This window comes from Protopterus annectens, chromosome 15.part0, assembly GCF_019279795.1.
Source record: "Protopterus annectens isolate FY-2018-M chromosome 15.part0, PAN1.0, whole genome shotgun sequence".
Lineage (NCBI taxonomy): Eukaryota > Metazoa > Chordata > Ceratodontiformes > Protopteridae > Protopterus > Protopterus annectens.
Window position 1 is genome coordinate 329,541,147 of NC_056749.1, and position 288,358 is coordinate 329,829,504.

Here is a 288,358-nt window from a genome sequence, read left to right on the forward strand (position 1 = left end):
CATAGATGACATTTGTGCAGCAGCAACTTGGGCTCCCCATACCTTTGTTTCTCATTACAAATTAGATCTGGTCTCCAGGGGAAGAGCATCATCTGGTTCAATGGTGCTTAGAAACATCCTTTCATGAGTCCTCCTGGGATCTAAGGTAACCTGGGACTCGGTCCCACAGGTTGAGGATTGAATGAATATTGACATCAGGCAAAGAAGCTGTGTACTCACTATAATGTTACATCTGTGTTGGTGATTTTCATTCTTTCAACTCCCCACCCACCTACCCCCTGCCAATCATCATCTGGAAGAGAGAGTTGATTTTAAGAGGTCATATTCCCACTATGGGCTGCAGATATAGTCTCTCTAACTTGTAAAGCCATATGGCTTTTCTTTTACTTCCATTAGCAAACAAGATCTGAGGTCCTTAGGACTGATGCATGCTAGGTAAGGGTTAGGCTCAAGAGTTTTTTGGTTACCACAAGCTATAGTAATGACCAAATCAGATACAAGGAATCAGAACTAAACCCACAAGATGAGGAAGAATGAAAATCAACAACACAGATGGAACATTATGGTGAGTACATATTTTTTTTGGGTTCATGGTAAGAAATTAGATCACTTTTCAGCACCAGTGCCAAAGGTCCTTAATTATTAGATACAATTTTCAATGAGGGAGCTAGCTTCTCAACTACTAGGGTACAATTAGAAGCCATTTCCAACTTTCATATTGGAGTAAATAATTCTACCTTAGCTTCTTCAAAGGTTTGTAAAGCATTTCTCAGTGGAACTTACATGCTTAAACCTCCTTTAAAGGATCCTTCTCCTCCTTAGGATTTAAATATTGATGTGAAATTGTTCGATCTCGCCGTTTGTTCTTACACACGGGTTCGGAGCCGATCCTCGGCTCTGAGTCGGCCGCTTCACAAGCTCTGCATCTAAGAGAAAGCTCGAGGCACAGTCTATATCCCATGATCCTCCTCTACCATCCCTCAGATCTAGTTTGCCGCTGCAGCAGATCGCGTCGAGGAGAGCTCGGGCCAGTTAAAACTTTTGTATTTTTTTCAATATTAGAGTTGTTTAAATTGGTTTCTTTAGCATATTAATATGTTAGTGTGTGTGTGTGTGTGTGTGTGTGTGTGTGTGTGTGTTTGTGCTCTTTATCTAGGAATTTTGCTTTATATTTAGTGATATTGATATAATCTTATGGCTTAGGCCTATTTAGTACTGTCAGGGCTCTGACAATTTTAGTAGTTGCTTATAAACTTAGTTAGATATTTCTCCTAATATTTAGCAGTATAGTATTGGTGTGCAGTGTTTTTTGCTATATACTTACTTGTTTCTCTTATATATATATATATATATATATATATATATATATATATATATATATATATATATACTTATATTCTCTCTTTTATATTGTAGCTATAGTCATATTAGTTAATTACTGACTGTTGTTAAGATTACTTAGCTTCTCATATTTCATAGTTAAATTAGTGTTTATACTTGATAAGCTAGATAACCTTGTTGTTAAAAGTTGCTCCCTGTTAGTCATGGCAGAAAAAGCCAAATCAGGGTTCAAAAGATGTCAGTGTGGCCAAAAGATGTCCATTACTGACAATCATGCTTCCTGCGTCTACTGTCTTGGCCCTCTCCACCTGCAGGAGGACTGCTCTATTTGTCACTCTTTCAGTGGAAGGGTCATGATGGAAAGGTGCAGGAAGCTGATAGAAAGGGGCTTACTAAAGCCTGACTTTCAAGAAGCCTTGGAGAAGGCTGATCAGGCATCTAAGTCTTTGAAGGGTTCGAAGACTTCGAAGACTTCGAAGGTTTCAGAGCCCAGGTCATCGGCTCCGAGCACCTTGTCAAAGGTTCAGTCGCCGGCTCTACAGACCTCGGGGCCGAGCACCGAGCGACTATCTCTCATCGAGCCTCAGGTCTTGGAGCCGGTGTCGGAGGTGCCTCCACCCTCGATCCTTCGGTCGGTGACATCTTCGGCCCCTTCGACCCGTTCTTCCAGGCCATTATCTGATACTGACGTGGATCGAGTGGTACAAAAGCTCATGGAGAATACGGCTCTCTCCAAACTAATTGCGGTTTCGTCCCAGTTGGTTTCGAAACTGGAAGCCCTTCCTGTATCTCCAGCAGATCCTCCTTCGAGACCCCTCGAGTCTTCGGAGCTGGGAGAGGAGGAACTGATGATTGTGGAACCCTCGGTGCTGAAGCCTACCTTTGTGCGATCGGCGCCACTGACCTCGACTCCCTCAGAGCTCATCGAGGAGTCACAGAGCCGACGGTCTCTCCTTGGTTCCGGGGCCGAGAGTCGAACCGAGTTTTCGGTTCTGACTCTTCCCCTCAGAGCCTCGGCACAGAATAGTTCGGCTCCGTCCTCGGGGTCGGAGCCCGTGGTCCTGGTCTCGGGGAAACTACCATGCTCTTCGGATCCGGTGGAATTCTCGGCCCGGGGCTCCGGTGCCTTCGACGTCATGAGGAAGGTTTTGTCTGAAAAGACATTCGCTTCATTGGAATCATCTTCCCCTTCCCCCAAAGGGCCGTGTTCTGTTTCTGTACCAGCAATCCCTACCAAGCATAGAGACCCAATGCCTCAGCCAGCCCCAGAGGGTTTCCCCTGTTCCTCGGAAGCTTCACCAGATGTCCCCTCTGATGAAGTCCCGAGGAAGAAATTGTGCAATAGGAGGCACATTGATTCTCTGCAAGAATCACTAACATCGGACACCGATTTGGATGAGTCAGAGGGGTCCCCACGGTCCCCCTCAGAGGATGTCTCATTTGCCGACATCCTGGAGATCTTGAAACAGAGGGGTTATTGGCAGACTCTTGCCCCCACTGAGGATGAATTGGTGTTGCTGAAGGCATTTGGGGCTCAACCTTCTACCTCCTGGGTGACCCCGCCCTTCGATGAGCTAATGGACCTAATAGCTCGAAAGGCGTGCGAGACTCCAGATACAGTGGAACCAGTCCCTAGGAGGCCGAATAAATATATTACTGCACCCAGAGACAAAGCTTATCTTACAAAAGGAGTCCCAGTGGATGCTATGGTGGTGGCGGCAGCCATGAAGAAGGAAATGTCTGAGTCATCTTCCTCTGTTCATCCTCCTAATAAGGATTCCAGGACTATGGACAGGTACTGGAAAGCGTGTTTTCAGTTCAGCAACTTTTTCCATGTGTTCGCTGAACTACCTCATGCATTTTATGCGTCTTCAGAGAGATCTCATTAAGGAGTTGGGAGATACTATCCAGGGTAACACAGATGCTGCTGCCTCTGAATAGGTAACAGCACAACTTAACACCCTCACTTTGATAGTTAACTCATCCATGAGGCTCATCTCATATGCGGCCGAGGGTTCGAGTAGGGCTGCAGCTTCAGAGATCGCTCTATGGAGGCAATCCTGGATGTGCCTTTGCTCCTTTGCGGAAGCCTTCAAGTCTTCCTTTGCCAATGCCCCCTTTGATGGTGCCACCCTGTTTGGTCCCAAAGTGAAGGAGACTCTCACTTGGTGTGAGCAGGAAGGTCTTCCGTAGGGGTCCATTTTTCCGCTCCAACCAGACAGTACCCCAAAGGGCAAAGAGGTGGAAAAATGTGGTTCCGAAAGACTCCGGGATCTTTCCAGTCCACACAGAGTGACGCCCCCTCCAGAGGCAGAGGAGGAGGCAGGAATGGAAGACGCCACCCAGGCAGCAGAGGGGGTCCGCCGAACCTGGGCGACAGGGATAGTGTCTCTGGCAAGCCCTTCCAGCACTCTTGAGGGGAGGCCCGACTGTCATGCTCTGGAGCCAGTCGGGGGTCGCTTAGCTTTATACCCAGAGGCCTGGCTAAATCTTACTATGGATTCCTGGGTAAAAAGCATAGTAACCAGAGGATACAACATCCCATTTATAACCACCCCCCTGAACAAAAGATATTTCCAGATGTTCCACCCAGTCTGCGAGATCAAGCAGCCATAGAAATAAGAAAGCTGCTCGAAAAAAGAGTCATCCAACCAGTCCTGGTGGACCAGATAGGATCCGGAACTTACTCAAGGTTCTTTTTAGTTCCAAAGAAAACAGGGGACTGGAGGCCGATTTTGGACCTCAGCAAACTCAACACCTTCATAAGGAAGGAAAAATTCCAGATGGTCACGCTACAGTCGATCCTTCCCTTTCTGCAGAAGGATGATTGGATGTGCTCTATAGATCTCAGGGATGCTTACTACCACATCAAATGGCCAAAACATCCCGTGATCATCTGCACTTCCGGCTGGGAGACAGTCATTTCCAATTTCGAGCTCTGCCCTTTGGTCTCACCTCAACCCCCAGGGTGTTCACCAAATGCATGGCAGTAGGGCATCTCACCTGAGGCGGATAGGATTCCAGGTGTTTCTGTATCTGGACGACTGGCTCCTCACTGCCACCAACAAGCATCGCCTTGTACAATCCAGAGAGCACACAATCAACCTTTGTTCCCGTTTAGGGATCTCAGTCAATTTTGAAAAATCTGCCTTATCGCCCTCACAGCATATCTCATTCATAGGGGCAGAATTAGATACTTCCACAATGCTGATCAAGCTCCCACAAACAAGAGTATCAGCCCTCAGAGACCAGGTCACTATTCTTATTCAGAACAGAAAAGTTTCTGCGGCACAAGTGCTAAAGGTTCTAGGCATGATGGCAGCCACACTGATTGCAGTTCCTCTGGGCAGGATGCACGAGGATCCTCCAGTGGCTGCTTTTTGCACAGTGGTCGTTCCAACAGCTCCCTCTGTCACACCACATCTTGATCACGGAATCTTGCAAGCGGGATCTTCGATGGTGGCTAAACAGCCAGGATCTGACGATGGGTCATCTGTTTGTATTACCCAGCACTACAGCCACAGTAACCACGGACGCTTCCCTGATGGGGTGTAGGGGGGGGGGCTTTTCCAGGGGAGAACAGTCCAAGGAGAGTGGTCCAAGATAGAGTACAATCTGCACATCAATGTTCTGGAGCTGAGAGCGGTGTTCCTAGAGTTGCAACACTTTCACGAATCTTTACCTCTAGGAACAGTGGCAGTTCAGACGGACAATATGTCGGTGGTCTGGTACATAAACAAGCAAGGTGGAACCAGATCTTATCCATTATGCAGAGAGGCCCTGAGAATTTGGCAATGGGCAGCATCCACAGGTCATTTTCTGATAGCAACGCACATCCTGGGGTCGTCCAGCGTCATTGTGGACAGGTTGAGCAGAGCCATCCTGTTACCTCACGAGTGGTCCCTGAACAGTCAAGTAGCGGAAAGGATTTTCCACAGATGGGGCCAGCCTTGCTGCGATCTTTTTGCATCCCCCTTGAATGCCAAATGCAGAAGCTACTTTGCCCTTCTTCCCCCTCCAGGGGGTGCCCCCAGGGATGCACTGGTACACGATTGTCCCCCGGGTCTCCTGTATGCCTTTCCTCCTCTCCTGTTGATTCCCAAATTTCTACAGAAAGCCAGGAATCTGGAAAGGACGATCATACTCATAGCACCATTCTGGCCTCGACAGATCTGGTTTCCCTTCCTTCGTGCCCACCTGATGGAGGAACCATGGATTCTGGACCCAGAACCGGATCTATTGACTCATTCGTTGGGAGTTCCTCATCCATCCCTTCTGTCCCTCAAACTGACAGCTTGGCTGCTCCACTTCCCAATTTAGCCAGGTCAAAGTTTTTGTCTCCAGCAGTACAACACATTATAGTTTCTTCACACAAACCTTCTACCAGAAAACTATACAAAAGCAAATGGAAACGTTTTGCTTGCTGGGCATCAGCGCAAGGATTAGATCCTTTGGTGGCCCCGATACACAAAATTCTGGAATTTTTATCTACACTGTTTCACGAAGGGGCCTCTACTTCTACGATAAGGGTCCAATTAGCGGCCATATCAAACTTCCATGTAGGTGAAGGGGGTTCTTCCATTATGTTTCACAGGCTTTGTAGGGCCTTCATGATGGGTACCTTTCACCTTCGGCCACCCATCCGCGAGCTGGTTTTTCCATGTAATTTGAATTTGATGTTGTCCCAGCTTATACTACCACCATTCGAACCAGCTTCAACCTGCTCGCTTAAATGTTTGTCGTGGAAGACCCTCTTCCTCATTGCTGTTACCTCCCTGGCATTGTCAGTCAGACCACCATACATGTTTTTTCACCCAGACAGAGTCTCCTTGCGTACAAATCCATCTTTTCTCCCGAAGGTATGCTCTGTACTTAACATTAACCAAACTATAGAACTCCCCACATTTTTCAAAAACCATTCAAACAAATTGGAATAAATGTTACACAAGTTGGATGTACATAGACAACTGAGATTTTATCTGGACAGGACAAAGGATTACAGAAAATCGGATCAGCGGTTCGTGTCATTCGCAGATAATAAGAAGGGCATGGCAGTAAATAAACAGACATTATCCAAATGGCTTTCGGACTGCATAAATTTTGTTTATTCAGCTTCAAAGCAACCGCTTCCATTCAAGCCTAAGGCTCATTCTACCAGGGCCATTTCTACTTCTTCAGCCCATGCCGCTCTTCTTCCGTTGGATACTATTTGTGCAGCGGCTACGTGGGCAAAACCTCATACGTTTGTCACTCACTACAAAGTAGACAGGTCCTCCAAGGACAGGGCGTCTTTTGGTTCCTCTGTACTCAGGAACGTTCTTCCATGAGTCATCCAGGGTAACGGAGCTAGGGACGCTACCTGTGTGTAAGAACAAACAGCGAGATCGAACAATTTCACATAAAGAAGTTATGTTCTTACCATAACGTTCCATGTGAATTGTTCGTCTCGCCTTTGTTCTTACAACCTCTCCCACCTTCCCCCACCACGTTCTGGAAGAACGGGTACAACTAGTGCCTGGTTGGTATTTTCTAGGTTGCCCTCTCTACCTATTGTTCAGCAAGTTGCTTATTAGCCATTTCCTATCTGTGGTTGGTTCTAGTATTGTCAGTCTCATGTGTGTGATTGCATGAGCATTAGACGCCATGGTTAGTACTGCGTTCTGGTTCTTGCAAACTAGATCTGAGGGATGGTAGAGGAGGATCATGGGATATAGACTGTGCCTCGAGCTTTCTCATAGATGCAGAGCTTCTGAAGTGGCCGACTCGCAGCCAAGGATCGGCTCCGAACCCATGTGTAAGAACAAAGGCGAGATGAACAATTCACATGGAACGTTATGGTAAGAACACAACTTCTTTTTTTTCAAGCCTTTACTCAACCCACCTTTGAATCCTCAGCCAAGTCCAATCTGATGTTTTTGACATATAAAACTGCTTTCTTAGCTGCTATCCTTCTGCCAGAAGAGTGTCTCAACTTCACGTATTGTCTTCTAAACCTCTTTTTTTAATTTTTCACAGCGGACCAATCACTCCTTTTTGCCAAAGGTAGTATCAAAATCTACTATTAATTGGGTCATCAATCTTCCAGTCTTCATTCCTAACTTTTCAAACAAAGGAAAATATATGTTACCTCTTAGGATGTCCACAGAAGGTTACATTTCTACCTTCACAGAACCAAAAATATAAGAAAATCTGAGCAATTGTTTGTTTCCTATTCTGATTTAAAACTAGGCAAACTGGTATTTAAATGACCTTGGCCAAATGCTTAACTAGTTGTATTACATTTGTTTATGAGAAAGTGGGTTTGCCTTTGCCAAAACTTCCAAGAGTCAATTCTATGAGGTCTATGGTGACAGCGATCAACTTATTCCAGATCCATGCCTCCCTCCCCAGCTCTTCCATTGAAGAGGAAAAAAAGAGACATTCCTTCTATTGCCACATGAACCAGGTGGCCAGATGTACAATAAGCACCCCTCCTTCCTGCTCAGCCATTCAGGTCTTGTTTCCTTGTCCTTCCCCTGACCCTCCTCCATTTTATTAATAAATAAAGAAAGAAATAAATAATTTATTCTTATAAACTGTAGCAAACTGCTTGCTACACATGTAGCAAACAGTTGTTACAGTTTATACACTGCCTGCATGGAGCACTGCAGCTCTCAGATTAAAAAAAAATAAAGATTTATATTATGTAGTCCTATCTTGCCTCCATTATTACATGTGGGTTCGGAGCCGATCCTCGGCTCTGACTCGGCCACTTTTAGAAAGCCTGAAAACTTCTGATTGGCTCGTGGCTAGGAGGCATCCCATGGTGCATGAGGACACTCCCCAGATCTCGTTTGCCACATCTTCAGTCGGAAGCTTTCTTGGTTGGCCGTGGCTAAGTGATACCTTTTTTATTACTATTACTTCCTTTTCAGGAATTATTGCTTATAGAGAGTTTTCTATCATACCTTATTACTAACAGTCATTTTTTGTGACTTCCGATTTGTGACTTCAACCGGATTTGACTTGGTTATCGTATATTGTATTTTCTGGGCCTATTGCTTGTTCACGTGTGGTATCCTGTGAGTGTGTGTGTGTTTGTTTTTTGCTAGACCTTTTAAGTTAGAGGTTCTAGTTTCATCCCTATTTTGTTCTTCACACTAGGTCCGTTTAAGTTAGAGGACCTAGCTCCCCCCCCCTTTTTTCTTTTCTTAGAATGTGATAGGGCTAGATTTGTTTAAGTTAGAGGATCTAGTTCCTCTCTTGTTGTGTGAGTGTGTTGGCCATCCTTTGCTGTCAATATGTCTAAGGAATCTAAGGAACACAAACCGTCAGGCTTTAAGAAGTGCATTAAGTGTTCACAAAAAATGTCCATCACTGATGGACATAGCGTTTGTGTATATTGCTTAGGGCCATACATCTGCAAGAAACCTGAGTTTTCTGACATTCTTTTAGCCCTACAGTGCTCCAGGAATGGAAGAATAAACTTATTTTAAAAGGTCTGCTGAAATCTTCCTTCGAAGAAGACCTAGCCAGTTCTTCATCCTCTCCTAAGTTGCAGTCTTCTAGGAAGGATAAGGGCAAAACTTCAAAACGGCCTTCTCTGGCTCTAACTTCTGCCTTTGAACCACCACAGAAGTTACAAAAAGTGGAGTTGGTATCTTACTCTTCGGCTCCACAGTGTTCGGGGCCAATTGAGATTTTGGATGTAGACCCTATAGTATCGGTAGCAAGTGTTTCGGTGCAGATCACTAGCAGCCCTCTTCGGAGCCGGTCAACGGATATTCCACCGGTCTCCCCTACCCTTAAATCGCTGATATTACAGAGAACAAAGTCACCCACACTGTCCTCCAGATCCTCCAGGAGTCTGTCTGAAGAAGACATCGAGAGAGTGGTGCTCAGACTCCTCAAGTTGTCGGCCTTGCCAAAATTTTTATCAGCTCCGACTCACTCGGTCTCGGAGCCGACTCCTTCTACCTATCCTGCTTTCATTCCTCCTCCAACCCAGATTGGGCCTTCGAAGCCGATATTGCCGGTACCGACTGCAGTGGATTCTTCGGTTCCAGCACCTCATGTGGTTTTCTTGGAGCCGAGTTCTGCTTCGACACTCTCGGTGCCGTCTGAAGTGTCTAGGGTCCGAAGCTCCTCGGTCGGTCCCAATGGGGACACTAGGAACCGAACTTCTTCTATGCCGAGTCTCCCTCTTGGTGCATCGGCCCAAGTGAGCTCAGACCCTACATCATTATCGGAGCTGATTCTTCTGGAGCCGTTGGCACCTCCAGTTTCTTCGGAACTGAGACGTCTTTCGGTGCTGGAGGAATCAGTCTTCGTGAAGATGAGGAGCATGCTGGATAGCTCATCCGCACCACATAGAAGTACCAATGCTATACTCCCTCAACTGCCGACTACAGTCTCAGCATCTTCACTTCCCCCAGATGGCAGAGACCCACAGCCTCAGAACCACCACTTGGGTGGCCCCCAGTCTTCTGAGGCCTCCCCAGAGAAGCCCGCTGAGAAGCCCCCTTGGAAGAGATCATGTAAGAGGAAGCATGTAGACTCCCCTGATGAGTCTCTCACATCTGACACTGACCTCAATGAGTTGGAGGGGTCCCTTAAGTCGTCCTCTGAAGATGTCTCCTTTGCAGACATCTTGGAGATCCTCAGGCAGAGAGGCAGCTGGCCCACTGTTACTCCATCTGATAAGGAGTCAGTGTACCTGAAGGCTTTCGGGTCTCAACCCTCAGCTTCATGGGTGTCTCCCCCATTTGACGAGTTGTGAGTCAGAAAGCATGGCAGACTCCTGATGCCATGGAACCAGTCCCCAGGAGGCCGAACATGTTTCTTTCCACCCCTAAAACAAAGAATTTTTATCCAAGGGCTTACCTGTAGATGCCGTGGTGGTGGCAGCGGCCACTAAGAAGGAGCTAGCAGAGACTTCTTCTTCTATCCATCTGCCCAATAAGGAATCCTGAATGATGGATAGATATGGGAAGTGTATCTTCTCTTCAGCGGCTTTTACACTCCGATCGCTGAATTATCTATCACACTTCACGAGACTTCAGAGAGATCTCCTGAAGGAGTTAGGAGATACTCTTCAAGGTACCGCTACTGAAGGAGACTCATCTACAGTATCTACTCAGTTGGCTACCATAACATTTATTGTTAACTCCTCCATGAGGCTGATCTCATACGCAGCTGATGGTGCGAGTAGGGCGGCAGGTTTAGGAGTCTCCTTAAGGAGACATTCCTGGATGCGTCTATGCAATTTTGCTGAACCTTTCAAGCCTACATTCATCAATGCTCCCATTGACAGATCCTCTCTTTTTGGACCCAAAGTGAAAGATACCCTCACCAGGTGTGAACAGGAAGGAAAGACTCTCTCTGCCATGGGAGTCCATTTTACTGTCCCTTCTAGACCTTACCCTAAAGGTCAGAAGAGTGGTAAAATGTGGTTCAAGAAATCACAGAGATCTTTCCAGGATACACAGGGTGATTCCTCCTTCAGAGGCAGGGGGGGAGGAGGAACAAATGGTAGACGTCACCCTAGAGGCAGGGGAGGTCCACAAAATCAGTGAGGTCACGATTCCTTTTGTGGCAATCCCTATCAGCGTTCCTGATGTGGAACCCGACTGTGCATCTCTGGAGCTGGTCAGGGGTCACCTGTCTTTGTACCCAGAAGCCTGGCTAAATATCACCCGAGACAAGTGGGTACAAGACATTATCACCAAAGGTTACTCTATACCATTTTCCCTTCCACCACACCCTCCCAAAAGGATCCCAGATGTACCACCCAATCACAGGGATCAAGCAGCTATAGAGATAGAAAAGCTGCTGTTAAAAAGAGTCATCCAAAAGGTCCTGGCAGACCAGACAGGATTCGGAACATACTCCAGATTCTTTTTAGTTCCAAAAAGAACAGGAGACTGGAGACCCATTTTAGACCTCAGCAGGTTAAACAAGTATGTAAAGAAGTCCAAGTTCCGAATGGTCACTCTACAACCCATACTCCCTCTGTTAGGGGAAAGAAAATTGGATGTACTCAATAGATCTCCAAGATGCCTACTACCACATCAAGATGGACAAAGCATCAAGAATTTTTCTATGCTTCCGGCTGGGAGCCAATCATTACCAGTTTTGAGCGCTGCCTTTTGGTCTCACCACAGCCCCCTGGGTGTTCACCAAATGCATGGCATTAGTGACAGCCCATCTCAGGTGTCAGAAAATCCAAGTTTTTCCATACCTGGATGATTGGCTCCTGACTGTCACCACCAGGCATCTTCTAGTTCACTCCAGAGACACCACCAAGCATCTTCTAGTTCAATCCAGAGACTCCACAATCAAGCTCTGTTCCCAGTTGGGAGTCTCTATAAATTGCGAAAAATCCTTAACTTTTCCCACTCAATATATAACCTTTATAGGAGCAAACATAGACACAGTCTCTATGATAGCCAGAGTACCAACAGACAGAATACAAAATCTTTCACAGCAGATTTACAGGATACTTCCCCTTCGAAGAGTCAAAGCGAAGGTGGTGTTACAACTTCTTGGAACAATGGCATCGACTATAACATTGGTACCATTAACAAAACTACATATGAGAATACTCCAATGGCTCCTGTCATCCCAGTGGTCTTTTCAGCAGTTGCCCCTGCATCACCAGATATCAGTCACGGATTCTTGCACAAAGGATCTCCGTTGGTGGATTCAGCCAGGTCACCTTACCACAGGGACTCCCTTTGTACTGCACCAACCCATTGCCACTGTGACCATGGATGCCTCTCAGATAGGGTGGGGGGCATTATCTAGACAGGACTGTTCAAGGCACATGGCAAGATCACGAGACCCATCTGCATATCAATGTCCTAGAGATGAGAGCGGTGCTTCTAGCACTTCACGACTTTCTCTCTCTAGGGATGATAGCTATCCAGACAGACAACATGTCATAGGTTCATAGGTTCATAGGTTAGTACTAGGTTAACTGCCCTTGTGAGCCATTGTAAGCCTAGCGAATTATCCCTTGTGAGACTCAAACCCTGCACCTTGTGTTTGTAAGGCAAACACCTTAACCATTAGGCCACCCTCTCTGTTTTTGAGGTGCTGCCATTCTTCTTCGACTAAGTCTGTTTACTTTTCTACTTGTCTTGTGGTATGGTATCTAAACAAGCAAGGAGGAACCAGATCTTACCCCTTATGTCGAGAGGCCCTGCGAGTTTGGAACTGGTTGATTTCTTCCCAATGCTTTCTCATTGCAATGCACATCCCGGGGGCATCCAACGTGATAGCAGACAAGCTAAACATGGCAATTTGGTTACCTCACGAATGGTCTTTGAACCAGAAAGTAGCCCGTCAGATCTTCCACAAATGGGGACAGTCCTGCTGCGATCTCTTTGCCAACCTCATCAACGCCAAATGCAACACCTTTTTCTCCCTCATTCCCCCTCCGGGAGAGTCTCTAAGAGATGCACTCATCCACGATTGGCCCCCGGGACTTCTTTATGCATTTCCTCCTTTTCCACTCATTCCTAAAGTTATACAGAAAGCAATGTTGTTGGGAAGCAAGATGATCCTCATCACTCCTTACTGGCCTCATCAGATTTGGTTCCCTTTCCTCGGGCCTCACCTGTTAGACTATCCATGGACTCTTGACCCAGTACCAGACCACTTGACACACATCAGGTTTTTTTCATCCCTGTCTCCACACTCTCAAACTGACAGCATGGCTGCTCCAGTTCCATCATTAGTCAGGTTTCACGATCTGTCTCCAGCTGTAACCCATATCATTACCTTTTCTCATAAGCCATTGACTAGAAAATTGTATAATAGTAAATGGAAGAAATTTTCTATATGGGCAGATAACAGACAGGTTAATCCATTTACAGCTCCCATTCCTATTGTCTTAGAGTTCCTATCAGAACTTTTTCACCAGGGATCATCAGCTGCTACACTCAAGAGTTCAGCTAGCAGCAATATCTAATTTTCATGTGGGAATTAATTATTCTAACCTTATGTCCCACAAACTTTGCAAGACCTTTCTCAAAGGTTCTATGATGTTAAGACCTCCCGTTCAAGATCCCATTTCTCCCTGGGATCTAAATCTAGTCCTTTCTCTTACTTTGCCACCTTTTGAACTAGCCCATAGCTGTCAATTAAAATTTCTGTTGTGGAAGTCTGTCTTTCTGATGGCGATAACTTCAGCCAGACAAGTTTCCGAACTGCAAGCCCTAACAGTTAAACCTCCATACTTAATTTTTCACAAAGATAGGGTCTCTCTCCAGATGAATCCCTCCTTTATCCCCAAAGTCTGCTCCCATTTTCACTTGAATCAAACTATCAAATTGCCAGTATTCTTCCCCAGTCACACCAATAAAGCAGAGTATAGATTTCACCAATTGGATGTGCATAGGCAATTGCATTTCTACGTCCACTGAACTAAAGGATTTAGAAAATCAGACCAGCTATTTGTTTTCTTTGCTGAAACAAGAATGGGTTTGCCAGTTTCTAAGGTCACACTATCAAACTGGATCTCTAACTGCATCGCTTTCATTTGTACTTCTGAGGGAAGAGAGTTACCCCTTAAAGTCAAAGAGCATTCTACCAGATCATTTTCTACTTCTGCTGCCTTCCAAGCCAGGATTCCTATTGATAATATATGTGCAGCAGCAACATGGGCTACCCCTCATACCTTCATTACCCATTACAAATTGGACCTAACTTCCAGGGTTAGGGCCTCATTTGGTTCCACGGTGCTCAGGAGTATTTTCCAGTGAGCCGCCCATACAAGATGCTAGGGACACTGTCCCACATGTAATAATGGAGGCAAGATAGGACTACATAACATAAAGAAGTTATGTACTCACCATAACGTTCCATGTATGTAGTCCATCTCGCCGAACATTATTACGAACCCACCCACCAGCCCCCTTCCTGGAGGATCTGGAAACAGTTTTCTACGGTGGTTTATATCATAAAGGACACTTTTATTAGGGTTTATTCTTCCAAAATTTGATGTTAAGTTGTCAATCTCGCCTTCATTCTTGCTTGATAGGGTTCGGAGCCGATCCTCGGCTCTGACTCGGCACTTGCTAAGCTCGAGAGTCACTTTTACCAGCTCGAGGCAGCCCCATATCCCATGATGCAAGGCGGTAAATACCCAGATCTCGTTTGCCTCAGCTCTGATGAGGTCCTCCTTTTACCAGCTCTTGGTAAGTAATTTTTTATTCAGAATTTAGTCACCCCATTCCATATATTTCTCACAGATTATAGTATATTTGTCACTTTTAGATAGTTTTAGAGTCTCTAACTCCTAGTTTACTGTTTCCCTAGTTGTTTTACTTAGTCGGGCCTTTAATCCTCTCCCATCCCTTCCTGTCAGGGTGTGTGTGTGAGTTTGTTTTCTCCCTTTTTAAGTTAAATTTCTGAGTCTGGGACTGTGTGAGTGTTTGTGTACTTCTCACCATGTCCAAAGAACCGAGGGTCTCAGGCTTCAAGAAGTGTGACTCGTGCTGTCAGAAAATGTCTCTGACAGATGGTCACACTTCTTGTATTTATTGCCTGGGACCTCTCCACCTGCAGGACTCCTGTGCTATTTGTCCCTCCTTCAGCCAGAGAGTCCTGCAGGAAAGGAGAAATAAACTAATCTTAAGGGGCTTACTTAAACCAGAGGGCTCCCCGGCCAAGTCTGCTTCGGGTCAGCCCTCTAAGACCTCCAAGGCCCAGGCTTCTGCTACTAAGCCTTCGGCCCTGGCTCCCACTCCTTTGGAGTCGAGATCGGCTCCGGCTGGAGCCGATCTTATTTTGGCTAAATCTTCGGCACCGATGGCTATCGGTGCCGATACTTTAACTGCCACATTGGTGTCGGCTCCTACCGGCTCCGACCACCATGTGTCTAAGGCTTCGGTATCTGCGCCAGCCAGCTCCGATACCATTATTTCCTTGCCTGTGTCAGCTCCGGCTGGAACCGACACATCTTTGACCAGGCTTGGAGCCGATAAGTTGTTGGCTCCGTCTGGAACCGAGGGTTCTTCGGCTCCGATGGCTTCGTCGAGGAAGCGGTCCAGGTCTCCCTCTTTGGAGCCTATACTTTCGGCTCCGACCTCTCCTCTTCTTTCTGAGCGGAGCCATCGGAGCTGATCTTCTAAGTCTTCCAGGCTCTCATACCATGATTTGGAGAGAGTGGTAAGCAGATTGTTATAATCACAGGCACTAGCCCAAATGCTTCATAGTCCATCTCATCAGACGACTACTAGCCCATACCCTCTTCAAGTTCCTCCTTCGACTCTCCTCCAGAGCTCGGAGCTGGAGTCTGTTGGAATAGTCACTGCTACGGCTGTGGGGCAAATACCACCCCTTTCTGCTCCTTCAGCTTCTACTCTTATCTCCTCCTCGAGACCTTCCTTGGAGGGATCCGGTGGTCGGGCTTCCCTGCTCTGCTCCGAGGGGGTGAGTGGCATCGGACCCTTGTCCGACCCTGCACTTCCCCTCGGGGCTTCGGCCTTGGTGAGCTCGGCTCCAACATCTGCCTCAGAGCCTTCCCTTTTGGTGGGCCTGGGAGCCCCTGTTTCTTCGGAACGGGGTCTCTCGGATCTCCCTGGGAGGGGAGCCTTTAAGGTGATGAGGAGTGTGCTGGCCCCCGGGCTCAGTCAGCAGTCTATTCCCTTAGCTCCTCCCTCTATGGTGCCTGTAGATGTCTCTTCCCACTCTCTTGCTCCAGGACCGAGAGATCCATCGCCTCAGGTTTCCCCACTGGGAAGAACCCCCTCTTCCGAGGATTCTCCTGATCCGTCAGGAGATCCTCCATGTAAGAGGACCTGTAAGAGGAAGCACCTAGACTCCCCTGAGTCTACCACTTCAGATACCGACTTAGATGAGTCGGAGGGATCCCCAAGATCCCCCTCTGAGGATGTCTCTTTCTCAGACATCCTAGAACTCCTAAAACAGAGGGGAAACTGGCCCTCCATTAATCCCTCCGAGGATGAGTCGGTATACCTAGAGGCCTTTGGATCTCGACCCTCCACCTCCTGGGTGTCTCCGCCTTTCGACCCCCTCATGGAGGTGATAGCTCGGAAGGCGTGGGCATCTCCTGATTCCGTGGAACCAGTTCCCAGGAGGCCTTCTAAATTTATTACAGCCCCTACCGAGAAACAATTTCTTACAAAAGGTGTCCCTGTTGATGCCATGGTGGTGGCGGCCGCCACCAAAAAGGAACTTGCAGATCCTTCCATACCAGTCCATCCTCCTAACAAGGAGTCTAGGACCATGGACAGGTATGGTAAGCAGATGTTTTCCTCAGCGACCTTTGCCATGTGTTCGCTGAACTATTTATGTCACTTCACCAGACTTCAAAGGGACATACTTAAGGAATTAGGTGAAGTTGTACAGGATCCTTCAGCTACAGGGGCTCAGGAAAAGATTGTCTCTCAGCTAGGAATCCTTAACTCCATAACCAACTCCTCCATGCGGCTAATTTCTTATGCAGCAGATGGAGCGAGTAGAGCTGCAGGGACAGGAGTGGCTCTTCAGCGTCAGTCCTGGATGCGGCTCTGTAATTTTGCAGACCCCTTTAAGGCGTCCTTCGCAAACTCTCCCTTTGATGGGTCAACATTGTTTGGCCCTCAAGTGAAGGATACGTTGACCAGGTGTGAGCAAGACGGCAAGACTCTTTCTGCCGTAGGAGTCTGTTTCTCCACCCCTTCTAGGCCTTATCCTAAGGGACAGAAGGGGGGAAAGATGTGGTTCCGAAAATCTCAGGAAGTCACGCCGGACACACGTGGTCAGTTTATCCCTAGAAGCAGAGGGGGTAATAACAATAGATGCCGCCCTAGGGGCAGAGGGGGTCCGCAGAACCAGGGCAGCAGAGAGCCTCTCACTGACAAGCCCTTCCAGCATCCCTGAGGTGTTGCCCGACTGTCCACCCTTGGAGGCAGTCGGGGGAAGATTATCGCTGTACCCAGAAACCTGATTTTCCCTCTCTCAAGACAAATGGGTACAGTTGATCATATCTGAGGGTTACAAGATTCCTTTCGAGGAAAGCCCCTTCCCTCAAAAAGGTTCCCTTCCAGACATTCCACCCGGTCTAAGGGAAATTGCAAAACTAGAAGTTTCAAAGCTTCTAAAAAAAGGGCCATCCAGCCAGTACCAACAGATCATTTAGGGTCCGGAATCTACTCAAGGTTCTTTTTGGTCCCCAAAAAGACGGGAGACTGGAGACCAATATTAGACCTCAGCAGACTAAACAAGTCTGTCAAAAATACAAGATTTCGGATGGTTACACTTCAATCGATTTTGCCCTTTCTGGGCAAAGACAACTGGATGTGCTGCATAGACCTTCAGGATGCGTACTATCATATAAAAATCAACAGACGCTCCAGAAGTTTTCTCCGCTTTCGGCTGGGGACCAGTCATTTTCAATTCAGAGCCCTGCCCTTTGGTCTCACTACAGCCCCCAGAGTGTTCACCAAATGCATGGCAGTGGTCACGGCTCACCTGAGACGTCAAGGATTCCAGGTGTTTCCGTACCTCGATGACTGGCTCCTCTCAGCCACCACCAGGCATCAACTTCTCCAAGCCTGAGATTACACCCTACATCTCTGCAGTCAGTTAGGAATTTCGGTCAATTACGGAAAGTCCTCCTTATTGCCCTGCCAATCTATTACTTTTATAGGTGCAAATTTAGACACTGCTGTGTCACACACAGATGTCAGCAAACCTAACAGACCAGAGAATCCTAGATATCCAAAACCATGTGCGGATCATTCTTGCCAGCAAAAAGGTGCAAGCCAGACTGGTCCTGAAAGTATTGGGCCTCATGGCAGCTGCCATCACTCTTCTTCCTTTGGCCCGTTTTTACATGCGTCTCTTGCAATGGATGTTGTTCACCCAATGGTCCTTCCAACAGCTTCCCATGTGTCACCAGATCCTGGTGACACAAACTTGCAAGAACCATCTATCCTGGTGGATTTCCTCTCCCCAAGTCCATCAGGGCAGACCCTTTGTTTCCCTGGCCCCGGTAGCCACAGTCACTACGGACGCCTCCCTGATCGGGTGGGGGGGGGTCATTATCAGGGCAGGATGGTTCATGGGACGTGGCAACCGTTCGAATACCACCTGCACATAAATGTCCTAGAGATGAAAGCAGTGCTTTTAATGTTGCAAGCCCTCAATGACTTTCTTCCACTAGGAACGATTGCAGTTCACACGGACAACATGTCCGTAGTGTGGTACATCAACAAGCAGGGCGGAACCAAGTCCTATCCCTTGTGTCGAGAGGCTGTCAGGCTTTGGCAATGGGCTATCTCCACTCATTGGTTTCTGGTAGCAACGCATATCCCTGGGAAAACCAACATACTAGTGGACAAATTGAGCAGAGTAATTCTCTTGCCTCACGAGTGGTCTCTCAACCATTTTATAGCGGAGGAGATTTTTCAGAAGTGGGGCCGCCCATGTTGCGATCTTTTTGCTACTCCCCAAAACAGCAAATGCCCAGACTTCTTCTCTCTCTTCCCTCTTCTGGGCCATCCCCCCAGAGACGCTCTTACCCAAGATTGGCCCCAGGGACTTCTTTATGCCTTTCCTCCCTTTCCATTGATACCACAGGTACTCCAGAAAGCTACCGTTTTGAGAGCCAATATGATTCTCATTGCCCCTTATTGGCCTCGTCAAATTTGGTTTCCGTTCCTTCATCGTCATCTTTTGGTGCAGCCGTGGCATCTGGATCCAGTGCCAGATCTTCTGATCCACCAGTCGGGTCAGCTGCATCGGTCCATTCCTTCTCTCAACCTCACAGCTTGGTTGCTCCACTTCCTTCCTTAGCCAGGCTTCCTATAATCTCTAACCCAGTTAGAGATATCATAGTAGCTTCTCTTAAATCCTCTACCAGAAGGATTTACACTAGCAAGTGGAAACGTTTCTCCTTTTGGGCGAAATCGAGGAACATAGATCCCTTTACTGCCCCTGTTCATACGGTTTTGGATTTTCTAGCGGAGATTTTTCACTCAGGTTCTTCATCTTCCACAGTTAAAGTTCAGTTGGCAGCAATCTCGAACTTTCATGTCGGGTTTGCAGACCACAACATTATGTCCCACAAGCTTTGTAAAGCTTTTCTGAAAGGAATTTTTCTCCTGAAGCCTCCTGTCAGAAGCCCTCCACCACAATGGGACCTAAATCTAGTGCTGACATCCTTAATTCTTCCACCTTTCGAACCAGCTGCTTCATGTTCACTAAAGTTTCTTTCGTGGAAGACACTCTTCCTGGTCGCTATTACCTCGGCTAGGAGAGTGTCAGAACTTCATGCCCTCTCTGTTTGTCCTCCTTATTTGGTCTTCCACAAGGACAGAGTTTCCTTGAGAACTAATCCATCCATTTTGCCCAAGGTTGCTTCAAAAACAAATTTAAATCAATCCATTGATCTTCCTGTATTTTTTCCTAATTATTCCAACAGATCAGAACAAAAGTTGCATTACCTAGATGTTCACCGCCAACTCAGATATTATTTGGACAGAACAAAGCAATTCAGAAAATCTGATCAGCTATTTCTTTCTTATGCTGAAAATAAGAAAGGCCTCCCTGTTTCCAAAGTGACCCTATCTAGATGGCTATCTTCTACCATTTCCGACATTTATCAACTTAGGGGCAAACAACTGGGCTCAAAACCAAAAGCACATTCCACTAGAGGCCTAGCCACTTCTACAGCTTTTCAGGCTAGGCTACCCTTAGATACTATTTGTGCAGCAGCCACTTGGGCCACTCCTCATACCTTTGTTTCTCATTACAAATTGGATTTGGCCTCCAGGGATAGAGCTAGCTTTGGTTCCACGGATCTCAAGAGTCTGTTCCATTGAGCCACCCAGGATAGAGGTGCTAGGGACGCGGTCCCATCAAGCAAGAATGAAGGTGAGATTGACAACTTAACATTTAGAAGTTATGTACCTACCATAACGTTCCATGTTAGTTGTCTTCTCTCGCCTTCTTTCTTGCGACCCTCCCTCCTGTCCCCCTTGCCTGGACAGACCTTGTTCTCCCTTGTCTCTGGAAGATCTCTTCCTTGGGCACCAGTAGTTCTACAATTTGAATATCTGGTTTCCCCTTACAGCCCTTAGGCTAATTGCTCTTCTTTCCTTAGTGGAAAGTTTTTTTATGCTAGGCAGTTTTCCCTCTAGGTACCAAACGAGATCTGGGTATTTACCGCCTTGCATCATGGGATATGGGGCTGCCTCAAGCTGGTAAAAGTGACTCTCGAGCTTAGCAAGTGCCGAGTCGGAGCCGCGGATCGGCTCCGAACCCCATCAAGCAAGAAAGAAGGCGAGAGAAGACAACTAACATGGAACGTTATGGTAGGTACATAACTTCTAATTCTCCTTTCTACTTTTCTCCTTATATAGATTAGCAGCAAACAAGATCTGGGGAGTGTACTCATGCATCATGGGATACCTCCTAACCACGAGCCAATCAGAAGTTTTCAGGCTTTCTAAAAGTGGCCGAGTCGGCTCCGAACCCACATGTAATAATGTTCGGCGAGATGGACTACGTACATGGAACATTATGGTGAGTACATAACTTCTTTTTTTATAAATTTTAAACTGTCACAAACAGTTTGCCACAATGTAGCAAAGTGTTGCTACAGTTTAGACCACACACTGAGTGCTACAGTGCTCACATTTGATTGCAAATGCAATACTGGCTTTTCTCCTAAATCTTCTGCCTTCAAGGCAGTGGAGAGAGCTTTTTTTGCTACTGTGGACAAGACATACTTGACTGTCTTGGGTACATCCCTTCAACAACTGTCTGCCTTGGTCCCTGAGCCTCTACATCCTGTCCCATTAAGGCAGCTGGCCTGTACAAGCCTTGAGACAGTCCTCATTCAAGACTCTGCTCACACATCTGAGTGCTGTCGGAACCATCCCTCCAGTGAACCCCCTTGGAAGCATCCATGCAAGAGGAGCCACTTAGATTCCCAACATTAATCCCCGACAGAAGACACCAACTTCAGTGATGAGGAAGGGTCCCCCAGATCCCCCTTGAGGATGTCTTCTTTAGTGAAATACTCAAAGCTTTGAGACAGAAAGGTGGTTCCACTTGCAATCCCCCTTCCCAACAGGAGCCTGTATCTTGAGGCTTCAGAGCCAGCTAAACTACATACTGAGTAGTCCCCCCACTAGATGAGTTGACGGACTTCATCTCCCACCAGGCTTGGAAGGATCCATATGTCATGGAGCCAATCTTCAGAAAACCTTATAAGTACCTGGTTGCATCAAAGAATTGGGCCCACTGGAGCAAACTTCCCCCAGTAGATGCTATGGTGGCAGCAACAACCACCAAGAAAGAACTTGCTGAACAAAGTTCTACTTTCCATCCCCCTAATAGAGTCCAGGGTATTGGACAGGTTTAAGAAGCATGTTTATGTATCAACATCCTTCGCTCACAGGTCACTGATCTATTTGACACATCATTAGATTTCAGAGGCACTTGATCAAGGAGTTTTCCAGTGCCCTCTCGGGGTCTATATCTGTGGAGGACAAGAAGACTAAATTCAAACAAATGATAAAACAGAGTCCCAAAAGGTGGCAAAACAAACAAAGATCAATAAACAAACTACCCAAAAAGAGAAAAATTCTTACAAAATGATTCCACTTGTTTATTGAATGACAGTTTATTGCTTTTGGTCTCTCTGGCTTTCCTGCACCTCAAAAGACCTTTTCACAAATCCAGAGAGGTAATAGGAAAATGTGGCTCTGTAGGTCACAAGGCTCTTCCCAGGACTCCTATGGGGACAGGTCCCACTGCAGCAGAGGGGGGAAATCCAATGGCAGACAACACCCTCATGACAGAAGAGGACTACAAAATCAGGGCCTCAGAGGTCTTTAACTGAGAAGCCCTACCAGTGCACTTTTTAAATTGCCCAACTGCTACACTCTGGAGGCAGTTGGGGACACTTATTCATGCACCCAGAAACCTGGACAACTATCACCGAATGCACCTGGGTGTGGATGATTATTTCCAGAGGTTATTAATAGCTTTTTCCCTTCAGCACTCCCATCAGTCTTCAAAACTTTTCAACATTCCTCTCATTCAGAGTAAAGCAGCAGCTGCAGAAATAGAAAAACTGCTGGCCAAAGAAGCCACTGACGCAGTCCTCCCAGACCAACAAGGATTTGGAACTTACTTGAGGTTCTTTTTGATGCCAAAAAAAATGGAGACCTGAGGCCGATCTTCGATCTCAGCAATTTAAACCACTATGTCAAACACTCCAAGTTCTGAATGGTTATGATTCAGTCCATTCTACCACTATTGCTCAAGGATAATTGGGTGTACTCAGTAGCTTACAAGTATGCATACTGTCACATCAAAATAGACAGGCACTCCAGGAGATATGTAGGCTTCCATCTGGGAGCTAGTCACTACCAGTTCTGGGACCTGCCCTTTGGTCTCATCACAGCCCCTAAAGTGTTCACAAAGTGCATGCAGTGGTTCCAGTTCACCTGAGACTGCTAGGATTCCAAGTGTTTCCACTTCGGTGACCAGCTCCTCATTGTTCCACTAAGCCTCTACTGTTTCAAGAAAGAGACTACTTGCTCCAAATGTTTCTTCATCTGGGCATTACAGTGAACTATGCTAAGTCTCAACTCTTCCCCCATGCATGTCTTGGAGTTTATTGGTGCTCATCTGGACATAGTGTCACAAATTGCAACCTTTCCATTGACAAGAATAAACACTTTACAGAGTCAAGTATCCCACATCCTCTCTCTTCCTTCTTTGCCTATGAAATTGTTGTTACAACTCCTTGGATCTGTGGCAGCTTTCATAACTCTAGTGTCCCTAGCAAGGTACTACATGAGAGTACTGCAATGGACATTTTCAGTGCAATGGTCAATAAGATGACAGCCCCTGCCCAAGCCAATATGGATTACAAACATTTGCAGGGAACACATAACATGGTGGATTATCACTGAAGAGGTTCCTCAGGTCTGTGCTTTTATTCTTCCTCCACCCACAGCCACAGTGACTATGGATGCCTCGCAACTAGGTTGGGAGGTATTACTTGGAAAGAATAGCCTAAAGCACTTGGTCACACTTACAGGCCAAACTTCGCATCAGTGTCCTGGAAATGAGAGCAGTCCTATTAGTCCTATTAGTGTTGCAGGCATTTCAAGATGCTCTTTCTCCAGGGCTGATTGCCATATGGACAGACAGTATGTTGGTAGTCTGGTACATCAACGAGCAGGGGGAAATGGATCTTATCCCCTGTGTCAAAAAGCTGAGATTTTTTGGCAGTTGGTTTTCTCTTCTGGCAGCCTTCTTTTGGCAACTCATAATCCAGGGAAGTCCAATGTACTAGCAGACAAACTGAGCAGGTTCATCTTATTCCCTCATGAGTGGTCTGTCACCCCTGTGGTGGTGGAAAGAATTATCCGTCAATAGGGAAAACTGTGTTGCAATCTCTTTGCTTCCTCTCTCATCTCCAAATGCAGCAGGTGGTACTTTGCTCTTATCTCCCCAGAGGACAAGTCACCAAGAGACTCTCTGATTCACAGTTGCCCTCCCCCCGGCTCCCATACACATTTGCTCCTACTCATTTCCTCATCCCCAAATTCCTGCAGAAAGCATTTCACTGGAAAGTAACCTCATTACTCTGTTCTAACCTCAACAAGTATGGTTTCCCTTCATGTGGCCTCATCTGGTGCACTCCTCCCTTAAGTGTTGGATCCAAGCCAGGATCTCCTTTCTTATCTATTAGGAATGACTAACCTGGACATTCAGACCTTCAAACTGACCACATGGTTTCTCCACTTCCAGTGATTGTTAGGCAGTCCAGGTTTCCTCCCTGGTTAAATGTATCCTCATATCTTCTCAGGAGGATTCTACTATGAAGGTGTATAATGGCAAATGGAAAACAATCTGCTTTTGGGTTGTCCAGAAGCAAATAGACCCATGTTCAGCACCTATTTCAACTATCTTAGATTTTCTTGCTTTCATTTTTAACAGTGGTGCTATTTATTCTACTGAAAAAATCTAACTTGCAGCCATCTCAAAATTTCATGTAGGATATAATCATTCCTTCCTGGCGCCATCTAGATTATGTAAAGCTTTTCTCAAAGGTACCATTTTACTCCAACCCCCTGTTAAGTATCCTTCTCCATTATGGGATTTAACTATACTTTATCAAGCATTGACTAGTCCCCCCACCCCACCATTGAAAAAAGTGCTAAGGTGGACTTTTGTTTTTGTCTTAGAAATCTCTTTTTCTGGTTGTGATCACATCAACCAGATCAGTATCAGAACTCTGGGCTCTTTCCTTTATACACTATATCTAATTTTTCACAAGGACAGGGGGTCTGTCTGTACTAATCCTTCTTTTGTACCTAAGGTAGCTTCAGAAACAGCTATACATCAGTCCATCAACCTTCCTGTTTTCTTACCACATTTTTCCAGTAAAGGAGAATACATGCTGCATCTTTTGGATGTTCAAAGACAACTTCAATTATATATCCACAGAACAAAATATTTCAGGAAATCAGGCCAGCTATTTGTTTCCTTTTCCAAAGTCAAACTGGGTAAATCACTTTCAAAGGTGACTTTAGCCAAATGGCTCACTGATTGCATTTATTTTGTTCTAAACCTACTAAGGTACATTCCACTAGATCTGTGGTCATGTCCTTCACTTATGGTTTAGAGCTTCTATAGATGACATCTGCCACTTGGTCTAACACTGATATATTTATTGCTCACTATAAATTGGAGATTCTTTCTAGAAAATGAACAGCACTTGACTCCTCAGTACTCTGGAATATCCTTCCTTGAAGACCACCCTATCGTTGCTGTAGCTGGGGACTCTGCCCCTTCGGTTGAAGAATGGACTGAAACGACAACATCAGACACAAAAATTATGTACTCACCATAACAATGCATCTGTGTTGTCTGTTTTCATCATTCCTCAACCTCCTGCCCTCCAAGCCCCTTTCAACTTGGAAATTGTTATCCCCTGGTCTCCTGGTTTGACCTGAGATGTGTCATATTTCCTAACTGTTGATGATCTTCGGTCCTTTCTTCCTTATTTTCCTTCTTTCATGCAGCCCTACTGGGACTTTATTGGCAGTTATTATGTATTATTTCACATTTTTGGGCTATAGACAGTTATGTAGGCTGAATGGAGGTCAAACTCAATATGAAGTTATTTTTGTTAAACAGGAAGTTTATGAATTAGGGGAGGATCTTGACCTACAGAGTCAAGTCTTTAGAAGAGGCAGAAGTGAGATCTGAGGTCAGATTTATGACCCATTCATTGATTAAGGATGAAAATAGACAACACAGATACATCATTATGGTGAGCACAAAACTTTTGTGTTACTGACGGAGGCAAGACTTGAGCCTGAAGTAGTAGGATTATTGACTGGAGCAAGACTTGAGTCTGCCAGCATAAAGAATCTAGATGGTAGAATGTATAATGGGCTTACAGAGGATAAAATTAATAAAAAAATATCAAGTGGAAGGGATAGAGGGAGAAAACAATTGGAAGCAATACTCAGCAGAAGAGTGGCGGAGGCAGGATTATAGTCTTACAAGTTCATTCATTCATTCATTCATTCATTCATTCATTCTTTATTTATTTATTTTTTATACTGTGAAAGTCTTATGGGGCAAGCAAGCCCATTTTCAGCAGAGGTCCTGGGAGAAAGGGTCCATGAGAAAGAAGATTAGTAGTACATATACAACATACAGAATACGCCAATAACATTTAGCAGCATTACGTACAAAGTTCCATGAGAACTATCTATATCAGTGCATATACAACATGCAGAATGCTGAGGTAATATTAGCAGTATTAAATACAAAGTGGTGATAAATAAAGCAGATAAAAAACAAGTATATTTTGCACCAACATAATCTGCATGAGGTCAAATATAAGTCACAAGAATAGTAGAAGACATCAAAATAGGAGAAAGAAAAAAGTCACTGGCATCTATATGTATTTAGGAGAGGCTGTTTAGGAATAATTTAGCCTGGGGAATTGCAAGGACATAGCCAGGATTCAAGCAGAAACAGTTTTAATTTATGTTAAAAGATAAGTGCACTGTTGAGGAGGCTAAGTAGAGGTGGAATTGAGTTCTAGAATTCTGGGATACAATTGGAGTAAAGAGTATTTCTTGCTTTGTTGTGAGCTTTGTGACTTGAAAGATTTTCCTGTAGAGCAGCAAGCTCTATTGGTGGAATGGAATGGATTGTAGTACACAACTCAGGGAAGGGCATTTTTCAGGTGAAAGACTAATCTATGTGCAAATTAAAGCTAAGAGGTGAAGAGGTGAGGTATTTCAAGCCAATTTTGTAATGCAGAGATATGGCTTGCTGGAATCAAATTTAGCTATTTTATTATAGATCTGCTCTAGTTTAATTCCCGTGCTGGAATGGGGGTTGGAGAGAATAGAAATAGAACAGGTAGGTAATGGCAACATAGAAATGAAAATTTAATACTGGCCAGGCATAGGGAAGAGAAGATAGAAAATGAAAACAAAATGTTGGTAAACTTGATTCTCCTGGTATCTGAAAAGGTTTAAGGGATTTTACAGAAATCTGATAAAACACAACAAATAAAATTATTTGTATATAAAATTAGGAAAAGTGAGATAGTAAGAAGAAAGGGGAAAGTAGGCAAAAGATGAGAGATACCAAAAAATGAAATCTGCTATGGATAAAGGTTAGCAAGAAAACAATAGTATTAATAAACAAATTTATGAATAATCAGAAGGGATACCATATAAAGTAGTGAATCACACCAATGGTAGGTGGAATTAGACATAAAGATGAGAAATGATGGATGCACTGTCATTGGTGGAAAAACACTGTTTCCTTAACATACATTTACTGTGAGAAATGTAATAATGCATACCTTGATGCTTAAATGTGTGGAAAATTATTGTTATATGTTAAGAAATAAAACTCTTTTAAAATAAATAAAAGGGAATACTACATGCAATAACATTTAATAAGAGCCATGAAAATAAACAAAAGTCAAGTTCAACTTTAATCATGCTATATTTGTGCTTGTTATATGAGAATTCAGCACTCAGTGAGCAAATGCATACTTTGAACTGCTTAAAAGTAACTTGCCTGAGCTATGGCTACCAGAGACCCTTGAAATGTGTGCAAGTTAGGTCACATAACAGTAGCTTTAAAAAATGCCTTAAATGCAGAGATTCTTATGATATAGATCATTGTTAATGACAGAGTAACAGCCAGCATATGGAAGGTAATGACAGAAATCATCACCACAATGGGAGGATAGTGCAAGATGAAGTATCACAACTTTGCCCTCCACGTGATTTGTCAACTTCTCAAGTTCATTATCAGTTTTGACATCCATTGGCAGTCAGTGAAATACTTTTGCCTAGATCATTACTTAGTTGGGTAGATGTATTATGAGTCCAGAAGTTAACAGTAGTGTTAACTCTCTGCATTTGAAGTGAAAAAATATAGGACAGCCACCTTAAGGAACTCTCAGGGGTTGCAAGGTTTGAGTACTTGTTCAGTGTATGATAAAACCTGGGGCAGCTCAATGCAGCTTTACAAATACATTTGAGGAAATCATAGTTTCAAGACAGGGAAGGCTTAACTGTAGCCCTGATTGTTCTCAAGCCACGTGGAAGGGCAGAGTGGTTAGCTTCCCTTATTTATTTGACACTTACTGACACAGTGCCACTTTGGCAGTGGCTCAGAAGACCTCTCCCACCAGTCTTTGTCAAAAGGTTAATTCAAGGTCAGCCAATTTGTGCCCTTTCCCCCTATGTGTTTCCCCCATAGCTGTATTTCAGCAGCCTCTCCAGGGTGGTCAAGTTGGTTTGAATATTAAGCCTTTGGCAAAGCAAGTGGCCCTTGAGTTGGGAGGCAAGCCCAAAGGGTGTTTGTAAGCAGGTCTGAGGGAGCTTGGGTTATGCACCCAGACACCAGAGCTTACTCAGAATGACACTGAGGTAACATAACAGGTAAAATCACAGAACCTTTATTGTCCAAAACTGAAATGAGAACCATAAATACAGCAACTTTTACTGACTAAGCGCTTTCACCCTAATGGGCATCTTCAGAGTCAGTTAACTACAATAAGAACAAACTTTAAATACGACTGTCAATTAGTGTGTAATTAGACAAAGATAGTAAGGCAGGAGAGTAATTAATTAATCATCCCCTTAAATACTTGTTGGCCAAACCATAAACTCCTCTGCAGCAGTGTTTTATTTACTGAAGTCATAATGAATAATTGCTACCGAAAAATAAGAATAAAAAATGAAGTAAAATAAAATAAAATGTAATAAGATAAAATAAATTAAAAGCAACATGTGTAATAATAACACTCCTTATAAACAGAAGACTCATATCTGTTACTGTGTTTTGATATTGATCACTGCAGTAGTCTTAGTGATATGAGTTATATCCTGCCAAGAATATAGCAGCCAGCAAGCTTCCAAAGCTTCAGAGCACATTCCAGTTGTCCAAGCTGTCAAGTACCTCAAGTTGAGTTGACTAAAAGACCAGTTTGGGTGCAAAGTCCTTCAGAGCTTTCCTGCTGTCAGAGTATGCAACTGAGGATTTTGAGGATCAACGGTCAGGTTGTGCTTACTTTTACTGGGCAGATGTTTCTTTTTGGGGAAAAGCTTCCATTTTCATAAATTTAATGATGTTTTATTACTTTACTCTTCAGGAAAGCTATTTTAAAGCTATGAATGTGTTTTAATGGACTGTGTCTTGAGGTTGTAATGTACTTCTAAATGGAGCATTTGTTTTTTTTCTGCCAGTTTAAAAGCAGTGTTAACTATCTGAAAACATACTTTCTGTAGAGGAATTGTTTTTTTTTTTTCCTAGGAGGGGCTGGCATAGTGTTTTAAACTGGTTTTTACTGGTACTCTCAGCATGGTAAAAGTATTCCAGGCAAGATTAAGGCACATTCCACCAGTGCCTTACCCTTGCAGTAGCATATCGGAAAGGAGTACATTTTAGAACCATTTTTGTGGCAGCAACCTGGTCTTCTATTCATACCTGTACAAATCACTACAAACTGGATTCTTTCTTAAGTTCCAGTGCAGACTTTATGAGAGTCATTCTCCATGGACTCCTGGGTCCTTATCCTTTCTCCTTCTAGGTAGTGTAATCTTTGGGAATCTACCCTTATGCCACTGAGGCAGTGTGAATGATTAACATATTACATTTGCTTAAGCTCAACTTATCTGTAACAGTAGATGTTTGAATTTCACTCTGCCTCAGTGGCAAGATCCACCCACCATCTCCCTTATTTTGTATATAGTTTGATGGTATCCAAACTTGCTGTGTTGTTGTTTGGCTTTGGTTATTTATATTGTGTTTTGTAGCTGTGAATTGGTTGGTTGGTTTCAGGCAATTCTTGCTTCTGGTCCTTCTTAATTATTCCTACTTAGCAGTAAAAGTCTGAATAACTGACTTTCTGTGATGGACTTAGGCTTGCCCTGATGTGAGGGGCTTAGCCAATCCCCCATCACAGGAAGTCAAAGATGGGGTTTGTGAGCTCTGGAAAGATGCAAGCATGGGTTAGTGCAGGGCATAGAACCAGTGAGTTCAGTGTGAAATTCAAACATCTACTGTTAGAGGTAAGTGGGACATCAACAGTAACAGATAAGTAGTCAAGACTTTTAAAGTGTGCTACTGTGACCTTAAGTTATAAATACACCAAACAGATCACTAATTAATGATGAAGGTTGCATTGATGTATCTATTGGAAAATTCTTAACATTCACATTTTTGACAGTTCCTGCAAACATTATGGTCTACTTGCTTTTCTTCTGCTTTAAAATGTAGTTTTGTCAAACATTGTCCTTCTGAACATTTGTCTATTTTCCAAAACACTTTAATACTGTAAGCAGTGTTCATTAACTTCAGACAAGCCACTGATATTACGCAGCAGTCTGAGAAATCAAATCATGTACGATAACTTTTGTTTCTTAATAAGTATAAATTGCGCCACTGTGAGGCTGAAACATACTGCTTTATAGAAATGGCTGTGCCTATTGTTATTAACTCATTCTCTGCAATGGAGCTCAGGAAGTTTCCACTGTTGACTGTCCTGCCTTGGAAGTCTAATTCTTCCTATTGGGCACAACACATGCAGTTCAATAATTTGTCCAATATCTAGAGTCGCTTCTTTTCTCAAAGTCATTGGAAGCATCTTGGTATATTGTTGATATATATATTTGTGTGCGCATGTGTGTTTGATGTATTTTAAGTGAATGTTTTATATTTAGGATAGATGAACTTACCACCTGGACTCTTTAAAGTCACTGCCAGTCTCAACAGTACAAAATGCAAAAAGCTGAGCATATCATCACTGTTTGGTAGTTGTCCTTATAAAATAGTAAACCAAAGTCTAGCGCAACAGATTCCATACAGATTCTGAAAAATTGATAGATGAGATGAATGGAATAAGGACTGTTAAAAAGGATCTGGGCTTGAACTCAATATAAAAAAAACAATGGAGCAATGTCTTCTTATTACTGGAGTGGTTTCATTGTATTAGGTATAAACATACTTTTAAGTACTCTGCAATGCTTCCTTCAATTATTTATTAATTACTGAACAAAAAATAGTTTACTTTAAAATATAAAGTTATGAAAATGACACAACGTGCAGGCGTTTGATAATCTGGGCCAAAATCTGACATATTTCTTGATATCTAATTGTGCATTCCTGGGTCAGCATTACAATAGTAAGTAAGTAATTATTTCAATGGCAGAAAAAAACTATCAAGATAACTTATATATAAAGAATGTGTTTACTTCCAAACATTTAAGTAGTTGTTTGCTTTAGGGTGTGTCACTGCCCGATACAAAGTCAATAGCAAGGATTCCATTAATTACAAGCTTTCTGTCTGACTAACATAGAAGAATGTGTTTTTTCTTATAACTTGTTTGACTCACTGACAAAGGAATACAGGCTAAAGCTGCATGCCTTTCAGTTTCATATCTCAGCCATAAATACTTAGAATATTTTTTTATGTCAAAGTCACCCTTTGTCCTCCATTTTTGATGAACTCTAGAGAGAATGCAGCAAAATATAAGCTGGAGCCATGAAAACTCCTGCCCCCATCATCCGTGCTCAGTTTACTGGAACCCAGGCAAAATGTTCTATGTATAGATTTAGTAACACAATCTGTTCCATGTGTTTATGCCACTGTGGAGCTGAGTCAGGTCGCCCTATTGCTCAAACTGACAGGCGGGGAGAAACAGAGAGGAAGGGGAGGGAGAAGAAGAGAAAGAGAGAGAGAGAGAGAGAAACAGCAGCAGCAGCAGCTTATTCCTTTCTAAAATCCACAAAGTCAACAGAAGCCTCAAAGACTTAATAACATTGTTACCTCAGAATACATGCGGTACAAGGTGAATATCTTCAAATGATAGCAGAGGCAAATTCCTAGGTATTGCAATATGCATAGATATTTTTTTCAGAAACACTGCTGTTTTTTTTTTTGTTCTGTTATAAAATATGTTTTGTATATTTGTTTCTTCAAATAAATCAGCTTTAACTGGAAATCTTATTTATTTTTCTGTTAGTTATATATTTTAATTAATATTTGGCCGGCTAGTTTTGCTATATTATTTTATGGAAATATCTTTTTAAGGAATACTCAAGTTACCTGCAACATACGTATATATATATATATATATATATATATATATATAAAACACACACACACACACACACACACACACACACACACACACACACACACACACACACACACACGTGTGTTTGTGATATAAAAGAACATACCACAGATAACTACATAGCCTGCTTAATGTGTCTATTTGCCCTTTTGTGTACATGAATTTGCATAACTGACTTCTGCATTAAGCAAAACTGTACTTACAAAAAGAGTAGGAAAAACTGAGTAATCACATTGTTAACTACCATTGCATCATATGTGTTCCACACATGACAGAAGGCCACTGCAAGTCACTTAAACCTTACAATCAGACACACATGCATTCTCCTTCTCAACCTTCTAAAGCCCACTGGGAGCTATATTTTTTCTGTCATCACTAACTGACCTACAGTGGCAGAAGACTCTGCAGTGAACGTCCATATAAGCTTAACAAAAAAGAGTGTAAAATACCTTCATAAAAATGCTAAAAACAAGTTACCAGGAAACTGTAAGCACAAAGGTTTTGTGAGAAAGCTGGAAAAATATGGAAAAGTATAATTTCTCTAGCATTAATTTAAACACATGCCTTTAACTCTACCAAAATATAGCATACCATCTGTGATACACTACAACATGCACTATGCTACTGAAGTAGTGCAACTTGGAGTCTAAATGGGATTTGCAAAAATGTCTGTGAAATGAAAATCAAATTGAGCAGTCACACAACAGTTATATGTTTTCTTTAGATGGCTTCTCTGAAAGTTCCATTCCAAAATTCCACATAGTTAAAAGTTAAAACCCAGTGCAACAATTGGTTAATTATGCTATTACTTTTTTAAATGTCAGCAAATGCCTATAACTCTGCCAAAGCAAACATGACATTTTGAGATCAAATTTCAACATATCATTTATGGATTTTCACCATGGTCGTTCAGCAGTTAGCGTTGTCGCCCCACAGCAAGAGGTTCTCCCGTTTGATTCTTGGCTGGAGCGCCTTCTGTGTGGAGTCTGCATGTCCTCTCCACAGTCGAGTGACGTGAATGAGTGTGCCTTCCTTGAAGGTTGGGCAACTCGGCACCGTTAAAAAAAAAAAAAAAGAGTTCTGCTGTGGCGACCCCACCGGGAAAAGCCAAAGACATTACTTACCACCTGAACCACGACACTGAATTAGTGCAACCCAGATCCAGAATAGGATTTACGATAGTTACTATGAAACGCACTTAAGCATCAAATCATGCATTGGAATTGCAGTTAGGCCTCAAAAACAACTGCCATGAAAATGTCATGCAAGAAATGTTTATAGTTACAATGTTATAGGTACAAAACACATGGGCAAGGATTTCTGCAACTCCTATCCAGAATATTATTTAGGAAAATAGCTGTTTGATGACATTTACAAATGGAATATCACATATCAGTCAGAGAGAAGGGTCCCTAAAACAACTATTCTGATCATTTCATACAAAAACTCCTCATATTTAACAAGTCGTCACCCTGCACAACAATAACTTATTTACAATTATACAATGATCCCCCATTAATATTCCAAAATGTGCACACTGATTGGTCAGCGTGCACGTTGTAAATCAGTCCGGTCGCCTGGACTTTTTCTATTAGTATAACTTTTTTTTTTTTTTTTTTACAGCAACGGAGAACACAAGATCTTTGTTGCTTTTTAGAAACTGTCTTGCTATGTTAAAGGAGTTTAAAATAGCGAGACAGCTTTAAAAAAGTAACGGAGATCTTCCTTTCTCTGTTGCTTTTTTTAAAGCTGTCTCGCTATGTTAAACTCCTTTAATATAGCGAGACAGCTTTAAAAAAAGCAACAGAGAATCTCCGTTGCTTTTTTTAAAGCTGTCTTGCTATGTTAAATTCCTTTAACATAGCGAGACGCTTTGTAAAAAGCAACGGAGATCTTGCTTTCTCCATTGCTTCCACCCACAGCTCTGATGTACTGCGTAAGCATACGCATGCGCAGTACATCAGAACTGCCGCAGAATACCAGACAGCTGTGGAAGGATGGCACTGAGGCATTATACAATGCCATTATTTAAGAAAAGTATTTTTTTTCTTAAATAATGTCATTGTATAATAGCAATAACCCACTTCTGGATGTGGGTAATGCTGGATTTACTCACGGTTGTCTTTGTTTGGCCACTCGGGCTTCGCCCTCGTGACCAAACCACACCAGCCATGGGTAAATCCAGCATTGCCCACACCCAGACGTGGGTTATTGCTTAATGGATAGTGGAACTCTTTCTGATCAAAATACACTATGGAACATGTACCTATCATACATAAACTACTAAATGTAAAACTCATACTGTAAGAAATATACATGCTCATTTCATAAATGTAGTAAGGCACTTGGTGTGTATTGTACAAATACTGCCAAATACACAGCAATTGTAAGGTACTCCTACTTCAAACATCTGCTTCATAATACTTTTTGGCACAAGGTAATATATTTTCCATGCACACCTACCTTATGTCTTACTGCATATTACTGTCTCTTGTATAAATTGTATACAGTCGGTAAGAGCAAACATTCTTTTTTCATTTTTCTGGCTGCTGGACTGCTTTATGTGCAAGATTGTGGTATAGCGGGGTTTGGGAATTTTCCCTTTCCTGCTGTTATGTGATGTCACAGTTGTTTTTTATAATTAACAGGCAGTAGTGTCCTTATTTTTTGAAATTTTTTGTTTGAAATAAAAACGATTGATCTTTTTTCACATTGCTCAAAACACCATTTGTGCTTGCATATGGCAATCTTTATAAACATGCATATATACATACATATGCACATAAGAGCGTATAAGTTACTATGAAAAACAATATTTTTCACTACCAGTTTAATTTAAAATAAGATTAGGTAGCTAGGGAGATTCAGATGAGGTCACTGCAGCACTCAAACAGTTCAAAATTACAAAACTGTGGATTAAATGAGATCTTAATAAATAAGGTGAAGGCACTGGACATTATTAGGTTACTTTGCTTAATATAGCCTTTTATTACTCTGTGAAAAATGGGGGCAGTATTTCTGGATTTGCAAAGTACAGAAGTGGTTCCAATTTCTAAAAAGGAGACAGAATAAGACGTTAATTTTCACTTTTGAGGGCTTACAGACCTCATCATTCCTTAAAAAAGCATACCAGCAGGGTAATTGACAGGATACTTTCGTAATAACTGAGGTAATGATTCAGGGGAAGCAATGCCAGTTCTATCCTGGTTGCAGAATAGTGTATGTACTCTGTCCTTGAACAGATATTACAGACCGGAAAGGTCATGAAAATTTTCCAGTATAGTCTACATATATTTTTCGGCTTAGGAGAAAGTAGAAACAGTGTATCATCCTACACCCATAAAAGTCCTGTGCAAGATGATACAACAGGACTTGGTCTCAAGACTACTGCTACATACCATCCAACATTTGTATAAACACAGCAAGATTTATCACTAAATTCTTTGTGCAAATGAGAAGAACATTCAAGATGTGAGAGTGTTCGATCTCGCCGTTTGTTCTTACACCTGGGTTCAGAGCCGATCCTCGGCTCCGTGTTGGCCGCTTGCAAGCTCTGCATCGAGAAGAAGCTCGAGACTAACCTAACTCCCACAATCCCCTCTGCCTTTACCTCAGATCTAGTTTGCCGCTGCAGCGTTCGCATCACTTGATTGAGCTCGAGCACCTAAAGCTAAGATTTAAATATTTTTTCTTATATTTCTTAAGAATTATTTTTTTCCAAAAAGTTATTTAGTGACTGTGTGTGTGTGTGATACTGTTTCAAGGAATTCTCGGTTCCGTTTAAAGTTATTTTAAACTTTATTAGAGTTTCCCTCGGGGCCTATCCCCACCCTTTACTGGATTGACTACCGGATAGACATTCTTTTTACTGGATTTGACAAAATTACCGGACTGGACATACCTACTGGACTTGACTTTTACTCCTCTTTGTTAGCTTTACTTAAGATGTCTGAGAAAGCTAAATCTGGGTTTAAACGTTGCCAATGTGGGCAAAAGATGTCAGTTACTGACAACCATAGTTCCTGCGTCTACTGTCTTGGCCCTCTCCATCTGCAAGAAGACTGTTCAATTTGTCATTCTTTCAGTGGAAGGGTCATGAAGGCTCCCCCACAATATTATGTCTTCCTTTTGTTTATGTTTTTTTTTCTTAACTTTCTTGTATAAATGATATATTTTTGCAGTTAAAAAAGTTAAATTTTTTTTTAATTTAATGTATTTACTGTATACTTGCTGTACTATATTGATATTTTTTGTTTTTACTACTGTTGTACCTATGTATGTTACTTTGTATTTATTTTTTTTTTTTCCCAGGACTCTCATGAAAAATGGGTTCATTTGGCCCAATGGACTATCCTGGTAAACCAACTGCAATAAATAAATAAATAAATAAATGACAGATAGGCGCAGGAAACTCATGGATAGGGGTCTTTTAAAACCTACTTTTCAAGAGGCTCTGGATGCTTCAGACCAGGCATCCAAATCCTCGAAGGAATCGAAGACGTTGGAGCCCAAGTCATCGGCTCCGAGCTCTTCAGTTAAAGTTCGATCACCGGTTCCACAGACTTCGGGACCGAGTGTTCAACTGTTGTCAGTTTCCGAGCCTCGAGTCTTGGAACCGGTGACGGAGCTCCCTCCCCCGACACTGTTGAGGTCGGCTCCGTCTTCGATTCCTTCGACGCGCTCTTCCAGACCCCTCTCCGACACCGATGTAGACCGCGTGGTGCAGAAGTTAATGGAGAATACGGCCTTATCCAAACTCATCTCGGTCTCCTCTCAATTGGTGTCGAGACTTGAAGGCCTTCCTTATCTCCATCTGTTCCTCCTCCGAGACCTGTCCAGTCTTCGGAGCCGGAAGAAGCTGATCTGCTGATTGTGGAGCCCTCGGTGCCAGAACCGTCCTTCTCTCGGTCGGCTCCGTTCACCTCGACTCTGTCGGATCCGGTACCGGAGTCTGGGGGCGGGAGATCCATCCTTGTTTCCAGGACCGAGAGTCGGACCGATGTTTCGTTCCAACGCTCCCTCGGGCCTCGGCTCGGATCGACTCGGTTCCGTCCTCGGGGTCGATGCCTTCGGTGCCTGTTTCGGGGATTCTTCCCATTTCTTCGGAACCGGGAGATACCTCGACTCGGGACCCGGGGGCCTTCGACCTCATGAGGAAGGTGTTGTCTACCCAGACAACCACATCAGCAGAAGCAGCCTCTCCTCCCCATAAAGGACCGTTATCCTCCTCTGCACCCACGGCTACATCTAAGCGTCGAGCACCTGTGTCTCAGCCACCCCTGGAGGGTGCCCCCTCTTCCTCGGAGGCTTCTTCGGATGCTCCCCCCGAAGAAGTCCCTAGGAAAAGATTGTGTAAGAGGAGACACTTAGATTCTCCACAAGAATCATTGACATCGGACACTGACTTGGATGAGTCAGAAGGGTCCCCAAAGTCACCTTCAGAGGATGTCTCTTTTTCTGACATCTTGGAGATCCTAAAGCAGAGAGGTGATTGGCAATCCCTCCCCCCTTCTGAGGATGAGTCAGTCTTGCTGAAGGCATTTGGTGCTCGCCCTTCCTCCTCCTGGGTCACTCCGCCCTTCGATGAGTTAATGGAGCTGATTGCTCGAAGGGCGTGGGAGACACCTGACATGGTGGAACCAGTCCCTAGAAAGCCTAATAAGTATATTACTGCACCCCAAGACAAGGCTTATCTAACAAAGAGAGTTCCAGTGGACGCTATGGTGGTGGCAGCGGCCACGAAAAAGGAGATGTCGGAATCTTCCTCATCTGTCCATCCGCCTAACAGAGATTCTAGGACTATGGACAGGTACGGGAAGCGCATTTTTAGTTCAGCGTTTTTTTTTCTATGCGATCCCTGAACTATTTGACCCACTTTACACGACTACAGAGGGATCTAGTCAAAGAGTTGGGAGATACCCTCCAGGGTACTACAGATGCTGCTGTTTCAGAGAAAGTTACAGCACATCTCAATACCCTTACATCCATTGTAAACTCATCCATGAGGCTGATCTCATACGCAGCCGAAGGATCGAGTAGGGCAGCAGCTTCAGCGATTGCTCTTCGTAGACAATCCTGGATGCGCTTATGTTCATTTGCGGAAGCCTTCAAGTCTTCCTTTACTAACGCCCCATTTGACGGTGCCACTCTCTTTGGCCCCAAAGTAAAGGAGACCCTTACCCAGTGTGAACAGGAGGGAAAGACTCTGTCTGCTGTCGGAGTCCGTTTTCCACCCCATCCAGACCATACCCCAAAGGGCAACGCGGTGGAAAATGTGGTTTCAAAACCCCAAGGATCTTTCCCAGGCACACAGGGTGATGCCCCTCTAGAGGCAGAGGAGGGGCAGAGGTGGAAGACGCCACCCTGGTGGCAGAGGGGTCCAAAACCAAGGTGACAGGGATACACCCCCTGGAAAACCTTTCCAGCACTCCTGAGAGGAGGCCCGACTGTCCTGCTCTGGAGGCAGTCGGGGGTCGCTTAGCTTTATACCCTCAGGCCTGGCAAAATCTTACATCAGACAACTGGGTAAAAAGCGTTGTTACCAGAGGCTACAGAATACCCTTCCTAGTGCCCCCCATTCCATTGAGAAGACTCCCAGATGTGCCGCCCCATCTGCGAGACCCTGCTGCTATAGAAATTTCAAAGCTGCTAGAAAAAAGAGTCATCCAACCAGTCCCAGCGGACCAAAGAGGATTCGGAACTTACTCAAGGTTCTTTTTAGTTCCAAAGAAGACAGGGGACTGGAGGCCGATTCTGGACCTAAGCAACCTCAATACCTTCGTCAAGAAAGAAAAGTTCCGAATGATCACGCATCAATCGATCCTTCCTTTTTTACAGAAGGACGACTGGATGTGCTCAATAGATCTGAAGGACGCATACTACCACATCAAAATGGCCAGGGCGTCCAGGGATCACTTGCGCTTCCGGCTGGGAGCCAGCCACTTTCAGTTTCGAGCCCTGCCCTTTGGTCTGACCTCAGCCCCCAGGGTTTTCACCAAATGCATGGCAGTGGTGGCGTCTCACCTGAGACGCCTGGGATTCCAGGTGTTTCCATATCTGGACGACTGGCTCCTATCTGCCACCACCCAGCGTCAACTGATTCAGGCCAGGGATTACACACTACAGCTTTGTGTTCACCTCGGAATTTCCGTAAATTTCGAAAAATCTTCACTACAGCCATCACAGCATATCTCATTCATAGGAGCAGAATTGGATACGCATCATTTAATTCTAAGGCTTCCTCCAGAAAGGATAGCCTCACTACAAAGCCACATATCTCTTCTTCTGTCATCCAGAAAATCCCCAGCAAAACTGGTTCTGAAGGTTTTGGGTCTCATGGCAGCTTCCCTCATTGCGATACCATTGGGAAGACTGCACATGAGAGTTCTGCAATGGCTACTGTTTGCACAATGGTCGCTCCAACAACTACCTCTGACACACGAAATTCTGATCACAAACACATGCAAATCACACCTAGCCTGGTGGCTTCAAACTTGCAACCTTTCCAGCGGAAGACCATTTGTGCTACCCACGACAGCTACGGTGACCACGGATGCTTCCTGATAGGGTGGGGGCATCTTTCAGGGACAGACAGTCCAAGGCGAATGGACCGATTTAGAGTACAATCTGCACATCAATGTTCTAGAGTTGAGGGCAGTGTTTCTAGCGTTGCAACACTTTGCTCCCCTTCTTCCTCTAGGGACTATTGCAGTTCAGACGGACAACATGTCCATAGTCTGGTACATAAACAAACAAGGGGGAACCAAGTCTTATCAGCTATGCAGAGAGGCCATGAGAATCTGGCAATGGGCGGAGTCCATGGGTCGCTTTCTGATCGCAATGCATATCCCGGGGTCATCCAGTGTCATAGCCGACAGGCTGAGCAGAGCAATCCTGTTGCCTCACGAGTGGTCCCTCCAAACAGTCAGTTGCGAAGAGAATTTTTCGCAAGTGGGTCCAGCCTTCCTGCGATCTTTTTGCGTCTCCAATGAACGCCAAATGCAGGAGCTACTTTGCCCTATTACCCCCTCCAGGGAAGTCCCCAGGACGCTGGTTCACGATTGGCCCCGGGTCTCCTGTACGCTTTTCCTCCCTTTCCCCTGATTGCAAAGTTTCTGCAGAAAGCCAACAACCTGCAAAGGACGATTTTCCTCATTGCCCCATTCTGGCCTCGTCAAATTTGGTTCCCCTTTCTTCTGGCACATCGCATTCGGGGACCCTGGATGCTGGACCCGAACCAGATCTACTGACCCACTCATCAGGGGCTCCCCACCCTCGCTCTTGTCACTCCATCTAGCAGCTTGGCTGCTCCGCTTCCCTACTTAGCCAGGTCTGATCTTCTCTCACCTGCAGTTCAGAATATACTAGTAGCTTCTCATAAAGCTTCCACTACAAAGACCTACACTAGTAAATGGAAGTGTTTTGTGTTCTGGGCAAATACACAGCATTTGGACCCTGTTATAGCTCCTTTAAACAAGATCTTGGAGTTTTTAACAGAATTGTTCCACCAAGGAGCTTCTCCAGCCACTTTAAGGGTGCAATTGGCTGCCATTTCCAACTTTCATGTGGAAGAATGTGGGGCACCTATTATGGCTCACAGACTTTGTAAGGCCTTTTTAAAAGGATCTTTCCATATTAGACCACCAGTTAGAACTCCTACATCTCCTTGGAATCTAAATCTCTTATTATCTAAATTGATGTTACCTCCATTTGAGCCAGCCTCCTCTTGTCCATTGAAGTATTTGTCATGGAAGACCCTCTTTTTGGTAGCCATTACATCCGCTAGGCGAGTGTCTGAGCTTCAGGCTCTTTCCATTAAACACCCTTATCTGATCTTTCACTCTGACAGAGTATCTCTTCGCACTAATCCATCCTTTCTTCCCAAAGTTTGCTCTATTAATAACATTAATCAATCCATTGAACTGCCTACCTTTTTCAAAAATCACTCCAATAAGTTGGAGTATATGTTACACAAGTTGGATGTTCATAGACAACTTAGATTTTACTTGGATAGAACAAAGGATCACAGGAAATCTGATCAACTTTTGTAGCTTTACGCTGATAGCAGGAAAGGTGTAGCAGTTACTAAATGAACCCTTTCCAAATGGCTAACTGATTGCATTATATTCGTTTATGATTCTTCAGAACAAACTTTACCTGTCAAACCCAAGGGGCAATCTACAAGATCAGTTTCTACATCCCTGGCTCATGCAGCTCACCTACCATTAGACACTATTTGTGCAGCTGCCACTTGGTCTAAACCACATACATTCATTTCTCATTACAAGGTAGACAGGGTTTCTAGGGACAGGGCAACCTTTGGTTCCACTGTGCTCAAGAACGTTCTCCCGTGAGTTCCTCAGGAACATGGAGCTAGGGACACTACCCAGGTGTAAGAACAAACGGTGAGATCGAACACTCTCACATTTAGAAGTTATGTCCTTACCATAACATTCCATGTGGAGTGTTCATCTCGCCTTTGTTCTTACATTCCCACCCTCCCACCCTCAGGAAGAATGTACAGTTTGGTGCCTGGTCTGGATTATTTGGCTTCTGCTTTTGCAGTGGTTGTATATATATGTATATCTTGTATATATATATATATATATATATATATATATATATGGATAAGTGCTTGTACAGTTATGTTGTTTGTTTTTGCATGAATATGCTCTCTCTCTGACTTCTGGTTTGCTTGCAAACTAGATCTGAGGTAAAGGCAGAGGGGGATTGTGGGAGTTAGGTTAGTCTCGAGCTTCTTCTCGATGCGGAGCTTGCAAGCGGCCGACACGGAGCCGAGGATTGGCTCCGAACCCAGGTGTAAGAACAAAGGCGAGATGAACACTCCACATGGAACGTTATGGTAAGGACATAACTTCTAATTTACTACAGTCTGCACTATGGGTTTGTGCCATCTCCCTCCCTTTTGGGGTTTTCATGCTCTGTATTCCTAAGCACATTGAGATTTGGAAAATATCTAGTTTAGGGGCCACAGTTGTATACATTTGCATGTTGTCTTCAAGTGATTGTAACCTCCCACTTCCATTTAAGAATCTCAGTGCTGAGTGCACAGTAGTAGGAATTCAAACTGGAACAGCCAAATCAGGAGTCATGCTTCTCTCCCAAAAGGTGGAACTACAGTCTACAATTGAGAACAGAGAAGCAGTATGAAACAAGAGGAGCTCAGGAATCTTGAGGTCTTCTCACTACTGAAGGTAGAGGGGATCATGAGAGGGACCAGCAGACTAATTTAGCATCAGTACACTCCAGGCATTATACTATACCATGGAGGTGAAGCAAGAGCTACGTCGCAAGACAAACCTTCCAGTTTACTGGCCATTCTGTGTCACTATAATCACTTGTGGTCAATAACTTTGGGTAGGGCTGACAACATCACAGAAATCATCATCTTCATGAACCCTCTTTTTCCCCATTTTCTACATTGGGTCAGGGTTTCTTGTCAATTGTTGCCATCTCTCTTGATTCAGTGCCATACTTCTGCCTCGTTTGACACACATGCTTGGCTTTCACAGATCTTTTCTCACACAATCATGCACCTCTTTGCTGGATGCCAGATTGTCTTCTGCTTTTCTGCACATGTGCCCAAACCAGTGTAATCTGTTCTGTTTGATCTTTTCTGCATTTGGAGCTACTTTAGCTTCTGCTCTTATATCCTCATATTTTCATCTGTCCCACAGTGTACATCCTGCCACCCATCTCAGGTGCTTAATTTCCATTTTGTCTAGCTTCCTCAACTGATCTGCCTTTTTTTTCCAGGTTTCTGTACACTACAGTAACACTGGTCACACCACTGTTTTGTACACCTTACTTTTCAGTTTCTTTGGCATTCTTCTGTTATAATCTACACCTGGCACTCTATGCCAGTTGGCTGTAGCCCTTCTGATTCTAGCTTTGACCTCTTCATTCAGACTTCCATTCTTCTCAACCAACCATCTCAGATACTTGAAGCTGTTAACCTGTACCTTCCCTTTGATCTCAATTCTCAGCTCCTTCTGATTTCTCCATTTGCTGCCATTACTAATGTCTTATCTGTACTCAGTTTCATCCCATGTGCCTTCAGTTTTGCATTTCATTCCCCTGTCCTTTGCTGACGTTCTTGCTCAGATCTGCCTGTAATGCCACTTGCATACAACAACTTTGTTGATCTGTTCCCTCCAGCTTGTTTGCTAATGTAGTCCATCACCTGTATGAACAGTAGTGGACTCAGAGCTTAACCCTGATGCATACCTACTCCCACTGGGAATCCATCTGCAAGACTTAATACTGTTCATATTTGAGTCATTGGGTCCTTGTACATAGCTTGCACTAATTCTACCAGTGTTAATGGAACTTTGAACTACTGCAGGACTGCCCAAATCAGCTTTCTTGGGACCTTGTCATATGCTTTCTCCTAGTCTAGGAATGCCCAGTTGGCCTCTTTCCTCATCTCTAGCTTCTTCTCAACTATTTTTCTCACTGCAAACATTTACTCATTTGTGCTGTATTCTGATCTGAATCTGAACTGCTCATCTCCCATCTTACTTTCTTCTACTCTGCATATCCATTTATCAGTCACCCTCTCCAGAACTTTCATGCAATATGACAGGAGTTTGATACCTCTGTACTGCCCACAATTGTGGATGTCCCATTGTTCTTTTGCACTAGCATAAGTTTGCTTATTCTCAAGTCATCTGGGATTTTCTTTCCACACTGCTATGAGTACCCTCAGGAGCCATTTCTCCCCTATCTCACCCAACATTTTTATTATATCTGCTGTGACCTCATCTGATCCTGCTGCTTTCCCCTGACTTCGTTTTTCTTAATGGTATGTTTACTTCTTCTATGGTGAGATCCTCTTCTTTTCTTATCATAGGCTATTTCTGTGGCAGTATAGCTTCTGGGGTTTAATCTTTCTATCTGCCTTTGATGTCCTGTGGATTAGTGAGCAGGCTGCTGTTGGCATCTCTTATGAAGGGTGTCTGACTATCTTCTTTATCGTTCTGTCTTTCCTTGCAACCTGATATAATTTATTTGTTTCTCCTACTAAGTCACTTTCCAGAAGCTGGTAGAGTGCCTCTGATGCCTTGGTCTTTGCTATTGCAACTCCTTTCTTAGCGTCTTCATTACCCAACCAGTATTACTTCTTAGCCTGGTCCATTTTTTCTATCTCCCACTTTTTCCCCTGCACTCCTTTTTTTGATGACTTCCTGGACTTCTGCATTCCACTACCAACTTTCCTTAAGTACCTTATTTCCATACCTGCCTCAGCCACATATCTGTTCTGTAATCCTCACACATGCTGATTTGAGGCCCTGCCATTCTTTTTCAACTCCAACTTTTTTTCTCATTTTTTCTTGGGTGCTAGAGCTCTGAGTAATTCCTTGAACTGCTGTGCTTTCTCTCCAGTCAATCTCTGTTGACCTTAGAACCCTCTTTGACAACTGCTTACAGCAGATTTGGCAACCAGTGGTTTATTCTGTGGACTGACTGTTTCACTGGTGATGACTTTGCAATCATTGATTCTACCCCAATGCCCTTTCCTTACTAGGAGGAAGTCTACCTAAATTGCATGTTGGCCACTCTTCTATGTGATCTTGTGACTGTCACTCTTTCTGAACCATGTGTTGACTACTATCAAGCCATTTGCCAGACGAGAAGTCTGGAATGGCCTCTCCTCCTTTCTTCCTGTTGCCCCACCCACATGGACCCAAGCAGTGCTATATCCTGTTTTGTCTGTCCCAAGATGTGCATTCCACCCATTATCAACACTAATTCATGCTGTCCTGATTTATCTAGAAGGTCCTGTAACATCTGTCTGAATACACTCTTCTCTTCACTATCACATCCCTGCTGTGCATAGGCTGAAATTATGAATACTATCCTATCATTAGGCTAGAGTTTGATTGTCATGTGTCTGTCACTAATTCTGAGGACATACTTCACTGCCTTCTGAAGTGTCTAATTCTCACAATTCCCACACCATTTCTAGCCTATCCTTCTGAGCAGTAGACTCTGGATCCTAAGCCGAGTGGCTTTGCTGCACTGCCCTTCTATCTTGTCTCTTGGATACATATGCTATCCAAATGTAATAAAAGGCACAAAGGTAAATTTTCGACTGCACAGAGTTTAATAAAACAACAAATTGAAAAAGACAGGTAAAGTAAAGAGCTTTTCGTTCGGTTCGGTGACCAGACTTTTTCAGATAAAGTCACATCTAATACACACAATTTAAATACAGCATGTTAATTGAAAAAAAACACTAATTAAACTATTAAACAATTCCTAACAACCTTTCCTAATTCAACAATTTCCTATATAATTTCATTTAAAATACTGTGTAAAACCATTCACTTAAAAAAAAAATTCTTATATTCTATACTTAAATAAATAGTGAATAATAATTTGTCTGAAGAAGTCTGGTCACCGAACTGGACGAAAAGCGCTTTACTTTACCTGTCTTTTTCAGTTTGTTGTTTTTTTAAACTTTGTGCAGTCAAAAAGTTACCTTTGTGCCTTTTACTACTTTTGTTTTTGTTCTTGACATCTTTGTGGACTTTGTACATATGCTATCCAGTCACCTCCATATCATCATGTCATCCACTTCTGAGTTCCACTCTGTCAGACAACCCGCATCGAGTGTAGCAATTTTTAGTCCATATTTGGCAGGTTTATTGGTTTTACTTCCAGCTTTCACTCAACAGAGCTATCCCAGGTAACCCAGGCTGGACAACTGGACACTGGCCAGCCAGTACCTTACTGACCCAGAGCTGCTGGGCTTTATGTTGAGCAGTCTCCAGTAGGGGTATATACTAGGTCAGAGTAGGCTGGGTCCACCAACCACTTATCATTGGCAAATACCAATGCCCATTTGGCAATGTTAGTCATCACAACCAAATCACCTAGAGCCATATTTTTACACCATTCAGTGGTTGTCCCTGCCATGGTGCCCAGTCTGTGGTCCATGTTTTCCTAGCTTGAGGATACTGTGCACCACAGTAGATGCCCACAGCTCCATTCATTGATAAGTTTGAGATGGAAGCACTCGGCATGTTTTTTTTTCAGAGGTGGGAGGTACCCAACAGAGACATAGGGAGAACATGCAAACATGAAACAGGCATTGGCCTGAGGTCAGAATCAAACCTTGTACCTTGTGCATGGGAGGCAAAGACCTCAACTATTATGCCAACTGGTCTCAAATAACGTCACAAAGTTCACTCACAGGGTTGCTAGGCAAACATTCAAGGACAGAGTGAGGAATGTAGCAATCTAGGAGGAAATTACAGGTCAGCTGCTGCTCTGCTAGGTTAATATGAGTTATTTGTGGTGGTATGGACTCATACTGTGGATGCATTCCAGATGCAGCAATGATTATATAACTCTTAACTTGCTTGGAATGTCTAGTGATATCACAGGACAAGATGGGAACAGGGCTGTCTAGTCTGTTTTGCTGTGATTCTCATACTGATAAGTAGTTTTGATAGAGAATATATGGATTTTTACTCCAATTTCATTGTTTACTTACACACACACACACACACACACACACACACACACACACACACACACACACACACACACACACACACACACACTTACCCACATGAACACAATTAAACAAATAACCTGCCATTAGTAAAATCAAAAACTGATTTGGAGTCACAAACATGAGCTGCTCTAGTTTTGCAGATTATTATGCCCAATTCATACTAAAAATTATTAATGACATAACAAATAGCTTTTCTAACCAATGAAGTCCATCATATTGATCAGTCCTGCAGTAGCCTAGCTATATGGGTTATATCCTTCATAGGATACAACAGCCAACTAGCTTCCAAAGCTTCAGGCTACCTTCCATGTGCCCAACTATTAGTGAGCTCAAGCTGAGCTGAATAAAAAGACAAGTTTGGGAACAATCCCTTCAGAGTTTTCCTGCCATTGACTATTCCTTTGCAGGCTTTTGAGGATCGACTGTTGACTTGTTGAGCCACATCCTGCCCCCACCCCCCATTAAGGAAACCATGGGAAAAAAATTCTCCAAAGCCAACTTCATGCTTCTTAAGACAGAAGTGGTGAACTTCATGATACCCATGCAGATGGACAATACAGTTATGACTACTGAATCCTACACAATTGCACTTTATAAGCACTTACACAAGTGCATGGATCGTGCTATCCCAAACAAAACCAAGATCCAAAAAAGGAAGCCAATCTGGTGGTCCTCTGCCATAAACAAACTGTACAACAGAAGGAAGAAACTGTTGCAAAAGAGAGTAAAATCCCATGAGTAGAGGAGCTCCCTGGTCAGCCTCAGTAAGAAGCTGTGATCCCTGATAAAATCCTCCAAAGCTAGTTATGAAAACAAAATCGCCACTGATTCTAAAGACAACCACAAAGCATTCTATAGCTATGTCAAGAATCTCAATGGCAACACTCAGATCTGCTCTGAGTTACAGCACAATGGCACTAAATATACAGACCCAACTGATATTGCCAAGATCCTGGCAGATAGGTTCAGTGCTAACTTTACTCCCCTCTCACCCCCTAAAGGGCTCATCTCTATACTAGAAGAATGCAAAGTTCCTGTAATCATGGCTGCACAGGTAAAAACCACACTCTCCAAAGCCAAGAACACAGCATCCATGGGACCAGACAACATCCCAGACTGCGTTCTACACAAACTACAGAATGAGCTGGCACCCCACCTAAGTACCATGTTCAATCACAGCCTCACCTCAGGCTTTGTGCCCACTGAATGGCGCACAGCGATGGTTATCCCACTCCATAAGGGGGGAGCCACCACGGACCCCAGGAACTACTGCCCCATTAGCCTGACGAGCCTGGTCTGCAAGGCCATGGAACGTGTCATCATGGAACTTATAAACAAAGACATTGGTAATCTCCAAACTCTGGACCCCACCCAGTTCGGGTTTATAAAAGGCAGATCATGTCTCCTAAACCTGATAGACTTCTTTGAAGCAGTCACCAAAGCCGTAGACGAGGGTAAGATGGTTCACACAGCCTATCTAGATCTTGCCAAGGCTTTCGACACCATCCCCCACTCTGGAATTATAGATAAACTCACTAAACTAGTTATAAATCCCTATGTCACAAGATGAGTTGCCAACTGGCTCACTGACAGAACCCACACTGTGAAAGTAGCAGACTCCAAATCCGACTTCAGACCAGTGACAAGTGGAGTACCACAGGGTTCAGTCCTGGGTCCTCTCCTGTTTGGTATCTACTTCTCTGAAGTACAGGCTAACACAGAAGGTCTTTGGCTAATGAAATTTGCAGATGACTGCAAACTAGGAGCCATAATCGAAACTCCTAACAATGTGGTTATCCTACAAAAGGGCCTCACTGAGACAGATGCCTGGTGTCAAAGCCATGGCCTCAAGCTCAATGCCAGAAAGTGCATTGTCATCCCCTTTGGTAAAAACTCTGTACCCATGAACTACAACATAGGTGGTAGTATACTTAACACTGAAAGTATGATAAGAGACCTTGGGACACAGATGGATAGTAGTCTCTCCTGTGATAATCACATCGCCACAGTAGTCAGGAAATCCTTCTATGTGGCACACCTCATCACAAAAGGTTTCTCATCCAGAAAAACAGAGGTCATTGTTCCCCTCTACTCATCACTCATTAGGCCCCTTTTGGTATGTACCTCACAAGACATCTGCAACAACTAGAAAGGCTGCAGAAATACCTCACAAAGAGGATTACCGGCTTCAAACAGATGCCCTACGCAGACCATCTCAAAAAAAACTCCAGCTTTAATCTGTCACATATCACCTACTCTGAGGTGATCTCTGCCTCACATACAAAGCTATGTCAAACCCAGAGCTGTTGGACATGCTCCACTTAAAGAAATCCCAATCTGTCTGAGCTACACGCTCTAGGGACCTAAACCTTGTCACCACAATACACAGAACATGCCTGAGGGATAGATTCCTATCCCAGAGACTTCCCATACTCTGGAATAAACTACCTATCTATATCAAACAAAGCTCCTCATTAGCACTCTTCAAGAAAAATCTTGATGATTGGATGGGAAATAGGAAATTCACCCTGGGGATCACCTCTGTGGCTCTGCTCGACAGTGGCACAGGAAAATAAATTTCTTGGGTAGCAAAAGCCAGGGTACCTTTTTGGCTGGGCTTGTATAGGCCCTAGGGCCGATAGCCTAGTACCTACCTATGAACCTATGAACTTGTGCTGTTTTTCGCTAGGCAGAAGAGTTCCCTTTGGGGAAAATCCTTCTTCATTAAAAATTGTTTACTGTACTTTCCCATTTAGGAAAATTATTTTTAAGCTAAGAGTTTGTGTTTTAATGGACTGTCATAAGATTTAATTGTGCTTTTAAACTGGAGTGCATTTTTTCCTGTCAGTTTAAAAGTTGTTGAATTTTTTTCTGTGGAGAAATTGCGTTTATTTTACGTTTTTGGGATGCTTTTTACAGTGTTTTGTGTGAAAAAGTGACTTTTAAAGACTTAAATTTTACCAGCTTTACTGCTTGTTTTCCACAGGAAAGGGGCAATATTTTTCTGGCATGACTGTGGAGCAAGCTACCTGTCCCATAGCTGGTCCTCTTTCCAGCCACAAATTGAAAAAGTTAAGCAGACAACATTTGCCACCACAGTAGGCTAGCAATTGACTTAGACATAGGTGGGTGACTCTGCTGTGGCCAATGTTGGTTCCTCAGACTACTAATTTACACCAGATCCCTCTGGTGTAGCACTTACAGCCACTATGTTCCAGAGGTTCGCCATGTCCTCTGCAGCTGTTGGTGTCTCCTCAGTTGGCAAGGGAAAGACTACTCTTGTCAGTCCTAGGAGAAAGAATAGGGAAGACTTCCCTATTTTGTCAGAATGTTTGTAATTGTTCCTGGGGAAGCTACTGTTGCCATTAATGACACTGTTGGCCACATTTTTCCTGTCAAAAAGAATCAGAAAACTAAACATGCATCTACTACTCCTCCTCAAATTTCCATAAACAGGAGTAGTTTACTGGGTCTGGATCAAGATTTAATTCAGGCTATTGAGCTTCTTATAAGGTGTCTTCTGGGAAAGAAAGAGGGATATCTCTTTTCCTGAAGAGATACAAGATTCTGAATCAGGACAGGAAGATGAAGGGGCAGATGCATGGTTTTCTCAACAAGTTTTCTGATTCAGACTCAGAAGTGAGCTCAGTTTCTTATTGTCCCTGTGAAGGATTCTCTTTCTCTGAGACTATTTCCAGAATGTGCCATTATTTTTATGGGGAAACACTGAGGTTTCTCAGTCCCACAGAAAATACTAATGTTAAGCTGTCAATCTCGCCTTCATTCTTGCTTGATGGGGTTCGGAGCCGATCCTCGGCTAAGCTCGAGAGTCACTTTTACCAGCTCGAGGCAGCCCCATATACCATGATGCAAGATCTCATTGCTGATGAGGTCCTCCTTTTACCAGCTCCTGGTAAGTGAATTGTTACTTTACTATTTTAGCCCCTTTCTACAAAAACCTTAAAATTATTAGTTTTAACTTAGTTTTAATCCCTTTCTGACAGAAATTTTCCCTGTCTCCTAACTTTTAGTCAGACTTTCCCATCCCATCCCCCTGTTAGGGTGTGTGTGTGTGTGTTATTGATACCTTGGTATATTTAATTTAATTTCTTGGACTGGTGTTGTGTGTGTGTGTTTTATCACCATGTCTAAGGAAAGGGTCTCAGGCTTTAAGAAGTGTGACTCGTGCTGTCAGAAGATGTCTCTGACAGACGGTCACACTTCTTTCACCTGCAGGACTCCTGTGCTATATGTCATTCTTTAGCCAGAGAGTCCTGCAGGAAAGAAATAAATTGATTTTGAGGGGCCTTCTGCCGGAGGGCTCCCGGCTGCCAAGTCGGCCCCATCTAAGACTTCAGTCTTCCAAGGCCCAGGCTTCTGTGTCCAAGCCTGTGGCCTCCCCGACTCATTCAGAGTCGAGATCGGCTCTGGCTGGAGCCGATTCTGGTTACCTTAACCTTCGGCACCGATGGCTATCGGTGCCGACCACTTCGTCCGGTGTCGGCTCTGATCGGTTCCGACCACCATGTGGCCCAGGCATCGGTGTCGGCCCGATCGGCTCCGACACCCTTACATTTATGGCGTGTCGGCTGGAGCCAATACATCAAAGCTACCTGTCGGTGCCGATAAGTTGTCGGCTCCGACAGTTTCTGTGGTTTCATCGGCTCCGATGGTTCCTTCGAGGAAGAGGTCTAGGTCCCCTTCCTTGGAGCCGATACTTTCGGCTCGCTCCTCTCGAGCGGAGCCATCGGAGCCGATCTTCAAGGTCATCCAGGCTTTCTGACCATGATTTGAGAGAGTGGTCAGTAGATTACTAAAGTCACAGGCACTGGCCCAAATGCTACATAGTCCGTCTCAGCAGACGACTATTAGTCCACACCCCATTGCAGTTCCTCCTTCGACTCTACCTCAGAGTTTGGAGTTGGAGTCTAATGGTTTCTGCTATGGCTGAGGGACAGATACCCCTTCTGCTCCTTCAGCCTCTACTCTTATCTCCTCTTGAGACCTTCCTTAGAGGGATTCGTGGCCGGGCTTCCTGGTCTCCTCCGAGGGGTGATTGGCATCGGACCCTTGTCCCCAGCTCTTCCCTTGGAGCCTCGGCCTTGGTGAGCTCGGCTCCGACATCTGCCTCGGAGCCCTCCTTTCGGTGGGTCCTGGAGTTCCTAGTTCTTGGAGTGGGTTCTCTCGGACCTTCCTGGGAGGAGCCGAGGTGATGAAGAGTGTGCTGGCCACTGGTGTCAGCCAGCAGTCTGTTCCCTTAGCTCCTCCCTCTATGGTGCCTGTTGACATCTCTGCCACTTCTCTTGCTCCAGGACCCAGAGATCCTCCGCCTCAGGTTTCCCCACTGAATATCCCTCTTCCGAGGATTCTCCTGATTTGTCGGGGATCCTCGAAGAGGACATGTAAGAGGAAACACGAGACTCCAGTCTATCACTTCAGATACTGACTTAGATGAGTCAGAGGGATCCCCAAGATCCCCTCTGAGGATGTCTCCTTCTCAGACATCCTAGAACTCCTTAGACAGAGGGAAACTGGCCCACCAATAATCCCTCTGAGGATGAGTCAGTATACCTGGAGGCATTTGGATCTCGGCCCTCCACCTCCTGGGTGTCTCTGCCTTCGACCCCTTATGCAGGTTATTGCTCGAAGGCGTGGCTGCTCCTGACTCTGTAGAGCCTGTCCCTAGGAGGCCTTCTAAATTTATTACTGCCCGTCGGACAAGCAATTCCTTACAAAGGTGTCCCGCTGATGCCATGGTGGTGGCTGCCACCAAGAAGGAACTTGCAGATCCTTCCGCCTGTCCATCCTCCTAATAAGGACTCTAGGACCATGGATAGATATGGTAGCGGATGTTTTCTTCAGCGACCTTTGCTATGTAAGCTGAACTACCTATCCTCCAAAGGGATATCCTTAAGGAGCTAGGTGAAGTTGTGCAGGATCCTACAGCTGGGGCTCAGGAAAAATTGCAGCTAGGAACCCTTAACTCCATTGCAAACTCCTCCATGCGGCTGATATCATATGCTGCTGATGGAGTAGTAGCAGGTACAGGTGTGGCTCTTAGACGCCAAGCCTGGATGCGGCTATGTAATTTTGCAGATCCCTTCCCTTCACAAACTCTCCCTTTGATGGGTCAGCTTTGTTTGGCCCTCAAGTGAAGGAAACATTGACCAGGTGTGAGCAGCAAAACTCTTTCTGAGGAGTCCGTTTTCCACCCCTTCTAGACCTTATCCCAAAGGACAAGAAGGGTGGCAAAATGTGGTTCCAAATCCCAAGGAGTCACGCCGATTCACGTGGTCAGTTTACCCCTAGAGGCAGAGGGGTAACAACAACAGACGCCTAGAGGCAGAGGGGTCCACAAAACCAGGGAAACAGAGAGTCTCTCTGACAAGCCTTTCAGCATCCCTGAGATGTTGCCCGGCTGTCCCTCCTTGGAGGCAGTCGGGGAAGACTATCGCTGTACCCAGAAGCCTGGCGTTCTCTCACTCAAGACAGATGGGTACAGTCGATCATATCCGAGGGTTACAAAATTCCTTTCAAGGAAAGTCCTTTCTATCCCTCAAATTCCCTTCCAGATGTACCACCCGGTCTAAATTGCAGAGTTAGAAGTCTCAAAACTACTGCAAAAGAGCCATTCAGCCAGTTACAACAGACCATTCAGAGCCGGAATCTACTCAAGGTTCTTTTGGTCCCCAAAAGACGGGAGACTGGAGACCAATATTGGATCTCAGCAGACTCAACAAGTCTGTGAGGAAGACAAGATTCGAATGGTCACTCTTCAGTCGATTCTGCCCTTCTTGCAGAAGGACAACTGGATGTGCTCAATAGATCTTCAGGATGCTATCACATAAAATTCACAGACGCTCCAGGAGATTTCTCGCTGGGGTCCAGTCATTTCCAGTTCAGAGCCCTGCCTTTTGGTCTCACCACAGCCCCCAGAGTGTTCACCAAATGCATGGCAGTGGTCACGGCTCACCTGAGACGTCAAGGATTCCAGGTGTTTCCATATCTCGACGACTGGCTCCTGTCAGCCACCACCAGGCATCAGCTTGTTCAAGCCAGGGATTACACAATAAATCTTTGTTCTCATTTGGGCATCTCGATCAACTTGAAAAGTCATCCTTATTGCCCTGCCAGTCTATTACTTTCATAGGCAAACTTAAACACTGTTCGGATGTCAGCTACCCTTACAGACCAAAGAGTTTCAGACATTCAAAGTCATGTCAGGATCATTCTAGCCAACAAGAAAGTACAGGCCAGAATGGTTCTAAAGATATTAGGTCTCATGGCTGCGGCCATTACTCTTCTTCCTGGCTCGCTTCTACATTCGCCTTCTTCAGTGGATGTTGTTCACTCAGTGGTCTTACCAACAACTTCCAATGCGTCACCAAATTCTGGTGACACAGATTTGCAAAAATCATCTTGCTTGGTGGATCACTTCTCCCCAGATTCACCAAGGCAGACACTTTGTACCCCCATCCCTGGTAGCCACTGTCACCACGGATGCCTCCCTGATCGGGTGGGGGGGGCATTATCAGGGCAGGATGGTTCATGGGACGTGGCAACCATTCGAGTACCACCTGCACATAAATGTCCTAGAGATGAGAGCAGTGCTTTTAACGTTACAAGCCCTCAACGACTTTCTTCCTGTAGGGACAATTGCAGTCCACACAGACAACATGTCTGTAGTTTGGTATATCAACAAACAGGGCGGAACCAAGTCCTACCCTTGTCAAAGCGCTCAGACTTTGGCAATGGGCGATCTCCTCTCATCGGTTTCTGGTAGCAATGCACATCCCTGGGAAAACCAACATTTTAGCGGACAGATTGAGCAGAGCTATTCTCATGCCTCATGAGGGTCTCTCAAGCAATCTATAGTGGAGGAGATTTTTCTGGAATGGGGTGCGCCCATGTTGCGATCTTTTGCTACTCCCCAAAACAGCAAATGCCCAGACTTCTTCTCTCTCTCCTCTGTCAGGCCATCCCCAGAGACGCTCTGACCCAGGATTGGCCCCAGGGACTTCTTTATGCCTTTCCTCCTTTTCCCTGATCCCTCAAGTTATCCAGAAAGCAACCGTTTTGAGAGCCAAAATGATTCTCATTGCTCCTTATTGGCCTCAACAAATTTGGTTTCCGTTCCTCCATCGTCATCTTTTGGTGCAGCCGTGGCATCTGGACCCAGTGCCAGATCTTCTGATTCACCAATCCGGTCAGCTGCACCGGTCTATCCCTTCTCTCAACCTCACAGCATGGTTGCTCCACTTCCTTCTTTAGCCAGGCTTCCTTTGATCTCTAACCCTGTTAGAGACATCATAGTAGCTTCTTTAAAATCCTCTACCAAGAGGATTTATACAAGCAAATGGAAACGTTTCTCTTATTGGGCTAAAGCCAAGAATATTGATCCCTTCACTGCCCCAGTTCAGGCAGTTTTGGACTTCTTAGCGGAGATTTTTCATGCAGGCTCCTCTTCTTCCACAGTTAGAGTTCAATTGGCTGCTATCTCGAACTTTCATGTCGGGATCGCAGATCACAATATTATGTCCCATAGGCTTTGTAGAGCCTTCTTGAAAGGAATTTTCCTGCTAAAGCCTCCAATCAGGAATCCTCCTCCTCAATGGGATCTAAATTTAGTGCTGACATCCTTGATTCTTCCTTCGAGCCAGCTGTTTCTTGCTCCCTAAAATTTCTTTCTTGGAAAACATTATTCCTAGTAGCTATTACATCGGCCAGGAGGGTGTCTGAACTTCATGCTCTATCGGTTCGACGCCCCTATTCGGTCTTTCACAAAGACAGAGTATCATTGAGAACTAATCCGACCTTTTTGCCTAAGGTCGCCTCAAAGACTAATTTGAATCAATCCATTGATCTCCCTGTGTTTTTTCCAAACTATTCAAACAGATCGGAACAAAAACTACATTAACTTGATGTCCACCGCCAACTCAGATATTATTTGGACAGAACTAAACAATTTAGGAAATCAACTCTTTGTTTCCTATGCGGATAACAAGAAAGGCCTTCCTGTCTCTAAAGTGACCTTATCTAGATGGCTTTCTTCTGTCATCTCTGAAATTTGTCTTCTCAGGGGAAAACAGCTGTGCTCAAAACCTAAAGCACATTCAACTAGGAGCTTAGCTACTTCTACAGCCTTTCAAGCTAGACTTCCTTTAGACACTATTTGTGCAGCGGCCACTTGGGCCACTCCTCATACTTTTGTTTCCCATTACAAATTGGACTTGGCCTCCAGGGACAGAGCCAGTTTTGGCTCTACAGTCCTCAAGAGTCTGTTCCATTGAGCCACCCAGGATAGAGGTGCTAGGGACGTGGTCCTATCAAGCAAGAATGAAGGCGAGATTGACAACTTAACATTAAGAAGTTATGTAACTACCATAACGTTCCATGTTAGTTGTCTTCTCTCGCCTTCTTTCTTGCGACCCTCCCTCCTTCCCCCAGGCCTGGACAGACCTTTTCTACAAGGAATTATTATGCTGAAGACCATTCAGAGCTGGTCCTTCTTCCATCCTGTAGGCTTTCTTTCTTCCTTTGGGAAGTGTTTATGCTTGGTGCTATTGCCCTTTGCATCATGGGATATGGGGCTGCCTCGAGCTGGTAAAAGTGACTCTCGAGCTTACCCCATCAAGCAAGAAAGAAGGCGAGAGAAGACAACTAACATGGAACGTTATGGTAGGTACATAACTTCTTATTTGCTATTACTGAAGGAATTTTTAGAACTTTCACCAACTCCTCCAGCTCTGTCACTTTTGGAAGATGTGTGTGTCACTGGCTGTAATTTTCCTGATAGTCAACCTGCTGTGTATAAAAATGCAGACAGAGTGTATAACGTTCCATAATAGTATACACTTTTATACACTCAACCCAAACCTGACCTAGCAGCTATAGCTTTTCTTAATGCTACTGCTGTTTAATATTTTGTACATTCCAATCCTACTCTTTCTGATAAAGATGGGAAGATTGTTGATAAGTGCAGGAAAAAATGTATGTTTCTGTAACTTTGATTTTTCAGAATTTTGAATTGCCGGGCTCCTATGTTAAAGTTTATTTTAACTAATTGTGAAAGTATGGAGAATGTTTTGTCTGAAGTTTCTTCTTTTGAAAATCTGCTTTAAATAATTTAGTTTCTTCCATTGTACAAGTCATTGCTCATTGTTTATAGTCTGCATATGACAAAGTTGATACTTCTTCCAGGGCTATGGCCACTGTTACTGTTTTGTGGAGGTTTGCCTGGCTGCATTCTGAACACCTCCCAGATGATGTGAAAAATTTGATTTTACATTGTCCTTTGGATATTTATTTTTTCTTTCCTTGCTGTAGAGGTGATCAAAAGTGTGATGAAAGGGATAATCTGATATGGCAAATCTCTAAGATTTTTCACCCCTCCTTTTCCAAATTTTCTAAGGGAATCTCTAACTTTTCATCCAGTTTTGGAAAAAATAAACAGTCTCAAAATCCAGGCAAACAGGCATTTAAGAAGAATTGGCAAGGGCATTCCGAAAAGAATTCAAGAATCCCACAAAACCAAAGATAGTCTGAGAAGTCAGAATGGCTATTTAAGGGACCTTGACCTCTACCCCCATCTGACCCTAGATGAACCCTTTCTGTTCCAGAAAGTCTGAATCTCCCTTTTTCTCTTTGGCAGTATGTAGTTTCAAATAAATAGGTTCTGAAGATCATTCATCAAAGTTACAGATGACAGTGGGAGGAAATCCCTCCTTTTCTTCTTGCACCAGACCAGGCTCTTTTATTTTGACCTCTTCTTTATGCTGTCTCAGGGAGTAACAGAACTAGTTCCTCCTTCTGATGTCAGGAAAAGTTTTTATTCAAGGATATTTTTCGTGCCAAAAAAGAAAATGCTTGGAGACCACTTCTGGATCTTTCTTTCCTAAACCTGTTTGTGATAATGTTCAAATTCAAAATTATGTCACTTCACAATCAGTTGCCTCTTCTTTCAAGTTTCCTTGTGATATCAGATTTAAATATGTTATTCATCCAGACTTCAGGCATTTCTTAAAGTGCTGTGTTTGTAGATCACATTTTTCATTCTCTGCCTTACCATTTGGACTAAATACTACATCAACATTGTTCATCAAGTTATAGCTCATTGCTGGCTACAGAATATTCACATTTTTCCATATTAAGATGACTTGCTTGTCTGCGCAGTGTTTTTTTTTCCAAAGTGTCAGAAATCTTTCACTTAGGTGAGAGATCTCTTGTACAAGCTGGGATTCCATGAGAACTATCAAATGTCTTTTTTGATTCCTTCACACAGGATTGTGTTCCTGAAGTGCCAGCTAGAAACAGCAGTTCAAAGAGCTTTTGTTCGACAGGAAAAAAATAGATCTATATCTAGATCTATTTCTAAGGTTTTCCACTCAGACTTCAGTCATTGTGAGGTAATACTTCAGGATTTTGGATCTCATGGCATCTGTGATTGTCATAATACCCCTGACAAGACTCTACATGAGAAAGATACAATTATATCTGCAGTCTCTTTGGTCCCAGCCAGTGCTGTTTTTGTCATAATAAATGTTAATAACTTATATACGGTCATAATTCAAGAATTGGGACTATGTTGATTTGAGGAGCAGCTACTTGATTTAGCAGACTTGCATATGGATAAAGTTAATATGGCAGTAGTCCTTATGGAGGTGGTTCTCAAAAATAATTTTATTTACTTTGAGAAATATTATTTTAAGCAAGTGACTGGGGTGGCAGTGGGGAAGGCATGTGCCTCCAATTTTGCCAATTTAGCCATGGCAAAATGGAAAAAACTATATATTTTAATAGCCAATGTAAGGACTCCTGGTTATTATACATGTGTCCTGGACAACATATTTATTTTGTGGAATGACACTCAAGACAAGTTGCAGGATTTTTTAAATATATCAACAATACAGTTGGATTTTTAAAGTTTACTTGCAACCACAACCCACAAAAAAAATCACATTTTTGGATGTAGAGCTAACAAAAATATTAGTGAGCTGAGTTTTGTTTCTAATATTTACAGGGAAAATTACTTTTTCTAACACATAACTGCATTACAATAGTTGGCACCCGGTACATCAGAAAAAGGCAGTGGTCAAAGGCCAGATGGTCTGTTTGGTCAGTATGGTGGCAGATTTGAAGGTTTTTATTACTGAATGTGAAGATTTTATAGATATGTTTCATAGGAGAGGCTACTCACTACAATTTATTTTTTCAAATTGGATGATACAGTCTGATTCCCTTTAGGCATCTGGTTACTGAAGATATGCGGCAGGTAGTAATGGAGGCAAGAAAGCCTGCTACTAGAAAATCATATGCTAGCACCCCTTCTTGGCTAGTTGTTCATTTGTTTTTATAATATTTGTGTGAGTTACTATCCTATGGCCTTTCTTACTTCCCAATCAAGGTTCATTTTTTGGAAATTTCAGCAGTTCTGCCCATGGATCCTCCTCTTTCAATGCATTCTCATGCGAAAATGTTTTGAAGGTGGTTTTGCATAAGAGGCCTCCAAGAAAATCAGTGACTCCCTCCTTGTGATCTTAATTTTGTGCTAGAGATCTGACATTTGTTCCATTTGAGCCAGACAACCTGGCTGACTTGAAGTTCTTAACAAGGAAAACAATTTTACTAATTGCTCTAACCTCTGCAGGAAGAGTATCTGAGTTTCAAGCTTTTATGGTGAATCAATCTTATCTCATTTTCTACAGACACAGGGTTTCTTTGAGAACGAATTATTCTTTTATGCCTAAAGTTGTGTCCAAGTTTAGTTTATGCCAAAGTATCTATCCATTTTCTTTCTTAAATCTAAAAATGAGGAAGAAAGGATACTCCATACCTTGGATGTCCACAAACAATTCTGGTTGTTTCTTGTGATGGTAAAAAGGAGGGACAACTTGTGTCAAATAGACTATTTCCAAATGGTTGGCTAAGGCTATTACCTTTTGTTATGCTCACTACAAGGAAACTATTCCAGGCTGGAGCAATAGCCACTCTATCAGGGCCTTGGCTACATCTATGGCTTTTTGGAAAGTGATGGACTCTAGAAGTGTTCTAGAAACTGCTAATTGGTTCTCTGTATGAACTCTTTCAAAGCTCTATAAACTTGATTCCTTTTACAGGTATATATCAGGCTTTGCTAGGACCATTATCCAGAATTTCCTGAACTATTCTTCTTCATTTCCTAAATGTAGTAAGCTAGGGTACTCTACCCATAATACCTAAGGCGACTGCAGAAGTGATCAACATGATGAACATAGTACAGCTGTTTAACATGTTCAAATGATCACTGCTGCAGTAGCTGCTCCCTCCCTCCCTCCACTTCCCTTGTTTTTAGTGTATTGTTTATGACAGGGTGTGGACATTTATTTTTTATTGCTCCTAGCATTGTGCTTTCAGGGTACAGCCTCCCTCTCTCTGTTGGCATGAAATTTCCGAAGGGTTTCGCACTCAAACTTGTCTTTTTAGTCAGCTCAGCTCAAGCTGATTGATGGTGTGGCCATGTGGAAGGTGCCCTGAACCTTTGGAAGCTGGCCAACTTTTATATGATATAATGGATATAACCCATATAGCTAAGGCAGCAGTGATCATTTGAACATCTAATATTGTTGTAAGTTTACTTGGTTGACTGTACTTTCCAGATATATCACAACTTGAAGATACTTCACATCTTCAGTTATGTACAATAGCATTTCATTTAGAAACCTTTTACTTCTCACAAATATCAGTGAAACAAGCTAAGTTTCCTTCTGAATCTGCCAAATGCATAAAGCTCCATCCTACTTTCTTAAGAATGGCTGGTAATACAGTAGCCACATAACTTACCCTTATCTTCAACCTCTCATTGACATCAGCCACCATACCCTCAAGTTTCAAATACTGCAATAATTCTTGTCCCCACAATTTTCAGTCAGTAGACTACAAGATTACAGATCTATTTCCAATTTCTGTTCTCCTAGAAAATATTTGATAAACTTCAGTATAAAGGACTACTAAACCACATTAATAGTTATGGCCTCTGCAATGCACTGCATGGTTTTCACCAAATCTTTACTACATTTGCAGCCCTTATAATGGCAAAAGATAATATTTACTTTGAAATGAATGAAGGCTTGATCAAATTTGGACTTCTTGTTGGCATGACAAAGGCCTTTGAAATGGTTAGGCATGACTTTATTCTAAAAAATGTTAAAGACTTCACTTTGGTAAGAACACAATTCAGTGTCTCCAAATCTGTCTTCCAGATTCATTACAATAACTTCACCTCTTCCTTTGGCAGTGTTAATACAGGCAAACAGTAATAATTTGTACTATGCCCACTTCTTGTTCTTTCTCTTTTATTAATGATCTCTCTCTTGACCTCCAAAAGTCTAATTTAATAATGAATAAAGATGGCATTTTGCTACTGTAATCCAGTAAAAAAAAAAGATACTAACCAACATAATAAATTGCAAGACAACTTCACCAGCGATATATATATGGTCCTCCTCTAGCAAGCTACTTATCAACCCTAAGAAATCCAGTGTTATGGTTTTCTGCAAAGAAAGTTTATACTATACCACCCTAACTAATATCTGATCAGACAGGGGAATATCATTCTAATGTCACCAAAAAAAAATATAGGTCTTACACACTACAGTTACCTCTTATTTAGGGCACATACAGATGCTAACAGTACTAAAGTCCTAACTCCACTGAATCTGTGCTACAAAATCAAGCATCTTCAGTCACCTACAGCAAGACTAGCTATAGTTAAAAATATACTGTTATCAAAGCTGGAATACAGTCTTCCTTTTCTGGTGCTGCATTCGTCTCAGAATACCAATAAAATTCAAATGGCGTAGAACAGGACTTGCAGATTCAACTTCTTTGCAGATCCTCTTACATACACTGCAAGCTGCTTGAAAACACAACCTGGGTATCTATGCTGTCCTATGTACTGTTATCTTCAAAACACTTAAGTTTACTGCTACCACTTAAATGCAAAATTAGTACACTGGAAAGCAGCTATGACCTCAAAAGTTCCCAAGGGCAGTGGTATTATTCTGATTTGCCCTCCATTTAAAACTAGTGTTGGAGAAAATGCCTTATCTAGACTGGGACCCTCTGCCTGGAACCAGTGAATAATTTAAGAAACCAATAAAAGACCACATTCAGACAGAATCTGAATGTAACTGTTAGGCTAGATATGATTGACATGCATTGTCTTAGTTTATACTGTGAATATATTTATTTTTATTTTATTTTACATTTGTTGACCGGGATAGTCCGACTGTTGCAGTATATGCACAAACATAATATATTAACATACAAGTTACAGTCTCACATTTCAAGCCTTTGAAGAATACAGTTTATATTCAGAAATATATACAAATATGTTACAGTTTCTCATCAAACCTATAGGTGTAGCTATATACAGAGCATCTGCAAAGATGTTACAGTTTCTCTTTTCTAACCTTTTAGTGTAAGAGGTAAATTGTATATATTGTAATAATTATTGCACACTATACTATTTTTTTACTAATTTATTTCTCTTCTGTGAAACTATAAGCTTTGCATTTTCTAACTGTATGATAAATGTCTTCTGAGAAGACTGATGTTGGCAGCTTAGTTTTACCAAACTGAAAGTAAATGAGTGTCTTTCTTTAGCTAAATGGCATGTAACCATGGGGGATTTCTCAATGGAAAACCACATATGTTTTTTAATCTTTATGATCTAATTTGGGGCAGATTTGAAAGGACCTGTCACATAATCTTGCAAGCAGAGGGACTTACTTCAATGTTATGATCTATTAAATACAAACTGGGAAGCAAAAATATTAGATACCATTTGAACACATTTCTTAAATTAAATGAGATTTGTGCATTTTATCACACAAGGCATGGTAACTATAAAGAACTGCTTAATGTTGGGTAAATGACATTAATGGCATTTTGAGCAGTGCTAAAATGTTAGTTAACACAACAAATTTTGAAATAAATAAAGTTCTACAATGTGAAAGCAAATTAGTCTAATTACGGAACTGTGGGAAATTTGTACTTCATATTGTACATCTAGGAGAAAGACCTGGATCTACTCCATTACAACGAAAGTGCATTTCACCAAAAAGCAAATCAGCTGTTGTATAACATCGAAAGTATATTACAGCGAAAATTCAAATGGTCGAAACATTTGTGTTTGAAACTTATTATCGCATTGAGAAATACCGTCACCTATAAGTAATTTGCAATGCTTTCAGGAGATGTACTTATGTACTACATTTAACAATGGCGGATAACTGCAGACTCCCTCCTGGTGTACTAGGTCAGGTGTATCAGACAGGAACATTGTAGCGTGGAGGTGAGCTACTACAAATAGAAAGTTCCATATACCATTTAGAGAAAAGGACTAAAACAAAGTATTGGTGTTGTAAGCACAAAGTGACAGAAAAGTATAAGGGACGAGCTATCACTATCTCAGTAACTACTGGCGAAGAGCTGGTTAAATCTGTTGAACATGACCATTCAGGAGAGCCACAAGAAGTTGAAATGTATAACATCTGTGACACTTTAAGGCAGAGAGCAGCTTTATGTGGGGATTCACCATGGTTAATAGTGGATGACGTATTAACGTCATCATCCTTAGATTTAGCTCCACAGTTACCTAGTAGAAAACTGCTGTTAAGTAGAGTTAGAAGAATTTGTGTCACAGAAAGATGATCGAGTTTAACTTCTCCATATTCTCTAAGTGATATTATCCCTGAGAATTTCCCTTTAAAGGGTGGAGTTTTCATGAGAAAAATTATGACTGACAGTACTGGTCAAAATGCCATTGTGATGTTAACCTTGAAGGAAAACCTAAACAACATAAGTTTGGCAGATATTTTGTAGATGGATGGCACTTATTTCTGCAGAGATGCACAGTGCTGCCAACTTTACACCATACACTCAGTTGTGAAGTACGGCACTTACTCTGAGTGTCCCATTGATCTATTGTTTAATGACGAAGAAATCTTTCCGTTGCTACAGTTTTATGTGGCAGTGTTTCTTTGAGTTCATTAAAGAGCAAAAGTTGTCATTGAATGCATAATATATACTGTGTGATTTTGAAATTGCAGCCATCAAAAGTATTAAAAGGAATGTTAGCAATGTAGTTAGTAAAGGCTGCATGTTAAGTTGTCAATCTCGCCTTCATTCTTGCTGGATGGGTTCAGAGCTGATCCTCGGCTCCGACTCGGCACTTGCTAAGCTCAAGAGCTAATTTTACCAGCTCGAGGCAACCCTATATCCCATGATGCAAGGCGGAGACTACCCAGATCTCGTTTGCCGCTTCGCTAACGAGGTGCCTTCTTTTACCAGCTCTAGGTAAGTGAACAGTTTTTGAGACTTTTCGTCTACCCCCCTTTAAATTTATATATATATTTGTGTTTTGTTAACCTAACGACTTACTTTAGCCCTATTCCCATCAGTGTTCCCTTTTTTTCAAGTAATTTATTCCCTTTTCCCTAGTTAGGCCTTAGGCCTTCCCCTCCCTAAATTTTTTCCTGTCAGGGATTGTTTGTGTATGACTGTGTGTTATCCCTGTTTATTTTAAATTGTTGGACTGAGTGTTTTTGTGTGTGTGTGTTACTATTGTGTTTCCTCGACACAGTTATGTCGAAGGACACTAAGGTCTCAGGCTTCAAGAAGTGTGACTCGTGCTGTCAGAAGATGTCTCTGACAGATGGTCACACTTCTTGTGTTTATTGCCTGGGACCTTCACACCTGCAGGACTCTTGTGCTATCTGTCATGCTTTCAGCCCAAGAGTCCTGCAGGAGTGAAAAAATAAGCTGATATTAAGGGGCTTATTAAAGCCCGAGAGCTCCCCAACTAAGTCGGCGCTGGGGAAGCCCTCGAAACCTGTTAAGCCTTCGGCTCAGACTTCCAAGCCATCGGCTTCGGGTTCATCCTCACCAGGTTCGAGATCGGCTCTGGCCGGAGCCGATCCTTCCACCTTACCAGTCTCAGTATCGCCGCCATTCGGCACCGATACTGTCAAATCCAGACACTCAGTGTCGGCTCCGGCTGGAGCCGAAATATCTTCGGCTCCATTGGCTCCATTGATCTCAAAAAAGAGATCTCGATCCCCTTCAGTGGAATCTATACATTCGGCTCCGAGATCACCCTTGCTCTTGGAGCGGAGCCATTGGAGCCATTCTTCTCGGTCATCCAGGCTGTCTGATCACGACCTCAAGAGAGTGGTGAGTAGACTATTAAAGTCTCAGGCATTGGCCCAAATACTCCATAGCCCATCTCAACAGATGGTAGCTATTTCACATCCACCAAACATTCCTCCTTCGACTCTCTTACAGAGCTTGGAGCCAGAGCTCCTCGGAACCGGCACCGTTGTGACTTCGGAGCTGATACCACCCCTTTCGGCTCCATCGTCCTCGGCTCCGATTTCCTCCTTGAGACTTTCATTGGAGGGATCCGGGCGTCTGGTCTCTCTCGTCGGCTCCGAGGGGGCGAGTGGCATCGGACCCTTGTCCGACCCCGTTCTCCCTCTTGGAGCTTCGGCGTTGGTGAGCTCGGCCCCGACATCTGCCTCGGAGCCTTCCCTCTCAGTGAGGCCTGGGGTTCCTATCTCTTCGGAGCGGGAACTTTCTGGTCTCTCTGATGGGGGAGCCTTCGAGGTGATGAGGAGTGTACTAGCCCCTGGGCTTAGTCAACGGACAGTTCCATCAGCTCCTCCCACTACAGTGCCTGCTGACGTCTCTTCCCACTCTCTTGCTCCCGGACCCAGAGATCCAATGCCTCAGGTTTCCCCACTGGGAATATCTTCCTCTTCCGAGGCTTCTCCTGATCCGTCAGGGGAACCCTCGCGTAAGAGGACATGTAAGAGGAAACATCTAGACTCCCCTGAGTCTACTACATCAGATACTGACTTGGATGAGTCGGAGGGATCCCCAAGGTCCTCCTCTGAGGATGTCTCATTTTCAGACATCCTTGAAATCCTTAAGCAGAGGGGGAACTGGCCCTCCCTTAATCCTTCCGAGGACGAGTCAGTATACCTGGAGGCATTCGGATCTCGACCCTCCACCTCCTGGGTGTCTCCGCCTTTCGACCCTCTCATGGAGGTAGTGGCTCGGAAGGCGTGGATGGCTCCGGATTCGGTGGAACCTATCCCTAGGAGGCCTTCAAAATGTATTACGGCCCCACAAGATAGACAATATTTAACAAAGGGTGTCCCAGTTGATGCCATGGTGGTGGCTGCTGCCACCAAGAAAGAATTAGCTGATCCTTCAGTACCTGTCCATCCTCCTAACAAGGATTCTAGGACTATGGACAGGTACGGTGTGATTTTTCTTCAGCGACTTTTGCCATGAGATCGCTGAACTACTTATGCCACTTCACCCACCTTCAAAGAGGTGTTCTTAAAGAGTTGGGAGAAGTTTTACAGGATCTATCAGCTGCTGGGTCTCAGGATAAGATTAGCTCACAGCTAAGAACCCTTAACTCCATTGCTAACTCCTCCATGCGGCTCATTTCTTATGCAGCCGATGGAGCGAGTAGGGCTGCAGGCACAGGAGTGGCTTTAAGGTGTCAGTCCTGGATGCGGCTTTGTAATTTTGCAGACCCCTTCAAAGCGTCCTTCACAAACTCCCCCTTTGATGGCTCAACCTTGTTCGGACCTCAAGTGAAAGACACTTTGACTAGATGCGAACAAGATGGCAAGACTCTTTCTGCCGTAGGAGTCCGTTTCTCCACCCCTTCTAGACCTTACCCCAAAGGACAGAAGGGAGGGAAAATGTGGTTCCGCAAATCTCATGGAGTCACACCTGATGCACAAAGTCAGTTTACCCCCAGAGGCAGAGGGGGTAACAATAATAGATGCCGCCCTAGGGGCAGAGGTGGTCCGCAGAATCAGGGTAGCAGAGAGCCTCTTTCTGACAAACCCTTCCAGCATCCCTGAGATGTTGCCCGATTGTCCGCCTTCGGAGGCAGTCGGGGGAAAATTATCACTGTACCCAATAGCTTGGCTTTCCCTTTCTCAAGACAAATGGGTACAGTCAATTATATCCGAGGGTTACAAAATTCCCTTTATTCAAACCCCAATTCAACAAAAGGGAACCCTTCCAGACATTCCACCCGGTCTAAGGGAACTAGCAGTACTAGAAATATCAAAACTGCTAGTAAAAAGAGCCATCCAGACAGTCCCAGCGGACCAAATAGGATCCGGAATCTACTCAAGGTTCTTTTTAGTTCCAAAAAAGTCAGGGGACTGGAGACCAATATTAGATCTGAGCAAACTCAACAAGTTTGTAAAGAAATCAAGATTCCAGATGGTCACACTTCAGTCCATTCTGCCCTTTCTGGGCAAGGGCAATTGGATGTGCTCGACAGATCTTCAGGATGCGTACTATCACATAAAAATTCACAGATGCTCCAGAAGATTTCTCCGCTTTCGGCTGGGGACCAGTCACTTCCAATTCAGAGCCCTGCCTTTTGGACTCACTACAGCCCCCAGAGTGTTCACCAAATGCATGGCAATGGTTACGGCTCACCTGAGACGTCAAGGATTCCAGGTGTTTTCATATCTAGACGACTGGCTCCTCACTGCCACCACCAGGCATCAGTTTCTCCAAGCCAGAAATTACACCATTCACACTTGCAGAGGGCTAGGAATTTCTATAAATTTCGAAAAATCTGCCTTGTCACCTTGTCAATCTATTACTTTTATAGGCGCAAGATTGGACACCGTACAACTTTCAGCAAAGTTAACAGACCAAAGGATTTTGGACATTCAAAGACACGTCCAGGTGATTCTTCTCAGCAACAAAATTCAGGTCAGATTTGCTCTGAAGGTACTGGGTCTTATGGCGGCCACCATAACACTTCTTCCCCTCGCCCGCTTTTACATGCGTCTTCTACAATGGATGCTATTCAACCAATGGTCTTTTCAACAACTTCCCATGCATCACAAGATCATAGTAACTCCAACTTGCAAAAGACATCTGACTTGGTGGATATCATCCCCTCAAATCCATCAAGGCAGACCATTTGTTCCTCTTGCCACGGTTACATCGGATGCCTCCCTGATCGGGTGGGGGGGGGCATTATCAGGGCAGAATGGTCCATGGCACTTGGCAACCTTACGAGTACCATCTGCACATAAATGTTCTGGAGATGAGAGCAGTGCTTTTAACGTTGCAAGCCCTCAATGACTCTCTTCCCCTGGGAACTATTGCAGTCCAAACGGACAATATGTCCATAGTGTGGTATATAAACAAACAGGGTGGAACCAAGTCCTATCCACTGTGTCGAGAGGCTCTCAGACTTTGGCAATGGGCAATCTCCTCTCACCGGTTTCTGATAGCAATGCACATCCCCGGGAAATCCAACATCATAGCGGACAGATTGAGCAGAGCTATTCTCATGCCTCACGAGTGGTCTCTCAAACAGTCAGTGATGGAAGAGATTTTTCAGAAGTGGGGCCTTCCTTGCTGCGACCTTTCGCTACACCTCAAAACAGCAAATGCCCAGACTTCTTCTCTCTCTTCCCCCTTCCAGGCCATCCCCCCAGAGACGCTCTAACCCAAGATTGGCCCCGAGGACTTCTTTATGCCTTTCCCCCTTTTCCGCAGATACCTCAGCTAATTCAGAAAGCAACCGCCTTGAGAGCCAAGTTGATTCTCATTGCCCCTTATTGGCCTCGACAGATATGGTTTCCATTCCTACATCATTACCTCTTGGTACAGCCATGGCATCTGGACCCGGTTCCAGATCTTCTGACCCACCAGTCGGGTCAACTGCACCAATCCATACCCTCTCTCAACCTCACTGCTTGGTTACTCCACTTCCATCCTTAACCAGGCTTCCTATGATTTCTAATCCTGTACGGGATATCATAGTAGTGTCCCTAAAATCTTCTACCAGAAAGATTTACACTAGTAAATGGCAATGTTTCTCTTTCTGGGCAAAAGCTAGGAACATAGACCCCTATACTGCTCCAATTCATTCGGTATTGGACTTCCTAGCTGACATTTTTCATTCAGGATCCTCTTCTTCCACAGTGAAAGTTCAACTGGCAGCCATTTCAAATTTTCATATAGGTTTTTTGGACCACAACATTATGTCACATAAACTTTGCAAGGCATTCCTTCGAGGTATCTTTTTATTGAAACCTCCGATTAAAGACCCCCCACCACAGTGGGATCTAAATTTAATTTTAACATCCTTGATTCTTCCCCTGTTCGAACCTGCAGCTGCCTGTTCTTTGAAATTGCTTTCTTGGAAGACACTTTTTCTAGTTGCCATTACTTCTGCCAGGAGAGTATCTGAGCTTCATGCTCTCTGTATTCGCCCTCCCTATCTAATATTCCACAAAGACAGGGTATCTCTAAGGACTAATCCATGTTTCTTACCAAAGGTGGCATCGCAGACGAACCTAAATCAATCCATTGATCTTCCAGTATTTTTCCCGAATTATTCTGATAGAGCGGAACAAAAGTTACATTATCTCGATGTTCACCGCCAGCTCAGATATTATCTGGACAAGACTAAAATTTTTGGGAAATCTGATCAACTATTTCTATCCTATGCAGAGAACAGGAAAGGCCTTCCAGTTTCTAAGGTAACTTTATCTAGATGGCTGTCTTCTGTGATCACTTACATTTATCAGCTCAGAGGCAAAGAGTTGATTTCTAACCCAAAAGCCCATTCTACCAGAGCTCTAGCTACATCTACAGCTTTTAAAGCTAGACTTCCAATAGACACTATTTGTGCAGCAGCCACATGGGCCTCTCCTCATACCTTTGTTTCACATTACAAATTAGATTTGGCCTCCAGAGACGGAGCGAATTTTGGTTCCACCGTTCTCAAGAGTCTGTTCCATTGAGCCACCCAGGATAGAGGTGCTAGGGACGCGGTCCCATCCAGCAAGAATGAAGGCGAGATTGACAACTTAACATTTAGAAGTTATGTACCTACCATAACATTCCATGTTAGTTGTCTTCTCTCGCCTTCTTTCTTGCGTCCCGCCCTCCATCCCCCTAGCCTGGTCAGACCGGGAAGATTATGCATCTTCTATTAAGAGGTTATTACCTTTTTCTAGCTGTTCAACTTCTAGTGTCACTAGATTACGTTGATCCTTTCTAGAGGGTTATGATGTTATTTAGTATTGTTATTTTTCTTCCTCCTCTTCAGTTGGAAGAAAATATTGCTATTTCTTTAGCTACCAAACGAGATCTGGGTAGTCTCCGCCTTGCATCATGGGATATAGGGTTGCCTCGAGCTGGTAAAATTAGCTCTCGAGCTTAGCAAGTGCCGAGTCAGAGCCGAGGATCGGCTCTGAACCCATCCAGCAAGAAAGAAGGCGAGAGAAGACAACTAACATGGAACGTTATGGTAGGTACATAACTTCTAATTTTTTCATTTCGGCAGAAACATTTGGAGAAAAGTGCAGTTACTAGGATTAGGTTCGCTATATAACAGCGACATGCATTTATAATTGGCTGTGAAACAGTTTGCTGCTTTAGCATTTCTACCAGAGAATGAAGTCATGCGTACTTTCTAAACTGTTGATCAAATATTTTGTGGAATGGTATTTACTTGGCAGCCCTAGAGCTTTCTGTACTAGATCCACATCATGTATAAGATTCCCTCCACTGTTCCCCATTAAATTTTGGAATGTGTCAGTGCTAAATGAGCTTAATTTACCACAAACCCAAAATGCCGTTGAAGCATGGCACAGGAGATTTAAGTGTATAGCAGGGAAAATGATTTCTGATGTGTACAACATAATGAAAGCAGTTGTACGTAAACAAAACAGAGTAGATGAAATCCGGAGAAGATTGTCAGCTGCTTGCCCTCCTTCTCCGAAGAAAAGGGCTTTAATTAGATGACAACAGCAGTTCCAAATCATCTTTGATCACAAAGAAGACTATGATGCACTGGACTACATTAAAGCGATAGCTTCTCTTTTACAAATGTAATATAATTTTTAAGTTTTTCTGTTTGCTTAATTTGTCCACATTTTTACCCAACTTTCAACAATTTCAGTTTCTCTGCACGTTCAGTTACTGTATTACAAACACCTTTAATTTTTGTTGAGTGTAGCACTAGGGGTTGTCTGCAGTAATTTGCTAAATGTTTTTTTTCGGTAAATTTAACTTCGTGCAATTACAGTTTCAGTAAAATGCAGTTTCTGTGCATTAAATATGTTGTTTTTACTTTCGGTGAAATGCACTTTCGTTATAATGCAGTAGATCCAAACACCTAACCTGGTGAATTTTCAGTGCCAAAAGGTCTTTCATTTTACACAATAAACATGTATAGACATTCAAAGCAATAAAATGAGTTTTATTACAAAGTAAACAAAACAAATGTTATATATATATATATATATATATATATATATATATATTAGTAATCTAAATGGCATACTATTAACAGTAAAAATATCAGCAAAAAACTGTCTAAATTCAATAATATCTAAACACAAAATGTCAGCAAAATCAAACTTATACTAAGAAAGGGATTATGCCCTTTCCCCATAATTGTATGGTCTCTGAGTTCCTAGATTGGTTTTGGTTGTGGCTAGATTTTGTTGCTATTTTGTGATTAGATATTTTTATGTCAATTAAGTTTACTCGTGTGTGTGTGTGTGTGTGTGTATATATATATATATATATATATATATATATATATATATATATATATACACACACACACACACACACACACACACACACACACACACACACACAGAGAGAGAGAGTGGGAGTCTGTGTATGTGTGTGTGTGTGTGTGTGTGTGTGTGTGTGTGTGTGTGTGTGTGTTTGACTGACAGTTTCATTGCATCACTTCATTTTTTTTCAGTGAAATATTCACTGTGAATTTCTCTTTACCCACTACTTTGACATGATCTGAAACTTAGTATATAAGTAGATAAATAAATATAAGTTTCAAGAGGTCTGCCTGATATATTTGTTGTTTTTTTTTTTTTTTGTTTGCATAGCAGGATTGAACAAATATGCTTTTCAAAGGAATGATATATAATTATTGTTCATTTCTTTTAAATTAATTCACTGAAAAAAAGTAGCACATTTGGTCAAAAGAACATTTCATCAAAACTACAAATCACTGAAACACATTATATTGAAAATGTTGTATACACTAAATATATGTTCAAAAGTTTATTTTTTTTAAAGCAGATTTACCATCATATTTATACAATTAAAAAATGAGATGATAGAAATGCACATAATTAACACCTCATTAAATGTAGTGGTCTTAACAAATTTCTTTTTTATGTATTGGAGCACGTGCTGAAAATCTGCGGGGAGGGGTGGGCAACTGGAATGCTCAACTTGAGTATTGGGAGCTCCACTGGCAATTGCAGCTAAATGCTACCCTTTTTCCAGGTATTAGAGTATTAGAGAGAAAGTTTCTAAAAGCAGTGCTTTGACAATAAAAGCTATTTTTAATGTTATTTAAATACAAATTAATTACTGGATTACTTAATTTTTTTACATGTTGTTCAATGGTTTTACTAATGCAAAAAAAGACAGGAAATGATGTACCTTTGATTATGGTAACATTCTGTTTTAGTGTTGGAAACAAAAGCACTTAATCTTGAATAAAACTTTTGGAGTTGAATTGCATGGTGTAATTTCTGTGGTGGAAGCAGGTAATTATTTTTAAACGTTTCAAAGATATTTGTTTCATCACAGAAGAGCCAGACTTTCAGCAAGGACTTCAACTAAAGAGAAGTGATGGAAGCACTGAGCCAAGTGCAGATTAAGATGGGTCTTTTCCTTTCTCATCTGGTAAGTTGATAGATAAGGACCATTCTTCACAGTCTCCATACTCATCTTCCTGCTCATTGACCCATATCTCTATTCCAGCTGTGTCAAGGTTGTTAAACAACTTCTGTCAGGGTCTTGCACTGATATCACTCAGAGCAATGATGTCAACAGCTGTAGGCATAGAGACTTTTCTTATCTCTAATCATATCAAAGTGCCAGTGGTGTCAGTGCTCATTTCTGTGGCTCAACTTTCTTTTAGTATTAAGGCTCACCACTGGGAGCCTGACATTTCACATCAGTTCTGATATCCTTGGCTACATTCCAAACCTCTGCATCTTTGACATTCAAACCTTCCAGACTGGCCCTGGTGAACCACTTGATATTAAGGGAGACTCTGCCTTTGGTATTGAAGCACTTTTCCCTGATAGTGTACCATTGGTATTAAGGTTCACTGGAGGAAACTGGACACTGGCCTTCCACTGATGGTGCACCTACAGATGCAGACATTTAGATCCCTTCACTGTACCACCAACCTCCCAAGAATCATTGCAGCTTGTCACTGGAACTTCCCTTCCTTTCTTTTTTTTTGGGGGGTGGGGAAGAGGTTCAGGTAACAATCAGTAGGGTTGTTCTCATATTGTTCTTATGTATAGTTCATTATCACCTTCTTCTCCCTACTCATTGTCTCTTCTGTTGAGGAAAGAAGGTAAGCATAAGTGTAAGAGGATGCATCGTTGGTTCTCCAGTGGAATCACCAATGCCTCACTCTGGGAATGGGGATGGAATAGATTCCCCCCTGTTTCTTTCCTGAATGCTTCAAAATTTTGGATCTCACCCTTGCAGACTTGAGGATGACCCTCACTCCCAGGGAATAAATGGACCCATGTACCATTGAGGTGGCTGTTTTGTGGTATACCAAGAAGAGAAAAAGTTAAAGAAAAAAGGAAGCTAGATAAAGTCTTCCAGTTTCTCTTGCACACTGTGTGCTCCATTGTCCTGTACTCATTTATTGATTCCAAGTTGGCCCTCATGAGGGAACCTACATTCAGAGTCCAATGGATCACACTCCAAACAAGGAATCTGTAACCATGGACACTTTTGGCAGGCAAATCTTTGCAATAAACATCCTGTCCACAGGGACACTTAGCACTTCACTCGTATGTTTCTTTTTCATTGCGGCCTTGCAGAGGAATTAGTTAAGAAGCTAGACAAATTGCCAAAGAACAAATTCTGGAGTAAACCGATGTTTAAAATGGCAATGATTTTGACTGTTTCCAATCTTACCATGCATATAGCACGCAGTGGTTTGCATATTAAATTAGGAGTGGAAAGCACAGGCGTTATTATTTGCTGTCTTGTTTGGCTCTGCTTCACCAACATCTCTGAAAATTTTGAGGCATCTTTTCTCAATACACCATTCATTATAATTGTTTTCCAGATGCCACAAGACCTGTTTTCTTCGAATCAAAAGACTCCCAAGCAGTTATGGTTCAAAGGGAGCCAGCAAAAAGGTGCCAGTGGTCTTGTAAAAAACATATAGAGGGTTTGATTCATCTAAAAATGGATGTCACTTTAGTAGTCAGAATTCCTGACAAAATTAGGAAGGCTACAAAATCACCTGCTGGCTTGCTAGAATGTCTCCCCCTCTGGAGGAAGCCGAAAGTTGCCTGTCCCTCCATCTGCCTGTGTTGATAGCTATAAAATAGGTGGATCAAGGACATTATTGCCAGAGCTACAAAATACCATTCCTTGTAGTCTCATCCACCCTCACTCCCTCTTCCAGACATCCTACTCTATCAAAAGAGAGCAACAAAGAAAGAAGTGTTAAACCTACTGGTAAAGTGAGGTATCCAAAAATTTCCAGCAAATTAAGAAAGTGTTTGGACCTTATTCCAGATTCCTTTTGGTACCCAAAAAACAAAACACCTAAGGCCAATCCTAGATCTAAGCACCCTAAACAGGTTTGTGCACAAGACAACATTGTAGATGTTATCAAAGCATACAGTTCTTCCTCGCTTGCCAAGTGGGATTGAATGTGCTTGATCAGCATCCAAGATGTTTACATGCATTTCAAAATATCAAAGGAATCGAGGAGGATTTCGTGCTTCAGGTAAAAGCTAGTTACTTTCAATTTTGGGCACTCTTGTTTGGTGTCTGATACTCAACAGATGCATGGCTATTGTGACAGCAAAGCAAAGATTATGGGGAGTCAACATCTTCACCTGTATAAAAGACGGGATCCTGGTTGCAACTATTCTTGAGAAACTACTGATAAAATGTTTGAGTCCTTAATGTCCCCATTTCAGTCCTTGTGTGTAATGGTGAACACAGGAAAATCACAATTGGAAGTTATCTGCACACTCTAGATTGCAGGGTAAATTTCATTCGGTAAGGAATTTCACCTATATGAAAAGAGGTGTCTCTCCTCTCTGTTGATGTCAAACAGCTTTTCCTAAAATCTTTCAGCTGTATGGCACTGATTATCTTTCTGGTACTTCACCTTGCTATCCCATGTGGGTGTTGCAATGACTCTGAGGACTCAGTTAAATCATACCTCTAGTCTTAAACTAGGAATTTCAGATATACAAATAATGTTCTGTGCTGTTGGCTTCAAACTCCAAGCTTATATCTGGGCAACCCTTTCCACTTTCTAATCGCTTTGGTGACAGTCTATACCAGGTTGACTTCCTGGAGATGGTGGTGGTGGTGGTGGTGGGGACATCGTGAAGGCAGGAGAATTCAAACCAATTGTACAGGGCACGTTTTAGATGAGAACAGTACTTTTAACTTGTAGCTCTTTCAAAGTTTTCTCCCTTAAGTGCTCTTGCCATAAACATAGCCAATGTGATGGCTGTATGGTGCATAAACAGGGAAGATCCCATTTTTATCTCCTTCACTGGGAGGCTATGAGGGTTTGGGAGTGGATAATGTCCTGTGATTACTTTCAGATTGCAGCTTAGAATCCTAGGGCAGGCATATCATTAGTGAACAGACTTTTTTGTCATTTTTGATGGCTCGTAAGTAGTCCCTAAATATTTCAGTAGCTTGGAATCTCCTCATTCACTGGATAAGGCCTTGATGCAGCCCTTTCATATCACAACCAATATCAAATGCAACTTCTTTTCCTGATACCTCTATTTGAGAAAAAAGCTAGGGATGTTCTAGTCCTAGGGTGGACTGCATGTCTCCTTTATGCCTTCCTGCTCTTCACCTTAATTTCCATGTTCATCAGAAATGCAACTCTGCACAATGCTCAAGTCATTTTAATAGCCCTTTCTTGACCCCAGCAAACATGACTCCTCCATTGTAGCCTAATCTTCTAAAGAACCCTTTACATCTGCAACTGCTGACTAGTCTCCTTTTTGAACTGTCTGGTAAGCCTTAGCCGGACCGTAACTCCCTCAATGTGAGGCGATGGTGTTTACATTTTTGTTGAAGCCAGAGATGCTTTCTATCTTAATCATGCAAAACAAATCATTGCTTCTGTCTAAAGTCATAGTGCAAGGAAGACATACAAGTATAATGTCATGTGAACTTTAATGAAACAATAACGGATCCCCAAATTAATGATGTTAGAGATAATGTAGCACAGCTGAAACAAGGACAGAAAAATAATTATTTGATTGCTTTATCTAACTCTCATTACAGCGTATGAGAGAGCATATTGACTTCTCACAAAATTATTAAATCTTTTCTTAAAGGAACAATGTTAAGTTGTCAATCTCGCCTTCATTCTTGCTGGATGGGTTCGGAGCCGATCCTCGGCTCCGACTCGGCCAATACTAAATCTCGAGAGCTATTTCCACCGGCTCGAGGCTCCCCTATATCCCACAATGCTAGGCAGTAAATTCCTAGATCTCGTTTGCTGCTTTAGCTATGAGGTGCTTGTTTCTACCGGCTCTGCAGGTTAATGACTTTTTATAGTTGTAAAACTTCAATATCCCCTTATTTTTTCTTAGAATAGTTTCTTAACAGTTTATTAGTTATCTATTCCTAGTTTCCTTTGGGTTCCCCTAATTGTTTTTCCCGTTTATCCCCTGTTATTTTCCTTAGGCCTTCGGGCCCTCCTCCCTTCCCCTTAGTCATACTTATTGTGGGAGTGGTTGGATTTTTTTTCCCCTTTCTTTAAAGGTGTGTCTGTGTGTGTGTTTGTGTCTCACAGTTCTTTAGGATGTCTAAAGATTCTAAGGTCTCAGGCTTTAAGAAGTGTGACTTGTGCTGTCAGAAAATGTCTCTGACAGATGGTCACACTTCTTGTGTATATTGCCTGGGACCTTTGCACCTGCAGGACTCTTGTTCTGTCTGCCACGCTTTCAGTCCAAGAGTCCTGCAGGAACGCAAAAATAAGTTGATACTTCGAGGCTTATTAAAGCCTGAAGGCTCCCTGACCCAGACCACATCAGGAAAACCTTCCAAGCCTTCCAAAGCATCGGCTCCAGCTTCGGAGCCATCTGCTGGTGGCTCTAAGGCTGCTTTGACATCAACTCTGTCTGGAGCCGATGTTTCGAAGACTAAAATGTTTACCTCGGCTCTGGCTGGAGCCGAGAGGTCCGAGACTCAGACGGCTCTGATAGTCTTGTCAGAGCCATCTACTAGAAAGAGGTCTAGATCCCCATCCATTGGCTCTATCCACTCGGCCCCGGGATCTCCACTATTATCAGAGAGGAGCCATAGGTCCCACTCCTCTCGGTCCTCCAGACTGTCCGACCACGACTTAGAGAGGGTGGTGAGCAGACTTCTCAAGTCCCAGGCACTAGCCCAAATACTGCATAGCCCTACCCAATGGTCAGTGGCTAGTAGCTATACCCATCCCTTCCTCAGTTCCTCCTCCGATTCCCATGAGTTCGGAGCCAGAGCTTCTCGGAGCCATGACTGTCGGTGCATCAGAGCCGATACTTCCACTTTCGGCTCCGTCGTCGGCTCTAATCTCCTCCTTGGAGGGATCTGGATGCCGGGCTTCCCTCGTCAGCTCCGAGGGAGTGAGTGGCATCGGACCCTTGTCCAAGCCCGTTCTCCCTATCGGAGCTTCGGCGCTGGTGAGCTCAGTCCCAACATCGGCCTCGGAGCCATCCCTTTTGGTGCCGGGAGGAGTCCTTGTCTCTTTGGAGCGGGGATCTTCGGCCCTGCCTGATCGGGGCACCTTCAAGGTTATGCGGAGCATGCTAGACCTGGTGTCTCCTCCATGGTCGGCTCCCTCAGCTCCTCCCTCTACAGTGCCTGTGATGGTCTCTACCCACCCTCTCGTCCCAGACCGTAGAGAGCCAATGTCTCAAGTTTCCCCACTGGGAATATCCTCCTCTTCCGAGGCTTCTCCTGATCCTTCAGGGGAACTCCCTCGGAAGAAACAATGCAAGAGGAAGCATATTGACTCCCCCGAGTCTATCACCTCGGATACTGACTTGGATGAGTCTGAAGGGTCCCCATGGTCCTCCTCTGAGGATGTCTCTTTTTCAGACATTCTTGAGATCCTTAAACAGAGGGGGAACTGGTCCACCCTTAACCCTTCAGAGGACGAGTCTGTCTACCTTGAGGCTTTTGGCTCTCGCCCTTCCACCTCCTGGGTATCTCCTCTCTTTGACCCCCTCATGGAAGTGGTGGCAAGGAAGGCGTGGACAGCCCCTGATACGGTGGAACCTACCCCAAGAAGGCCGTCCAAGTTTATTACAGCTCCTAAGGACAAAGAATTCTTATCCAAGGGCGTCTCTGTTGATGCTATGGTGGTGGCTGCAGCCACTAAAAAGGAATTAGCTGATCCTTTGGTACCTATCCATCCTCCTAATAAGGAATCTATGACTATGGATAGGTACGGTAAGCGGATGTTCCCCTCAGCGACCTTTGCTATGCGTTCGCTGAACTACTTGTGTCACTTCACCGTCTTCAGAGAGATATGATCAAGGAAATGGGTGATGCTTTGCAGGATCCAACAACTGAGGGGTTTTGAGATAAAATGAACTCCCAGTTGGCAACCCTGAATTCAATCGTTAACTCCTCCATGCGGCTTCTTTCTTATGCGGCCGATGGGGCGAGTAGGGCCGCTGGCACAGGTGTAGCTTTACAACGTCACACCTGGATGTGGCTTTGTAACTTTGCGGACCCTTTCAAGGCGTCCTTCACCAATTCCCCTTTTGATGGTACAGCGTTGTTTGGACCTCAGGTGAAGGACACGTTGACTAGGTGCGAACAGGATGGCAAGACTCTCTCTGCCGTGGGAGTCCGGTTTTCTACACCTTCTAGACAGTATCCCAAGGGTCAGAAGGGGGGAAAATGTGGTTCCGCAAATCACAGGGAGTCTCGCCTGATGCACGGAGTCAGTTCCCCTCTAGAGGCAGTGGGGGGAGCAACAATAGACGCTGCCCTAGGGGCAGGGGGGTCCGCAAAATCAAGGTAGCAGAGAGACTCTCTCTGACAAACCTTTTCAGCATCCCTGAGAAGCTGCCCAACTGTCCACCTTTGGAGGCAGTCGGGGGAAGGTTATCACTGTATTCAGAAGCCTGGCTTTCCCTCACTCAAGACAAATGGGTACAGTTGATTATATCCCAGGGTTACAAAATTCCCATTGTCCATATCCCATCTCAACCAAAAGGGCCCCTTCCAGACATTCCACCCGGTCTAAGGGAACAAGCAGCGCAAGAAATATCAAAGCTGCTGTCAAAAAGAGCAATCCAGCCAGTCCCGGCAGACTAGCAAGGATCTGGAATCTACTCCAAATTCATTTTGGTTCCAAAAAAGACAGGGGACTGGAGACCAATATTGGATCTCAGCAGACTAAACAAGTCTGTAAACAAAACAAAATTCCGGATGTCACGCTTCAGTCCATTCTACCCTTCTTGGGTCAGGACAATTGGATGTGCTCAATAGACCTCCAGGATGCGTACTATCATATCAAGATGCACAGACGCTGCAGGAGGTTCCTCCGCTTCCGGCTGGGAGCCAGTCACTATCAGTTCAGAGCCTTGCCCATTGGTCTCACTACAGCCCCCTGAGTGTTCACCAAATGCATGGCAGTGGTCACGGCTCATCTAAGATGACAAGGATTCCAGGTGTCTCCATATTTAGACGACTGGCCCCTTACCGCTACCACCAGGTGTCAACTTCTCATATCCAGAGACTACACCATTCATACTTGTCAAGCTCTAGGCATTTCCATAAATTTTGAAAAATCTGCCTTGTTGCCTTGTCAGGCTATTACTTTTATAGGCGCCACCTTAGACACCATTCATCTTTCCATGAAACTAACAGAGCAAAGAGTGTCAGATATCCGCAAACATGTTCATATTCTTCTTCAATGCAACAGGATCAAAGCCAGGTTTGTCTTGAAGGTTTTAGGTCTCATGGCAGCTGCCATTACACTTCTTCCCCTAGCCCGCTTTCACATGCGGATCCTGCAGTGGATGCTGTTTTCTCAGTGGTCCTTCCAACAGCTCCCAATGTCTCACAGTATTCTGCTGACCCAATCATGCAAGAAGCATCTAGCTTGGTGGATGACCTCCCCTCAAGCTCTTCAGGGCAGATCATTCATCCCCCCCCCGGTTGCCACGGTGACAACGGACGCCTCCCTGATCGGGTGGGGGGGGGCATTGTCAGGGCAGGACGGTCCAGGGCACATGGCAACCTTTCGAAAGCCATTTGCACATAAATGTCCTGGAGATGAGAGCAGTACTTTTAGCGTTGCAAGCCCTTCAGCACTCTCTTCCCACTGGGACTATTGCAATTCAGACAGACAATATGTCTGTAGTATGGTACATCAACAAACAGGGCGGAACCAAGTCTTATCCCTTATGTCGAGAGGCACTCAGACTTTGGCAGTGGGCGATTTCATCTCAGCAGTTTCAGATAGCAACGCACATCCCCAGGAAGTCCAACGTGATAGCGGACAAGTTGAGCAGGGCCATACTCATACCACACGAGTGGTCTCTCAAACAGTCAGTGCTAGAAGAAATCTTTCAGAAATGGGGCCGACCTTGCTGCGATCTTTTTGCTACTCCCCAAAACAGCAAGTGTCACGATTTCTTCACCCTTTTTCCCCTACCAGGTCAACCCGCCAGGGACGCTCTAGTCCACGATTGGCCCCGGGGACTTCTGTATGCTTTTCCCCCCTTTCCACTGATCTCTCAAGTAATTCAGAAAGCTACCGCATTGAGAGTCGACATGATCCTCATTGCTCCTTACTGGCCTCGTCAGATATGGTTTCCGTTCCTTCACCGATTTCTGTTGGAGCAGCCTTGGCATCTGGATCCAGTGCCAGATCTTTTGACCCATCAATCGGGTCAGCTGCACCACTCCCTTCCATCTCTCAACCTCACAGCTTGGTTGCTCCGCTTCCTACCCTAGCCAGGCTTCCCTTAATTTCCCATTCGGTCCATAACATCCTTATAGCCTCCCACAAGTCTTCTACAAGAAGGATTTACATTAGCAAGTGGAAACGTTTTTCCTTTTGGGCAGCAGCTAATAACATAGACCCTTTCACTGCACCTATACAGTCTATTCTAGACTTCCTGGCAGAACTTTTTCACTCAGGTTCTTCTTCGTCTACTATTAGAGTCCAATTGGCGGCTATATCTAATTTCCATGTAGGCTTTTCAGACTCCAGCATCATGTCCCACAAACTTTGCAAAGCCTTTCTAAAAGGTATCTTTTTGCTTAAGCCCCCAATTAGAGACCCCCCACCTCAGTGGGACTTAAATTTGGTTCTAGCCTGCTTGATTCTCCCCCCCTTCGAACCGGCCGCTTCCTGCTCTCTGAAATTGCTTTCATGGAAAACCCTTTTTCTAGTAGCCATAACATCAGCTAGATGGGTATCTGATCTTCATGCTCTTTGCAGTCGTCCTCCATATTTAGTTTTCCAAAGAGACAGGGTGTCCCTTCGGACCAACCCTTCCTTTTTACCCAAGGTTTCTTCTGAGGCGAATCTGAATCAGACAATCGATCTTCCATTTTTTTTCCCTAATTATTCCAACAAGGCAGAACAAAAGTTACATTTCCTAGATGTTCATCGCCAGCTTCGTTATTATTTGGATAGGACTAAGCAGTTTAGGAAGTCTAACCAGCTATTCCTATCTTATGCGGAAGGCAAGATGGGCCTTCCAGTTTCCAAAGTGTCCCTTTCGAGATGGCTGGCCTGTGTAATTTCCTTCATTTATGAACTCAGACACCAAAAGCTACCATCACGACCTAGAGCTCATTCAACCAGGGCGTTAGCTACGTCAGTAGCATTTCAAGACAGACTGCCCATAGATTCTATCTGTCAAGCAGCTGCATGGGCTTCTCCTCATACCTTTATCTCACATTATAAATTGGATATGGCCTCCAGAAACCGGGCTAACTTTGGTTCCACTGTACTCAGGAGTCTGTTCCGATGAGCCACCCAGGATAAGGGTGCTAGGGACGCGGTCCCATCCAGCAAGAATGAAGGCGAGATTGACAACTTAACATTGAGAAGTTATGTACCTACCATAACGTTCCATGTTAGCTGTCTTCTTCTCGCCTTCTTTCTTGCGTCCCACCCTCCATCCCCCTAGCCTGGACAGAACGAGAGGATCCTTGGGATCCTTTATCTTCCACAGCATCAACCACCTCTATTGCCTCTGAATGATAGTTCTACAGGTAGTTTCTATAGAGGTGGATTTCATTTTTCTCTGTCTCTAGGAGACCAGCACTGATATTCTTTCAGCTATCAAACAAGATCTGGGTATTTACCGCCTAGCATTGTGGGATATAGGGGAGCCTCGAGCCGGTGGAAATAGCTCTCGAGCTTTAGTATTGGCTGAGTTGGAGCCAAGGATCGGCTCCGAACCCATCCAGCAAGAAAGAAGGCGAGAAGAAGACAACTAACATGGAACGTTATGGTAGGTACATAACTTCTCATTTTAACTCAGACCTCCCCTTAAAGGTTCTGCTCCACCTTGAGATTTGAACTTTATGTTTGAAAACTAACTTTGCATCCCTTTGAATGAATATTCTCTTAAAGCAAATTTTACATTTTTGTCTGGGAAATCTGTCTTCTTACTAATCAATACTTCAGCAAGAAGGACTTCTGAGAATCAGATCTTGTGCACGCAACCTTCTTTCTTTTTGGACAAGATCAACTGAGGCAGAAAAGTAGCTAGAGCAGGATAAAACAGGTAGACACTGTGCACACAAATTGTTTAGAGTACATGATATGCAGTTGCTGATAGGGCGTTATTGCAGTACTAGCATTCAGAAATCTTTAAAATTATGTAGTTTTTGAAAGACTGAAAAATGAACTTTTCTTTTTACACAGAAAAGTTTTTGCATGCAATTTTATGTGAAAAGTTAATTTTGTGCATTTAGACATGATCTTTAACCCATTTTTCATATAGGTGTCAAAATAATTTTGTAATACTTTAAGGAATGACCTTAACCTGATTGTAAAGGCTGAAGCTGTAGCGTAAGACTGGTATATGTACCGTATGCTTAAATCATTTTTCCATTGTTAGTGTTTATTTTTAAGAATTAGTTTGCAACTTCACTCCCACAGCCATATGTTCTAAACATATAATCTTTCTCATCTGTACTTTTTGTTTAATCTGCTAAAGGCACGAGATTACTTTATAGGCTATGATGTAAATTCCTATATTGGACCAAATCTGACTCAAAACACATCTTTGAATGGAAAGCCAGCCTGAACTTTATTGTATAGTAGTTATGCCATGCAACTGTAACAACTCAGATCATAATTTGAATTTCAGTGGATACCCTTTTTTTCAAGATGGCAATAGTAAACTCTTAAGGAAACAACAACCTCACAATTAGTTGGCGACAACTGAGAGCTGCTTTTTCTGAGTAATCATAATTCCAGAAGATGGAAGTCAACTAAAACAAAACAGTTTAGAAGCTCTGACATTAGGGTAATTTATTTTATTTATTTATTTATTTTACATTTGTTAACTGGGAGAGTCCAACTGAATATATGTCCATTTTCAGTGGAGGACCAGGGAGAAATGCTCCAGAGAAGTAACATCATTAACAAGAGAAAGACATGTTAACCAAAAGTTTCAATAAACAACATATAGAGTGCACAATCTTTATACTTCTTATAGAAGTATAGTACATATAATATAGTGAGTTAACCAAAGAGTGTATTTGCCAACATTCACAGGCTACATTAATATATACATGTTATAGAGGTGTTTAACAGCAAGTATAGCAGGAAGATAGAGTAGATAACTTTCATAACTCATTTCTACATATGAGAGACATACTATGTCCTTTAGGTTTCTTTACAGTGTTTAGTGATACTATTACCCCATGCAGACATTACAAAAGCATTAGATACGCTGTTACTCTAGTTGCTAGAAACAGAGATATATGAGTTACTATCCAGGGGTAGTACAGGTACATAATCTGTGATTCAGGAAGTGTGTTTTGAGAAGTTTTTTGAATTCGGTGGTGGAGTTGTTATTTATTATGTGTGCTGGAAGGGAGTTCCAGATTTTAGAGATGAAGTGGCTATAAACGAATCTACCTGCCTCATTTTTAAAGTTTGTTACCTTAAGGAGGTGTGCAAATATCGGTGACTTACAAGACTTACTAGAGGAATACATTCAGGTTACTGGGTAACAGTAAACTAAAATAACTCTGTTGTTCTAGTCTTCATCATTTAATGACAAGAAAGGATCTTTCCAGATGCTATCTGAGGCTGTTCAAAACTTAATCTAACATAGCTATTGCCCCCTCCCTATCTCCAGTATATTGGTGCTTAGAACAATGAATAAGAAAGAAACCTTGTCTTACAGGAGCTTCTAAATGTGGACCAAAATTCTATTTATCAATCTTTATAGGTTCACAGATAAAAATTAGGCTAGCTGGCCTTGTTGGCCATGATAAGCCTAGCCAATTCCCTTTTTGGGCTTGAAAAAAAACTATTTCTTTTGGTTATAGATACAAAAAGCCACGTCAAAATGTTGATACTTAGTCCTGTCATTACTTCACTTTGGTCAATGAACAGTCTTAGGAGCCAAAGATAACTTCCCCAGTTCATAAACAGGATCCATGTGTATCAGGTAGAGGCATGTCTAAACACAATAAAGCAGAAACTAACCTTAAGGCATATGACTATGTTATTAACAGGACTACACTCCAGGAGTTAACAAGATGTTCTAAAAATTCAGAGGTATAACTTAGCCAGCTCACAATGCCGTATGGTTTACTTGTTTTACATATTATTACATATTATTCCTAGAGGCCTAAAAACAAAAATGGAGTGGAGAACAGACAAAGCATAAGGACAGATATTATATTATAGTTTAGCAGTACATTTCATATTTGCTGTCATAAATTATTTTTATGTGGAAGGCTTTAGTACAGAGGAGTCATATTAAACATTTTTGCATTGTTTGACCTCAAAAACATTTACTCATTAGACAGGTACACTTAACAATGTTTGGTTATATTGTCATCCAGAATACAACTGAGAATTTTCTAGGTTATACTAGGCAATTTCAAAACATGCCAGTCTGAATCTTCTTTACTTCACAATCTCCACTTGTACTTGATTGCTGCCACCTTACAAATAGCTAATTGAACCCTTTAGTCCTTACGCACTAAGAGCAGCTTATAAAATATGACCTGCCAGTCCCTTCGCATGCACATGTAAAGCAGTACCAGCTGTAACTCGCATCACACTTCTGTATATCCCTGAACCTGCACAGAAAGCCTGCTGTTTCCATGCTTACATAGCCCTGCCAGATTTCACATCACATTTTTGAGTTTGCTTCATAGCTATGACTCAGATCTCTGCCAAGCCCCCATGAGAGATGAGCTGGCAGAACTCTTTTCTTTCTTCTCTCCTTTGCCTGGCCCACGTAGCATACATTATGCTACTCAAATAAGGATTATCAAGATCTGAGCTGGATGCCCTACCCTTCTAACAAAAGGTTGGCTCAAAGCTTTCAAAGGTATTTGTTCACTGAATCAACAACGTGGAACTGTGCTTTATTTAGAAATACTGTGGGTGTGTGAAGAAACACTGGTTTTATGCACCACTCAGTAACAAACCAAATAGTGTCCTGGAGCAAAGCACCCCCTACTCCAATCCTTTGGTCAGGGAGGAACCTTGAATGATACTCGCCAGCTATGACTATAACAGTTAATGGAGAGCAATATGTAGTTACAGTTATGGACAAAGATTTGTTTTTTAAGCAACTCTGTTTTCAGTTACTCCATACTTCATCATTTTGGGTTTAGTACATTAAGATTCGGCTGAAGTTTTGATAATTATCTCTTACCATTTTAAGATATGTATGTCAAGCATCTAAAAAAACCCACACAGAGAAGTAGAAAGAGAGAGAGAGAGAGAGAGAGAGAGAGAGAGTCAGACAGAGGGAGAAAGTATTGGAGGAAAGAAGGAGATAAAGGAAAATAAATAAAAACATAACATGATGTTGCTTGGTGTGAGAATGAGAAATTATTTAATATTGTCTGATTAGTAACAGGGGTGTGAAAAAATTCTGCAGAGGTTAATGGTACTGCATCCCTATTCCTTGTTCTCTAATTTGGCTTTTTGGCATGACTACCTTCTGTGTAGAATTTGCATTTTCTCCCTGTGTCTAGATGGGGATTTGTCAGATTCACTATTTTCATCCCAGATCCCAAAGGCATTTAGGTAGATGAACTGGTGATATTTCATATTGCTTCAATTTGAAATTTTTTGGGGGGTGGGACATAGCTTCAAACAATCCATCTCCACAAATTGGGAGCACTGCCTCTTATAGTCTGAAACAAATGGAAAAATGTGTGATGGTTACTAAAAATTTCAACTTGTAAGCTGACAGCATGGCTAAAATGTATTCCTTCATACTTAAAAAAAATTATTTGGATGAACTAATATGATTAAATATTATTTAGCATGGATAGTTGTTTAATAATTAGTTAACAATAATTGTTTAATAGATCCTTTCAATGTGGAACAGTTTGAAACATGGAATTTTTAAGGTTCAAAGGGAATTTTCTTCATGGTGAAATACAATTCAGAAGTATGTGTTATATGAGTATGTGTGTGTGTTTGGTCTTTGCAGTGAAACAGCATTCCATCCAAATTTGATTCCTTTCACTCAGTGCTTGACAGGCTAGGCTTAATCTTAGCAAAATCCAAAAGTCCACTCGAACAGCTGAAAGCGTGCTTGAAACTTTTAGCTAAAGTATTACCTGCATGCTAAAATCACTGACCACCAGGAAAAAATGTATAAAGTATTTATTGAAAAAAATAAAAAAAAGTCAAAGCACTTTCATCTTTACAGAACTTTATCCAAATCTTCATTGTAAATGTGTTATATATTTTTTCCTGGTGGTTTTGGGTTTTAATGTGAAGGTTTTATATAAGATTAAGCTTTCCATCACCCTAACTTGCATATAGTAGGTATTGCAGATATTTCAATTAATGTGCTAGTAACAAATCTATTATGTTCATTTTACCTACTGGTGACAAATTTATTTTATTTTATTTATTTATTTACCATTTGTTGACCGGGAAAGTCCTACTAGGTTCCACAGATCCTGTTTTCAGCGGAGGCCTGGGGAGAAATGATCCAGAAGCATGTCTTTAGAATTTGGGAGAAAACCGGAGTACCCAGAGGAAACCCACGCGAATGCAGGGAGAACATGCAAACTCCGCACAAAAGGCACCCCAGCCGAGAATCGAACCAGAGAACCTCTTGCTGTGAGGTGACAGCGTTAACCGCTGCACCACTGATATTCACCAGCAAGTGTTTTCTCTTGTTAAACTACATCATTTCAGAAAATAGATGATTTCCTTAAGCTGTTTTATCTCATACAGTGAGATATATTTCATGTTCATGTCCTTATCATACCTGAGTCTACTGTTTCAGTTGTCTCATCTCTTTGAAGCATATATGAATAGTAGTCATTTATGTATCACTGGAAGCCTCTTGTTGCTTTCTTTCTGCTGCAGGAAACTTATCTTTTCTCAGTTTGTAGCTCCTTGCTCTTTAAAGCACTCAATGGCATGTTAGCACTGAAATAACATTTATTATAAAAAAGAATGAGCTTTTCATCATTCGGAGTGCAGAAATAATATCCTGCTATAAAGGTTTTTCAAATTTGTCCAAGTGTTGAATCTAATACTGTGAAGCCATTCATTGCATCAGTTTAAACTACAGCAGGGCTATAAGGGTAATGTCAGAGAAATGTTCTGAAGAGAACTGCATTTTCCCCTTCTTCTTTTTGTGAATACTGCTTATCCACCAAATAGAGAGAGAAAAAAGTAACATACTTCAGTAAGAATCTAGTGAAATTGCCTGAGTGTTATCCGGCATTGTTTCTCAAGAGTACCATTACTCAGAATCAGTCCAAAGTAAAATATATTCTAATTGGAGAGACAGGCTTCACTATAGGACATTTAGAGACAAATGTAAAAATGCATTGCCTCTGCCCTGGGCTGTGAACCCAGTAGATACCATTTCTTTTAATAGGCATACAAAATTTTCATCATTTAATAAAATATCATTATTATGATGGTTTCTACTTTTGAACAGAAAGTCAAGTATGCCATGATGTGTATGATATCTGAGAAGCATCTTTACCTTAATAGTTCACTATGATGTGCTCTTTACAATTTTTGAAATATAATTTCTCACACATTTTTACATCTGATAGATACGTTGATAAATGATGTGTTTTTATCTCTGTACCCCCTAGGCTGAAATTTTAATTAATTCACAAACAAAATAACTTTAATTTACTGATGAATGATAGGACTGAACAGTCAAGCAGACTGGTTTCTGCCTTCACTTAGACTGTACCAGGCATTGCACTTGGACAACTAATTATATGCCAGAAATAACTTAAAAATTGATAATCATATATAGTTCAGCTTAATTTGTACCAAATGGAAACAACATAGCTCCTCAAATACAGGGAAGATGTCCACGGTAAAAAAAAACATTTATATGCTTTTTTTTTTTTGTGCCCCAGGCTTGGGTTCTGCCTTAAAGTGATCAGTTATCTTCTGATGCACTTACCCAGCTAAATGTAATGAATCAGCAAATAATACTTTAAAATTGCAGTAAACATTTCTTATTAAAATACCTGAAAAAAGATGCAATAAATTAATATGTAGGAACTGTAAGATGTTCATCATTCTCACTGCAGTTTCCTTTCTAGCCAGATACAAAAAGGTCTGACTCCCTTCCACATCTATGCTCTACTGCTGACTGGCTGGCTTCTTGAGTTCTTGAGTGTAGAAGACTTCAATTTTTCTTGCCACCTTGAGAGAATGCAGCTCTGTGGCTTCACAGGGGCAACAATTAGCTTAAACCTTCATTTCTGACAGATAATTCCCCACGGGAACCCTTCACACATAAATTATTGCCATTTTAAGAAGAAATTCCTGCATTTTATTTTACAACTAAAAGCAGTATTTCCCCTTTAAGAAACAGGGTATTTTTTCTCAGTATTGGATGTGTCCTATCAAGGACTGCTATTTTTAGGTTAGGGCTTTGTTTTACTTTGGCGTAATTTTTTGAAGTAAATTTGTACTGCTTGTGAAAACCAATTATTTTGGGACAGAGTACTTTTTTAACAGACTTTGTTCTGCTTATGCTTTTAGTGTGAAAATGTGACTGTATGAAGAAGAGTAAATGTGTGTGCAACTTGTGAACAGTTGTCTGACAACTTAATTTCTGACTGCCTCATTCCAGCAGCATTTACTTGCATTCCGACTTCTTCCTCAGCTACAGCATAGATACTAACACTGGTCCTGTTCTTCTTTTGCTGTACATAAAAAGAAAAAAAGAAAATAACAGTGTAAATAGCTCACCATGGTCTCAGACATTGCCTCAGCTGTTGGTGAATGAATTTGTAGTGGCCAACCATTGCTCCTCAGACCACTCACTTGTTTATTTGGTGTGGCCCTTTCATCCACCATGATCTGGGGTTCAGCCATGTCCTTTTCAGCTGTCTCAGTGTCTGACTAGGGCATGGAAGAACCATTTTCTTTGGGTCTGGAAGGCATTCTGGAGATGCTTCTCAGGATAGCTAGTGAAAGAGACTTCTTGACAGAGTTGAAGTATCATCTCTAAGTTGGTCTTCCTCTAGGGCAATACCTGCAAAGACAAAAACAAAAGATTAGACACTGTTCATCTGAAGACTATTCATAAAGATGATTTTCATACCTTAGGCAGGAAATTATTGCAGGCTAATAATCCTGGTGCTCATAAATTTGTAGCAGAAGACAATATTAGTAAACAAAATTCCTAAGGAAATTTTGCCAGAGGATTCTAATATTGGCAAAGGCAGGGATTCTTCTCTTGCAGATTCCCAAGGCCAGATCTCTGATTTTGAAGAACCTTAGTCTTTTTCATTTCCATTGTAGAAATTTGCCTGATCTCAGACTATTTCTAGGATAAGTGAGTTTTTGTGGGAAATGTGATGTTCCCCCTGAATTGAGGATGTATTATTTGTTATGAATGGATATACCTCATTTTATACCAATATCTCCTATTTTGCCAGCCTTGGAGGATGTGTTTAATGGTGCCTCTAACAGTCTCTTTCCACAACCTTTAGACCTCAAAATGGTAGTTAGACTTTACAAACTACCACCAACTAACACATTCTTGTTTTCTCTTCTTAGACTAAGCTACCATTTCAACCACTTTGCTACCTGGAAATTGATTTTAGTCAATACCAACCCATCACTACTGGATAAAGAAAAAAAATATTTGACAGATTTGTTAAGAACATATGAAGTTGTGGGAAGTTTTAGCATTGTTTATACATTGTACTGCACATCTATTTCCTTAAGTATAATTATATGTGAAAGGTAGCTTTTTGTATTTTGGACCCAGTCTGGGGCCTCAGTCTTGTAGCTTCATTCACAATTCTGATAGGACATTTTCTACTACCAGATTTGAGCCTCATTTAGTCATTTTTTACAGTATTACTGGTAAATGTCTGCTGCCTTAGTCTGTTTTTGTATTGCGGTAGTGGCAACATTGTGAATTCTTCTCCATAATTTGTGTTTCAATCTTTTTTATGGCTGTATATACCTGTTTAACATTGAATTCCAGTAATCTGGTGCCTTAATCTGTGGTAGGATTGCAGTAGTAGCATTACTGTGAATTCCATTCCAGAGTTTGTACTTCAGTACTTTTATATAGATGCATATAACTTGTTTAAAATTGTGTTCTATTGGCTTTCTTTTTTCACCTTGCTACTTTTTCTTCCCTCTTCTGAATCTGCCTCAGCCTCCACTGAGGCATTAAGCTAAAAGTTTCTGAAATTCTAACTACAGGATTTGACTTTATTTCATTAGATCCCTCTTAGATCCCTCTCTAACAAGTCTGCTAGACTTAGAACAGAAACACATCCACCTTGGGTCTTTTGTTCAAGCCTCTCAGAGGTAAGTAAAGCCCCAACATATGAGATACAAGCTTTTCATAAAAAGGGAAGAAATAAAACTTTTATTTCAATTCTGCTTAAGTGTTTTAAGATGTACTTATAGTAAACTGTGTGGTGACAATTTTTTGTACTTTTCAGCATTTTGTCATTTAGTCATTTATTACAGCATTAATGGAAAATTTCTGCATAGTCTGATACCTTGGTCTGTGGTGGGATTTCAGTGTTGACAATGTTGTGAATACTGCTCCAGCATTTGTACTTCAGTACTTTTTTTATAGCTGTATAACTTGTTTTCACTTCTTAGATCAGATGTAGTTGCTGTTTCAACACTTTGCCAGCTAGAAACAAGCTTTTTGCCAATCACAAGTGAAGACAGAAAGCAAGGTATTGGATAGATTTGGTAGGGACATTTCCTCTTCTTCCACTTTACCACACAGAATTCTTAACTAGCAGGCACATTATCCTTATTATTTGAGAAAATAATCTGCCACACTTAGTACAGAATATAGCTAATTTCTGAATCCTATTGTTTCTAATCTTTTATGTGTATCTAAACATGCTTTGCAGAGTGTGTAGAATTGTGCAGATACTGTGCCTAGGCCCAGTGCTACTGCTACAGTTTTGAGGAGATATAACTGGGTATTTAACCAAAGATTTGCTATGAAGTAAAGTCTGGCATTTTTTCAACTCAGTTTAAATAATGAGGTTGTTTGGCCCATCTGCTACTCAGATCCAAAAGCAATTTAATGAAAGAAGGAAAATTAATTCAGGAAGTGTCTAAGATTTTTCCAGTTCCCCATTACAAAGCTCCCAAGTCTTCTACTCTTTTTAAGAACCAAAACAAGAAATCCCTGCCACCTGCAACCAAACAGGGAACAAAAAAAAGAGACAGCTGGAGAAGAACAACAAGAAATAGGGATCCCATAAAAACAAAAGGGGCAGTGTAGCAATTTGTAATGATTATGCCAGCATTTTGTCAACTCTACCTTCCCCTCCTGCCTGTATCTCTCTAAATCTGTCCCAGACACTGGCTGTCTACACTCCCATTTTGCAACATATTTGCTCAGTATGGTTATAGTTGACACTGGATATAAGTACCTCCTTTCACCAGAATTTCTCCCCATCCACCAAATCAAACTGAGTTTCCTCAGGTTTTTCAACACATGGTATCCCTAGAAGTCATATATCCAGTGCCTTTAGTTCAAAGGGGAAAAGGCTTCTACTTTAGCATTTTTCTGGTTCCAAAGAAAGCTTTCATGGAGACAAGTTTTAGATCTTTTCTTTCTCAATCCATATGTCAAAGTAGTAAAATCCAAAATGCTGACCCTTCAGAATCTATTACATTTCATCCCTTGTTTGAGTTTCAAAGCAATATTTTACCTAAAGGATGCTTATAATCACATCCCCTTAGTCATAGTCTTCAATATATTTCTCAGATTATTTGTGTTGAGGTCACATTATCAGATTTCTGTATTATCTTTTGGGTTATCAACAGCTCCAAGGGTGTTTACGAAGTGTCTAGTTCCAGAGATAGCTCATTACAAACAGCATGGCATTCATATATTTCCTTATGTAGATAACTTATTTATCTTTGTACAGTATTTTCCAGGATGTGAAGAGTCCTTGACGTGGGTTTAATCACTTCTTTCCAATTTAAGGTTGCAGAAAAAACTACAAAAATCATCCTTAGTTCCATCACACAGGTCTGAGTTTCTAGACTGCCTTCTAGACACCTCTCAGCAAATTGCTTTTCTTATACAGGTGGAGGTTAATATTATATCTGGAAATTTGTAGCTTTATCTACAGTTGTGGGAAGATTGTGTATTAGTGCAAGATTATATAATTTTTTAGACATTATACTGCACTTCTATTTCCATAAATATAATGACAGGTGAAAGGTAGCAGAATTACATGTTATAGGTAGAGTATTGTATTTTGAATCCAGTCTAGGGTCACTCTCAGCCTTGTAGCTTTATTGTCTATTATGGCAAGACTGTGATCTACTGCCAGATTTGAGCATTATTTAGTAATTTATTACAGCATTAGTGGTAAATTTCTGCATGGTTGGATGCTTTTTTTGTGGCTGATTGCAACAGTGGCAGTATTGTGAATTCTGCTCCAGGACTTGTGTTTTAGTACTTTTTATAGCTGTATATACCTTCTTAATTTTGAATTCAAGTAATCTGGTCCCTTAGCCTGTTAAGCAATTTTATTAGTGGCAGTATTGTGAATTCTTCAACAGGATTTTTGCTTCAGTACTTTCTGTAGCTCTAAATACTTGCTTAAAGTTGCATTCCAGTGCCTTACCTTGCTACTGTTTTTCCCCTATTCTTTGAGTCCGACCCAGCTTCCGGTGAGACATTAAGCTAAAAGTTTCTGAAATTGTAACCACAGGACTTGAGCTCCAGTATTGGATTTATTTGACTGTATCCCTCTCTATCAAGTCTGCTGTATTTAGCTAATTTCTGCTTCCTCCTAGGGTCCTTTGCTCAGCACTCTAAGAAGTGTGGAAAGCCCCAAAATGTGAGAAACATTTCATTAAATGGGAAGATAAAAAACTTTTATTTAAATTCTAGTTAAACATTTTATGTTGAACCTGCAGTGACCTGTGTGCTGGTACATTTTGTACTTCTCTGCTTTTTGTCCATGTTTTGGCCAAAAAAGTTATCTGTTTGCATGTTTTTGTTTCTTCTGTGACTTTAAACTTGTACCTTCATTTGCAGTTCTAGGAAGATTGTGTACTGCAGCAAAATTTTAATATTGTTTATGCATTATACTGCTCTTCTGTCTCCATAAATATAATTACATATAAAAGGTAGCTTTTTGACTTTTGAACCAGTCATGGGCCTCAATCAATCTCATTGCTTCATTTACAGTTGTGGCAGGACTTTGGTATACTGCCAGATATGAGCCTCATTTAATAATTTATCACAATGTTACTGGCAAATTTCTATATATTCTATTGCTTTAGTCTATGGTATGATTGCAGTAGTAACAGTTTTCTGGATTCTCCTCCATGATTTGTGCTTCAGTACTTTTAATAGTTGTATATACCTACCTAAAATTACACTCCACTGCCTTTGTGTTTACCTTGTCACTGTTTTTCTCCAGTTCTTTGAGTCTTCCACAGACCCCACCAAGTCATTAAGGTAAAAGTTTCTGAAATGTTAATTACAGTATGTAAGCTCCACTATTGGTTTTAATTAATTGAATCCTTTTCTAGCAGGTCTGTTATATTTAGCATGGAGCTAAATCCACTTAGGATTTTTTGTTAAAGACTCTGAGAGGTGTTGAAAGTTCCAAAGCATGAGATACAAACATTTTATCCAAAGGGAAAAAGAAAGCTTTTATTAAAATTTTGCTTACATATTTTAAGTTGCACTTATTGTGCTCTGTGTATTATTATTCTTTTTGTACGCCACTCCTGTTTGTACATGTTTTAGCATGTTTTAGCCAAAAAGTTAGCTGTTTGCATTTTTTAGTTTGTTCTTGGACCTTAGATGTGTAGCTTCATTTGCAGTTGTGGGAAGATTGTGTATTACTGAAATATTTTAGGATTGTTTTTACATTGTACTGCACTTGTATTTCCATAAATAGAATTACATGTCAAAGCTAGATTTTTGTATTTTTGTACCCACTCTGAAGCCTCTGTCAGTCTTGTGGCATCATTCACAGTTATGATAGGAATGTGATCAACTGCCACATTTGAACATCATTTAGTCATATATTACAGCATTACTGGTACATTTCTGCATAATCTATTGTCTTCATCTATGGTGGGATTGCAGTAGTGACAATATTGTGAATTTTGCTCTAGGCTTTATGCTTCAGTACCTTTTATAGAAGGGTATACCAGTTTAAAGTTGCATTCCATTTGTCTGGTGCCTTAGTCTGTGGTGGGATTACACTCATGGAAATTTAATGAATTCCTTTCTAGGATTTCTGATTCAGTACGTTTTACAGTTGTGAATGCATTTTTAAAGTTGCATTTCAATGCCTTTCTGTTTAGCTTGCTACTGTGTGTCTACTATTTTGAATCTGCCCCAGAAACATCATGAGACATTATGCTATAAATTATAGAAATTCTTGCACATGACTTGAGGTAGACTACTGGCTTTTGATTGGATCCTGCTCTAGCAAGACTGTTACATTTAGCACAGAGGTAATCCCTCCTGGTATTTCTTCTGCTTGTCCATGTTTAAGTGAAACATTTAGCTGTTTGCTGCAATTTTTAAGTTTGTTCTGGGCCCTTAGTCTTCTAGCTTCATTTGCAGTTGTGGGAAAATTGTGTATTACTGCACGATTTTAGCATTGATTATACGGTGTAGTGTGCTTCCATTTCTGTAAGGATAATTACATGTTAAAGGTAAAAATAAACTGCCAGACAAGTAGGACAGGATCCAAAAATACCGTACGGTATTTTTGAATCCTGTCTTGCTTGTCCAACAGTTTATTTTTGGTTTTAGTCATTGTGCCGCTTCATCCTGTGGAAATCTTTTTTTTGTGTACATGTTAAAGGTAGCTTTTTGTATTTTGAACATAGTCTGAAGCCGCAGTCAGTCAGTGTTGTAGCTTTATTCACAACTGTGGCAGAACTGTGATCTACAGCTAGACGTAAACCTCATTTATTTATTATAGCATTAATGATAATTTTGGCATAGTCTAGTGTCTTAGACTGTGATGGGATTGCAGTAGTGACAGTATTTTGAATTCTACTCCAGGATATGTGCATCAGTACCCTTTTTAGCTGGGTATACCCATTTAAAGTTGCATTCCAGTTGCCTGGTGCCATAGTCTGTGCTGTGATTGCAGTAGTAGCAGTATTGTGAATTCCCGTCCAGGATTTGTGCTTTAATACTTCATATAGCTGTATGTACCTGCTTAAGTTGAATTCTGAAATTTTAAAAACAAGACTTGAGCGCCAGGATTAGCATATTTTATTGGATCCCTTTAATGCAGGTCTGCTATATTTGGCACAGAGCCACATCCACCCAAGGTCTTTTGTTTAAGATTCTGCTTAAATATTTTAAATTGCTCTTATGATGACCTTTGTGGTAAGCCTTTTTGTACTTCTCTGCAAAAGGTCATCTTTTTACATTTTTTAATTTGTTTTGGGACCTTAATCTAACAGCTTCATTTGCAGTTATGAGAAGATTGTATATTACTGCAAGATTTTAGCATTGTTTATACATTATTCTGTACTTCTATTTCTGTAAATAAAATTAAATGTTAAAGGTAGCTTTTTGTATTTTAAACCCAGTCTAGGGCCTTACTCAATCTTGTAGTTTCATGCACAGTTGCAGTAAGACTATGGTTGATGCCAGATTTCTCCCTTATTTGGTCATTGGTTTCAGCATTTCTGGTAAATTTCTGCATAGTCTGGTGTTTTAGTCTGTGGGATTGCAGTACTGGTAGAACTGTGAATTCTGTTCCAGGATTTGTGCTTCAGTATTTTTATAGCTGTATATACCTGCTTAAGGTTACACTCCAGTAGTCTGTTGCCTTAATCTGTGGTGGAATTTTAGTAGTAGCAGTATTGAGAATTCTGCTCCAGGATTTGTGCTTCAGGAGTTGTTATAGCCGTATATACATGCTTACATTTGCATTCTAGTGTCTTTCTGTTTACCTTGCTAATAGTGTCTCCCCTGTTCTTTGAATCTGCCCCAGCCCCCACTGAAACATTAAGCTAAAACTTTCTGAAATTATAACCATAGGACTAAAGCTCCAGTTTGAAATTTTTCTCAATTTTGTTTGTCTGTCTTCTGCACATTTTGGTAATCTGACAACCAAAGCCCCACCCTCCTCTCTTACTTTGCTATTATCTGTTATGTAACCTATTTAAATACATTCCCACAGATTGTTTTCTATATATCTATAATACTATGTGCCCACCCAGCAAAGCAGTATTGGCCTTGAGTAAGCTTTCCTTACTGGAAATTTAATCCTGCTCATCTTCCCACAGTCCCCATCTGCTTGGCACCCTAGCAACACTCTGTAGCAGTCTTAGTTAATCCTGGTCCATCCTCAGCAGATATGAAATTTATTTTATTGTTTTGCACTTCCACTTTACTGTTTTGAGTGAAACTGTTTTATTTTTGTTTTATTTGTTGATTTTGCCTTTAAACGATGCTAAAGGTAATTAATAAATGAAATTGGCTTGTCAAGGTAGTTTAAGTTGCTATATCAGTACACTCACTAGAAAATGTTCTTGTTTTTTTTTAAATCAGGAGGTTAGCAGTTCCTTTTACAAATACATTTTGTTTTCTTTGGAGTTGTATCTAGAAAAATACTCTGAGATCTGAACAGTGTAACTTAGTCTAGCTAAAACCAAGCCATTGTACTAAGACAAGCTTAGAGCAGCTGGTTTGCACACCAAACAGCTCTACTATCAAATCTTAACACAATAGAGCTAGACAATAGCCCATCCAATTACAGGTCTGGGCAACATGAATATGCGATTTTCAAATGTCAATTTAGCCAGCTTGGTTTATGTAGGCATCCTGAGACAATGTAGCAATTGTATCTTGTTTACAGAGAATCATACAATCCTTAGAGACAAACACAATATGTGAGAAATGTACATACACAATTTCACTGGAGGCAAAAATCTTGCATACACTACATCCACAACTACACAGTGTGTCCACCACACACAGACTAACTTACACTGAGGCACTGAGCAGCAATCTTCCCAAACCTCAAAGACCTCCTAAGCCTATAAACAGAAATGCTTATCATCAACAATCTCTAAAGCATTCACCAAAAGCAAAACCAAACACCACATGTACACCTACATCCAGTGGACCTTCGAGAGTAAAGCCCTTAAGGCAAGCAAACACATTACCCAGGGCTCTTTTAAAAGAGAACTGCAAGAACTGCATTAATGCATTATAGTACCTTTTGGGATAACTGCCTCCCAGGCTAATTACTCTATTCATAAGACATCTTTAAGAGTTGATCTGGTAGACAGGGAGCTGGGAACATATGTAGACAGTAATCTGGCGTTTGACCAACATGTGGCCAAGGCAGTAAATAAATTATTTTGTGTCACTCAACTTAAAAGTAAGGGCATGGCATCCAGGACCAAGGAAGTCACAGTGCCACTTTATTCAGCCCTTATGAAATTCATTGAGTATAATGTCATCTTCGGCATGCACCTCACTGGACATATGCAGTAGATGGAATGCCCGCAAAGGTTCTTTAACAGCAGAATCCAAGGTATAAGCACATTGTCCTGTATGGGTTATCTTAAATCCCTATCTCTATACTTGGTCTCCTACAGGTTACTGAGAGGCAATCTATGTCTGGCATACAAGACATCCTCAGATCCAGCTCTGATGGACCTTTTCACATGCACAAAATGAACAGCATGAGAACCACTAGATTCAAGGATTTAAATTTTGCTTGTGACATAAGTAAGACATGTTGGTGAGACATATATATAGATATGGTACTTCATAATCTCAAAATGCTGAAATCTCACATTTCAGCATTTCAAAACTATGAAGCCGAACAATTCACAATCCCGAAACCTGCAATCACGAATCAAACAATCACAAACATACATACACCATACACCACATAACACACACACCATTCTACCCACAGCACACAAACCACACAACTGCACCCCCCTACTTTTGTATACCAACTCCGAGATCGCACATAACGAAAAAAAAAAATCACACCACTGCATTCTACACTCGCTCGCACACAAATATACATCACACATACACAAACACCAACAAATCCAACACTCACACTCATACTTACACCTCCCTACCCTTACCCAGACATACAATGTACAAAAACAGACATATACACTAACTCACCTTCAATTCCAGACACCATAACAGCCAAACACTTCACATAACTTACCAGAAATGCATAAGCATGGATTCGAGATATTCAAATTCACTCTTATGTACTTTCGACATTCTGCATTTGCAGCTTCATGGTCTCAGAATGCTGAAATTTGAGATTTTAGCATTTCGAGATTATGAAGTGAAACCATATATATTTATAGATACATATATATATATATATATATATATATATATATATATATATATATATATATATATGTGTGTATGTATCAGAGGATCCCCATGCTTTGGAACAGGCTTTCCATCCATGTAATGCAGAGTCTATCCCTAACCCTGTTTAAGTGTAATTTTGACCAATTGATGGGAAATCAGAAATTCAACCAGGGTCTGGGTTCCATTTCTCTGATAGACAGGAGTAGACAGTAATTCCCTAACTAACATACTCCCCCACATAACTCCTAGAAACTTCCTAATTACTGTGCATGATACATGGGGATTCAGTTGAGTTGGGTTGCATGGCTAGGCGTATAAAGGTACCTGGTGATGATTACCCTAGTATATACCTGTGAACCCAAATGTCAAAGAGGTGTGAACTATGACACATGCTGTAAAATCTTTCCTCATCTGTGGTCCATAGGACCTCTGAAGGTGATTAAAGACAACACCACAGTGATGTGATACATAAACAGGCACGGTGTTGTACCCTCTCTACATGCTAGCTACGATGGCTTGGGGGTAGCTTTACAGCACTCCTTTACCATCCACTTCTCTTGCACTCTCTCAGAGCAAAATATAGTGGTAGACAAGCTGAGCAGGACCAGGACAAGCCCTCACAAATGGAAATTAAACAATGAGATCTTCCAGGAATTGATCCAGTTGCACGGAACACCTCAAACTGATCTGATTATTCCCTTTCAAAACAGACAACTGAGCAAGTTCCTTACCAGTGCTCCTTGCAAGAAAGTCTGTAAAAAGATACATTTTCACTCCCATGCAGTGGACTGTTCCTTTATGCATTTCCACCCTTTTCACTGATTCCAGGGTAATGCTGAAGATTCAGAGACATTTTCTAAAATATTGTGGTGACTCCCTTTTGGCCCAGGCAACATTCATTTTCCCTTGATATAGAATTGGCCAAGGGCAGTTACCACAAGCTTCCCCACAAATGGGACATGCATAAGACAAGGTGACTTTGATACACCCTTCTCTCAAACTACATCAATTAACTATCAGGATGATTCAATTTTGATACCTCTTAAACACATCCTTCACACAGATGTGCAGTTAGTAAAGGAGGCTAGAAAACCTGCTACTAAGAATTCTTATATTGGCAACTGGAAGTGATTTTCTAGTTTATGCCTAGCCAATAACTAAGCCCCATCAGGGATTTTGTACCAGTTGTTCTTAAATCTTTGTGTGAGATACTTTTCTTTGGTCTTTCTTTTTTCCTCCATCAAGGTATATCTTGCAGCCATTTCAGCATGTCTTCCCATGGATCCTACCCTTATTTCTCTGTTTTTGTTAAAACAGATTATGAAGGGAGTTTTGGATCTTAAACTTTCTAGAAAACAAGTAATCCTTTCCTGAAATCTTAACTTTGTGCTGAAAAAGTTAACTATATCTGCTTTTAAGCCAGCTCATTAAGTTCAGTTAAGATTCATTATTTGGCATGGAAGACTGTACTCTTTACTGCTCTGACATCTGAAAGAAAAGTGTCTTAGTTGCAAGCTCTCATGATGGGTGACCCCTATCTGGTCTACCACAGAGATATGGTCACATTAAGAAAAAGTCCCTAGTTTATGCTACATCAGACAGGGTTAACCCTTCATAAGAGCTTGCAAGTCAGGCATTCTTCTTTCAGACAAAGTTCTGAATCAAACCCTCAGTTTCTCAGTGTTCTCAGTATTCACCTTGCTTCCTGTCTGGAGCAAATGGTTCCCCATAACTATAAGCTTCTATTGATGAAGTACAAACAGTCCATAAAACTGTGGCTGCACTCAAGTTTGGACATTCCACAGATGATGAGGTCACTGCAGTATCCATTTGAAGCAGTCCTATCAGTGCCAGATCATCTTTTCTTTTTGAAATTGCAGAGCTTGACAGCCAGATTTCTTTGGAAGAATGGGAAAGCAAGAATAACATTCCAGAAGATAACTAAGCCAGTGGACAATAGAGGGTTAGGATTATGAGATTTGGAGGTTTATTGGTCTACTACTCAGTTAGGAAATGTTAGGTGGTCAAATAGGTGAGAGGAGATAGACTGGTTGAAATTATTGATCATTATTTGAGAACAGGAAGTTAATATTAGGATTGTTTTTATTTTCTGTGTTAAACACTGGGCAAAATAAGTCAATGTCACAAAGATGGTATGGTTTATAAAGAGTCTTGAGAGTGCAAGGTTTGGATGAATGTAAGGGGGTAATTACAACCCCTAATAGTTAGCTTTGGTTGATGCTGGCAACTTACTCAGGCTTATAAGGAGTAGGCCCCCCCTGCTATAAAGCCAGCTTTTGTGCGCTTTTTCACTTGTAAAAGACTCAGCACAGCTCCTTAATTTAATTGTTAGGCGAACACACTCAAGTGCGCTAGCCGTTTTATAGCATTTACTGTTTGTTACTGTATCTCTTTCTCCTTTCTCTGTAAAAAAAGAAAAAAACAAAAAATCCTTGTTTTTCAGCTTTTCTGAACTAGAATAGTCCAGTCTTCAGATTTTGCTGATCTCTGGGCTTTGTCTTAGTTCCTGTGCTATCCATACCCTTATTTGGATAAGAGGAAGCTTCTTTGTTCACCAGTGGGAGTGGGGAGCACTGAGCAACCTATTTGTCCCTAGAGGATTGGTTCCAGCCCAGCAACTTGTAGTTTATTGGCCATTTTGGGTCAATTCCTGGCTCTTTTCAACCCCCTGCTATAAAGCCCACTTTTGCGCACTTTTTTACTTGTAAAAGACTCAGCACAGCTCCTCGTGGTGTCCTGCAGAGTTCTACAAGCAGCAGAGAGTGAAAGAGTGACTTTCCTGGATTTATAAGTATTTTTTTGGCTTTCGCTTAAATTACTGCATCTCGACTGCATTTCGCTTAAAAAACAGCTCTGCATATTGTTTTACTGTACTTGTGTTGAATTTATACTGTTAGCACTTTGAAAAGTTATTTTTGTTTAATTTAATTGTTAGGCTAACACACTCAAGTGCGCTAGCCGTTTTATAGCATTTACTGTATCTCTTTCTACTTTCTCTGTAAAAAAAGAAAAAAAAAAAAATATCCTTGTTTTCCCGCTTTTCTGAACTAGAATAGTCCAGTCTTCAGATTTTGCTGATCTCTGGGCTTTGTCTTAGTTCCTGTGCTATCCATACCCTTATTTGGATAAGAGGAAGCTTCTTTGTTCACCAGTGGGAGTGGGGAGCACTGAGCAACCTATTTGTCCCTAGAGGATTGGTTCCAGCCCAGCAACTTGTAGTTTATTGGCCATTTTGGGTCAATTCCTGGCTCTTTTCAACCCCTGCTATAAAGCCCACTTTTGCGCACTTTTTCACTTGTAAAAGACTCAGCACAGCTCCTTGTGGTGTCCTGCAGAGTTCTACAAGCAGCAGAGAGTGAAAGAGTGACTTTCCTGGATTTATAAGTATTTTTTCTGGCTTTCGCTTAAATTACTGCATCTCGACTGCATTTCGCTTAAAAAACAGCTCTGCATATTGTTTTTACTGTACTTGTGTTGAATTTATACTGTTAGCACTTTAAAAAGTTATTTTTGTTTAATTTAATTGTTAGGCTAACACACTCAAGTGCGCTAGCCGTTTTATAGCATTTACTGTATCTCTTTCTCCTTTCTCTGTAAAAAAAGAAAAAAAAAAAATATCCTTGTTTTCCCGCTTTTCTGAACTAGAATAGTCCAGTCTTCAGATTTTGCTGATCTCTGGACTTTGTCTTAGTTCCTGTGCTATCCATACCCTTATTTGGATAAGAGGAAGCTTCTTTGTTCACCAGTGGGAGTGGGGAGCACTGAGCAACCTATTTTTATTTATTTATTTATTTATTTTACATTTGTTAACCGGGCTAGTCTAACTGGATATATTTCCATTTTCAGCAGAGGCCCGGGGAGAAAAGCTCCACATATAGACAAAAGAGATACAACATAAGCAAAATTAACAGATTAAAATCTGGTAGGACGTAGACAATGAAAATTGTTCAAAAAAAAAGAATAGGACTTTAACTTCCTAGACAAGGTAATTAACAACATATTAAACATTATTTCATATTTTAAAACCAAGAAGAGAAAGCGTAAAACCAAGGAAAAGAGAAACAATAATAGAAGGAGAGAGCAGATTTATAAAAGATATATACTGTCTGGAAAAGAGACATAGCCATAAGGAGGAAGGATATAAGGGAGAAGTCCATATACGGTGGAGAAAGAAAGCTATGGGAGAAAGCAGGAGGCACAAAAGGAGAGGGAGAGAGAAAAGAGAGTTAACTAAGGAAGTTAAATTTTTAATCAGGATTAGAGCAGGGACATATCCAGTGGCTTTTAAGGTAGATTCTGAGTTTTTGTTTAAACAGAACAGTAGATGCAATGGAAGTAAGTTTGGTAGGAAGTTGATTCCAGTGTTTACCAATGGTATTCGAGAAAAGGGAATCACCAGCTAGATTATTAGATTTGGTTAAGGTAACTAGCAGTTTGCTTGAAGAGCGGAGTGAGTTCAGATTAGAGTACGGGGTTAAGAGGTTAGAAAGTACACGTGTGTTATGAGGTTGGTAGAAAGCTCTTTGGACAAACGTAAGTTGGGAAAGAAGCAACGTGTTTGTCAGTTCAAGCCAGTTAAGTTGCTGCAGATTCAGACAGTGGTGAGTTCTGAATTGCTTACCAGTAACAAATCTAGCTATATTATTGTAAGTGGTAGACAGTTTAGAGAGATTGTTTTTCTTGAGGTTAGTATAGATTGGTGAGGCATAGAGAAGAGTGGAAATAAGATGAGAGTGGGCAAGAGTAACTTTGGCTGGGGAGGTTAAGAAAGTTTTAATTCTATAGAGAGCCAAGTTTCCTGTTTACAGATTTAATGGTATTGTTGATATGACAGTCAAAGGAAAGATTATTGTCAATCGTGACACCTAGCAGTTTAGTAGTAGAGTCAGGTGATATAAGGGTTCCATTATTAGATAAGATAGTGAAGTCTAATGTAGGGGATCTGGTAGTAGGCTTAAAGAGTAAGAGTTTGTTTTTTTTTGCATTTAGGAGTAGGCAACGTTTTAGGAACCAAGTTTCAACTTTGGAAAATACAGCTTGAGTATTAGTTTGAAGTTCAGAAATGGATTTAGCAGAGCAAATTAGTGTGGAGTCGTCAGCGTATTGTATGCATGTAGCCTGGGGAATAGCTACTTGTAAGTCATTTATAAAGAGGGAGAAAAGAAGAGGTCCGAGAATAGAGCCTTGGGGGACCCCAAGTGAAACTGGGAGAAGAGATGAGAGTTTGTTATCCCAGAGGACGGCCTGTTTCCTGTTAGTGAGATAGGAACTAAACCAGTGGACAGCCTTAGATAGTAAGGAAAGAGATTCAAGAATTTTTAAGAGGAGAGAGTGGTTAACCATGTCAAAGGCTTTGGACAGGTCAATAAAGAGAGCTGAAGACAGGATGTTATTATTGCGATTCTTATTAATAAAGTCTGTAAAGGAGAGGAGAGCAGTGGTTGTGCTATGAAAAGGCCTAAAGCCATGTTGACAGTTAGTAAGAATGTTGTTTTTTATTAAGTGGTTCATTAACTGATGGTGAACACATTTTTCCATGATTTTTGCGAGTGGGGACAAGAGAGCTATGGGCCTATAATCAGAATATTCATAGAAGTTACCTCCTTTATGTAAGGGTATGATGTGAGAGATTTTCCAGATGTCAGGTATGGTTTCTTCATTTATAGTTCTATTAATAAGAATGGATATGGGATAGGCTATTTCAGAGGCTGCTTTTTGAAGGAATTCTGATGGAAGCTGGTCAGCCGAGGGGGTGCAAGGTTTAAGTTTGTGGATACATTTCTGTATAAAGGTAGTGGAGATGGGTTGTAGCCTAAAGGTTGGTAGTTTGGAGGATGCAAGTTCAGGGATGCTAGTGTTGTCACTGGAGAGATGGGAGGCCAAGGAATTAATAGTATCAATAAAGAATGAGTTGAAGGTATTGGCAGTGTCAAGGGAGGAATTCTTTTCAGACCCGGCAGGGGAATGAGTGGTAGTCTGCCCAGGGTGAAGAAGTCTGTTTAGGGTTGACCAGAATTTTTGAGGGTTATTGTGATTCACTTGCTGGAGATTGCTATAATAGCTCCTTTTATCAGAGAGGTACTGTTTCTTAGGTGCCTGAAGGTCTGTTGGTCTATGGGAGATTTGCTAGTTCGCCATTTTATCCAAGATTTGTTTCTAAGTAACATTTTTTGTCTTGTATCTTTAGATAGCCAGGGGGCTGGTTTAGATTTAATTCGGATGGAACGTTTTGGTTCATGATTATCTAGAATAGTTAGGAATGTGGTGTTAAAGTATTGAACAGCTTCTTCAAGAGGAAGTGTTTTTAGTGGGTTCCAGTTACAGGAATTTAGTTCAGTTTTAAATTGGATAGGGTTGAAACATTTGAGATTACGTAGGGTCGTATAGATAGGAGAATTGGTAGAGGCATTCTTTTGTCTTATAATATAGGTTAGATTGTGGTCACTAATGTCATCAGGTAGTGTTCCGGACTGATATTTTAGTAGAGGTTTGTTAACGAGAATCCAATCTAGAATACTTTCTTTGTTATTAGGTTTGTTAATCCTAGTAGAGGTGTTTATTGTCTGAGTAAATCCACGGAGATTAATATGAGAAGCTGGGTTGTTAGTGTTTATTGAGGACCAGTCAAGGTTGAGGTCTCCAAGTATTATGGTTTCTTGTGGGTAGGTGGAAGTGGCCCAACTGAGGATATTTTCTATGGTAGTAGAGTTATTTCCAGGAGGTAGATATATACAGATAATATAGATAGATTTTTTAGGGTTTAGTTGCAGCTTTGAGATAAGAAGTTCAGTCTTGGTAATGTCCAGGTTATCATAGGGTACTAATGTTATATTTAGTTCAGTTCTGAATAGTAGTGCCACTCCTCCGCCTTTTTTAGTTTTGCGGTCGAGTCTCAAGATATTGTAACCTGGAGGAATGATTCCTTTATCTTTAGTAAAGGGTTTTAACCATGTTTCAGTTAAACAAAGAATATCAAAGGAGTGGTGTTCAAGAAGAGAGTGTAGATGGGTGATTTTGTTATTGACACTTTGGATATTAAGGTGCCCTATGAGTAAAGTATTTGCATTGGAGGTTGGTAATAGAAGGGATGAGTTTAGTGTAGCAGGTATGGCTTCAGATGAGGTATTTAAGGGCCCTGGGTTGGGGTGAATGTCACCATCTGCCAAGGTAGAGCGGTTGTATTCCAAGTAAGATTTGTTAGGGAAGTTCAGTAAGTATTTTAGTTTCCTAAGCAAGAGATTTTGAATTTTAATGTGAGACAGCCTATGATATCTGGCTAAGAGGTAACTCGAGGTAGATGTAATTTTTAAATGAGTAAAGTTTAGGCTTTGGAAATCTGAAGCTGTATGTTTGGGAGAGTAGTTGAAGTGGTAATTAGGTTTTGATTCATAAGAGGTCAAGAAATAGGGTAGTGTGAGAGCAAGAGAAGTAATAAGCAGGATTGTTAGTTTTTTCAGAGCAATTTTTGTTACAGAGGTCTTGGATGGAGGTTTGTAAATTTTAGTGGACATGTTGAGGTGAGAATAAAGGAATAGACAAAAGGACCTAGGCTAAGACTATAGTATAAGTAAGAGAAGCTAGATGGAGGAGTGAAAGTGTGTATTTAGCTTTAAGTGGGGAGGGGAGATAGGAGAGGTAATTGAGGAAGGTATAGTTGGGAGGGAAGTTGCAAATGAGATAGGAGTCTAGGATAGGTGCAATTATAAAGGGGGTGTGGTATGTAAGGTATAAGGCTAAGGGCACGTGGGGTGGGTGGGATAAGGGGGTAGGGAGGGGAGCGGAGCGGGGCAGAAACAGTTAGAGAAGAGAGCATAATCAATCAGCTTAGCAGGGAAGCTGAAACACTACAAGTTTCATATACTACGTAATTTAGAAAGTAAGTATAGGAGAGTTAGGTAAAGAAACATGAAAAGGTACAGGCAGTATACAAGAACATAACAGGTACAAGGTATAAGTAAGAAAATGTACAGTTTACAGAGGGACACTGAGAGGGGTATTTGAAAGTAAGCAAGTAGAAATATTCAAGATACAGTCGTTTAGTAAATCATAAGGTAGGAAGAGCAGAGAAAGGAGTGCAACAGCCAGAAAAGTAATGGAGGGACAGTGAGGAGACAGAAAAGGCAAGGCAAGCGGGAGGTCACAGCTATAGTAAGGCTAGCAGATGAGGGGGACTTCAGGTCAACCAGGGGCGGGAGGGAGTAGCAAAATTAAATGAAAGGGGAAAAGGTAACTATTAGAATGCAGGTAAGCAAGGGACAGAAGTGACCTTAGCTGGTGCCACGTGTGTGCTGCCCACAAGAGGACAGAAACACCAAGTAATTAAACAAAATGGATGTACAGCCAATACAGGTGAGTTTAGAAATCAAAAAAACATCACTCAAGAGGAGATAGGGGTGCTTCCTGGGTGCCAACACAAATTGCCTGCCTTGTAGCTTCTGGGAAACCAAGAGAGATAAGCCAGCAGGGAGGGGACAACCCGATGAGGAGCACTAGGCTTTAATGCTGGAATACAAAAAAAGAAAAGGAGGGTTAGGAAAACAAAAGGTAACAGAAAGAACAGAGGTGGTTAGCAATAGAGTGGATAGAGAGGTACTGACATATGAAGAATACAGGTAAGAGAAAGAAAAAATATTTGCAATTCACAGTAACAGGTATTCCAAGGCAATATTCATTCCTAGCAGCAACAGCTATAATGCATTAGTACAAACAACTAGCGGTGTTAAAGGAGGTACATTCAACAATAGTGTTCAAAACAGGGTTCACTAGAAAGTCAGAAAAAATACTTATAAATCCAGGAAAGTCACTCTTTCACTCTCTGCTGCTTGTAGAACTCTGCAGGACAGAGTTCCCAGAGACACCCCTATCTCCTCCCTAGAGGATTGGTTCCAGCCCAGCAACTTGTAGTTTATTGGCCATTTTGGGTCAATTCCTGGCTCTTTTCAACCCCCTGCTATAAAGCCCACTTTTGCGCACTTTTTCACTTGTAAAAGACTCAGCACAGCTCCTCGTGGTGTCCTGCAGAGTTCTACAAGCAGCAGAGAGTGAAAGAGTGACTTTCCTGGATTTATAAGTATTTTTTCTGGCTTTCGCTTAAATTACTGCATCTCGACTGCATTTCGCTTAAAAAACAGCTCTGCATATTGTTTTACTGTACTTGTGTTGAATTTATACTGTTAGCACTTTAAAAAGTTATTTTTGTTTAATTTAATTGTTAGGCTAACACACTCAAGTGCGCTAGCCGTTTTATAGCATTTACTGTATCTCTTTCTCCTTTCTCTGTAAAAAAAAAAAAAAAAAAATATCCTTGTTTTCCCGCTTTTCTGAACTAGAATAGTCCAGTCTTCAGATTTTGCTGATCTCTGGGCTTTGTCTTAGTTCCTGTGCTATCCATACCCTTATTTGGATAAGAGGAAGCTTCTTTGTTCACCAGTGGGAGTGGGGAGCACTGAGCAACCTATTTGTCCCTAGAGGATTGGTTCCAGCCCAGCAACTTGTAGTTTATTGGCCATTTTGGGTCAATTCCTGGCTCTTTTCAACCCCTTGCTATAAAGCCCGCTTTTGTGCACTTTAGCACGTTTTAGTGCGAATTAGCGCAAAGTTGCTCATAGAGCAGCAAGTTTAAACTATTTCTGGCTCCGGAAAGTCTACTCTTCAATTTTTCCCTTAGAACTGCTCTACTTGCAATCTAAACAGCCTATTCTCTAACTGAAAAGCTCAGCACTTGCTACTAAAGCATTTTTTATACAGGTAAAGCACTCTTAAACAAAATAAAGTACTTCTTTCACCTAAATTCCCTTGAGTACCCATTTCCCTATAGATCCTTTCTGACTCAGTTACACAGCAATCTTTTTCACTATTTCTAGCATGTCGAAGGGTCAGTTACTGGCGTCCTCTCCTGTTCAGCTGGTGAATCTGGAAATCTTGAGGCAATGTTACAATTGCCTCATGTACACAGACAACACTCTCCTCCTCCCAACAAATACAAATGTATGCGAGAGATGCAACTATATAGCCAAACTGGAGGCTGAGCTCTCTCAATTCAGTACTGGCAAGACCAGTCAGGAGGAGAAGGTAACCACGCACACCACAAACCCAGTCTCACATAGAACTATCACAAATGCAAACCAAACACATAAACACACAAAAACATACTCGGAGGCGCTGATTAAAAATCTACCAAAACAACAGAGGCCTCCAAAGCAGACACCCAGGCAACCGCCACCTCAAGACATAGCACATGCAACACATAGTTCACAAAGTCAGTGTGCTAAACAGTCACAGCCCTTAAGGCCAAACAACATGCCAGACACACTTGTAATAGGTGACTCCATAGTCAGACATGCTGACATCCCACTCACCAGACTGAACAAGGAAAAGGTCACAGTAAGCTGCCTGTTGGGAGCTAGAATCCGTCACATAACACAAGCACTCAGGTCACTCCACAGCAAGTACAAATATGACTCAGCCATTGTACATGCCGGTGTGCACGACCTGAGACGTACCTCCCTGGACTACATGAAAAGAGACATAGAGGAGCTCTCTGATTATGTAGCCCAGGCCGGTATGACCCTGACCCTGAGCAGCATCTTACCCTCACCAAGAATGATGCCACAGTACAAAGACAAAATGATCAGTTTTAACAATTGGCTTAATTACTGGTGTCATTCTAAGGGTATCCAATGTCTGTCTTCTTGGGATGACATGCTTGACAAGCCACACTGCTTCGCAAGGGATGGCTTGCACCTGTCACCCCTGGGCTTCCGGATATTGGCCAAGGCTCTTGCCACCCCCATAGTGCCTTTTTTAGGCAAGGCTGAAATGACAAACCTACCTCCCTAGAAAACACAAGTGGAAAAAAACTAAGGGTAATGCTGCTCAATGCCAGAAGTCTAAACCTCAAGATGCACACCCTCGAAGCCCTCCTTAGTATGGAGAACATCAATGTCTGTGCAGTGACTGAAACCTGGTTCAAGGCTCCTGAGAGCACCCCAGCACTATCAGGTTTTACCTCATATCATGCTTTCCGGCCCCAAAACTTGGACCAAACCACAAAAGGAGGGGGAGTATCCATATTCATCAAAGATACCCACACCTCCAGGTTAGTGGCAACGCACGAAGCATTAGAGACCATCCAGGTGCAACTAACCATAGGCAAAACTGCCTTACAGTTTGTAGCATGCTACAGACCACCCTCTCAAACTCAGGAACCCCACACAGCCTTCCTGAAGACACTGGAGAGTATGAATGTCTCCCCAAATACCATCATATTGGGAGACTTCAACTACCCAAACATAGACTGGGAACATTACTCAAGCCCCAACACCCTAGCCCAAAGGTTCCTAGAATTCATAAACTCAAATGCAATGGAACAACTAGTCACCATTCCCACAAGAGGAGACAATATACTAGACCTGATCATCACAAACATGGGGACAAAATGCTCCACACCGGAAGTATATCCCTCTTTGGTAAGATCAGACCATAAATTAATCTCACTGGAAATTCACATCCCACCCCCACCCCCTGCACAAAAGACCACAGTGAAGAACTTCTCAAAAGCCAACTTCACACTTCTTAAGACTGAAGTGGTATCCTTCAAGGCCCCTGGGCCAGCAAATGCCTTCTACGGGCACCTTCTAGAATGCATGGATCATGCAATCCCAAATAAAACCAAAATCCATTCCCCCAAAGGCAGGCGCCTGGTCTGGTGGACCCCAGCCATAAACAAACTTTTCAACAGGAGGAGGAAGCTACTAATGACAGAGCAAAATCCCTAAAAGGGAAGGCATCTCTGATCAGTACTAGCAAAAAACTACGATCACTCATAAAATCATCCAAGGCCAACTTTGAGAGAAAAATCGCAAAAGACACAAAAGACAATCACAAGGCCTTCTTTAGCTATGTTAGAAACCTGGGTGGAAACTCCCAGATATGCTCTGAGTTAGTCCAAAATGACACAAAATACACTGAACCCACTGACATTGCCAACATTCTGGCAAACAGGTTCAGTGCAAATTTCTCCTCCCCCTCCCCCCCAAAAGGAGAAATAACTATCCCAGCAGAGTGTAGCCTCCCTAACATCTCAGATGCCCAGGTGAGAGCCGCCCTCTCTAAAGCTAAAAACACAGCATCAATGGGACCGGACGGTGTCCCGGGCTATGTGCTACATGAACTCCAAGAGGAACTAAACCCACACATAAGGCTGCTGTTTAATCTTAGCCTTACTAATCTTAGCCTTACTACAGGATACATACCCAAAGAGTGGCGTACGGCAACAGTGGTCCCACTTCACAAAGGCGGTGCTTCTACGGACCCTGGAAATTACCGCCCCATAAGCTTGACGAGCCTGGTCTGCAAAGCTATGGAGAGGATCATTATGGAACTCATAAACAAAGACATTGGGGACCTACAGACATTGGATCCTACCCAATTTGGCTTTGTCAAGGGCAGATCCTGCCTTTTAAACTTGGTCGACTTTTTTGAAACAGTCACTTGGGCCATTGATGAGGGTAAGGCAGTTCACACAGCCTACCTTGACCTTGCAAAAGCCTTTGACACAATACCCCACTCAGGCATCATAGACAAACTCACCAGCTTAAATGTAAACCCATATGTCACAAGATGGGTTGCAAATTGGCTCAAGGACAGAACCCACAGGGTCAGAGTTGCTGGAGCTATGTCAGACTCTAAGCCAGTCACAAGCGGTGTCCCACAGGGCTCAGTCCTGGGACCCCTCTTGTTCAGCATTTATTTTTCCGAGGTACAGGCAAACATAGGAGGATTGTGGCTGACAAAGTTCGCAGATGACTGCAAACTGGGCACCATAATTGATACTCCAGTGGACACAAACATCCTTCAGAGAGGCCTCATAGAAATGGATAATTGGTGCCAGAGCCATGGCCTTAAGCTGAACGCCAAAAAATGTGTAGTCATACCCTTTGGGAAAAACAAGGTACCCACAAATTACCACATAGGTGGTAATCCATTGGCACGGAAGAGGTAATCAGGGACCTAGGGACCCAGGTTGACAGTAACCTCTCATTTGTCACTCACATTGCCAAAGTGGTTAGGAAGACCTTCTATATTGCCCACCTTATCATGAAGGGTTTCACATCTAGATCAAGAGAGGTCATTGTGCCCTGTACTCTTCTCTTATCAGGCCAATGATTGAGTACAATGCCCCATTTGGGATGTATCTTACCCGACACCTGCAGCAGTTGGAAAGACCCCAAAAGTTCCTCACCAAGAGGATAAAGGGTCTTAAACATATGTCATATGCTGCCCGACTGAAAAAACTCCAGCTCTATTCAGTCACATACCGCCTACTCACAGGTGATCTGTGCCTGACGTACAAGGCCATGTCCAATCCGGAATTAATAGACATGCTCCACCTCAGAAAATCCAAATCCATCAGAGCCACGAGAGCAAGAGACTTAAACCTCAACACAGAAATAAATAGGATGTGCTGGAGGGACAGATTCATAACCCAGAGGCTCCCTACACTCTGGAACAGAATCCCAATCCATGTTAGGCAGAGCCCCTCACTAACTCTTTTCAAGAGAAATCTTGACGAGTGGATGGGAGATCATAGGTTTACCCCAGGGGTCATCTCTGTGTCACTACTAGACAGAGGCACAGTAAACTAAACCCTAAAAGGGCATAGTATTCTCATCCTAAGGGGTGGTGAAAGCCACACCCACTCTGGCTAGGCTTATAAATGCCCTAGGGCAGATAGCCTAGTACGAACCTATGAACCTATGAACCTATAAAAGGGATCCATTTCCAGATATAAGTATATCTATAGATATAGATATAGATATAGATGGTGCAGGTTGTTTAGTCAAATGTTTAGAATTCCAAATGCTGTTTTTGTTAGTTTAAGAGTTTGAAGCTGGCATGTTTACATGCAAGATTATTTTACAGTGGGGACTAGGGACTCCCCCTTTCCTAACTATTTGCTCAGTCTCTGAGTTGGCATATATAGGTTGCAGAGGGTATACAGGCTGCAGAAGGGCTTTTTGTGTGTGTGTGTGTGTGTGCGTGTGTGTGTGTGTGTGTGTGTGTGTGTGTGTGTGTGTGTGTACGTGTCTTGAAAGAGATATACATAAACAGGTATATATGCAGTTATTGTTAAAATTAAAACTTATAACAATAAGTCTAAATATTTATCTTAGAGGTTCATAGGTATATACTAGGCTATCGGTACTGGGGCCTATATAAGCCTAGCCAAAAAGGTTCCCTAGCTTTTGCCACCCAAGAAAGTTATTTTCCTGCACCCCTGTCTAGCAGAGCCACAGAAGTGATCCCCAGGCTGAATTTCCTATTTCCCATCCAATTGTCAAGATTTTTCTTAAAGTGAGCTAATGAGGAGCTTTGCTTGACATGAATGGGTAGTCTGTTCTAAAGCATGGGAAGTCTCTGGGACAGGAATCTATCCCTCCAGCATGTTCTGTTTATTGTGGTGGCAAGGTTTAGGTCCCTGGAGTATGTGACTCAGAGGGATTCGGGTTTCTTTAAGTGTCGCATGTCCAACAGATCTGGGTTTGACATGGCTTTGTATGTTAGGCAGAAGTCGCCTCTGAGTAGACGATAAGTGATGGAGTAGAGCTGGAGTTTTTTAGATGGTCTGTGTATGGCATCTGTTTGAGGATGGTAATCCTCTTAGTGAGGTATTTCTGTGGCCTTTCTAGTTGTTGTAGATGTCTTGCAAGGTACTTGCCAAATGGGGCATTGTACTCTATAATGGGTCTGATGAGGGATGAGTACAGAGGAACAATGACCTCTTTTTTTCTGGAGGTGAACCCCTTTGTGATTTCCTGACTACTCTGGCGATGTGACTGTCAAAGGAGAGACTACTGTCTACCTGTGTCCCAAGGTCTCTTATCACACTTTTGGTGGTTAGTAGGCTACCGCCTATGTGGTAGTTCATGCATACAGTGTTTTTCCAAAAGGAGATGACAATGCACTACTTGGCATTGAGCTTGAGGCCATGACTTTGACACCAACCGTCAGTCTCAGTGAGACCCCTCTGTAGAATGTCCACATCATTAGACAATTCTATTATGGCACCTAGTTTTCAGTTTTCAATTGTTCGTGAACTTCATTAGCCAATGACCTGCTGTATTAGCCTGGACTTCTGAAAAGTATATGCCAAACAGAAGAGTACCCAGGACTGAGCCATGTGGTACACCACTTATCACTGGTCTGAAGTTGGATTTGAAGTCGGCTACTTTCACTGTGTGGGTTCTGTCAGTGAGCCAGTTGGCCACCCATCTTGTGACATAGGGATTTATGCCAAGTCTAGTGAGTTTATCTATAATTGCAGAGTGGGGGATGGTGTCAAAAGCCTTGGTGAGGTCAAGATAGGCTGTGTGCACCACCTTAGACCCATCCATGGCTTTGGTGAGTGCTTCAAAGAAGTCAAGCACATTTAGGAAATATGACCTACCTTTTACAAACCCAAATTGAGTGGGGTCCAGAGTTTGGAGGTTACCTATGTCCTTGTTTTTAAGCTCCAAGATGATATGTTCCATGGCCTTTGATACACCCTTCTCTCAAACTACATCAATTAACTATCAGGATGATTCAATTTTGATACCTCTTAAACACATCCTTCACGCAGATGTGCAGTTAGTAAAGGAGGCTAGAAAACCTGCTACTAAGAATTCTTATATTGGCAACTGGAAGTGATTTTCTAGTTGGTGCCTAGCCAATAACTAAGCCCCATCAGGGATTTTGTACCAGTTGTTCTTAAATCTTTGTGTGAGATACTTTTCTTTGGTCTTTCTTTTTTCCTCCATCAAGGTATATCTTGCAGCCATTTCAGCATGTCTTCCCATGGATCCTACCCTTATTTCTCTGTTTTTGTTAAAACAGATTATGAAGGGAGTTTTGGATCTTAAACTTTCTAGAAAACAAGTAATCCTTTCCTGAAATCTTAACTTTGTGCTGAAAAAGTTAACTATATCTGCTTTTAAGCCAGCTCATTAAGTTCAGTTAAGATTCATTACTTGGCATGGAAGACTGTACTCTTTATTGCTCTGACATCTGAAAGAAAAGTGTCTTAGTTGCAAGCTCTCATGATGGGTGACCCCTATCTGGTCTACCATAGAGATATGGTCACATTAAGAAAAAGTCCCTAGTTTATGCTACACCAGACAGGGTTAACCCTTCATAAGAGCTTGCAAGTCAGGCATTCTTCTTTCAGACAAAGTTCTGAATCAAACCCTCAGTTTCTCAGTGTTCTCAGTATTCACCTTGCTTCCTGTCTGGAGCAAATGGTTCCCCATAACTATAAGCTTCTATTGATGAAGTACAAACAGTCCATAAAACTGTGGCTGCACTCAAGTTTGGACATTCCACAGATGGTGAGGTCACTGCAGTATCCATTTGAAGCAGTCCTATCAGTGCCAGATAATCTTTTCTTTTTGAAATTGAAGAGCTTGACAGCCAGATTTCTTTGGAAGAATGGGAAAGCAAGAATAACATTCCAGAAGATAACTAAGCCAGTGGACAATAGAGGGTTAGGATTCTGAGATTTGGAGGTTTATTGGACTACTACTCAGTTAGGAAATGTTAGGTGGTCAAATAGGTGAGAGGAGATAGACTGGTTGAAATTATTGATCATTATTTGAGAACAGGAAGTTAATATTAGGATTGTTTTTATTTTCTGTGTTAAACACTGGGCAAAATAAGTCAATGTCACAAAGATGGTATGGTTTATAAAGAGTCTTGAGAGTGCAAGGTTTGGATGAATGTAAGGGGGTATTTACAACCCCTAATAGTTAGCTTTGGTTTTATGATGGCAACTTACTCAGGCTTATAAGGAGTAGGCTAATATTACTTGGGTCAAACTACTAGGAGAAGGTGGTGAACAAGAGGGCAGTAATTGGGAACTAAGGAAATAAGGAGCCTGAGAAGGCATGAGTTTGTTTATTGAGCACTTGTGTCTTCCAGAAGCAGAATTCTGAAGCTACTACCCAAGGAGGAAGCAATGGCAAAATGGAGGTTACTTCTGCAGGGTTGGATGGAAGAGGCACTAGAGAGGAAGGGGATGTCAGTTAAGCTTATATAGCATTAGAAGATAACCGAAAGAGTATTGAAGCAAGGTGAAGTTAAACTGGGAACATGTTTGGGAATATCTATTGTCTCAGAATACTGGGAAAATGTATTGAAAAACATTAAGGAGACTACTTATCATCAAAAGTTCAGTATATTTAATTGGAAGTGTCTCCACAAGTATTTTACATGCTCTAGTTGATGATTATTATGTTTTCATGGGTCAGGTAGCTGTTGAAATTGTGAAGATGTGATGGAGAGGTGGGTAGCCGAATGCACATCTTTTAGGTTTATAGCAAGTTGAAGGCCTTTAAGCAGCAGTTTTTGCCTCTCTTGGGTGTATTTTGACCAGGTGGAAAGTTCATTTGAGGTCCTTAATTCAATAGTTACTTATGATACCATTGCTTTTCTGTGCAATCCCTTTAAGCTTTATAATTATTTTACTTTCTTCTGTTGCTGAGTCTAATTTCTTTTTCCATCTCTCTCTCTCTCTCTCTACTTTGGGTGTGGGAAAGAGAAGCACATGCCTCTGTCAAAGCACAACTTAAGAAGCAGCAATTAAAACTTGCATTGCACCCTGAGAATTGTGAAAATAAATCATGCAAAGTAAACTCCACAGCACTTCTTTAGAATGCACCAGTTATGATTTTGTTTAATAATGCTTCTTTGGGAGGGTTGCTTCCCCACTCCCATTTCAATACGCACACTAAGTTCACTTGTGTTCTAGTTCCAGTTCACTTAAAAGTATTCTTATATATCTTCAGAGCAGTTACCTGCAGGAGAAATCAAATGTTGCCAAAACTCTCTGCCATAGGTAGTATGTTTTAATAGGTCAAGCAGTATATATTTTTGTGCTGTCACAACATTTTGACACACTTTGCAGGCTTTGTCATGAAAGCAGCAGTAGTCTCTGTAATAATAGTATCTTTATGTAGACAAGTAGCATTAAAATACTTGCTTTAATTCATTAAACAGACAAATGCTTTACTTTTTAGAAAAATCACAAAAATGGCTTGGGATCAGTCAGTTCTTATGAAAATAATCCCGTTGATATAGAAGCATATTCCATTAACCTTACTTTCTAAGTAGTTCCTCTATTACTACTCAGGATATGCAAGTATTTTTCCCAGAACCACTTCAACAAGACTTCACTCACTGCAGTCCCCCTACTGGACTGTTTTCTCTTCCAGTTTATTCTGCAAAGTGAACTCACCTTGGTTATGTTCTACTTCTAGGGTGAGTCACTTTCTCTCACCTGGGCATCAGGCTTCATTATACTTTCAGGCCACTGCCCCCCCGCACACACACACACACACACACACACACACACACACACACACACACACACACACACACACACACACACATGTTATCATGAGATCCCTTTCCTTACACTGTTTAAACAATAATCCATGACTTTGTGTGGATATATCAGGATTTAACCACAGTTGGAGTGGTTTGATCATGAAGGTAAAGCCTGAGTGATTAAATTAAGCCACCCATGGGCAAATCCTGATATATTCACATTATTGCTTTTACTTTTATGCAATGACCTAAGTTAAGATAGAAATTGCTTACCTTTCTTAAATAATATCTTTGTATAATGGCACTTCAGTCTTATTCTACATTCTTCCTTGTTTACCAATGTATGTGCATGTGTATGGGACATTGCATTCTGACACTTGCACAGTAGAGAAGAAGCAATAGAGAAAAGAAAATCTCCATTTTTTTAATGTTTAAAAACTCAGGATTTTATGAAAGACAGCAGAGAAATACAAGGAAATCAGATATATTTCTATTTCTTGAGTTTTGCAGAACATACCTGATTTTTCTCATATTTTGCTGTCCCCAGCATATGCCAGTAGAAATTCTGGCTGCTCAATAGTACTTCAGCACACAGACTTTTTTCTGTTGGCATATGTTCAATTTACAATGGGCACATTGGTTGGACTGTTCAATCAACATGCTCGTTTTGAAATAACAATGAGCAGTCATTGTATAATGATAGGATATGATCTGTATTGCCTTTACTGTAAAAGCATATCTGACTATTTCAGATCTCTTTCTAAGGGATTTTCAAGCAGGTTTTGCTATAGGCCGTGCTCTGACTTCCCCTGATTCTCTTGTCCTGGAACCTGCCAGCAGGAACTTAACCATTTCACATTGTTTAATCTTTATACTATATTACACTTAATCTAACAGATTCTAAAAATGTGGGTTTTATCTTGCTGCTTAGTTACATTACATGCATCCCTGGATGTAATGAAGATAACTGCACTATGATTTGCATTATTTATCTTTAAATGTCAAAAACATGTCAGCTTTATCCTCTTGGGCCTTTTTCCTCATATAAACTTGTAAGTAGATATGCACTTTCAGTGTTAGTGAGCTACTTACTGACTTTAAACTTTTTGCAGTGGGCAACAAACCCGTCATTCCTGAATCAGCTTTTCTTACTTTTGACAAAGACTGTCTCTACTTTTGCTTCTACCCTCTAATATTCCTGTCCATCTTTTCTATTATGATTGCCTTCTCTGTTTGATATAACATTTTGATTTGCTGTTTAAACATGTCTCACAAGTTGAAGGCATGTATGGAAGTAGGAGGATGAATAGTGGAAAAAAATCATCATTTTGATTATAATGCTCTTTCTTCTTTGTTCCTGAAAATCTGTGGATCTGTTGTCCATGGTTTAGAATTTGCATAGTATGAGGACAGATCAAATGATATGATAACAGTGTCATCTTTTGTTGGTACCCATCAAACATTTACTAAGTTACTGACAAGTTGATCTTTTCCCTCTGATACTAAAACATCTATCCTACTAGTGAAAGGGTTTCCCAGAGCAACTCATGTGAAGCCTTGGTCCTCTTAGTGAAGAAAACATCATCTTTCTGCCATCCCAAGACAGCAGATAATTTTTATTGCATTTTGTGATATCCAATTTTTTTTTCATTTTTAGAACTCGCCGTCTCTGATGGAGTCCATTACATCATTACAATTTCCTTAACTAACAGCAATGATTGCCCTACAAATAAGCCTAGAACTTCCCTTTCAGAAAATCATTTTGAAGAATCTTTATTTGGCTAGTGAAAAGAACACTAGACTCTGACTGTAAGGAAGTTGGGATTCATAGTTAAGTGGCATTCCACACAGCAAGCAATTGCATGCAACACACCCACTTCCAAGGCTGTAGCAATTCATAGTACCGTGTTGTGCTGTTGTGCAGCAGAGTGCATTAGAGAATATAAGTAAAAGACCTAATAATTCATGCAGATGAAGTTACCTAAAGAAATGAGTCCTTAATGACATTCAGATATATACAGATGTAGTATGGTTTTAATTCATTGTCATATGTGGAAAAAATTGTGCACAAATCTGCATGCAGTTATGAAAGTGCAAAGCACGTGGAAAATATCCAAGTTGCAGTCAAAAATACCTGAGATTGCAGCTGCATTGTCACAGCAGCATCTGTTGGTCATCAGCATTATTGAATATCATCTGTTTGCTTAATGTAGTATTGTGTAACAATGAAACAAGTACAGGCAGTGGATAACATTTCACAGTTTCACAGGCCAGAAATTATAAGTTGTTTCCATGTAGACCATGATATTGTATGGTTGACATTATCGCCCATACACAGAATCAGCAGGACTGCATGGTCTACCTATCTGTGTGGACAGCAAGATATTGAGGTACGTATAGTACTCACAGTCCTAGCTATATGGACCTTTCAAAAAACAAACTAGGGTTGTAGAATATATTACAGGCCTCTGCCACATAGTTAACAAGTTTCTTGAAGTCATGCTTCTACATATAGATAAGTATGTCTGGTTTCCAGAATGTCAGGGGAGACAGCCACCACTGTATACAGTTTTTATGATATTGTCTGCCTCCTATGTAGCAATAAAGGCTCCACATCATCCACAGTCACAGTGGTATATGAACAGGAAGGGATAAGATTATGTGAACTGCCATGTACTGTAAAATGTACAGGAAATCAATATCTGCTGTATTCCACCTTCCTATAGGGTGATATTCCAAAGGCCATGTGGCAGTATGAAATGTACATAGTTACACAGATAGCATAGGTAGTAATCCCCTCACATATATCCCCTACTTTGTTGCAGGTGGTACTAGGTGCCCGTTAGTAGCCCGGCTCATGTCACCTATATGGAACCCTCAGAGGATTGCTAAATTGCATACAATATGGTACATGTTCTGCTAACTCAAAACCCACTTCTACTGCCTTGATATGACTGAGGGTGCAATGAAGCATGACCCAGCCACAGCCTGCAAGATGTTGTTAGCATATGCCATGCTTCAGAATATGATCACAACAAAGCAATCAGGCCCATCCCAATGATACAGATACATTTTGACCATACAACCATTTGGTCCATGTAAACACAGTACTGTCACAGAGGGCACAAGGAAAACATTTGCTGATGACAGTGAGGCCACCCAAGAGCAAGCACCAGCAACATAATGCCTTCCAAGACAGCAATGGGCACAAAACATACATTCACAGGTTAAGTGGCTACATTTAGTGTGCCATCATTGGTCCAAACAAGCACACTGTAACAGTGTGGGGTCACACAGAACTATCCTGATGTGTGCAATGTTAATGGAAGACATTGCTAAACAGTGCATGATTTGCTGTCACAGTACGTCAGAAATCTCCACAAATGCACAGTATCCAAATGACACAATGATATATAGCTGTCCACTCAAATTGGGTTGCAGAACATGTCAGAGGAGGTAGAGACAGAGGTCTTTTAGTCATGTAGGGTACCCTGTGTCAAGGATGATATCATTCTGCAGCAATGATGGGGTTGTTACTACATGAACATGAACTGGGGGCCACTGGACCATTATCTGCCATGTGCCTGTTTTTCATAAAGGCTGGTCAGCACCTCATCTCCCCCCAAAATACTGCTTTTGTTTATTGTCTAACTGCAGCATGACTTTGTTTTCAGTAAGGATACAATTGACAAACCAGAAAAAAAAAAGGATATGTTCGAGTATAAAAAAAACAAATAAAACATAAAACAGATGAACTGATGATGTTAAGTTGCCTGTCTCGCCTTCATTCTTGCTGGTTGGGTTCGGAGCCAATCCTCAGCTCCGACTCAGTCATCTTCAAAAGCTCGAGAGCTGCTTACTGGCTCGAGGCCCCCCCTATATCCCATGATGCCTGGTGCTAGATACCCAGATCTCGTTTGCCGCTTCTCCTGCCAGGTTATTCTACTGGCTCAGGTTGTATAATCTTCATTATTATTATTGTATTTTTCTTGTTCATACTGTCTTGGTTAGTGTAGAATTAGTCGTTTGTTAGTCTTTAGTATTGTAGATAGTTTTCTATCTAGTTAAGCGAACCCTTCCTTAAGAAACTCGTTTAAGTTAGAGAGTTTCCTCCTCTTTCTCTCCCTTCCACAGAAAAGTTCTTTCTGTTGAAGTTAGAGGTTAACCTTTCTTTCTATCTCCCTCTAAAAAAAAATAAATAAATAAATAAATAATTTTCTTCTTATTATTAATCACTGTTAGTGTTTAGTGATAGTTTTTCGATAGATTTTGTTGTAGTGGTACTTGTAGTGGGTTGTGGTAACTGTAGAGTGTTGACTTTTACTGTTGGTTACCTTAACCATCTGTGTGAAAAACTTTTCCTTGGTTTTCTCCCTAAGATGTCCAAGGATCCAAAACCATCTGGATTCAAAAAGTGTGACTCATGCTGTCAGAAGATGTCTCTGACAGATGGTCACACTTCTTCTGTTTATTGTCTGGGCGCTGTGCACCTGCAGGACTCTTGCTCAATCTGTCATGCCTTCAGTCCAAGAGTCCTGCAGGAGAGCAAAAATAAATTAATTCTGAGGGGTATGCTTAAACCCCAAGATTCACTGGCGAAGGCTCTGCCGGTAAAATCTTCCAGGCCACCTAAACCATCGGCTCCCAGTTCGGAGCCATCGTTGCGTGAAGCCACACTATCCATTTCGGCTCTGGCTGGAACCAATGTCCTTCCCTCCCAGTTGGCTCCGACACGATCTTCGGAGCCGGCTGAGAGTCGAAAGAGATCCAGGTCTCCTTCTTTGGAGTCGATACATTCTGCTCCGAAGTCGCCCCTGCTCCAGTCGGACCGTAGTCATCAGTCATCCCACTCTCCTCTGTCCTCTAGACTTTTGGACCATGACTTGGAAAGAGTGGTCAGTAGGCTCTTAAAATCGTAGGCCCTAGCCAAAATGTTGTCCAGCTCTCCTCATCAGGAGTCTGCTCCATCCACAGCTGTAGATATTCCTCCTCCGACTCTTCCTATGAGCTCGGAGCCGGAGTTCGTTGGGGTTCGAGTCGTGGAATCGTCGGCGCCGATACCCTTTCTTTCGATTCCGTTGTCGGCTCCGATCCCTTCCATGGTACCTTCCATGGAGGGATCTGGGTGCCGAGACTCCCTCGTCAGCTCCGAGGGGGCGAGTGACATCGGACCCTTGTCCGACCCCGTTCTCCCTCTCGGTGCTTCGGCACAGGTGAGCTCGGCTCCCACATCTGCCTCACAGCCATCTCCCTCTGTGCAGGGAGGGCTTCTGGTTTCTTCAGAGCCTGAGCCTTCTCTCGGACCTTCCTGGGAGGGATACATTTGAGGTGATGAAGAGTGTACTGGCCCCTGGTATCAGTCCCAGTCTGTTCCCTTAGCTCCTCCCTCTATAGTGCCTGTTGACATCTCTGCCACTTCTCTTGCTACAGGACCCAAGTGTGAGATCCAGTGCCTCAGGTTTCCCCATTGGGAATATCCCCTCTTCCGAGATTCTCCTGATGTTTTCAGAGGATCCTCCTAGGAAGAGGACCTGTAAGAGGAAACATGTAGACTCCCGAGTCTATCACTTCAGATACTGACTTAGATGATTCAGAGGATCCCCAAGATTCCCTCTGAAGATGTCTCCTTCTCAGACATCCTAGAACTCCTTAGACAGAGGGAAATTGGCCCACTAATAATCCCTCTGAGGATGAGTCAGTATACCTAGAGGCATTTGGATCTCGGCCCTCCACCTCCTGGGTGTCTCCGCCTTTCGACCCACTTATGCAGGTTATTGCCCGAAAGGCATGGGCTGCTCCTGACTCTGTAGAGCCAGTCCCTAGAAGGCCTTCAAAATTTATTACTGCCCTGCAGGATAAGCAATTCCTCACTAAGGGTGTCCCCGCTGATGCCATGGTGGTGGCTGCTGCCACCAAGAAGGAACTTGCAGATCCTTCTGTTCCTGTCCATCCTCCTAACAAGGACTCTAGGACCATGGACAGATATGGGAAGCGGATGTTTTCCTCAGCGACCTTTTCCATGTGGTCCTGAATTACCTATGTCACTTCACCAGGCTCCAAAGGGATATCCTGAAGGAGCTGGGTGAGATACCCTCCAAGATCCATCAGCTGCAGGGGCTCAGGAAAAATTGCTTCGCAGCTAGGAACCCTTAATTCCATTGCAAACTCCTCCATGAGGCTAATATCATATGCGGCTGATGGAGCGAGTAGAGCCAAGAGGTACAGGTGTGGCTCTTAGGAGGCCAAGCCTGGATGCGCTATGTGACTTTGCAGATCCTTTCAGGCGTCCTTCACAAATTCTCCCTTTGATGGGTCAGCTTTGTTTGGCCCTCAAGTGAAGGAAACTTTGACCAGGTGTGAGCAGGACGGCAAGACTCTTTCTGTAGGAGTCCGTTTTCCACCCTTCTAGACCTTACCCCAAAGGACAGAAGGTGGAAAAATGTGGTTCTGGAAATCCCAAGGAGTCACGCCAGATTCACGTGGTGAGTTTACTCCAGAGGCAGAGGAGGTAACAACAACAGACGCCATCTAGAGGCAGAGGGGTCCAAAGAACCAGGGAAACAGAGAGCCTCTCTCTGACAAGCCCTTTCAGCATCCCTGAGATGTTGCCTGGCTGTCCCTCCTTGGAGGCAGTCGGGGGAAGATTATCACTGTACCCAAGAAGCCTGGCACTCCCTCACTCAAGACAGATGGGTACAGTCGATCATATCCAAGGGTTACATAATTCCTTTCGAGGAAAGTCCTTTCTACCCCTCAAATTCCCTTCCAGATGTACCACCCGGTCTAAGGGAAATTGCAGAGTTAGAAGTCTCAAAACTACTGCAAAAAAGAGCCATTCAGCCAGTTACAACAGACCATTCAGAGCCGGAATCTACTCAAGGTTCTTTTGGTCCCCAAAAGACGGGAGACTGGAGACCAATATTGGATCTCAGCAAACACAACAAGTCTGTGAGGAAGACAAGATTACGAATGGTCACTCTTCAGTCAATTCTGCCCTTCTTACAGAAGGACAACTGGATGTGCTCAATAGATCTTCAGGATGCGTACTATCACATCAAAATTCACAGACGCTCCAGGAGATTTCTCCGCTTCGGCTGGGGCCCAGTCATTTCCAGTTCAGAGCCCTGCCCTTTGGTCTCACTACAGCCCCAAGAGTGTTCACCAAATGCATGGCAGTGGTCATTGCTCACCTGAGACGTCAAGGATTCCAGGTGTTTCCGTATCTCGATGACTGGCTCCTTTCAGCCACCACCAGGCATCAGCTTATTCAAGCCAGGGATTACACAATAAAGCTTTGTACTCTTTTGGGCATCTCGATCAACTTTGAAAAGTCATCCTTATCGCCCTGCCAGTCTATTACTTTCATAGGCGCAAACTTAAACACTGTTCGGATGTCAGCTACCCTTACAGATCAAAGAGTTTCAGACATTCAAAGTCATGTCAGGATCATTCTAGCCAACAAGAAAGTACAGGCCAGAATGGTTCTAAAGGTATTAGGCCTCATGGCTGCGGCCATTACTCTTCTTCCCCTGGCTCGCTTCTACATGCGCCTTCTTCAGTGGATGCTGTTCACACAGTGGTCATACCAACAACTTCCAATGCGTCACCAGATTCTGGTGACACAGACTTGCAAAGATCATCTTGCTTGGTGGATCACATCTCCCCAGGTTCACCAAGGCAGACACTTTGTACCCCCATCCCCGGTAGCCACTGTCACCACGGATGCCTCCCTAATCGGTTGGGGGTTCATTATCAGGGCAGGATGGTTCATGGGACGTGGCAGCCGTTCGAGTACCACCTGCACATAAATGTCCTGGAGATGAGAGCAGTGCTTTTAACGTTGCAAGCCCTCAACGACTTTCTTCCCGTAGGGACAATTGCAGTCCACACAGACAGCATGTCTGTAGTTTGGTATATCAACAAACAGGGCGGAACCAAGTCATACCCCTTGTGTCGAGAAGCGCTCAGACTATGGCAATGGGCAATCTCCTCTCATCGGTTTCTGGTAGCAATGCATATCCCTGGGAAAACCAACATTGTAGCGGACAGATTGAGCAGAGCTATTCTCATGCCTCACGAGTGTTCTCTCAAGCAATCTATAGCGGAAGAGATATTTCTGGAATGGGGTCGTCCATGTTGCGATCTTTTTGCTACTCCCCAAAACAGCAAATGCCCAGACTTCTTCTCTCTTCCTCTTCCAGGCCATCCCCCAGAGATGCTCTGACCCAGGATTGGCCCCAGGGACTTCTTTATGCCTTTCCTCCATTTCCTCTGATCCCTCCAGTTATCCAGAAAGCAACCGTTTTGAGAGCCAAATTGATTCTCATTGCTCCTTACTGGCCTCGACAAGTTTGGTTCCCGTTCCTCCATCGTCACCTTTTGGTGCAGCCGCGGCATCTGGGCCCAGTGCCAGATCTTCTGATTCACCAATCCGGTCAGCTGCACCGGTCTATCCCTTCTCTCAACCTCACAGCATGGTTGCTCCACTTCCTTCCTTAGCCAGGCTTCCTTTGATCTCTAACCCTGTTAGAGACATCATAGTAGCTTCTTTAAAATCCTCTACCAGGAGGATTTATGCAAGCAAATGGAAACGTTTCTCTTATTGGGCTAATGCCAGGAATATTGATCCTTTCACTGCCCCTGTTCAGGCAGTCCTGGACTTCTTAGCAGAGATTTTTCATGCAGGCTCCTCTTCTTCCACAGTCAGAGTTCAATTGGCTGCTATCTCGAACTTTCATGTCGGGATTGCAGATCACAATATTATGTCCCATAGGCTTTGTAGGGCCTTCTTGAAAGGAATTTTCCTGCTAAAGCCTCCAATCAGGAATCCTCCTCCTCAATGGGATCTAAATTTAGTGCTGACATCCTTGATTCTTCCCCCCTTCGAGCCAGCTGTTTCTTGCTCCCTTAAATTTCTTTCTTGGAAAACTTTATTCCTGGTAGCTATCACATCGGCCAGGAGGGTGTCTGAACTTCATGCTCTATCGGTTCGACCCCTATTTGGTTTTCACAAAGACAGAGTATCATTGAGAACTAATCCGACCTTTTGCCTAAGGTCGCCTCAAAGTCAATTTGAATCAATCCATTGATCTCCTGTATTTTTCCCAAACTATTCAGACAGAGCCGAACAAAACTACATTATCTTGATGTCCACCGCCAACTCAGATATTATTTGGACAGAACTAAAAATTTAGAAAATCTGATCAACTTTTTGTTTCCTATGCGGATAACAAGAAAGGCCTTCCTGTCTCTAAAGTAACCTTGTCTAGATGGCTTTCTCCGATCATCTCTGAAATTTATCTGCTCAGGGGAAAACAGCTGTGCTCAAAACCTAAAGCACATTCAACTAGGAGCTTAGCTACTTCTACAGCCTTTCAAGCTAGACTTCCTTTAGACACTATTTGTGCAGCGGCCACTTGGGCCACTCCTCATACTTTTGTTTCCCATTACAAATTGGACTTGGCCTCCAGGGATAGAGCCAGTTTTGGTTCTACAGTCCTCAAGAGTCTGTTCCATTGAGCCACCCAGGATAGAGGTGCTAGGGACGCGGTCCCATCAAGCAAGAATGAAGGCGAGATTGACAACTTAACATTAAGAAGTTATGTACCTACCATAACGTTCCATGTTAGTTGTCTTCTCTCGCCTTCTTTCTTGCGACCCTCCCTCCTTCCCCCGTGCCTGGACAGACCTTGTTTCTCTAAGGAGTTATTATGCTGAAGACCATTCAGTCCTGGTCTTTTTTACATCCTGTAAGCTTTCTTTCTTCTTTCTTCCTTTGGGAAGTGTTTTATGCTTGGTGCTACTGCCCTTTGTCATCAAACGAGATCTGGGTACTTACTGCCTTGCATCATGGGATATGGGGCTGCCTCGAGCTGGTAAAAGTGACTCTCGAGCTTAGCAAGTGCCGAGTCGGAGCCGAGGATCAGCTCCAAACCCATCAAGCAAGAAAGAAGGCGAGAGAAGACAACTAACATGGAACGTTATGGTAGGTACATAACTTCTTATTCACAGGTTAAGTGGCTACATTTAGTGTGCCATCATTGGTCCAAACAAGCACACTGTAACAGTGTGGGGTCACACAGGACTATCCTGATGTGTGCAATGTTAATGGAAGACATTGCTAAACAGTGCATGATTTGCTGTCACAGTACGTCAGAAATCTCCACAAATGCACAGTATCCAAATGACACAATGATATATAGCTGTCCACTCAAATTGGGTTGCAGAACATGTCAGAGGAGGTAGAGACAGAGGTCTTTTAGTCATGTAGGGTACCCTGTGTCAAGGATGATATCATTCTGCAGCAATGATGGGGTTGTTACTACATGAACATGAACTGGGGGCCACTGGACCATTATCTGCCATGTGCCTGTTTTTCATAAAGGCTGGTCAGCACCTCATCTCCCCCCAAAATACTGCTTTTGTTTATTGTCTAACTGCAGCACGACTTTGTTTTCAGTAAGGATACAACTGACAAACCAGAAAAAAAAAAAAAAGGATATGTTCGAGTATAAAAAAAACAAATAAAACATAAAACAGATGAACTGATGACGTTAAGTTGCCTATCTCGCCTTCATTCTTGCTGGTTGGGTTCGGAGCCAATCCTCGGCTCCGACTCAGTCATCTTCAAAAGCTCGAGAGCTGCTTACTGGCTCGAGGCCCCCCCTATATCCCATGATGCCTAGTGCTAGATACCCAGATCTCGTTTGCCGCTTCTCCTGCCAGGTTATTCTACTGGCTCAGGTTGTATAATCTTCATTATTATTATTGTATTTTTCTTGTTCATACTGTCTTGGTTAGTGTAGAATTAGTCGCTTGTTAGTCTTTAGTATTGTAGATAGTTTTCTATCTAGTTAAGCGAACCCTTCCTTAAGAAACTCGTTTAAGTTAGAGAGTTTCCCCTCCCCCCCTTCTCTCCCTTCCACAGAAAAGTTCTTTCTGTTGAAGTTAGAGGTTAACCTTTCTTTCTATCTCCCTCTAAAAAAAAATAAATAAATAAATAAATAATTTTCTTCTTCTTATTAATCATTGTTAGTGTTTAGTGATAGTTTTTCGATAGATTTTGTTGTAGTGGTACTTGTAGTGGGTTGTGGTAACTGTAGAGTGTTGACTTTTACTGTTGGTTACCTTAACCATCTGTGTGAAAAATTTTTCCTTGGTTTTCTCCCTAAGATGTCCAAGGATCCAAAACCATCTGGATTCAAAAAGTGTGACTCATGCTGTCAGAAGATGTCTCTGACAGATGGTCACACTTCTTCTGTTTATTGTCTGGGCGCTGTGCACTTGCAGGACTCTTGCTCAATCTGTCATGCCTTCAGTCCAAGAGTCCTGCAGGAGAGCAAAAATAAATTAATTCTGAGGGGTATGCTTAAACCCCAAGATTCACTGGTGAAGGCTCTGCCGGTAAAATCTTCCAGGCCACCTAAACCATCTGCTCCCAGTTCTGAGCCATCGTTGGGTGAAGCCACACTATCCATTTCGGCTCTGGCTGGAACCAATGTCCTTCCCTCCCAGTTGGCTCTGACACGATCTTCGGAGCCGGCTGAGAGTCGAAAGAGATCCAGGTCTCCTTCTTTGGAGTCGATACGTTCGGCTCCGAAGTCGCCCCTGCTCCAGTCGGACCGTAGTCATCAGTCATCCCACTCTCCTCTGTCCTCTAGACTTTTGGACCATGACTTGGAAAGAGTGGTCAGTAGGCTCTTAAAATCGCAGGCCCTAGCCAAAATGTTGTCCAGCTCTCCTCATCAGGAGTCTGCTCTATCCACAGCTGTAGATATTCCTCCTCCGACTCTTCCTATGAGCTCGGAGCCTGAGTTCGTTGGGGTTCGAGTCGTGGAATCGTCGGCGCCGATACCCTTTCTTTCGGTTCCGTTGTCGGCTCCGATCCCTTCCATGGTACCTTCCATGGAGGGATCTGGGTGCCGAGACTCCCTTGTCAGCTCCGAGGGGGCGAGTGACATTGGACCCTTGTCCGACCCCGTTCTCCCTCTCGGTGCTTCGGCGCAGGTGAGCTCGGCTCCCACATCTGCCTCACAGCCATCTCCCTCGGTGCATGGAGGGCTTCTGGTTTCTTCGGAGCCTGAGCCTTCTCTGCATCCGGGCAGGGATACCTTTGAGGTGATGAGGAGTGTACTGGCCCCTGAGTCAGTCCCATGATTGACCCCATTGGCTCCTCCCCCTAGGGTGCCTGCGTCAGCCTCTGCCCCTCTTCCAGACCCCAAGTGTGGGGGTCCAGTGCTCCAGGACACCCCTTTGGGTGTATCCTCCTCTTCCGAGGCCTCCCCGATATTTTCAGAGGAGCCACCTCACAAGAGAAATGCAAGAGGAAGCATGTTGACTCCCCCGAGTCTGTCACATCGGATACCGACTTAGAGGAGTCGGAAGGGTCCCCAAAATTCCCCTCTGAAGATGTCTCCTTCTCAGACATCCTTGAGATGCTTAGGCAGAGGGAAAACTGGACTACCCTAAACCCTTCCCAAGGATGAGTCGGTATTCCTGGATGCATTTGGATCCTGACCTTCCACCTCCTGGGTGTCTCCCCTTTTCGACCCACTGATGTCTGTGGTGGCTTGAAAGGCATGGACGGCTCCAGACACAGTGGAACCGACCCCTAGAAGATCTGCCAAGTTCATTACTGCCCCGCAGGACAAACAGTTCTTGACCAAGGGTGTCCCCATTGATGCCATGGTGGTAGCAGCAGCCACAAAGAAGGAGTTGGCTGAAACTTCTTCATCTGTCCATCCTCCTAACAAGGAGTCCAGGATGATGGACAGATATGGGAAGCAAATGTTCTCTTCAGCGACCTTTTCCATGTGGTCCCTGAATTACCTGTGCCACTTTACCCATCTTCAGAGGGATCTCCTGAAAGAGCTTGGAGATACCCTCCAAGATCCATCAGCTGAGGGGGCCCAGGCTAAGGCAGACTCCCAGCTGGCGACTCTTAATTCAGTGGTAAACTCCTCCATGAGGCTCATTTCGTATGCAGCCGATGGTGCGAGTAGAGCCGCAGGCACAGGCGTGGGCCTAAGGAGGCACACTTGGATGCGCTATGTAAATTTGCGGAACCTTTCAGAGCGTCTTTCACCAACACCCCTTTTGATGGTTCCTCTCTCTTCGGATCACAGGTGAAAGATACCCTTACCAGGTGTGAACAGGAAGGCAAGACTCTCTCTGCCATAGGAGTCTGTTTTTCCACTCCTTCCAGACCATATCCTAAGGGTCAGAAGAGTGGAAAGATGTGGTTCCGGAAATCCCAGGGAGCCGTGCCAGACATATGTGGTGAGTTTCCCTCCAGGGGCAGAGGAGGGAACAATAACAGACGCCATCCTCGGGCAGAGGGGGTCCAAAAACCCAGGGCAGCAGAGAATCTTTCTCTGACAAGCCCTTCCAGCATCCCTGAAGGGTTGCCTGGCTGCTCACCTCTGGAGGCAGTCGGGGGAAGATTATCACTATATCCAAGAACCTGGCAAGACATAACACAAGACAAATGGGTACAGTCCGTCATATCCAGAGGCTACAGAATTCCCTTTGTTCACACCCCCTTAAGGTCAAACAAGTCCCTTTCAGATGTTCCACCCAATCTAAGGGACCAGGCAGTGCAAGAAGTCTCAAAACTGCTAAGAAAAAGGGCCACCCAGCAAGTCCCAGCAGACCAGCAAGAATCCGGAATTTACTCAAGATTCTTTTTGGTACCAAAAAAGACAGAGGACTGGAGACCCATTTTGGATCTCAGCGGACTAAACAAGTCTGTACAAAGAATGAAGTTCCGGATGGTCACGCTTCAGTCTATTTTACCCTTTCTGGGTCAGGACGATTGGATGTGCTCCATAGATCTTCAGGATGCGTACTACCACATCAAAATGGACAGACACTCCTGAAGATTCCTTCACTTCCGGCTGGGAGCCAGCCATTATCAGTTCAGAGCTCTGCCCTTTGGTCTCACCACAGCCCCCAGGGTGTTTACCAAATGTATGGCAGTAGTTGCTGCTCACCTGAGACAGCAAGGATTCCAGGTGTTTCCATATCTCAACGACTGGCTCCTCACTGCTACCACCAGATATCACCTTCTGCGAGCCAGAGACTGCACCATCGACACTTGCTCCAGGCTTGGTATCACAATAAATTTTGAAAAGTCTGCATTGTCGCCCTGTCAGTCTATCACCTTTATAGGCGCAAATTTAAATACCAAAGACATGTTAGCGAGCCTCCCACCAGACAGGGTGTTAATGATTCGTCAGCATGTCAAGGTTTTATTAGCATGCAAAAGTATTCAAGCCAGGTTTGTCCTTCAAATGCTAGGTCTCATGGCAGCAGCGATCGTACTTGTCCCTCTAGCTCGGTTTCGCATGAGGATTATCCAGTGGCTTCTTTTCACCCAATGGTCCTTCCAGCAACTTCCCATGTCTTACATGATTATGATCACTCAGGCATGCAAGAAGCATCTTGCATGGTGGATGGTCTCCACATCAGTGCTCCACGGCAGACCATTTGTTTTCCCCCCTCCAGTGGCTACAGTGACCACAGATGCCTCCCTGATCAGGTGGGGGGGCATTATCGGGGCAGAACAGTCCAAGGCACCTGGCAACCTCACGAGTATTGTCTGCACATAAATGTCTTGGAGATGAGGGTCGTGCTCTTAGTGTTGCAGGCTCTTCAGGACTCTCTTTCCTACCAGGACCATTGCAGTTCAAAAGGACAATATGTCCGTAGTGTGGTACATCAACAAGCAGGGCGGAACCAGGTCCTACCCCCTATGTCGAGAAGCACTCAGACTCTGGCAGTGGGCGATCTCTTCCCAACGGTTTCTGATTGCAGTGAACATCCCTGGGAGGTCCAGCATCATAGCAGGCAGACTGAGCAGAGCAATTCTCATGCCTCAAGAGTGGTCTCTGAACCAGGTAGTTGCGGACCAAATCTTCCGCAGATGGGGCCAACCTTGCTGCTACCTTTTTGCAACTCCCTTCAACAGCAAGTGCAGCAATTTCTTCTCTCTCTCCTTCCACTTCCCTGGCATTCCCCCAGAGACGCTCTAGTCCACGATTGGCCCCAGGGACTTCTTTATGCATTCCCTCCTTTCCCCCTCATACTGAAGCTAATTCAGAAGGCTACCGTTTTGGGTTGCAAAATGATCCTCATTGCTCCTTACTGGCCTCGACAAATATGGTTTCCATTCCTGCAGCGCTATCTTCTCGAACAGCCTTGGACTCTGGACCTAGTTTTAGACCACCTGCTTCATCAATCGGGTGGGCTGCACCAATCCCTGCACTCTCTCCAGCTCTCAGCGTGGTTGCTCCACTTCCAACCTTAGCTAGGCTCCCAGATATCTCCCCCTCTGTGTGTGAAATCCTTTTGTCATCACACTAGTCTACGACCAGAAAAGCTTACGCTAGTAAGTGGAAACGTTTTTCTTCCTGGGCAGAGGTAAAAAGTATAGACCCCTTTTCAGCCCCCTTACACTCCATTTTGGAATTTCTTGTGGAGCTCTTCCATGCTGGGTCCGCTTCCGCTACAATTAGAGTTCAGTTAGCTGCAATTTCAAATTTTCACATTGGCCTGCCGGAAAACAATATCATGTCCCGTAAGCTGTGTAAAGCTTTTCTCAAAGGAACCACTCTGCTCAGGCCCCCAGTGAGAGATCCTCCACCACTGTGGGATCTAAATTTGATTTTAGCTTCGCTAATTTTGCCCTCTTTCGAACCTGCAGCTTCTTGTTCACTGAAGTTCTTATCTTGGAAAACCGTTTTTCTGGTAGCTATTACTTCAGCCAGAAGAGTTTCAGAACTACAGGCTCTTTCTATCCGTTCCCCATACCTCATGTTCCACAATGACAGGATTGCTCTTAGGACTAATCCTTCCTTCCTTCCTAAGGTCTCTTTAGAGAGTAACTTGAATCAGTGCATAGACCTTCCTGTGTTTTTCCCTAACCACTCCAACAGGGCGGAGTATAAGTTGCATCAGTTAGATGTTCACAGGCAACTATGCTTTTATTTACATAGAACCAAAGACATTAGAAAATCAGATCAACTGTTCCTGTCTTATGCAGTAGGTAAACAAGGTCTTCAGGTCTCCAAGGTAACCTTATCCAGGTGGTTGTCTTCTATCATCACATTCATATACCAACTCAGGAATAAAGAATTATCAGTCAAACCAAAAGGTCATTCCACCAGAGCTTTAGCCACTTCGGTGGCTTTTCAGGCTAGGTTGCCCATGGAATCTATTTGTGCTGTGGCTACATGGGCCAACCCACATACTTTCATTTTGCATTACAAGTTGGATTTGGTTTCCAGGAGCAGAGCTGATTTTGGTTCCACTGTTCTGAAGAGTCTTTTCCGATGAGCCACCCAGGATTCTAGGTGCTAGGGACGCTGTCCCAACCAGCAAGAATGAAGGCGAGATAGACAACTTAGCATAAAGAAGTTATGTACCTACCATAATGTTCCATGTTAGTTGTCTTCTTCTCACCTTCTTTCTTGTGTCTCACCCTCCATCCCCCTATCCTAGTGGACCGAGAAGAGTTCCTCTTGATTTTGCACTGGCTGAGTCTTCTAAGGCTATTTCCTTCTGCTTAGTAGTCTCTCCAGTAGGATTTATGCATTCTAGGATAGGATTCATTTATTATTATGTCTGCAGTTAGCCTTACCAAATGAGATCTGGGTATCTAGCGCTAGACATCATGGGATATAGGGGGGGTCTCGAGCCAGTAAGCAGCTCTCGAGCTTTTGAAGATGGCCGAGTCGGAGCCGAGGATCAGCTCCAAACCCAACCAGCAAGAAAGAAGGCTAGAAGAAGATAACTAACATGGAACGTTATGGTAGGTACATAACTTCTTTTTATAGTGAACTACAGCAAATATTTTTTTACAATAAACAAAAAACAAAGATAATTGTTAAGCACTTTCATCCCCTCCTTAATTAGGGACTTAATTTGAACAATTACTCATTAAAAAAAAACAAAAATTAAATACCCCCGGTATATCTTGTGACTTAAAATTCTCCTCATCCATTGGATAATGCACACATAAAAACCATGTCCTTAAAAAAACTTCTGTGATTTTCACATTACTATAAACAAAAATGTAAAATCCTCTCTACTAAAAAACTGAAAACTAATAGCATTATTCTACATTAAAAATGCATTCAATCAGATTTGACTATTAAACTGCCTTAACTTCAAAACACTTTTCATTGAAAGTGCCTCGTTTAAACCCGGAAATATATCAGAGTCTAATTTTAATTGACACCACAACTCCCTTGCTTCCAGCCTGTCTTTACATAGAGCACCTCTGGGATTAGTCAAGACCTTTTCTAAAAAAAAAAAAAAAAAAACTAAATTTGTGATCTATATTATTTTTAATATGTTTAAACAGGGCATTCTCTATTCCACCCTTTTAATATCGAAACTGTGTTCATTAGCATGTTCTCATAAATTTCTCTTGGTTTTACCCACATCACATCCTGCTCATAGGCAGCATATCACCATGTAAACAACACCTTTTGTATTACAGTTATAATACAATTTACTTCAGATGTTGTCCTTGTTAATAGAATATCTCTCCAATATATACATATGGACACTAGCTACAAATATTACATTTAAATGTTCCCTTTTGGAGTCTGTTTGTACTATATAATATATGCTAGACAGGGGTCCAGGGAAGTAAATATTGTGGGAAGAAATATCCAGGGAATTGTTATGGCTAGGCTAGGGCCAATAGCCTAGTACCAAGCTATGAACCTATTTTCCTAAACCATAATCTTAAAATTGAATGCCTCTTCCATATATACATTTAAGTACATCTCCTAACACTTTATTAAAATTATCAGAGCATAAAAATGCATCCCATTTCTTATAAATGATATTCCTAACTTCATAATTATCAGTGCTATGAGTCATAATAAATGCCTTATGCATAGCCTCTATCCCCATGCTGTCTTTTTAGGCAAGCATATATCCTTTTAACCTAAGAAGGGTTTAAATAAACCCAGTTTTCATTTGTCCTAAGCTTCGTCGCCAATTAAATTAACTAATTCAATTGGATACCCCCTTCTAATTAGCATTTTTTAATAACTCAATTTGATCCAACAAAGTAAGATCCTCAGAAAGCATTCTAGCTAATCTATTCATGTTGCCTTATATAATGGCCTTTTTTTTATGGTAAGGATGGCAACTAGAAATGTGAAGTACCATATTAGAATATGTGGGTTTTATATAAATATTCAACACAATTTTTTTATGTGGTTGATTCCATATAGTGTTCTCTGTTTTTTCCCCACCAAAAGTCAATTAAGAGTAAGAATTTCTTATACCGTTTGACAATCCATTCCTTAGGAATATCAAATAAAAACTCTTTAAGTGGTTAGGAAATCTGTTTACCATGCACAGCATCTACCAAGCTTCCTATCCAAATTAGGAGTAGTGAACACTGTCTGGGATGAATATTCATAAATTCACCTCCCAATATGAATGGCTTGTACTGCCTTGAAAAGGGAGGCAAGACCTGTGGGCAGGTACTGACAAGTTAGAAGTAGCTTTGCATCCTAGTTGCCTTGTAACTTCTATGAAATATTCAAGTTAACAGAACACATTTTTTCACAGTTTAGAACAATGCCTCCTGATACATGAGCTGGTGTAGAACAATTGATAGAATGAGTTGATAAACTGTGCTGTATGCAAAGGCCTTTTAAATGTTACTGTGTAATGCATAGGGTGTTTTTTGTTCATAGTCCACAGCTATGCAGCCATATGTTGCCTGGCACATTTTTTCATAGTTTTGGATTTGAGATTCTGACTCCTCCCCTATCCACAATTCCCTCCTTCTACCTAAATTATCTTTGATCTCATTTTCTACTTGTTCTATATAGGCATGCTGTCTGAGAGCTCAGGATAAGTGAATGTTTTGCTTATTTTTCCTTCTCAACTCCTCCATTTAGTTACATTGTAGTGTTAGTATAGTATAGTGTAGTGATAGGTTTAGGCTTAGATGAGGTACTTGTAGTGTTCAAGCTTTTTTGTACTCTATACTGTGAAATATCCAGATAGTTCTATTATTAGATTATAACTTAGACTACTATAGTATTTGTGTGTGCAAGTGCTTTTTCTAGAATTAAAATAACTTTTCATAGAAGTGGTTTAGATTGTTATATGTGTGGTTTAGATTATAATATGTGTGTGTATAAACATTGAATTGTTTAAATGGAGATTGCTGTACAGTGCAGAAAGGTATATTTACCTTGTTCCTCACTGTAGTGCTATTTCGGAGTTGGTATATTTAATTAGCAGAGGGTATGGGGGAACAGGGGGCTTGCTCCCCTGCAAAAATTAAAAAAAAATTGTTTTTATTTTTCTTTTATTTACATTTCAAAGTTTCAAAACTTTGACCTTATGGTCTTCAACATAAGAAAGTCACAAAGTTTTGAAACTCTGAAATTTAGAAGTAGACCCATATATATATATATATATATATATATATATATATATATATATATATATATATATATATATGTGTGTATGCATACAAACACACACACAGATATATATATATATATATATATATATATATATATATACGTATAGCGATAAAATATATCAGTATATATCTATATCAATACACGTATAGTTATCTATATATATAGATATGCATTTCAGTATATACGTATACTAACACACATATATATATATATATATATATATATATATATATATATATATATATATATATATATATATATATATATATATATATATATATATATATATATATATATATACAGTTTATTCTAATAGTGTTTTCATTCTTTTCTGATATCAGACAAATCATCAGGATTCAAAAAGTGTTCAGCCTGTAGACACAAGATCCCTCCTCAAGACCCCCATTCTTTGTGAGTATATTGTTTAGATGCCGCTCATCTTCAGGCAAGCTGTGATATTTGTTTTGCCTTTGGCTCTAGAGCCTCATGGGCTAGGATGGAAAAAGCTAATTAATAAAGGATTGGTTCCCCCACAGACATGGTCATCAGCATCAGTGGTCTTCTGAATCAAGATCTCCCCTGTTCCAGCAGTGAGAAGAGAAAGGAGAAAGAAAGGATATATTTAAAGAAAACACAGAGACACGTTTTTAGGGAAAAATGCTGAAGCAAAGAAATCAGAAGAGGAAAGGCTCAACAAGTCAAGAAAAAGATCTCTGGATCCATCTAGTATATCGGATATGAGACCAAAAACACTGGGCCCAAACTTCCGTCAAGATTCTTTCCTTCAGAGCTGGTAAGCCTTCAGCCTTATTTACTGATCCTCCAATACAAATGAACTTCTAGTGCCTAATCAGTACCTCACAAGAGAAGAGGCTCAACAAGTCGAGAAAAAGTTCTCCAGATTCATCTACATATTGTGTATGAGACCAAAAACTTTGGGCCCAAACTCGCTTCAAGCTTCTTTTTCTCCAGAGCTGGTGAGCCCTCAACTTTATTCACCGATCTTCCAATACAAACGGCCTTCTAGAGACTCATTGATAGTTTCAGTGTCAAGAACGGTGCAGTCTACCAGAAGTCTCATGGAGATGGATGCCGAATCAGTGATGAGGAAATATTTGAGGACACTTCCACCTGGGAGTCCATCCAGTACTGTTCCCAAGGGGAAGTGTGGGTAGAGACCCATTGACCTCCATCACAATTTTCTCCGATACAACTTCAGTATCCCTGCACACCTCAGTCAGATTTGGCAGTCCAAGGGACTTCGGCTTTAATTATGTCTATTACTCTCTCAACTTCAGTGCTATCATACTGGGAAGAGTTTCAGAACTGAAGCATCAGTGTTGAGACACTAGTGGTGGCATCAGCCCTGAGGATTTCTGTGCTGTTTCTTCCCCTCAGTAAACTGGTACTTGGCAGCTCAGGTCTGAGGTCCTCCTCAGAGCTGATCTTCATTTGGAACAGGGATATTTTCTTGTTGTCAGAGGATGTGCTTCTTCATCCCCGATTGTGTTGTTAGCTTTTGAGGCTTGGGAAAGGGCCTTGGCCGGTTTGAGAAGGCAGGTGCATGCATGGAATTTGGATCCATCCCAACACCCATTGTAGCCTACTCCTTATGCCTCTCATTTGGATTGACCAGGCCAGTCAAAATCCATAGACTGTGAGACAACTTGATACTAGAGCTCCCAGCCTGATTCTGATCTGTCTCCACCAGAATCCCAGAGACATGTTGTAAGGAAAGAGATGTGCAAATGAAAGCACATAGACTCCTCTCCTGAGTCAGTCACTGATGACATGGATTTGGATGAGAGAAAAGGATCCCCCAGATCCCCACTGAAGATGTAACATTTGGGGACATATTGGAATTGATGAAGCAGAAGGGGGAATGGTCCACTGAAACTCCTTCTCCTGATAAGTCTGTGTTTCTCAAAGCTTTTGTATCTGACTCATTTGCTTCTTCAGTGGCTCCCCTCCAGTCACACTCATAGATGTCATAGCACAGAGTGCATGGAAGGACCCTGATATAACAGAGCCAATCTTAAAAAAAAAATGATAAAATTTTATCAGCCCCAGAAGACAGGATGCATTGGTGAAAAGGACACCCAGTCCAGGTGAAGCAGCAGCAAATAAAGAACTTTCTGAAGAGAGATCTTCTGTCTATCCTGGAAATGGGTTTACATTTCAGTAAACTTTGCTCTCAGTGTATTGAATTACCTTCTGCTTCTTAATCAAGGAGATTTCCAACTTTCTTTTAGGTAGCTTGCCTTTGGATGTTCAAAAAAAAAAAAAAAAAACAGTGGACACTCAAATATTAACTCTGTAATCTACCTATAATCTAGCCATGCACTGCTGTCTAACCGAGGAGATGGCACAGCAAGACCATCTGGTACAGGCAATCCCATGTCTGTAACAGCTGCTCTTGTTGCTACAGACAATACCATGAATTGTCATGCATGGATGTGGCTATGCTTCAAGGTGTCCTTTTATTAATGTCCCTTTTGATAGTTCCACACTTTATGGACCCAAAGTTAACGTGATGCTTACCTGGAGTGAGGAAGATGGTAAGACCCTACGGCCACAGGGCTCTAATTCTTCACTACACAAAGATCTTATTCCAGGAATCAAAGTGGAGATCAGAAAATGTGATTCAGAAAATTGCAGAGTTTTCACCATGACATTTCTGGGATAGACCCCACCAGAGGTAGAGTAGGAAGTAAATTGAATGGACATTGCCCCAGAGGCAGACCACAGAATATTGGTTTCTTTGGTCTATTCACTGAGAAACCCTACCAGTACCCCTGAAGGAATACTTAACTGCTGCACTTTGTAGGCATTTTTGGGGGGAGGTGCTTAAATTTACACTCACAAGCTTGGTGAATCATTGGGTGTTAAGTTTAATCACCAGACGTTATACCAGATCCTTTTTGTATTCTCCAAATAAAAGATTAAAAATTCCTGATACTCCACACAATCAGTTGGAATATGCAGTAATAGAAGTTTCAAAGTTGCTAGAAAAAAAGAGTCATCCAACATCCCCCCCCCCCCCCAACCAGTTAGGATCTGGATTCTATTCCAAGTTTATTTTAGTTCCAAAGAAGACAGGAGGCCTCAGGCCAGTACTGGACCTCAGCCATCTCAACCAATTTGTCAAACAGAAAATGTTCCAGATGGTCAAAGTACAGTCCATACTACCGGTATTGAGGAAGGATGATTGGATGTGCTCTAGAGATTTCTAGGATAGAGAAAGGCAATCCAAGAGACTTCTCCATTTGAAACTATGAGTCAGATCATTGCCAGTTCAGAGCACCACCATTCAGTCTCACCACAGACCCCTGGTTGTTCACTGAGTTCATAGCAGTGGTGGTGGTTCGTCTATGACTGTTAGGGATCCAAGTTTTCCATATCTAGATGATTATCTTCTAACTGCTAGCTCCAGGGATCTACTGCTTCAGCATCAAGCATTCCTACAGTGTTGTGCAGATCAGTTAGGAATAAGTATCAGTCATGCAAAGAGAAAACTGCCCCTTACTCAGCACATAGAATTCACAGGCTGTCAGATCAAAATAGTTCAAGAAATTGCCAAAATTCCAGCAGTGCGAGTGCTGTCATTAAGACTGGTGCTTCTGTATTAATTCATCATCCCCATCCACAAGCAATATTGATATATAAATATATTCTTTATTTGTTAGGTCTGATGGCCTCTACTATCACTTTAGTCCAATTAGCGAAATACCACATGAGAGTTTTACAGTGGGCTCTGTTGATCCACTGGTCACAGAGATTTCAACCCCTCCATGCCAGAATCTTTTTCACTCTGGAATGCAGCGACCATATAACATGGTGAATAACCTTTCCATCATCTGCAGAAAGGAGACCATTTTGTCCACTGATACCCCACGCCACAATAACCAAGGGCACTTCCCTTCTAGGTTGGGGAATTTACAGGGGAAGATGGTTTAAGGTATTTGGTCACTTATGAAAGGCAAACTTCACGTCAATATCTTGGAGAGGAGAGCAGTCCTCATAGCTTTACAGGCTGTACAGGACCATCTACCCAAGGGTGTGATTTCCATCCAAATGGACAATATGTCAGTGGTATGGTGCATCAACAGACAAAGGGAACAGGATCGTACCCACTTTGCTGGGAGGCCTTGCAAGTCTGCAATGCATGATGTTTTCCCATCTCTTTCAGACAGCAATGCATATTTGTGGGATGTCAAATGTAGAAGCAGACAAATTGAGCAGGTCTACCCTTTTACCTCAGACAGTGGCAACAGAGATTTTCATCCACTGGGGCCAAACTTGCTCTGATCTTTTTCCTTCCTACCTGAACAACAAATGCAGCAATTACTTTGCCTTTATCCCTCCACAGGGTCAGTCATTGAGAATTGTTGTAGTCCACACTTGGCTCCCAGGTTTCCTCTGTGCACTCCCATCAATACCTGTCTTGAAAAATCTTCATACAGAATGCCGTGAGATGCAAGGCTAAGGTGATTCTCATTGCTCTATTTTGGACCCAGCAGGTTTCCTTCCCCTTCCTTATCTTTGCTATACCCACCCTGGTTGCTGGATCCTACTCCAGATCTTCTGAGTCACCCATCTGGGATGCCTGTACTGTATGTATAAGCCCTTATGTTAATAGCATGGTTTCTTCAATTTTGACAGTAGCCAGAGGTGGCAGGCTGTCTTCACCTGTAGTTTACACAATTTCATCTTCTCAAAATAATCAATAGAAAGACATATAGAAAATGTTAAAGATTTTCTGTTTGGGCTTTATCAAAATAACTGGACCCCTTTTCTGCTCCCCTCCCATCAATATTGGAATTTCTTTCAGAACTTTTTTTTTTAACCAGGGATCTAATTTTTCAGACATCAAGTAAAAATGGCTGCCATTTCAAATGTTTTACATAGGCCATAATAACACTTCCATTGCTTGCTTTCTTCTTGTGGAAACCTAAGGTGTGGGAATGCTTCTACTGGTATTCCTTGGGTTCGTTTACTGATATAGGAAACCACACACAAGCTACCTGTTTGAATACGGTTGCTGATAGATGTTTACAATCTTGGTCTTCTTGGCCAGTTTCTACCCACTCTGTTCACCCTCAGTCCACTCAGGCTCACTCTGCTCCCCTACGCAACTCTAAAATCCCACCCACCCCCACTATGCCTAAACTTATGCTTCACTAGCCACTCCCCACTTACTCTCAACCAGTCAAACAACAACACATCCTCTATCCACACCTCCTATCTCCTCCTCCCCTCCTTCCCTCCTTAACAATGTTTTCATCTCCATCTTTACACACTATTGTCTGTACTTTCCTAATACTCCCCTACAACTTAACTTCCAACCACTATCAATTACAAAACACCATCTCTTCTTCTACTAATTCAAACCATCAGCGACAATACTCACTACCACACAATACACCTAACATTTTCAACACAACATATATGTGATACTTCCCACATAAATACCTCCAACTTTAACAAGAATAAACTCAAACATCTTTCACATATACTAAACTCTTAACTAAGTTAACCAAACTCCTTTTACACTTCTCCTCACAATTGTATCTTTTTGGGGATATGCATCCTAACCCTAGTCCAATCAACAGCAAAGCACCAGTTTCAACACTACCACAAAACACTATTACATTATCTTCCCTTAGTAGCTCTATTCTCCTTCTCCTTAACATAAATGTCAGGAGCACAGTCAATAAAATACATGACATACATGCCAGTCTATAACTTTACTCCCCTGATATCTTAGTTCTAACAGAAACATGATTGAAACCTGAAATTCCTAGCAATGAAATCCTCGCCCCAGGATACAGTATACACAGATGTGTTAGGAAAATAAGTGTGGAGGTGGTGTAGCCTTACTGTATAAACAAAACTTAAAGTTACAACTCATGAACCAAGCTTGCCTGAATTCAGCAATATTAAGTTAATATTTAACAAACTTGAATTGAACCTTAAGAAATCTCTAATCACAATAGCCACATATATTCCTACAGGCAATAATCCAAATACAATTCATAGGTTCATAGGTGTGTACTAGGCTAATGGCCATGGAGCCTTTACAAGCCTAGCCCATAGGATTACCCTGGCATCATGCCACTCGACCTTAGTTCCCAGTGTCTCTGTCGTGTAAAGCCACTGGAGTGATCCATGGGGTGAATTTTCTATTTTCTATCCACTCATTAAGATTTCTCTTGAAAAAGGCCAGTGAAGTGCTCTACTTGACTTGTATGGGAAGTCGATTCCATAGCATGGGCAGTCTTTGGGTTATGAACCTGCCCCTCCAGCATGTTCTGTTGATTGTGGTAATGAGGTTGAGGTCTCTGGAGCATGTGGTGCAGAGGGATTGGGATTTCTTTAGATGTAGCATTTCTAACAAATCTGGTCAAACAAGGCTTTGTAAGTCAATTAGAGATTGCCTCTAAGTAGGCGATATGAGACAGAGAATGGTTGGAGTTTTTTGAATCTGTCCATATAGGACACATGTTTAAGTCTTAGGATCCTCTTTGTGAGGTACTTTTACTGCCTCTGCAGATGTTGCAGGTATTTAATGAGGTACATGCCAAATGGGGCATTGTACTCAATGATTGGCCTAATGAGGGAAGAGTAGAGGGAAACAATGACATCTTTCTTCCTGGATGGAAAACCCTTAGTAATGAGATGTGCCACATAGAAGGGCTTTCTGACCATAGTGCAATGTAGTGGTCAAAAGAAAGATTGCTGTCAACCTGTGTTCCCAGATCTCTTATAACGCCTTCTGTCTTCAGTGGACTACCATCGATGTGGTAATTCATGGGAAATGGGTTTTTCCCAAAGGGGGTGATGACACATTTTTTGGCATTCAGCTTAAGGCCATGGTTCTGACACCAGTTGATGGTCTCAGTGAGGTCTTTCTGTAGGATGTCAACATCACTTGGGGAGTTAATAATAGCTCCCAACTTACAATCGTCTGTGTACTTTGTCAGCCAGAGTCCTTTTGTATTGGCCTGGACTTCAGAGAAGTAGATGCCAAACAGGAGAGGACCCAGGACTGAACCCTGTGGGACTCCACTTGTGACTGGTCGGCAGTCTAACTTGGAGTCAGCTACTTTCACACTGTGGGTTCTACCTGTGAGCCAGTTTGCAACTCACTTAGTGATATAAGGGTTGATGCCTAGCTTAGTGAGTTTTTCTATGATTCCCGAGAGGGGAATGGTATCAAAGGCCTTGGTCAGATCAAGGTAGGCTGTATGTACCACCTTGTCATCATCCACAGCTCTGGCGACTGACCCAAAGACATTGACCAAGTTGAGAAGGCATGATCTACCCTTTACAAAACCAAACTGTGTGGGATCCAGAGTCTGGAGATTCCTTATATCCTTGTTTATTATGTCCAGGATGATGTATTCCATAGCTTTGTATATCAGACTCATCAGGCTAATGGGGTGATAGTTCCCAGGGTTTGTAGTCACTCCTCCTTTCTGGAGAGGGTTGATTGTAGCAGTGCACCATTCGGTAGGGACAAAGCCTGAGGTGAGGCTGCAATTGAACAGGGCACACAGGTGAGGTGCCAGTTCACTCTGTAGTTTATGTAGAACACAGCCAGGGATATTGTCGGGTCCCATAGAAGCTGTATTCTTGGCCATGGACAGTGCTGTTTTAACCTTTGCAGCAGTAATACTGGGTACCTGGCAATCTACTGGTATTGTGACTGGTCCTTTCGGGGGAGAGAGGTAAAGTTGGCACTAAATCTGTCAGCCAGTATATTGGCAATATCTGCTGGTTTGGTATAGGAGGTACCATTGTGCAGTAGCTCAGATCAAATCTGGGTATTGCTGTGAAAATTCTTTACATAACTATAGAATGCCTTGTGGTTGTCTTTACTATCCACTGCAATTCTGTTTTCATAGCTAACTTTAGAGTATTTGATGAGGGATTTCAACTTTTTGTTGATGTTGATAAGGGAGTTTTTCCAGTCTTGGGACTTCAACTTATTCCATATCAGCTTCCTCCTTCTGTTGTAGAGTTTGTTTATGGCGGGGGAGCACCAGATTGTCTTCCTTTTTCTGGAGGAACGCGTCTTGGTTCTATTGGGTATGGCAAGATCCATGCATTTGTGTACGTGTTCATACAGTGTATTGGTGAATGATTCAGCAGTCATGCAACTATTCTACATTTGCATGGGTGCTGTGAAGTTAGCCACCTCTGTTTTTAAGAGCCCAAAAGTTAGCTTTGGAGAAGTTTTTCATGGTGGTTACCTTTGCGGGAATGGGCAGGATGTGGATTTCCAAGGTGATTAGATTGTGGTCGGTTCTAACCAGGGAGGAGTTGACTATTGGCATAGAGCAACAATCACCCATGTTAGTAATGACCAGGTCAAGGATGTTGCTACCTCTAGTGATGGTAAGAATGAGCTGGTCCAGGGCATTGGAATTAATGAATTCCAGGAAATGTTGGGCAAGTGTATTGGTACATGAGTAGTTTTTCCAGTTAATGGAGGGGTAGTTGAAGTTGCCCAGTATGAGAGTGTTAGGTTGGACCCTAATATTCTCTAGGGTGCTTAGGAACATGGACTGTGAAATTTGGGACATGGTTGAGAACCTATAGCAGGCTACGACCTGAATCACTGTCTTACCCAATGTTAGCTGCACAAGAAGTATCTCAGATGCATTATGTTGGGCTACCAGTCTGAAGGTGTATGCATCCTTTATAAATATGGAAACACCACTGCCTTTGGAGCTTCAGTCTAAGTTCTGGTGGTGCAAAAGGTGTGGCATTAGTTATAGCCTGTTAGTGCAGGGGTGCTTTCTGCTGCCTTGAACCAGTTTCCTGTTACAGCACAAATGTTGATGTTCTCCATTTTAAGGAGTGCTTTGAGTGAGTACATTTTGAGATTTGGACTTCTAGCGTTGAGCAGCATTACCCTCTGATTGTATTTGTTTGTAGCTGTTATGGTGGTAATTTCTTATGTGGAACACTGCCTAAAAAGGCACTATAGGGGTGGCAAGAGCTTTGACCAGTGTCTGGAAGCCCAGGATTGACAGATGCAGGCCATCTCTGGCAAAGCATTGAGGTCTGTCAATCATGTCATCCCAGGCAGACAGCTACTGGATCCCTTCGAATGACACCAGAAACTTAGGCAATTGTTGAAATCAATCATTTTGTGCTTGTACTGTGGTATCATTCTGGGTGATGGCAGGATGCTGCTCAGGGCTAAGGTTATACCTGCCTGGGCTACATAATCTGAGAGCTCCTCCGCTTCTCTTTTCATGTAGTCCAGGAAGGTACATCTCAAGTCATTCACACTCACATGTACAATGACAGAGTCATATTTGTACCTGTTGTTGAGGGACCTGTGTGTGTACATTATGTGGTGGATCCTGGCACATGACAGGCAGCTGACTGTTACTTTCTCCTTATTCAACTTAGAGTGGAACATCAGTGTGCCTCACTATCCAGTCACCTATGACTAGCATGTTGGGCATGCTGTTTTGCCTTAGGGGCTTTGGTTGAGTGGCACACTGTTTAGGAGAGTTATGTGTCTCGTGATTAGTGTTGTGTTGTGGTGGTCGAGTGTGAGTAAATTTTTATTGAAAGCCTCCGCGAAGGTGGGTGTGTGGTTTATGTTTTTATGTGAAGGCAGTGCTGGTGTGTGTTCTGGAGGGCTGTGTGTTCCATGTGGTGTGGTGCAAGTGTTGACCTTCACCTCTTGACCAGCTATTCCGCTCTTGGCTGGAGAGTGCGTGGCTTCCAATTTGGATATATAAGTGCATCTCTTGCAGGTCTGAGTGTTACATTGCCTCAGGATGCCAAAGTTCACCAGGTTAATAGAAGAAAGCACAAGGAACTGACCTCTAGACATGCCTGGAGGGGTGGGCATTAATAATAAGTACTGGAGCTGTTTCCTTGTGGAACGTTTAGGGCTAGTAGCACTTTTGTGTGCTAAAATAATTGCTACAGGAAGTCTGGTAAAGTGCTAGACTAATAACCTAGTAAAAGTGCAGGAAAGGAGAGAACTAGCACATCTAAGGGAAAAATTGAAGAGCAGACTTTGGCACAGCTCAGAGACTTACAAACAGTCCTGGATACAGCAAATCTGTATCTGAACTAGACTAGTTACAGGAAAAGCAGGAAAGTGCAAACATGGGCTTTTAAACGAGAAGGTTGAAAGAGATGGCAAAACTGCCCAAACGGCCAATAAACTACAATTTCTGGGCCAGACACCACTCCTCTTGTGGTAGATAGGCTATCTAGTGCTTACCACTCCCACTGATAAGCTAGAAGGCTTCCCTCCAACACAGAAAGGCTTGGGGGGCTCAGACGCTTACAAACAGTCCTGGATACTGCAAATCTGTGTCTGGACTAGACTATTTACAGGAATGGTGGGAAACAAGCCCAAATGCAGTCATTTAAACCAGAAAGTTGAAAGAGATGGAAAAACTGCCCAAATGGCCAATTAACTACAATTTATGGGCCAGAAACCACTCCTCTTGTGGTAGATAGGCTCCAAATCTGTATCTGGACTAGACTAGTTACAGGAAAGGCAGGGAAGAAGCTTAGATTTTTTTTACAGAAAAACAGCTAAAACAGCACTAAAAACAATTCAAGTGAAGCAGTATTAAAGCAAATACAGTTTAAATAAATGCAATTTTTGAATTCAGTTATTGTTTTGTTCAACTCTGAACAGTTAAAAAGTGCCAAAAATATACTTATCAGCTGTTAAGCACACTCAGTCAGAACACAGGGAGATTTTAGCAAAGTTTTTTTTTAGTAATGTGGAAAGGGAGAAAGGAGGACAGAAGATAATTCAAGGTTATGGAACTAAGTGGGTTGGCCTTCTCAAATGTTCTCTCTGTATTAGGTAGAATGACCTCATGACACTAGACTGGGAGGAGTATCCCAGATCAAATTTACAGTAGGGGTGGGCAACTGCAAAGCCACCAAGTATAACAACAAGACACCAATAGGGAGGGAGGCTGGGAAAATAAATCAGTTATATGATACACTCCTTGGCAGAAAATCAGAGCAAACTGTCAAATGTTTAACAAATGGAGAAAATTTCCAGTTAATACCTTACACACCGTGAAACTATCTAGAAAAGATTTGCAAACAGTGTGACAGTAAAAACCTTATTTATCAGGCCCTGTGAGGCAGACAATTTTAGTACAACCATGCAGATTAGTTTCTGGCTATAAAATGCAGTACAAAGTATGCAGCAGACAATAAAAGTGCTATAAATATCTTAGCATAAGCAATAACTAGTAAAAATAAGCAAAAAAAAAACAGGATACTGCTTATATATCACAGATCAGAATTTTGCTCAGTGTCCCTCCTTTGATTAGCTCTGTGTGAAATGGCAGAAACACTCACAAGGTAACTTACGTAACAAGTAACAGAAGGTTGAAACCTGAAACAACTTAAAAAAAAAAAAACTCAAAAGAACCAATAAGGTGCTTACTCCAAGTCATAGTCTAGGTAACCCCAATCAGCCAATGACTATAAACACTGCACTCTCACTGAAGTGTAAAATGGCTTTTGCTAAACTAAGATGGCCTGAAAAATGTGCTCAGACACACAGCCTCTGAAAACAAACAAGTAGGAACACCGTCCTGAATATGAACAATGCTACAGCTACTGCCTACACTACTTGGGCAGAAAACACTACAGAAATGTTTATCACAGCAGAAAAATAGCAGTGAGCCTTTAAATAAAGATTATAAACAGATAAAGGAGCAATGAGACTAGAGAATGCTTTTGCAAACAAATCAGTTATATGATACACTCCTTGGCAGGAAATCAATACAAACAAACAGATGTTTAACAAATGGAGAAAATTTCCAGTTAATACCTTACACACAGTGAAAGTACCTAGAAAAGATTTACAAACAGTGTGACAGTAAAAACCTTATTTATCAGGCCCTGTGAGGCAATCAATTTTAGTACAACCATGCAGATTAGTTTGTAGCTATAAAATACAGTAAAAAGTATGCAGCAGACAATCTTCTTCTTCTACTTTCGGCTTTTCCCAGTTAGGGGTCACCACAGTGGATCACTTGTCCGCTCATGATTGGCAGTGGAGTTTTACGGTGTCGAGTTGCCAACCCAGCGCCCAACCTTCCATAGAAGGCACACACACATGCAGCACACAATAAAAGTGCTATAAATATCTTAGAATAAGCAATAACTAGTAAAAATAAGTAAAACAAATAGGATACTTGTTATATATCACAGATCAGAGTTTTGCTCAGTGCCCCTCCTCCGATTAGCTCTGTGTGAAATGGCATGAAATGGCAATGAATTTGTAATCTGTTACACTGGATACCAGTAACATTCCCTCAGTAAGCCATCATAATGGGTGACTTCAGTACTGACTGGTACTCTTACAACTCCAATAAGTCCACTAACTATATTAACCTACATGGATTTACTCAAGTCATACATTCCCCATCCAGAGCTGACAAAGTAACCAAAAGACAATCAATTCTTGACTGGATTCTCACTAACAAACCAGTCCAAACCTACCAATCAGGCTGTCTCTCAAATAGCAATAACAATCATCTCCCTACATACCTAGTCAGACACCACCCCCATCCCCTCAGAATTCAGTCTACCATCTAATTCACAACAAAAAACACTTCAGTGCCCAAACTTTCAACTTCATTTTACAAAGCTGTGATTGGACCCCTCTGAAAACACTACCGTTAGACACATCAGTGCACTTCTTCAATACTAACTTCTTCAACATACTAAACACTTTTAATCATATGCTGTACAACCACTCCTTGGCTAACAATGGACCCTAAAAATATACTCAAGTTGCGAGATAAAACCTGGACACTGTGGCACACTAACAAAAACCTAGCTAACCTTGAACACTATAGACAACTCAGAATTAAAGCCAAGGTCAGATTAGACAAAAATGACTTACTATACAGTTATATAGAAAAAGCACCACAACTATCCTAAAAAAATTTGGTCCACCATAAACTCCTTCAACCAATCCAATCTACTACCCCCTCCCCATCATCCACTAACAACAACGACAGCATAGCAGCACAATTTAACTCTTTCTTCACAAATTCCATATACTCAGAAACTAAAAACTACTGTGATATCCTCCCCATAATCTCAACTATACCCACAGACACCACTACCACCTTTTCATTTAAACCTGTTAAAACTTACACCATGAAAAGAGTTGCTCTCTAGACTAAAGCCCACATCTCTAGCAGTTGACAACCTTCCAAAAGAATTCCCAGAAATTGCTGTAGGTGCCATCTCTCATCCTATATCCATTCTCATTAACCAATCTATCACTCAGGAATATATACCTGTAATCTGGAAAATATCCTACGTAATTCCACTGCACAAAGGTGGCACGTCTACTGAGTTCTCCAATTACAGACCCATAGCAGTCTTATCACCCTATCAAAAATCCTAGAAAAATGTGTTCATGCATAGCTCCTAAATTACCTCTTATCTAATAACCTCTTTACCAGCACCCAGCACAGTTTCAGCCCTGATCATAGTACCACAACAGCCCTACTCAGCTTTACCAATACCATCAACCTCCATAAAAAATGGAGAGAATCTTGTTTCTCTATCTTAGACCTATTCAAATCTTTTGATGCTGTTTCTTATCAGAAGCTACTCAATGAACTGTCCTGTCTAAAACTCAGCCTTTCCTCAATAACATGGTTCCATAGCTACTTAACTAACCAACAGCAAGCTATCAAGTGGCAACAAAACCTCTCTTCCTTCTTACCTGTTACCATGGGTGTTCCCCAAGGCTCAGTTCTTGGTCCCCTACTATTCACTATCTTTACTAACAAGTTCCATGCAGCTACTATTCTAACTTCTATTGTCCAATATGCAGATGACTCTACTGTCATCAGCAATATACCTACCCTAAAAAAAACTGGAAGCAAGGACACAACAGTTGTTCCTTGGTGTCAAAGCCTAGTTGTCAGACTTTCAGCTAATTCTGAATCAATCCAAAACAAAACCCATGTATCTGCCATTTATATGTACCACTATGGTGCCCAGCTTTATATTCTTCACATCTGTTAGTAATAAATCACACAAATTGCATTTACAACATTTGTACATTCCAAGATTTTGACACAAAAATCTTTTGTTGTTTAACTTATTTTGTAATAAATTTTTAAGGCTCTTGCCTTTTTTCTGCACAAAAACTGGGAAATCTCCTATCTTGGAACTAATTTCTGAACTGCATTTTAGAAATTTCCAGTTCTCTCTAATAATGCTGTTAATGGTATATGAATCTACACTATTTGTAACTTGCATGGAGGTTTTGAAATCTTTTGCATCCATATTAGTGGCTACCCTATAACCATCTTTTCTCTTTTCCACCATTTCTTTGAAACAACAATTTATTTCTTCTGTTGGATAACCTCCTCTTCTGAATTTGTCAGATAAATTGATACATTCTCTTTCAAAATTATGGTTATCATCTGTTAATTGATGCACTCTCATTAGCTGCCCTTTAACTATATTTGTTTTTTTTTTTCAGATGCATACTATCATAGTGAAAATATGAATTATTTTGTATCTCCTTTTTGTATATAGTTGTAACCAATACTTCATTTCTCTTAGTAATCTTTAGATCCAAAAAATTGATAGTGTCAGCTTCAAATGTTGAAGTAAACTTAAGAAATGTACACACATTGTTTAAATACATCAGATATTCTTGTAGAGAAAACTGCAGGGAACCACCACGATGGGTATAAAATAATTTATTTTAACAAGAGAAACAAGCGCTTTCACGCACCACCATGGCGCGCTTCATCAGGTTACATTAATTAATTAAAATTCAGCCTTTATATATAAAAACACTCCCAATTATTCAATTTAAATCATCAATTAAAATATCTAATTAAATCATTTAAAAAGATATTCTCAAAATAACATCAGATCTGAGTAAGCAAGGCATCTTTAACATACAAAACATAACACTTTTTAAAAACAACAAAACCTTCCATCAGCATAGGACAGACACTATATTCAGATTGCATACCTCAAACTAATCATCATTCATAATTTCATATCCCAAAATAAATTCAGGAACCTGTCTTTTACTATATTTTATATATTATAAACACAATACTGATGTTAATAAAAAGTAAACAGATCACATATTGTATCATGGCGATACTTATATAATACTAGATATCTAAATAACTATGGGATACGTGTTTTCATCAACTATATGTGTTAGCTTTGTTTATGCAAATAGTAAAACTAAAAACTAAGACAAAGCCTAAAAAGGAATAGATGACTCATCCATCTCCTAATAAGGCTGGTCAGATGCTGACTGCTAAATTCAGACCAGGTTCAGTATATGAGATCTGAAGTTAAAAATCCATCTCAGCTCATGGAGTTCAAGAGACCCCACAGCATCCCCTTCTCTCATATTGTTGTGCACAATCTGAATAACCCTAAACTTGAAATGATGCTTAGGGAACTGCTGACAATGCTTAGCCAATGCATTACCGGTATTCCCCTTCCTTATATCATAGACGTGATTGTATATGAGATCCCTAAGCCTCCTCGATGTCATACCTACGTAGTAGGCATCACATAATTCACAGGTGGCTAAGTAAATGATGTTTTTTGAATCACATGTCGCATAGGAAGTGGGTGTAAAAGTCATGTTTATTCCTGGTACTTCAAATTACTGAACCTTCGATATGTAGCTACACATGCTACATTTAGTACACGAATAGGTTCCCTTCTTATAACGTGACCTAATATCTACATGGCGATCATCCATTTTATCATTACAAAGTAGCCTTTTTAGATTCAGACTATTGTTAAATCTAAAAGTAGGTCTTTTACCCACTATCTGTACTAAAGTTGAATCAAGTGAAAGGATCTTCCAGTTGTTCTTCACGTTGTCCATAATATGATGTATATCATTTGTGTATTTAATACTAAAAGGCAAGCTTACTTCATTCCTCTTAGAATTATTGGTAAAACCCGCTTTTTTAGCATATGTATAAGTCCCAAGCGTGGACGAGGTTAAATCATCTACTAAGCCAGCAAGATAACCTCTGTTAATGAAACAACTCTTTTGATAATCAACCAGAGTATGTACATCCTCCTGTTTGCTGCAAAGCCTAGAGATTATTGTTACCTGCCCTTTTATTACATTGCGAAAAATATAACGAGGATGCATGCTATCAAAATGAAGGATTCCATTCCTCCAGCATGACTTCCTATATAAAGTTGTAGTAATATTACTATTGTCATCTTTAGTAAGGGTAACATCCAAAAAATTAACATAATTAAATGAATATTCAAAAGTAAATTTTAAGAATGAGGTGGTGGATTCCATATAGGCGACAAACTCATATAGTGAATCTATATCATTATTCCAGAATAAAAGGATGTCGTCTACAAAACGCCTATATAGAATTATATTTTTAAATCTCTCATTATTAAAAATAAATCTCCTTTCCCATTGATAAATAACTAAATTTGCATATGCATTTGCACAGGGAGTGCCCATGGCCACTCCCTATGTTTGTGCATAAGTTTGATCACGAAAAAGGAAACTATTATTATTTAACACCATATCTAACAGACTACAGACTAACATCTGATCAGCGTTATCTAATGTCCCATAAGCATGCAAACATTCCCTAATGGCTTCCAAGCCAAAATCATTCGGGATGCTTGTAAATAAATTCCTAATATCCAGTGTCACTAATAAAGTGTCCTTCTGAATACTTTTACATAGGGAATCCTGTTTTAAATCATATAATAGTCCATAAGAGTCCTTTAAAATTGTAGGTATTGATTTAACCAAAGGGCCTAATTTAGTCTGTACAAAAATCGAGGCATTTTCAGTCACCCAATGCCTACCTGAAACTATAGGGCGTAAAGAGGGAGGGTGCACCCCTTTATGCATTTTCGGAAGGCCCTTAATTATAGGTATCAAAGGGGAGTCTATTATTAAAAAGTCATATAAACTCTTGTCTATACAGCGACACATAAGGAGATCATAAACAGTGTCATGCACCCCCCTTACTATGGAGCCCACTACTGTTTTATCTATGATCTTATAGGCTGAATCATCATTTAACATATTCTGCATTAGCTCAACATAGATATTCTTCTAATAACTTTACATCCTTTCTCCAAATTAAAAAGGCATCATCAGTGAAACGCTTATAAAATACAATATTTTTCATAAAAATACTGTCAAACACCTGAAATTTTTCCCATCTATGCATGAAAATGTTAGCATAGCTTGGTGCCATAACAGCACCCATCGCTACACCATTTACTTGTCTGAATAACTTTCCATTGAACTCAAAAAATATATAATTGTGAATAATGTCTAACATTTCCATTATAAGACTTACAATATTCAGGGAAAATTTATTTGAATTTAATAATTCCAGTCTTACATCCTCCATAACTTCGTCATTCTGAATGATAGTATATAAGGATTTTATATCGATGATGACTAAAAAATAACTTGCTTCAACTTTCACATAACCAAGCAACTTTTTAAAGTCAAGCGAATCCTTGATGTATGATGATCCCATACTAGCAACTACCTGGAGGTGCCTGTCCACAAAAATTACCATAGCTTCTGTTTTGCTGCCACTGCCTGCAACAATCAGGCACATTGCGGGCTTATCTAAATTTTTGTGTACTTTGGGCAAGCCAAACATACGACTAATTCTATGAGACTTAACACACAAAAACTTTCTTGTATCATTCATTATGCGCCCAGTTAGAAACCACTCCTCAGTTTGGCCATCAATAAAAGAAAAACATCTTTTGATTTTTTGAAGGCAGTGTTTTCATAAGATGAAATATCAGATAACATATCTTCCATCTCACTGATAGATTTGACCTTGTCTAAAATTACCAAGGCATTCTCTTTGTCAGCCTTGGTTACCAAAATGGCATTATTATTAATTAACTCATACAATGATTTTCTTTGTGCCCCACTCAAGTTAAAATACTTAAATGTAGGCTTTTTTTCAAACATCTCAATGATTTGTTGCTCACAAACCATCTGAAATAACTCTAACTCTTTAATTAATGGAGGGTTTATATGTGTTTGGTTTAAAAAACATCTTAGGGCCAACATTATTGTTTGGATACAACAACTTAAAATTTAATTTTCTTACATGATCCCTTAAACAATTTATTGTATCACATTTGTCTACCCTCTTTGAAGAACAACATTCCAACTTTTAGTGAGCAAATTACACATATTCTATAGCTCTAAACTGGACAAATTAATGATCACAAAAGCAGTATCTACAGTTCCTCTTGTGCTTATTTCGGAAAGTTCTTCTTTTTCCAACTCTTCTTCTGTTGGAAATTCTGTTTGAAGTTCTTTTTCGGTGCAGAGGCTATCTCTGCACAAGTCCTGTTTGAATTTCCCTGCTGCTGATAAACTTTCACTAACTGACGATTTTCTTCCTTTTGAAAATCCTTATTTGTATTATTGGCGTTATTTCCATTTCTGTTGCTCGCTGCTGCACTCATTTCTGCAAAGCCATTCACAGAACCTGATGGCTCATTCCTTTGAGCCAACCGCTTTGATTTACGCGTGGTACTTTCCTCTACTGCAAAACTTTCAGTTGTTTCTCTCCTTAGATAATCCGACATCTGCTCTGATGAACTGGAACAACCTACTTCTGCTGAATCACTCGTAACGTCAGCTGACTCATAGTCTGCCTTGTTTATAAGAAATTTCTTTGTTTTACATTTTTTGAGCAGTTCGTTTTTCTTGCCGAGTTTTTCTTGGATCTCAGATAACTTCGCATTGAAATTTTCTGAAGTTAGATTGTCCTTCAGTCTAAAAAAGACTGATTTAACTTTCATGTCAAGCTCTTTTATTTTACCAACGTTCAACTCCGATAGCATCGTAACATACTGCAGCCCTGTTTTTTGATTAAGGGCTGCCCATCTAGTTAAAAACTCTTCAGGAATAACAGAACCCACAGGCATTACTGATATTCAAAGACCTTTTGGAACTCTTTGTGTGTTAAGACAGCCTTCAAAATACAAATTTTCCATTGTAGTCTTTTTAATTTTAAAAGATCTTTCTCAAGCTGCTCAAACATATTGAAAAAATTAGGTTTGACAGCCAAACTCACCACTGATAAGACATTTGCGTCACCGAACGGGTCTGTTGGAGGCGCATGTAATGTGGATTTCAAGTTTTGTGTTTTAGATGAAGTAACAAATGTTGATCAAAAATTTGATGCAGAAGATGAGTTAAGTTGGAGGGAATATGAATGGCAGGTTAGGTTAAATGCTTGTCATCCACCTGGATTGAACGATCGAAAATAATTTATTGCTTTTTTAAAAAGGAAAGAGTTATGTCATGTGATATTCTAATCATGTGATTTTTAAATGCATTTAAGTGATTGTATTGTTACTTATATATTATGCAATCTGAAGAAGTCCCTAGTGGATGAATGTGCTTACTGTGGATGTGGTAAAATAAAGATTTGCAAGTGGCTTACTGGCTCATTTTGTTTGGTTTTATTTTATTTGTTTTTCTGGTTTCCGAAGTGTTTTTGATTTGTGTTTCGCTTATTTACAATAAAGACAGAGTATCATTGAGAACAAATCCTATTTTTCTACCAAAGGTCTCATCTGAAAAAAATTTGAACAAATCTACTGATTTGCCAGTCTTTTATTCCAATTACTTTAACAAAGGAGAAAATACGATTCACACAGTAGATATTTGCAGATAGATCAGACTCTACTTACACTATACCAAAGATATTAGAAAAATCAGATCAACTATTTGTCTCTTTTTCCAAAGCAAAATTGGGAAATACTGTGTCAAAAGTTATGGTTTCTACGTAATGTCAGGCTGCATTTCTTTTGTATATAAAACTCAAGATTTGTCTCTGCAATCAAAACCAAAAGCTCATTCCACTAGAGCAACTGCTACCTGTATGACATTCATGAGAAGAGTTCCCATTTATGACATTTGTGTAGCAGCAACTTGATCAACACTTCATACATTTATATCTCATTATAAATTGGATGTACAGTCTAGAGCATGTACATATTTTGGCTCCACCATTCTCAGAAACATCCTTCCTCAATACCACCTGGGTCTCTTTAGGCAGCTTTGGAATCTGTCCCAAATGTTGAATCTGATGAAAATAGACAACATCGGATATGAAAGTTATGCACTTACCATAACAATAGTTACATGTTGTCTGATTTTCATCTAGTTGAACATCCTTCCCTCCTCCCCCCTTCCAAATTGTCATCTGCAAACTTTTGGTGTTTGGACAGGCCTCACTCAAGACCCTGTCTTCTGTATGTCACATTACCAAGCTTGGCATACTGAATAAGCTCTTATTTTATTTTATAAGCAGTTTTATTCTTATCACGATGCATTTTCTCTATGATTAGTAATATCAACAAACTCAGTATGAGGTAATTTAGATTGAAGGAGGGAACTATGGGTATGGCAGGAGACAGAGTCTCATATCCAAAGCTCTGAAAGAAGATACAGAGGTCGGATCTGATTGGATATGACATCCCAAATGGTGAACAGGATGAAAGTGAGATAACACACATCTATTGTTATAGTAAGTATATTATTTTCATTTATCTGGCATATTTATAGCTGCAGCAGTTTATGCTGAGAAGCACTATATTTCCCTAGCCACTAGCTGTGGTCACTAAGTTGTGCGTCCTTGCAGTCCTTGTTTATATAAACATTATTGGAAGTACCTGACCTACCACAGTAATGACCAGGTAACTGATCACTACAGAATGGACTAGGACATTGTCTAGAGCTTGGCTGATGCATTTTGCCAACATAAATCTCTGTGAATATGTAGTCTTCCTATATCCTTGAATACCAAAATATGTCCTCTTACCATCTAGCTACAGGGGTCTTTCAATAAAAATTTGGAGATGCTGTGTATTTCTTAGGTTTCTGCTTCATGAATTCACAATAAAATTCTTCATGTTATTTTGTTAGTTAATGAGCATATATGGCTCCTCAGGAGTGGAAATGACAGAGCTAGCACTAACTGTAGTTTCTACAATGTTGCCCACTTTCTGATTTATTTATTTATTTTACATTTGTTGACTGGGAGAGTCCAACTGGATTACAAGTCCATTTTCAGTGGAGGCCCGAGGAGAAAAGCTCCAAGAGAACAATTTTTTTTACAAAACATAGTTTTAAGGACAGACTTTTGACATACAATTTCCATAGAAGAGACTTTGACATACACATTAACTAACAGATAGGATACATTTGTTCTCTACAATATAATAGTAAATTTTAGAAGATATTCCTAAGTTTAGGATTCCTGTGATAGATTTATTATCAGAGTAAAAGCAGAGAGCTATAGAATAAGGCTCCGAGAGAGCAGATGATGCTCGCTATAGTTGAGAAGGATAACAAATTGATATACTATATGTCTTTGCCTGGTTTTAGTTGAGAAGGATAACAAATTGATGAGTTGCTACTTCTTATAAGCTCCACTCTTGTACATATAAACATTCCCCTTGGTCCACAGACCTAAAGAAACTGCAATAGGAAAGGGTTTCATTCCCTTATCTGGATGGTCTGTGATCCACTCAGGATCATTGTGTGTGCTGCATCCTTGACATATCAGATTTGTATGTTCATTTCTAGAATTGTGATTTTCCACAAAGTCCTCTGGATGGTACATGGTGTTACTGTGTAAAAATACATACTGACATATGTAGGCAGCAGATATCCGGTGTGGGCAGACATGATGGGACTGGCAATTTTAAAGAGACTGGTGCTCATTGCAGTATTGTCTGTCACCATAACTGTCTGTTTTCCATGTCTTCATGTAACTGGGCATTATCATCACAAAGACATGGTAACACCACAACCACCACCTCCACTAAGTACTCTGTGGCTGTAGGCTCATTTGATTACACTTCTGCACATCTCCTGATAAGAGGCGAATGCTTTCTGTGCCTCAGCAGCAACTACAATGTTTCGTGGTGTCATATACTTGTGGGTTTTTAGTCTGGTGGAATGACCATTGATAAAGGAAGTAAAAACCACTGAAGCTGCAGTTCTGACCACATTTACAGAACTTCTTTGGCTTTTAGCTATGTGAAATTGCTGCCCCACAGCAGATGGTGTATTCCCATCCAATATATCCACACTGATCCCACTATGTTCAGCTATACTTATAGCATCTGCTGACAGTTGCTTCCCAGCCAGGAGTGGGACAGAACTAAGTGCCACTGTTTTCTTTGAATGTGACACATCTCCAGCTATATAAGTATTATTGCCAGTCTCTGCAGAGGTATGTACTTTGTCCAGCCTAGAACATTTCTACACATGGCCCATCATTGACTATGTCTTCTATCTATGAATGCATAACATAAGATATACCATAATAAACACTTTATAATATTTTATTTATTTATTTTATTTATTGACATTTGTTAACCAGGTTAGTCCAACTTGGATTTTGTCCCATTTTCAGTGGAGACCCGAGGAGAAAATCTCCAGAAAGTACAATATATAATTACAGTAAGAAAACAAGTACTACAAACAATAATAGCAAACCATAGTAAGAAATAAACAACTACACATGAAGATTATAACTGAAAGAAAAAAATAAATTGAATTTTTTTTTTTCGTCTTCTCAGGACAAATTCTTTGTTACTGTACAATGAGGGAGAGTCAAGAGTGTGAGTAGGATCAACTGAGAGTGATGTGAGGGTGTGGGGAGGGGAGAGCTATGTAGGGTCATAGCAGGGACAGGTTCTGGAGTTGAGTAAATGTGTCTTCAGTTCTTTTTTAAATAGTGGAGTGTGAGAGAGCGTATGTCCAGGGGAAGTTTATTCCAAGCTTGGGCCACAGAGTGTTTGTAGAGTTGCTTACCTACTGACTTATTAGGGTGGTAGATATCGAGCAATTGCTGATTTGAGGTGCGGAGAGATCGGGAAGGGATATAGATAGAGACTAGGAGAGATAACCATGGACAGCAGGAGGGTTTAAAGAGCATAGAGTGCAGCATGTGAAATTGGTAGAGATGTAGTAGTTGTGGAAGTTCCAGCCATTGTAGAGACTGTAAAGCAATACAGTGGTGCGTGTTGTTTGGGAAGTTAGTGATGAATCTGGCTATTTTGTGGTAGGTTTGTTGGAGTCTGTTCAGGACAGTTGTTTGAATATTTGCGAGAACTGGGGCAGCATGGAGCAGAAAGGGGAGGAGAAGTGCTTGTCCTAGGGTGAGTCTAACCTAAGAAGAGAGGTATTTTCTGTTCCGGTATAAGAGACCTAGCTTCTGATCAGTTTTCTTTATGCATTGCTGTATGTGTTGATTGAATTTTAGTTCATCGTCAATAATGACCCCTAAGAGTTTAGTGTAGGTGTCAGGTTGGATGGCTGTATTGTTACAAGACTTAATGACAAAGGATGAGAATGGGGCAGGAAGAGTAAGAGTTTGTTTCTTTTGGGATTGAGGATTAGTAAGTTTTTTGAAAGCCATTGTTGGAAAGTAGAACTTTTGGGTTAGAGAGTGTAGGTCAGGGATGTTGTCGGCTGTAGAAATAATAGTGGAGTCATCAGCGTATTGTATGAGAGATGACTGACTGCAAGAGGTGAAGAGGTCATTGGTGAACATGTTGAATAAAAGGGGACCTAAGTTGGAACCTTGTGGAACACCAGTAGAGATAGGCAGGAAAGGAGAAGAGGAGGAGAGCCATTTGACACATTGTTCGTGTCCAGATAGATAGCTAGGGAACCAGCTGAGGGTGGAGGAGGATAGGTAAAAGTTGGCAAGTTTAGATAGAAGTAAATGATGGGATACTGTATCAAAAGCTTTGGAGAGGTCTAGAAAGAGACAGGAGGTAAGTTTATTATTGTCCAGGGATTATGCAATGGTGTGAGTGAAGTAGAGTAGAGTAGTAGTTTTGCTGTGATAGGGGCGAAAATGGTGTTGGGTAGGGGTGAGTAAGCTGTGATTGAGAAGGTGATTAAGAAGCTGTGTATGGAATCATTTTTCTAGTATCTTAGATAGAGGGGATAGAATGGCAATAGGTCGATAGTTGGAAGGGTCAGTGGAGTTACCATCTTTATGGAGAGGGATAGTGTAGAATGATTTCCATAGAGTAGGAACAGTAGACTCTAGCATAGATCTATTTATTAATATAGTCACTGGGTAGGCAATAGAGTCAGCTGCAAGTCTGAGGAAGGTAGGAGGTAATTTGTCAGTAGAGGGAGAGCAGGGTTTGAGTTTGAGCAGTAGAGATTTGATGTAAGAAGTGGGAACTGGCTTGAAGGAAAAAAAAGTAGTAGTATTGGGGGTCGGTGTTGGGTCTGGTAAGGAGGAGGAGTTAGGTTGAGAGGGTAGGAGATTTTGGATGGAGGAAATAAAGTGGGAATTAAGTAGGGTAGCTGTTTCCTCAGGAGTTGTGTTTGGGTAGGGGTATGGGTTAGAGGGAGAGCCTGGGTAAAGGATGCTATTAAGTGTTGACCAGAATTTCCAGGGGTTAGATCTATGTTTATGCTGGCCTGTGCTATAAAATGATTTTTTGCCTATTATTGTCTGTCTTTTGGCAAGATTACATAGTTGTCTGTATTTGAGAAGATGAGGAGTTTGTTTAGTTTTGATCCAAGCTACAAGAGTACCCTTGAGACATGCAAGACAGTATTCTATATGCAGCCAATTCCTATTAATGCAACCTTAACCTCTCTAGTAGGAGCAACCAAGCAATGTGTATTGTATCACTTTGTCGGGGTACATCCACCAGTGTAACAAATGTATGTGGCATCCATCGCTGGGTACTACTAAGCTGGTCTATCATTCCTGAGGCATGCTGAGAATGGGGCAGTCCAACATTAACATCCACATTCTGACAGAGTTGTTTTCTTGAATCTGGCAGCACACTCTCTAACCTATGGGGGTGCAGATGGTTGACAGGTACAGAGGGAAAATTAACTTAGAAAAATGTCCATTGGGTGCATGTTTGGTTTGGTTTGAATTCCAATAATGAATTATTTAAAGATGAACATGACTATTATAAGTAGTATATGAATATATTGCTAGATATTGCTGTATGTATCACTATTTAGAGGCATGTCATTTTTACTTGATGCTGTGGGATAATGTAACATGGTGTAAAAGATTAGGGTTTGTGAGTGTGCAGAATGGCGAATTAACTATGCATGTAAAGCAGCTCCCAGCAGTTATTGCCAAGATCACTGCTAGCTAGTCAAATGATCATTCTCTTAGCAATACCTCAGAGGCTAAACGCAAATGTGTATAAATTTAAAGTTAATGCAGTATCACTTTGATGTGAAGTTGTTCTATCTCGCTGTTTTGTTCTTACACGTGGGTCGGAGCCGATCCCTCGGCTCCGAATCGGCCGCTTTTCAAGCTCAGACTCTCAGAGAAGTTTGAGACCTAGTGTATATTCCATGATGCTCTACTTTACATCCCCAGATCTAGTTTGCCGCTGCAACGGATCAACAGCTCGTCGGAGTTAGCTCGAGCCAGTGTCTTTAATTTTCTAGTATAGTTATCTTCTCTTCAAAAAATCCTTTGTGTGTGTGTGTGTGTGTATATATATATATATATATATATATATATATATATATATATATATATATATATATATATATATAGTAGTGTGTTAAATAGTATAGTGTTAGGATTATAGTTAGTTTAAATTGTTAGAACTTTTAAATAGTCCTTTTTTCCTCAGGCTTAGGCCTTTCTTTTGGGCGTGACAGGGCTCTGTCAGCCGGTGTGTGTGTGTGTGTGTGGGTGTTATACACATTAGAGTGGTAGTTTAGTTTATATCTTGTAGTACTATACTTTACTAGTTAATCAAACTATTTTTCATAATAGAGTGACTTATAGAGTGTTTATATATATATATATATATATATATATATATATATATATATATATATATATATATATGTATATATATATATATATATATATATATATATATATATATATATATATATATATATATATATTTATTCATATTATACTTGTTTTTTGTACTAGTTGTATAGATTTAGACATGTCAGAAAAACAAAAGTCAGGGTTTAAAAGGGGTGTGTGTGGTCAGAAAATGTCGGTTACAGACAACCACTCCACCTGCTTGTACTGTTTGGGTGCTGTACACTTATAAGAGGTCTGCTTTATCTGCCATTCCTTTAGTGCCAGGGTCCTTCTGGAAAGATGTAGGAAATTGGTGGATAGAGGACTCCTGAAGCCTGAATTTCAGGCTTCTTTAGATAAGGCTGACACCTCTTCCAAGGCTTCAAAGGGGTTGAAGTCTTCCAAAGGATCCTCAGAGCCCAAGTCATCGGCTCTGAGTTCCTCAAGTATGGTTCTTGCAGTTCCTCAAGTATGGTTCTTGCATCAGCTCCACAGTCCTTGGAGCCGTGTATCGAGTCCTTACCTCGGGGTCCAGTTGTGGAACCGATATTGGAGACCCCTCAGTCTCCAATCCTTCAATCGATTCCACTTTTGGTCCCTTCAACCCATCCCTCGACTCATTCTTCCAGGCTTTCCGATGTGGATCTGGAACGAGTGGTCAAGAGGCTTTTAGAGAACCCGGCCCTGGCCAAAATGCTTTCTGCTTTGAGCCATTCAGCTTCGAAGCCTGAAATCCCTCCCATGGCTTCTCCACCTCCTCCTCCGAAGCCAATCGAGCATTCGGAGCTGGGGCAGACGGAACTGATACAGGTAGAACCCTTGGAGCCGAGGTTTGATACTCCACCCTCGGCTCCATCGACCTTGATCTCCTCGGACCCGACTGGGGAGTCTCGGGGCCGACAGTCCCTCACCGGCTCCGGGGTGGAGAGTGGAACCGATACCTCATTTCGACTCTTCCACTTGGGGCTTCATCGCAGGTGGCCTTGGCCCTGTCCTCTGGATTGGAGCGGGGGGTCTCGGTCCGGGGAGAGCTGCCGGTCTTTTCGGAGCCGACTGACTTCTCGGACCAGGATTCTGGTGCTTTTGATGCCATGAAGAAGGTCATAGCTGCCAAGACCACTACCTCTTTGGATCTGTCTTCCCCTTCCCCCAAGGGGCCTCATTCTACCTCTTCCCCACAGATCCCCACGCAGCGTCGAGATCCAGGACCTCAGGTATCTCCATTGGGTGGCCCCCTCCTCTCTAGGCACTTCACCGGACGACCCCACAGATGAAGTTCCTAGGAAGAGATTGTGCAAGAGGAGGCACTTGGATTCCCCTCAGGAATCTCTGACATTGGATACCGACTTGGAGGAATCAGAAGGGTCCCCACGATCCCCCTCAGAAGATGTCTCATTCACAGACATATTAGAAATTTTAAGGCAGAGGGGTGATTGGCAGTCCCTTGCCCCTTCTGAGGACGAGTCGGTTCTCCTGAAGGCCTTCGGATCTCAGCCATCCACCTCCTGGGTTACTCCGCCCTTCGATGAGTTGATGGAGCTAGTTGCTCGAAGGGCGTGGGAGTCTCCTGACTCTGTGGAACTGGTCCCTTGGAGGCCTAATAAATTTATTACTTCTCCCACTGACAATGCCTTTCTTACAAAAGGAGTCCCAGTTGATGCCATGGTGGTGGCAGCGGCCACCAAGAAAGAGATGTCGGAAACCTCTTCTGTTGTCCATCCTCCTAATAGAGATTCTAGGACGATGGACAGGTATGGGAAACTCATATTTAGTTCTGCGGCATTTTCCATGAGGTCGCTGAAGTACCTGACACATTTTACCCGCCTTCAACAAGATCTCATAAAAGAGCTGGGAGATACTCTTCAGGTTAATACAGCTGATGCAGTCTCTGAAAAGGTGACTGCACAGCTCAACACCCTTAATTTGATAGTAAACTCATCCATGCGTCTCATTTTGTATGCTGCCGATGGATTGAGTAGGGCTGCAGGCTCAGCAATAGCTCTTCGGAGGCAATCCTGAATGCGCCTTTGCTCCTTTGGGGAAGCCTTTAAATCTTCATTTGTCAATACCCCATTCGACGGGTCCATCTTGTTCGGACCCAAAGTTAAGGAGACTCTTACTAGGTGTGAACAGGAAGGGAAGACTCTGTCTGCTGTAGGGGTCCATTTTTCCACTCCAACCAGACCATACCCCAAAGGGCAGTGAAGTGGGAAAATGTGGTTCCGAAAACCTCAAGGAGCTTTCCAAAACACACCTACTGATACCCGCTCTAGAGGCAGAGGAGGGGGCAGAAATGGAAGACGCCATCCAAACGGCAGAAGTGGTCCACAAAACCAGGGCGACAGGGATAAGTTCTCTGGTAAGCCCTATCAGCATTCCTGAAAGGAAGCCCAGCTGTCCTACTCTGGAGGCAGTCGGGGGTCACTTGGCTTTATACCCAAACACCTGGCTAAACATTACAATGGATTCCTGGGTAAAAAGAGTCATTGCCAGAGGTTATTACATTCCCTTTTTAAAAACCCCACCTATATGTACAAAGATCCCAGATGTACCATTCAGTGCAAACTCCTCCCCCCCCAAGGAGAGATATCTACTACCAGCATTGCAGCCCCCAAACATCTCCAACGCCCAAGTGAGAACTGCTCTCTCCAAAGACCACCCAGTCTGAGAAAACTAGCAGCCGTAGAAATCCAAAAGCTGTTGGACAAAAGAGTCATCCAGCCAGTCCCGGCGGACCAAAGAGGATCCGGAACTTACTCAAGGTTCTTTTTAGTTCCAAAGAAAACAGGGGACTGGAGGCCCATACTAGACCTCAGCAAACTCAACACCTTCATCAAGAAGGAAAAGTTCCGGATGGTCACGCTGCAGTCGATTCTCCCATTCCTAGCAACGGGCAATTGAATGTACTCTATAGATCTCAAGGATGCTTACTACCACATCAAAATGGACGGATCATCCAGAGATCACCTGCATTTCCAGCTGGGGGCCAGTCATTATCAGTTCAGAGCCCTGCCCTTTGGTCTCACCACAGCCCCCAGGGTGTTCACGAAATGTATGGCAGTGGTCACGGCTCACCTGAGACTGTTGGGATTCCGGGTGTTTCCATATCTGGATGACTGGCTCCTCACCGCCACCTCCAGGCATCAACTAATCCAAACAAGAGACTACACCATAGACCTTTGTTCCCAGTTGGGCATAACCCTAAACTTCGAAAAATCTGCGTTATCGCCCTCGCAGCATATTACATTTATAGGAGCAGAACTGGACACCATCAACGCAAGGATCAGGTTGACCCAATCAAGAATCGTAACTCTAAAAAATCAAGTATCCAGTCTCTTAGCCCACAACAAAGCACCAGCGTCCCAGATACTACAACTCTTAGGAACCATGGCAGCCACATTGATAGCAGTTCCATTAGGCTGCATGCACATGTGAATACTCCAGTGGTTACTCTTCGCACAATGGTCTTACCAACAACTACCCATGTCTCACGAGATCAGGTTAACCAATCTTTGCAAGAAGGATCTCAGCTGGTGGTTGAACAGCGACCAAGTGATAATGGGTCGTCCCTTCATTCTTCCCCAACCCACAGCCACAGTGGCCACGGATGCTATTTCAGGGAAAGACTGTCCAAGGCACTTGGTCAATCATAGAAACACACTTGCATATAAATGTCCTAGAGCTGAGAGCAGTGTTCCTAGCATTGCAACACTTTCATGACTCTCTTCCTCCAGGCACAATTGCTATCCAGATGGACAACATGTCAGTTGTCTGGTACATCAACAAACAAGGGGGAACCAGATATTACCCTTTATGCCGGGAGGCCTTAAGGATTTGGCAATGGGCTGTATCCACCAGATGCTTTCTGATAGCAACGCACATCCCAGGATCATCCAACGTGATAGCGGGCAAACTAAGCAGAGCCATGCTTTTGTCCCATGAGTGGTCTCTCAAACAACAGGTAGCGGACAACATTTTCCGCAGATGGGGCCAGCCTTGCTGCGACCTGTTTGCATCTCCGATTAATGCCAAATGCAGCAGCTACTTTGCCCTTTATCCTCCACCGGGGAACGAACCCAGGGATGCTGTCATACACGATTGGCCCCTGGGCCTCTAATATGCCTTTCCGCCGATACCCCTAATTCCCAAATTCATGCAGAAAGCCAAAAGTCTGTGAAGGACTGTGATCTTGATGGCCCCATCTTGGCCTCAACAGATTTGGTTTCCCTTCCTGTGGAAGTATCAACTGGAAGAACCATGGATTCTGGATCCAGTGCCGGATCTTTTGACTCATTCCTCGGGAGTTCTCCATCCCTTCCTCACTTCCCTAAAACTGACAGCTTAGCTGCTCCAATTCCCACATTAGCCAGGTCACAACATTTGTCTGCTGCTGTCCAACACATTATAGTTTCCTCTTATAAACTATCCACCAGGAAACTATATAATAGCAAATGGAAATGGTTTGTTCACTGGGCTTCTCAACATGACACTGACCCTTATGTAGCACCTGTCCATACCATCTTAGAGTTCTTGTCTTCCTTGTTCCATGATGGCGCGGCTGCTGCCACCATTAGAGTTCAATTGGCTGCTATCTCAAACTTCCATGTAGGCTTTAACGGCTCCAACATTGTCACACAGACTATGTAAAGCATTCTTAAAAGGAACCCACCACCTCAGGCCACCTATTAGGCACCCTGTCTACCCCTGGAATTTGAATCTGGTTTTATCCCAACTGATGCTTGCCCCCTTTGAACCTACTTCATCTTGCCATTTAAAGTTTTTGTCTTGGAAAACTTTATTCCTGGTAGCCATTACATCTGCACGTAGGGTCTCTGAACTTCAGGCCTTGTCTTCCAAACCCCCATACTTGATTTTTCACCCTGATAGGGTATCCCTCAGGACTAATCCTACCTTTCTTCCCAAGATCGCTTCAGAAAATAACTTAAATCAGTCCATTGAGCTCCCAACCTTCTTCAAACACCATACCAACAAACTGGAATATATGTTACACAAGCTTGATGTACATAGACAACTGAGGTTCTATCTAGACAGAACGAAGGATTTCAGACAATCGGATCAACTCTTTGTTTCTTATGCAGACAATAAGAAAGGTTTCACTGTGTCAAAATCCACACTATCCAAGTGGCTCTCTGACTGCATCAGATTCATTTATGCTTCCACTATTTGATTTATTTTGTGAGGGTAGCATAGATTTTGACATGTACAGGTTCCTACAGGTTGAATACCCTAAAATGGCTATGCTTTTTGGTATTCCCAAGGTACATAAGGACCATGTTAGTCCTCCTTTTAGACCTATAGTGTCAGCAGCTCATTCAAAAACTGAGCCTATTCCCATCTGGCTAGATAGTATACTAAATTCAGTGGTTCAGAAATCCAAGTTTTATCTGCGTGATTCTTGGTATTTGCTAGAGCTATTAGGTGAACTTGAGGTTTCTGAAGTCTTTTTCTTTGCCAGTTTAGACGTCACTGCCTTATACACTAGTATCGATCAGGTTTAGAATACCTGAGAGAATATTTGACACAATACACATCTGTTGGGAACAATACAGTCAACACTGTTTGTACCCTTATGGAGTTAGTTCTCACTAATAATTTTTTTCAAATTTGGTAATTGTTTCTTTCAGCATATATCAGGTGTTGCCATGGGGTCTAGAGTAGCTCCATCTTTTGCTAACATTGTTATGGCCCTCTGGGAGTTAAGATTTCTCTATGTTTTGCCTTTTTTAGACAATATTTTGTTCTATAGGCGATACATAGATGACCTGATCTTTCTCTGGAAGGGCGATTATGGTAGCTTTCTATCCTTTGTGGAACATCTAAACTGTAGTACCACCTTTCTTAAATTCACTGTTGGACGTTTTGGTGAGTCTATATACTTTTTAGATGTTCATTTAACTTTTGACGTTGTTTCTCTGAATTTTAAGAGTCAAATATTCAGGAAGACCACCTTTGTCAACCAGTATTTACACAGAGAAAGTTTACATCCTGTTCACATGAAGGATGGAGTGGGAAAAAGTCAATTTATACGCCTCAGTAGGCTGACAACTGAATATTCTGTTATTCTACATGAAGTTGATAGATTGACACAGTTCTTTCTAGAGAGAGGCTATGGTTTAGTCTGGCTCAAGAAGATTATTCAGGAAGTATTGACACTTAGAAATACTTCTGCTTGTCCCATTTTGAGTATTAGGGACACCCTGAAGGGAGTGTCCTTTAGTGTTCAGTGTAAAGACTCTTCCAGTTTTTCTTTAGCTTTTCCCATTCCAATATGTAATGAGATGGTTTACATCAAGAGAATTCTAGTAGATCATTGGAAGGTCATGATGGGAAACACTGAACTCACAAAGATTTTGGGTGTAAGACCACATTTCTCCTACAAGAAGACTACCAGCATTAAGCACATTTTGGAGAATAAGAATAAAATGATAGCTTTGAATTTTACATCTAGGCTTTCTGGCAGTTTTTCTTGTGGAAGATGTAAACAGTGTAGATTCATGAGCAATGTGTCCAGTATTGAATTTAACCACATAGGGAGAAGGTTCTGGGCTAAGGACCACTACTCCTGTAATACCACCAATGTTGTTTACTGTGCTACCTGTGATACATGCGATAAGTTTTATGTTGGTAAAACTATTAGAGCTTTACATAAGAGAATCTATGAGCACTGTTTAGCTATTAGACAAAGAGATGGAACCAATGCTTTGGCAGTGCATGCAACAGAATGTCCACTTTTCAAGAAATTTTCTTTCTTTGTACTAGAAAAGGTGAATTCCGATTTGTTTACAGGTGACTACAAGACTTTCTTAGAATGTAGAGAAAGCTTGTGGCAAATAGTTTTGGTTGCTGACGAAACTCCTGGCCTTAATGGTACCATTAACATCAAATGTTTTTTAACAATGGCTAGAAACAGGCAGTTTACTAGGTTGACTACCTATTAATTTTTTAAGTGCATCATCAATATGTGTATGTTTTATTTAATATTCAACACATCATTTATTATAATTCATTATATTACATTATTGAATTCATACATTTATTGAAATTGATTATTTTATTTATTTTTTATATGAAGTTAGATTTCTTTAAGAAAGTCATGTGACATCATTGGCAATAGTTTATAAAGCATTTGAAATTGGTAAAACGTTTGTTCTGAAGAAGCTCATGTTGAATAAAGTGAGTGAAAGCACTTAACTACAAACTCATTTACGGTCCTGTGTCTGGATTTATTGTTTCCATTGGTGTCAGCTTGTTTATTTGGTTTTGAGTTTGTTTCAATTTTTTATCTGGTTTTAGTTTAGGAAGGGCAAATATGGGATGAAAACTACTAAACAAAACTGGCACTCAAATGCTTGAAAGTCACGGAGATGTGCGGTTTTCAACATATCTCAATGGAGAGCAAGATTTGTGCCTGTTTAAGCCTTTTATGATAAAAGGCAGATATAATTATCTGGAATTGGGAATTCCTCAATGTGACTCTTGGGCCTGAAGCTTCAAGGGTTTCCTCTTCAGCTACCTTCTCCAAATTCATTAATATCAAGGCAAAGCCAGCCCCTTTAATCTAAGAGGCTCCATCTCTCAGCAAGGAGCAGCTTCAAAGGTTTCTCCCCCTTCTCTTGCTAGTCTATTAATCTCTGAAGAATCCAAGCCTAGAACTAGCAGTGTACTGTCCCTCACATTTAAGCCCAGATAAAAACCCTAAACCCCATACTGTAAAATCAGTTAGGTCTAGGAGGTCCTTTACCATTAAGCTAAAATGAAATGTGAAAAGTATTTTTGTTAATGCAGAAGATGTGGTCCCAAATCTCATTCCTTGCTAATATCAGGGTGAGTAGAACTTCATTATTTGACTTTTCTTCCAGAGAACTCAGGCTTTCCTCACTGGGACCCTGTTATGTCCTGTTACTGATAGACCATACAGTTGATCTTCTGATGCCAATGACTGGCATTTTTCAGGGTCACCTATGGCATCAGCCTTAGGGCCATAGCCCTCAAGCTTGTCCTTTTTGACATCAGCTGCTGTACCTGGGGCCAGGGTTGCTGTCAACAAGTCCTACATATTTTATTCAACCTTATATGGCAGTCCTGAGGGTTGACTCTTCATGGCTGGCATCATGCCAAGGTATTTCAGGCCTGATGATTCCACCTTCTGAGTCAGTATTTTAGTAGTTGACATTGAAGTTCACAGCTTTGGAGGTCAATGCCAACTTAACTGTCATCAGTTGAGGTCAAGACAATAACATATATACAAAAGAAAATAAAAATGCCACCACAGTGGTGTGACCACAATCAATGAACATGAAAAACTTTGATAGTAAATGTCACCAAGCGCTTTCACCGGTAAATTCAGGGCTTCATCAGAGTAAAAATTAGACATTAGACCCACCCTTAAATACTTAAAATCACATCACATGATGAGTTAATGATGTAGTTCCTTTTATATAACATAACTTAAACCACAAGCTTTGAAAACTGTCTCATACACCTTTACATTTGTAAACCTCACACTAATCAATACTTTATCTCATTCTTAAAAAACACAACAATCATAAAAAATAATAAAGTAAAATGAAGTTAATAAACTTTTGAATATCCAATACTTATGTTTTGTTCCAAACATTTGTAACATACAAATCAAATCTGAGCTGCCTTTAGTTTCAACACTAAACTTAAAGAAACACTGTCATTAATACCAGGGAACGTTGTAGCATTGGTCCTAAACTGCCAATCTAATTCTAACTTTTCGAAATAAGTTTTCAAGTCACCACCTCTACCATAATCAGTCACCCTGTCAATAATAAATATATAAACTTTTTGAAACTATGACATCCCACAGAGTGATTGTACAATACACTTTCATTCCTTTCCCGATTAATGTCCCTAACATGTTCCAAAATTCTTTCTTTTAATTTTCTAGTGGTTTTGCCCACGTAAAAAGCTGGGCAAGACAAACATGTTGCCACATATATCACCATCTTAGTGTTACAGTTACAGTGGCCAGGACATGGGATAGTGTGATAGTGCCCTTCTAGCATCACATAGGGGCCTGTATTGATGTATTTACAAGCTTTACACATGTTACACTTTGACATGGTAGATCTAAGCCTTTTGTTGTTAGATGTTTTTTTAAATTCACACACAAAAACGCTAAAAATGTAATGAATAAAGCTTTTGGGTTATCCACCCTTTATCAGTACATGAAATTATTGAGTTTTTCACAGCATTAAGTAGAGGTCCAATTAAAATCACATGATCCAGCCAGCCAAACAATTTCAACTTATGATCTAACATTTAAATCAGTTCTTAAAACAACATTAACACATACTATAAAGACACTTAAACAATAAATATATTATACCTATCTTGAATATATAATGTGTTAAAATGTATAAACGAACATTTAAAATAACAAGGTTATACAACATAAAACAGGTGTAAGTGAATAGGTGAATAGAATAAATTTAAAAATATTCATCAAATATTTTCTCTCTGTTTCTTAATCAACACTGGTTTTATACTAACTGTGTTATTCAAACCTGGTGATGAATCTGCCTGCATCCTAGTAATCCATTCATATTCCCTTAACTCAAGTATATTATTCATATCTCCCACTCTTAAATCTGTATTTAATACACTTACACCCCTAAATTTAAAAGTATGTGTATGAAAAACTGAAATATGTTTGTATAAACCATTAATTAATACTTCCCTTCTTATTTCTGACTTATGCTCAATTATACGGCCCTTTAATTTTCTCATTGTTTTTCCAATATAAAATGCCGTGCATACTGTGAACGTTGCCAAATACACTAATTTTGATGTATTGCAATTTACTGAACAATTGAAAATGTATCTTTCTTTAGTAACAGGATGTTGAAATTCCTCCACTATATCAAAAATATCCGCACAGCAGGTACAGTTGTAACATTTATATGTTCCCATTTTATATTGATGTGTTTTTTCATTGTTCCTAAAATCTTTATAACACAATATTTGTTTAAGTGTTTCCTGATTCCTATATACAAACTTCGGCTTTAGTCCTATTAGATCTTTAATTTCTGGCATCGCTAATAGAATTATCCATTTTTTTTCTATAATATCACACACTTCTTTTGTATTTCCATTAAATGTAGTCACATATCTAACCAAATTTTTATTTTCATCTGAAACTTGTGTTGTTAATAAAACTTTCTGACTAAAAGTAGGTTTATACTTGTCCTTTCTACCTAAGATAACCTCATTATATATGGTATCTATACTATTTATAGGATAACCATTCTTTATGAATTCTTGCCTCATTACATTAGCTTGATTTATGAAATTACTATCCTCAGTATTTAATTTACTAACTCTTACGAGTTGTGATTTAAGAATTCCTTTAAATGTATGCATGCTGTTCCTTCTTAAATACCTATTTGCATTCACTTCTTTCCTATATATTATGGTTTCTATTCTATTCATCTTCTTATATAAATTCACATCTAAAAATACTATACTGTTAGGTGAAGAGACCATTTTAAACCTCAAAAAACTTGTAGTTGCATTCAAATATGAAATATAACTTTCCAAATCTGTACTAGTGCCATTCCAAATGAGGAAACAATCATCTACAAATCTACAATAAAACAATATTTCTATTTAATTCATTAAAATTACTTAATATATATTGCTTCTCCCATTGATACAAAACTAAATTTGCATAAGTGTTCGCTATTGGTGTGCCCATCGCTACACCAGTCATTTGCAAATATGGTACGCTATCAAAAATGAACACATTTTTAGTCAAAACAACTTCAAGGAGCATGCAGATATTTTCTATCTCACATGTTTGCAAATCTGTTTCAATACAAAGAAAGCTTCTTATCGCTTCCAAACCATAATCAATTGGATTGACTGTGAATAATGAGGTTATATCTAACGTTACAAACAAAAAATTCTGATCGGTCTCTTGTTCATACCACTTAAATAATTCTTCCAAGAAGTGTGTGGTATCTTTTAAAATGTTGGAACACTTTAACAAGTATTTAGTAAGTTTCAACTGCAAATATTTAGATATAGGCTCTGTTATCCAGCCTTTTCCTGAAATTATTGGCCTGAAGGGTGGATCTTCTAAGGATTTATGAATTTTAGGGATTCCATAAATTTGAGGTGTCCTAGGGCAAGATACTGTAAAGTAATTGAAAAGTTCTATAGAAATATCTTGATTTGCTAAATACTTGTTAAAGTGTTCCAAATGACTGGTGTAGCGATGGGCACACCAATAGCGAACACTTATGCAAATTTAGTTTTGTATCAATGGGAGAAGCAATATATATTAAGTAATTTTAATGAATTAAATCGAAATATTACGTTTTATTGTAGATTTGTAGATGATTGTTTCCTCATTTGGAATGGCGCTAGTACAGATTTGGAAAGTTATATTTCATATTTGAATGCAACTACAAGTTTTTTGAGGTTTAAAATGGTCTCTTCACCTGATAGTATAGCATTTTTAGATGTGAATTGATATAAGAAGATGAATAGAATAGAAACCATGATATATAGAAAAGAAGTATATGCAAATAGGTATTTAAGAAGGAGCAGCATGCATGCACCGCATACATTTAAAGGAATTCTTAAATCACAACTCATAAGAGTTAGTAAATTAAATACTGAGGATAGTAATTTCATAAATCAAGCTAATGTAATGAGGCAAGAATTCATAAAGAATGGTTATCCTATAAATAGTATAGATACCATATATAATGAGGTTATCTTAGGTAGAAAGGACAAGTATAAACCTACTTTTAGTCAGAAAGTTTTATTAACAACACAAGTTTCAGATGAAAATAAAAATTTGGTTAGATATGTGACTACATTTAATGGAAATACAAAAGAAGTGTGTGATATTAGAGAAAAAAATTGGATAATTCTATTAGCGATGCCAGAAATTAAAGATCTAATAGGACTAAAGCCGAAGTTTGCATATAGGATTCAGGAAACACTTAAACAAATATTGTGTTATAAAGATTTTAGGAATAATGAAAAAACACATCAATATAAAATGGGAACATATAAATGTTACAACTGTACCTGCTGTGCGGATATTTTTGATATAGTGGAGGAATTTCAACATCTTGTTACTAAAGAAAGATACATTTTCAATTGTTCAGTAAATTGCAATACATCAAAATTAGTGTATTTGGCAACGTGCACAGTATGCACGGCATTTTATATTGGAAAAACAATGAGAAAATTAAAGGACAGTATAATTGAGCATAAGTCAGCAATAAGAAGGGAAGTATTAATTAATGGTTTATACAAACATATTTCAGTTTTTCATACACATACTTTTACATTTAGGGGTGTAAGTGTATTAAATACAGATTTAAGAGGGGGAGATATGAATAATATACTTGAGTTAAGGGAATATGAATGGATTACTAGGATGCAGGCCGATTCATCACCAGGTTTGAATAACACAGTTAGTATAAAACCAGTGTTAATTAAGAAACAGAGAGAAAATATTTGATGAATATTTTTAAATTTATTCTATTCACCTATTCACTTACACCTGTTTTATGTTGTATAACCTTGTTATTTTAAATGTTCGTTTATACATTTTAACACATTATATATTCAAGATAGGTATAATATATTTATTGTTTAAGTGTCTTTATAGTATGTGTTAATGTTTTAAGAACTGATTTAAATGTTAAATCATAAGTTGAAATTGTTTGGCTGGCTGGATCATGTGATTTTAATTGGACCTCTACTTAAAGTTGTGAAAAACTCAATAATTTCATGTACTGATGAAGGGTGGATAACCCAAAAGCTTTATTCATTAAATTTTTAGCGTTTTTGTGTGTGAATTTAAAGAAATTTTGCAGTTTCATCAAATGTTTTGGTTGAGATGTTTTTTTTTAAACCAGTTCTTTAAATTTGCACCCCTAGTAAAAGTGGTTCTTGGTTTAGTACCTAGGATATGTTTGAGCTCAGGAACCAAAACTAAGTCCCATGTGTTGTTAACCATTGCTCTAATTTTCAATGCTTCGTTGTTGTTAGGGAGAACCAAAACACTATCTGACACAGTATTGTGTCTTGTATCCAAAGTGAACCCATGGCCAGTGGATAAAATGCAGGTAAACCTGTCCTTTCTTCTTTCACAAATTTCATTTCTGATTTTAATAAGAAACTTGGTGGGGTAACCTCTTTCTTTGAACATTCCTGCTAGAGTGTACAAACTGTCATAATGAAGCAGTGAATACATATCTTTTCTGTACACCCTAGAGTTCAATTTGTTGTTAATTTTATCCCAAGTCAGGAAGATGTCTAAAAAAATCTATCATCTCTTTCCCAATTTTGTGGGCACATTTTAAGAATGTCGTGGTGTTTTTTAAGTACTCTATAAAATCACCAAACTCAGCATCTGTACCCCTCCACAGGATGAGAATGTCATCTAAAAGCCTTAACCATGTAATGACTTTGTCATAAAACTTTGATGGAAAGACCCATTTTTACTCCCATTGCGCCAGCACTACGTTGGTATATATTGGTGCACATTTGGCTCGCATGGCTGCACCTGAAATTTGGTGAAAAAGTTCACCTTCAAACAACAAAAAGTTGTTGTTTAGTACTAATTCCATAAGTTCCACCAGTAAAAATTTTGTAACATTGTGTATATCATCCTTCCCCCTAAGGGCTTCTTCAAACAACACAAACCCTTTTTTATGTGGTATTGTTGTAAATAAATTCATTATATCTACTGTGATGAATACAAACTCTTTTGTAATAGAAATGTCTCTTCATGTTTCTAAAGAGTGCTATGAATCTTTTAGAATCTGCTTGTAATATTTAAGTACATTTTTACACCAGAAATCAATGTATGTAGCTATCGGTTTGGTTTTTGACCCTGTCGCTGCAATAATTGGTCTGAATGGGGGGGGGTGTAAATTTATGTGGATTTTCAGTATCCCGAAGATGTGTGGGATCACTAGAAAATCCACAGTCACGAACTTGTGTTCAGTTTGGTCTATCACATCCTGACTTAAACAGTCAAACAAGACCCAGTCTATTTTACTGTATGCTCTCCTCAGTTCATTAATAGATATTCTTTCATAAGTGTTACTGTCATTCAACAACTCATACATTTCAAACACATAATCTTCTTGATTCATTATGACAACCCCCCACCCTTGTCTGGTTTCATAATGCTAATCTGACACTGATCATTCAAGTGTCTTAAAATGTGTCTTTCATCACTAGTTAAGTTGTCAACGTTTGTTGTACCACTTAAGATCATAGCACGCATTTCATTTTCACATACAGTTTCAAAAGTAGTAATACTGGTGTTTACTGGTGGAATAAAAGTACTTTTCCTTTTCAAACTAGGTAATTGCATGTTAATACTCCCTTGGTTGTCATTAAAGAACAATTTCAAATTTAATTGCCTTGTAAACAGTTTTAAGTTAGTAAGGACCTTAGCCACATCCTGTCTAAAATTTGGTACAAAAGAAAAACCTTTTGAAAAAAGAGACATATGCACATCATTAATGCTTATTTGTGAAAAATTGTAAACATTAAACCCATCTTTTTTAGTTATTGCACATTTTGTGCCATCAAAGGAGTCCATTTCTGTTGTAGTAAATTCCTTATCTGATGCATAACTCATCAAGGAAAAATCAGTACATTCTATTTCATCCCCGACTGGTGTTGGTAGAAAGAATTCCTCCCTGATCTGCCCCCCAGTATCTCTGGTTCTTGTTCTTGATTCTCTGTGACCCTCCGGGGAGTGCAGGTGGTTCTAAAAAATCTCCATTTTTGTGTTTATCAGTTACTGGTTCATTGTCTATTCTTGTTTCAAAATCCTGATCAACATCTATAACATTCTGTTTCCCTGTTCCCTCTACCCTAGGCAGGGGGTAAACTGTCTTGTTATGATGGTCTTTAGTGTCTCTTTCTAGTTTCTTTATTTTTTAGCAATGTTGTCTCTATGAAATTTTTCTGCATCAAGTAGTATATTGTTGTATGTTAATTTGTTCGACTCAAACAACAAATCACTAGTAACACTTTTGTTCAATTCTGTCATTTGTTTCTCTATTGCATTTAATTTCCATTCATTTTCTCTTAAAGTAGTACGTACCAGATCCAGTACTGTACAGTCAAACAATTTGAGGAGCTCACCATGCATTATAGAGCCGACCTCAGTCCCATTTGGATACTTCCACAGTCACAGGCCCTTCGGGACCTGCTGAAGTTCTAACGAATGTTTTAAAAACAAATTATTTGCCCACAGAGCCTTGAGTCTCCTGAGCAACTTCTCTAAGGCCCGTAGCTGTGTTTGAACTGTACCAAATCCTTCCCGTTTTGCAGGTTTGTCGGAAAAATGAAACTCTGGTGTTTCCAAAAGAGAAACAAAACTTGACATTGCAATCATTGTTGTTTTAGCTGTAATATTATTGCTGGATCGGTTATTCACCTCAGATCCTTTTGAAGATAATACTAAACTATCAGGCAATGTATGCAAAGGTAGAAGTTCCATTTGAGACTCTGTGACAGTGGACTGTTCCAAACTGCTAGTAGTGTGAATCTTCTGTTGTTTCAGCAACAGCAGTAACTCTTCTAATTTCTGAGTTAATACCTCCGTTTCCAAAAGCGGCTGCAACCAAGGTGGAGCACTGAACAAGTAAATAAAAGAAAACATGCCCAAAAGAGCAAAAACTAGAAAATAAAAATAAAAATGCCACCACAGTGGTGCGACCACAATCAATGAACTGGAATACCTTAATAGTAAATGTCACCAAGCGCTTTCAGCTTGTAACCTCAGGGCTTCATCTGTGATTTTAAGTATTTAAGGGTGGGTCTAATGTGTTTAATTTACTCTGATGAAGTTCTGAGGTTACAGGGTGATAGTCTTGGTGACATTTACTATTAAAGTTTTTCCAGTTCATTGATCGTGGTCACACCACTGTGGTGGCATTTTTATTTTCTTTTGTATTTATGTTATAGTTTTCACTCTTTTGGGCGTGTTTTCTTTTATTTACGAGGTCAAGACAATTTCAGTCCTTCACGCCTTAATATTAAAGTCATTAGTGAGGCAAGAGGAGTTGATTTTTGCTCCTGGCTCTTAACATACAGGTATCAGTTCATGATCATATAAAAACAGCCAAATCAAAATGATTCAGCTTAAATAAGAAATTAAAACAGGCATGGATCTCTGAAAAAGCTTTATTAATACTTTGGCACTTCATCACCAGCCTTCAGAGGATTAATAAAACTGCTTTAGTAATATGCATGGCTATTTCATCTCTGCATGATTGCCTTTTTCCTTGTGCTGTGTCTTTCTTGGTACTGGGTCCTCATCTGCCTGCTTTGAAGGTTGTTCAAGGCCTACTGGTATTGGGTACACAGGCTAAGGGCTGTCCTCTTGAATTAAAGCTGGCATCTGGCCCTGCAGCTTCCTCTCTCTTGGAATCCTCCCGCCTAGGCAATCAAGCAAGGGTAAAATGTGAATGGAGGCATGTGGACTTGCCAAATAAGTCCATCATCCCTGGTTATCAATAAAGATGAAGAGGTAGACTCTCCTTCCCTTGGTAAGATTCTGAAAATGATCAGGGCTAAGGGATGGTGGATTCCAGAACCTCCTGTATTCAAAACTCATGTTAGAAGAGAATTTTCGTTCTTCTAAGACATCTTGTGTGATTCCCCTATCAGATAAGATGACGAAGTTTGTAGCAAAGACATCATGGGAGAATCGAATTATTGTGGCATTGGTTCTCAGTTAAAGTGATAGGATCCTTTTGTCCACCCAAGTGGACATAACTCACCTACAGTGCTGATGCTGAATCCACAGTAGCAACAGCTGCATTGAAAAGGCTCCTACATCTTGTCGACTGGTGCTTCATCTATAGAACAGATTCATTCATGTGTCTTGGACTGCATGGTCAAATATGTTCATTTATTCCCTGCATTCATCTTGACATCAGTAAACTGTATGATCTATATTGCCAGATTCCAGAGAAGTTTGGCTCAGGAGGTGTACAAGACTATGGAAGGGTTAAAAGAAGTAAAAGTCTACAAGAAGTTACTCTCCCATATCTCATGGCCAGGAATTGTCTCCCATCACCATTCAAATCCTTGGCATCAACATGAAGATTGCAAAGTCTCAGATGACACACATGCAGACCATAACTTTCATCTACACAGGAGTCTTTCTTCAGTGATCTGCATCTCGGATTCTTCTAGAACAAATAGTTGCAGAAACACTGTCTCTTGGTCCTAAATTTGATGGCCCCTTCAGTTTACATCGTATTCCAGTAGTAACATCTTTGATGGTAGAAGTACAATATCCATTTGTCCTTGTCAGACCTTTTATGATTCTCACCCTACTGAGACATTTACCATAGGTGCTTCCTCTAGGTTGAGGGATGCATTTATATGAGAAGATGTCCAAGGAACTTAGTTGCAGATGGAGGCCTTACTGCACACATTGTTGTTCTGGAAATTCGGGTGGTCCTTCTGACTTGTAGTATTTTAAGTCTGCCATCCACATCAACAACACAACAGTAGTTTGGCATGTACAACAAGCAGGGAGAAACTCACTCTGATCTTATTTGTCAGGAAGCCCAGAGAATTTGGAGGATGGCCTGTGCAGCCAGTAAGTTTCTAGTTGTTAGCCATATTCCTGGGTAAGATAATTAGGTCTATATCATTTCATTGAAAACTCATTTCATTGAAGCTTAATTCATTGACACATATTCAGTGAAAGCTCACTTCACTGAAAACCCAGTTCACGGAAAGCTCACTTCACTGAAAACCCATTTCACTGAAACTCATTTAGTTGAAAGGTATATGTGGCCTTTTCCCCACTGTTGTGTGATCCTGGAGTTAGTATATAAAGTAAGGGGGGTGTGGGGGGCATAGCCCCCCACATATTGTAAATATTTTTAAAGCATATAGGTGGATACTTACAAGGGTAATGAATAAATTCTTTCAGAAGACAACATATAACCAATTTATGTGAGGGGCTTCACCCCCCACACACCCCAAAAGTGGGGGGCTGTGCCCCCTCACCCTTAATTTATATAGTAACTCCAGGATCTTACAACAGTATGGAATAGGCCATATATACCTTTCAACGAAATGAGTTTCAGTTAAATGGGTTTTCAGTGAAGTGAGCTTTCAGTGAATTGGGTTTTCAGTAAAGTGAGCTTTCAGTGAATATGTGTCAATGAATTAAGCTTCAATGAAATTAGTTTTCAATGATATGATATAGACCCAAGATAATTCTTCGAGGTTCAGACACTGTCTACTGATGCCTCATATGAAGGCCAACAACCTAACTGTGGCCTAAATACTATTCAGTCATTAAAAGAAGCCTTGCTGCAACCTGTTTACTCCCCAGTTAATTCCAAATTCAGAAACTTATTTTCCCTTAGTCTTCCACTGGAATGTTACACCAAGGATGCAGTGTCATCCAAACATTTTTCCCCTGTTTCCTATGTGATTTTCCCTGTTTCCTCTTATTTCTGGGTCTCTGGAGAATGCTAAGATGTCCAAAGTCAAATTCATTATAACTCCCTTTTAACGATGCTAACTCTGCTTCCCACTGCTATGGCTACCTCTTCTTGACAGATCTTACTATGTGAAGCTGTTGAGGACATTCCTTTTTCACACTTTCTACAAGGCTCTTCTGGGCCTACAATCTTTGTGCCTAAGCACATGGTTTCTCTAGTTTTGATGATGGCCAGGAACCTTGCTTACTTATACTGGGTTGCTCAGGTTCTCTTTTTTGCTGAGTGGTCGGGCATAAGAAAAAACTATAAAAGTTAATGGAAGTACTTTTTTTTTCTGGTATTGTCACAGAGCTGAGGTCCTTATACAGTTCTTATTTCAGCTAATCTTAATTATAAGTTTTCCATTTTTGAATCTGGTCTTAGTTATTAATCTATTAAAGTTAATACATCAACTATATTTAACTTTCATCAAGGTTACTGTGTCTCTCTCACTAGCATCCTTGAAAGTGTGTAAAACTTTTCGTAAAAGTACTTTCCTTTTAAGTAAGTCTATTAAGGCCTTGGGATTTATATATTGTTCTAGAAAGTTTGACCAAATCTCCCTCTGAATGTGAGTCATCAATACATCTGAAACTACTACCCTGGAAAACCTTGCTTCAAGTTGCAGTCATTTTCTCTAGAAGAATATCAGAGCTACAACACATGTCTATTAACCATCCTTGTTAGGTATTTCATAAAAAAATGAGTATCTATGAGGAAAAATCCATCCTTCAATGCCTAAGGTAGCTACTGAATACAATTTATATCAGGCCATTGAATTGCCAGTAATCTTCCTTTACTACTCACATAAGGGAGAATATTTGATAGTCTTCATTTAATCATCGTTGCAGGAGCCATTATGATATGGGACACATCCTGCCAAGGATACCATAGTCCAACCAGTCCATAAAGCTCCGGGTTAATTTCTCGTGTGCCACACATCTTCTCTTATCATAAAAGGAAGTGATGATATGAGAGGGACATATGGACGAACCAAAACTTAAAGCTTTCTCACTGTAATTAGGCTTACGCAGAGTCTAGTCAGCTATGCATCTTCTAGTACCAGAGGTTGGCTTCAGCTACTTTGTCTTTGGGCAAATAAATATTTCCTTTTTGTTCTTAGATTTATATAAAATCTTAGCTTATGTATGCCTGTCAGACAGGGAAAGTGTAGTTGTGGGTGTCAAATCCTGTATAAAGCCTCCCACTCTAGTTGTGCCCTTAGTTTGGGGAAAGAAAGCAATATCAGATTGTGTTTTGTTCACCTTTCCTTCGCTTTGAAAAAAAAAAACTAGGAAAAACTAAATTCCACTCTCTGTGTTTCTTGAAAACAAGCATCTAACGGACTTAGCATGACTTGCTATGTCATTAAATTCTTCTTCAGCAGATAACCCCCTTGGGTCAAAAAAAAGAAACAGTTGAGAGAGATTAATGATGGTACCCATGTGTCCACCTCTCTCATTGTCTGTGGCTTGTGATTCCACTGAAGTACTTATGCAGCTCTTGCACCATTATTTTGCTTTCCAGGGGCCCTCTAGGATTTCCTGTTTAGAAGCCATTATGTTCCAAGGCCCTCACACATCCAGGCAGACTGTTCATCCAGTGCAGTCAAATGGAAAGAGTGAACCATGTATTATCATGTCTCAGGCTGAGGGGTGCATACATCAAGTGCTGGTAAGGAATGATGTCAGCAGGTTACAAATGGAGGTCAGACATAAGGCCTTAATCCCAAAAAACATTCATCTCGACATTTCCAAAAAGTGTATTCAAAAGATCAAGCATTTTTCCACTCCTACTACCCCTCTTCCTCTTTCTTCTGAAAATGGGAGTCAACAAGACTGCTTCAGTTTTGCCCAAGGATTATTCAAAACCATTTATTCTTTTTGGTTCTCCTTTCCTTCTTTTTGCTTTTCTACTCCTATCAAAAGTAAAATAATTTGTTCTTCTTCTGAAGAAGATAAAATCTTGTCTGAATCTGACGATGAAGGACTGGAATATACTTCATAGATATCGTGCCCAACAGATTTTGAATCTGAAGTAGATGGCATCCTTTCTTCAGATTACCCAAATGAAGAAATTTCCTTTGGTAATACTACTTTATAAATGAAAGACTTTTTCAGATTGGAGGGGAAAGAGTTGTCTGATTCCCAGTTCCCAAAACAGATATTACAAACTCCTCAGTGTTTACTCCCCTTAACTTGCAACTATCCCTCAAGTTTCAGGAGCCTTTGAAGATACTTTCTCTGCTGCATCTTTATCACCAGATTCCCAGCCTTCTTCTACCAGTAAACCTGACAGGTTCTGTATGGTTCCAGCTGCTCATGAGTATCCATTTTAATAATTCTGCTGAGCCCACCATTATTTATTTGGCTGCAGAGAAGGGCACCAGAATTTTTTTCCTGTTTCTAATGATAAGGACCGCAGAGCATTTGATAGATTTAACAACAATAAAAAATATATACTTCTTCCACCTTAGCTGATAGGGACATAAATTGCCAAACTCATATGTCTAAATATTTAAACTCGTATGTCAAAATATTTGTTTATTTATTTATTAACATCTGGTTACTGGGATAGTCTGACTAGATACAAGGTCCTTTTTCAGGGGAGGCCCAAGGATAAAAGCTCCATACAAAATACATGCATTATGTTTACAAAAGATTAAAGTAAGAAAAAGGAGTACAAGGAGCAAATGACTATCAGTTAATGGTTAGAATACTAAAAAGTGCATGTTACTCCAATGAGTAGGTAGTCTTAAATATTAAACCAAAAGAGTAATGAAATAAAATATGAACATTAAGAACAGCTTAGTAGAGCTGTTGCAGTACATAAATGTTATTTGCATTGTATATATGTTTAGTTTTGCTAATATGCAACAATCTTTAGCTAACATTGCAACTACTGAGGGTAACTCCAGTTTTATGGAAGTCATAAATTCAGCATCTCAGGTCACTAATCATCCAAGTAAATGTGCCTAAGATGCTATGGATGCTGCCTTCATTTCAGGTGTGTTGCTAAATGAGAAGATATGTTTTAATAACACTTAAAACATTATCTGTGCATGTCTAAATGCAATTATTAAATGCCCAATTGGAAAAGAACCATTTATTTGCAATTCCTCTGCCCAGTACTCTAAAACCTGGTGGAGAGAGGCACACTTATCCAAGGTGTTAAGCAACTGTTATAGCCTATTTGTAAAAGTCAGAGAAACCGCTCTTTAATCCAGGGATTTTTTTGTAAACCTTTCAAGTCAGGCCAGGAAAATTCTGCCAAACAACAGTTTAAGAAAGAAATGGCAAGGTGAAGCCAAAAGGTAAGTAAATGGATCCCAAGGATCTTCTTCCCAAAGGAAAAACATATGAATTACCTACAAGGAATCTTTCCCTATGCCTTTTTGTATGGCAATCCATAACCATAGACTTTTATTTAACATGGAGCATGGGTATAGACTTCAGTGGGCATTTCCTGCTATACATTCAGAGTCCTCCAAAAGTCCAGTCTGCCTCAGATCATTTTAGAACTTCTGCATCAGGGAGTTACAGAACCAGTCCCTCAGAAAAAAATGGGAGTAGGCTTTTATTCTAGACATTTCCTGGTTCCCAGGAAAGAAGGCACTTGGAGGCCCATGTAGACCTTTCCAATCTAAACACCTTTTTATACAACCTAAAATTTAAAATGTTGACAATCAAAACTTACTCTAAGGCATTTCTAGTTTCTTTGAACCTGAAAGATACTTTCCTACATATACCCATTTACAAAAAATTATAGATATTTTTAAGGTTCTTTGCCTTGGGATTGCATTTTCAATGTACTTCCTTAGGTCTGTCTCTCTCTGTCTGTTCTTCCAAGAGTCTTCTCCAAATGCCTTGCTCCATTGATAACTCATTGTAGACTTAAAAGCATATACCTATTCCCTTACCTAGACAATTGCCTGATCTCAAAATCCTTCAGCCAAGACATTCTAGCAGCATTAACTTTATTATGAATCTTTTCAACAATCTAGGTTTCATGATATATCTGAACAAATCTTTCCTGGGCCTTTCTCACATCCTTTTTTCCCCTCAGGAATGCGGTTTGGTCACTTCATGATGACAGAGTTTCTTCCTTAAGAAAAAATCCAATCTTGCCATCAACACAGCAAGAGAATTTCTGAGAGCTCTAGAATTTATGTCTCCTTCTATCCTTATGATTCTATATGGCAGACTTCACATGGAAAAATATACAGTGGTTCTTCAAATCAGTTTGAGACCAACAGTTTCAGCCTCTATCATTCCCAGTTCCTGTTCTCAGCTTTGTAATGAATAATCTCCTCTGGTGTGCTAGTCAAGTCCTATGCAACACAGGGATTCCTATATCACCCCTAATCCCTTTCAGCTGGCACTTTTATCACCGGGCCACCACTGAAAATGGGCACCTATGCAGTCAGAATTTCCTTATAACCAAATGTCAATAAATAAATAAATAAATACATAAGTAAGTAAAAATGGTTGTCACAGATACTTCAGACTTTGCTTGGGGTGCTCTTTCTCCAGATGTGAAAGTTCAAGTCTGGAAGCCACAGCACAGATACAAACACATAAATTTAAAAAAAAAATGATGGCATTGATAATGCCTCAAAAGCACTAAATCAGCTCAGGCCTCTAGGAGCTCCTTTAGTGGTCACAGATAACACCACTTTAATATGGTGGTACTTGCGTATTATCGCAACCAGATTTTCGTGTTAGTGCTGGTTACTTCCCGTTGTTTAAACTACTACCAGAAAGTATTGAGAAGCACAGAAACCATGTTTTCTGTAAGATTTTTTGTGTTTAGGCAGGTGTATAACTTAAATACATGAGAAAGTAATGTTTCATTGCAGGTACCTCCTTTAGCGCCACCATCTCATGTCACTATTTATAATAATACTTAGTGGAACATTGCAAAAGTTTCCGGTACCAGGTTTCCTTAAAAACACTGTTTGCACAGCTATGATGAATAAACAGTTTAGGTACGTACTGTTTCTGAATCTGGTGCTGGCTGCTATGTGAATTTAAGATGTTATAATCATTTTTATTTGTTTAAAGCATATGTGTATGGCCATACTTCGTGCAGTGCTAGCCGAACATTTGCATGGGCAGAAACTGCTGCCTTGCAATTTGACATTGCTTGTTAGCCATGTCTCTGAAACTGCTGTTGTCCAGAATGTCAGTTTCAGTGATTAGAAACCTTTTGTGTGTGTATGTAAACCATATGTGTAGGGCTGTAGTTCATGTACTGTTAAGTGCAACACTTTCATCAGCAGTACATGCTGCCTTGGAATATCACACCAGTTGTTAGCCATGTCAAGTGGAAGGGTACGAAGTAAGACATTTAAAGTCATTACCAATGCAGTGCATCTTTTTAAAGATAGCATAAAAGTATGTCTATAAAATAACCAAAGGTTTACCAATAACCCTTTCTATGTGCCTGTCTTCTCCTTTGCTGCAGAATCCCTTTCACCGGCTGAAAGTAATGCAAGTGACAGATCGATAACACCCATTACAACTGCAGCGTGCTAGTGTAACGGATGCAAAACAGGAAGGGGTTTTCGGTACTTGTTCCTGTTCCTAAAAAGTTGTGGGAAGTTTCATGCCACTACTAAGGAGTTCCCCTCACACTTTGAAATGTTTCATGCAGTGCTATCTGTGCAGGTATGAGCGAATCATAACCAGGAAAATCTGGTTGCGATAATACGTAAGTACCAATATGGTATATAAACAAGCAGGAAGGAAAAAGATTAGCTTATCTTTGCAGACTAGTCAAGATTTCTTGAACATAACACTTCAGCATAGCTAAACAGGCAACATACATTTTGTAGGAGCAGAACACAGTAGTAGACTCTTTGAGCAGATCCAGGATAGACCTTGACTAGTGAATGCTGCATTCAAAGATCTTCATATAGATAGTCCATCAGTGCAGAACTCTCTAAATAGATTTGTTTTCCACCTGTCTAAACATGCAACTGAGAGATGTTCATAATTTGATCACTGCTACAGTAGCCTTAGCTGTATGGGTTATAGCATACTAAGGAGCCTACTAAGCTTCCAAAGAGCACCTTCCATGTGTCCAAACTATTAGTCAGCTGAAGCACAGCTGACTAAAAAGTTAGGTTTTGGCACCAATCCTTTCAGAGCTTTCCTGTCACTGAGGAGTGCTCTTCTTGTAGGCTTTCAAGATCAGTGGTTAGCTAACACTGTACCAGTGCTGTGCAGACAAAAAATACTTTACTTTTTATAACAGAAATCTTACTATTTTTGTGAAACATAAATATTTAAGCTAGGAAACCTTTTTTAATGACTGTCACATGACTTAAAGTCACTTTTAAATGGGAAGGTCGCTTTTATACTTTTATGGTAAAAACATTGTTGAAACTAATTTTAAACTACCTTTTCTGTGGTAAAAGTTGTATTATTTTGCTTTTAGGGGTTGGGGTAAGTTTTCAAAGTGTGTTTTACCATTTTAATGGGAAAATATTGTTTTTTTTTACAACTTTCGTGTTTTACTAACTACTGCTGTCAGGCTTTGCAGGGAATCAGACATCTTTTTTTGGCTTAACCATGGAACATCCTTCTGGTTCTTCAGTTCCTCTTTCTTTTAGCCACAGAAAGAAGGCAGTTAAGCAGCATTTGCCACCACAGCAGGCTGCTAAAGTGCCTCAGTCACAGGTTGGTGACTAATGTGGCCAAAACTGGTTGCTCAGACCATTCGTCTTTTTCCTCTGGCTCCCACTGGTGTAGTCCCAACAGTCACTATAGACCAGAGGTTAGACATAGCCTCTGCTGTGGAGTGTCCTTGGTGGGCAAGAAAGTCACTTTTGTCAGTTCTGGAAGAAGGGGCAGAGAATACCACTCTCCCTAGCCAGAAATGTATACACCTGTTTATACACAGTATATGGTACAATGTTTATGTTATATGCTTATGGCACCTGTGATACAAAAAATATAATCTATATGGCTAACTGTGAAATATGTGAGGCATATTTTATTAGTAAAATGAGTCATGAGTTAAAGGAAAGAATAGAAGATCACTTATCTGAAATAAATAGGAAAGTACAAACTAACACATTATATTAACAGCAGATTTTTATTTTTATTTTAGTCTAGTCTAGATGCAGATAGTTGGTCCTCAGTTTCCTTAGTTTACACATTTGCCAGCAATACTAGTTGAACTCAATTTCTGGAGCCAGAGCAGACTTCACTGGAGCTCTTCTCCATGGAGTCCTAGACTCTGTCCTTCTCAATCCACCATTTTTTCTTGATCTTTGTTAGTCATTCCACACTGCTGTGGCTACTGCAGCAGTGATGTAATGAAGAACATAGCATAGCTGTGTAATTAACATAACAGCAAATGTCTGAATATATCACTAATGCAATACTAGTAACCCCCCCATTTTATTACCTAGGCGAGAGTATCATTCCCACTTTTGCTCTTCTGACATAACTCTGCTTGGAGCTTTAGGCTTCTGCCACCCTATTTTGCGCAAGAAAACTCTTGTGTTTTAGCATGTCCACACATTCCTGTTATACTACAATGTTATTTCATGCTAATAGTGGACTTATGGTGCAAGTCTAAGAAACTTGAAGCTTTGTAGACTGTCTGGAAGTATATGATCCTCAGCAGGATCTGTCTCATATTGTAATGGCTACTGCAATTATAATCTGTTTTGAAAATCTACTGTTATAGTAAGTAAACTACTCAACTGTACTTTACATTGCATGGGTATTCTCAGGCAGCTCAGACTTTATTTGGACAGGACCAAAACATTTAAAAAATAAATTCTCAATTAATTGTTCCACATTCAAAGAAGTTTCTAGGTAAACTATGCCTCAAAATTATCACTGACAGAATGCTTTATGATTTCATAAAGTTTTGGTAGCTCAAATACAGTAGGTCTTATAATACTTTACCAATGATACCCAGTGATCATTCAGTGAGAGCTATGGCAAGCTTTCAGGATTTACTCTGAAACATATCTATTGATATTTGTATAGAAGCGACATGGGCATTGCCTGAATACTTTTGCAAAGCACAAGCTGGTAGTGATCTTAGATTCAAATTTTCTTTTGCTGCCAATATTCTTTTCTTTTGCTGCCAATATTCTTTGCAGCATTCTTATGTGATGATTCACCAGAGATTTTTAGCTTAGAACATGAAGCTTGGTTACCTCTCATTTTTTCCCAGAAATGCAGTTGTTGTTGATATGAGCAGAACAGCAACTTGAGCATCATTGAATAGTTTTTAAAGACTCCACAAACTAGATGTGATCTATAGATTTAAGATTTGCTTGCTTGACTTTACACTTATTGACTGTTTTCATTACTTTATGCCAGACAAAGGTATTATCTGATTTTTATCACTTTTATTGATCTGTAATGGCATCTACATTTTAGATTGCATTATCAGAAGGTATATTATTTATTAATTTGTTCATTCATTCATTCATTCATTCATTCATTATTTGACTTCTCATTGCAATCTATTTGAAAAATATTTGAAATTGTGGAATGTCACTAGGTTTCTTTATCTACACAAGAACATATAATGTTGTAATGTCCTTTATCCTTATCTGTTTAATTTTTTGGTTTCCTAGCAATTGTTTAAAATTATTGTGTATTATCTAACTAAGTCTCAGCTAGTATTTTACTTGTTGTATTATGTATACTACTGAACTAGTTATTTTGTTTGTTCAATGTGGAGCTTTTCTCCCCGGGCCTCTACTGAAAAAGGACACGTGTCCAGTCGGACTTTCCCAGTAAACAAATGTAAAATAAATAAATCAATGAATAAATAAATAAATACATTCTTTCTTTCTTTCTTTCATTCATGCATTGAATTGGCAAACTAGGTGGAGCACTAACCCAAATGGACCCATTTCAGTCTCAGTACAGGAAAAGGAAAAACATGTTTACTGTAAGCATGCAAGTTATCAGTCAGTATTAAGAAACATCTTACTTGGTTACATACTTGGGTGCTGATAAGTTAGGGTCAGGAGAGGAAATGAAGTAAGAGCAAAAAAGTGAAGAAGGGGACATATTTAAGGAGAAATGAGAATGAAAGTGACAGTATGTAAGAAGGAGAGTGCAAATAGAAAATAATACTGATACACTATTTACAATGGAGTAAAACATTTCAACCAGATAATGTACAGGGATGAGAAGATGGGGAGGGGTATAAAGGAGAGGTTGATTAAGGTTAGCAGGAGGGGATAAACACAGTATATTTGTTCATTAACTCAGTATTTATTACTATATGCTATTTATTTTCTGTCAGTCATGATATTTAAAAAGTGTTTTAAACACCTAAATATTGATTGACATGACTAAGTGGAGCAGAATACTTTTGAGAATAATAACTAAAAAAAAACATCAGTAATTAGCACTTTTAAAATGGAGGAGACCATTCATGCATGAGAGTTTGGGTCAACAAAAGGGATAACCATACAGGCAATGAAAATCTGTCAAAATGTCCAAATGGGTTTTGAAACATCAATGTTGATGCTAGTATATATTGCGTCTGGTAAAAACATTTACTCAGAGCTAGATTTCCATCCTTGCCTAAAGTTATTACCTTTAATGTTCACTTAGTAATGAATGGATATTTATTTATTTATTTGGATTTATGCGCTATACTGGAGATCATAAAATCAGTTTTGACTTAAACCTTTTCCCTGAATCTCCAGCATCTGCTACCTGCAGTGGTTTCTGATTTGAATTCATCTGTTTCCCAGTTATATATCTCAGTCCCAAGGGCTGAAGCTTCTTACCATCTGATATCTTAATGGCTTGATTCATTTAATTTCCCATGACAATTTACATCAAGAGCTACATGTAATTTTATGCTTGTTGCTTTAAAAAGAAAAAACTGAATTACTACAAGTTCCTTATCAAGATAATCTTTGTTCTAATGATTTTTCATTAGCATGGCTGATATTTAAACTGGCTTGTTTTTTTTTTGACTGACAAAGCCCCAGTCATTAACAGTTTCTTTTTTTTTTTCAGGCATGTATTGACACTGAAAAGTAAATGGGATTTAATTCCTGATTGAAAGGTTTTATGCATATTTCTCCCAAAATGGAATTTTGCAAATACTTTTTTTTACAAATGTTACAGTGGTTGAATGTAATGCCTTATAGCTTATACATTTTACAAAGGTCATAGTGGCTGAATGTAATACCATACAGATTCTACATTTATGTAGATCAATTCAACTTTCTTAATGTATTTTCTTTAAAATGAAATCATAGTTCATTTTTTATTTGAAGAGTCCTGGGTGCATTGTGGTTTATGAAATGATTTCATTTGTTCCATGAGCATTTAGCACTGGTATTGATTAAATCTACAGTCTTACAGCTTCTACAATAACAGTGCATTGGTTGTAGTGCCATGTGATTGTAAGACTGAGTGCAATAACACCAGATAACAGGGCTATTCGTGCTGCAGTGCCCATATCCCAGGAAAACATAGTGAATTAAGTTGTATATAGCACATGCAATAGGAAAATATGTCTCATCACGAATAAGCAAACAGCCCTAGAAAATTAGTTTACTATGTAAATACAGGACTTGCACAACCCATTAGTTCTTTGGCTGTATCAGCTCTTTCCTGCAAGCTGTTTCTGTTCTGGGATAGGAGGTTGTACATTTAAATATTTTGTTTTTTCTTAACACTATGAGTAACAAAAATGAGTCAGTACTGTTCTCATGAATATGGTTAATGAAAGAGGTTATCTCCTCAACATTAGCTTTTCATGCGCAGCATAATGCATCCGAGGTTATCCAACTAACTCTGGGTAAAACTGCAATCCAAATTGTAGCTTGCTACAGATCCCCCACCATATCCCAAGATTCCCACTCCTCTTTTCTTAATATACTGGAAAATATTAGGGTTCAACCAAACACCCTAATAATAGGCGCTTTCAACTACCCCACCATTAACTGGGAAAACTACTCATGTAAGACAAACAACGTTCTCAGTAGAAACTACTCATGTACCAACTCCTTCGCTCAATGCTTTCTGGAATTCATAAATTCCAATTCCCTGGATCAATTTATCCACACCCCCACCAGGGGCAACAATATCCTAGACCTAGTTGTTACCAACATGAGTGACCGGTGTTCTACACTTGAAATCAACTCCTTGTTGGTCAGATCTGACCATAAGCTAATCACCCTAGATATCTGCATTCCGCCCCCACCCACCATTAAGGAAACCATGGTAAAAAATTTCTCCAAAGCCATCTTCATGCTTCTTAAGACAAACGTGGCAAACTTCATGACAACCAATCAGATGGACAATACAGTTATGACTGCTGAATCCTACACAAATGCACTCTATAAGCACTGACACGAGTGCATGGATCATGCTATCCCAAACAGAACCAAGATGCTATCCTCCAAAAAAAGGAAGCTAATCTGGTGGTCCCCTGCCATAAACAAACTCTACAACAGAAGAAAGAAACTGTTGCAAAAGAGAGTAAAATCCCATGAGTGGAGGAGCTCCCTGGTTAGCCTTAGTAAGAAGCTGAGATCCCTTATAAGATCCTCCAAAGCTAGCTATGAAAACAAAATTGCCACTGATTCTAAGGGCAACCACAAAGCTTTCTATAGCTGTGTCAAGAATCTCAGTGGCAACACCCAGATGTGCTCTGAGTTGCAGCACAACAGCACGAAAATTACAGAACCAACTGATATTGCCAACATCCTGGCAGATGGGTTCAGTGATAACTTTACCCCCCTCTCACCCCCTAAAGGGCCCATATCTATACAGGAAGAATGCGGAGTCCCTATAAAAACATCTATGCAGGTAAAAGTTGCACTCTCTAAAACCAAAAACACAGCATCCATGGGACTGGACAACATCCTAGGCTGCATTTTACATGAACTCCAGAACGAACTGGCTTCCCACCTAAGCACCATGTTCAATCATAGTCTCACTTCAGGCTTTGTGCCCACAAAATGGCACACAGCAACAGTTATCCCACTCCACAAAGGGGGAGCCACCACTGATCCTGGGAACTATCTCCCTATTAGCCTGATGAGCCTGGTCTGCAAGGCCGTGGAATGTATCATCATGGAACTCATAAACAAAGACATTGGTAACCTCTAAACTCTGGACCCTACCCAATTCGGGTTTGTGAAAGACAGATCATGCCTTCTGAACCTGATTGACTTCTTTGAGGCAGTCACCAAAGCCGTAGACGAGGGTAAGGTGGTTCACACAGCCTATCTTGACCTCGCCAAGGCTTTCGACACCATCCCCCATTCTGGAATTATAGCTAAACTCACTAAACTAGGTATAAATCCCTATGTCACAAGATGGGCTGCCAACTGGCTCACTGACAGAACCCACACTGTAAAAGTTGCAGACTCCAAATCTGACTTCAAACCAGTGACAAGTGGAGTACCACACGGTTCAGTCCTGGGACCTCTCCTGTTTGGTATCTACTTCTCTGAAGTGCAGGCTAACACAGAAGGCCTCTGGCTAACAAAGTTTGCAGATGACTGCAAACTAGGAGCCATAGTTGAGTCCCCAAATGATGTGGACATCAAGGGCCTCACTGAGACAGATGCTTGGTGTCAGAGGCATGGCCTCGAGCTAAATGCCAAAATGTTTATTGTCATCCCCTTTGGTAAAAACTCTGTACCCATGAACTACCACATAAACGGCAGTCAACTTATTGCCGAATGTGTGATAAGAGACCTTGGGACCCAGGTGGACAGTAGTCTCTCATTTGATAATCACATCACCACAGTAGTCAGAAAATCCTTCTATGCGGCACACTTCATCACTAAAGGGTTTTCACCCACAAAAAAAGAGGTCATTGTTCCCCTCTGCTCTGCACTCATTAGACCCATTATAGAGTACAATATAGTTGAGGGGGTGTGGGGGACACAGCCCCCCACATTGGGGGTTGTGGGGGGCGAAGCATGAAAATACAACAAAAACTGAACATTTTAAACGAATATAGGTGGGAGGCTTCACCCCCACACCCCCCAATGTGGAGAGCTGTGCCCCCCACCCCCCCTAACTATATATATCAACTCCAGGGTCACACAACTTTAGGGGGGGCAAATCCCTGTTAAGTGCCTTGTATACTGGTTGCCGACCAAATGAGCCGTCGACCAAATGAGTTTTGACCATATGAACTGTCGACCATATGAATGTCGACCATATGAACTGTTGACCATATGAAGTAGACCCATATACACACACACACACACACACACACACACACACACACACACACACACACACACACACACACACACACAGACTGTTACTTTGCTGCTGTTTTACATATCAGCTGTTTGATATTTGATACCTCAGACATTTCCTTCTTTGTCTTTCTTTGCTCCTTGTGCATGAAGTAATATACATAGAAAACATACTCTTTGGTCACATACAGCTTAAGTAAGTGCCAGTAGTCCTGACCCATGGAAAAAAAGAGCAGAAATTGACAGGTGACTATGTACTGCTTGAGGTCATTGTACATCTTGTCAAAAGCAAATTTTCTTTTAAATGCATAGCTCATTCCTGGTTTGTAGAACTTTGTGTCTGAAGGCTAGTAAGAAACTGAAGGTAGGGCTTACTTGGGTATATCAGTATATGGTTTCTTCAAATGCAGTAGATGCCTCAAATTGGTAGCATAATGTTAGAGAATATAGGAGCCCTGACATTAAATGTAAGCTTGTGTGAGTTGCTGATTATGAATGTCAGCTGACTTTTTTGTCAGGCAAGCAGTCTTTTAAGTGGATTAATACTGCTACTTTTAGATAACTGATTTGTATAACTTGTAAATGCATTCTTAAAAACCTACAAAAATGTTATAATTCTGATTTCTTTTGGATACCTTGTATGTTTTGTACAGTTTACAACTATACAGTATAGAATATTGTTATTATTATTATTATTATTACAGTTCCATTTATCTTTTGGTACCTTATGATTAACTCCAGTATATTACACTGAAATTAGATTTGGGAACATACCTTAGCAATATAAAGTACTTTATTTCAGGTACTGGTTAGTATTCAGGAACTTGGAGATACATCCTGTACCTTTCTTATAGAAAACCTTCTGTTTCTACTTGGTTCAAAGCTTCTTAGGCTTGGTAAGAAAGCTCAAGGCCTATTGTCCATCAAGGAACATGATTGAGCTTACTGCCCCATATCCCGTTTTGGAACTTGGATAGACCCACATAATAATCATCCAGTTCTTTCTTGATGGTATGGATTGATGGGGTTTATTGAAAGAAGAGTTTACTCTATAGGTGTAGAAGTGAGATACAAACTTAACACATTTCATGCTGCAGTTGATATTAATTTGAATTAAGACTAAAGTATATTCTTGTGATCAGATCACTGGGGGTATTCTAAGCAAAGGCTTTCAAATAGTAAGGATTTTCAATTTGTAAAATAATCACAACATTATTTACAGTCAGATTTGTGAACATAATAAATGAAAACATTTCATCTAAACCTCACACAAAATAAAAAAAACAACTATTTACAGGAGTGTCCATTAGCCATCAAGTCATTCAAGTTATTAAACATTACATTAAATCTAAAATGCAGTTATTTTTGCTTGTCAAGCAGGTATCTAAGTTTTGTCTCTGTGTTGTATCAAGAGGTAATCCTGGTTGTTCTTGATTTAATTGTAATGATTTCCAGGAGACAGACTTCAGATGCAACATTTTTATGTAAATTCTATGAAGGAGGGTATAGATTCATTCTTCCAATTCTGAGTTATAACCTTTCTCGCTATAGATAGTATTTTTTAACACATATGGGAAAAGGAGTGTTAAAAAAGATTAGTGATTTTGATAAAACAAATTTATCTCCAAAAAAAAGCCTGTCAAAAGAGATTAATGTTATTCCAATAAGGTGTTAAGATAGTACTGTCAAAAATATGTGTTGCCAGTCCACTTTAAGTTCTTGTTTACATCGCCAACAAACTTGTTTTTGCTTGAACATTAATTCAATTTTATGGGATGTGAAGAAAAATCTATGCAAAAATTTCCAGGTAAAGAGATTCTATCTAACAGATGAAGTTGTATGTATAGAAGATGCTAGAATTCATTTTTTATCTTCTTCACTTGAAGGTCTATTATTAATTTGGGTAAAGTAGTTCCATTAATTGTCATTGCAACTTTTTGTTTCTCTCCTCACAACGCTATATAATTTAGATAACAGACCTGTACCTATGTGTTTTGCTGCATTAAGAATATTTTATATATATTTAATTAATTTTGAGATATGATCTCTTATTTTTGGTTGAATTAACTTAATTTCCCCTTCTACATGTTGTCTGCATGATTGTACATCTAGCCACATGTCTTTATCTAAATTATATTTATGTTTTGATGTCTAAGAAAAATATACCAAAAATTATTGGCCACAAGACAGAACCCTGAGGCTCTTCACTGGTGTTAAGGGATACTGATGATGGCAATCCTGTTAGTCTTGCCTGTTGTGTATGACTGTGTATCTAGTTGAGGTCTCTTCAAGTTTTGATAGTTTCATTTGCATTTAGATCACTAATCTTGTGTGTGAGTTGCAGAGTTTAACACCTTGGTCAGAAGATGTAATATTCGTGGACAGATAAGCCTTTGTCTATGGTGTCAGTCATACTCATGCAGAAGTTTGAGTGATGCAGTATATAAGAGTTACAGTTGAGAAAGCTGTACTGAGTCACGCAATAGAAAAGGAGGTTTCCCATGTCTGCTATCAAAGTAAGTTCCATGACTCTTTCTATCACCAAAGTATGCTTGTGAGTCTGATTTGTAGGATTCATGTTGATCCATTGAAAGCAGTTTGGACAAACACAAATAAACCAAAAGCTAAAACCATCTTCAGTGAATATTGAAACATTTATTTGCAGGAGGGCAAGCCCCCCTGCACCCCCATGTGGGGAACACCTCCCAAAATTATATATACCAACTCCGAGGTCACATAGCAGTGGAGAAAAAGGCAATCTCCAGTTTCATCAAAGGTGGTTTTGACAGTCTTGCTTTGGTTTCTTTCTGTTTGCCGAGATCAGCTTCAGCAGCTTGACATCTTCCCTGATTTGTCTATTATTATTGTGGGTCTATGGATGGGTATGCTAAGGTTTCAGTTTCAAGTTCTGGTTTTATTAAACTGTTTATATTTAAGCACTATATAACAATAATGCATGCAATAAAAGGTGCAATTCAAATTATATAAAGTAAGAAAACATAAAACATTAAAGGAAAAAAATACTAACGTACTAAAATATATATAACATATGAATAGTAACTTGATAGATTTTAATTGTTATGAATAAAAAGCAAAATCTCTCTGAAAATGAACTTTGTATTTTCTGCTTATTACATTTTTATGTAATATATCTAACTGTGGTTTATATACTGACACTCATGCTTTTGCATTAACAAATTTCAGTAGTTTACCTCCTTAAGCTGCTTCTGCAAAGTTTTTTTCCTTAACTCTAAAACATATATATATATATATATATATATATATATATATATATATATATGGATTCACTTTATAACCTCAAAATGCTGAAATATCGAATTTCAGTATCTCGAGACTATAAAACCGAATCCACAAAACACAGACAAACAAAAACCGCGAAACCACATAACCGAAAACACCGCACACACTACACTAAACATACAACACAACACCCACATCACAACATAAACAAAAAAACAACACACATACACAACTCACACACACCCTACTTATATATACCAACTCCGAGATCGCACAAACACAACACAAAAGCTCACTCACACACGCACATTCTCCAATCCTTCACACACACTCTAACTCCCACTCAAAACCCTTACAAAACACTCACTTACCTGACATAACACCTACATCCAAACACGGCACCACGCACCAACAAAACACAAACCCAGACATTACATAGCGCAACTTCATAACTGCGAATTCTACATATTTTCGACATACGTCAAATTCACGATTATGAACGTTCGCTATAAAGTGAACTCGTATACATATATATATATATATATATATATATATATATACACACACACACACACACACACACACACACACACACACACACACACACGCTTATGTCTGTGTGTTTGTTTATGTATGTATGCATGTATATATCTGTGTGTGCATTTTGTCAATTTTCTCAACCTCTGTTTGATATTCTCATGGATAGCAGCAGGATGTGACAAACATGTATTTATTTTGTTCAGCTTCAGCATATTAACAGGTTTTGTACATTATACTTGGTGAGTAGCCACTGTGACTTCCCTATACAATGGTGGACCCTCTACAGACCTGTGTAATTATAGGCCAGCAATCTCACCAGTCTTATGTGCAAAGCCATAGAATGTGTCATAGTAGACCTATGCAGCTTAACTGCCATAGAGCCAAAATAGCTGCTCTCACCTCATATGTTATAAAGGATGCTCATCTTCAGACAAACACAGTCAAAAGAGATCTGGGTGCATATGTTAACAATATGCAATGAATCAATCATCAAGGTTTCACCATAGTCAAGAAATCCTTTTATCTGGCCAAGTTAATTTTCAAGAGAAAATCTTTAACATCTGAATAAGTAAACCTGGCACTCTTCTCTTCCCTCACCAGAGCCATAATTAAATACAGTGCCACCTTTGGTATGCACAAATCAAAGCATATTGCTCATCTGGAAAGAAAGAAAGAATGAAAAGTAAAAGCCTTAAATCCTTCAGCTATTCTGATAAATTAACATGACTGCCCTGGTACTCAGTGGCCTACTAGTTATCCTGAGGTCACCTGTATCTTGCATTTTGAAGCATGAAAGACTCAGTCTTATTTTATGTCCTCTTTCTTCATAACGTCAGTGACTGTATAAATACATACACTAGGAACTTAAATCTACATCAACAAATACACAAGTTTTCCAGCCTATAGAATAAAGTACCACTGCAAGTCAAAATGGTATGACTCTGGCTACCTTTAAGACTAGTCTTCTTTGATTGGATGGGTAGACATACATTTACACCAGGGAATTTATGCACAGCCCTGCTAGACTTGGGAGGTAAGCATGAATAAGTAGCAAGAGTTTTTAAGTACAGCCCTGCTAAATAAGGGAGGTGAGCACTATCGAGTGCTTGAAAAGGGTGGCAAGAACTTTGTGTACGTACGTAAAGTTGCATATGCCTAGTACTTGCCGAGTATTGTTCCTATGATGTTCTACATTTAATCACTGTTTCAGTAGATATAACCATATGTGATGTATCCTGCCAAGGATACCATATATCTGACCATTCTATAAAATTTTAGGAAATTTTGGCATGCACCATACATTTGGTGTCGGCACCAGAGGACATGACAGTACAAAAAAATGTACAGGCATACCTAAACTCAGAACATTATTGCTGTTAGTATGTTCATGTACACTTTCATCATCTTAGTGGCTTGTAATATTGTTGGCCAGCTTCAGCTACACAGATATCAAGCAGAGAAGTGCACTGTTGGTGAACCTTCATTGTTCATCATATTGATCACTGCTGCAGTAATATGAATTATATCCTGCCAGGGATATAACAGTTGGTCAGCTTCCAAAGCTTCATGGCACTTTCATGTACCCAGACTGTCAGTCAGCTCAAGCTGAGCTGACTGAGAATGATAGGTTTGGATGCCAAGCCCTCTAAAACTTTCCTGACATTAAAAACAGTGCTTCTCTGTGGGCTTTTGAAGATCAGCGGTCAGCTTGTGCTGTTCCTTTGCTGGACAGATATGTTCCCTTCAGGGGAAAAAAACTTCCATATTAAAAAAATAGTTTTATTGTACTTTCCTATTTTGGAACATTATTTTTAAGATAAGAGTTTGTGTTTTAATGGACTGTCATGACACTTAACTGTACTTTGAAACAGGATAGCATTTTTTCCCTGCCATTTTAAAAGTTGTTTAATGTAATTGAAATGCATTTTTCTGTGGAGAAATTGTGTTTATTTTACTTTTGGAGACTGAAAATGTTGTTTTAACCTGTGATGTTAAGTTGTCTATCTCGCCTTCATTCTTGCTGGATGGGTCGGCCTCTCTAAAAGCTCGAGAGTTGGTTCCACCGGCTCGAGGCTCCCCTTATATCCCACAATGCTAGGCGTGAGTTACCTCAGATCTCGTTTGCCGCTACAGCGATCGAGGTGTTGGTTTTCTACCGGCTTCTTGATTAGTAACTTTGAATTAAAGTTAGTATACTTAAACCCCTTTAATTTTAATTTTAACACTTGTTTCCCTTAGTTTAGTGGAATCTTCCCCACTTTCTCTTTAAAATCCCATTTTTTCTCCACAAGAACTTATAAGTTCTTCCCTCGGGCATACAGGCCTTCTTCCTCCTTCCCTAGTGTGTGTGTGTGTTTTCTCATAATTTAAAACTTTGGTAGTTGTTTTATTTTTTGAGTTTAAAATAGGATAGGGTGTAATCAGTGTGTTTGACTGGGTGTGTGTGATTACACTTTCTAAAATGTCTAAAGACTCAAAGGTCTCAGGCTTCAAGAAGTGTGACTCGTGCTGTCAGAAAATGTCTCTGACAGACGGTCACCCTGCAGGACTCCTGTGCTGTATGCCATGGCTTCAGCCCCAGGGTCCTGCAGGAAAGAAAAAACAAACTGATTCTGAGAGGTTTACTCAAGCCTGAGGGTTCCCTTACTGTCTCTTCGGGAAAGCCCTCCAAGGCTTCTCGGCTCCAGCTACTGAGCCGAGACGGCTGGAGCCGATGAGTCTCAGTCTACAGTTTCTGTGGTTTCCTCAGCTCTGGCTGGAGCCGGTATTAGAACCAGACCGAACCGACATCTAGGAAGAGGTCTAGGTCACCATCCCTTGGCTCCGTTCATTCGCTCCAGCATCTCCTCTGCTGTCTGCATAGATCTCACTCCTCTAGGTCATCGAGGCTGTCGGACCATGACCTTCAGAGGGTAGTGAGTCGACTTCTCAAGTCCGAGGCACTGGCCCAAATGCTTCAGAGCCCGACTCATCAGTCGATGCCTGCCCTTGTCCTCAATATGTTCCTCCTCCGTGTCTTCGATTTCTTCCTTAGAAGAATCTCGGCCGGACTTCCATCGTCGGCTCCGAGGGGTGAGTGGCATCGGACCTTAGCCATCACTGTCGGTGCCGAGGAGGTTCTTAGCTTTCGGGCGGGGACCTCTGGCTCTGCCTGACAGGGGTGTGTTAGAACCTGGTTCTACCCCACAGTCGGCTCCATCCCCCCTCTTGGTGCCTCAGGTCAAGTCGACTCACTCTCTCATCCCGGACCGCAGACAGCCAGCTCCTCAGGATCCCCTGTGGGATCTCATCCTCTTCCGAGACCTCTCCTGATTTGGCAGAAGAGCCCTCGGAAGAGAAAGTGTAAGAGGAAACACATAGACTCACCTGAGTCCGCCACCTCTGACACAGATTTAGAGGATTCGAGGGTTCCCCCCCCCTTCTGAAGATGTCTCATTTGCAGACATTCTAGAAATCCTTAAGCAGAGGGAAATTGGCCAGCCCTCAACCCTTCGGAGGATGAATCTGTGTACCTTGAGGCGTTTGGCTCTCGTCCTTCCACCTCCTGGGTGTCTCCCTTGACCCCTCATGCAGGTGGTAGCAAAAGGCATGGACGGCTCCTGATTCAGTGGACCCCACTCCCAGGAGACCCTCAAAATTCATTACAGCACCAGCAGATAAACAGTTTCTGACAAAAGGAGTTTCTGTGGATGCTATGGTGGTTGCTGCTGCCACTAAGAAGGAACTAGCTAATCCTTCAGTGCCTGTCCATCCACCTAACAAAGAATCTAGGTCCATGGACAGGTACGGGAAGCGGATGGTCTCATCAGCGACATTTGCAATGCGTTCGCTGAACTACCTATGCCATTTTACTCGTCTTCAAAGGGACTTGATCAAAGAAGCGAGTGACATGTTGAAGGACCCGGGTTTTCAAGACAAGATGAACACTCAGCTGGCTACCCTGAACTCCATAGCCAACTCCTCCATGCGCCTCCTCTTATGCGGCTGATGGAGCGAGCAGGGCCGCAGGGACAGGTGAGGCATGCCTGGATGCGGCTATGCAACTGGACCCCTTTAAGCGTCATTCACTAATTCCCCATTCGATGGATCATCTCTTTTGGTCCTCAAGTGAAAGAAACCTTGACTAGGTGCGAGACAGATGGCAAGACTCTTTCTGCCGGAGTCCGTTTTCTACTCCTTCTAGGCCTTACCCCAAAGGTCAGAAAAGTGGGAAAATGTGGTTCAAACAATCTCAAGGGTCTTGCCAGAGGCAGAGGCGGAACAACAATGGTCGCCCTAGAGGCAGGGGGTCCAGAACCAGGGCAATCGAGAAGCCTTCTCTGATAAGCCCTTTCAGCATCCCTGGACTGCCCACCGAGGCAGTCGGGGAAGATTGTCACTGTACCCAGAAGCCTGGCTATCCTGACTCAAGACAAATGGGTGCAGTCCATCATTTCGAAGGCTATTCCATTCCCTTTGTTCGCATTCCAAGCCAATCAAAAAAATCCCTTCCAGATGTTCCACCCGCTCAAAGGGATCTTGCAGCTTTGGAAATTTCAAAGCTGCTTGCAAAAAGAGCAATTCAGCCAGTTCCAGCAGACCAGCAAGGATCCGGAATCTACTCAAGGTTCTTTTTAGTTCCAAAGAAAACAGGGGACTGGAGACCAATTTTGGATCTCAGTATCTTGAACAAGTCAGTCAAGAAAACAAGATTTCGGATGGTCACGCTGCAGTCCATCCTTCCCCTATTGGGAAAAGGAAACTGGATGTGCTCTATAGACCTTCAGGACACGTACTATCACATAAAAATGAACAGACGCTCCAGAAGATTCCTCCGCTTCAGGCTGGGAACCAGTCATTTTCAATTCAGGGCCCTGCCCTTTGGTCTCACCAGTGCCCCCCGGGTGTTTACCAAATGCATGGCAGTGGTAGCTTCTCACCTGAGACGTCAAGGATTCCAGGTGTTTCCATATTTGGACGACTGGCTCCTCACAGCTCCCACCAAGCATCTTCTTCTATTGGCCAGGGACTACACCTTTCACATTTGTCAAAATTTAGGCATTTCAATAAATTGCGAAAAGTCTGTTTTGTCGCCTTGTCGTGTTATTACCTTCATAGGCGCAATTCTAGACACAGTCAACATGTAGGCTAACAGATCAGAGAATAACAGACATACAAAACTGGTCTCATCTTCAGCAGCAACAGAGTCAAAGCCAGGTTGGTTCTGAAAGTATTGGGGATTATGGCGGCTGCCATTCCTTTGCTTCCATTAGCCAGATTCCACATGAGAATCCTTCAATGGATGGTCTTCACACAATGGTCATACCAGCAACTTCCGATGTCCCACACCATTATGATCACACAAACATGCAGGAATCATCTTCTGTGGTGGATGTCTTCCCCTCAGCTCTTATTGGGAAGACCCTTTGTTCCTCCCCCTCCGGTTGCTACACTGACAACGGACGCCTCCCTGATCGGGTGGGGGGGGCATTATCAGGGCAGAACTGTCCAGGGCACATGGCAACCAGAAGAATGCCACTTGCACATAAATGTTCTAGAGATGAGAGCAGTGCTTTTAGCGTTGCAAGCCCTTCAAGACTCTCTTCCCTTGGGAACGATAGCAATCCAGACGGACAATATGTCTGTAGTGTGGTATATCAACAAACAAGGCGGAACCAGGTCCTACCCCTGTGTCGAGAAGCACTCAGACTGTGGCAATGGGCGATTTCTTCTCAGCGGTTTCTGATAGCAACGCACATCCCGGAAGTCCAATCAAATCGCGGACAAGTTGAGCAGAGCTATCCTCATGCCTCACGAGTGGTCTCTGAAAGACTCTGTTGTGAGAGAAATTTTTCTCAAGTGGGGTCAGCCTTGCTGCGACCTTTTGCTACTCCCCAAAACAGCAAGTGCAGAGATTATTTCACCCTATTCCTTTACCATGCCAGCCCAGCAGAGCTAGTCCAAGTTTGGCCCGGGACTTCTGTATGCATTTCCTCCTTCCCACTAATCTCTCAAGTGATACAGAAAGCTATCGCTCAGAAGGCCTCGTTGATCCTCATTGCTCCTTACTGGCCTCGACAGGTTTGGTTCCCCTTTCTGCATCATTTTCTGTTGGCGACCTTGGCATCTGGACCTAGTTCCAGATCTTTTGATCCATCAGTCGGGTCAGTTTCATCGCTCCCTCCCTCTCTGAACCTCACTGCTTGGTTCCTCCAATTCCAACCTTAGCCAGGCTTCCTCAAATATCTCACTCTGTTCGAGATATTTTGATAGCTTCCCATAAATCTTCCACTAGAAAGATTTATTTGAGTAAGTGGAAACGTTTCGCCTATTGGGCTCAAGGAAGGAACATAGATCCTTTCACTGCTTCCATCCAAATGGTCCTTGATTTTCTAGCTGAACTCTTCCATGCAGGTTCATCTCCTTCTACTCTTAAAGTTCAACTGGCAGCTATTTCTAACTTTCATGTGGGTATTTCAGAGTCTGCCATAATGTCCCACAAGCTTTGCAAAGCCTTTTTGAAAGGAGTTTTTCTACTCAGACCTCCTATAAGAAATCCTCCTCCTCCTTGGGACCTGAATTTAGTTCTTAGTTCTTTGATTCTTCCCCCTTTCGAACCTGCAGCCTCCTGTTCTTTAAAATTGCTATCATGGAAGACTCTCTTTCTGGTAGCTATTACTTCAGCTAGAAGAGTTTCAGAACTTCATGCACTCAGCTGTCGACCTCCTTATCTGTTGTTCCATAAGGACAGGGTATCTTCTGAACCAGCCCATCCTTTTGCCAAAGATAGCTCGGCGCCTAACCTAAATCAAAGCATTGACCTCCTGTGTTTTTCCAGAATATTCCAATAGATCTGAACAAAAATTGCATTGGCTAGATGTTCATCGTCAGTTAAGGTACTATTTGGATAGAACCAAACAATTCAGAAAATCTGACCAGCTGTTTGTCTCCTATGCAGAAGGCAGAAAGGGACTTTCAGTTTCAAAGGTATCATTATCTAGATGGCTAACATCTCTGATTTCCCTTGTTTATGAAATTAGACACCAAAAGCTGCCTAACAAACCTAAAGCCCATTCCACTAGAGCTTTGGCTACTTCTATAGCCTTCCAAGACAGACTGCCTATTGACACCATTTGTGCAGCGGCTACTTGGGCTACTCCTCACACTTTCATTTCTCATTATAAGTTGGATTTAGCTTCTAGGCATAGAGCTAACTTTGGTTCCACTGTTCTCAAGAGTCTGTTCCGTTAGGCCACCGGGACAAGGTGCTAGGGACCGGTCCCATCCAGCAAGAATGAGATAGACAACTTAACATATAGAAGTTATGTTCTTACCATAACGCCATGTTAGTTGTCTTCTTACCCTCCTTCCCCTGGCCTGGACAGACCTAGAGGAGTTTGATTGTGACCTCTCTTTCTACCACCTCTTTACTTTAGGTATATGCTCTGCTGTGCATATTTTCCTAGATCAGGATGTAGGTCACCCTTCTCTTCACCCTTGTTTATAGAGGTGGACTTTGTTTCTAGTTATTCTGCTACTATTATAGGCTGGGCCTAGCTTACAAATGAGATCTGAGGTAACTCATGCCTAGCATTGTGGGATATAAGGGGAGCCTCAAGCCGGTGAAACCAACTCTCGAGCTTTTAGAGAACCCATCCAGCAAGAAGAAGGCGAGAAGAAGACAACTAACATGGAACGTTATGGTAAGAACATAACTTCTATTTTTACTGTGTTTTGGTGTGAAAATTTAACTTTTAAAGACTTTACATTTTTACAGGCTCTTGCTGTTTGTTTTCCATGGGAAAGAAGCACCATTTTTGGCTTGACCAGGGAAGAAACTACTGGTCCCACAGTTAGTCCTTCCAGCCACAAAAAGGAAAAGTTAAGCAAATATCCTTTATTACCACAGCAGTCTATCAATTTGCCTCAGCTGCAGGTGGTGACTCTACTGTGGCCATAGCACGTTCCTTAGACCAATTATCTTTTACCCTGGATCCCCCTGGTGTAGCACCTAAAGCTGTTTTGGATTGGGGGTTAGCCACTTTCTCTCTGGCTGTTAGGGCCACCTCAGTGGACAAGAGAGAGCCACTCTTGTTAGTCCTGAGAAAAGGAACAGGGAAGGCTTCCCTTATTTTGTCAGAATGTTGTCCTTATCTCTGGAGAAATTCCTGCTGCCATTAATAATACTGCTGGCTCCATGTTTCCTGTCAAAATGAAATAGTAAACTAAATCTATATCTACTCGTCCTCAAATTTCCTCAGACAGGAGGAGTTTACTGGGTCTGGCTCAGGGTTTAATTCAGGGTACTGATCCTTCTTATATAGCGGTTTCTGACAAAAGAAAGAGAGATGCCCCTTTTCCTGAAGAATTTCAAGATCCTGAATCTGGACAGGAAGATGAAGAGACAGATGCAGGGTTTTCTCCTAATTATTCTGATTCAGACACAGAGGAGAGCTTAGTTTCTGTTTCTCCCTGTGGGGTTTCTCTTTCTCTAAGATTATTTTCAGAATATGCCAGTGTTTTCAGTTTGAGAATACTGAGGTTTCTCAGTCCCTCAGATTATACTATGAGCTGTTACAGAAGGACTTTCCATAACCTTCACCCATTCCTCTAATCCAATCAGCTTTGGAAGATGTGTGTGTGTGTCACTGCATGAATTTTCCTGATAATCAGCTGGCTGCCCATAAAAAGACAGACAGAATGTATACATTTCGTCAGTCTTTTTACGTTTTTGTTCACTCTTCCCAAACCTGACCCAGCAGCTATAGCTTTAGTTAATTCTGCTGCTGCTAAATATTTAATTAATTCCTATCCTACCCTTTCTGACAAGGAAGGGAAGAAATTGCATGCTTTTGCAACTTTGATTTTTAGAATTTTGAATTGTCAGGCTCTTTATGTTTATTCTTACTAATTGTGAAAGTATGATAAATATGTTATTTGCTATTTCTTCTTGTAAGGAAAAATCTTCTTTAACTTAGTTTTTGCCATTGTACAAGTCACAACATATTGTTTACAGTGTGTGCATGACTCCATTGATACTTCTTCAATGGCTATGGCCACTGGTACTGTTTTGAGGACGTTTTCCTGTCTGCATTCTCAGAACCTCTCAATAGATGTGAAGACTGAGATTATAAATTCTCCATTGGATAGAGATTTAGTTTTTGGCTCTTCTACAGCAGAGGTTATGAAAAAGTGTGATTAAATAGGTAAGTTGTTACAGGGAATAATATTTTTCAGCTCTCCTTTTCAAAAATGAAGAGGGGATTCTCTAACCCCTCATCCAGTTTTGGCAAAAAAACAAAACAACCTCAACAAAATGCTGGTAAACATACTTTTAAGAAGTGGCAAGGAGTTTCCAAAAAAGAATTCAGGACCCGCCCCCAAAAACCAAACAGTCACAGCAGAGAGAGAACAAGGACGACCCCCCCCGCACACACACACACACCGCCTTCCACTCTTCCACTCTGATAGTCCCCTTTCCTTCCAGAAAGTCTGAATCTCCACTTTTCTCTTTAGAAATCGATAGTTTCAGACAAATGGGTTCTGAACATCATTCATCAAGGAATGGCTGTGGGAAATCCCTCTTTTGCAGGAGGTAATTCCACATCTACTAGATCAGACACAATTTATTTCTCCTGTCCTTCAACACAAGCTGTCCTAGTGAGTGATTAAACCAGTTCCTCCTTCCTAGGCTGGGAAAGGTTTTTTTTCAAGGATGTTTCAGTCAGGGTGTCCCACCAGACTCTATCCTAGGCCCATACTTGTTCGATTGCATCTTTCAGATCTATCTTTTTCATCTGAGGTATTCTACAGTCTGTACGCAGATGATTTGAAAATAGGTAAACTGAGTACATGTGTTACAGATAGGGCATGTCTGTAAAAGAACTTGACTAAGTTGACCGTATGGACACAGGAGAATAATATGGTGATAAATACATCAAAAGATTAGCTTGAAACTGTAGATTCATTTAAGGACCTAGGTAGATCCAGCCTTACATTTTTCTAATCATATCTACCAATTGGTTAATGATAGTTATAGAACTATAGGTTGTATAAATAGATTTGTAAAGTCTAGGAAATTAGAAATGATGAAGCCATTGTTAATTATATTGGATCCAAACTTGATTATGAAATAAGAAAACAAACATTAGTAAACTAGAAATAGTACAGTGGAAATATATCAAAGGCACCCATGGATATGAAAATGTAAGTTATTATGAAATATTAAAATATCTGGACTTGTACAATCTCTCGTAGATATTTAAGAGGAGACCTTTTTCAGGAATGTGGAGCGTTTAGAGGCATCTAACTTTGGGAATGTTTTGGGTTATTAAAAAAGTAGTAGAGAATCATCAGACGACCAATGTAGAAGATTCTATAGGAATGGTAAGTGTACTAATTGGTACTCTGAGAGCGAGCGGATGCATGGAATAGGCTACCAAATTACATTAAAGCAAGCAGTAGTTAGATATTTTTAAGAACACCCTGGACACCTATTATTGGAACAACATTTTTGGTGCATTGGCAGGCTACAACGGCAGTGTCTGGATCGCATTATCAGTCGTCTGCCTTACCCTTTGGACAATCCCCTGCACCAAGAATGTTCACAAAGTGTCTAGCTCTAGTTATAGCTCAATACAGGCTACTGGGTATCCAAATGTTTCCATATTTAGACAGCTTGCTTATAGTTGCAGAATCGTTTTCAAAGTGTCAGGAATCTCTCACTTGTGTGAGAGATCACTTGTACAAGATGGGATGTCAAGAGAATGCTCAAAAGCCTTTTTTCGACTCATTCAAACAGGATTGCACTCCTGGCATGTCAGCTAGATATCTCAGTTCAAAGAGCTTTTCTTCCATAGGAAAAATAGATCTGTATCTAGATCTATTCATAACGTTATCACCTCACACTTTGGTCACTGTGAGGGAATACCTCAGGATTTTTGGTCTCATGGCATCTATGATTCTCATGATACACCTGGCAGGATTCAAGGTGCAATGGTATCTGACATCTGTCTGTCCCAGCAGCAGCATACTGTTTCTTTTCAAATGCCAGTGCCCAGTGCTGGGGGTTGTCAGAAGAGAAATCATTTGGTGGAGACAGCAAATATCCCTAAATCCACATCTTCTCTTCTCCCTCACTTCTCGAAAGCAGCCAGTCATCAGAGATGTCTTGGAATTTGCTTGAGGAGCAGTTTCAGGAGGGGCAAAAGTGCAAGGTGCATGGGACACCAACAACAGATGCAAGCACATAGATATAAAAAAGATGCATACTGTGATCAAGGCACTCAGCTTTCTGAATCATATTTGTTAAGAGGCTCTCTTCAAGTTGTTACACACAAACTACCACAGTTATGTGATACATCAACATGCAAGGGGAAACCAGATAGTACCAACTTTGCAGACTAGATATCTTAGCTTAGGGTATAGCTTCATAGCACAATCTCACTCTGCAGGCATCCTACAATCTGTCAGAGCAAAACTGAGTGGCAGACAAGTTGAGCAGGAGAAGGGAAGACCCTCATGAATGGACACTAGATCAGGGGGTCTTCCAAGATTTGATCCATCTGTGGAGAGTTCCTGTAGCAGACCTATTTATATCCTATCTGAACAATCAGCTGGCAAGATTCTGCTCCAGGACTTTATGCAAGAAGACATTTTCTTTCTTTTGATAGGAATATTCATGCATGCTTTTCCACCCAAAGATCATTGTGGTGATTCCCTTTTGGCCCAGGCAACACTGGTTCTCCCTTTTCTGAAAATGGCTAGGGTGAATTACCACAAGCTTGTTTACATACTGGATCTACTCACACAAGAACAAGAATGTTTGATATACCATGACATCAATCAACCTCAATTGACTGCTTGGATGATAGGATCTTAATTTCATTTAGACACCTACTTATTGAGGATGTGCAGCAGGTACTAATAGAGATGAGAAAGCTTGATAGTAGAAAATCATATATTAGCAAATGGAAAAGGTTTCATAGTTGGTGCCAACAACACAACCAGCACCAATTCAGGGCTAGTTGTTCTCTGGTTTTACAATATTTATGTGAGTTACTATCCTATGGTCTTTCTTTCTCCTCCATCAAGGTTCATTTATCATCCCTCCTCTTTAAATACATTCTCATACCCACATTTTTTTGAAAAAGGGTTTTGCATAAGAGGCCACCAAGAAAACCAGCAGTCCTGTTTTGTTCGATAAGCTAATACTTTCTCCATTTGAAACCACTAATCTGGCCGACTTGAGGTTCTTAACGCAAGTAATTTTGCCGTAACAGTAGATATTCGAATGATCTCTGCTGCAGTAGCTGCTCTTTCCCTCCATCCCCTTGTTTCCTTGTTTCTTTGTTTATATCAGGATGTGAATATGTTTTTTAATTATTCGTAGCATTGACCATTTAGGGCTCAGCCTGCCTCTCTCTGTTAGCATGAAAGCTGTGAAGGGCTTGACTGTTTTTAATTAACTCAGCTTAAGCTGTCTGATGGTCTAGGTGTCTTTTTTTTAACAACTTTTTTTATTTTAATAAGAGCAATACAACTACATTATATTTACAATAATAACAAAAAGGAACTATGCACAAAGTCTATAACGAAATAATACATTTCTATATACACACAAGAAATCATTTAAAATTCCAGCAGTAAAGAATGCAACTTTTCCCAAGCAATTAATTTATACGTTACATTTTTTGTTTTGAGCTTTATGTCTGAAATTTCTTTATCGCACATAGACTTGACTAAATAAACTCATGAATAAAAGAAAGAGGAGAGTTGTTTTTTTCAGTTTTTTTTTGTTACCACCTTTCTTGCTACAGCAAGTATTGACCATAATATATGCATTTGAGTTTTGGGTATAACCTCTGGAATTGGCACATTAAATAAAATGAGTGAATCAAAAATTATACATTTATCATTCCATAGTGCATTACAGAAATGTTTAAATTTGTTCCAAAATAAAGATAACATTTTACAGGTAACAAATCATATGATACCAATCAACATTTTCTGCATTACATCTCTAGCATTTCGTGTCATTTTATTTTGTTATTTTGCCCATTTTTTGTGTGTTAAGTAGAATCTATGAAGAAATTTCCAGGTATATATATCTTCCAGATAGAGAGCCGTTTATAATATTATATATCAGTTCCAAAGTTTTTGTGTATTATTACCATGATTATCTAACGATAATATTATTTTATTGTAAACAAATTCCCTACAGACTTGTATGTCAAGCCAGTTATTATTATTTAAACTATATCTAGTGATTAGATAATTAGATGAATGAACTTTATTTATAGACAAAAACTGATTCCAATAGAGTACGTTTCTCTCTTTAAAATCTTACATTTTATTGGGATCAAAGGAGATTAAGCATTTGTGGGTATAAGCAACTGGAAAGATGGATATTAATAGGTTTTTGGTTGAGTGATTAAATTGTGTGAATCTTTTAAAATTCATTAGTGTGTAATTAGTGAAAGAGCAGGATTTTAGATTGTTTGTTATCTTGTGTATACTTTTTTAAAGACCACATCAAAATATTGTACTTAGTTTAATAAAAGGCTCAAATAATGATTTTGTTAGAAAATAATATTGTTTCATGTATCAATTTGCAATATGAAGAGCAAGAGGGTCTTAACCATAAGAAAATCCTGTTAAGCATAGCTGCATTTAAATAAAATTCAATATTTGGGAAACTAATGCGTCCTTCTTCCCAGCTTGCAGTATGATGTAGTAAGGATATCTTGGGGTTTTTTGGGGTGCCAAAGAAATCTTAATAAAATATTATTAATTTGATGTATGATTTTTTTAAGTGGGAGAATAATCAAGGACTGACTAATCGACAGGATTTTGGGTAATAATATCATTTTTAATTAATATTAGTCTATCTTCAAATGTAAAAAAATCTATTACAGTTATCTATGAGATTTGTAATTGTGCTCATTAAGTTTTTATAATTTATGGAGATTGTATCATTAAGATTTGAGTTAATAGAGACACCTAAGTATTTAATTTGTGTAGTGTCCCAGTTAAAGTGTTTGTAATTTCTCATATTGCTTGTGACATTCTTATTTATTAAAAGTGTTTGGGTTTTATTATGATTAAATTTTAATCCTGATAGGCTTTCAATTAGAAAGGAGTATTAAGTAGATGGTCTAAAAATATCTCAATATTACCACTGGTTAATAATACATCATCAGCAAAAAGTTGTATCTTTGGGGATAGGTCACTGTTAATGGTGTATCCTTTAATATTATTGTCACCTCACAGTAAGACGCTGCCCGGTTCGATTCTCAGATAGAGTGTCTTTTGCGTGGAGACATGCGTGAATGGGCATACCTTCATTGAAGGTTGTGCGTCAGGGCTGGCAACTCGGCACGTAAAAATCAACTGCCAGTCATTAGCGGACCGGAGTTCTGCTGTCGACCCCTAACCGGGAAAAGCCGAAAGACACATACAATTCTAATATAATTAGCTGAAGGTTCTACAGCAAGATCAAAAAGTGTGTGTGGGTGGGTAGGAGACAACCTTGTTTAGTACCTTTTGAAACTTTTAAGGGAGATGACAAGAATGAATTTATCTTCAGAAATGAAATAGAGTTTTCATAAAGTGTTCTGACTAAAATTAAATAATCTGAGGAGAATGTATATTGTTGTAGTGTTTTAAATAAGTAGGACCAATTGAGGGAATCAAACACTTTATCTCTATCAAGCCTCATGATGGTCAGTTCATTTTTCTGTTTATTTGCTATGTCTATTAGAGAAAGAAGTCTTATTATATTATCATGTACTTTCCTATTATTTATAAAGCCAGTTTGGTCACTTTCTATCAAGTTGGGAATGATGAAATTTAGTCTGTTTGCTAATATAAACATAAAGATTTTATACTCTATGTTTAAGAGTGAGATAAGTTTGTAAGATGAACAAAAAGTAGGTTCTTTATTTGATTTCAGTATAGGCGAGACAAGCGAGTATTTCCATGAAGGTGGGGTAATCGACTTAATTTTGATTTCAGTAAATGCATATAGTAAAATTTTTAATGTGTTATCAGGCAAGATTTTCTATATCTCAGAGATTAAGCTTTGTTAGTTTTTAGTTTACTGACTTGATTTTTTTAATTCTTTAAAAGTAAATGGCTTATCAATTTTGTCAATGTTAGCAGGGGATAGAGATTTTGAAGTGTCATCTTTTAGAAATGTTTCAAAAGTTTTGTTATCCTTTACATCTGGTTTAGAAATATTCACATTTTCATAGTATTTCCTAAAATAATGTAATATGTTATTCATGTCGGTTGCTATTATCCTTTTCTATTTTCTATATATATGATTTCTTTTATATGATTCTTTTCATTTAGGCACTTTGACATTATCGCAATTTTATGTAAACTTTTAGGATTAATAGAATATGAATATAATTTATTTTTTTCTAAGCTTATTGAAATGTTATGGTGTAGAATATCTTGATGTTCTTTATTTAGTCTATTTATTTTGTCCAGGGTTAACTTATCATTGGGTGAAAGATTCTGTTTTTAGGTATCTAATTCATTTTGAATGTCATTTAATTTTTTTGTCCCATTCTTTCTTTTTTTGCTAGTACCAATTTTTGATTTTTCCATATAATACAACTTTTAAGGTGTCCTATAATATTATATCAGATATTTCTCCATTATTCTTTATTTCTATAAATTGATTTATTTCAGCTAGTATTCAGTCCTGAAAACCTTTTATTTTTGTAATATAGGCTGAAATTCTTTGACAAAAATTTACATTTTCAGAATATAGAGTTAAACTGAATATAATAGTGTTGAGATCAGACAGGGGGCAGGACGTTAATGGTATGTTTTCTATTTTGGAAAGTAGAGAGCTTGATTCTTGGATTTTGACAATATTATTTTGTGTCCCAAACCTATATGAGTAATGTGAAAATTTTAGGGAACTGGGTAGTTTTATGTGGTAAATATCTTTTAGATTTCTTGAATTGATATAGTTTTTTAAGTGTCTTGTGGCTGGGGAAATTTTAAAAGATTTAGTATTTGCTGTCTCACTAGGAGAAGAAAGACAGTTAAAATCTCCTGCTAATATCAACTCACCTCTGGAGTGTAGGGTTATTGTGTCTAAATATTTCCTTGCTGTTTTTGTACCAATTCTGGGGATCCAGTAAGAGTTTATAAGGGAATAGTATTTTTTCATCTTTAATTACTACTAAGGTAAACATTCTGTCATTATCAGTGTATAAATCTATGATTTCAGATAATCTCAGACCTTTTTTTTCCAAAAGATTAATACACCTCTCCTTTTGTGTTTAAATTGAGAACTAGCTAGTATATGGTAATTTTTTAATGTACGTTTATTTAAATCTTGTGATATTAAGTGTGATTCTTGAAGAAATACTATATCTGCTTTATGTAGAGAGAGGTATTTATTGATACATGCTCTTTTTATAGGATTATTTAGCCCATTTACATTTATTGATAAACATTTATGTTTTCATTACTTAATGTGCTGAGTAATAGTAATGTGTTTGTAATGATTTCCTAAATTATTTATAGTATAGGATTATGAGAACATTTGTTATGGACAGAAATTCTGAAATTAACAAAAAATGTTTAACCCTATATACATTAATAACCTTCAACATGGAACCTTATGTTCCTGGCTTAATATATTTTACATACAAGCCACAATTCTGCCTACTCATTTTGACTAAAGTATATCTCTACTACTGCATGTAAAACAGAGAATGAAGTGAATGAAGCAACATATAAACCGAGCTAATAGGTAGAACTTTTCTTCTTCATCTTTTATTTCCACTTTTTTCTTCTTATTTTTTTCTTTTTCCCCTTTTCTTCTCTTTTCTCCACCATTCCTTCATTTGTTTTCTTCTTTTCCCTTCCTTGCTTTTCTTCCATTTTTTTCCCTTTCCTTATTTTAATAAGAAGTATTAAAAGGAGTAACCAAGTTTGTTAACATTTATATTGAGAGTCTTGAAACAATAAACATTTTATTATTAGTATTACACTTAGTATTATAATATGACTTCTCTCCTATCAAAATAGAGTTTCACTAAAGTGTATTTTGTGTAGGAGCCTATAACTATTAGTAATCAACAAAGTATTTTATTCTAAAAAAGGAGGTGATCATACTCTTCAGGCAAAAAAGTTACTTAATAGAATATCATTAGTGGGGACATATTGATAGCTTGAATATCTGATATCATGTTCATATGTGATAGTTAAACAATCATAAAACTATCTGTTTTAAATGACAGATTTATTACAAAGTAAAGATGTTGTATGAGACAACCTAAAGATAGAGGCATCTTAAAACTATAATTATTTAGTCAGTGAGAGTGTGTTTTTCATGTTCTCCAGCATATAAATGGGTGTACAAGACCTTTTATAAAATGAAACCATCATAATGATTTAATTCAGTATTTATAGCTTGATGTGTACCATGTTCCTTGTATTATTACTTTATTAGTAGCAGTATATCAGGGTAAGACGTTAGGCTATATTTTGATGTTTAAAAGTGATAGCAACAAAGAGGAAAGTGTAGAGAGATTTTACTTAAAATGGTTTTAACAAAAGCAATTTTATAAGTCGGGTGTCAGATGAACTAGTTACTATGCTTCTATCATTTAGATATATAGAATTTCAGTCTTATATATTTTTCTTTTTTTTCCCTTTCTTGATCTTTTTCTTCTATATATGATCATTAATGACCATTCTTTTTTGACTAATTAAGTCTTACAATTTCACTATATATCTATTTCAGTTCTGTAGGTGCACTTGTAGATATAAATTTTGTAGTCAAAACAATTTTTATTTACTCATTAAGTACATTAAAATAGTACACTGGTATTTGTGTGTAAATAATACACATGCAAAAGGAGGCAATCTTGTTTTTTACACTAACATCATTTAAATATGTATAACATTGACATATGTAGATAAAAAGTTATTGCCTCATGATGTTTGATATTGGGTGATGATGGAAATATCCATAGTTGACCAAGTTTACTACAAGAAGAAAGCATAATCTATGTAACTAAGAATTACTAAATAAATATTACAATGCATACCAAGAATTTGTTACAGTCTGACACACTGGAAAGATTGACATAAACATAAGGAAAAACTGTAATGTGCATAAAGATGTTGCATAACTATGTGCTTCATGTAACTATAAAATATTAAGTTTGTGTGTTTTTTGATGTTCCACTGTCCAAAGCAGATGTGGAGAGGTGGTAGTACTCCATAGCAAACATGATAATTCTCAGAGAAGTGTTAAAGACTGAGTAAAGTTTATAACAGTCTTTCAGTAAGTATACAGATACACATATTACATTAAGGTGAATGTAATTAAACAACAGTGTAACTGAAACTATGGTTACTGTTTCCAGTAGAATTTGCAACAAGTAAAATGTGCACAAATCTATATATGCAATTGCTTTTGGTAAAAAATGTAGTAAACCTGTAAAGGAATCTCATATAGTTTCTGCAAAAACAGCCATATCCTCTCCAGCATAGTACGACTCCTACATAGCTGCTGTTTATCATTAACTCATTAACTGTTCCATTAATTTGTAACATATCATTACCTGTTTGTTTCCCCTGCTCCGTAACAGTACTTCAGTGACTGTATCTTCAAACAAACCCTAATTGCATAAGTCTATTTGCAGCAAGAGTTTCCTGCTTATCTGCAAGTTATCGGATCACTTTTATCTTTCGAAATCAGAGTTCTACGACCCATTCTAGTCTGACATTAGTACTGCAAAAACAATGTTACAAAAGTTTTATGTTCAAACCAGCCTTACAATGCAGAAATGCAAAACGTGTGAAATTAAAATCAAACTAAATCTGTATCTCCCTAGAGTAGTGACTGAGTGTGTTCAACTTGTGCCTGAGATTAGATGCTTTAAAGCAAACAGATTACATCTTTACAGTACAGTGTGTCTCACTATTGCACGTAGATCATCTACACCAAGTCTGCTGAGAAATTATCAGTCCAGTGGCAGTGTATAGCAAGGGAATGCAGCAGAGAACAACCTAACTAAACTCAGCAGCAGCTTTTGCTACAGAGTGAGATTTAAAAGCTATATATGAAAGTCACAGATAACCAGAAAAGCAAATGTAAATGAAGCATGGAACAAACAAAGTACCCAGAATATCAGCATTTCCCATTCTTGGAAGAAGCAAAGCCAAAAAAAAAAAAAAAAAAACAAATGACCAAAACTCTCTCACAATAAATTGTATTAAACAGTATACATTATGAAGTGGATTAAATAAAAAGCACTTCCCTGATGTCTTTGGGAAATATACATTAGGAAGTAGATCAAAAAACAGGAGAGTAATTATCTATACATTCAGTCTTCCATAACTTCTAAGCCTTTCCCTTGGATTGGTTAAAGCAGCATAGATTATTTAACATTTGCTTATACTGTAATGAACTTAAGCATATACCACCTGGTTTGCTCTGCATTTTACTGTATGCAATATGGACATTGTTGAGCATGTCTGATATGACCTCACTGTTTTCATTGAGATGTATTGCTATCATCCAATGTACTTCAAAACTGAATGTGCTTGACATAATTGATGATTTGGGAAATCATTATAGGTAACATAGAATAGACACATTTTGTGCAGAATTGGTGGAATTTCTCACTGGATGTCTTCCTGCAGTATTGCCTTACCCTGAAGTAATAGGATATGGCATTGATAGAACACACAGATTTTTAGCTTCCTGTCCCAGGGTACTTGTTATAAATCAAACTTAATAATTAAATTCATGCACTACCAAGATAAGCGACATGGAATTAGTCATCCATTCTGTGGGAAAGTAAGACCATGGGGAAATGATTTTTATGTGCAAGTCTTAACTAGAAAAAAAAAAGAGTATTTGTACCTAGTGAAATTTCAGAAGTCCATGAGCATTAAAGCATAGAGAATTTTCCCTTTTAAAATCAAACTCAACCACAAAATAGAAAGTTTAATGAATAACATTGAAGAAGCTCCCATTCTACAACTTCAAAAGCAGAGCATATGTTCCTTATAATATGACACAGAATAGTCTCCATAGTTGTACATGCTCTTGATTCCCACATATTATAAAACTGTGTGGCACAAAACCATTGTTTTTCTATTTTGGTACTACATAAAATTTTCCACATAGGAAAAAAAAAAGTATTGTAGACTATTTTATCTCAGTTACTAGTTGTGGTTTGCTTATGTCATGGGCGATTTCTTCACAAGCAGCTATACTGCCTTAGATACGTCCCACTTCATTGAAGTCAGACATGCACAGTCTCCTTCAAAAAGTTTGAAGCAAGCCATCTGCTGTAATTTTGTTCCCTTTTGAAATCAATGAGTATATTACTTTGAACTAATAGCAGAAAATGTATTATGGATCTCTAATTATCTCGTATGGTTTGAAATCCATTAGACAAAAATGCACTTATCTAAGCATAAATAACAGTGATTATTGTATATAAATTATCAAATGAATTCTATATTTGAATCGCCAGGCAGAACAATAATCAAAATTATGAAATATTAATACCAGCACTATCATATAAAACAACAAAAGACTACTCCATCAGTGAAAATACCCAGAGGAGTGTACCTGTAAAAGATGGAGTTAAACAAACACGTCCTCAAGAAGCCTGATGCTAGCAAATAAGCAACAATATAATTAGTGAGTGATCATATGCTGTATGCAGTTTCCTATCATGTAGTCGAATTTTTGCAAGTTTGAACCACATATGGTCAAGACCATATGTTAGAATTTGTAAAAGTTCGAGCTTTTGAATGGAAATCTCCATAAGCTGAGGTTTCCATTCACTTCAATGTGGTGCGATCTTGTAGTTGGTATATTTAAGTAGCAGGGGATGTGGGGGTGCAGGGGGGCTTGCCTCAACATCAGGGGTACAGGGTGACTTGTCCTTATGCAAAAAAGAAGTTTACAACAGAAGAGCTATGTTCAAGATTTGCCTTTCTCCTGCAGTTTTGTCTGCATGTTGGCACTCAGCAATTCAAATGCCAACATTTCAGTAGGGAGCTGAATTGCTTTGGGAGATGTGGGAATTTATTTAAAGTGTGAAATAGTTGTCAGTAGAGTGAAGAAATCTGATTGGTGTATACCACTGTTTAAATGAGATGGAAAAAGATCTCATGGGAAATTCTAAGTTGGGAGTAATTGTGTTGATTTTTGAATTCCATCCTGTGTATTTTTTTTACTGTAGTACAATGGGGAGTTCTTGCTGCAAATTTGGCAGCTTTGTTATAATACTGTTCATGTTTTGCTAGCTGAGTAGTATGATGGTCAGTGAAGGTGGAGGAAGTATGTTGTAGGCTAGGTTGAAGTTAGGCAGTTGCAGTGTGTAGTTGACTTCGGATTGCGAGGAAAGGTTTAGCTCTATAGAGGGTTCCTAGTTTGTGATGTTTTTTTTGTTTACATGGTAAGCTGGATATGAAGGGAGAATGAGTTGTGTGTGATAATTTGTAATTTCTTTTAAGCTGTGAACAGAGCGTATGATAGTGGAATCATCTGCATACTGGATAATGATGGAGATTGTAATAGCCCTGTGCAGATTGCTGATAAAAATACTGAACAGCAAGGGACCAAGAATATAGCCTTGAGGGATGCCTATGTTTACTGGGAAGTTGAAGGATGATGAACTTTGCCATCTGACACATTGATGCCTATCAGTAGGATAACCATGGAGCCATTTAATGACTTATGTTGCTAGTTCAGCAAGTGCACTGAGGAGTTTCTTTTGGGAGATGGAAAAGTTGAGAAAAATTGCAAATAGAAGGTTACCTTTCTTGTGGTTTGTATTGATCATAGGAGGTTACGAGGCTAATGGCCTTGGGGCCCTTACAAACCTAGCCAAGAGTGTATCCCCAAAAAATAAACCTCAGTCAGAACCTGTTGCTCCTGTCCATGAAGGACACAGGTGGAACCCCTGGGACAAATTTGTGATTTTCCATCCACTCATCAAGGTTGCACTTGAAGACGGTCAGTGAGGTACTCTGTTTGAGGTGTATGGGAAGTCTGTTCCAGAGATGGGGCAGCCTCTGGGAGACCTATCTTTCCATCAGGTTTTGTTGATAATGCATATTAGATTCAGGCCATTCAAGTGGGTAATGCAAGAGGAGTTAGACTTGCGGATATGGAGCATCTCTAGTAGTTAGTAGAGTAGCATCTCTAATAGTGTTGAAGAATGCCAGGACAGCAGTGCCTGTTCTATTGCAGGGTTAGAAACCATGTAGAATGGGGGAAGTAAGTTATTTTGTTGTAGATAATAACATTGGACAAAGGGGGCCGAATGACGGTAGGACAGTGATTCACAAGTTGTATGGATTTACTGCCTTTGTGGAGGGCTAATATGAAGTTTTTTTCCAGAATGAAGGAACATGTGACTCACTGAGGAGCTGTTAATGAGGACCGAAACAGAGAAGGCTAGTGCTTTAGCAGCTAGATTAAGGCATTCTGTGAGCAAGTTATTTCTGGCAGAAGTAGCTGGATTTAACTTGAGTACTAGTCTATTTTTGGTTGAGGTTGCCACTGAATGTAGAGACAAGGAGGGAAAATTCTTTGTACTAGGATTTAGTAAAGCTAGACCTACAGGTAGGTTATTAGTAAGTGTGGGCGAAGCACTAATAAAGTGAGAATTAAATACATAGGCTATACTGGTGTCTGTTTCTGAAGGCAAAGGGTTTGACTGGTGGGTTTTGTCTGGTTTACATAAATTGTTTAGTCTGAAGGTGAGGGACACCGAGTACTAGTGAGGAAAAATATTGTCCAGTTGCTCATGGAAGTCTGGCCTATACATTTAATGCCTGAAGTCATATGCTTCAAAACTCAAAAGAAGCACAGTCAGAATGTAAACAGCTACCTCCTCAAAAGGGGATGCAGGAAGACTGGTTTAATTTTGCACAGAGCTTATTTAAAGCTATGTAATTCCTTCATTCCTCTTTTCCAGACTATTATTCCTTAATTACAGTAAACAATTTGCCTTTTTATCTGTATAAGAAATTGTGATCAGGAAGGATTGTGTTATGCCTTGCAACTCACTCCCCTCTTCCAGTGAGTCAGAATATAAGGATACTGTTTCCTCAAATTTACTTAATGAAAAAAAATCCCTTTGTTGATACTAACTCCAAGATGAAAGTTATATTTTTTAAGTGGGAAAGAAAGGATGTGTTGGAGTCACAAAACAGATATGAGCTCCTCAGCATGGATTCCTCCAAGCTTGTGGTTATCCACCAGTCTTAGTTGCTTTACCTCTGCCTCTAAAGAAACCTGCTAGGTTTACAGAGTATCATAAACTAATAAATATCTCTTTATGAAGTCTGTCACAGACCCTGCTATTATTTCTCCAGCTGGAGGTCACTTGATCACTCTCTTATGAGTTGCCACCGACTCCTAGACTGACCCCATTATTTGTGGAGTTTTCAAATCAAAGGAGAGGGAATGGAAGTAGGTTGCTAGGTCTGTTGTTCATGCCATACATGCATGCACTCACTCCAATGGGCAAGTTTGAGTCCTAAATAGATATAGGAAAACTCAAACCTTTTCTTTATCCAATCCTATCCAAAATGACTAGGGTAGCCATATCTTTGAGATTTTGGCAGAAAAGACTACACATCTTCTTTTTCTTCTTCTTTGGAGCTATAAATTGGCAAATCCATAGGTCAAAGTACCTTTTGTCTACATTTACAAAATGCAACAATCATTGGAAAATGTGAGGTTAAAACTTCTGTTATTAGACATTATTGGTTCAGCTTTCCAAGTCATTAAACATTCTTATAAAGGGTTCTTATGATGCTGTGGATGCTTTCTTCAGAGCTGCTGCTATTGCGACTATCATAGGTAGAAATGTCTAGGTGAGACTTCAAAACATGCCAGGATGGTATGACTCAACGTTTGAAAGTCATTCCAGAAAAAAAATCTCTTATTGGAAAATTTCTTGACTGAAGTGTTGAAGTGCTGAAGAAGCTGGAATAGACCAGTAAATTAATGCATGCTGCCAGGCAACTGTTCTTGCCACACATTCCCAAACACCAAAGAGGTTATCCTGCCAGTCTAGGGCTTTTCCTTTGAAAATACTTTCAGTGCAGTCAGCAAAAATCATCTAAGCATCAGGATAAAAAATGGCAAGGTAACATGGAAATGAAAACAGATGGGTCTCAAGGATCCTCCGTTCAAAAGAAAATTTATGACCAAGCTTTCCCTATATTTCTCATTACCCCATCCTTACCCTGGGATTCCCCACAAAACTGCAGGGAAGTTCTTACTGTAACTTCTATTCTAGAAATTAATAATGTAACACTGCTGGGTGCTATATATCAGAAAACATGGTAAGTGGCATCAGCTTGCATCCACTCCCATGTAATATGGAATTCCTGTTCCTCCAAGAGTCAAATTCACCTTTTTGTCTCAATTCATATTAGAACTTCCAGTCCAGGGATTTATATAGCCTGTCAGTCACATTGTTTTACAATGAAAATGTTTGTAGTTCTCAGAATAGAAGGCAATTGATAACTATTTTAGACCTCTCTAAACTGAACACCTTTCTTCTAGCTTCATAACTGAAAACATTGACCGTACAAACCCTCTTCCATCTCCTGTTATGCAAGGTCAATATTTAGAGACAATTACATCCTTTTAGTTCTTGTTTAAGGATAGGAGGTTCCATAAAGGTTTACAGGTTTTAATGTCATTAACGTTTATGACAGGGTTCTCTATAATACAGTGGCTAAGGTCACAAATTTGCATTATAATGATTGTATAATTTTTTGGGGAGGTTTAATTGAGTTCTCATTTAAGTAATATTATTGTTACTGAAGGGAAGTATATCTGAGATGGTAATCTCCTTTAAGAGGGGGTATTTGTTTAGGTTAATCATCTTATTACTAATTTTAAGATTAGAGATAAGGTGGATAGGTTGTAAAGTAAGAAATGCATTGTATAGGTTTAAAGATTTGAAAATCTTTTGTATGGTGGTGATTTTATGTTTTATAGTTGTGTGTATTTTAACATTTTTTAAGTTTTCACTGGAAAGAAAAGGGAGGGTTCTGTGGTTAAAGCAAAATGTTCTGATATAGTTTTATAGGAGTTTAACCCAAGTAGGTGACCATTGATAAGACGTTGAGGTATAGTCAGATATTGTTATTAGTCTATTACATCTTGTGATGACGTAGTACAGTTTAAAGTCAGGTAACCCTAAGCCCCCAATATTTTTAGGATAAATTAGTTTGTTGTAACCAATTCTGATTGATTTGGGAGCCCAGATAAATTTGGTGATAGTAGTCCAGAGGGTTTTGAAGAATTTTTTGTTGATAGTTATATTGGTGGCATTAAATATGTATAAAAGTCTGGGTAGAAGTTTCATCTTGATTGTGGCAATTTTAGCAAGGAACGGGAGTTGGGGTTTTACCCATCTGTTGAGGTCTTGTTGTGTGTTGCACCAGAGTTTAGTAATATTGTTTGAATAAGAATGTTTAGGGTCTTGATGAAAAGATGTTCCTAGATATTGCAGAGATTGATTCATTTTAATTCCAGATGGTAGGGAATAGGTAGGTAGTTGACAAAAAGAGTTAACAGGAAAGATAGTTGTTTTCTTTAAATTCAGTTAGTAGTTTGAGAATGACAATTAAGTTTCAATGGTGGATAATAGTTTCTGAAGGTCCTAATTGGGTAGGGAGTAGTACAGATTTAAATCAACAACGAAAGCTGATATAGCAATTCTGGTGTTAAAGATATTGGGAATACGATGGAGAGTTTTCTGAGATATTAGGAGGAATAAAGGTTCAATGTATAGATTAACTAAGCCTTGTCCGGCTCCATTCTCAATGTCTATACGAGAGGATAGATTTTTATTAATTTGTAGAAAAGTGTGGGCCTTAGAGTAAAGTGTTTTGATAGCTTGTATATAATTGTTGGGTATGTCAAAGAATCGTAAAATATTAAGCACATTAAGTCTGTCAAAGGCTTTAGAAGCATTAATTGCTAAAGTGTGAATTGGGGTATGGGCATGGTTAGAGAGAGTTATCATAGTATCAAGTGTGAGAGTATGGTCAAAAGTTTGTCTGTGTTGCATAAAACCTGATTGTTCAGAGGAGACAATGTTCAGGATAATGGGTTTAATTCTGTTATCTAGTAATGACGCAAAGATTTTCATATCTAGATTTATTAAGGCAATAGGTCTGTAGTTCAGTGGGTTTTTGAGGTCTGAGTTTGATTTGGGAATGAGAATCATTTTGGAGGCATTTAGATATAAATTGCTTATTTCATTGTTAGTAATATAGTTGAATAGTTGAAGAAAGGCAGATATTTTTTGAGGGAAGGGGATAGATAGTGTTTTTTGTTGATCTGGAGTGATTTTGGGATAGTTTAGTTGGTTTAAGAAGGCGTCTAAATCTTGTTTGTTTTGAGAGAGGTTTGGTGAGCTATAGGATTTGGTGTATATATTTTCAAAAATATCTTAATTAGTATGGTAGAGTTTGTCTTGGTAGAAGAGTTCTGTAATGTTTGGGGAGGGTTTGTTTAGGTTAACTAGTCTTGCCAGGAATTTGGATGGCATGTGGGACCACTTGGAATAATTTGCCAGTGTTTTAATTTCTAGGTCGGTTACATTTTTTTGCATTTAGATCATATAGTTTTTGTTGTAGTTGTGACTGTTTTTCAGTGTTGTAGTTAAAGGTTGACTGGAGTACAGATTCAAGATTGAGAATTTTACTTTTAAGGTTGTATTCTTCCTGAAGTATTTTTTTTTATAGTACTAAGCTTTATTTATAAAAGTCCCTCTAATTATGGACTTAATAGAGGCCCAATAGATGTCAAGAGGTAAGTGGTTTAAGACTAAATTGTCTAATGCCTGGTCCAGTATGGCATCTATATCCTGTAGTAATTCTTTTTCCTTAATAAGTTAGAGTTAAGAACCCAGTTATACCCTCGGTTAATGCTAACTTGATTGTTATCCCAATCAATAGTAACATTAATCTTAGAGTGGTCAGATAGGTATCTGAGTTCAGTGTGGAAGGAATTTTTATATTTAGTACATACGATGGAGATTAGGAAGAAGTCCAGCCTGGACCAAGACTTATGACACGTTGAACAGAATGTATATTTATTTTTAAGAGTGTTCTTAGGTTGGAAGATATGGGGGTCAAATAAGTTAAAGTCCTTTTTAAGTTCCATGAGGGCTAATGATGCGTAGGTATTGTGTTTAGATTTAGTGTTTGATCTGTCGATTCAGAATCTGGATAGAGTTCCAGTCCCCTCCTAATATGTAGTAGTGGCTGGGGAAGTCAAGTATTATTTTATATATTGACATTTTAAATTCATGTTGATTTACACAAGGCGCATATAGATGTAGTATCAGGATGGGTTTATCTAAACAAGTGGATTTAGTTGTTATGTAGTACCACCTTCCATCTGGGTCCATACCATATTTTATGATTTCTCTCTGAAAATTGGTTTTAAAAATGTTTGCGACTCCTGAGCTATTCAGGTTTTTTTCCAGAGGCTATGATATTCTTAATCCATTTTTTCTTCTGGGAAGGTTTCCATTGCTCTGGTAACATGTGAGTTTCTTGTAGGAGGATTAGATTAGCGTATATCCTTGAATTTCTGATTCCCTTATTTTTTTTGCCCAGGGCTCTAAAAAATCACAAATAACAATGGGGAAAGAGGATATGCCTGCCTAGCTCCTCTATTCAGCCACAACTTATCAGAGAGGAATCCTTCTATTTTAATTTTAGCCTCTGATCCCTCATATATTCTCCTAATTAGCATTATTATTGTATCAGGAAATACAAATCCTTCCATCGCCCTACTGATAAAAATCCTAGCTTACTCTATCAAATGCTTTCACTGCAACAAGATCCACCAAAACAGTGGTGTTTTCTTACATTCTGCTTCCCTCTGGATTATTATTATTATTATTATCTTAATGTTGTCAAATGTTTGCCTCCACTCCTCCAAACCACATTGATCCATATCTATAATTTTTTGCAACACTTCTGCCATTCTTTTGGCTATTATAAACATAAAAACAAGCACTTTATAATTGTGGTTTAAAACTGAAACGGGCCTATATGAAACTTGTTCTGATTGGTCTTTACTGTATTTAGGTATTACAGCCACCACAGCTTTCTTCTAGGATATTGGTGTTTCCCCTCCTTTTAAAATACTATTAAACAAAATCTTCCAGGTTTTTGTTGCCTTTTTCCCTCATGGCTTTCAAACTTCCACAGGAATACAACTATTCCTGCAGGCTCTCCTACAGATTGATTATATGTTACAATTTTAATCTCATCTCCTCCTACCTTATAGGTTCATATGTAAGTACTATTCTAACTGCCCTTTTGGACTGTTTTAAGCCTAGCCAGTTTTTCAAAGGTGAGAATCAGACCCTGTACTTGTGTTTGTCAGGTAAATACCGTAACCATTGCTCCAACCTTCCCCATCTTAACTGTTAATGGTTGTGCCTCATCTGCCTCTAACCTTGGCAGACTTAAGTCTTCAATAAATCCTTCCATTTTTTTGCTTTTTCTTGATTTCTTCATTGCTCTGCTTTACAAACATTTTCATAAGATTTACAAAATATTTCTAATACCTGTATAGGATCTCTGGTTATTTTTCGTGTTATAGACTCCATAAGTTTGGCAACAAAACCCTTTCTACTTTCTGTTGTCTAAGTCATTGTCCTACAAATTTTTGTGTTCTAGAATTATTACAAAAAAACAGCAGTCTTTCTAAACCTCATGCATTTTATTCAGATAATCCCTTACTTTCTCTTTAGTACTCTGCAGTTGCACCTCTTCTTGTAGTGTGAGATTCCCCTTATTCTGCAATACTTTAACTTTTGTCAGCCCCTCTAAATAATTATTGTTACTTCTTAATCATATCTCTTTTTCTTTTATTGCTACCCTATTTTTAAATTCCAATTTCATTTTATCCTATTCACTAGCTATAGCTTCTAAAGAAATTTCTATCTTCCATAATAAATTTTGAATCATTTTCTCTACCCATTCCTTAAATTCTTCTCTTTTTAACAGGTAGGTGAGAAAGCACCAGTCTTATTTTTACTGTATTACCCCACATTTTTATCTTAGTTGATAATTAGTACAAGATCTAAAATAGTTATTGGATGTGTCAGAGCTTTTAATTAAATGCACGTGTGTCTGTGAAATACAACTTTTGTCTAGTCAAGCCCAGTTATTGTACCTTGGGGAGTAATATGCAAATCCACTCCCAGTTCCTACTACTGAGTTCACATCTTCCATACCAAACTTTTTCATAAATGTCTTCAGAAATTTACCTTATTTTGCTATATTTCCCCTTCTGGGTCTGCAAATCAATTTCCTGTCCCCACCTATAAGTAATATTCCCTGTTGAAAGCCAATTATTTCTCCAAATATTTTCTTAGGCTCCATAATTGCAGTTTTAGGTGGAATATAAATCCAGGCCAGCATAATCCTCCACCCTTGCCAGTAGCCCTTACTACCACAAATATCCAATTACTATATTGTTTCTTCTTCTATCAATGTTGGAGCTCTTCTAGCAGTTAGGATAAGTGCTCCCCTTTTCCTTTGCCCCTGATATTCTGCTGAATATCTGTCCAATTCACATGCTCACTTATTTCCAAATGTGTTTCCCATAGCATTGATATTTGTAAATTTCATTTGTTAATATATTCAGTACTCTTACCTTTTTGTCTATACTAGTGAGGCTTTTCATGTTCCAAGATGTTTTAATGAAATCCTTAAAAAACACCTCACACAGAAAATTATGTACTTCTTCAAATAATGAAGTTTAACCGTCCTGATAGGAACAATTGTCCCTAATCAACAACTGCACTCACAGGCATTAATTAACCAAAAACTAAGTTTATCCATGCTAAGAAACATGTTCCACCCTGTGCTCCTACTTACACTAAATGATGCCTGTTTTTGTCTTATCCTTATTCCCCTCCCAGATGCGAAAAACAAGTTGCATGCTTTCAGAAAGCATTAACCTTTAGCCTTAAACAAGCACATTGGTTATCTTTAAATGCCACTAAACTATACACCATTCTGGTAAATGAATTATAGTAGTTAGTTACCAGAAAAGCTGCTACCTCTTACTCGCTTCCAATAATTTTAAACTTTTTTTACTGAGGTGCTTGCCCATGTTCCTTTTAATTTTACTTTTCTCTCAGTAAATTATGCCCAGAACTCTTGATGTATTGCATTCACCTTTAGTCAGCTTGTTTCCATGACAGCCTATTGACTTATATATGCTGTTGTCCAGCCTTTCTTCTCTTTTTACACTGTAATGCCTGCATTTCTTAAAATGGTACTTTTTCCTTTTTTCCCCTTTAGTGTCCTTTGAAACACTGCTGACATTAAGTGGATCATATATCTGTAAGTCCCCTACAAGTGTAACAAAGTTAAAAAAAAATCTTCTTTTTTCTCAGCCACATATTTCACAAATGTGATGGATGCTATCTAGTTTCACATTTATTCACTAATTTCAGTGTTTTTGGTCTTCTTTTTGATCATCTTCATCTCCCAAACCCAGACTCCAGTTCAAGTGCAAGGTGATCCCAATTCTTCTAGTCAACTCTTATGCTTTTTCTATCTTTCAAGCATTTTCCTTTGGAACTTTGGGAAAAGGTTTCACTGGCAAAGTCTCACTATGAGCCTCAACATCAAACAAATGAGAAGCTAGCCTCTTTCTCCAATTTTATTTGCTTTAACAACTGAAATTCTTGCCAGCTTAATTCAAAATAATACAGATATTGGTGGTATAGAAGTATCCAATGCTTACTGATCTAAAATCATGATGTTTTCACATGGTATTTTATTAACATTTCCAAATTCAAGACCAACCATACTTGAACTAGAATCTACTATATACGTATTTAAATCTATTTCTGGTCTCAATTTTAATAAACACAAATCTAATTTTATAATAATGAAAAGAAAAAAAAACACATATATAAATCACATTATTGGGACACAGGTCTCCTCACTAGAATATGTAGGTATCAAATTGTTATCACCCATAGATGAAATAAAGACTTTTAATTATGATAATATAATTAATATAATAAAGAATATTATCAATAAATGGAATAAATGCATCACTTCATTTGAAGATAGGCTTCAATTAGTAAATATGATTCTTTTCCCTAAAATATTATATATAATCCAAGTCATGTCTCTTCTAAATAAACATAACAGGGGAATAAATAGGTAACTCTTAAAATTCCTTTGGTTTCCTAATAAATCAAGAATAGCATTTTCTTATCACATAAAACCCTGGTTACATGGGGGATTAATTTTCCTGACATTGAAACTTATATAAAAGCTTCAGTTTTTAAAATAATATTAAATTGGATTGACGCAACTATATAGCCAAACTGGAGGCTGAGCTCTCTCAACCCAGTACTGGCTCAGTCAGGCAGGAGGAGAAGGGAACCACACACACCACAATTCCAGTCTCACATAGACCTACCGTATCAGCAAACCAAACACATAAACACACAAAAACATACTCGGAGGCTCTAAATAAAAATCTGCCTAAGCAGTAGAGACCTCCAAAGCAGACATCCAAGCAACCCCTACCCCACAACAATACCCACGTATCACATAGTTCAAAAGTCAGTGTGCCACACAGTCACAGCCCTTAAGGCTAAACAACACACCTAATACACTTGTAATAGGTGACACTATTGTCAGACACACTGACGTCCCTCTCACCAGACTGAACAAGGAGAAAGTCACTGTAAGCTTCCTGTCGGGTGCCAGGATCCACCACATAACGCATGCACTCAGGTCACTCCAAAGCAAGTACAAGTATGACTCTGTCATTGTCCATGTTGGTGTGAATGACCTGAGACGTACCTCCCTGGACAACATGAAAAGAGACATAGAGGAGCTCTCTGATCATGTAGCCCAGGCCGGTATGACCCTGACTTTGAGTAGCATCTTGCCCTCACCAAAAATGATGCCACAGTATCAAGACAAAATGATCAATTTTAACAATTGGCTAAAGTATTGGTGTCATTTAAAGGAGATCCAGTGTCTGTCAGCCTGGGATGACATGCTCGACAAGCCACATTGCTTCACTAGGGACGGCTTGCACCTGTCACCCCTGGGCTTTCAAATACTGGCTAAGGCTCTTGCCACCCCCATAGTGCCTTTTTTAGGCAAGGCTCAAAAGACAAACCCACCTCCATAGACAACAAAATGAAAAAAAAGCTAAGGTTAATGCTGTTCAACGCCAGAAGTCTAAACCTCAAGATGCATGCACTCGAGGCTCTCCTCAGTATGGAGAATATTGATATCTGTGCAGTAACAGAAACCTGGTTCAAGACTCCCGAGAGCACCCCAGCCCTACCAGGTTATACCTCATACCATGCTTTTCGGCCCCAAAACTCGAACCGAACCACAAAAGGAGGGGGAGTATCCATTTTCATCAAAGATACCCACACCTCCAGGTTAGTGACACTGCACGAAGCATCAGAGACCATCCATGTGCAACTAACAGTGGGCAAAACTGCCTTTCAGTTTGTAGCCTGCTACAGACCTCCCTCACAGACCCAGGAACCCCACTCGGCTTTCCTGAGAACACTGGAGAATATGAAGGTCTCTCCAAACACCATTATACTGGGTGACTTCAACTACCCAAACATTGACTGGGAAAACTACTCAAGCCCCAACACCCTCACCCAATGGTTCCTAGAATTTATAAACTCAAATGCTATGGAACAACTGGTTACCACCCCCACAAGAGGGGAAAACATATTGGACCTGGTCATCACCAACATGGGGACTCTATGTTCCACACCAGAGGTATACCCCTCATTGGTAAGGTCAGATCATTAATTAATCTCACAGGACATCCATATCTCGTCCCCACCCCCAGCCAAGGAAACCACGGTGAAGAACTTCTCAAAAATAAACTTCACACTACTCAAAACTGATTTGGATTCCTTCAAAGCCCCCGGGCCAGTGGAAAATATGTCTCAAACCGCAGAATCCTTCACAAATACATTCTATGGACACCTACAGGAATGCATAGATTGTGCTATCCCAGATAAAACCAAGACTCACTCCTCCATAGGCAGGAGACCTGTCTGGTGGACCCCGGCCATAAATAAGCTATACAACAGAAGGAGGAAGCTACTACATGACAGAGCAAAATCCCAAAAAGGGAAGGCATCTCTGATCAGTACTAGCAAGAAACTACGATCCCTCATAAAATCATCTAAGGCCAGCTTCGAAAGAAAAATTGCACAAGACACTAAAGATAATCACAAGGCCTTCTTTAGTTATGTCAGGAACCTGGGTGGCAACTCCCAGATATGCTCTGAGTTACTGTAAAATGACAAAAAATACACTGAACCCACAGACATTGTCAACATCCTGGCAGACAGGTTCAGTGCAAATTTCTCCCCCCCATCCCCCCAAAAGAGCAAATGTCTATCCCAACAGAGTGTAGCCTCCCTGAAATCACAGATGAACAGGTGAGAGCTGCCCTCTCCAAAGCAAAAAACACAGCATCAATGGGACCGGATGGTGTCCCGGGCTGCGTCTTACGCGAGCTCCAAGAAGAACTTAACCCTCACATAAAGTCACTGTTCAATCTCAGCCTTACTACAGGATATGTACCCAAAGAATGGCGTACAGCAACAGTGGTCCCGCTCCACAAAGGTGGTGCCACAACGGACCTCGGAAACTATTGCCCTATAAGCCTGACTAGCCTGGTCTGCAAAGCTATGGAGCATATCATCATGGAACTCATAAACAAAGACATTGGGAACCTCCAGACATTGGATCCTACCCAATTCGGCTTTGTTAAGGGCAGATCTTGCCTCTTGAACCTGGTCGACTTCTCTGATACAGTTACCAAGGCCATAGACGAAAGGAAGGTAGTCCACACAGCCTACCTGGACCTCGCAAAAGCCCTAGACACAATACTCCACTCGGGCATCATAAATAAGCTCACCAGCTTAAATATCAACCCCTATGTCACAAGATAGGTTGCAAACTGGCTCAGGGATAGAACCCACATGGTCAGAATTGCAGGTGTCATGTCAGATTCTAAACCAGTTACAAGTGGCATCCCACAAGGCTCAGTCCTGGGACCTCTCTTGTTCGGTATATATTTCTCTGAGGTACAGGCTAACACGGGAGGACTATGGCTGACCAAGTTCGCATATGCAAACTGGGTGCCATAATTGACTCTCTGGCTGTCACAAGCATCCTCCAAAAGGGTCTCACAGAGATGGATAACTGGTACCAGAGCCATGGCCTAAAGCGAAATGCCAAAAAATGCATAGTCATCCCCTTTGGGAAAAACAAAGTGCCCAAAAATTACCACACAGATGCTAATCCATTAAGTATGGAAGAAGTAATTAGGGAATTGGGGACCCAAGTAGATAGTAATCTCTCCTTTGACAACCACATTGCCAAAGTGGTTAGAAAGACCTTCAATATACCCACCTTATCATGAAAGGTTTCACATCTAGATCAAGAGAGGTCATTGTGCCCCTCTACTCATCACTCATCAGGCCCATAATTGAATACAATACTCCATCTGGGATGTACCTTACCCGACACCTGCAGCAACTGGAAAGACCCCAAAAGTACCTCACCAGGAGGATCAAGGGATCAAGGGACTCAAACAGATTCCCTATACAGTTCGGCTAAAGAAACTCCAGCTCTACTCAGTTGCTTACCGCCTGCTCAGAGATGATCTGTGCTTGATGTATAAAGCCATGTCCAACCCGGAATTAATGGACATGCTCCACCTCAGGAAATCCAAATCCCTTAGAGCTACATGCTCCAGGGACTTAAACCTCAGCACAGAAATAAATAGGACATGCTGGAGGGACAGATTCATATCCCAGAGGCTCCCCTCACTCTGGAACAAAATCCCAGTCCAAGTTAGGCAGAGCCCCTCACTGACCCTCTTCAAGGGAAATCTTGACGAATGGATGGGAGATCGTAAGTTTACCCCTGGGATCTCTTCTGTGTCCTTGCTAGACAGAGGCACAGTAAACAAACCTTAAAAGGGTTATCTTCTGTGACCTACTATTCAAAGGCACAGTCTACTAATCTAAAAGGGTGGCGAAAGCCAAACACACTCTGGCTAGGCTTATAAATGCCCTAGGGCAGATAACCTAGTATCACCCTATGAACCTATGAACCTATGACCCTAATTATAGTTCCAGTTGGAAAGCTTTACATTTAACACTTCTTAATAAAAATAATAATATATTATGTAATCATAGCTCAACTAAGTCAGACAATTTTCTTTGGTGTTATCTTTGTAATCTAATTCAAGTTTGTTTTTTTCTCATACAGACTCAAACTACTTGAACTTTATATTAAAATCCTTTATAAATTTGATTTTCACCACTTATAGATATTAAAATCTGGTTTAAATCCATAATCCCCTTTAGTATCACAAAATAATTCTTCAATAAAATTCGCAGTCATACACTTCCAATTTGGAAGACCAAGAACTTTGCTGGTATCATTGTTTTAAAGTATTAAAAGTCAGTGATGTTCAACAATTCATTTCATATTTTGATTTACTCAGGACTGGTTATTACTACCATACATCTCAGCTGTCCACATTTTCACAGAATGTGCAAATTTTTGCCTCATATTTTTGGTTTATTACTCATAAAATTTTGGTTTCTTACAAATTATTGGAAAAATCATTGAGGGCTGAAGTCAAAAATAATGACAGACATTTGAGTTGCAGACTTAATACCCTTCAGAAAATCCATGCAAGTATAAAACCTGTTATTCTATCAACTTTTGATGTTTGTAATAGCAGTCTTTAAAAATTGTCTCTGTATTTGGGCCTTTGTACCCCAATTATTTATGGCTTTGTCCAGATTTCTTGCTCTAACAGGTTGAGATGTATGTTTACTACAAAATGTGAAAACGCATGCTCAGGAATTATGTTTATCTATCTCTAATTGGCATTTTAAAGAAAAACCCAATTTAATTTATTTTATCTATGAAACCATATGCAACAAATTACAAATTGATAGCTTAATCTAAAAACTTTATAAACTATTTATTGAACACAAAATAAATTTAAACCAACATTTTTGGAACCACATTACTTTAGGTCAAGCCTCCCAATTTACCTCTCATAGCAAATCTCAAATGTGATCATCTATCAGACATACATCTTGGTTTCAATATTGCCATATATATTCTTGGATATGTTTGCATAGAGCCTTTTTAACTCCAAATAGAATTGCTAAAATAAATGGAAAAGACAACAGACTATGTTGGAGATGTCTACAAGAATGTAAAGATGATTAGACTCCTATATTCTTTGCTTGTCCTTCTTTGAATTTAGTTTGGGTTAAGATAGAAAACTTTTTAAAACCTTTTTTTCTCTTATAACTTTTCATTATCTAAATCTTTAATTTTATTTAATATAAATGAAAGAGATGATTTGAAGAATGTTATTTTTTCTCTTTTATTGACTATTCTTGCAGTAGCAAAGAAATGTATTACCAAAAAGTGGAGAATATCTACATCATCATCTTTTGAGGGCTTTCTTTCCTTCCTTCTTAAAAGAAACAACACTCAGAGAGACTAAAGTCAAAGAACAAATAATTTATCCTAACTTGTTTAGTAACAATCCTTGGACAAAAGTGATATCTCTTACTGATTTTTATCAACTGAACTCTGATACTAATACTTCCAAAAAATCTAATGAAAATGGAAACTGGGAAATTCTTAATAATCAAATGGAGCTATAATCTTACTGTTCTGTTTTCAGGCCTTTGTGTGTATATGTGTGTATATATATATATATATATATATATATATATATATATATATATATATATATATATATATATAATATGTTGATAGTTTATCTTTATTTCCCAGTTGTAATTGAACTATTTACCTTTTACAGTACATTTATATTGCATTTGATTGTATATTGCTTCTCTTTTCAAAATTTAATAAAGTTTCTGAAAAAAAAATCAATGAGAAACAGAGTCTCCTCCTGTCTGATGGTTCAACCAATGTTGTACAGACTTTTGTATTTCTCCATTAACTTGTCTGCATGAAAAAAATGACTTTAATCCTCCAGGAAAAATATTCTGAAGACAGCTGGATGCAGCTGCTTGAATATCACACCTGCCTCTTGACACTCCCTGATTGCTGGTATAAATGTGTTTCTCTTCTGCATGGTGTAGAGTGAATAATCATTTTCATTAAACACTGTACTGTCTCCAACTCTTAATACTTTGCCCTTCTGACATAATTTTGTCTGGACGAACTCTTTCTGCTAGAAGGATTGCATCTTTACTAATACAGGTCTTGGCTGCTTTCTCATGGTTAGATTTGAAGCATGCACACGATGTGCACTTTCAATTAACACATTCTGTTGTGGAATACCAGTCCAGTTACTTAGTTGTGGTTTCATAAAATTAATATAGTCTGTTCCTTCCAATTTCTCTGATGCAACAGAAAATCTCAGCTTTTCTCTGTATGCACTGTCCTCTAACTCTACCATTTTTTGAAATGGTTGTTCTTTAGCAGTTTCATACTCTCAACCTCCAATTTTTGCAGTTTTATCAGTTCACCTGGAATAGCTGTTTAAATCTTCTTCCATTTTTTCCAGACTTTTTTATTTGAGTTGATATACTCTGTCAATGTTTCATTTATTTTAGTTAGTTCTGAGCACATCTGACTTATTTTTCTTCTCTAAATTACTGGAAGCCATGCCTTGCAATAAAGCTGGATCTTGAACTGCTTTTTGCAAGATTCTTCCCAGTCAGTGTTTTCTCTTCACCTTTTCTAGTTGATTTCCTTCAGGCTCTCTAAGTTTCTTCTTTGCTGGCATCCAGACAGTGTATTTAACCACAAATAACTGAATTTTAATAAAACAGGCAGAAATCAGTTTCTTTTTTTCACTCAGGGAGAACTGAAATTAAGCTATTGATTAGTGTGCAGCCATCTTGGAAAGCCATTGCATCACCCCTTTTCTCTATATACTCTGGCTAGGATGATCTTCTGACATGACTTTCTTAGAGCTTTATGTTTTAGCCTCTATATGGAGACCAAGAAACCTCTGAGTTTACACACACCCATTCGTCCCTATTATACTAGCACATCATTTCATTCTAAGAACAGATATACAAAGTATGATGAAGGAGTCTGAAGCTTTGCAGACTGGCTGGACATAGGACATCCTTGACAGGATATGTCATATATGGTTATGGCTGCTGCATCAGTGATCTATTCGAACATCTACAGTTATGGATAATAAATGTACACAACTATACTTAACCTACCTAATAATGACAACAAGCCTCCGCACTATTTAGTAAATCTGCAGAAAACATAATTTATTTAAAAACATAGCTCGGAAAAATGTTCTACATCTTCTAGATGGAGAATATTATTGCAGTCCATGATAATTTCTAAATTTAGACTCATATTCAGATAACAGTTATACAGCACATGTATTTTGTATAATTCATCAGTATGTATTTACTCTACTTTTGATGTCAGGACTAGGCACCTGGTAGTATGAACATTGGTTCTACATGGTTTGGTCATTGTTGATGTGACATCCCGACTCCATGTATAAAATGAGAAATAGGGGTTAATGCTGATGCCATTCTCTACTATAAATATTTAAATAAATAGATAAGTATCTTTATTTGTATGTTTAATTGTCATTGTCTCCTTGTCTTAATTTTGTAACAGTTGCTGTGATAGGGTGCTTTACATCCTGGGCCTCTAGAGGTATGGTTAAAACTATGTAGGTAAATAAGTTAATGAATAAAAATCACTTTTCTAAATTCTGTCATGAAAATAATTTTAGCAAACTAGCCTTTAACCAATGTATTTTTATGTGCTATAATCATCTAAGTGAACATATCATGAAGGTATGGATCAATTGATTTTAATTTTAACCTGCATATTTGATTTGCAAACTGGATACATGGTTGTTAAATATATGTAATCGATAATCAAACTCAAAAATATCGTAATAGGGCTCATTAAACCTTTTGACATTGAATCCGATATTGTATATTTTCATCTGATTCAACTGAAGGGACTCAAATCCAACTCAATCCAGTACTGGTACTTCCAATCATGTAGCTCTAGGGCTCTGATGCTGGTTAAAACTATGTAGGTAAATAAGTTAATGAATAAAAATCACTTTTCTAAATTGTCATGAAAATAATTTTTAGCAAACTAGCCTTTAACCAATGTATTTTTATGTGCTGTAATAATCTAAGTGAACATATCATAAAGGTATAGAGCAACTGATTTTAATTTTAACCTGCATAATTGATTTGCAAATTGGATACATGGTTGTCAAATATATGTAATTGATAATCAAAATCAAAAATATCATATTAGGGCTCATTAAACCTTTTGACATTGAATCTGATATTGTATATTTTCATCTGATTCAACTGAAGGGACTCAAATCCAACTCGATCCAGTATTGGTGCTTCCAATCATGTAGCTCTAGGGCTCTGACTCTTCCCTTCCCATAATCCCTCTCTTCTACCTCATAAAACCTGAGATCTTATTTGCCATCTGAACAAATGTTCATAGTTCCTTAGGGCTCTAATCTCTTTTCAAATCTGATAATAAGTCAAACATATTCTTAAAAATAATTTCTTATATAGCTCCCTTTACCTTATAACATATAGTTATTTCTTAGATTTAAGATTATAGTTCTAGAAATGTTTGACTTTTGTGTGGTTTGTTAATATGCAGGGTTTGGTAGTTTGACAGAAAATATTTGCTATTATTTGTAGTAGTTCTTTTCTATCAGTGTGTTTATATAATTATAGAATTTACTATCTTAGAAGATTTTAGATAGGTATGGGACTTCAAGACTTATAAACACCTTTTGACTTCCCTCCTTGTTGTTGTTTACTAATTATTTTTAAGATGCTGGATACAAGTTTTAAAAAATGAACAGAGTGTGGCCATAAAATCCCCTTCAGGACCTTCATACTCAGTGTGTTTATTGCTTGAGGGTGGCACACTTGGATTTAAACTTTGTGGCTTGTACATCATTTGGCCATGAGCGCCTTCAAACAAGGAGAGAAAACTTATTTTGAAGGTCTTATTACAAGTTTAGCAAGGGCCATCTACAACCCCTTCCAGATCTTTGGAGAAATCTGGGTCAAAAGTAAAAGATAGACATACAGAAAACTCAGGGAAGCAAGACTACTGAAAAATCAGTAGAAAGATCCAACAATTGGCCCCCACCCAATGGATACCTTGGGTCTGGCATTAGAGATATTGAATCAGTCAAATACAAAGCAATCTCTGATCCAGTCTCCTTCACCTCACATCAACTGTGCTTTTCGCCCATCCTCCAGGAAAGGAGCATATCAAAAGTGTCATTGGTGGCCTTTTCTGCCTATTCCTCAAGAAGCCTTATCAAGGCTGAACTTGAGAGGATGATGCAGAGATTTCTTGAACAGCAGATTCAGTTAGGGGTCATCTCAGTATCATCCCCTAGTTCGATCTGAGAACATGTCGTATGACCTCTCTGACTTTGATTCAGTCTTCGAATCTGAAACCCATAGATCTGAGGTTACACCCATGTTACCTGCATCAGTGCTGATAGGCCTTGCTTCTTCAGCTCCAGCATTACTCCACTCTCTATTGACTCTCACCTTGTTGGATCTGGATGAGAATCGGAGCTGAGCTGTGAGAATCAGGGTACCAGGGAACAAAATGCTTTTGAAGTTTTTGGATCCATCTCTGCCTCTCGAGATATCTGATCTCAACTTTTCAGCTCTGATGTCAACTTTAGACTAGGATAGGTTCAGTGTTAGTTGAGTTTTCTTTGTGCCAATACCTAAAGAATCCTTTTTGTACCCAGTCTGTGGCTCAGCATTCGAAGCTTTCAAGACAGTGTATCTTCAGGTGAAAGGGTTTCCTTCTTCCTTGGATCCATACTGACCACTTTCTTTCTCTGCTACATCCTCCACCTTTGTTCTTTAACAGGGACAGTCAGCTACCAAAAGTCTCTTGGAAGTGCTCACTTTGAGCTCTCTGTCAGATTTAAAGACAGCTAGAGTCATTACCTGAGTCTGTCAAAGAAGACATGGATTTGTATGACTGGGAAAGTTACCCTAGATCCCCTTTTGGAGATGTCTCCTTTGGTGAAATCCTGGAACTGATGAAGCAAAAGGAGGTTGATCCTCTGGCTCACCTTCTCTGGAAGAATCTGTGTTCCTATAGGCTTTTGGAGCCAACCCTTTTACCTGGGTGGTCCCTATCCCTGAAGCCCTCATTGGCTTGGTGGCCCATATGGCTTGGAAAGAACCTGACACAGTACAGCCAATCCAAATAAAAAAAGCCAGACAGAATCTTAGCACTTCCAAAGGACAGAATGCACAGGAGTAATGGTCCTCCATTAGATGTTATGGCCACTAAATAGAATTTTTGAAAAATAGTACATATGTCTATTACCCCAATAGTGAATTTAGGGGTCTGGATAGATTTCGTAAATGGACTTATGCCTCTTATGCTTCACCAGCCTTTCCACTTAGAGAGCAGAACTACCTGACACACATTATATGTTTTCAGAGAAAAATGACAAAAGAAATTACCAGTTCTCTCTCAGAGAGTTTGCCAATGAACATTCAACAAAAAGCAGAGTCTCTGCTATCTACCTTTATATCTCTTTCAGAATGTCTCCATGCTTCTGCTATCCAATGCAGCTGATGGAATGTCCAGAGCAGCATATGCAGACATAGTAATACATCATCATGCCTGGATATGATTGTTTGACTTTGAGGAAAGCTTTAAGAAGTCCTTCATCAATGCCCCTTATTAAGGTTTCACTGTTTTTGGACCCAAGGCTAAATACACACTGACTAGAAGTAAACAGGACAGGAAGACCCTGTTAACAATGGGAATCCATTTCTCTACTCCTCAAAGGACCTCTTTCAGGAATCAATGAGGAGGGAAGAAGATTTGGTTCCATAAATCTCAGGCTTTAAGTCATGAGACTTCTTCAGATAAACCATTCCATGATGAGGGGAGGATTTAATGGATGTTACCCTGGGAAACCAAGTATTTTGTGCACCTTTTTTAGAGAAGTCCTTCCAGTGCTCCTGAAGGATTGCCTGACTGCCATACTCTGGAGGCAGTTGGGGGTACTGATCCCTGGACCCTCAAACCTAACAGGTCTTCACATCAGACTTGTGGGTACTGTGGATAATTACTAGAGGATGCACCATTCTCTTCCTTTATACTCTCCAGTCAAAAAAAGAAGAGAATTCCACAGATTCTACCCAATAAATTGGAGTCTGCCACAACAGAAATCAAAGAAAAAGAGTCGACCAACAGATCCCACCAGACCAACTAGGATCCGGTCTCTACTCAAGATTCTTTTTAGTACCAAAAGAGACAGGCATCCTAAGGCCAATTTTGAGCCTTAATCATTTGAACTATTTTGTGAAATAGACAAAATTCCAGGTCACATTTCAGTCCAGTCTATCATTTCACAGGAAAGATGATTGGATGTGCTCTATAGATCTCCAGGATGCTTACTGTCATGTCAAGATATAAGCATTCAAGGAGATTTCTGTTTCAGGCTCGGAGATCATCATTTTTAGCTCACAGCTCCACCATTTGGCCTCACCACAGTCCTCTGAGTGTTCACCAAATGCATGGCAGTAGTCATGGCCTATCTTAGACAGCAAGGTTTCCAGGTGACACCCTCCTTCAGTTGGTTCACAGCCTAGGAATCACTGTCAGCCTATAGCTGCCCTCAACATGGACGCGTTCCTTTTAGGGTGGAGGTGCATTATGTGGAGGAAGACTGTTTAAGGTACATGAAGATCATTGGAGGCTAAGCTTCACATCAGTGATCTGGAGATGAGAGTAGTCCTGTTAGAACTGCATACATTTCAAATTTCCCTGAGGGTGTGATTTCAAAAGAGACAGACAACATGTCAGTAGTCTGGTATATCAACAAGCAAGGGGGAATAAGACCTTATCCAATTATGTCAGGAAGCCATAAGAGTGTGGCAACGGATGGTGCCTTTCCACCACTTTCTAGTAGCAATGCATATCCTGGGGTCTTCCAGTGTGCTGACAGATAAGTTAAGCAGACACATTCTTATGCATCATGAGTGGTCCCTCAATCAGGCAGTGGCAAATTAACTTTTCTGCTGCTGGGTACAACCTTGCTGTGACCTGTTTTTGTCTCATCTGAATAACAAGTGTGACAGTTATACTGCCCTCATTACTCCACAAGAATAGTCACTAAGATATTCTCTTATTCCTAGCTGGCTCCTGGGTCTTCCATACACTTTTCTCCCATTCCTCTAATTACAAAATTAATTCAGAAAGCCAGAAGGTACAAGGCAAATGTAATCCTCATTGCTCCTTATTGACCCTGGCACATTTGGTTCCTGTTTCTTTGACCTCATCTATTGAGTTCTTCCCGGACACTGGACCACCACTCAGATCTGCTGTCATATTCATCCAGGCTTCCTCTCCCAGACCTCAAAACCTTGAATCTAACTGCTTGGTTGCTCCAGTTCTAATGATAGCTAGAGATGCCAGGTTCTCAGAAGTGGTAGTTTATATTCTTACAGCTTGTAAGTCATCTAGTACTTGAAAACTCAATTGTAGTAAACGGAAGAGGTTCTCACTCTGGGCTGCAGGGAAAAGACTGGGTGCCTTTACTGTTCTGCCTCCATCGATACTGGATTTCTTGTCAGAATTGTTTCATAAATGTTCATGTTTTTCCACTATAAAAGTTGGCAGTTACTTCAGATTTTCATATTGGTCATAATCAAACTCCCATAGCATCATTAAAAGTTTTGAAAGTTTTTCTTAGAGGAACTTTTCTGCTTAGACCCCCATAAGAAACCCTGTTCCTCCTTGGGATATCACTGTCAAGCTGCAAACCCTTACTCAACATCCTTTTGAACTGACAGCTTCAGTGGATCTCACGTTTTTAATGTGGAAAACAATCTCATTAGTAGCAGTCACCTCAACCAAATGAATCTCGGAATTACAAGCACTTTCTTACAAACCATCATATTTGTTTTTTTATAAGGACAGACTTGCTCTGAGACCAAACCCTTCCTTTAGTTCCAAGGTGACATCTAAATCCAACATGAGACAGTCCATACATGTACAAGTCTTTTTTTTCCCCACAATATTCAACAAAGTTCACTGCATACACTGCATTGACTTGATGTCCATAGACATCTTTGTGTTTGCATTCATAGAAATAAGGATTTCAGAAATTCAGATCATCTGTTTGTGGCTTTTTCGAAAAAGACGTTAGAGTGTGGTGTTTCTAAGGTCACCCTTTCTAGATGGCTGTCAAATTGTATATCATTTGTTTATGACAAACATCATTTACATTGCACAAAAAAGTCCACAGCACATTTAACTAGGTCAGTCTCAGCTTCTACAGCCATTCAGCAAACTTTATCAGTCAATGAAATCTGTGCTGCTGCTGCTACATGATCAACAGTGTTCTATATTTGACTATTGAATTAAAATTTCAGTGAATGGCTAATCATCAAATGTTAAACATTGGACATGGAAATTATCGAACAATCTTATCTTCAAAAATAATGCCATCAAATGGCCATAGTTGGCTAACAACCAGGAAGTACCACTATGTGTAAGGTAAGCTAAACAAACCCCTTTATAAATTTGCCCTATTCCCCACTGTAGTGCAATCTCAGAGTTGGTATATATAGTTACGGGGGTATGGGGGGTGCAGCCCCCTACACTGGAGGGTGTAGGGCAGAGCCCCCACCTTAGTTGACAAGGTGCTCTTATGAAGGCCATGCATGATGTTGGCTGGCTATGGCCATTTGATGGTATTATATTTGAAGATAAGCTTGTTTGATAATTTCCATGTGCGGTGTCTAATGTTCGCTGATTAGCCATTCACTGAAATTTTATTTCAATGTCTAAACATAGAAGTGGCCAACAATGCACACCTTTGTGTCTCATTATAAATCTGATGTGCAATTCAGATCTTGCTCTTCAGTTGGTTCTGCTTTGCTCAGGAATATCCTTCCTTGAGGCCACCCTGGGAGCCAATAGCTACAGAATCTGTTCTATCAGTTGAATCAGATGAAAATGAAAAACAATGGATATAAAAGTTATGTATCTACCATAATGATAGGACCGTGTTGTCCTATTTTTATCTTGTTCAACATCCTTCCCTTCTTCCCTCTTCCAAATTGAATTTTTTTTCCTTGAGAAATGGGCAGTGCCCTACTGAGTCTTGCTATCACAGTCCTTATTGGTGATAATACACTTGCATACATTTATACTCCTATGTCTCATTCCTTATGGTAGTCAAGATATCTGTATCTAATTTGGGCAACAAACTTGATCTGAGATATTCAGAGGGAGAAGAGAGGGATTATGGGAAGGGAGAAGCCAGAGTCCTAGAACTATGTGCTTGGAGGTGCCAAGACCGGACCCGAGTCAGGTCTGAGTCCCATCAGTTGAAGCAGATAAAAATAGAGGAACATAGATCTATCATTATGGCAAGTACATAACTTTCATTTTGATTAGATTCTGACTTGGCAGTCAGCTATAGAAATAAACACCCTTTTTATCTATTTAATATTTCTGCGCAGGGTCCTATCCTACCATTTACCCAGGGTCTGTTATTCTAATCTAATGCATTTTGTACAGTCATCGCTTGAATGGCATGTCTCCTAATTACCCATCAAATTTCTACCAGTAATGCTACCAATACATTTGACTGGATTCCCATTGAGTGACCATTCACTCCATCTTCTGCATACCTCCTGCCTAGATTGTTATGACTACACATCTATAGGCAAGCTGACTAAAGAGTCTCAAGTATTACTATTACACTACAATACATTATGCACCTACTTTAGAGAATGAAGCATGTATCATGGTAAAAGGGGAGGAACTCAAATTTATAGGTAGTCATGACATTACAACCATGATATGTTACAACTGAAAAAACATAGGGCCAGATTTAATAAAGCCTATACTAAATGTGCACTAAGTGTACACTGTTCTGAGTGAACAGACAACACACACATAACGCATGCCTTCTTCCTCCTAATTTTAGTTTTCCTACTGATATTCTTGCAGCTTTAAATACTGGCAGGGATTCATTCAGGTTACCACGAAGTGCAGACTACATGTACACCTTTCTGATTGACTAGGAAGCACACAAAATGTGATAAGAATTTTATTGAATACATATCATGTACACTTAGTATACACTTAGTGTAGGCTTTATTGAATCTGGCCAATATGTTTTTCTTCTGGCGAAATATAGAGGAGTTTTTATTCAGGTCTATTGCCATCGCAATAGAGAAGTATTTTAGGGGATCATTTTACTTAGATTCTGAGAAGTTTTTTACAGCAACCATAATAAAAAGGAAGTATAATGCAAATTATCAGACTAGCAGTAAATGCACATCAACTCAAGAAGCTGGGACTTGTCTTTGAAAGGCTATATCTCTGCCTCCCCTTTAAGATTTTTCAGGTAATAACAATAGGACATTCAGCTAAAAAGCTTCTAGGACTGCAATTCTCACTACAGAGATTCCAATGCAGCACACCCTGATTTTTAAGTCCATAGTTTTTAACCTTGAAAACATGGCATTGTAGCCATAGCATATTACAACTAAAAATATAATTTTCTAGTAAAATATGAAATTTTTACTTCTGACATAATGAGAATTTAATACACATATATTATGGACATTAATATTACCAGTCCTTTTGTGCAGAAGTCAAATAAACTCCAGGTGTAAAGCAAGCATAATGGTAGACTGTGATAAACAAAGCTCTCTGACACACTGGATTTACTAGCTACATATAAGATCATACATCAGTTTAGCAAAGATATTATGCAATAAAATATCCAGGGGCTTCTATCGAGGTACTTTGTTGAAAACACACAACTACTGCCCCAGTCCTTCAGTAAGGGCACTGCCCCCAGTGAGCTATATGAATACTAACTATAATCATTCAGATGTGATTCTGTAAGCTTAATTTCATACATTAAATATCACCAAAAATTATACACGCTTTTTGTTTACTTCTGATGCCATACTCAGAAGAAAACAAAAAACATAAATGCCACGGTACCATATTTCATCTTGCTGATGTTAAACAAGTACATTGACCCCTTGCAAGCCATATCATTTTTATTTGATCATGCAATGACCATATGTTTTGAAGTTCTGCATACTTTCTCTTACCTTTCACCCGAAAGACACCCACCTCTGCATATCGATATTTGATTGTTTGGAAAAAGAAAAGAAGTACTACTGTAATTTATTTTCACCTCTGGGTCTTGAACACACACACACACACACATATATATATATATATATATATATGTATATATATATATATATATATATATATATATATATATATATATATATATATATATATATATGTATAGTGCCTTTTTTAGGCAAGGTTCAAATGACAAATTCACCACCATAATAGGTACAAGCAAGCAAAATCTGAGGGTAATGCTACTCAGTGCTAAAAGTCTAAACCACAAAATGCATTCACTCGAGGCACTCCTTAAAATGGAGAACATCAACATCTATGCAGTGACAGAGACCTGGTTCAAGGCTCCAGAGAGCACCCCTGCATTACCAGGCTATAATTCATACCACACCTTTCGGCCACCTAACCTGGACCGAAACACGAAAGGTGAAGGTGTGTCCATATTCACTATGGATATCCACACCTCTAGGCTAGTTGCTCAGCATAATGCACCTGAGATTGTCCAAGTGCAACTAACTCTGGGCAAGATCGCAATCCAAATTGTAACTTGCTGCAGATCCCCCACCATGCCCCAGGATTCCCACTTCTCATTTCTTGATACAACTGTGGATGCCATATCATTAATATACTGATTTGAGGGGATCCATTGGAGTAAATCTGCCCAGGGCTAGAGCATCACATTAACACTGCTGTGGGCAGGGACAGATATGGTTGTGGTAGCAGGTCTGCTTCCATCACAGGGGGATCCTGTAATCAGCAAGTTTTTCTTAGCATAAACATATGCTTTTTTTATTTTGCTTTAATTTATGCATTTTGTGTTGATGTTGCAAAGCTCCAAGCTTGTACACTGCCCCACCACAGCATAATGCATTTCAAAACGTTCAGTGCAAATGAGTTAGACAGTGTGCGGTAAATGCAGATGAAGGAACAGAAGAGACTATACGCAGACCCCCAACTGATGTGCCTTTGATTTGTATGGTGCAGATGGGAGGATGTTCATGTAGAGCTATACCCACTAGAGGAATAGTTCTGTAGAAAGAGTGCAAAGATGTATATAGTATTACAGTGGGCATATCTTTACACCTTCACTTATATGGCAGGAAACATGTAACATAACTAATGATTATAGATTCATAGGTTCATAGGTTCGTACTATGCTATCTGCCTTAAGGCATTTACAAGCCTAGCCAGAGTGTGTGTGGCTTACACCACCCCTTAGGATGAGAATACTACGCCCTTTTAGGGTTTAGTTTACTATGCCTCTATCTAGTAGTGACACAGAGATGACCCCCGGGGTAAACCTACGATCTCCCATCCACTCGTTGAGATTTCTCTTGAATAGAGTCTGTCCCTCCAGCACGTCCTATTTATTTCTGTGTTGAGGTTTAAGTCACTTGTTCTCGTAGCTCTGATGGATTTGGATTTTCTGAGGTGGAGCATGTCCATTAATTCAGGATTGGACATGGCCTTGTACGTCAGGCACAGATCACCTCTGAGTAGGAGGTATGCGACTGAATAGAGCTGGAGTTTTTTTCAGTTGGGCAGCATATGACATATGTTTAAGACCCTTTATCCTCTTGGTGAGGAACATTTGGGGTCTTTCCAACTGCTGCAGGTGTCGGGTGAGATACATCCCAAATGGGGCATTGTACTCAATCATTGGCCTGATAAGAGAAGAGTACAGGGGCACAATGACCTCTCTTGATCTAGATGTGAAACCCTTCATGATAAGGTGGGCAATATAGAAGGTCTTCCTAACCACTTTGGCAATGTGAGTGTCAAATGAGAGGTTACTGTCAACCTGGGTCCCTAGGTCCCTGATTACCTCTTCCGTACTTAATGGATTACCGCCTATGTGGTAATTTGTCGGTACCTTGTTTTTCCCAAAGGGTATGACTATACATTTTTTGGCGTTCAGCTTAAGGCCATGGCTCTGGCACCAATTATCCGTTTCTATGAGGCCTCTCTGAAGGATGTTTGTGTCCGCTTGAGTATCAGCTATGGTGCCCAGTTTGCAGTCATCTGCGAACTTTGTCAGCCACAATCCTCCTATGTTTGCCTGTACTTCGGAAAAATAAATGCCGAACAAGAGGGGTCCCAGGACTGAGCCCTGTGGGACACCGCTTGTGACTGGCTTAGAGTCTGACATAGCTCCAGCAACTCTGACCCTGTGGGTTCTGTCCTTGAGCCAGTTTATAACCCATCTTGTGACATATGGGTTTACATTTAAGCTGGTGAGTTTGTCTATGATGCCCGAGTGGGGTATTGTGTCAAAGGCTTTTGCAAGGTCAAGGTAGGCTGTGTGAACTGCCTTACCCTCATCAATGGCCTTTGTGACTGTTTCAAAAAAGTCAACCAAGTTCAAAAGGCAGGATCTGCCCTTGACAAAGGCAAATTGAGTAGGATCCAATGTCTGTAGGTCCCCAATGTCTTTGTTTATGAGTTCCATAATGAGCCTCTCCATAGCTTTGCAGACCAGGCTCGTCAAGCTTATGGGGCAGTAATTTCCAGGGTCCGTAGAGGCACTGCCTTTGTGAAGTGGGACCACTGTTGCCGTACGCCACTCTTTGGGTATGTATCCTGTAGTAAGGCTAAGATTAAACAGCAGCCTTATGTGTGGGTTTAGTTCCTTTTGGAGTTCATGTAGTACACAGCCCGGGACACCATCTGGTCCCATTGATGCTGTGTTTTTAGCTTTAGAGAGGGCAGCTCTCACCTGGGCATCTGAGATGTTAGGGAGGCTACACTCTGCTGGGATAGTTATTTCTGCTTTTGGGAGGGGAAGAAAATTTGCACTGAACCTGTCTGCCAGAATGTTGGCAATGTCAGTGGGTTCAGTGTATTTTGTGTCATTTTGGACTAACTCTGAGCATATATGGGAGTTTCCACCCAGGTTTCTAACATAGCTAAAGAAGGCCTTGTGATTGTCCTTTGTGTCTTTTGCGATTTTTCTCTCAAAGTTGGCCTTGGATGATTTTATGAGTGATCGTAGTTTTTTGCTAGTACTGATCAGAGACGCCTTCCCTTTTAGGGATTTTGCTCTGTCATGTAGTAGCTTCCTCATCCTGTTGTAAAGTTTGTTCATGGCTGGGGTCCACCAGACCGGGCGCCTGCCTTTGGGGGAATGGGTCTTGGTTTTATTTGGGATTGCATGATCCATGCATTCTTGAAGGTGCCCATAGAAGGCATTTGCAAAGGATTCAGCAGTGTGGGTTGTGGTTTCCAGTGGCCCAGGGACCTTGAAGGATACCACTTCAGTCTTAAGAAGTGTGAAGTTTGCTTTTGAGAAGTTCTTCACTGTGGTCTTTTGTGCAGGGGGTGGGGGCGGGATGTGGATTTCCAGTGAGACTAATTTATGGTCTGATCTTACCAAAGAGGGATATACTTCCGGTGTGTCCCATTTGTCCCCATGTTGATGATCAGGTATATATTGTCTCCTCTTGTGGGAATGGTGACTAGCTGTTCCATTGCATTTGAGTTTATGAATTCTAGGAACCTTTGGGCTAGGGTGTTGGGGCTTGAGTAATGTTCCCAGTCTATGTTTGGGTAGTTGAAGTCTCCCAAAATTATGGTATTTGGAGAGACATTCATACTCTCCAGTGTCTTCAGGAAGGCTGTGTGGGGTTCCTGAGTTTGAGAGGGTGGTCTGTAGCATGCTACAAACTGTAAGGCAGTTTTGCCTATGGTTAGTTGCACCTGGATAGTCTCTGATGCTTCGTGCCTTGCCACTAACCTGGAGGTGTGGGTATCTTTGATGAAAATGGATACCCCCCTCCTTTTGTGGTTCGGTCCAAGTTTTGGGGCCGGAAAGCGTGATATGAGGTAAAACCTGATAGTGCTGGGGTGCTCTCAGGAGCCTTGAACCAGGTTTCAGTCACTGCACAGACATTGATGTTCTCCATACTGAGGAGGGCTTCGAGGGCATGCATCTTGAGGTTTAGACTTCTGGCATTGAGCAGCATTACCCTTAGTTTTTTCCACTTGTGTTTTCTAGGGAGGTAGGTTTGTCATTTGAGCCTTGCCTAAAAAAGGCACTATGGGGTGGCAAGAGCCTTGGCCAATATCCGAAGCCCAGGGTGACAGGTGCAAGCCATCCCTTGTGAAGCAGCGTGGCTTGTCAAGCATGTCATCCCAAGCAGACAGACATTGGATCCCCTTAGAATGACACCAGTAATTAAGCCAATTGTTAAAACTGATCATTTTGTCTTTGTACTGTGGCATCATTCTTGGTGAGGGTAGGATGCTGCTCAGGGTCAGGGTCATACCGGCTTGGGCTACATAATCAGAGAGCTCCTCTATGTCTCTTTTCATGTAGTCCAGGGAGGTACGTCTCAGGTCGTTCACACAGGCATGTACAATGAATGAGTCATATTTGTACTTGCTGTGGAGTGACCTGAGTGCTTGTGTTATGTGGCGGATTCTAGCTCCCGACAGGCAGCTTACTGTGACCTTTTCCTTGTTCAGTCTGGTGAGCGGGACGTCAGTGTGTCTGACTATGGAGTTACCTATTACAAGTGTGTCTGGCATGTTGTTTGGCCTTAAGGGCTGTGACTGTTTAGCACACTGACTTTGTGAACTATGTGTTACATGTGCTATGTCTTGAGGTGGTGGTTGCTTGAGTGTCTGCTTTGGAGGCCTCTGTTGTTTTAGTAGATTCTTAATCAGCACCTCCGAGTATGTTTTTGTGTGTTTATGTGTATGGTTTGCTGTTGTGATAGTTCTATGTGAGACTGGGTTTGTGGTGCGCGTGGTTACCTTCTCCTCCTGACTGGTCTTGCCAGTACTGAATTGAGAGAGCTCAGCCTCCAGTTTGGCTATATAGTTGCATCTTTCACATATATTTGTATTTGTTGGGAGGAGGAGAGAGTTGTCTGTGTACATGAGGCAATTGTAACATTGCCTCAAGATTCCCAGATTCACCAGCTGAAAAGGAGAGGACGCCAGCAACTGACCTTCGACATGCTTCTGGATTTAAGTATATTTGCTTTTTTTCCACTGGAAATAGCTTCTGTTGCTTACTTTAAACTAGCCTGAACTGTTTTTTTTCTGATTACTGCATTTATTTTTAAATCTGCACTTAAAGTTACATTTAGTCGAATTTAATCGAAAGTTTTCTTGTTTGTTTGTTTAATTTAACTGTGGAGGCTGCCCACTAAAGTGTGCTAGCCTGTGTAACTAATTTATCACTGTCTCTGCATTTTCTGTGTATTTCTACAAAAAAAAACAAAAAAACAAAAAATAATCCTTGTTTTCCTGCCTTTCTCGACTAGTTTAGACCAGTATACAGGCATTGCTGTATTCTGGGCTGTGGTGTAGTTCCTGTGTTGTCCATTACCTTACTTGGATAGAAGGAAGTTTCTTTGCTCACCAGTGGGAGTGGGGAGCCTTGAGCAGCCTACCTGTTGTTGGGGGAAGTGACCTCAGCACAAGAAGCTGTAGTAATTGGTTGTTTGGGACCATTTCTAGCTCTTTTGTAGTTCACTGCTTAAAATCTGCCTTTGCACGGTCGTGCGCATAGCACAGCGCCGGTTAAACTTTTTCTGGCTCCGCCAAGTCTGCTCTTCAATTTTTCCCTTAGAACTGTTTCTACTTGCAATCTAAACAGCCTATACTCTATCAGAAAAGCTCAGCACTTGCTCCTAAAGCATTTTTATACAGGTAAAGCACTCTTAATCAAAAGAAAGTACTTCATTCACCTAAATTCTGTTGAGTACACATCTCCCTATAGGTTCTTTATGACTCAGTTACACAGCAATCTTTTACCAAAGAGGGATATACTTCCGGTGTGGAGCATTTTGTCCCCATGTTTGTGATGATCAGGTCTAGTATATTGTCTCCTCTTGTGGGAATGGTGACTAGTTGTTCCATTGCATTTGAGTTTATGAATTCTAGGAACCTTTGGGCTAGGGTGTTGGGGCTTGAGTAATGTTCCCAGTCTATGTTTGGGTAGTTGAAGTCTCCCAAAATTATGGTATTTGGAGAGACATTCATACTCTCCAGTGTCTTCAGGAAGGCTGTGTGGTGTTCCTGAGTTTGAGAGGGTGGTCTGTAGCATGCTACAAACTGTAAGGCAGTTTTGCCTATGGTTAGTTGCACCTGGATAGTCTCCGATGCTTCGTGCGTTGCCACTAACCTGGAGGTGTGGGTATCTTTGATGAAAATGGATACTCCCCCTCCTTTTGTGGTTCGGTCCAAGTTTTGGGGCCAGAAAGCGTGATATGAGGTAAAACCTGATAGTGCTGGGGTGCTCTCAGGAGCCTTGAACCAGGTTTCAGTCACTGCACAGACATCGATGTTCTCCATACTGAGGAGGGCTTCGATGGCGTGCATCTTGAGGTTTAGACTTCTGGCATTGAGCAGCATTACCCTTAGTTTTTTTTCACTTGTGTTTTCTAGGGAGGTAGGTTTGTCATTTGAGCCTTGCCTAAAAAGGCACTATGGGGTGGCAAGAGCCTTGGCCAATATCCGAAGCCCAGGGTGACAGGTGCAAGCCATCCCTTGCGAAGCAGCGTGGCTTGTCAAGCATGTCATCCCAAGCAGACAGACATTGGATCCCCTTAGAATGACACCAGTAATTAAGCCAATTGTTAAAACTGATCATTTTGTCTTTGTACTGTGGCATCATTCTTGGTGAGGGTAGGATGCTGCTCAGGGTCAGGGTCATACCGGCTTGGGCTACATAATCAGAGAGCTCCTCTATGTCTCTTTTCATGTAGTCCAGGGAGGTACGTCTCAGGTCGTTCACACCGGCATGTACAATGAATGAGTCATATTTGTACTTGCTGTGGAGTGACCTGAGTGCTTGTGTTATGTGGCGGATTCTAGCAGGCAGCTTACTGTGACCCTTTCCTTGTTCAGTCTGGTGAGCGGGACGTCAGTGTGTCTGACTATGGAGTTACCTATTACAAGTGTGTCTGGCATGTTGTTTGGCCTTAAGGGCTGTGACTGTTTAGCACACTGACTTTGTGAACTATGTGTTGCATGTGCTATGTCTTGAGGTGGTGGTTGCTTGGGTGTCTGCTTTGGAGGCCTCTGTTGTTTTGGTAGATTCTTAATCAGCGCCTCCGAGTATGTTTTTGTGTGTTTATGTGTATGGTTTGCTGTTGTGATAGTTCTATGTGAGACTGGGTTTGTGGTGCGCGTGGTTACCTTCTCCTCCTGACTGGTCTTGCCAGTACTGAATTGAGAGAGCTCAGCCTCCAGTTTGGCTATATAGTTGCATCTCTCACATATATTTGTATTTGTTGGGAGGAGGAGAGAGTTGTCTGTGTACATGAGGCAATTGTAACATTGCCTCAAGATTCCCAGATTCACCAGCTGAAAAGGAGAGGACACCAGCAACTGACCCTTCGACATGCTTCTGGATTTAAGTATATTTGCTTTTTTTCCACTGGAAATAGCTTCTGTTGCTTACTTTAAACTAGCCTGAACTGTTTTTTTTTCTGATTACTGCATTTATTTTTAAATCTGCACTTAAAGTTACATTTAGTCGAATTTAATCGAAAGTTTGCTTGTTTGTTTGTTTAATTTAACTGTGGAGGCTGCCCACTAAAGTGTGCTAGCCTGTGTAACTAATTTATCACTGTCTCTGCATTTTCTGTGTATTTCTACAAAAAAAAAAAACAAAAAATAATCCTTGTTTTCCTGCCTTTCTCGACTAGTTTAGACCAGTATACAGGCATTGCTGTATTCTGGGCTGTGGTGTAGTTCCTGTGTTGTCCATTACCTTACTTGGATAGAAGGAAGTTTCTTTGCTCACCAGTGGGAGTGGGGAGCCTTGAGCAGCCTACCTGTTCTTGGGGGAAGTGACCTCAGCACAAGAAGCTGTAGTAATTGGTTGTTTGGGACCATTCCTAGCTCTTTTGTAGTTCACTGCTTAAAATCTGCCTTTGCATCGTCGTGATAGCACAGCGGTTAAACTTTTTCTGGCTCCGCCAAGTCTGCTCTTCAATTTTTCCCTTAGAACTGTTTCTACTTGCAATCTAAACAGCCTATACTCTATCAGAAAAGCTCAGCACTTGCTCCTAAAGCATTTTTATACAGGTAAAGCACTCTTAATCAAAAGAAAGTACTTCATTCACCTAAATTCTGTTGAGTACACATCTCCCTATAGGTTCTTTATGACTCAGTTACACAGCAATCTTTTACCAAAGAGGGATATACTTCCGGTGTGGAGCATTTTGTCCCCATGTTTGTGATGATCAGGTCTAGTATATTGTCTCCTCTTGTGGGAATGGTGACTTGTTGTTCCATTGCATTTGAGTTTATGAATTTTAGGAACCTTTGGGCTAGGGTGTTGGGGCTTGAGTAATGCTCCCAGTCTATGTTTGGGTAGTTGAAGTCTCCCAAAATTATGGTATTTGGAGAGACATTCATACTCTCCAGTGTCTTCAGGAAGGCTGTGTGGTGTTCCTGAGTTTGAGAGGGTGGTCTGTAGCATGCTACAAACTGTAAGGCAGTTTTGCCTATGGTTAGTTGCACCTGGATAGTCTCCGATGCTTCGTGCGTTGCCACTAACCTGGAGGTGTGGGTATCTTTGATGAAAATGGATACTCCCCCTCCTTTTGTGGTTCGGTCCAAGTTTTGGGGCCAGAAAGCGTGATATGAGGTAAAACCTGATAGTGCTGGGGTGCTCTCAGGAGCCTTGAACCAGGTTTCAGTCACTGCACAGACATCGATGTTCTCCATACTGAGGAGGGCTTCGAGGGCGTGCATCTTGAGGTTTAGACTTCTGGCATTGAGCAGCATTACCCTTAGTTTTTTCCACTTGTGTTTTCTAGGGAGGTAGGTTTGTCATTTGAGCCTTGCCTAAAAAAGGCACTATGGGGGTGGCAAGAGCCTTGGCCAATATCCGGAAGCCCAGGGGTGACAGGTGCAAGCCATCCCTTGCAAAGCAGCGTGGCTTGTCAAGCATGTCATCCCAAGCAGACAGACATTGGATCCCCTTAGAATGACACCAGTAATTAAGCCAATTGTTAAAACTGATCATTTTGTCTTTGTACTGTGGCATCATTCTTGGTGAGGGTAGGCTGCTGCTCAGGGTCAGGGTCATACCGGCTTGGGCTACATAATCAGAGAGCTCCTCTATGTCTCTTTTCATGTAGTCCAGGGAGGTGCATCTCAGGTCATTCACACCGGCATGTACAATGACTGACAGTCATATTTGTACTTGCTGTGGAGTGACCTGAGTGCTTGTGTTATGTGGCGGATTCTAGCTCCCGACAGGCAGCTTATGCTACAGTGTTGCATTATTAGTAGTAATAGTAGTATGGTGGGATATCACTAAAACTATGGCAGGGACTTCAGACCTGTCTACACACACACACACACACACACACACACACACACACACACACACACACACACACACATACACTCACAAACTCACAGACACACACAAGACCTTGTGCAAATACCATTAGGTACATGCAGTAAACTGTGCAGTGACGCAATCTATTTTCATTGCTTGTGTGTGTGTGTGTGTGTGGGGGGCTGCTAACATTCGCAACCATTTTCTGCAAGCTTGCACAGTACTATTGACATACCCCAAGACTCATAGGTTACCAGATATCTTATTCTCTAAATAAATAATTTAATATCATGTTTTGCTAACACCATTGCAAAAGTGTTCATACAACTTTATAATCTATATTGATCAATGCTAATGTCATAAGTACAGATGAGTGAATGGTTTACAATTCATGAAAAAAGTTTGATAAAAAGATATCAACATGAACTAATAAAATAATTTTGATAAATAAGAAAACAGGACATTCACATTCTAGATCAATGTATGAAGTAGACTAAACACATGCTCAAGTGATGCCCTGGATTTTGTTTTTAGTCTTAACATATTTTGTACCGGGGCTGCCTTGCTTTTGGGATACATGGCACATCATTCCTCAGTTCAGGAAACTGAAGAACACCAAAAAAGTAACTGACTAGAAGCGTACAGCAATATGAATGAACCAAGATTCACTTTAGTAGCTTTGTGACTACCATTGTAAATTAAACGTCCCCGTTTTATGTTCAATGAAGAAAAAAACAAAAGTGAAAGGCAGTAAAGGTCCGTGTTCCAAAATAAGTTGCAAAACAAGTAAAAATGTTCCACAGACCACCAGGCTAAAAATGTATATATATTTATTTAACTACAAAAGATGTTAGCGCTTTCAGGTATAAAACCCTTCTTCAGACATCAAGTATTCACCAATTCTTAATACATTTATACAAAGTTACACCAATCACAATGCAGAATCAATAAAACAATTAATTAAAATCAATTGAAGACAATTATTTTAAAACATATGGTCTACGCCTACTCAGAATGGGTTTTAAAGGCACCATAGCATTCAAACCTGGGTGCCTGTTGGCACCTAACTCAATAATCCATCTAGTCTCACAGTATTCTGTGTAGCTTGTTAAATTATATTTTCTACCATCCTCATTTACCTGCTGTAACACTAAAAAAGAAAACCGATGTCCTAAATTCTTTTCTATATGTAGGGAAAGTGCATTTTTCTTGTCCTTTAATCTAACAGCTGACAAGTGTCTTAGAATTCTATCTTTGAATCTACAATTTGTCTTCCCTACATAAAATGAGGGACAGTTATCACAGATGGCTAGATATACAACATTGATAGTTAAACAAGTAGCCCTAACTCTAAAGGTATATTCCCTGCCTGTTGTTGGATCAACAAATTTGGAACTCTTATTAATGAATCTACAAGCCTTACAGCACTGACATGGAAACGTTCCCATCTTATTATTATGAATGTAATCATTCACTTTAGTCTGTTTGTCACAGAGCAATTGTTTTAAGTTCTTATTCTTCTTAAAGACAAAATCTGGGAATTCACTCACTATGTCCTTTAATGTATCGTCAATCTGTAGAATTTTCCAGTTACTTCTAATTACACTTTGTACCCATCTAATATCACTACTATAAGTCACATATAATGGAACCTTACTCTTATTAGCTATTTTCTTCTTTCTATTATTTTTATGTGTACGATTCTGAACACCTTTGGAAGAAAACCAGGGTGCTGCCTCTGTCTCTCTAACACCTAAAACATCATTCATGGTGCTATCTACATAATTTTGTTTATAACCCCTGGCTATTAATCTGGTACTAAACAGATTCAGTTCATCTTGCAAAATATCATTATCTGTTCAAATCCTTGATAGACGCATAGTTTGTCCCTTAATTATGTTACGGAATACAAACCCTGGATGCATACTATCCTTGGATAAAAGGGCATTCTTCCAACAGGGTTTCCTGCATACTTTAGAATGAATCATGCCCTCATCTCGTTGCTCTAATAGTATATCTAGAAACTCTATCTTAGTATATGAGTAATTAGCTGAAAACTTCAAAAAATCAGTTGATTGTTCAATATAATGAATGAAACGTATTAACATCCCTTTGGTTCCTGTCCACAACATAAAAATGTCATCGACAAAACATACATAAAATGCCACATATTGTGACCACTGATTACAAACATTAAAAATAGTTTCCTCTTCCTATAGGGCAAGGGCTAAATTTGCTTATGAATTGGCACAGGGGGTGCCGATGGCCACCCCCCATTTCTACCAAAAATACTGTCCATTAAACATAAAAACATTATGCCCTAGTACTAATTCTAAAAGACACTTAATTTGTATTAGCTCTTGTTGACTTATAGATTCTTCTCTAGATAATAACTTTCCAATAACTTTAATGCCATACCCATTGGGTATGACAGTAAACAAATCCTTTACATCCAAGGTGACCATTAGATGTAGAGTATTAAGGTCATGTCCATCTACAAAACTATATAGACTGGTTAAAAAGTGTGCACTATCCTTTAATATTCTAGGTATGCAGCCAACAACATTTTTCAACTTGGATTCTATCCATATGGAACAGTGCTCAGTGACCCACCCCTTACCCAAAACTATGGGTCTAAGGGGTGGGTCCTGTGCATCTTTGTGAATCTTAGGCAATGCCTTAAAGATAGGTATAACTGGATAGTCAACAGAAACAAAATCAAATACTTCTTGCGTAATAATACCAGATTGCCTTAACTCACATAAAATATTTTAACATGTAAAATTATATCATTAACCAAGTTAACATCAATCTTATCATAAGTAAAATTAGTAGAGAGCATAGATTCAATCTTATCTTTATAGTAAGCATAGTCCATTACCACAATTCCCGGTCGTATGGCTAAATTTGGATTGTCCTGTAATGATTTTAAGGAGGATTTTTCTTCCTGTGTAAAATTATAAAAGCAATGGTTGGAATGATAGTCCACTAAGGAGTGTAACTAATCTCCACAAGTCTTAATAAAAATATCCACAGTAGAGTCATAGTTGGGTATGAATATACTGGGTTTCCTTAAACTATTACCCATTGAGACATTCATTTCCCTATCACCAAACATTTTCTTTCATCATAGATTCCTACCAAATTGTTCCAGTTTGATGATTAAATCTGTATAATTATGTTTAGTGGCATGAACAAAGTTAAGACCTTTGCTTAACACTCATAATTGTGTATCAGATAGTTCAATGCTAGATAAATTAAACACCAAATTGTCAGTACCTGCAGTCATATTGAGATTTTTCTCCATTTTCTTTCTTGACTGCTCGGCTTCTTCATGGAGTCTTCCCCCTGCAAATCCAGCCGTTTCTCTTTCTTCTTCCTCACAGAGACTGACAACGGATGAAAAACCAACTGTGAGTATGGGATCTTCGGTCGTGCTTCTTTTTCCACTATGCCCTTCCTGCCCCTCATTAATTACTGTGACATCACCTGGAAACTCATTCATGTCACTGCAAACAATGGCAATATGCTGTGTATCGATGGTGGTCTCACCTAAAACCTCTCCTGCATTATTCACAATGTCAGCTTGTACTGCTAACCCTCTGATGTTAATGTTGATGTTCACCTCAAAAGTTGCTCCTTTCAATGGCATTTCAATCGTCGTAGGTGTCACTGATATGGTTATTCCCCTCTGTTCACCTGAACGGTTGGAAGAGCTCTTCATCGGTCAACCAATGGAAGACGAGGGACTGTGCGAACTGACCAATTTTTTTGTTCAAAGACAGTATCTGTGCTCCTTGGAGTTGAGAACTTAAGTGAGATCTCTTTAAAGAAAGGGTATTCTTCAATATATAGCATTTTTTGAATTAGAGTAATACACCCTGTACTTTGAGGTACAGAAATATGTATAAGTAATGGTGATTTTGTGCATTTCACACATTGGAAGGGCAAGCAATGGTTGAAATATTTGTAGAAAAAGTCTAAAGTTTTATACAAGAAGTTAGTATTCATGTATATATACATTTATTTATTGACTGATTTATTTACTTGACAGCTAGGTAAACAAGGCTACTGGAGTCTGTTATTCACAACTTGCTTAGATCAGTATAAAATAAAATAAACAAAAATAATTGGCATATATACAAGAGAAATAGAAATTAACCAAAGTGGTTAAGTTTAAGATTAAAATAATAAACAATATTACATTCCACAGGCCTGCCTGCTCATTGGCCCAGCGACTGACATTTATGTATTGTGCAGGGTAGAGTTTTGTAACATCACCTGCATTTTTGCAGTGGGGAGGCACAGTGGCACAGGGAATAACGTTGTCAACTCACAGCAAGAGATTCTCTAGTTTGATTCTCAGCTGGGGTGCCTTCTATATGGAATCTGAATGTCCTCTCTCTGTTTGCATGGGTTTCCTCCAAGTGTTTTGATTTTCTCCCACATCCCAGAGACATGCAGTAGGTGGATTGGATACTCTACATTGGCCATAGGTGTGAGTCTGCATGTGAATGTGTGGTATGGAAGGAAAACAGTGGCAGGCTAGCCATATGATGGGGTGAACCTTTGCTCAAGATGATTGTTACAACTGAAGTGGCACCCCAATGCCATGTGCAAAAATAGGAAAAGGGGTTGTGGATGAATGGATGGATCTGCATTTTTGCATGTCACTTCACCCTGAGGTATATTGCTTTGAACTTTCTCTTAGAAAACAATAGTAATCACAGCTTTCTAAAAATACCTCTCATCTATTAGGAAATTAGCTGAGCATTTATGAATTTAACTCAGAGTGAAACGTTTTGATTTTCTGGTAAATTAGTTTTGATTATCTGTTATAAGAGGAATACAGGCAGTCAAGAATTCCAGACATTGGAGTTACATACTTCTTATTGTTCAGAAAATGCAAGTTGATGGAAATCCTATTGTTCTGTTAACTTTTTAATGAATTAGCATAATATTTAAAAATTGTACATGATTCTGGACCTTTGTACCCTGACTGTGTTTGGCTTTGTCCAGAAATCTTGAGAAAGAAGTTAATGGGTTATGTCTCTAAATGGGAATGGTAAAGAGTTTCATAGTGTAGACTGACATATTGTAGAAGATTTATCATAAATCCTTTGCTATGTGCCAAAAGTTATGCTGTGGTGAGATGTCAGAATGGAAGTAAAATAATGCAAATGTTGGAAGAAAATTGTGACATAGGTGTTGAACAAATTTGAGCAACTATTAATAGACTCTGGGAAGAGGAGGCAGTCATAGCACGCAGTAATATAAGAAGTTGGAGGATGCTGAGATCTGAACTCCATGATTTATCACAGCAATACTTTGATCTTATGTCATATTTCTAACGTAAATATTTTATAACAAATGAGGAAATTGATGGCTTCAAAGTGCACAAATATGCCTAAAAGCAGAAAGCAGAACCAGAACTCTTAACCACAAAAATGATTCCAGGAGATTTTAATCTCCCCTGCAAATGATATCAGTTGTTTTAGAGTATTATGTATATATTCACTCTCCATACATACACACTAAATGGAAATCAACTTTGAGTTTTCTTTTGTTAGATGAAAAAAAGTATCTCAATATACCTCAGTTTCTGCAGTTATCAGCTCCAAAGCAATATAGTTTTCCTTAATCTGTTGATTTGCATGGAATCCTCATGATTATGTAGATTTCCACTGCTGAGAGATTTGCCAGGTATTGCATAGATCTGACATTACATTACACAGGTATAAGATCAAAAAAAGTTTATCCTGTAGCTGGAAAAATCTAAATTCATTATTCTGCCTATAAAATGCCATGTTAAGATTTGGGCAAAAAAAAATTTGTGAAATGAAGGATAGGTCATCTCTTTGCTTTCATTCTCAGACCATATTGGATTAATGCCTGGAAGCTGTCTAGTACTGATCTGCATATGCAAGGTATGTAGCAGATAAAAGTCAAGAAAGTATACAGCCACATGATCCCTTTGAAACTGAATCTGAAAAAGTGCCCACGAAAATAAGGGTTACATGCCTTTTTCTAAGTATTCACAATGTTTGTTATCCTAAATATATTTATTTCCTATTTTATGACACTGTGCTTTGAGTAATGGGTGCAGATTTATGGCATTAAAGTGTCATCATATTGCTTGGTACTGCCAGGTAGTAGACAAAAGTGCCACTGGCACTTTTCATTGATTTATAGCTGAAGTCCATGAACAGAGGCAATGTTTTTAAGACTTATATTGAGAAAGCAAAGAAGAATTTCACTGAATCACTATATGCAAGTGATAGTCTTATTTTATATTCTAACAACCAACCAAAATAAAAGCATAAAAAATCTTAATTTATTTCAAATTTAGATTTTAATGATTTTTATTTATTTGTTTTGATATATCTTTGACTGTTAATGACTAATATAGAGTTTGTTTGTTTTGGGTTTATTATAGTCTGTTTTATTTTAATCATCTTCCACAGACATTTTTGTATTGATTAAAGGAACATTCATGCAATTATACCATCATTATAACTAATTCTGCTCTAATCCCATTTATTGTCAAAGTGCATAAACTAAAATTTTATCTGGAACTTGAGTGTTTCAAATTCCTTGTCTACTTTAGTATTATAAAAATAGGGGGAAATAGTTTGGGTTCAGCATTTTTCGTTACTTAGAAAATATATAAATTGCTAAATGTTTGAATCATGTACTTTGGTAGAGGCAACAGTGGAGGGAGTAGACAGTATTTTACCATTTCTGAGTTGGTACATTTAATTAAAGAGAATTTGCACTGTGGCAAGTAAAAAACAAGACTGAAGTTTACAAGGAAAGCTGTTTTTTCATACTGGTCAAAAATCAATGTTAAGGAAACTATAGAAAGCTACTAAGTGATTTTTAATTTCATAGTTCAGAATGCTTATTGAGAACTGAATAGATTATTTTTGAAGTGATCCCCCTTATCTCTCCTATTCTGTATTTTTCTAACATTGCAATCCATTGCCATTATATGGTTAATGTGATGTAAACCAATGTGATTGTGTTCAATCTCACAAGCTCTGCATCGAAGAAAGCTCGAGACAATCTAATACCCACAATCCTCTGCCTTTACCTCAGATCTAGTTGGGTTTTCTAAGATAAGATATAACTTTTGTTGTATTTTATTGAAAAATTTATTTAACTTAATATTGTCAGTATTTCTTGTGTGATTGTGTTGTGGTTCCGTAGTTCTTTGGTACCGTTAACCCTTTTATCGGTATTTTACCATATACTACTATACTGAGTCAAATTTACCTGATTGTGACTAACGGATTTGACATTTACCTGATTGTGACATTTACCTAATTGTGACTTTTTTTGACTGTGTATTTGTTTCTAGACTTGTTTATTACCTACAATGTCTGAGAAAAAGTCTGGAGTTTCAAGCGTTGTCAGTGTGGCCAAAAGGTCACTGACAACCATAGTTCCTGTGTCTGCCTTGGCCCTCTCCACTTACAAGAGGATTGCTCCATTTGTCACTCTTTCAGTGGGAGGCCAGCTTTCCAAGAGGCTTTGGATGCTTCTGACCAGGCATGAGCTCTTCTTCAAAGGTTAGATCACGTGTTCAACTGGTGTCGGTTCCTGCTCCTCTAAACTTTCGGATGTCGATGTGGATCGTGTGGTGCAGAAGCTGCTGGAGCATTCGCCCTCTCTAAACTTATTTGGTTTCCACCCAGCTGGTGTCGAAACTTCAAGGCCTTCCTGTATCTCCATCCCTTCCTCCTCCCAGACCCATTCACTCTTTGGGGAAGAGGCTGATCTGCTGATTGTGAGCCAGAGTCGGTCCAGAACGGTCTGTTTCCCTCATTCTTCCCATTTCTGACCTGATGAGGAAGGTGTTGTCTACCCAGACAACCACATCAGTGGAAGCAGTTTCTCCTCCCCATAAAGGGCCTTTGTCTTCATCTGCACCCGGCCATCCAAGCCGCCGGGCACCAGTGTCTCAACCACCCCTGAGGGGTGCCCCTCCTCCTCCGGCTTCTCGGATGCTCCCCACGAGGAAGTCCCTAGGAAGAGACTGTGTAAGAGGAGACACTTGGATTCTCCACAAGAATCCATAACATCTGATACTGACTTAGATGAGTCAGAAGGGTCCCTAAGTCACCTTCAGAAGATGTCTCTTTTTCAGACATTTGGAGATCCTGAAACAGAGAGGTGACTGGCAGTCCCTTCCCCTTCTGAGGATGAGTCAGTTCTGCTGAAGGCATTTGGTGCTCGCCCTTCCTCCTCCTGGGTCCTAATGGAACTTATTGCCTCCTGACACAGTGGAACCTGTTCCTAGAAACCGAACAAGTACATCACAGCACCTCAGGATAAGTCCTACCTTACCAAAGGAGTTCCAGTAGACGCTATGGTGGTGGCTGCAGCCACAAAAGGAGAATGTCGGAGTCTTCTTCGCCTGTCCATCCACCTAATAAAGATTCTAGGACGATGGATAGATATGGGATTTTTAGTTCAGCGGCTTTTCCATGCGGTCCCTGAACTATTTGATCCATTTTACACGCCCTGCAGAGGATCTAGTCAAAGAGTTGGGAGATACCTCCAGAGTTCTACAGATGCAGCTGTCTCAGAGAAAGTGACAGCGCAACTTAATACCCTACACATCGATTGTAACTCGGCCCATGAGGCTGATTTCCACATGGCCGAAGGTTCGAAGACAATCCTGGATGCGCTATGCTCCTTTGCGGAAGCCTTCAAGTCTTCAAGGTAAAGGAGACCCTTACCGGTGTGAACAAGAGGGAAAGACTCTGTCTGCTGTCGGAGTCCGTTTTTCCACCCCAACCAGACCGCACCCCCAAAGGGCAACGCGGTGGGAAAATGTGGTTTCGGAAACAAAATCAAGGGTCTTTTCCGGGCACACAGGGTGATGTCTCTAGAGGCAGAGGAGGGGCAGAGGTGGAAGACGCCGCCCTGAACATCAAGGTGACAGGGATACACTCCCTGGTAAACCTTTCCAGCACTCCTGAGAGGAGGCCCGACTGTCCTGCTCTGGAGGCAGTTTTACCCTCAGGCCTGGCAAGATATAACTACAGACAATTGGGTAAAAGTTACCAGAGGTTACACCATACCCTTTCTTTCCTATCCCATTCCAAAGATAAGACTCCCAGATGTACGAGCCAGCAGCTTTAGAAATTTCAAAGTTGTTAGACAAAAGAGTCATCCAGCCAGTCCCAGCGGACCAGCAAGGATTCGGGACTTACTCAAGGTTCTTTTAGTTCCAAAGAAAACAGGGGACTGGAGGCCCATTCTAGACCTGAGTTACCTCAATACTTTTCGTCAAGAAAGAAAAGTTCGAGTCGAATGATCCTTCCATTTCTGCAGAAGGACGAGTGGATGTGCTCAATAGATCTAGAGGATGCATACTACCACATCAAAATGGCCAGGGCATCCAGAGATCATTAGCCAGTCACTTTCAATTTCAAGCCCTGCCCTTTGGTCTGACCTCAGCCCCAGGGTCTTCACCAAATGCATGGCAGTGGTAGCGTCTCACTTGAGACTCAGGTGTTTCCGTATCTGGACGACTGGCTCCTTTCAGCCACCACCCGCCAACTACTGCAGGCCAGAGACTATGTTCTTCAACTGTGTGTTCACCTAGGGATCTCGAAAATCCTTACTTCAGCCATCACAAAATATCTTGTTCATAGGAGCAGAGTTAAACACACGGCAATTAATTCTGAGGCTTCCCCAGAAAGGATAGTATCGCTGCAGACTCACCTACTCTTGTCAAGGAAATCTCCTGCAAAACTAGTTCTGAAGGTGTTGGGCCTCATGTCAGCCTCCCTTTGCAATTCCCTGGGAAGGCTGCACATGAGAGTTCTACAATGGCTACTGTTTGCTCAATGGTCATTTCAACAGCTACCTCTAACACACGAGATCTCATACAAAAGACTTGCAAAACAGACCTGAACTGGTGGCTACAAGATAGGGTGGGGGGGCTTCTTTCAGGGACAGACAGTCCAAGGCGAATGGACCAATTTGGAGTACAATCTGCACATCAGTGTACTAGGGTTGGGGGCAGTGTTTCTTTGCTCCCCTTCTTCCTCTAGGGACTATTGCAGTTCAGACGGACAACATGTCGGTAGTCTGGTACATAAACAAACAAGGGGGAACCAGGTCCTATCAACTATGCAGAGAGGCCATGAGAATTTGGCAGTGGGCAGAGTCCACGGTCGCTTTCCAAGCTGAGCAGAGCAATTCTGCTACCACACGAGTGGACTCAGAAACAGTCATTGGCGAACAGGATTTTTCACACATGGGGGCAGCCTTCCTGCGACCTGTTTTGCGTCTCCAATGAACGCCAAATGCAGGAGCTACTTAGGGAAGTCCCCAGGGATGCACTGGTTTATGATCATTTCCTCCATTTCCTCTGATACGAAATTTCTCCAGAAAGCCAGGAACCTTTTGGGGCGATAATTCTCATTGCTCCATTGGCCTCGTCAAATTTGGTTTCCTCCTGAAAATTCACTGCATTCGGGGACCCTGGATTCTGGACCCAGAGCCGGATCTGTTGACTCACTCGTCAGGGGGTTCCCCATCCCGCTCCTGTCACTCCATCTAGCAGCTAGCCAGGTCTGATCTCTTGTCACCAGCAGTCCAGAATATATTAGTGAAGGCTTCCACTACTAAAACATATACTAGCAAATGGAAGCGGTTTGTATTCTGAATACACACCACGTTGATCTTTGAATAAGATTTTAGAGTTCTTGACAGACTTATTTCATCAGGGTGCTTCTCCTGCTACTCTAAGAGTTCAATTGGCTGCCATTTGAATTTCCATGTGGAAGAGTGTGGAGCTCCTATCATGGCTCACAGACTTTGTAAAGCCTTCTTAAAAGGAGTTTTTCATATTAGACCTCCGGTCAGATCTCCTACGCCACCTTGGAGTCTGAACTTGTTACTATCTAAATTAATGTTGCCCCTTGAACCTGCCTCTTCTTGCCTATTAAAATTTTTGTCCTGGAAAACTCTCTTTCTGGTAGCCATTACTTCTGCTAGACGAGTGTCTGAACTTCAGGCTCTCTCCATCAAGCACCCTTATCTAATCTTTCACTCTGACAGAGTTTCTCTTCGTACCAATTCATCCTTCCTCCCTAAAGTGTGTTCTATTAACAACATTAATCAGTCCATTGAATTACCCACTTTCTTCAAAAACCACTCCAACAAAATGGAGTATATGTTGCACAAATTGGATGTTCACAGACAGCTAAGGTTTTATTTGGATAGAACAAAAGATCACAGGAAAACAGATCAACTCTTTGTGGCTTTTGCTGATAGCAGGAAAGGACTTGCAGTTACCAAAAGAACTCTTTCCAAATGGTTAACTGATTGTATAATCTATGTATACGATTCTGCAAATCAACCCCTTCTGAACAAACCCAAGGGACATTCCACAAGATCAATATCGCGTCTTTGGGCTCATGCAGCTCGCCTACCTCTGGATGCTATTTGTGCGGCTGCTACCTGGTCTAAGCCACATACATTTATTTCTCATTATAAAGTAGATAAGGTTTCTAGGGACAGAGCAACCTTTGGTTCCACTGTGCTCAAGAACGTCCTCCCGTGAGTTCCTCAGGATTTAGGAACCCTTAGGAAGAACGTTCTTTGATGCCTGGCCAGAAGCATTTTTGCTACTGTCTTTATTCTCTGTACATAGTTGGTATACACATACTTATATGTGTCTGTTATGTATGTATAGATGTATGGCATGAATGTGCTGTTATGTAGATTGGTTTGCTTGCAAACTAGATCTGAGGTAAAGGCAGAGGGGGATTGTGGGTATTAGATTGTCTCGAGCTTCTTCTCGATGCAGAGCTGAACAAAGGCGAGATGAACACTCCACATGGAACGTTATGGTAAGTACATAACTTCTATTTCTATGATGTGGTGGGGGTTGAATATCTGGGTATTGAAGCCATGATAATATAGGAGAAGAGGGGAGTGTTTTATTCATAATGATCAGTGTCACTAATAAATATCAAATTTTGATAAGGAAAAGTAATGCTCATTCATGGCCATGCATATTACATTTACAATAGCCCTTGTGTCCTGTGTAATGGCTGAGAAGCACCAGTTTACTTACAGTTGACATGCAGTTTGTCAGAACAGTTTGTACATGCCTTTTACTGCACAAACCGATGCATACAAAGACACTTTAATCTGAGGCAGACTATTGAACACAATATAATGTAATTCTGCTTGTGCTGGGAAACTATTGTCCATCAAGTAGTTAATAAAGAAGGAGGGAATCTCATACAAGCTGCCTCTGAGGATTAGTGTGAGAAAAAGTACAGCTTGCCACTTTGTCTCTTGAACTACCCTCAATATTGACTTGCATTGCTAGCAGCATGCATAAGTGGTGACTTTGCTTTGAAGAAGGTGTTAAGAGAGCTGAAGAAATGGTCTTGATATTAAAAGCAGCACAAACTCATTAGACTTCTGGCAGAGGTAACATTTTGAAATTACTTCATGAATATTATATGCGGTAAGATTGAAAAGAATGAGATACATTTTATTTGTTCAGTTTATCATGTATAAAGGAATAGCGGGAGTGTTAGTCAATTTAATATAGAGATGCTCTTAAGTCAATGATTTATAGTCTGATCCTGAACAGAAAGTAGACCTCAACTTAGATTCAAACCAGTATCTTAATTTTAGGTGTTGCTTACCTGAGTCATGGCATAATATAAATCAAATCCGTCACAGATTATTTCCTAATTGCATCTCTGATATGTGTATTGATTGTACAGCTATTGTTGAAAGAAAAGCTTCTCTTTGTGAAAAAGTAAGGTCATGTTAGAAGCCCAGATAATGGAGGATTTGTTGGATATGATTTTGTAGAACCTTGCTTCTTATCTTGGTATAAAGTATAGCTCAGATGTATTGATAATAGCTTTACATCATAGTTCATTTAGAAGTAATATTGAAAAAAAAAGTGCATGTCTATGTATAAATATAAAGCCAAGTAATCTTTTGTGGAAATGGTTTGACCACAAATGATTTCCAGTGAGTGGTGATGACATATGGGGAAATGCACCCACACACACATATATATATATATATATATATATATATATATATATATATATATTGCACTTTCCTTGCCTTTGTGATCAGTGTAATGACTGGAAAGCACCAGATGTGAAGTTGTTCTATCTCGCCGTTCATTCTTACAGACAGGTTTGGAGCCGATCCTCAGCTCTGACTCAGCCTACTACAAAGCTTGAGGTCTTCAGACAGCTTGAGGTCAAGTCCCTATCCCATGATGCACCATGAGTTACGTGAAAAACCAAACGAAAACTGGATGCAGCAAAATTTATTCCGGTACCTCGGCTGAATGCCTTCAAAGGAATAAAATCAACATTTTCTAGGCTGCTTTTATATTATACAAAACATCAATTAAACAATTAAATATTTGCATAAATACCAATCAGAGTTTGGGGAATTTAAACGTACAAAGGAACATACTTCTGAAAACATTTTTTTAAATGTGGAATTTGAAAATGTTAAACATAGGTTAAGGTTTAGAGGGTATTCAGATAAATTGCTTATTAGCAGTATGAATAGGTTAGTTAATTCAAGTAGAATAACCTATAAGGCTAAAAAAGATCAGTATAATACCTTAAAAAACTATGTGAATAAAAAAGATAATAACACTAGTATTTATTTTGTGACCAAATTTTCTCCCTTTTCAAAAACCCTGAAAAATGTAGTGGAATTTTTATGGCCAATTGTTAGTGCCAATGAGGAGATAGGTAATTTATTTCCAGATTTTGTTTGTTTTTCTTATGGGAGATACGCTAACTTAAAAGAAATTTTGAAATATAAGTCTAATTGGAATGATAGGGTAGATTCTGACTTAATCTCTTTACCTAATGGTATGTTTAAGTGTGGTAAATGCAAAATTTGTACAAATGTGAAGAATTTGTCAGGTAGTATGATAAATGGGGTTAAATACATTGCTCAGAGCCATTTCAACTGTAAATCTTGTGGGGTAGTGTACATTACTGGTTGTGATTATGTTCAAAGCAAATACTATATTGGCCAAACTAAACGCCAATTAAAAATACGTATTCTGGAACACATGGGAGACATTAGAAATGCCAGAATTGACAGTCCAATTGCCGAACACTTTAATTCAGTCCATAAAGGGGTTTTGGATTCTCTATTTTTTAGTGCTTTAGCCAAACCTACCCCAGGTATGAATGGTAATTATTTACAGAACCTTTTAAAACTTGAAAGTAGATTTATTCTGAAATTTAGCACTTTAAAACCTAAGGGTATGAATATGGAAGTAAACCTTACACTTTGATACCTGGTTATTAAATTATATAGTGTTTTCCTGATCCATTAGATTTTTGTATATTTTTTTCCCTATGAATGTATTTGGAGAAAATCTTTTTGAATGTATTTAAAGAAAATCTTTGCTTCATCATACGTCTCGTTAACTCTGATTGGTATTTATGCAAATATTTAATTGTTTAATTGATGTTTTGTATAATATAAAAGCAGCCTAGAAAATGTTGATTTTATTCCTTTGAAGGCATTTTTGCTGCATCCAGTTTTCGTTTGGTTTTTCACATTCTACCTGCTTGGTTTGTATTTGCACCATGAGTTACCTCAGGTCTAGTTTGCCTCTGCAATAGATCGCAGGTTTCCTAGCACAGCTTGGGCCAGTATAGCTTTTTTTCTAAAAACTTTACTAAATTTGGTATTACTTATAATATTTAGTGATAGTTATTCATAGTTATAACTTTGATACTTAATATTAGATAATTCTTCTCCTTTTGGCCTTCGTTTTTTATAGGCCTTTAATATTCCCTTCCCTTCTTTGGTGTGCCTTTATAAAATATTAGCATAGTTAATATATATATATATATATATATATATATATATATATATATAGTTTTGTAGTTTAAATAAAATTCTTTAAACTTTAGACATAGTGTGTGTGAGTGCATTTAGATAGTTATAGTTACATCACATTTATGCTTATACAGCCCATTTGTTGTTTACGGCTAATTACTGTAGTTTAAGTTTGCTAAAGTTGTGTGTGTGTGTTTGTAGTTTTGTGTGTGTGTGTGTGTGTGTGTGTGTGTGTGTGTGTGTGTGTGTGTGTGTGTGTGTGTGTGTGTGTGTGTGTGTGTGTGTGTATGTGTGTGCATTATTTTTGAGACTACAGTATGTTATTGTACAGTTAGAATTTTTGGTACTGTAGAATTCAATATGGCTGACCAGGAGAAAGACAAGCCTCCTAAGTGTGGCTTTAAAAAGTGTCCAAAGTGTGGACAAAAGATGTCTGTGACAGATAGTCACGTAAATTGTGTTTATTGTATTGGAGCCTTGCACTTGCAAGTGAACTGCTCCATTTGCCATTATTTTTCTTCCAGAGTTTTACATGGGAGAAAAAGAAAACTCATTGACAGAGGACTTTTAAAATCTCCATTTCAGGAAGCTTTGAGTGACTAGGATAAATCTAGCCAGTCTCCCAAGTCTTCAACATCTTCTAAGACTTCTTCTACTGATGTGACAAAATAAAAAAAAAAACATTGACATCAGCTCCACAGCCTTCGGAGCTGAGCGTCCTGTCTTTTTGGAGCCGGTCCCCCATCCTGGAACTGGTCTACGAAGTATTAAAGTCTCCCATTCTCCAGTCGGTACCACCCTCCATACATTCATCTTGGTCCTTGATCAGCCTATCCAATTTGGATGTGGATTGTGTGGTGCAGAAGTTGCTACAGGCACCAGCGTTTGCAGAATTTTTATCGGCTCCGACACAAGTGGTTTCAGAACCGAAGACTGTTATGCCATCGACTTCTTTTCCTCCTCTGATTTATACCGGTCCTTCAGAGCCAGAGGAGTTGGACCTGATGATTGTTGAGCCTTCAGAGCCGATGCCTGCTCCAGTGCCATTGGTTCCATTTACTTGGACTTCCTCGGTGCCTATTGAGGAGTCTAGGAGCCGACACTCTCCGGACTGGTCCGGGGAGGATAGTCGGACTGACCTGCCAGTTCCGACATTGCCTCTCAGGGCCTCTGCTTGGATGAGTTCAGCTCCTACCACTGGTTCAGAGCCCACTGTTCCAGTGCTGAGGAGATTGGTTGTTTCAGTTGTTTCTTCGGATCCAGTGGTCCCTTCTGATTGGAGCAGAGGTGTCTTTGAAGCCATAAAGAGAATGATGTCCCCCAAGACATCTACAACTTCAGGTCCAACTACCTCCTCCCCAAAAGTGCCTGTGCCCACTTCTGCCTCACAGATCCCTTTGAAGCGTAGAGACCCTGAGCCTCAGGAAGCCCGACTGGGTGGCCCTGGTCTTCCGAGACCTCACCAGAAGTTCCTACTGATTAGGTTCCCAGGAAGAGAATTTGCAAGAAGAATCTCCTAGACTCCCTGCAGGAGTCTCTCATGTCTGATGCCAACTTAGATGAATCAAAAGGGTCCCCACAGTCCCCCTCTGAAGATATCTCATGTGCAGAGATATTAGAAATCCTTAAGCAGAGGGGTGGCTGGAAGTCCACCAACCCTACTGAAGATGAGTCGGTTCTCCTGAAGGCTTTCGGGTCTCAACCTTCTACCTCTTGGGTGTCTCCTCCCTTTGATGAGCTCATGGAGCTGGTCTCACGAAGGGCATGGAAGTCTCTGGACACCATGGAGCCTGTCCCTAGGAGGGCCAATAAATTTATTTCTGCCCCTCAGGATAAGTCCTGTCTCACTAAGGGAGTGCCAATTGATGCCATGGTGGTGGTAGCAGCCACCAAAAAGGAAATGTCAGAAACTTCTTCCTCTATCCATCCTCCTAACAGAGACTCTAGGATCATGGATAGATACGTGAAGCGCATGTACAGTTCAGTGACTTTTGCCATGCATTCACTGAACTATCTCACACATTTTGCAAGACTGCAAAGAGACCTCCTAAAACAGCTTGGAGATACTCTTCCGAGTTCGATAGCTGCAGGAGCTTCAGACAAACTCATCCATGCATCTCATTTCATATGCAGCTGATGGAACGAGTAGGGCAGTGGGTACAGGAATTGCTTTTAATAGGCACTCCTGGATGTGCTTGTGTTTCTTTGTGGAGCCCTTTAAGTCATCCTTTGTCAACACCTCTTTTGATGGCTCATCCTTTTTCGGGCCCAAAGTTAAGGAAACTTTGACCAGGTGTGAGCAGGAAGGAAAGACTCTGTGTGCCATCAGAGTCCATTTTTCCACCCCTACTAGACCCTACCCCAAGGATCAAAAGGGTCAAGGAGCCTTTCTGGACACACATGGTGACCCCCCTCCAGGGGCAGAAGAGGGGGCAATAATGGAAGATGCTGCCCTCGCGGTAGAGGGGGTCCGCAAAACCAGGGAGACAGAGACCAGTTCTTTGGGAAGCCCTACCAGCGCTCCCAAAAGGAGGCCCAACTGTCCTGCTCTGGAGGCAGCCAGGGGTCGCTTATCTTTGTATCCAGATGCCTGGCTCAAAATAACAAATGACAACTGGTTACAAAGTATAGTTTCCAGAGGATATTTCATTCCCTTCTGCATTCCCCCTCCATTGACAACAAAAATCCAGGATGTTCCACCCAGTTACAGGTAATAAGCAACTGTAGAGGTCCAAACGTTGCTAAGAAAATGAGTCATCCAGCCAGTCCCAGCAGACCAGACGGGATCCGGAACTTATTCAAGATTCTTTTTAGTTCCAAAAAAGACAGGGGACTGGAGACCTATTTTGGACCTCAGCAGACTAAACAGATCTGTCAAGAAAGAGAAGTTCTGGATGGTCATGTTTCAGTCAATACTTCCCTTCTTAGGGAAAGACAATTGGATGTGCTCGATAGATCTACAGGATTTGTACTACCATATAAAAATGGCCAGACCATCCAGGGATCATCTGCACTTCCAGCTGGGAGCCAATCATTACCAGTTTCGAGCCTTGCCCTTTGGTCTCACTACAACCCCCAGAGTGTTCACCAAATGTATGGCAATGGTCATGGCTCACCTGAGGCGTTTAGGATTCCAGGTGTTTCCATACTTAGATGACTGGCTCCTTACTGCCACCACCAGGCATCACCTAATACAAGCTAGGGGCACTACTCTTACTCTTTGCAATCATATGGGCATTACCATAAATTCAGAAAAATCTGCCTAGTCGCCAACGCAACATATCATTTTTATCAGGGAAGAATTGGACACCACCACCACCACTTTAAAACTTCCAGCAGAAAGAGTTTTACTACTTTGTCAGCAAGTCCAGAACATCATATCCAGAGACAAGGCTCCAGCATCAGAAGTGCTAAAGCTGTTAGGCATGATAGCAGCTGCAATAATAGCGATACCGTTGGGTTGCATGCAGATGCAGATTCTACAATGGCTGCTATTCACTCAATGGTCATATCAAGAGCTCCCAATGTCTCATCTCATAATTGTAACAAACACATGCAAAAAGGATCTTCGGTGGTTGTTGACCTCTCTTCAAGTAACGATAGGTCGTCCTTTTATCCTACTCTCACCAGCGACCACAGTGACTACAGATGCTTCCCTGATAGGGTGGGGGGGGGCATTTTCAGGGAAGAACAGCCCAAGGCACATGGACTGAACAAGAGACACATCTGCATATCAATGTCCTGGAGATGAGAGCGGTACTTTTGGCATTGCAGTACTTTCAGGACTCTCTCTCTCTGGGGACAATTGCGATTCAGATGGGCATGTCAGTGGTCTGGTACTTGAACAAACAAGGAGGAACCAGGTCCTATCCCCTTTGTTGTGAGGCCCTAAGAGTATGGCAGTGGGCTACATCCACCCAGTACTTTCTGATAGCAATGCACATCCCGAGGAAATCCAACATGATTGCAGACAAACTGAGCAGGGTAATTTTGTTGCCTCAAGAGTGGTCCCTCAAAAAAGAGATAGCGGAGAGAATATTCCGCAGGTGGGGCCAGCCTTGCTGCGACCTTTTTGCTTCCCACATGAACACAAAATGCAGAAGCTACTTTGCCCTGATTCTCCCTCTGGGAGATTCCCCAAGGGATGCACTCGTACATGATTGGCCTCCGGGTCTCCTCTATGCATTCCCACCAATTCCCTTGATACCCAAAGTACTACAGAAAGCAAAAGCCCTGGGAAGGACCATCATTCTAATAGCCCCTCATTGACTTCATCAGATTTGGTTCCCCTTCCTTCAACTTCATCTGTTGGAAGAGCCTTGGATTCTGGACACAGTTCCAGACCTTCTGACGCATTCGTTGGGGACTCTTCATCCCTCACTTCAGTCCCTAAAATTGGCAGCTTGGCTGCTCCAATTCCCAACATAGCCAGGTTCCATAACCTCTCAAACGAAATGCAGCATATTTTTATATCTTCTCATAAATCCTCTACTAGGAAGTTGTACCTTAGTAAATGAAGGAGATTTTCTGTATGGGCTTCTCAGAATAACATTGATCCCTACCAAGCCCCCATTTCCTCTGTATTAGAATTTTTGATTATGCTTTTCAACAATGGAGCTGCAGCAGCTACAGTTCAGGTACAACCTGCCTCCATCTCTAATTTTCACCTTGGCTTTGAAGGATTGAACATAATGTTACACAAGCTATCCACAGCCTTTCTCAAAGGGACCTTCCACCTCAGACCACCAGTGAAATCCCCATGTTAAGTTGTCAATCTCGCCTTCATTCTTGCTTGATGGGTTCGGAGCCGATCCCTCGGCTCCGACTCGGCACTTGCTAAGCTCGAGAGTCACTTTTACCAGCTCGAGGCAGCCCCATATCCCATGATGCAAGGCGGTAAGTACCCAGATCTCGCTTGCCGCTTATGAGGTCCTCCTTTTACCAGCTCCTGGTAAGTGATTCACTTTTGGATATTTAAGCCCCTTTTCTTAAAAACCCTTAATTATTAGTTATTAGTTAATTATTTACATTTTGTGACAGAAAATCCCTGTCTTTTCTAATTTATTTTAGTCAAACTTTACCCATCCCATCCCCCCCTGTTAGGGTGTGTGTGTTTGTTTATAGGAATACCTTTTGGTATTTTATTTAAGTTAATTTTTGACTGGTGTGTGTGTGTGTTTTTTGTAAAGCACCATGTCAAAGGAGAGGGTCTCAGGTTTTAAGAAGTGTGACTCGTGCTGTCAGAAGATGTCTCTGACAGACGGTCACACTTCTTGCCTGTATTGCCTGGGGCCTCTTCACCTGCAGGACTCCTGTGCTATTTGTCATTCCTTCAGCCAGAGAGTCCTGCAGGAAAGACGCAACAAGCTGATCCTTAGGGGCCTTCTGCCGGAGGGCTCTCCGGCTAAGTCGGCTCCATCTAAATCAGCTAAATCTTCCAAGGCCCAGGCTTCTGTGTCTAAGCCTGCGGCCTCGGCTCCGACTCGTTCAGAGTCGAGATCGGCTCCGGCTGGAGCCGATTCTGGCTTGACAAAACCTTCGGCACCGATGGCTATCGGTGCCGAATCTGTATCGACCACGGTGTCGGCTCCGATCGGTTCCGACACCCATGTGGCTGAGCATCGGTGTCGGCTCCGATCGGCTCCGACACCGTTACTTTGGTGGCTGTATCGGCTCCGGCTGGAGCCGATGCATCGAGGCTTCCTGTCGGCTCCGATAAGTCTTCGGCTCCGACAGGATCTATAGTATCGGCTCGATGGCTCATTCCAGGAAGAGGTCGAGGTCTCCTTCCTTGGAGCTGATACTGTCGGCTCCGGCTTCACCTCTCCTTTCGGAACGGAGCCATCGGAGCCGATCTTCAAGGTCATCCAGACTGTCAGATCATGACCTAGAGAGAGTGGTCAGTAGATTACTTAAGTCACAGGTACTGGCCCAAATGTTACATAGTCCGTCTCAACAGACGACTGTTGGTCCACACCCGTTACAGTTCCTCCTTCAACTCTACCCCAGAGCTTGGAGTTGGAGTCTTCGGAATGGTTACTGCTACGGCTGGAGGACGGATACCCCTTCTGTTCCTTCAGCCTCTACTCTTATCTCCTCTTGAGACCTTCCTTAGAGGGATTCGTGGTCGGGCTTCCATGGTCTCCTCCGAGGGGTGAGTGGCATCGGACCCTTGTCCGAACCCGCTCTTCCCCTTGGAGCCTCGGCCTTGGTGAGCTCGGCTCCGACATCTGCCTCTGAGACTTCCCTTCGGTGGTCCCTGGAGTTCCTAGCTCTTGGAGCGGGTTCTCTCGGACCTGCCTGGGAGGGAGCATTCGAGGTGATGAAGAGTGTACTGGCCACTGGTATCAGTCAGCAGTCTGTTCCCGTAGCTCCTCCCTCTATAGTACCTGTTGACATCTCTGCCACTTCTCTTGCTACAGGACCCAGAGATCCTCCGCCTCAGGTTTCCCCATTGGGAATTTCCCCCTCTTCCGAGGATTCTCCTGATGTTTCGGGAGATCCTCCTAGGAAGAGGACTTGTAAGAGGAAGCATGTAGACTCGCCCGAGTCTGTCACTTCGGATACTGACTTTGATGAGTCAGAGGGATCCCTAGATCCCCTCTGAGGATGTCTCCTTCTCAGACATCCTAGAACTCCTGAAACAGAAGGGAAACTGGCCCACCAACAATCCCTCTGAGGATGAGTCAGTATACCTAGAGGCGTTTGGATCTCGGCCCTCCACCTCGTGGGTGTCTCCTCCTTTCGACCCCTTATGCAGGTTATTGCACGAAGGCGTGGGCAGCTCCTGACTCTGTAGAGCCAGTCCCTAGGAGGCCTTCAAAATTTATCACTGCCCGTGACAAGCAATTCCTCACTAAGGGTGTCCCCGCTGATGCCATGGTGGTGGCTGCGGCCACCAAAAAGGAACTTGCAGATCCTTCCATGCCCGTCCATCCTCCTAATAAGGACTCTAGGACCATGGATAGGTACGGTAAGCGGATGTTTTCCTCAGCGACCTTTGCTATGCGTTCGCTGAATTACCTATGTCACTTCACCAGACTCCAGAGGGATATCCTTAAGGAGCTGGGTGAAGTAGTTCAGGATCCTCCAGCTGCAGGGGCTCAAGAAAAAATTGCCTCGCAGCTAGGAACCCTCAATTCCATTGCAAACTCCTCCATGTGGCTAATATCTTATGCTGCGGATGGAGCGAGTAGAGCCGCAGGTACAGGTGTGGCTCTTAGACGCCAAGCCTGGATGCGGCTATGTGATTTTGTGGATCCCTTTAAGGCGTCCTTCACAAATTCTCCCTTTGATGGGTCAGCTTTGTTTGGCCCTCAGGTGAAGGAAACCTTGACCAGGTGCGAACAGGACGGCAAGACTCTTTCTGCTGTTGGAGTCCGGTTTTCCACCCCTTCTAGACCTTATCGCAAAGGACAGAAAGGTGGGAAAATGTGGTTCCGTAAATCCCAAGGAGTCACGCCGATTCACGTGGTCAGTTTACCCCTAGAGGCAGAGGGGTAACAACAACAGACGCCGCTCTAGAGGCAGAGGGGTCCAAAACCAGGGAAACAGGGAGCCTCTCTCTGACAAGCCCTTTCAGCATCCCTGAGGTGTTGCCCGGCTGTCCCTCCTTGGAGGCAGTCGGGGAAGATTATCACTGTACCCAGAAGCCTGGCATTCCCTCACTCAAGACAGATGGGTACAGTCGATCATATCCAAGGGTTACATAATTCCTTTCGAGGAAAGTCCCTTCCCCTCAAGTTCCCTTCCAGATGTACCACCGGTCTAAGGGAAATTGCAGAGTTAGAAGTCTCAAAACTACTGCAAAAAGAGCCATTCAGCCAGTTACAATAGACCATTCAGAGCCGGAATCTACTCAAGGTTCTTTTGGTCCCCAAAAGACGGGAGACTGGAGACCAATATTGGATCTCAGCAGACTCAACAAGTCTGTCAGGAAGACAAGATTCGAATGGTCACTCTTCAGTCAATTCTGCCCTTCTTACAGAAGGACAACTGGATGTGCTCAATAGATCTTCAGGATGCGTACTATCACATCAAAATTCACAGACGCTCCAGGAGATTTCTCCGCCGGCTGGGGTCCAGTCATTTCCAGTTCAGAGCCCTGCCCTTTGGTCTCACTACAGCCCCAGAGTGTTCACCAAATGCATGGCAGTGGTCACGGCTCACCTGAGACGTCAAGGATTCCAGGTGTTTCCGTATCTCGACGACTGGCTCCTGTCAGCCACCACCAGGCATCAGCTTATACAAGCCAGGGATTACACAATAGATCTTTGTTCTCATTTGGGCATCTCAATCAACTTCGAAAAGTCATCCTTATCGCCCTGCCAGTCTATTACCTTCATAGGCGCAAACTTAAACACTGTTCGGATGTCAGCTACCCTTACAGATCAAAGAGTTTCAGACATTCAGAGTCATGTCAGGATCATTCTGGCCAGCAAGAAAGTACAGGCCAGAATGGTTCTAAAGGTATTAGGTCTCATGGCTGCGGCCATTACTCTTCTTCCCTGGCTCGATTCTACATGCCTTCTTCAGTGGATGCTGTTCACACAATGGTCATACCAGCAACTTCCAATGCGTCACCAGATTCTGGTGACACAGACATGCAAAGAGCATCTTGCTTGGTGGATCACATCGCCTCAGGTTCACCAAGGCAGGTACTTTGTACCCCCATCCCCGATAGCCACTGTCACCACGGATGCCTCCCTGATTGGGTGGGGGGGTCATTATCAGGGCAGGATGGTTCATGGGACGTGGCAGCCATTCGAGTACCATCTGCACATAAATGTCCTGGAGATGAGAGCAGTGCTTTTAACGTTGCAAGCCCTCAACGACTTTCTTCCCGTAGGGACAATTGCAGTCCACACAGACAACATGTCTGTAGTTTGGTATATCAACAAACAGGGCGGAACCAAGTCCTACCCCTTGTGTCGAGAAGCGCTCAGACTATGGCAATGGGCGATCTCCTCTCATCGGTTTCTGGTAGCAACGCATATCCCTGGGAAAACCAACATTGTAGCGGACAGATTGAGCAGAGCTATTCTCATGCCTCACGAGTGGTCTCTCAAGCAATATATAGCGGAAGAGATTTTTCTGGAATGGGGTCGTCCATGTTGCGATCATTTTGCTACTCCCCAAAACAGCAAATGTCCAGACTTCTTCAGCCTCTTCCCTCTATCAGGCCATCACCCCAGAGACGCTCTGACCCAGGATTGGCCCCAGGGACTTCTTTATGCCTTCCCTCCATTTCCTCTGATCCCTCAGGTGATCCAGAAAGCTACCGTTTTGAGAGCCAAATTGATTCTCATTGCCCCTTACTGGCCTCGACAAGTTTGGTTCCGTTCCTCCATCATCACCTTTTGGTGCAGCCGTGGCATCTGGACCCAGTGCCAGATCTTCTGATTCACCAATCGGGTCAGCTGCACCGGTCAGTCCCTTCTCTCAACCTCACAGCATGGTTGCTCCACTTCCTTTCTTAGCCAGGCTTCCTTTGATCTCTAACCCAGTTAGAGACATCATAGTAACCGCTAAAATCCTCTACCAGGAGGATTTATACAAGCAAATGGAAACGTTTCTCTTATTGGGCTAAGGCCCAGAATATTGATCCTTTTACTGCCCCTGTTCAGGCAGTCCTGGACTTCTTAGCAGAGATTTTGCTCCTCTTCTTCCACAGTCAGAGTTCAATTGGCTGCTATTTCCAATTTTCATGTCGGGATAGCAGATCATAATATTATGTCCCATAGGCTCTGCAGGGCCTTCTTGAAAGGAATTTTCCTACTAAAGCCTCCAATCAGGAATCCTCCTCCTCAGTGGGATCTAAATTTAGTGCTGACATCCTTGATTCTTCCCCCCTTCGAGCCAGCTGTTTCTTGTTCCCTGAAATATCTTTCTTGGAAAACTTTATTCCTAGTGGCTATTACATCTGCCAGGAGGGTGTCTGAACTTCATGCTCTTCGGTTCGACCCCCCTATTTGGTTTTTCACAAAGACAGAGTATCTTTGAGAACTAATCCAACCTTTTTACCTAAGGTCGCTTCAAAGAACAATTTGAATCAATCCATTGATCTCCCTGTATTTTTCCTAACTATTCAGATAGAGCTGAACAAAAGCTACATTATCTTGATGTCCACCGTCAACTTAGATATTATTTGGACAGAACAAAAAATTTAGAAAATCTGATCAACTTTTTGTTTCCTATGCGGATAATAAAAAGGCCTTCCTGTTTCTAAAGTGACCTTGTCCAGATGGCTTTCTTCGGTCATCTCTGAAATTTATACTCAGGGGAAAACAGCTGTGCTCAAAACCTAAAGCACATTCAACTAGGAGCTTAGCTACTTCTACAGCTTTTCAAGCTAGACTTCCTTTGGACACTATTTGTGCAGCGCCACTTGGGCCACTCCTCACACTTTTGTTTCCCATTACAAATTGGACTTGGCCTCCAGGGACAGAGCCAGTTTTGGCTCTACAGTCCTCAAGAGTTTGTTCCATTGAGCCACCCAGGATAGAGGTGCTAGGACGGTCCCATCAAGCAAGAATGAAGGCGAGATTGACAACTTAACATTAAGAAGTTATGTACCTACCATAACGTTCCATGTTAGTTGTCTTCTCTCGCCTTCTTTCTTGCGACCCTCCCTCCTTCCCCCTGGCCTGGACAGACCTTGTTATAAGAAACTGTTATGCTGAAGACCATTCAGACCTGGTCCTTCTTCCATCTGTAAGTTTTCTTTCTTCCTTTGGGAAGTATTTTATGCTTGGTGCTATTGCCCTTTGTCAGCAAACGAGATCTGGGTACTTACCGCCTTGCATCATGGGATATGGGGCTGCCTCAAGCTGGTAAAAGTGACTCTCGAGCTTAGCAAGTGCCGAGTCGGAGCCGAGGGATCGGCTCCGAACCCATCAAGCAAGAAAGAAGGCGAGAGAAGACAACTAACATGGAACGTTATGGTAGGTACATAACTTCTTATTATACCCCATGAAACCTAGATTTTATGCTTTCACACATTATTTTCCCAGCTTTTGAGCCAGCTTCCTCATGTGATTTGAAATTTTTGTCTTGGAAGACTATATTTTCAGTAGCCATCACTTCTGCCCATAGAGTATCAGAGCTACAGGCCTTTTCCATAAAACCTCCATATTTGATTTTTCATGCTGACAGTGTCACTGCAAATAAAGCCTTCATTTTTACCTAAAGTTTGTACTGAAGCGAACCTTACCCAAATCATAGATTTACCAGTGTTTTTCCCAAAACACACCAACAACTTAGAATATATGCTGCACAAGCTTGATGTTCATAGAAAGCTCAAATTTTACCTGGATAGAACCAAAGAGTTCAGAAAATCAGAACAACTTTTTGTTTCCTTTTCAGATTCTAGGAAAGGTATGCCAGTGGCAAAAACAACACTATCTAAATGGTTATCTGATTGATTCACCTTCACTTATTCAGCTGCCAATTTACCTTTACAACACAGAATTAAGGCTCCTTCTACCAGAGCAGTGTCCACATCCTCTGCTTTTTCTGCTAGGCTTCCTATAGACAATATTTGTGCAGCAGCCACTTGGTCAAGACAGGGCCTCCTTTGGTTCTACTGTCCTGAAAAACATACTCCCGTGAGCCACCCGAGAAAGATGGTGCTTGGGACGCTACCCATCTGTAAGAATGAATGGCACGATAGAACAACTTCACATAAAGAAGTTATATACTCACCATAACGTTCCATGTGAGTTATTCATCTCGCCTTCATTCTTAGCTCCCATCCTCCTACCCCCTCCAGGGTTTTTCGAGGACCGAGATACTAGTTTTATCGTGGTTGCTCAGTCTTTCTATGGGTTTTCCCTAAATAAGTGATAGAATGGCATATGGTATCGTTAGATGCAGCAAACAAGATCGGAGCTAACTCAATGTGCATCACAGGATAGGGACTTGGCCTCGAGCTGTCTGTTTGTAGTAGGCCAACTCGGAGCTGAGGATCGGCTCCTAACCCATCTGTAAGAATGAAGGCGAGATGAACAACTCACATGGAATGTTATGGTGAGTACATAACTTCTTTTTTACTTACCAGGTTAAAAGATAATAAACTCTATTAAATGAGGAATGTCATCAACAAATGATCATATTTGCATTCTTTTACTGTGTTGTAAAACCCCTCTTGTGCAGAGAGCCTACAACAGTGTTGTGTTTTGATAACTTTGAATACAGTTGTTACTGCTTTTTAGTGCATTCTTTACTCCTGTCTTTCGGTGGAAAACAAAAAAGAAAATAACTTTAACAAAAAAAAAAAAAAATCATAGCAGGGATTTGACAGTTGAGATAGAACTGAATGTATAAACACATTAAGAGATATCCATGTAGAAATGAGAAAATCCCCACAAGGTATAAACTGGGCTGGAAACCAAAAATCAAATGTAAAAATGTAAAAGTAACGGCTACAGACGCATGACAGAAGGAAAAAGAACCAACACTTTAATAACAAAAGAAAAAACAAGAGGAAAGTGCTTTCACACCATAAACTGCTTCTTCAGACTATATTAAACCAAAACAGCTGAAACACATTTAAAGGGAACAGAAAACTATCACAACTCATCCATCCTCAACTCCTTTTCCCACTGTGCACATGGGGTTGGGATGTCAGTTCAGCAGTGACAATCATCTCGAGTCAAGGTTTACACCACTGGGTGGCTAGCCATGCTGTGGTAGTTCATTCATACCACTCACTTGCCCACACACTCTCACCTATGGCCAATTTAGAGTGTCCAATCCACCTACTGCATGTGTTTGGAATGTGGGAAGAAACCGAAGCATAGAGAGGTTACCCACGTGACCGCAGGGAGGACATGCAGACTCCACACAGAAGACACCCCAGCCGAGAATCGAACCAAAGAACCTCTTGCTGTGAGGTGACAATGCTAACTGCTGCACCACAGCAGCCACCCAAAACTATTACAACCAATAACAAATAAAATCTAATTAAACAGCAAATCAGAAAACATAAATAATTATACATGTCATTTGAACAATCCACTCAACTTCAAAGCTGGCTTTAAGGAAACTGCTATTCAGGCTAGGTGTTTTGTCAGTTTGAAGTGTAATGATCCAATATAATTCCCTATTCTCAGTGCAATTTTTAAAGTCTCCCCAGTAGCTAATGTATGGGTGAGAGACCACACATTAGATATAAAAACATGAAGTCCCTTAAACATCACTTGTGCTATACTACCAATTCTTCACTTCCTGAGGAACGTTCTATCAGTTGGGGCACATTTTGCTGTAACAGATGCAGCTTTTGTGCCGATATCGACACCTCCAATGTATTTGTCCATCAGAGCTCTGGAGTTACTTTTACTTTTCATGTTGCTGCTGATTGCTGAACCCCTGATGTTGTTTATTTAGCAGTGTGTAAATCATGTACCTGTTTCTATGTGGGAAAGACCAACCACCCATTTTTTGAGAGAATAAGAGAACATCGATATTGTATACATAAGGGTGATACTAAGAATGCTAAACATGTTACTGAGTTCAATTCTTTACATACTTTTAATTTTATGGTAACTGAAAATGTTTTACCAGGTTTACATATTGGAGACTTTAAAAATTACACTGAGAACAGGGAATTATACTAGATCATTACACTTCAAGCTGACAAACACTTGGCCTGAATGGCAAAGTTTCCTTAAAGCCAGCTTTGAAGTCAAGGGGCTAGTTCAAATGACATATCTAATTGTTTATGTTTTCTGATTTGCTGTATTTAATTAGATTTTATTTGTAATTGGTTGTGGAAGTTTTCTGTTCCATTTAAATACACTTCAGCTGTTTTAGTTTAATATCGTCTGAAGAAGTACCTTATGGTGTGAAAGCACATTTATCTCCTGCTTTTGCCTTTGTTATTAAAGTCTGTGTTCTTTTTATTTTTGCTGTGTGTCTGTAGCAGTTATGTTTACATTTTTACATTAACAAATATAATAATTTTACAGGAGTTCACTTCCCCACAGAGAAAACTTGGAGATTAAAGTTGTCATTTGGAATCAATCATTATATTTCCTAAATTCTACCTAGGAACATATATTTAGCCATTAGATTGGTTGATACATAGTCTGCTAATACATTTATTTATTTATTTGCAATTTGATTACTGGGGAAGTCCACTGGGCCGAATTGACCCATTTTCAGTGGAGGCCCGGGGAGAAAAGCTCCAAGATGCATTATAAAATTTAGATACGAATGATAGTTAATATTAAAGTTCTTATGCAGAATAGTTACTCATAAATGCATTCAATATCATTCATAGTTAAATTCATTAAGCTTGAAGGTAGGGACCACACAGTTTCATTTGAGGAAAACAGATATGGGTTAGGTGTGGAAACAATTTACATACAAACCTTTTAAGAAAATGTAAATATGCTTTACATACACACATCAACAGTAGAATGCTATTTACAATATTTACAAGGTTGGGCTGTGTGAGGGTAGCTGTAGGAGGTGAGAGCTCAGAGAGAAGCTATAGAAATTATTGAGAGCATAGATAGGCTCATAGGAAGAGAACTACAAGAGTTGTAGAGCTTGGTAACCAGAGCGAGAACCCCTTTGGATTAGGTTGGGTGAAGGCAGGTACATTTCCATTTAGTGGACAGGTGTTTGAATAGTTGGGTTTTGAAGTTTTCTGAGTTTGGTATGGTTCTTGGTGTGGAGGGAAGGAAATTCCATTTTTTGCCTAGTGAGAAAGATAGAAGTTGGCCAGCAGGACGTTTAGGTTTATGGATAGTAATTAAGTTCTGATTTTCAGATCTGAGAGCTCTGTTGGGTGTATAAGGGGGAAGGATGTTAGTTAGAGTGGAACATTTTGTTTGGTGAAATATGAGTCTATGTGCAGTAGTGATCTGGAGGTAGTGTAGGTAGTTTGGGAGTTCAAGCCAATTCAGGGATTGTAGGGTTAGGCAGTGATGGGTGGCATTTTTAGAATTAGATGCAAATTTAGAGATTTTGTTGTAGCAGTTTTCTACACTATGAAAGTATGTACGTTTAGCTTTATTCCATTTAATGTAAAAACAGATGAATGGTGAATTTAGATTTTTTTTTTCTGAAGTTGCATTTGGTTGTCTAATTCTTCTATATGATACTAAAAACAATGGATAATTTGCATATGTAATTGTTTAGCTTCACAGCTTACCATATCACCTCCAGAGATAGAAAGTGTACATTTAACTACTTTGAGCTATAGGTGCTATAGGTAAAATAATCAGAGGCAGGGCACAGAAGTATAAATTTGTTATTTCTTACATATAGATAAAGATATGTGTGTGTGTGTGTGTGTGTGTGTGTGTGTGTGTGTGTGCGTGTGTGTGTGTGTGTGTATGTATATATATATATATATATATATATATATATATATATATATATATATATGGATCCCCTTCACTTCACCGAAACGCTAGAAGACTGACACTCTACAGAAGGAGACGAGAAGACCGACGACTCAGATGACCGACAAGGTGAGAACCCGATGGACTCGGTAAGTGTGCGATAGAGTGAGGGATTTAGTGTTAGGGAGCGGACAGGTAAGTGTGCGATAGTGAGGGACTGTAGTTTTAGGGGCGGGTTAAGTGAGTTAGGGTTAGGGTGCGGGTTGGGTAAGTGTGTGATAGTGACGGACTATATGTTTAAGGGTGGGTTAAGTGAGTTAGGGTTAGGGTGCAGGTAATGTGTGTGTGCGATAGTGACAGACTGTAGGTTTAGGGGCGGGTTAAGTGAGTTAGGGTGCGGGTAGGGTAAGTGTGCAGTTGTGTCGGACCTTAGGGTTAGGGTTTGGGTTAAGGTTAGTGCATGTATAGTTGTGTGTATTGTCGGTATTGTGTGTTGTCGGTCTTTTGGTGTCGGTGTTTTGGGTGTCGGCGTTGTGGCGTGTCGGTGTAGTGAAGGAGATCCATATATATATATATATATATATATATATATATATATATATATATATAGAGAGAGAGAGAGAGAGGTTATCAAAACAATTTTTCACTTTTTGATCGAATTTTCTCCGAATTTGGTAATACAGAATTACCAAAATGTCATAAATGGTAAACATAGAATCGACATTTGAACGCCAGAAGTTCCAATGTCAAAATTCCTTGTTACCAGTAACGTTTTTGCAGGGGTCAAGGCCACCTGCATCCCCCACACCCCTTGTATATTATATATTCCAACTCCAAGATAACACTACAGTGAGAAAAAGGGTACATTTCCTGATCTCCACTATAGTGCGATCTGTTATCAGAACATTGATCCCACTTTAGCGAATGCACACAACTATTTGCTAATGAGGATTCAGACATTTCCAGATCGTCATTATGGAAACTGCAAAACATGAATTCAGCCATCCTAGTTTCACATAAGTGCCATTCAACATTTTGATAGTAAACCGTGTGTGTGTGTGTGTGTGTGTGTGTGTGTGTGTGTGTGTGTGAACCACTTAGCCACCATGATAAACTTTGCATTTTCTTCAACGTATTGTGATGATTTAGGAGTTGGGATATTTAAGTGGGAAGGGTGTGGAGGGAAACCCCCCCCCACTTTGACGGGTATAGTTTTGGTCTGTTTGCATTTTTATTTGTGGTGGCCAAGTGGTTCCTTTCCAAGGGAAAGGATTTTAGTAGTCCGTGCTTTCGGATTAGTGTAGTTATGAACAACTAGAACGGGTAAGTGAGATTTGATTAAGTGTAATTTCGATGAGTTGAAGTAGACCCATATCTATATATAAATATATGTATATATATATATATATATATATATATATATATATATATATAAAAGCAAATGCTGTTTCCAGCTGTTCATCTGCCTGTCACCAGCTCTTTGTGCAGGATCGCAGTACAGCAGAATCTGTGGGTTTGCTCTTTCTTGCTGTAGTGTGACCTCGGACTTGGTATATGCATTCTTAGGAAGAGATGTAGGGGTGCAGAGCCTGCAAAAAACACTTTTTTGCTTTTTGATATTTTAGTATTTGATCTTTTACATCAGTTTTTTCAATGCTCTTTTGAGCATTCGGTCCAGCTGAGACACTTATATGATTATAGTGTGGAAATGAAGTATCATTATACTGAGTATAAAACAGCAGACATGATATTTCAAGCTCCCACACTATCAAAAATGCACAACATCGAGCCTACTAAAGATCACAAAATAAAAGCACATTCCTTTTGCAATCCTTACACTAAAACCTCTCCATAGTATTAGCTTCTAATTTGCCTGATTAGTGGTAGTATTATTGAAAGACTTTCTTAAAGTTAGGGTGTAGGGTTATGTTTAATCCCACTGTCCACCTTACTAATGCATGCTAACCTCAATAGCAACTGTGCCCCTAGCTCTTAACTTAAAAAAATATTTCCTTAACACTAACCCAAAAAACAAATACAGGCACTAATAAACAGATACATACACAACTAAAACTATCCATTTATTTATCCCTTACCCTAACCCTAAAACATGCAATTACATTAGAATATCTACTTTTCTTATCCTTAACCTAAACCTAATCTGCATACATTCATACCCCCCAAGATAATATGCATTTTACTTTTCTGTTATAGCAAAGTATGCACCTGGTAAAACATCCATTTAATAAACTGGGCATTCCAAAAAACAACCCTGTACTTTCAGCTGTCAAACAATTAAACATGCAACCAAACACATTGCACTCCAGAGGATATAAAAAGTGTACACACCCCTGTTAAAATGCCAAGTTTTTGTGATATAAAAAAATGAGACCACAATAAATCAATTCAAAATGTTTTCTCACCTTTAATGTGACCTTTAACCTGTACAATTCAATTGAAAAACAAGCAAATCTGTTAGGGGAACAAATATAAAAAATAAAAAACGTACAATAGGCTGGTTGCATAAGTGTGCACTCCCTTAAACTAATACTTTGTTGAAGCACCTTTTGATTTAAATACAGCATTCAGTCTTCTTAGGTACACACCTGCCATCAATTAAAGAGACTCTGATTAACCCCAAATAAAGCTCAGCTGATCTAGTAGAATTTTCCTAACATTTACTCAGTTGCCTGCTATAGCAAAAGCCGTGGTTTGCAGAGAGTTTACAAAGCATCAAAGGGATCTCATTGTTGAAAGGTATCAGTTAGGAAAAGGGTACAAAAAAATTTCCACAGCATTGGATATACCATGGAACATAGTGAAGACAGTCATCAAAACTTGGAGAAAATATGGGACAACAGTGATGTTGCAAAGAACTGGACGTCCCTCCAGAACTGATGAAAAGACAAGAAAAATACTGGTCAGGGAGGCTGCCAAGAGACCTACAGCAACACTGAAGGAGCTGCAGGAACTTCTGGCAAGTACTAGTTGTGTACTACATATGACAACAATCTCCCGTATTCTCCTTAAACAGAAAAACATCCAGGCCTGGCTAAATTTTGCAAAACAATACATCAAGTCAATCACATGGGCAAATGTGTTATGTGTTTGAACTTTTTGGCCACAATTCCAAAAGGTACATTTTGTGCAAAAATAACACTTTGCATCACCAAAAGAACACTATCCCCACCGTGAAGCATGGTGGTGGTGGCAGTATCATGCCTTGGGGTTGCTTTTCTTCACCTGGAACTGGGGCTTTAATCATAGTGGAGGGAATTATGAACAGTTCCAAATACCAGTCACTTTTGGCCCAAAACCTTCAGGTGTCTGTTAGAAAGCTGAAGATGAAGAGGAATCTCACCTTTCAACACGACAAAGACCCCAAGCATGCATCCAGATGGAAAATAATATTAGTGGCAGAACAAATGCAGTCCTGTATAACTAGTCTAAA